The following is a 243,374-nucleotide window of genomic DNA, read 5'->3' as shown; positions in this document are numbered from 1 at the left end:
CGTGTACGGTAGAGTGTAAATGCTCGTCGCTCTTTGACACTTTCTCTGTCACAGCAGCTGCAGACATGTCGGTGCAGTTTGTAGGCTTTTCCCATTCTTCACCTGCAAGGTTGGAGTCGAGTGAAAGTCATTAGAAGTCTATCATATTACGGGCCTGAGTACTTAAAACTGCCAGCCCATAGAAAGGAGGAACAAAAGTGGCTTGAGAAAGCGCTGTCAGAAACTACATTAGAAGCAGCTTTACTGCGGCGATGTCTTATAGAAGAGTCAGGTTCTATTAAACTGAACTCTGTATCAAAACGGCAATGTTTTCTGAGGCATAGATATCTTTTTTTCAAAATAGCGGGAAACTGAAGCGTGGAACAGCGCAACCATTAGGCGTTCTTTTTTTTTAACCTTAAATACACAACAATACTACTCCTATTTATGAGCGGGTCGTGAGGTGTTAACTGCAAACAGAAAATAGGCCCTTTCTACGGCATATTCCTCAAAGCGGCAAGTCTTTACTCTTGTTTGTGGTAAATGCGCAAGGCTTCGGGGCTTTTTTCAGCACTGGCCGTGCATGCTTTGCCGGCTAGTCAAGTAGCATCTGTTCAGTTATTTCTGACTGCTGGTACATCAAATCGTGAAAATGTTTTTGTGCTTTTTGTTACAACCTTAAATGCATACAGTACAGCATCCTTGTTCAGTTGTTAAATCACTGATGTGCGCTTGTCTCGAACATAGATATTATTGACAAGCATGCTCACTCACGTTGTCATGGCGACTTCTTTACTTCTTGACTAGCTATATTACTACATCAGTTGTCCTATCTAAGAGTATCAGCGCGCACTCGCTCGGACTTAAACATGCATAGAATAATCATTTAAACGCACCAGTGGAGTAAGTTTGCAAGGTGTGGAGATGCTTACTACAACGGTAAAAGTCGGAGTTAAATGCACTTCTTGAATAACAGAAAACCTTCGGTAAGCTAGTATTCTTCATACTTATAAATGTAAATAAAAGATAAGAATATATACTCCTTCCTCAAATACGTCTCCAGTATTAGAATGCCTGGAGGTAACTGCTAGAGGTGTTGAAAGTGTAAATAAGGTACTTTCAGGCTTCAGGAAGAAAGACGACCAAGACGTGTCTGAGCCTTCCTGCGTGATACCGAAATTGTGCGACAGGTCTGCTATCCCTCCTTGCTGAAACCTACTATCAAAAATGCATGAATGTTTCTATTTTTCAAAAAGAGAAAAATGGCCAAGTCAGAAATCGTGTAATTCATAATGTCGTTTAGCGAGCTATACGATGAATGCTTTCTCAAAGACTATGCTCGAAGAGCGCCTTGGCGGAACCCTCTTAGAGCACATGGGAGGGATACTGAAGCACAGGAGGTGTGATTACGATGTGTGGAATAGGTAATATTTGCAAAACTAATATTTGCAATATCTACACTAGATGTACTAGAGGTATCTTAGGTGCTAGAAGCCAAGCGGTAGCTGTTCAGAGGCTCATTACCTAACCTTGAACATTTTATTTCGCCTGAAAAGTTCGGCAACTTAGAGTTCACGAGGGAACTTTGAATTTGGACCTTAGGAATAGCCTGCCACATAGAACATTATAGATCGTGTTGAGAGGCAGCACCCTGTTTATGCAAGGTACCATTTACACAGATTTTACGATCATTAAAAGCAAGTTCCCGACATGGAAACGGAGATGTAATCGCGTTGCTACATCAAAGTCTCAATATGAGCGCTCATTGAGGTCAGAGAGAGCTCATTTCTGCACCGTTGTCCACTACGGATCTTTGTGCGCTTAGTGACCGCATTGCAGGGACCAGCACTAGTAACCCTTTGGCATAGTGTCTGTTTAGGTCACTGAACAATATTGCATAAAGGGCGTCTTGTGAGTATTTCAGTCGGTTGAATTTCAGCAAAATATCAAATTTTGACTTGGCACTTTCTTCTTGAAGCTAGTAAAGGAAGCTAGAGAATTAGTAGTCAATAATTACCGACCACTTTGACAGCAACTAATTAGTGTAAGATAGGCCGAATAACGTCTCGAATAGCACTTAGTGCCATTCACTTATATAGGTCACTATCTTCTAAACAAAAAAAAATGAAAACGTGGCAAAGTTGTGCTCGGACATGTAGTATATTTGGCGACGATGAAATTGATCATCGTTCAAACCTACGATTCAATATTTTCTTACACTCTTGTTCATCGTAGCCAGTACTAATGTGAGAATTAAAATTGACGCTTGTGGCGTGACGGCTTTGGATAAATATTGCTCGATTGAATAGAATCAAAACATAGCCTCTCTCTCTTGCTTGCCCTTATTAAATTTCTTCAACCTAACATTGCCATTAAATCCGTTATGCACCTTTTCTTTCGTGCAAAAAACGCAAATCTCATAAACAAATTGCTCACTTTCGTTCAGCTCCTGCGTAATTCTCGAAATGATTGTCGTATTCTTCGCTGCAGTCGTCCTGGAGGTCTTCATTGAAGTGTTCGTGGCATTGTTCTCGTGGGACTTCGTGGAATTTTTGTGAGAAGTGGTAGTGACTGTTTCCGTGTAAGTCTTTGTGGCAGTCGTCTCTGTGGCAGTATGCTTAGAAGCGTTCGTGGAAGTCTCCGTAGCAGTCTTCGTTGTAGCAGTCTTCGTTGAAGTTTCCGCAGCTGCGTTTGGGGTACTAGGCATTGATATCTTTGTGACGGGTTGAGCAGGAAGTGTGTACATGGGGTACTGAGTCAGCATATGAGATCTTGCAGAGCTGGCTATTAGGGACTCGCTTGTCTCTATTGCAACGGTACATCGCGATGTAACGGTTGTTTGCGAAGCATTGTTAGTTCGCGTTGATGTCGGCCTTAGCTTTGTCATGACAACTGACGTAGTGCGTCGTGGCCCGTCGCCATTTACTGGCCGGTCTGGCAGATCGTCTTCGAGGTCGTCGCTGTTTTTTTGTCGCTGCGCGTCCGTACCTGTAGAGACAAATTGGAAGAGCTCTTTTACGTTTACTTCCGACTATAAAGTAGCCGAAATAGTTCGAAAAAGAAAGACCATTCAAATAGCAGTGTTATAGGTCTTCTGAAAGAAAGGGTCAACGAGGCAACGAAAGTCGAGATACTGGTCGATATTGAGTGATCCATTACCCTAGTGCAAAAATTTTCGATATACTTTGAACACAACCAGAGCAAGTGGCGATTGAAAATGACTTCTGAATTTTCCATCTCAACTCATACACCAGAGAGCGCAACAACGAAAGATAAATTAATAAATAATAATAAGGCCTTCAGCAATTTCTACCGCTTGAGGTTCTTTATCGCGCACTGACATCGAAAACTAATTTAAAGATCGAATTGTGCCAAAGCATGCACATATTTTATGAACAGAATATAACGCTCTATTCTCCGTGAGTGTTTCTCATGCTGTTCATGTATTAGTCTTGAATTTCCCAACATGCCGACTACTACCGTCCATCTCTAGCAGTTCGTTTGCTTGTTGCTTGTTTGTCACGCTGTTCATGTATTGGTCTTGAATTTCCCAACATGCCGACTACTACCGTCCATCTCTAGGAGTTCGTTTGTTTGTTGTTTCTCATCCTGCTTGCCTTGACTTCGTTGGAACTGCTTTTTCATGAGCTCAGTTTTCCTGACACACACCAGTACCATGGACGGCTCATTAAAACCAGTTCTGGAAGAGAGCGACTTGAGGACAATATTTCATTGAACGCCATCTCTAGTCGACGCAATAAACCTCCTTGAAGCTTCGATTCACGCTTGCATTTCGTACTCTTCAGTTACACTAACGGAAGCGCACAGTACACAATGTGGCTACTGCAGGCTCACCACCAATTCCAGAAACCTTGAAGAAGACAGAGAGGAGGATCACCATCGCGAATAGGGTGAGTGCTATAGCTCCTTTCCAACCATGTGAAGTTCCTGCAAATGTGACATCATCAATGTCAGTCCACCAGGGATAGACAATAGCGATAGTCCTTAGAGCACAAAAGTTTTCATTTTTGTTGAACGGTGCAACAGGCTTTCAAAATAGGAGCAGAGCTTCGTGAGCTACTTCTCCTGCTCTCCTTAATCATTATTCTGAGTTTTCTGATGCTGATATGGGATTCTATTCTCCGTACTGCTGCTAAACATTGTAATTACTAAAAGCTGAGGAATTGGTCAACAGGGGAGGGCAGTGTAATCAAGATTCATAGCGATAATGAACTGCGTTTGGAAATGGATAAAAAGCTGGTAGGTATTTCGACCGTATAGCGGTGTCGAAAGTTATGGAACTGACATATCGGCATCTTGAATATTAATTGCAAATATGGAACATAAAAAGTCATCTGGCAAAAGCAACGTGTTTTCTTCCAATTTTCGAAAGCATGGTATCTGTACTTGATGACATTTCCCCTGCACTTTTGGTGATGCTGCATAAATGTTGCTTTAGACTTTACATCGCTGGTAACCAAGGTTATTGAACAGCAACGAAAGTCGATTGAAGTTCACCAGGCGAGGACAAACCTTCTTTCCGGCTCAGGATGACGAAGAATGCCAGGAGTAGTCCGAAAAGCATGATGATGATTGCTGGAGGTAGTAACGTCCTCCACATACTCTGAGACGATCTGCGGAAAGAATAAAATCACTTAATTAACTGCCAGTATTTACACCGCTTCAAGAAAGTCACAAAAAATTGGAAGAAGCTGCAAGCTGCAAGTTAGTGCTAACATGAAAGTAGTTTTGTTTGCTTTTCCATAGTTCACGACAAATAGTGCTGGGTGCGAGGAATATACACAATGAAAATAAAAGTGGTTCAGTGTTGTTCTGAACCACAAGGAAGTGGTGTGAAGTTGATGCGAGAATTTGACAATACAACAGATGATCTCTAGCTTTCTGTCACTGGACACTCGACAGGGTTATTGATGTTAGCTCAGCACGTTAGCCCCTGATACTAAAATGCATAGCAGTATTGCTGAGTACATGTCAGACTGGTGGTTATGGCGGCCTGGTTGGCTCTGCGTATCAAGATACCATTTAATACCGACAGGAGGCCTTGAGAGTTTTAGCATAGACACGAGGTCAAAAAAGAAACAACAACACGACAGAATGTAATACTGCTCGCGCAGATAGGACATGTCTTAAGAAACCCCAGCTTCAGCCAAGAACAATATACTCGATTCCGTCGAGGCATTACTGAGTGAAAAACATCCTAAATGGTTCGCATGCGTTACTGCCGCTGCTAATTTTATCAACCGCCCTAAAACACTCATTTTCATGAAGAGACGCCTCAAACTAGCATCATCTGAAACAAAATTACTTGCCTATAAAATGTTGCCACGCCAGTTCTAGAATATGTTGATGCTGTTTGGTTTCCTTTCAGGAAGAACCTGATTTTACGATTAGGAGTGGTGTAGAGGAACGTTGTGAGATCTATATTTAATTAACACAGATTGACAGACTCACTAACAGATATACTCAAACACGCAGTACTACAAACCCTTCAAAACAGAGCTAAACTGCTCACCTTAAAACGTTGCATCTACTTATACACAATCAATTAAAAGTCAGCACTTGAAGCTGCATATAAAAATAACAAGGCAACAAACATATAACTACATACGCCCAGTAAACGAATTCTCATTCCGTAGTGACTCGTTGAAATATCCGTACTTTCCTCGTGTTATACGCAGATGCAACACCTTCACCACATCCATTGTCAGGAGTCCAATATTAAATGTTTTTATAAGGCTTGTTGAAAATGAACTACTTACATCTCAGTAATTCTTACGTCATTACAAATTTGTTTCTCCCTTTTTTGCTTCTCTTACGGTATAACTATTTATCCTCCTAATTCATGTCACACGCTCCTCATTCTTGATTTGCTACTGTACTCATTTTCTGACGCATGTTAGTGTAATATATTTATATGTATTTAGATTAATTATCATTGCATGTTTTCTGGCTCTGTGCTTCTGAATGTGCTCCTTTTTATGATCCCTGACAATAATGGCAGTATCAAATAAATAAATCAATAAACAAATCGGTAAATAGAAACGCAAACACATTTTTTACACGTACCGAGACGTAACACTCAGCCTATGCTATTGAATATTGACTCTTAAGCATGGTGACAGTACGATAACCACCTTCCGGCATGATTTCAGGGGAGTCATTGAGTGAACAAGTTCATCGCTGTGTTGAATCAACTAATTTACTTTGTTCTTGCTTTCATTGTACTTACTCCGTTTTGAGAGCTTCTATGAGACCTGCCGAAACACAAATAGCAGTGACAAATTTACTCAGCAAATTGCGAAAGGATAACAGACTCCCAAAGACGCATACCTTTTACAGGCCTCAACAAGCTCTCCATCGCCATGGCGGCAAAAGTACCTGAAAGAAATTGAGCAGTGCCTTTTCTGTTTTATGATGTCGGCATATTTTTGAACAAATAAAAGCCAATTTATTTACAAAGCAAGGATCCGACAGCTGGGTTCGACGAGAATGTTCGCTTGTCAGCTGAACATATACTACGCTTGTTACTAAAGGACTACATAGCATAATTCAGATTTTTACCGTTGCACGTATTGCTATTCAGGCTCTTCAGACATGTCAAATGTGAGCTAATGGCAAATATAAAAGGGAGTTGAGAAATTATCAACAGGATTTCTCTTAAATTATTGATCGCTTAAGCAGAACAACAGCATACATATCTGAACCAACGTTTTCCACTTGTTACATGGAACTAATCAAGCCTGCTTTCACACAGAAGAGTGCTGGTAATTCATGTTATTTAATGCATTATCCTGTGCCTTTTGCCTCTCCGCTGAGGGATGGCCAAAAGCCTACATAATTCTTGAGAGACAACAGTGGATATACCTTATGGTGCCTATTACAATCCCATTCAAACCAGTGGCATGCAAACTGCGTCGGCACGTTAATGCCAAGAGAGCGATTGAAAAGGCTGCAGGCAGTCAACATTCTTTCTGTATAATTTGTGTACAGAGTGATGGCACCCCAGGAGAATGAATCATGCATTGCGCTTACTGATGGCGAACCATCACAACTATTATATGTCGCTCAAAGATCGTTTACTTCAGTTTTGAAAGCAAATTTTGCTACATTTTATGGATTCCTACTGACAGTAACTTAGGATATCTTTATTTTGATTTTCTTCCGTAGGTGGTACTCAATGCCATTAGCATTTGGCTGCTGATGCTATGGTAACGAGTTTAACGTCGGCCATGGCGCCCGCATACCGATGTAGGTGATATGAAAAAACAATCTTGCGTTGTGCGATGTAAACTGACATTGGAGAGGTTTAGTTACACCGTGATCCGCAATCCGCCAGCATGAGCATCTAACGCGCGTGGGCGGTGCGCACGCACTGATCGATCCCGACGCGGCAGATCTATCGGAGTAGCGCGGAACACGCGCTCAGTGGGACACGCGGTGGCGAATCACGGCAACGGAGCGCGAATCGCGGTAAACTATAACTCACTATTAATGAATTCCGGGTCACCTAGAATATTTCAAAGGCCTCCACTACTTTGCCCTAACAGCCATCCGTCGCTTCGAGGCATTGCCCTCCACTTAACACACTTATTTCGTTTTCTCCATGGCCTCCATTAGGGAGGAAAATAGCACAAGGGGGGATGAGTCCTGAAATAAAGCTCAACCCCCCCCCCTCTCAATTCAGCACCAGTATTCACACTAGCTTTATATTTGGAATACAGCAGGTGAGCAAAGCGCAAAATACGAAGAAAAGAGATGAGTAGCAGCCTCGACTAAACGAGCGATCTCAGGCACCGACATAATGAAGTTTGCCTTAGCTGCGATGGACGGAACTGAAAATACCAGCATTAAATAGGTGAGCTTAACCAAGCTTCGAATACACTTTTCCTCACTCATATTCAACTGCTATTAGGTTTGCTAGCGCACTCTCATCCTCTGAAGCCCTGAAGCTTCGTCGCTGGTATTTCTGTGACGACTTTGTGAGCACTGCTTAACCTGTTCCCAGGCAACTGTTCCTGCGAATTCGGCAGTAAGAGGCACTGCGCGGCGAAAATTGTCGAGTTTCCCGGAACGTCATCGCTTTGGTCGCTCGAGCCACTGCGGGCGCCTGAGCAATTTTCGGGCACTGATATTGGAATCGACATTGTTCTCGCTTCCGCTTAAGGCAGCGCTGGTACTCGGCCCGAATAAAATTCTGCCCATTGTTTGCTTCTTTCCTTGTCTCAATATGGCAGACCACATATACCTATAATCGCAGTGTTTTAGGGGCCCGGTTCTTAACACAGCCCAAGATAGGGGGATACATTTGTGGTGTAATGAAACGACAGTGTATGGATTGCAGGAAATAGATGATTTGTTCTGTCTATTTCTGTAGCTGTCTCTAGCATGTAAAAGCAAATCATGTATTATTTATGTTTTCTATGTAATATTTCTTGCATAATGGATTAAATCTCAAGCCTAAATATGGTGAGAAAATAGGCTACTGAGAGCTGACAGGCTCAAAGATGTTGTAGTTTGCAGATTTCAAGCCTCTTGCATTCACTGCCGGATGCTAACGGGACGACGCCACTCTACTGTGTGGACTGAAAATTGCGGACTCATGAGCTACATCCTGTATAAGCACCGCCCCGGGGAGTGGCGTTTGCAGAGAACAAGACACAGTACATGTGAGCTGCTGGGGAGTGGAAAACAGATTCAGTGTTAGAAGTTTTACCGTGCACAATATGGCAGGCGCAGTCTAATCGACTTCCGAAGTCGAAGGCCGTAAACAATTGCTCCCCATTTCCCGCATTTTGCCGCCTTCTTGCTTTACTAAGTGGGGCGGACCGGCTGGGTGCTCGCGGCAGATCCGCTTTGTGGCCCCCGTTGGTAGGGCTGGGACGCGGTCACTACTATTATAAGTTGAACTCGGTCGCCTTTCCAGTTTTTCTATGCTCTTTCTGTGGCTTGCTTCATAGGAACAGTGGTGGACAGTGCTGCCAGTAGGAGCGGTGGCAGAAGCATTGGCCGACAAGGGGGCATAGGGACGCCGAAACGAGATCGGGAGAGGAGCGCAGAAGCAACAATCCTTATTCATCTTTTGTGCAAGAGTTTGTTTGTAAGCAGATGCATTGTTTCACTGCCAAAAGTAGTGACAGCGGCATTGATGACACGGAGAGCATCTAAAAAAATTAGATGGGCTGCTATTAGTCGCCGCAGAACCGCGATAGAAGAAACCTAGGAGTTCTTGCAGAGTAAGCGGGAGGCCGACGAAGGGCTGCAACGAGCGGCTGTAGGCAATGGTAACCACAAAAACGGCAAAAAAGACTCGAAAGAAGCAAGCAGCATTGTCAAAACGAGCGCATTTTCATGCTACAGGGATGGCAAGAGTTTGAAAGTGATGGAGGTCAAGGGACGAAAAGCGCGCCTAGTGGCGCTGCATATGAATCGAACTTCTGTTTACTGACCACCTCAAGCGAGTGAACAGGACAGAAATGACTGCGCTGGCAGGAAGAAAAAATGAAAAGAGCTTCGGCAAGGCGATCCAGTAAGAATGAGCGAATTACAGATAAGGGACCCAATTACCGGAAGAACAGAATAAGGCGCATCAACCACTCTGCACGTTCGAGATGCCATAGCGATAGAATTTAGTCTGCTGTCTTTGCGAATCGAGGAGAGTGCGTGATCGGGGCAGAGTTTCAGCAGACGTTCATTATGAATCCGATGCTTTACCCTCAATTTTAATGCGAAAGCATTACTTCGTTATGTTCACTGATTTCTGAGCGCATGACCGCGTCCACAGGTCGCGTCCGCAGACCGCTTCATCAAAATCGTGTCTGCAGATTTGTGAGTAATTCAGAAGTGGTAGGGGCTAACGAGTGGTGTTAATCAACAAAGGGTGACGTAGTGTTTTGTCTGAAAAAGTAATTAGGCAAAAAAATAATTAGGTAATATTTTAGGGGCAAAAATGTAAAAGTGAAGGCGAAAGTGGTCTCATTAGTCAATGATTTAGCGCAACATTTAAATGTATCAAATACTAAAATAGGTAATTAGATCAGTCAATTAAGGTGACGTCATGCAACCTGAAGTCCAGCCAAAAAAGGGCCTAGGAAGGGACTGGCGCGAAATATGAAAGTACCGATGACTAAAACGTGTAAACAAGAAGTGAATTATTGTGACGTCACATAACCGGAAGAAAAGCCGAAAAAGGGCATCGGAAGGAATTGGCGCACAATTTTAAAGTACCAAAAATTAAATGGGTCAACAAGAAGTGAATTAATGTGACGTAGAAGATGCGACGTTATGCAACCCGAAGTAAAGCCAAAAAAGGGCATAAGAAGAAATTAGCGCGCAATTTGAATGTACCAAAGACTAATATGGGTAAACAAGAAGTGAATTAAGCAACTAGAAGCAACCAGAAACAACCAACAGCAGCATCCGTGCTTTCGCATTACTCCAATGCAGATTCTGCAGTGCTCTTTTATTTTTTTAGGCCTTTGCAGAAAAGAGGCACCCCATTACACTTCGAAACAAAGTTCAAATAGGTGCGAACATGGGCAATTTAAGCAACTAAATGAGTGCATATTCACAGTATATTCGTTATAGAAGCACAAAACCACAAAGAGTATGTTGCATATTCCAAGAGTAGCACACACACACATAAAAAAGAGATGGCAAAGTATTGAGAAATCATCAAAGGTGAAATGGATTTCACATCGTCCCAAGAGTATTTCGGAACACGTGACAAGTCAGCTTGTCTAAACGTTGACCGCTGCACTGAGGCTTTTTCCCAACTCTTGCTCATTTTGCTAAACATCGTTAAATAAATGCATCTTCGTACCCTTTAAGTGGCACATAACGTTTCTCAGCAGAACAATTTCGGCTGTGCCACAAGCTGATAAAATGCCACCAGAGAGTAACGCTTCCTTCGCCTTTCATTGTTCTGTACTGATCAATTCAGGCTCAAGACTACTCGGGTAGAAAATTGCACAAAGTGCTGGTGCAGAAACAAGCGAGGTTACTAAGCGGCAGTCACTCAAAACCATAATGTATATCAGAATTTAATAAGAAAGGCGCAAGGTGGGAGGGGGGGGGGGGGGGGGCTGTAGAAAGCATAACTTGAAATTTAGACACACAAGATACACACACAAGAAACAAACCATTATTCAGACTACGCAGCTTCTCCCCATTGTCAGGATACAAGCAACAACCTCGCCTCGCATCTCGCCCCAGAAAAATCCTGGATGTGCATTTACCTTCATATATATTCTGAAAATTTCCTCGACAATTTATTTTCGAATCAATTCATCATAAGCTGCTGTGTAGATGTGAACGGCTCTATTGAAAGAGCATTTTGTAGGAGGACATGGTATGGGCATTGATGCCATATCCAAAATGCTGACACATTTGCTTTTCATTATACCAGTGTAATGTTCTCACACATTAAGACCGCAGTGTTCGGATGCATTGACTACTGCGACGACGGCGCATAATTATCGTAGAAAGCGCCCTGCTTTCCTGCCAGTTACTTGGCATGGCAGCTGACTGATCACGGCCTTCAAGCACCGAACCGGATGACACAGTTTCAATCCCGACAGTGACGGCCGATTTTCGGCAGAAGCAGAAAGAATAAAAGGCCTCATTGTGGTGTGGTGCGCGCACGTTAAAGACCAGATGGTAAAACTAGCCTTCCAAAGACAGCACGCCGGTGATAAAGCATTCATTAAAATGTTATTCAGTACTTTGTGGGCTCTAACTAATAAAGCTGTAACCATGAATTGCTATCGTAGTTAACGCATAGGTCAGGAGGACCGATGGGGTTTGTAGCAAAATTATGCCCGTAGCGTACCATAAGTCATTCACAAACTCAACATTGTAAATAGCGTCAAAACATTCAGCACAACGGACGTACCCGCGACTTTCGATCTCTTTTGGAAATGCTGAAGTCGGCGAGGCTGCTTCAGAGCAGTACAACATATGTACAGGAACGGTCGGAACTTCTTCTTCTCTGGCGCGAGCAGAAATTGCAAGCATGAGGTGGCGTTTTGTCGCTGTGATTGTTTTTGATCACTCCAATTAGCACACAGTGCTGATCTTGCAGAGCTTGGCTAAAATATTAAACTAACAAGTTGTAATCTAAGTAAATATGTAAATAGCATTCCTTAGGCACTTGGCAAGAGTTTAGATTAAAGTTTACGTTGTTGTAGCTTACTTGGACAACTCACTCTTGTCCTTAACTCTCCGCACCCAGAATTTTTACTGCGCTTTCGAATCAGTGTAGTTCCCAGTTACTACATATTAAAAAAATCTACGTGTTTTTCGTTTTTATATTTATGAGCCCCCAGAGATAGGCTTTCGCGGTTAAACGACTTCAATATTTAACGAACAGTGAGAGAAGAGGAGCACTGCCTAAACTTTAGCTCTTTCATGAAACAAAAAAAAAAAAGGAAGTGCATGAGAGCCAAAATTTGTGTTGCCTTCTTTACTTCACCATGCCTTCACTGAAAGAAAAAAAGAAGAGAGCTAGCTATGCATGGCCAAGGAAGGGAACGCTATATATAGGGCAAGCAGACTTATATATTTATATCTTATGCACCTGACGAACCAACCAGAATCACAACATTTTCCCCCGCTAACATGATGAGCACCGCCGCGGTGAGGCAGTGGTTAAGATGCCTGTCTACTGTTTCGAAGTACCCGTGTTCGATCCCGACGGCCGACGGCCGCGTTTCGATGAAGGCAAAACGGAGAAGCGTACGTGTTCTATAAGATGTCAGTGCACGTTAAAGATACCCAGGTGCTCGAAATTGCTCCCGTAACCCTCCATTACGACACCTGTATCTCTCTTTGCGCTTTCATTCCCACCTTCCTTCCTTTCTTTACTGTGCGAAAGGTGTCCACAGTAAGTGTGACAGATACCGCGTCTTTCCTTTTCTGTCAACCACTTCAATTGATTAAACCTGATGGATCCTCGGGCACCCTAACATGAAGTATTCTTCTTGCACTGCAGCCCTGGCACGGCGAATCTGATCTTGTTTCGCTTCGCGGCCTTATCGGAAATAGCCACCACTCCTCCGGCGGCGTTATATGCTCGCAATCAAACGTTTGCGCGTGACCTTTCGCTCGTCAGTAGCCGACTCCTCGTCTTGGCAACGTTCGAAGCGAAAGCTTCACTACGATACCTCGGGTCAGGGTCAGCATCGGCTTTCATTTACCTTGAAGGAACCGGTGGACCCTGTTGCTATGCGGTTTTCAAGTCCACGGCGAAAATTGTTTGGGTTAAGCATGCCCTGAAACTATTGAAACGATGTGGAAGTACTTGATGCCGGGCTATCTGGTTCATGCTATTCATTGAAGGCGCAAGGACATGACCAGAGGAAAGAAGACGCACAGAATGATTACCTAGAGTTAACTGCGGAAGACAGCACCTTTTATACGCCGATGTATATCAGAGATAAAACCATTGTAACAAAAAAAAAAAAACAACAGAAGCATGATGTTTCAAAGCAAGGCACCAAGAAACAGAATCACGAGGAACTTCACGTTACGGTCAAAGCCGGAACAAGGCATCAAAAATATGTATATATAATTAAGATAAAATAACATTCTCGATGTCTACACGTAACCATGTAAATAACCCAGTTCCTAGTCGCTGATTTTTACCGACGTTGTGCCAATGAACGTGGTTTCATCTTTATGTATATGATGTCTTAATTATTTCCCTTTCAACTCGCTCTCTGTCTGTGCCGATAAACTTTACCCCTTCCAGCACGGGTTTGCATCATTTACGTTCTCTGCAGTGATTTGGGAGTTTTCTATTATCATTGTTCTTTATTGACCGTTTATGCTCACTCGATCTCTCGTTTAAACAACGGCCAGTCTGACCGACATAGACACGCCCGCACTTGAGCGGTATCTGGTAGATGACTTGAGATTAGCCCTCAGTGAACCGAAGCTCATGCTTGATAGCGCATTTCAAGATAATTTGGTCATAATGGAGCAAATACTTGCCAGCTTACATGGCACCTAAAAACACCAAGTTCACTCCATATTATCTGCCTGCTTTTTTTTTTGTTTTGTTTTTTTTTTATGTCCGCTAAATTGCGCATGTAAGCAATTAACGCTACAGCCCTCATGTCATTTATTCCTGGTAACAGCTGTGTGTGAATCTTTGCAGCAGATTATCAAATTTACTTCCAGCGGTAAGCTGCCACGTAAGCAGACTGACAAGAGCCGTACATCAATTGCACATATAACGAATATTCGTAACAGGCATTAATGAGATGGCAGAAAAACCTCATTGGCAAATACTAGGGGGGGGGGGGGGGGAACACACAGGCCAGCCTTTAAGGATACGACACGATATTGATACTGGCTCTCGCCCGCGGCTATTCTTGCTGAACTTTGTTCACGTATACTAACTTTGCAACTCGCTAATAATTTAATCTGTGCCTTTAGTATATGTCGTAATCATTAACACTAATTTGCAAACTGCCTACTTAGTGACAGACGCACCACCCAAAAACGACATCTACTAAACACCGCTTTAATCAAGCTTAATATATTAGACTTAGGCTTGCGCGGTAAAAGTGCAGTGTACCTTGCTCATTTCCCAAGGGTCCTGAAAGACTCGATTTTCATTTCATTCACCCTTCTGAAAGTGGAAGCGCTAGCTTGCAGCTTCTGCCATGCCATGTAGTCCCCAACCAACGAGTGCCAGGCCGTATAACCACCAACCACATGCGTGTAAATTTTCACTCCCCACGCCGACAACGCGGATTTTGCTGGGAAACGTGGCCTTTTTCATTTATTTTTATCATTATCCTCAGGATATAAACATTATACATCACCTATCGGTTAAAACAAGTGCTCTGCGGTCTTAAAATTCATCTAGTGTCTGGAAAGAAGTGACATCACCAGACCCGATAGTTTTCGTTGGCTATAGGGAAGTTACGCCACCTTCACGGATCAAAAATGAGAGATATACAAAGATATATCGGGAGAGATATATCGGTGTATTTTTGTACGATCCATGTCACCACTTCCAGACGCCTTCGGGGAAGCGTCAAACCAGCTATATTATTCGAAGATACGTTTTTTTGCTCTCAAACAGATGTTCAGGGGTCCAAAAAGCAACTAAGAACAAATGACAAAAGCTCGACGTAGAGGCTTCAACAGCTTTTAATAGTGTTAAATTGCCAAGACATTATGAAGTTAGGAGTGGCTGTGAATGTTTCGATTCAAATTACATTCTGTTTCATCAGTATTCGATTTTTAGATGTATACTGCTTATATTACATTACTTGTGTGCGACTCTTCTCGGTAAACCTCCTTTTTGCGCCCTTATTTACAAATGTCTGATCGATCTTTCAACAGAGAGAAAAAATGCGAAACGAGAATAGCTAGCGTCTGCAACATAGCACGAAGAATGAATGAATGAATGAATGAATGAATGAATGAATGAATGAATGAATGAATGAATGAATGAATGAATGAATGAATGAATGAATGAATGAATGAATGAATGAATGAATGAATGAATGAAAAAACTTTATTGAGGTCTTTTGGTTAGTCTCGGAGAGTCTTCCTGCAGCCGCTTCTTCGCCACCGTTGGAGACTCCTTAGCACGGGTGGTTCCCTCATTCCAGGGCTCCACTGGTCCTGGCTACCTCGCATGCGTGCTGCACCAATGCCCTTTGGGCGGTGAGCTCGCAGCTGGTTAGCAGGCCCTCCCATTGCTCCGCACTCGGGTTAGTTTGTTTGTGGAAAGTGTAGTTGTGTTTACATTCCCATGTGACGTGGTATAGGGTCGGACTGTCTCCGCACCAGGGGCAGCTATCTCTATACTGTGTGGGAAACATTTTGTTTAGAACGTATAAGTTGTGGAAGGTGCCAGTCAGCAGTCTTCTCCAGCTGGTCGCTTCTTCTTGTGTGAGTCGCTTGTGGGGCGGAGGGTATTTTAACCTGCTGCCTCTGTAGTGATTTAAAATATCTGCGTACCTCGGGTCCACCATCACGGGGTCCACGGGGTCTTCTGTCAGCAAGGCTCGGTGCGTGATTTCGCGAACCAGGCTGTCTGCCCTCATGTTGCCCTCTATGTTGGTGTGCGCCGGTGCCCAGAAAACTACTTGTGTTGCTTTATAGCCCGAGGCTCCTGCGCCGAGGAGAATGCGTAGGGCCTCCCTGCAGATCCTTCCTTGTTGGAACCTTCTGCAGGCTGTCTTGGAGTCTGTTATTATAACCTGTGATTCGTTTCTTCGATAGCCCTCGGCCGCTGCGAGTGCCACAGCGATCTCCTCTCCGTCTACTACCGATCTTCCTCTCGCGGATGCGCAGCTGTGGTAGCTAGCGGCACCTTCCGGGATATAATAGAACGATGCGCAGTGGGTTCCGCTTATTTTCACCAGAGGAGGTCATCTCTACAGCGGCGGTATGCCCGGCTTGGAAAATGCATCGATGGCTTTCCCAAGAAAACCAAATGGATCTGGCGGCGTTTCGTGGGTATTTATAAACACATGCATTTTGTTGCGTTTGGTAGTCTAGAAAGGGCGCGACAACTTTGCCTTAGCTTCAGCTAAGCTGTCAGGTTTATTTTAAAAAATAAAAAAATAGCGCGATGTCATGGCATGCCGGCGACCGCGCGTGTTCTGCAATTGGTGCGCGCGCTCCTGCCACCACCAGTCGCTGCTCAATAGGGGAGGAGAATAACGCCTTAGAATTTCTATACTGTTCGAATTGAAACAGGGGTTATCGGCAAATAGAACTGGGAATGGAATTCTCTCTAGGCTGGACGGCGGGCAACACAAACGACAGCCAGTCTAAGCATCAAAGAACATCCCCCGCTCTGGATTGGAAGGGGTCAATGGCACCTGCTTCTCGTCTCGATCCTTGTCGCCGTTATTAACATCCGACATGGTGGTCTCCGCCGCAAGTCCGATCACAATAGTTTACTACAATTACTCCGGAGGCGAAGAGCAGCCATCCGAGCGGCCTATGGCGAGGACAAGAGGCACAAGACTCAGTAGGCCTTGATGCGACTGACACGGACAGTTTCTCTGTCCTGATAACTCAAGTCCGAAAAGGGGGTGTGCGGCTCTATAATGTAATATACAGAAAACATTTGCTGCAAGATGCAATCAGTGCCGAGGTATTTGACGCTAAACTTTGAAGAAAATCCAGATGGTGTGCGTAGACCCCAGAGCGAAACGAGTGTTCCAGTGAGAAAAATATGCGGCGTCTGATCATTATCGTGGTGATGCTTTTGGAGGTAGCAGCCTTTGGAATCCGAAGTAAAAGAACAGGCCATTTTGTGTCATTCCTAAGCATGCTTTGCAACTTCTGAAAGGGCCAATCACTCGGAGGTGTCCGGACTAAAAGCTATGTATAATATCGAGAAGCCAGCAAATTGGTGATTAGTATTAGAATGCATCTTGAAATCGCGCAAAAAGACAAGGGACGATCCGAGCCTTGTCCTATTAGATTTTTCCTCGCCCTTGTCTTTTTTCGCGGTTTCAAGATTAATTCTAACTCTATACGGTAAGATGGTGCCCATTGTGGACGGTAACTCACGGTCATAATTTCCGAAGAGAGGGGTGAATCCTGTGGTCGACGGCGTAGTGGTGTTATACGCGTACATTATGAAAAGAACAGCACTCCAATTGGACTAATCGGCTTCAACGTATACACTGGGAGCAAATCTGCAAGAGTATACGACTGAAGTGATCTGTCAGGCCGTTAGTTTGAGGGTGGTAAACAATGATGGCCGGAGGTATGATGCGACATTCGGCAAAACGAGCTTCAAGTACAGGGGAAAGGAAGACTATGTCACTTAGCTGCTCACGCGGCTTGCCGTGGCGAAGAAAAAAGGATGCACCTGGAACAGAGCAACTTTGCGAGCAGTAGCGCTAGGGCGGCTGTCTCGGCACACCATGTGAGGTGGCCGACGCCGATAGTGACCAGGTGGTTCCCAGAGCCCGTGTGGGAAGTGGCTTGTAAAGGTAAACGCCAACACGATCGAAATAACGTGACGGGCATGAGAGCGGTTGGGGCCGGTCGCAAGGGGCGCGGCTCTCTTTCGCCACTCACAGGCAATGCAGTAACGGACTTATTCGCGCATGTGTAGTATATGCCGTTCCAACAGTAACATTGAGAATTTTTTTTTTTCCAATGCTTTCAGCAAAGTTGGGAGACAAATTTCAAATTTTAAATGGCGCGGAATAGCGAGGAACCAGTGTGTCGACAATAAGGCATATAGTTGCGGTGGTAGAGGAGGCCGTCCCGGACGGCAAAATGCGGTGCTTATTCGAGTAAAGATCTAGAAGGCACAACGTTTGGAGCTGTGGGCACGACGTCGATGAAGGAAGCAGGCACTGGTTCTTCCCGCTGCTCCGCAGACATATTAGGGATGATAAAAATCAGAGGACGGATCGGCCGACAATAAGGAAGAAGAAGGGATAAACGCCTGTTTAAAATTTGGTGCAAAATCTCTCTTCCAAAGATTGTTCCCAAATTTATGGTTTCATTATTCTCCTGTGCATTTGTTTTTCCACCTTCCGTTTTCTTCTTCTTTTGGCGTGAAATGCACTCGCGACTAATTGTTTACCAATTAGGCGGTAATTTATGACACACCGCCACCACGTGGCTGGGAGATAGAGGACCAAGTAGCGGTGACCTAATTACCTTATGATGACGAACGGCCTCCGCCGTCAGCGCCACCGGATGGCAAACATAGCTGCGCCGTTAACTTTTCTTAGGCTTCCCCGCTTCCTCGCCCGGAGTTGCCGCTTTCGGTTACATCCAATGTATGGAGGACGCCAGTTATTATGAAGGAGAAACACAAGACAAAAATCGCGGAGAAAAAAGGACGCGCCTGCAGTCACTGGGCCCAACTAAACGGTGTCAGTGGCACAGTGTGCAGGTACATTGTAGCGCATAAGTATGGCATCGGGGGTTCGAAGGAGAAAAGCAAAAATACGATGCAAGATATTTGTAGAGCTGGCGCACCGGTGCACCCGAAATTCGCGCCTGTAGAGAAACTTTAGATATTTTAAGCTTCCTTACGATGATAGTTCACTTTCTCCCCTCTTCAGTGTACTTTAGAGAAGTTGTAAGTTTTCGATCAGTATTTACCTTCTCAGAATGCACACGAAGCGAAGAAACACGTCAACGTCGGAAGGAAACCATAAAGGAAAAGAAGGAAAAAAAAAAAGAATTGAAAAGGAACCTATGAAGAGGATGGATGAAAGAAGGAAAGAAGGAAGCAAAGCGCGGAAGGAAAAGGTAAAGCGAAAAACATACAAGGAAACAATGTGAGAAGGAGAAATAACGCAAATTATCATTGCGGAGAAGTTTCCTGCTGCCTATTTTATTATTGCTTAGCCAGCGGGAAATCTACGGGACCGTGTGTACAAGGCAACGAAATATTCACCTGCTCGTGTAACGCCGCAGTCTTTTGTATTCTGTAGCAGTGCTTTTCAGTTCTGTATTTTTCTGTAGCACTTCCCTACAGTCCGTATCTCTTTAGTCTTCTTAACTATACAAATATACATGGTACTACAGACATCTCTGGTATCACAACAGGTGCATTGTTAAAAACCGCAGAGAAACTCTTTTTGTGACAACAGGAGGTTCTCTAAAGTTTTATGCGACTACCCGGCATGGCTGCCTGTGGTGCCTATAAAATGAAAGTGTATATACGGATGCTGCGCTCCTCCTGAATGACACGACACCCGCCAGTGCTTCGTGTTCATATACCAGTTCACAAGCTTCACGTTTCTTGATGATGATCGTGCCCAGCAGGAGAACGACACCTGCTTGCTTCCCAAGTGCTGGGACCAAAGAAAAAAAAATCTGTTGACATTCACTCCCAAAGAAATGAGCTTGTGTTCTAGCGTTTTTCTGTGTTCTCTCCTAGTTTTGATCATTTCTTGAGCAGCGCCCATAGTCTGGCACCTCCCAAGTTGCCGCTTCTTTTTTGATAGCAGAACCAAATTAGGTCTTATTTACTTTGGTATTTGCAATATTTTGTAACTTACTGAGCCACTCTCTCTGTTCCTGATAGCCAACTCACGTTAAGGGCTGAATCGCAAGGAATCAGTTAGTATGATGTTCATTAAAACACTTTTTACCCATCAGGTGATGGCAAGCGCAAAATGAAATAGCATGATATGTTAGTCGGACTCAGCGCTAATATGGGCGATTCCACTGGCGTTTCAAAGTTTAGCAATTATTATTTGAGAAGAATGTGAAGAGCGTAAACGATTAGAAGAAGGTACAGTGCCTTTCTTAAACATCGTTAATAAAAACTTGGCAATGTGAACAGGCATATATATATTCATCGTGGATACGTAAAAGTAAATATATTTACATTGAAGAGGAAACGCAGCAGAACCGGAAGATGACGATAAAGTGATTTCTTGCTCAGTGCTAGAATTGGCTTGAGATGACCAAAGTTTTCCGGCAGGAATTGTACCATATGTATATAGCAATGAAAGCTAAATACTAGATGCTTTGGTAGCAAGTAGGTTGAGGTGCTCAAGTTGGCCACCGTTTCTCACAGGTTGGCCCAGTTTAAAAATCATTGGTGAAGTGCTTAAGTTTGTGACTAATCTTCACTGGGTTCCCACTGTTTACTGAATGCTGCAGTCTTGCAAGCTTGCTGCGAGCTGCTTACTATAAATGTGTTTGTTCTTCATCAACCGTAGTTGCCGTCTCTAAGAGAATTGCCCCACGAAAGCTGGGTGCGGGCGTTTGAGGCAGTCTTTTAACCTTCTTTATTAACCTTAATTTACCGCCTTAGAGTTTCTGAATCAGCTTTAGGGAGAGCCTTATATGGTTTGCGCTACATAGAGCTCTCACAGCGGATTTCTCCTTTGTTTGCTTTTCTGTTGTTTTTTTGCGGCACGTGAGAGAAGCATGGCGGCTGCCAGCCAAGTCTTGACCCGTCTGGCTCAAACAATCAATAGGAAAAGTCGGGTGACTCAACTTCGAGTACGTCGTGAAATTTTAGGTATTGTTTGCTTCTTACAGAATCTATTACTTTATTGCACTCAAACATGTACCTCGACTCTCATACGCGAAAGAAGACTCAAACGCCATATATTGCACGCAAAATGTGTGCATAAAAGGCCTCTTTACACGTTCTATTAAAAGATAAGAAATAATTTCGTCAAACATTCACCACAGACGGCTGGAGTGGCGCAGGGATCGATAAGAGGAGCTGATGGAACAATTCTCCCAGAAGGTTCCTTATGTACATGCATTTGTCAAAGCAAGTACACTTGCCGACAGGCCGGCAACGAGTTCCCATCTGCTCGTCACGCGTATGCGTTTCAGGCTTAGTGTTATTTCTTTAGCCATATACTGATTATCCGGTTTAAAACCACGGTCACCTAACAAATGCCTCAGGCAGACGCCCAAAGCAAATGTTTTTCTGACGAGTTCCAGCTAAATTATTCCGACACACCTACCGCATAGCCTGTTAAGCACATCACGCGAGATACTAGCGTTACCGACCAGATCGATTTTAGAGGTCTCAAACTTTGTAATATAACGTCCATTTAGATGAACCACTTTACGCTTGGAGCTGAATAAACTAGCACAGTTGCATTCTAGAAGCGCTCTGTTTACATCACAGTCATATCGGCAGTCGCAGCCGCACTTATCGATCTGCAAAGTTTCAAAACATCGTTCGACATGAGTTCTTATATTTGCTTTGCTTGAAAGTCTGTCCTCTGTGCTTTTTCAGCAGAGAACATATATGCATTGAACGCTAATAAGGTTTTGTTTTCTTTACAGTGCGGGGCACGGTTTAATTCCACTGTGGAAACACGAATGGATGCGTAGACGTCGGCACGTGTTCAAGGCTAGTGCTTCTTGTGCCCTCCTGAGTAACTATGTTTTTCATCTATGCGCGGAATGGCAAACAAGGCTAGACGCCATGCTGACAAGTCTTGGTCTGCCCGTATCCATGTATTTCGAGCTCAAAGCATTCGAAGTACTTCTGTACAACCGCCTTTCGAAGTTATTATTTATAGCATAGCCCATGAAGGGCATGCTTAAAAACAATTTCAAGGAATGTATAGGTAGGGGCACAAGCCAGTTTGTTGGAACAAATTTAATCAGGATACATATTTAATGAAGGGAAATGAAGGAAGTTTAAAGCTAGGCAAGATCATGTAAAATTTTTCAGCTTCTTCCATTCGCGATTCTCCGAATAGAACCTACCGCGAACAGTGCAGAATCTGCCCTGGAGAAATAAAGGAAGCCTGAGCGTTGCTGCAGCACATTGTATATCGAGCGCCCCTTACGCTTTTCCTAGGAAGGCCACAGCTCGAGCCGCACAGTGAAATGTCTGTTCCTTAGCGCCCGTTACACTTTCATTCCACCTTCATCCCTTCTCTTACGGCGCGGTACAGGTGTCCACAGAACAAGTGTGACAGGCACCAACTAGCTCAACTTTCCGTAATACTGCGCTGTTCCCTTCCTGTGAACCAATTAATTATTATTATTATTATTATTATTATTATTATTATTATTATTATTATTATTATTATTATTATTATTATTATTATTATTATTATTATTATTATTATTATTATTATTATTATTATTATTATTATTATTATTATTATTATTATTATTATTATTATTATTATTATTATTATTATTAGCGCCCGTTCGTGGCAGAGCTCCTGCAAGTGTGGCAGTGGATGGTACGCTGCCGCTCTTGTCGCGTGGCATACTCACAGCCACGTGATATTAACATCCAATTTGACTGTCACGTCACCTTTTCACGCGATACTCTTTTAGTTACGTTAAATTTTTATTCAACTTGGCGGTCACCTACCTCGACATGCGATACTCTCATAGAATACGTGACATACTCGTGCAACTTTACTGTCACATGACGCGGTCGTGTAACAGGAATGTCGCGCGAGTAAGAATTGAAATTATTAAATTAAGTTTTATGTACGTAATTATATTTAATTAATTAACTTATTTACTTTATTTTCATATTGCTATTTCTCGTGGGCTGCAGTACATGATCTTAAAATATGCATTAACGGATTAAATACCAGATTATGCTTTCAATCGCACCATAGTATATTTTAGGCATCAGTAATCATTTTACGCGCTATTTTTCCTCAACACATTTACACAAGGCGCCGCTGCAAAGCGAGCCTCGTCGTTAAACTGATTTATTTATTTAACTAAAGAAGATTGCTCAACCTCGGAACTGCACATTACACACTCATTAATATACTACCACACATCATTAAACTTCTTTCACTTTCGTTCGTAAGAGGGGGTGTTTTCGTACCGACACCTTTTGCGGACACTTTTTGCCGACAGGACATAGTCATATAATGCTTTCTGATTATTATATTTCGCGATCAAAAAAAATACATACTTTTCTCTTCACTAAGCGCTAATAATAGGGGTAAAGCATGCAGGAGTTACATCTCGAAACCGATCATACTAAATAATGATGCTAAGCCGAACTTACTCAGCGCAGTTTGTGACCCAGTAGTGCACAAAACCGTTGAACCTCGCTTTTCCGCAAATGGTGCACAGTACGACCACCGAACCAATTGCATAATGGATATGTCTCGGTAGAGTTGAGCAAGTGTAGCGTCGTCTCTGTTTCTTCCTGCGAAATAATGTTATTATCCCTGATCTTTGATGGCATCAAGCTGCTTTCCGAGCGTCCCGTTTCCTTTCATAAAGTTTGGTTGCCGGATATACACGTGAAGGAGGTCCTGCAGACCCCTGGATAACGAATGCCAAGCCCTCTTGCATTGGAACCGCACTAGCAGCCAAACATTTGTTCTTCTGTCTATAAGCCTCCTTCATAGCGTCAGTTCCGAAGGCAGGGGCAGGCGAGTCACGTTCTGTGGCACAATTGACCGACCGTCACGTACTCTCAGTGTCCTGGCATCATTGGCACCCCAAGGAGAGCCGCAGGCAACGCTGCAATCTCGTCTCAGTCAATGTGTATATTAGTTTATATCTTAGCGAGAGATCTTTACCGAATATATTCGGCCCTTGTTTGTTTTCCAGCGATAGTGTTTTCAGCCCTCCTCATCCCACTTTACGCCGCTCGGAGGGTGTTAACCCCGGTTCAGTCGGTACCTCGGGCTCAGGTAGCGGCATTTCCGTAAGCCTCTGGTGCTTATGAGAAAATTTTTACCGCTACAGTGTCTCTCGGAAAGCTTTCGCGCCTGCGTCAAAGTTTTAAAAATGGTTGTCCTATGTGCTGTGTATCCCTTCCTGTGCAGCCTCCCAAGCACTTTCTTTATTATAAAACGGAAACCTCTCACGAAACAGCGAAGCAAGTCAAATATAAACAAAGAAATTTATTTGCCACCATCGCATTTCTACGGAAGTGTCGGAGGCGAAGCGCACGCCGCCGCCCCTCCTATGGCACAGGGTTGTACTAAGACACGCCATGGCACCACCTATGGCAACGTTTTTTTTATATATATACCGCGTCACCCTTTCTCCATGAGCTCCCACTATTTGCCATCGCACCACCCCATGATGTTACGCGTTGTTAAGATGCACCACGATTTCACAGGTGGTGGTCTCTAAGACAATCGCGTCATTTTGACGTCACCACGAGCGCGTTTCGTTTGTTTGCATTTTTGGCAAATTGTTTAATTATCGTTTTCTTTATTTTTTCTAACGAATCACTTTGTAATTCATTTTAACCAGTTATTCGTCTTGTTTGTGCTTTTAGTGTCATAATTTTCACGACTTTCGTTTTTTTTTTTTTTTTTTTTTTTTTGTGACGTCAGTACCGGTATGCACGTCCACTTTACTGCCCCAGGAATTTAATTTGTTACCCTCGAAGACTATCGGTTATCCTCTCTTCGACTCACATGCCCAAACCATGCCCATTTGTTCTTCTTGATTTCCATTAGCAGAATGCCATTAATTCGATTTATTTCCCTGATCCAGTCTGGACGCTTCCTGTCTCTTAACGTTGCATCCACCATGTTCCGTTCCGCAGCTCGGCGGTCTCCTTGAATAGAATCATTTTCAATACCCTCGGCGTCTTAGCACCATAGGTGAGCACAGGTAAAATGCAACTGTTGTATACTTTCCTATTGAGCGATACCGGTAATCTGCTAGTGATAATGTGCGAGTCCTTGCCAAATAGCTCTATCCCAGTCTTAATCTCTGTTATTTTTGTCCGGGCTTGGGGTATCTACCTGTCATAAGTAGATACATTCGCCTAGAGCCTCTAGTGCTTTACTACTTAATGTAAACTTTGGTTCCCTTTCCCATAATACCTACAAATATTCCTTAGACCTAACCCATTTTGAGATATTAAATTACACATACGAGCAATTTTGTAAGTATCTTATTGGTCCTGCTGAAGACATAATGATAGCATTTGGGATGTACAGAAAAAAGTACGTACATGTCGGGCAACGGATTGCACTAATATTTTTGTGTTGATTTTTTTTTTTCGTTTTATTTTTTTGCACCTAGCCCGAGCATGATAAATGTGATAAACCTGCCCCCCCCCCTTCCCTCCTCCCCACCCACTCTCTCTACAAAATTGCAGTCCCCTAATGGGTTCAGCCACTGTCACCACGAAGACCGCTGTCTATCCCTCTGCTGTCACCGTACTGGACACCATCCTCACCCTATTGCTTGTGGCCGCTGACAGGAGGTGCACTGGGTCGGCTCTTTCAAGCTTCGGGAAGAACCGGGGCAAAACAGAGGCTGCTTCGTACTCCTTCCTTCCTGTCCCTTAATTAGGCGGCGTGATGAGAGCGATAATAAAGAAACCTGGTTCTAATCTTAGCACCAAGACACAAATGGAGGTAGTTACTCGGTGCTAGAACTGAAAGCTGCCAATAATAAAACGGCACGCTTTGCCAAAATCATAATCAAGCGCAATTTTCGTCACTTACCCACGCTCTATGGAGTTCTTTTTCTTATTCATTCCTTCGTTTTCTTCTCGTGTGCCACTGCCTAATTGACAGCTTACCTGCTGGAGCCAACGTGACAAGAAATTTAATAAAGCACTTAGCTAGCAGTATGGATAATCCCCAGGGGATTTACTGTTTCTCGAGGCAGCTGCGTGCAATGAACACACAGAAGAATGCTCAGTGCAATAAGGGCGAAAACAAATTCCGAGAGCACTGTTGAATCTACACTGCAGAAATACGAAAGTCGGCGCGATGCTGCTGCACGCGATGCATCACGTTTTCTCTCATTATTGTTATCAGCTATGCACCGCCATTATCATCGCTACTGTCACCATTGTCCTTGCACTAATTACAGTATCATAGTCGTCGCTACTGTCCTCCTAGCGGTAAACAAGGACTATTATGATGCGCATTTCAGATGGTTAAAGCGCTCGGCTGGGTGTCCGAGGGATGGAGGTCTGATTCCTGGTGGAGACGGATTTATTTTTTGATGACGTCACCAGGATGACTGACAGCTAATTTAACTTCTCATACATCCGTTATTAGCAAGTGATACATCAGCGTACAAATCCAGCTCACAGATCCCAAGCACGGGATTTGGTTCCATGAGCCAGAAAGGCTGTTGCTCTAAAACAAGCTTGCTTGCTGGATGAGAGCCGGCTTTAGATATGCGACGGCCGCTGCTGTTAATTCACTGGCCCCTGCCGTGGCTGCTGTTGCGTCTCATACTGTCGCAGCTGCGGTCGCTATAAGCTTGCGCGAGTGGCCGCATAACCTCGTGCTGGTCACAATGCCGAAAGCAACAAACGAAGAGATTGTGCATGGGGCTCTTTGTGCTTTTGGTTCTATATAATGTAAGCTTTGTTTCATTCAAATATCAACGTTTCCTTGTGTATCATCAGGCGGAAAAAAAAAAAAAAAGGATTAAGGAGGAAATGATTTCTACTCAGTACTTTGATACAATATTTCCTGAAATCTGTCTTCCATCCTCTAAGTTTAGTGAGCGGTAAAAACCTCAGTGCTAATAACGAAGTGCTGAGTTTCTTTAAATCTAAGCTTTTTTATGTTTCGTTTGGTCGTCGAGAGCTCTTTAACTGAGGAAGATCTCGAGTCTCCCGCAGAGCAGGAGCCAGTTACTTAGCATAACGTAAAAATATGACCTGCCACGGTGGCTGCGGCGCTGTGCTTTTGATAGCTAGGTCGCGCGATCAAGTACAGGCCATGGCGCTTTACGAAAACACATAGTATTTGAAACGCCAGCACGTGTAAAGAACCACAGAAGCTTTAACTTGATCGGCTGCCCAAATCTATTGTGTCCCTCGTAGCACACTCATCTCGCTTCAAGGACTTATATCCCATATGAAAGACTACCTGAACTGATTCTAAAGTTAGGATTCATTTGCCCATCTGCGCCCAATGTGGCCGGTGAGAACTCTGCTCTAGTTGGAATTTTATGACAAGGAGGAACATTTTTTTAGTCTATGGTTGTGTTCTGTGCATTTCCTTATGTACTAAAGTCCGTGAGATAAATATGCAGAAGTATGCTAGTTCTGTGGAACGCATCTTACCTTCGTCAGAATAGGTTATGATAAGGCAGAGAGAAATTTTGTAGGTTCCCATTTCTTATTCAGGGAAGTATAACAATAATTTCGCGTGCACTTGCTTAAACTAGTGCTGTCATATACTTCGGCTCAAACGGCAAATGTTCTGCCACAACCTCACTTAAACATATCATTTCGATCGCATAATCACAGCCTTCGTTTCTTCGTGCTACGTGCATTGATGGCGGTTTAGTGGGTTTTTACGCTGGTTTCCATTCTGTGCAGTTTACTTAATATTGCATAGCAGTCACACGAAGTACATAGATGAACGCCATTCATTTTAAAGTAAGGCTGACTGCTACAGAGCCTACTAGTAGCAGGAATATCTGGCTAGGCAACAAACAGGCGGTCCGAGAGCTGCCGACGCACTGAATGAAGTTATTCTTGCCCAATATACAAGAGGACGAATAAAATTGGTTTGGTTTGGTTTGGTTTGGTTTGGTTTGGTTCGGTTTGGTTTGGTTTCGTTCGTGGGGTTTAACGTCCCAAAGCAACTCAGGCTATGGAGACACCGTAGTTGAGGACTCCGGATATTTTGACCCCCTGGGGTTCTTTAACGTGCACTGAAATCGCACAGCACACGGGCGCCTTGCTTTTCCCCTCCATCGAAAAGCGGTCACCGAGGCCGGGATTCGATCCAGCGCCCTTGGGAACAATAGTCGAGCGCCGTAACCACTGCGGCCCCACCTATGCCTGCGCATGGACAATTCACTTGACGGTAGGCTTCTTCACGGCTGGAAATTTTGTATAAACATAACACTCTGTGAGGCTTTCGCTCAACGACTGCTTATCGGCTCGCCGCGAACAACACGACGTACTTCTTGCATCGTAGCCGATATATTTATGTCGAGGCACTGAAAAAAACCGTGCCTTGTCGCGCCATGCTGCTGTCTCAGTGCTAAATGCCCACTTCGAGTGCCCCACTGTACACACCAACGGTCACAGGTAGCCGTTACGTGCGCTGGTTAAAGGCCTGTGCAGAAACTAAGACCCATAAGGCTCTGCAGAACCTTGCGCCAAATCGTACGTCGTCATCCTGTAGTAGGCGAACATTGCCTGAGCCAAATTGCAAGCTATTGGAGAGCTCATGTTTGATATATTCAGCACATTCATTATATCTAATATCAACATTCATCTTGTGAACACTGTCATGCAAAACAATTTCCCAAGTCTCTATTCTATTCCACAGAATAGACTTCTTCAAGGGGAGTATTCCACAATCGTTGATATCCTAGATCATTTTTGTCCCCTTGGAGTGTATCTAAGAAACAGTCTCATCGCGAAGTAAATTCAGAATTCGCACCTCTCACCGAATAAAATTCGCGAAGAAAACCAATACGGCTTCTTCAGAGTTTTCTAGTCCAAGACAACTTCGGGTTGGTCCTCAGGAAGATGATGATCAGACTTCAAGTTAGAGTTTTCTGCATGTAGAGATTAATTTGAATATTGTTAGGGAACTATGCAACCTTTCTCCAAAACATAGTAAGAGGCCGGGACTGAAGTTCCTAGCTATAGCAGTCTGCACGTTACAATGGGTAATACATTGATTCATGAAGCACCTGAGTGGTATCATACGTTCCTCTATAAACAGACCGTTTTGGAGACATGTGATGATGTGCGTGGAAAAATGTAGTGTCAAATTTTGCACGGCTTGGAGCAGCTTTCTCTTACAAAGCACTCCAACTGTGATTAGCAACCTTCCTCTTGACGAAATTCACCAGGCGCCTTTAAAACAAAAGAGGACTTTGTAGTGTGGTCACACCCCTCAAGCCGTGAACAATTCACAGTAGTTCACTCACCAGCTCCATTTTTTAGAACGAAAAATAAAATAAACAATTGCTAATTGCAGAGTACCTTTTCTGATATTATGTTCGTATTTCCTCATACACTACACAAGCCCCAAAGAGGTTTGACACGATGCAAACACCAGCCTCTCAGAAACACTCATTTCGGCGGCCATGCAGAGGAACTTTTCGTGGCCGCCGAAATGAGTATTTCTGAGAGGCTGCCGTCACTGTAATGGCGGCTGGCGCCCAGAGGGCAATCAGCGATTCGTCGGCGGCACCCGTGAAACAAGGGGATGCAATCCAGCCCTGATAAAAGCACCGAGAGTCATGCCCAGCCAGAAATCCTCAGTGCATGCATCGGTGTGAGGATCAATAGCTGTAGCCTCGGTTATGTTTACTAGACGCACAATGTTTCACTCCTTGCCGTTGCTTGGCAGAATAGGTTTTTGACCCACTCTGAAATGACAATCTGTGCTCTATACGTTCAGGGCAAACAGCACGCTGAAGGAGGGACCTCATAACCTGAATAGCCTTAGAAGGTTAAACTTTACGCGCAGGCAGGTGAGGCCGAGATAGACAAAAAAAAAAAATGGAGTAATCTTGAGTCTTATCACCCAGGCATCTTCATTATTCGTGTGGTTGCTCAATATGCTGATTATCTTGTTTCGTGTATTTCTTTATTTGCTTGTTATGCTCTCCCGTGCGAGTCAACTGTCGTTTGAACAGTTCTAATCTCTTATAATAAACACTTTTGGTATAATACCCAGTTTTATTAATGTATGCACCGCAAGTTAAGCAGTTTACAAAAGCACTTTTCATTTTCTCTTTAACAAAAAATGAGAAAGTATTCCTTCATAAAAAAATGTGAATAAACCGGATTGAAATACCACATTGTTAAGTATCCATGCATGAATGTTTAAGCAAAATATATTGTTCATGTTGTCAAGGTATGAAGAAATGCTTTTCAGGAAACCTGATGTATCTGCGATAATAGCGCTGCTTTAAAGAAAAAGAATGATGCGCATCCATTCAAATACCAACAATCTAAAAAATAATTATTAACAAACAAACCTTTGAGTTTTATTAAATTTACTACATGCGACATGGAGCTCATTTCTACATGCATTATTCATACTTTACGATGTCAAAGCTAGGATGTTACACTACACAAACACGTATTTTTTAAATCCTTATTAGAATATGCAGGATTTTGCTGAAGAATAACATTCAATACGACGCCGCTCCGAAAAAACAAGTACAAGGATCATTAGGAGAGACAATTAACAATGAAGCCGTTTTTGTAAGGAAGCAGCGCATCAGGGGCAGAAACAAAGTAAATATAAGACTTGCGTTCAGAATATACATACAAAGATTGAAACACGTGGTATGAAAATATAAGTTGTAGGCACCTTTTAACTTAATGAACAGCGGACCAGTTTGAAGTAAGAGAACCCGGAAGGAGGAGGGAAAGGAATTTAGCTTTGCCACCAATCTTATTGGGGCTCATAAAAATGTTCGTCCTCTGTACTTCCGCAATCTCACTCCTCTTTTATTCCTTATCATACACAGCAATGACGAGCCAAAGGAAACAAAAATATGGGAACGAAAACACAGCACTAAGGCCTCAAGTTGAACAATGGTCATAACTTTAAATGGCGTCTCGATAGAGATGTGCAGGAAATCAAACGCACTAAAGCCGAGCTAAACAAAGAGAGCTGCGACCAAGTTCTCACCATTTGTCATCAAGCGAAACTAAAATATACAACCAATGATATCATTTCTATTTCTTCTAGTCTGTTTATCTGTACCTGGTCCTTCACTTCTAAATCACGTTCTTCCTTTTTTTTCCTTCGAGAGTCATCTCAAGATTTTTGCCCATGGCCTGGCCGACACTTGGTATAAACATATATTGTGCCTTTATCTATCACTGCTGTTCTCTAGGCCTCTTACGGCTTCCTACACTTGAAAGATCCTTTTGAGGAAGAGGAATAGAGCGAGTTACCAGAAAATGTTTCATTTTATATCTTCAAAAACTGTTGCCCGGTTCTTACTTCTTTTCACGTGAGCTTGAAGTGGTCTCTCCCAGAAAAAGATCACGATTTGCTCGAGCGATATCAGTGAAACCTAAGGAAGACCGCGAGAGCTGAAGCTAAGGAACTCCATCAGACCTGAAGCCTGCCGACAATTTTGAAGACACGTCGGTTTCTTTTGAAAACCGTAAAAATTTACACAGGAGTTTTTCTGAAATGGTCTCTGCCTTTTCAACACACCTAGAGTAAGCAAAAGGTTCACACTTTCATTACATTTTGTGTGGATTTTCGCTCTCACTTCACAACGCATCTGTTTTATAACTCCGGGATCTGGTGTCGCTTTTTACCTATCCAAGAAAAAAATAACGATCCGATGCAGTTCGCTGACGCCATTCGTTATCTCTCTATTCTAGGATCGAAATAAGCTGGATCAATCAAGTATATAGTTCAAATAGGCATTATTTTCGTCGAAAAGAAAAACAAACACTGTAATGTTGTATAAAGCATATGCTTTTATATTAATACGTAATGCGTACATTGTACACAGAAAATACTGAAAATGTATGCATATCTCATCTGTTCTTAGGTGTAAAGTGTCATATTAAGGACGTGATCATAAGAGTAAGTCTACATACAAAGACAACAATTTAGAAGGTAACCAACATCTAGAGGCGGACATTTGACCTCTAAGATTTCGACCGCACCTCAGCCTCAAACAAAATTTCATGAGGTCACTCAAGATTTAAAGGGAGGTCACGTGAGGCGACTTTTCCTTAATCTCCTAGATGGCACTTGTGACCTTATTAATCCTCACCTCAAACTCATATTATGAGGTTGAGGTCAGATGTTCGACCTCAAAGGAGAAAAACAACTCAAAACGTCACTAAGTTATTGGTGAGATATTACAAATAAAATTAATTTGTCAACATTTGCCAGTCAGCAGAGTTGATGAAGCTGTCCTTATAAATCTTATTATTGCAGTAAATATGGCTGTGTTTCGGGTGTGTTGGATAACTTCAACCAAGGGTTCAAAGAACCGAAATACCATCCCCGAGTAAAGCTAAGTACAAATTGTGTCCATTTGCGCGCCGCTCGAGCTTCAGAATTATTTATAGCTAGTTAGTTATATTAGGTTTTAAGCGCAAAAACGACCAAGGCAATGCTGGGCCAAACTTTGTTTTAGAAATTTGGTTTTTATAGTCCACTTGGTAGGATAATTAACTTGAAATAATCACTCTGGGCCTTTTCTTGTGCGCAGTTAAAAAGCCCGTGAAGTACCATAAAATCTCGCGTGATCGGGCATATTTCGCTCATCCAAAACTTGTTTTCAACCGCTGCAGTGCGGTATCAGAAAAGAGCGATTACTTGTGTTATATATTTCGCGGATATTTTTAATATGCTGGAATCACGTATGGTATTCCTCTGCAGAAAAATTTCTGCCTGCATTTTCTATTAGGTAGCGGAACGCATTGGCGCTACTGTCAATAGCAATATATATATATATATATATATATATATATATATATATATATATATATATATATATAGGCAAAATTACAGTCAGTTTACTTAACGATTACGTAAACCTTAGTTAACCAACGCTAAAATACAAGGCATATATGCTTCTTTCTTTCATATATATATATATATATATATGAAAGAAAGAAGCAAACAGTTGACGAGGCCAAGGAAAGCATTGGGAAAGATAATTAAACACAAAGTATATATATATATATATACATATATATATATATATATGATCACGTTCTACGTGACGCTGGCGGTAACAAAGGACGTTCCACGTCCGCCGCTTTGGCTGAGGGTGGCGCTGGTGAACACTCTCAAGGTTCGTATACAGACAACATAAATACCCAAGCAAGTAGCAGGGGGGACAGCGGCCGATGTAGCTCAGTTGGTAGAGCACCGGACGCGATATTCGGAGGTCGTGGGTTCGGCTCCCACCATCGGCACGTTGTTTTTTCTTCTACTTTGTGTTTAACTATCTTTCCCCTAAACAGATTACACTACTAATTTCTGTGATTATCCAAGTAAACATTAAAAGAAAAGACAAAGTACCATCCCCAACGCTTTCTTTGGCCTCGCCGACTGTTGGCTTCTTTCCTTCATGTATTATAACGAGCACCCTCATTTCCCCTTAATTGATCTGCTTGTAGCTTACGAGGGTCTCGGTTCTGGCAGTCTTGAAGCCATAGGTAGCGTAAGAGGGTTCTAGCACAGCTTTCGCCCTCGCTCTTGATCACGTTCTACGTGACGCTGGCGGTAACAAAGGACGTTCCACGTCCGCCGCTTTGGCTGAGGGTGGCGCTGGTGAACACTCTCAAGGTTCGTATACAGACAACATAAATACCCAAGCAAGTAGCAGGGGGGACAGCGGCCGATGTAGCTCAGTTGGTAGAGCACCGGACGCGATATTCGGAGGTCGTGGGTTCGGCTCCCACCATCGGCACGTTGTTTTTTCTTCTACTTTGTGTTTAACTATCTTTCCCCTAAACAGATTACACTACTAATTTCTGTGATTATCCAAGTAAACATTAAAAGAAAAGACAAAGTACCATCCCCAACGCTTTCTTTGGCCTCGCCGACTGTTGGCTTCTTTCCTTCATATATATATATATATATATATACAGCAGAAAACATGTACCAAAAAACAAGAGACAAGTCCCACATTTCTCGAAATTTTAGAGTAGTACGGTGAAGATTTGCTTTCCAGGCAAAATGAAAGTCAGTTAAGTTAACGATTACGTAAACCTTAGTTAACTAACGCTAAAATACGAGGCATTCGTCGGAAGACCACGACCTGTACCTGTGGACCGGAGTAATGAAATCACACTTGCTGGCATTGAATTGCTGGCTTTTTAGGGTCTTCTTTTTGCGTAGCCCTGATTCAAGACAAGGATGTGTGCGGTAACTTAAAAATCACTTTTCCCACTTCTATAATTCGGCAATTTTCCCACTTCGGTAATTAAATTATACCGGCCGGGCTCACACACTACATTCCAAATAGTATTTCAACAAGATACTAAAAGAAGTCAGTCTTCAACATAACTTTATCCAATATGACCCGCGCCTTTAGCTCTTAGCGCCAAATTTGGAACTAGATCAAACAGAAGCAGTATTATACACTTTTTACTATTGGCATATAAATAAAAGTGTTTTGAATAAGCACATGACCTAGCATAAGGAACAACTAAGTTTGGCCGTGTTCAAGCCACGGAAGCATTGAAAGCAAATAAATAAATTACTAAAAGTTCTGTGTTCATGAGCATAGGTTACGAAGAATAGGTAGCCTTCTTGCTAGAGTAGGTTTAGCGCACTCTAGCCAACGACTCATTTGGAACGTCTAACGTTAAGGCTGTGTTCTCTTGAGACCCGTACATCAAATTTCAGTCAGAATCGCCATAAATAAATATAGCTTCTGCTTGCTTTTCTTTTCTCTTTTTGTCAGGTTCACACGGCGAATACGCGCCACACAAATTACCTGAAAAACGTTGGCAATAATAAAAGTTTCAGCGCGTGTTTTGCATTGAGGCAAAAACAGGTTTCATCGCAAGCGCTTGCCTTTTCATGATGACGCTGCGTGCCACTCATTCAAATATGTTTGGTGAAGTGAACGGTTGTCGGGCACACCCGCGTTGCCTTCGCACAGATCGCTCTTCATATTTATAAATGAATAAAAGGCAGGGCAGATACCTTCATATGCTAGTGCTGGGAGTAATGAGGGTTCTTACATACTGTGACACTTCCTTCTCAACTCAGTAAGGAAGAATCACTCGGCACATGTTTTTTCCATCCTATTAAAATTTGGTGTAGCTATTGCCATTCTTCGCAACCGCCCGACACCGTAACTGAGTGTAGCAGACGTTATCATCACGGTGGAAGTACTTGGCGTGTACCGTGTTCACCAGATGGTGCCCCTAGTCAGCCTCGAGTACGGAGATAACCAGCGCCTACAAGAGCGTCTTTAATGTCATTTCGCGCGCGCATGTAGGCTGCTTGAGTGAGCGCTAGATTCCTTCCATCCACTTGCATCCCGCTGGAGCAGTCCATACGCAGGCATCATCTACCACAAGAGCAAAGTCCGGCAGTAATGGGCTATTTTCTGAATTGATGGATCTAGCGTTACTAGAAGGTAAAATGATGGAAAAACAGATGAAACGAAAGGTGGAATTTTGTCCAGGCGTATCGCAGTAGGATACCCTGCACGTGGGGAGGGAAATGAAGGGATAAAAAGGAATCAAAGAGCGGCAACGCAGTGAGTTTTTCATGTGATCATAGACCCCTATAATAAGCAGAAAGAGGGCGCACTTGTTTATAGTCAAACGCTCAACACCGCATCCTTCAGGAACTTAAGGACTGCCTTCGTCGCTTTCTTCAAGAAATGTTTCAAATGACCGGAAAGCAGCTAGGGAGACACAAACGTTTCCATCTCGAGACAGGGTCGTGTCATATAACCAATATGGCTCAAAGGAACTACGAAAGGCAATCCTGACTCCAAACGAGGCACGCAGTCATAGAGCCGATGGCTTGTCCCGCCTGTAAAGGGTGCTTTGTTTCATGCTTTGTTGTTAAGAGGCAAAAGTCATATCCTTGTGCGCTACCCTCTGGTGTGTGGAAATGAGCTTCGTGAGGAGCAGTGCACTCAACAAGTTCCATTACGACATTCGCACCTAAACTCAACCTCTGTTCTAGATCGCTGTCTTAATGTCAAGCCTCCTGAAAAGGGGGTTTGCAATTTTTCTTATCGGGAAATGTCTGCGGTGAATACGAAACACTGTGCCCCACACCCTTTCTCAGTCCCTAAAGAAATGCATGTATAGGGCTTAAACGCAACGCAGCTATGCTTATAATAAAGGTGAACAATGAAAGAAACAATAAACAAGCTATCAAACAGTCAAGGCGCGGTCGGCACCGACTAACCAGAAATAGAAGAAAGCCGCAGGGATCGACAAGGTTTCTTATTTCGGTGCGGCCTCTATTACTGAGCTGCGAACGCCAGCCTATGTCGGCCGCTCGAGGCCGTCCGAGAGAAATCAGTACACACGGTGAATCACCATAGAAGATTGAAGACGAGGGCTGGTCAAAAGAAGACGTTCCCAGCCTAACCTCATGTTGGCGTCCACGCGTGGTGGCTGTAGCCGAGTTCAGATTGTCAAGAACGATTAATTTGGAAGAACGCACAGCAATCCTGCTCGAGCTCCACCAATAATTAACAAAGCAGTCAGAAAAATGATCATTTCTTTAACCAGCGCGCATCATCCACGTTGCCTGGCTCGTACCTGCCGTTTATTAGGGCGAAAGCCTCTCTAGGCTCATGGAACGAAATCTCGTGCGCTATAGTTGTGTGCTAGTTGTGCGTGGGATCTGTGCGTCGGATCTGTGCATGGGATCTCTGCACTGATGTGTCACTTGTCAATCATCCTGATGACGTCACTAGAAATATAAAAATTCTGTCTCCGCCGGAAATCGGACCTCCATCCCTCGGATCCCCAGCCGAGCCTTCAACCAACTGCGCCACGCCTGGGATCGTGAAACAAATATCATAATTCTCCTTGTCTACCGTGACAAGGATAGTAACGGTGACGATGACGCGGTAATTAGTGATATTGAGAATGATGACAGTAGTAATATTGATAATGACGGTTCTTTTAGTTGACAATGATAATGAGTGCAAACGTGATGGACCGTGTGCACCAGCAATGCTCCGGCTTTCGCATTTCTGCAGTTTAGATTCCAAAGTGCTCCCTGCCCCTCTCTACGTGAGTGAAATAGCTGTCCGTGGCACCGTTTCTACCCGTCAAATTTTCTAAGTGCACTGTTACTAAATGTCTCTTTCCCACAATGCTGCGAAGAGCATAAATAAGAGTATACTAAGATTGCCTTTACGTGGGATTGCTGAGACAAAGAAAAACTCCGGCTCGCACAGTGAGCAGATGAACACTCGCGCTGGCGAGGCGCGGATTCCTTGGCGCTGGCGCACACGCTTCTATGTTGCACGGGGAAGTACACTTGAGATGCCTGTCGTACTTGATTAGAACCCCCTTCCCCCCCCCCCCCCACTTTCTATTGTGTTCTCCTCTCTTGGGAATCATGTATTTTAGTTTATTATGCACAAGTACCTTATAATATTTCATATAGTGCTATTGGTCTGTGAATAATGTGCGTTTTTGTATGTATGTATGTATGTATGTATGTATGTATGTATGTATGTATGTATGTATGTATGTATGTATGTATGTATGTATGTATGTATGTATGTATGTATGTATGTATGTATGTATGTATGTATGTATGTATGTATGTATGTATGTATGTATGTATGTATGTATGTATGTATGTATGTATGTATGTATGTATGTATGTATGTATGTATGTATGTATGTATGTATGTATGTATGTATGTATGTATGTATGTATGTATGTATGTATGTATGTATGTATGTATGTATGTATGTATGTATGTATGTATGTATGTATGTATGTATGTATGTACAGTCGTGCCCCGGTAATATGGGCACTGATTTCCGCCCAAAACTTTTCATAAAGCGAGTTGTCCATAATAACAAATCAAAAATATTTTTCCTGAAAACAAAAACGCTAAGGATATGGTCTGCTTAAGAGCAAAATGTAGGCCAGCGTAGTTTGAATCAGGAGCTGCAAGAAAATTATCCTAGTCACCGTCTTGCTTCAAACGCAATGCAATTGAAAGTATTGTAATGCAGTTGCATATTGCTCTCGATGGCGTTTCTTTGCCAAATTACTAGACTTTTACTTTTCATCTCCCACGAGACCCTACTACGTATCAGAATTCAGTCCGCTGAAAGTCCGCTGAATCCAACTTTGTACAAGGCGCAAGCTGCGGTCGGTGTTTTGTTCAAGTGAATTAATGCAATACAAAAAATTGAAAGTGCATCGACAGCACATCGACACCGCAACTTCGCAGTGTAAATTATGAAACCGGTCCTTTTCAACGAAATCTAAAAGTGAAATCACCTTTCAAGCAATAAAACAACTTGGTTTTTATGACTGTCATGTTAACGCGACAAAAAAATAAATGGACAATAATGGTATCTGTGCGTTTCCTCGTTGTCCATTGTCCGAACACCGGGTTTATATATTAGCGAGATGTAAACGATTGGAAAATGATTGGTCGCCCGAAAAACTGTCCATAATTCGAGTCGTCCATAATAACGGGGGTCGTAATAACGAGGCACGACTGTACACAATAAATTCTCGTTGTGCACTGGGCCTCTACAGCACGCGTTGTAGACGAGAACTGACAGTGTCTGCGTTTCGTATTTTGTTGTGCATATTTGTGCGAGGAGTGAAAAAAAAAAAAAAAAAGGGAAGTTGCAGTTCAACAACTGGGACCATTCATAATGTGATGACAGTAGTTTGCCGAATGCAGTCTGCGTAGGTTAGGTTGGATCGCATGAAACAAATTTTTTAAAAGCATTGCCTCAGTTTCATTCCCAATGACGTAACGCATATATCAGCCGCGTCTTTTCTGTCTGAAAAATGACAGTATTTAAAGTCAAGTTAATTAAAGCAACCACTAAAAAGCGCTTTTGAAGCCATGAGCATGCTTAAAACCTAAGCTCGGAATTAGGTTTTTTGCAGCGCCAGTGCACACTAAATTAGAAATGTCATTTTTGAAATCGGAGATTAGAAGCATTTCTGCAATCAGCCACTTATCTGGCTAAAACTTGGGCTGAAAATGCTCGCCCTTTTACGCTTATTTTGATTTAAATAATTAAATTATTAAAAACAGATCACTAGCGCATAACAATCTGATTTAGCCTCCCTCGTTCCTTCATCCGCAACTCCGTGGTTCGAAAATTAGTTTTTCATCTTTGTTCATTGTTCGCGCGCACGGGAGAGTACGTCACGTGACGGACCCCACAAGGATCGCGCCCGCACTCCTCACGTTCGCTTTTGACTCACACGTCGACAAAAACAACGATCGGTAGACTGGAGCTTTGTTTTACGCTTACACGATCGGGGTGAACTGAAAACACGACGCAGCAAAGTGCGTTAAAGTGGGAAGGGCAATGCTGGTGTGGGAGACGCATATGCGTCACGTCGCTTTTATTTATAACACCAATAAAATGTAGATAATGGCAATGAGAACTCGTTATGCGACCTTGAAGGGTCGCTTGCAGTCATTTGATGCTTCCATTTCCAAATTCCGTCCTCGCAGCAGCCACACTTTCTACGGATGGCTCCAGCAAAATTGCACAAGTTCGTCGAAAGACAATGAGCTTTTCTGCTCAGTTAAAGCCAAGCGCTGTCTCCAAATGGGTGCTGTAAGCGCACAACTGCTATCAGCTTGCGCTTTTTGAAGTTGCCGCCCGCACAGCTCCCGGAAAAGCGAGCGTCTGTATCTAAAGCATGCATGCTCGCCACTTTTTTTATTGCAACAAGCGAAATAAGCTCGGTCCCTCCTTTCCCCTCCCCTATATTCTGACTTGCAGCAATGAAGACGGGGGAGGGGTGCAAAGATGAGGGAGAAATGTCCCTTTTAAAAGCGACATCACACCCTTTGTTCATCTGCCGTGTTCACAATAGCATTTCGCGTGCTGTGTTAGACGTTCCTGCGCTTGGATGAATGTATCTACCTGGATTGAATTATTTCATTTCGTGCTCTGTTCATTTCTTTCGAGACCCTTTCGAGACCCTCTTGCGATAACTTTGCGCAGTTCTGTGCCGCAGGGCCCCGAAGCGTGATACGGCTTTGCCGTTGTTTTTACAAGGTATTATGCAAGCGACGCGAAAGTCGCAGTCACGTCCCCAGGTGTAACTAAAGAGCGCTGGAGGCTGAAATGGCTCCTTCAATTTCACCGGGTGCAATCGGAAGACCGTACGTGATCTCCAGGCCAGGGCTAGCACTGGAGCTCATTGAGACTTGATGCTGCGAATTCAAATATAAAAAAAGCAAAGTATAAGAGTCTAAAAAAAAAAAGAAAGAAGTAACGAGAGATAGATGCAGAAGCCTTTCCTTTCAGAGAACATTCCTCGAGAGCATGACACCGACGTAGGCAGTATTGATCTGTTTAGACCAGCCAAACGAGAGTCGAAATCCGGAATCAATGTTTTTCTTGTATTACAGCCCTCTCCGAAGATCTGATTACTCAGCCTTTTATTCTCTGGTCTTGGCTTTCCTTTTTGATATTCTTCCTTGCATGCACCTCCTCTATACTCTCCATTATTGCGACGAGCTGAAGATTACTTCCTATGCTGATGGCTTCGGTTCATTCTTTGAAAGGTCCCAGGAAATAACTCATCTTGGTATAAAGCAGCAGTATCAATGGTACGTGCACGACTTTAATGCCTGCGGCTTCGCCACAAGGATCTAAACACGCGCCCGACGCTGCGTCGCGAACAGTTAGGAATTAGAAACGAACATGTCAATATCCGAGGCAAAGAGGAACAGCTAGTTTGTTTTGAATAACATAGAAAGATGACATAGGCACATTAGCTTGTGTTATGGCATAAAAGTCGCCGTTGGTTGTTGAACGTATTTTACAATTCCCATAGCTTGGGCTGTGTTCACCTCGTTGCTGCAGTTCAAAGTTAATACTGGGTTTGTCATGCAATGTTTAAAATCATGACGGGTGTTTCAAGTTAATTTTATTTTATTATCTGCACCACTGTCAGACTCAGGCAAGCGATCCTGTCGATGCTAGACCTCTGCCGTAAGACTTTGGCAGCCATATTAAAAGATACGTTTCCAGCTCTCTTCTTCGCTCGTTCATCACTATTCCCAACACACAATTTGGAGACCACAGAAAAATATCAACGGAAGCAATTTACAGATAATGAAGATTTTACTGCAGCGCTGCATTTTTCAACACGGAATTTTAAATCTGCTGCTGCATTTCGAATCATTAAATTTTTTTCGCAATTTTGCAATAGCTCCCATCGAGACTATTTATTTTCTTCATTCGAAGTCGTGAGTTTCAGCCATCTAAGACATTATACCTAAAATTAGATTTGTAGCGCGACCTGCGAAACACTTGAATTTAATACGACCTCTAATGGTAACTTAAACACAGCCCCATGATTAAAGAAATATATATATAAATAAATAGGGGTTGAACTTCTTTTAAACCGTTTAAGATGCGCGAAAACGGCGAAAACACTGTTTGTTATGGTTCTTCAAGATTTTGCTTGACGGTTTAACATTGAGAGGCAGGCATAGTGTTTGACAGAGTGTTAATATCTATTGCACAGTATGTATTTTGAGGTGGGAATGTCACGGTTCGAATCTCTGTCGCACATTAAACTGCAAATTGGATAGCAAACGAACGTGAAATTGGAAGAAAATGGTTTAACAGCACCCTTAACTCTGTATTAAGAATGGTTAGGTCACAACTGTGATACGAAAGATGGGAAATTTGGCGCCACAAGGAGGTCCGCTATAATGATGGCATACGAGCAAATGGAGCACTATAGGACAAATGAGGAGGGACTTTACCACATGGGTATGTATTGTGCGCACTTTCGTTCCGATTGGCGCTTCGGTGGCTAGACAACGGCTGGTTCTATGGTTTTTGTGGCAACCAGCGAGACACAAGAATTATTTTTGCTCATCTCTGACAACGCTTATGAGTGCTTTGGTACTAATTATTTTAACGGAATAGCGTTTAAAACCTCGTACCCAGAAACCCCGGCGTCTGTTTCGTGTTGTGAGCGAAACATCAATGGCATAGCGTTGGCAGGGGGTGTCTGCCAGACAACATGGCCGAGCACTGATTATTTGATGGTTTGTACAACTTAAGGAACCACATGTTATCAGAAATTTCGGAAGATCTAACCATTCGGGTTCCTCTCTTGAGGGGGGGGGGGGGGGGGGGGGGGGGAGGATGGGATTACAATCAACCTCCCGGTAGTCTTGCATGCTGTGTCAGGCACGCGACACCTAGGCAACACGGGCACGCTCGGTCGGCTTGGTTAAAGCGGGGCTTTATGGGTCGAATGGTATCCTACACAATCGTGTCACATCCAAAAAGGCACTCAGCTGAGCGCCTTTTTGGATGTGACACGATAGTGTAGCAAGCGCGTTTTAAATAATTAGAGCTGTTATGTGGCTGCCAGTGACATGCCTAGCTCATCTCGAAGTTTCACAGTTAACTGAGATAAGTTGCATGAAGCTTGGACTTAGCGCGCGAGCTTATGATTGCAGGTGCACGCAAGTAATGCGAAAAAAGCATTGCAGCGCATACATAAAATATTTTCCTCTCTCGGTACGCTTTATGTTACGACTCTGTGGGTGACATGGCAAATTTTACTATTGGTTCCTAATTATGAGCTCACTTTTTAAGGAATTCAAATTTATTCGGCACTACCTTGCGCTCCCGTTTTCGTCGTGCGTTTTCTTAAGTTTCACATGCGTTTTGAATGCTTACGAAGTTGCCAACGGTAATGGGAATGAATATTTTTTGCCTTAAGAGCCCCAGTTCTCAATGAATTCCAAGGCCGAAGGCACTTTTTAATATCAAAGGATGGGGTCAGTGGCCCATCCTTCAAACGTTGCAGAGTGTGAAAGTTGTGATAGAGCGTGAAAGGAGAACGCTTGTACCCGTTGCGACCGGGTAGTCACCCGGAGACAGTCAGGATCCACCGCGCGCCCTCTTGTCCGAGGCTACTGGCCAAGCAATTAGGATACGCTGAGCGTAAATTGAAGCTTCAATATTTGCACGGCAACCGATATGTCTTGCAGCTGGCTGCTCAGCTGTACATATCGCATGGAGGAAAAATAATTGGTTGTCCGTACGAACGAAGAAAAGTGGATGAGACAATTACGCTGCCCTACATCATTATAATTAGGCATGATGTCACGAGAAACCTCTATGTAAGGGTCCGATTCAAGTGTAAGTTTTGAGCGTAGATGGTACTATAAAAAAAAAAAATTAACGCTTTAAAACTTTCATCTCGCCATCTCATCACCGCAGTATCGCTGATAAGGTGTTGAGAGGGTTTGGTGTCTGCAGAAAGACCAACTAAGTACGGAACTCAATATTAGATTTCCTAATTAATGATCTTGTGCGATCGACTGACATCGTTTGCATAACATATGAGTAAAGCACGTTTCAACAAGGTAGACCCTCGAAGTTGTGTTTCTTGCCCTGTCTGCAGAAACACCAACTAAGTACGGAACTCAATATTAGATTTCCTAATTAATGATCTTGTGCGACCGACTGACATCGTTTGCATAACATATGAGTAAAGCACGTTTCAACTAGATAGACACTCGAAGTTGTGTTTCTTGCCCTTGAGTGAAAGCAATATTTTAACTTCATCATTTACTGAGTTCCTTTCGTAATACCACGTATTGTGGGATTCTCTCCTGAAGAATTTAAAGGCGCGGAAAACATGTTAGTGAAGAACAGCTCTAAACCCGCGAGTTTTCTTGAAGGTGTACCGGAACTATATAATTTTGACCCAGTTTGCTAATTTTAAGTCCGTTTTACTTCTACCTCTTAATTTACACAACTCTTCAGAGCACGTCTAGAATTAAGACAAAGCTCCGCCGTCCAGCTCTCGGCAGTAACGCGTTCACTCTCTGCAGTTTCCCGCTGTCAGCAATTGGAGGCCGACCAGCACACCGAAGCAGTTGCTCACCGAATTTCTGATCCAACACGCCGAGGCACAGGTCTTCTTGAATCTACAACTCCGACTAATTCCTCTCAAAGTGAGGCTTACTGTCACCGGCACCAAATCCTTCTTACTGCCCAATAGAGACTGCTACACTTTTTTTTTTTTCACCTTAGGTCTTTTCGACCATACGTCCACGTGCGACCGGAATTTCTCCCCAGGGTCTGCAACTGCTCAAAGTTATGCGGACCCTCGAGGCGTCATATCTCGCTCTGTCGCATCGTCGATGCTAGGCGCAAAGCTCATCGCGCGATTTCCATCAACGAAGGTGGCGCAATTGCCCCATGCTGTTTCTGACTCAAGCTGCCGGAATCCCTGCTAATGACTTTTAAAGCCCGAAGAACACGAAAACAGCCCAAATTTTTTCTCTACTTTGAATAAAGGGGACAGATTGCTTTGCATCTCATTATGCCATTATGGCAATCGAAGGTTCTGGAGACCGGCAACTGGCTTCATTTTTTTTTAATTTGACATCCTCTTTAGAATGGACGTAATACGTCACCGAAACATCTGACCAACTTGCCAGGAAAACGTCAACGCCTTTGTTATGTGCGATAACCGGCCACATTAGGCCCCGGAATTGGGTCTGTAACTTGCTCTTTAACGTATTTGCCATATGACCCAAAGCCACACTGCAAATAACTTCCGCCAGGCCATCTTATAAACCTTCAAGATAAAGTGCCTACTTCCTGAAAACTCCAAGAGCTCGTTATTCTCCTAAATGAAAAAAAAAAATAATATGAAATAAAGAAGAGGAAGCCAAGTGGAAAAGAAAACTGATTTGAGTAAAAGCTTCGAGCAGCGTCCTGTTACTTTTGCTTGGACCGCTGGTGGTGCTAGATACTATTCTCCAATTTTCTCTTTAACTTCGGCTTATCCTTTCTATTTTCATGTGTCTGATTTTTTTCCGTTCAATCCCCTTTCGGCACAAAACAATATTCCTTCATTTTACGGTTGGCTTCCTCCCGACCCGTGACATTTCAGTGGATAGGGGCGAGATCTCACTTTTGGGCAAAACTATACTACTCGTCTCCCTCCCGTTCACCCTCTTTCCTAGGTAGCAACTGCTCGGATCGATCACCTGAAAACTACTCTGCAGTTGAAGATTCTTCTTTCTCGCCATTCCCTGCTCCTCCTCCACAGTAACAACTTTGTGATTGCATATTTCTTTCCTCTCGTCATACCCTCCCTCTTTCTTGTGTGGCAGAGCTGCACTACTGTGTGATTTTCACGGCAATTCATCTTCTGTAGAGAACACTTCCGCTCTCGTATATCCGCCTCCTCATTAATGGGAGGTTCTTCTTTAACCGCCTCTTACTTACGCATTCCTGCGTTCTCGCCAGACTGATTCTTCTAACACGTACGGTTGTCATCTGGATGGTAGCATCTATAGCCGCACATTTCTCGAAACCGCCATAGCAGAGTAACCCTCTTCTATCCTTGCGGTGTAATTCTCCTCTTCTCGGCACCGTAATTAAGATCTGGTTGCAAAATTTTGCAAGGTCGCCTATGCCCTCATCCTACTGAGGTAGCCGCCCTTCGGATTGTTCTGTGGCAGCCCCCTATCGGTTCGCATTATTTCCTTGTTACCATACCCTCCTCATGTTACGATGGCCACACTCCTTATAGTTCTCCTGATAGTCATTATCACATTACACAGGCCACTAGCCGGCTAGAACTAAGTCAAAATGAAAGTTGTCGCTATACCGTACTTTCAGTGTAAAGAAACTTTGGAACAACCAAAACCGCTTAACTTCTTGTTGAACCTTCGGGAATCGGGTGGACATTTTTCAGGTATTCCACAATGTGGAATACCTGTGGAATATACGCAGCGGCGAACCGCTGTGGTAAGAGCGTGCGCAGTAATCGGAGAACACGCGTGGTCGCTGCCACGGAGAAAGAGGGGGCTGAGCTGGGGGGTTGACCGGGGGGCGGAGCTGGTTACGAGGTACAACGCCGACGCCGACGACGATGCAAAACCCAGGACCGGGCGCCAAAGAGCTGCGCTGTAAAAAAAAAAATGATCAAAAGTTGCGATGCCTGCAGCAAGTGGGAAACTTGCTGCTGGCCGGCAAGCATACACATGAAACCCGACGCAGCAGCTCACCTGTTGAGAGACTACTGCTTCAACTTATCTGTTCACACACGTTCTATTTGCGCTGCTGTTTCTGAGATCGAGTCTCTTCGTGTCGTACACACTAGGATGTTGTTTAATGGCTTCGATAAACCTCTCCACCGACGCGAGCTCAACGTTTGTGCGGTTCGCGCCACTCATGTTAATTATACAGCCGTCTGCCCTCTTTCTCTGAACAATGCATTGTGGGTACACGCGGTCGGCGGCGCCGACGCTCGTATGGAACAGGAGCCATTTCTACACCGGGCCCGCCGGTGTGCGCTTGCCGCCGCCGGTAACGTTGGGCGCTGTAGCGCGCGGAACTATAGACGGGGTGTTTTCGCCAACGTAAAGCAGCGTGTGTGAGCACGCGCGCGTGCGTTGCGCCAGACTATATTCGCTTCTTTACAGGAAAGAAAAGGCGCAGTATCTGTCACAATTCTCCGCGGACGCCTTAACCGAGTCGTAAGTAAGAGGAAGGTGGGAATAAAAAAAAAAAAAAGAAGGTGGTGCCGTAGTGGAAGGCTTCGCACCACGGCGCGATAGACGCTTTCGCATCGTCACACATTAGTGGTCAAAAATGCCCTCCATAATTTTTTCATTAACCTTGAAGTTCAACTCCGGTTCGGTACCATGATCTCCCTCCATCGCACTGACAACGGGCACTTAAAGCATTTCATGCCTAATATTTCTGTTACAGACAAGATTCTTATATATGCCCGAATGATGTTTTTTCGTGCTGGAATGGACAGATATAGCACTGGGGATATATGCCAGCAATTCGCTCAGATATCTGAGGGAATGGAATACAGAGATCGTACGAAAGCAAATATTTAATCATCCCGCATACCTAGTTGCATAAAATAGCACATCATTAGCCTCAGTGGCCAAGAAAAAAGCGGCTCTACGTTCGAAGTACACAGGGAACCAGTCGCTACGCCTTCCATGTGGCATAAAGGGTGATATAAAGCTGCGAAGCCGCACAGCAGAAGAAACTATTTTATCTTGTACCATGTACTGGAGGTGTCAAATCAAATAAATTGCGTGATCATTATTTACGTCAGATAGCTGTTGTACTCAACGGCTGCAATGATGAAACCAGCTCTTTCGACATCGAACATAACATGGCTTAGCGCTTTACGACTTGCGAGTTAGAGGGAATAAGAATGAGTTAACGCTTCGTTTCAAGCACAGCAAAGAAAAAGTAAAAACATTGCATTCGTGCCACGTGCGCACTCCCTAAACGAGGGTTGCTTGGATTCAGGAAGTGTTTCGGCCTTGACACACCCTTCCTGGCGATTTCATTTATCTGAGTGACATTCTGGCTGGCGCTGTGTTCGCACCAGTACCAGAAAACGTTTCGACAGCAAGCGACATCGTCTCGCTGCGATTCGTGAAGAGACTGCACTTTGAGCACCTCGTTTCTTCTGCTTTAATACTTAATTTCTTTAGAAAGAGATATGAGAAGGGTTTTTTTTTTTTTTTTTTCATTTACAGAAGTAATTTGTTTTCCTGTTTTGTGCGTCCAGAGTGTTCCTTTTTAACTTAAGTTGTGCCGAGCCACAAGTAGAATCTTTACAGAAGACAGAAAAGACAAGACTTTTTTATTTGCTCTTTTTGTTTGATTGGATCTTGCGCATTATTGTATATATATATATATATATATATATATATATATATATATATATATATATATATATATATATATATATATATATATATATATATATATATATATACATATATATATATATATATATATATATATATATATATATATATATATATATATATATATATTTTACTTTTTGGTGACTTCCAGAAACGTTTTTACATTTTTATGTCATTTCTATCATTTGTGAATATTTACATACATGCAAAATGTGGGGTCGGTGTCCTGCTCGGCTTCATTATATTCCGCTTTCTTCAAGTTTTTCATTAACCTACTGTGCCTAATTTCAGCCCAAGGTTTTAGAGTGAAAAACCGTTGCTTTTCATTTCTGTTTCTGAGGAAATTTCAGCCCAACATGGCTGAGCCGGAAAACTTATCAGGTCTGTAGAAGTGCATGGCTAATGAATTTGCGATTACAATCTGCGCCTTGAATTCGACGCCCACCGGGATTTTGATTAATAGCGCCGAATCTTACCTCTGAAGCTGTTATAACATTGTACTAAGATCGACGCTAATCACATGGTTAGAACTGCATGTATGGCAGCTAGAATGGTAACGCTGCGACGCAAGTAATTACTTTCTCTCGGTATTTCCCTTACTTCAACACCTAATAATTTCAAGCTTGAAAGCCGAAGTCATCTTACATTAACTGTTTTGGCCTCAATATCCTCTCACGTTTGCTTGGCCGATGGTACATATTCTTCCTCGCTTGTTCTCCAGTAAAGTAATGTGATGTCACGGCTCCAGCAACGCACAGCTCAGCTTTATATAAAACATTCGTATGAAGTAGTCTCGTTACAGTCTGCATCACTAATCTATGACGTTCGTTCGAACATATGCTGGTTAAAAAATTTGTAAAAGTACAAGTCAGAGCATTTCCGGCGTTCTTTAGGGCATGTGAACAAAAACCATACAATTTTGTATGCATGAAGCGAAACTCTCATGTGCTCAAGTTGCTGACAGCACTCTGGGTTCAAACTTTTATTATTTGGTGGGAGCATCGACACAAAAAGCCAAACATATCGGTGGTTGAAACGACATTGGGAAACATTCCCTTTCGAACCCAAGAGGAAAGCATTCCGTTTCGATCGCTGCTATTTTGAACTTTCGCTTTCTGTCTTAAAACCTTTTATTGGGATCTGCTGTTTACGAAGCTGGTCATTTAAGCCAGTCATTTATTAATTAGTCGGGCGGCACTTTGGAAAACAAAAAACAGCCGAAACATAAGCATAAACAGACTTGTCCTAGGAAGTCCTTCGGTTCTCCTTTACTTTTACATCACGCGAACTGTGAGTGCAAAGCATGCTCGAGTGAGCAGATTTTAAAGGCAGACTAATTGCTTCTGTGTGTCAGGCTGACGGTCAAGTTGCTGGGGCCGCAGCTTAGTAAAAGCGGCAGCTGATTTCAATTCGCGTTTTCGAAATAACAGCTTTTACGACAGGAGTTAAGCAGCGCTTTCACTGACGTGCATTAGTCGATAAACAAAACAGCAGAGACCACGCTTCCATTCACTGTCGACATTAGGCGGGAGAAACGAGTGTTTGCGCCGTCAAACAGACAGCTTTAACAAGTCCGAGAACGCTGTCTCACTTGCCATGATTTTAGTCCCAAATCCACCAAATAGGAAAAAAAAGCCACCGCCAGGGGGCACGAAACGGAGTGTGAAGTGACATGGCAAGCCTGCACAAGCCCCAGTCACAGCCCCTTTTCTTCTCCTCCCTTAAACGTTGTCTTTACTTCTTGCTTCCATTTTTTTTTTCTACATCGTCTTGCTGTCCCCAGTGTGTTCCATTATTTCAACAACAGCACCGGTGGTTACAGAAGGGAGGATCCGTTAATCACGCCATCAACTCCTTTACTTCTACAACGACATGGAATGAGTGGTACCCACCTCTTTGTTCCGTTCATTTCCTCGCTCCTTCTATCTCTCTCTCTCTTCGCCCAGAAGCAGCAAAGAGGCCACCTTCCGCCCGACGACGCGCCTGTTAGCAATGGTCATTAGCGTACGCGGGGCTTTTTAACACCCAGCGTTTCATTCTAATCACGTCGCTTTCGACCCTCCCCGTCGTTCACATACGCCCTCGCCCACTAACGCCCGTTATTTTCTTTACTCTTTCCTTTTCTGTTTTTCAAAATCTGCCCCCCCCCCCCCCCTCTCCCCATGAGCACGTCCGTGCTAAAGTCACATCCGTGCACAGCAACAGCTGCACGTCAGCGCTATAACAGCCAGGCGTAGTCATGGCATCGTCCGGAGGCTGCTATTCTGAGCATATTCTTTTGCTTGCGAGGTCCGTGGTAGAGTCGTGCCCCTGAATAGCAACGCTATAAAACATAGCCAGGCTTTAACATGACAAGGTGACTGTACATGAGAGTCTTGACTAGGGTGGGTGAAAACTTGAACTTTGACCTTTACAGAGCGAAACATCCCTCAACGCCGAGGCAACGGAGCCGATGCTACCTGTGCAACACGGCTTTCACACGATAGAAGAATTCTGGACACCATTCTTTGCATTGTTTCTCCCATCAACCTTCGCTCCTATGGACAAAGTGGAGCTGTTGTTTCACGATACAATCACTTTGCAGGCCATGAAGCCGTTACCCGCGTTGGTATCATCAGTAAGTATTTATTATATATTTATTTATGGCGCTACGTTTGCTACACGGCATTAAAGGTGGTACTGAGGGGCGATTCTACATAAATGCGTGCAGTCCAGTAATATGTACGAAATCACATAAACTACGAGCATAAATGCTCTTCGTCAGCCATAACTGCAAATGAGACTCATCAGTCGGTATAAGTAGGGGAAAACTATTGCGCACATGCGAAGTTCCTGGGCGCGTCCATAGTAGATGCTGGGCAGTGGTGTCGCAAGCGAGTGCTTCGCAGTGCAGGAATTTGTCCAGAACTAGTATACTCTCACTTCCATGAGTAATTACCATGTCGCTTTCCAGGCACGTTTCGGTTGAAGCTCGTTGTCGCCGGCACCGCAGAGGTTGGTCGCGCAATTAGAGCGGATCGTGCTGTCTTTTATGTGAAGCAGTCCTTGCTCTGTAAGGACAGCAACGAGCGGCAGTCGTCATCTTGTCTTTTTGCGACTGGATCACGAAGTCACAGTGTATGACTGTCTCTATATTGTCTTCCAGTTATCACGCTGTTATTTTTCCCCTCTCGCTCTTTCTATATAGAACCTGTCAAAGAGCAGTTTTTCCGACTTTGTCTTCATTCCTGCCGCGTCTTTTTCGAGGCTCCTTTCGGTCGCTAGAGCCTACTGCATACACAAAACCTCCTTCCTCTCAATACAGCGAGTAAGCTTTTTCTATTCACCTACGCATCAGCTCCACGAGATTATTGAGAAATCGAGGCAAAGAAAACAAGCCTAGAGCGGGGGTCCTGGATTTAGAGCTGGATTGAGGGGCGTGCAAATCAGGCCTTTTATGAGCGCCCGCTCGTGGGAGAAACGACGTATGGCATGAAATACAATGCGCCTTTGCGAACACCGTGTTTCTTCCCTATAATATAATGAGCGTGTTTGATTTTTTCACTCCTTTTTCACCTTATTCTTATCTTGGCTTCTCCTTCACTTATTGTTTCCTCTATGATTTTTATGGGAGTCCCGTGCGCCAATTTTCGTCCTTGGAGAAGTAGGCGCATCTCAAACGACGGGAGAGATTGAAGTTTACGTAGACTGAGTGACTGGCTTTAGTGCAGCCCGAATATCCTGATCAGATTGCTAACTTGGCAAATATACGTACCCTCCCACAATACACACGTATGACAATGCAGTTTTTTGTCCATTTCGACCGAATAATATGCTCGGTTCCCCTAACTCACCTTTCCTTTCCCTTTCTTCATTCTTCAGTGTGGAGCAGAAGCCAGAGTCCCCTTACTGCCCCCCCCCCCCCCCACCACTCCGCCTTCCCTGTCAATAAATTTTCTTTCTCTCTCTCTCCCTCTTCCCTGATATCCAGTAGGCATTCGTACTTCGCTTTCTTTGTGATGCGTGGCTTATTTGCACAGCTATTCTGAGGACTCTTAGTCAGTCTTATCGAAGACGGGACTTGTTTTTCATTTCATTGTTCTTTCTGAAGTTTACTTTTGAAGCGAACAGTGCAGTGGTTGAACTTGTATCGGCTTTCCGTTCCGTTTATGTTGCATATTATTTCCCATCTGCGCCGGCAGAAAATTTTTCCCACTAACAGTGTATATTTATGAAGGAATAGTAAGTCTCAGTTAAATATATTTTATTCTTTATGTAATGGTGACTTCCAGGTTAAGGCACGGAATAGACTTGTTTTTCTACCACTAAGCAGTACCTTATTACTCGTGTCGACACCAGCGAGTGACAGATTGACTGACCGAGCCTCTTCTTCTTTTTTATTACTTTACTAAGTTTACTCATTTGCTATGGATTGTGGTGGTTTGTGGGGTTTAACTTCCCAAAGCGACTCAGGCTGTGTGAGACGCCATAGTGGAGGGCTCCAAAATTTGACCACCTGGGGTTCTTTAACGTGCACTGACATCGCACACTACACGGGCGTCTTACTTTTCGCTTCCATTGAAAAGCGGACGCCGAGGCCAGGGTTCGATTTCGCGTCCTTGGTCAGAGTAGTCGAGCACCGTAACCACTACACCACCTCGGCGGGGTTCATTTGCGATGGAAACTTGCCTCACTCTGTAGGGCGGATTTCCAAGACTAAAATGCGCTGGCGTTCATGCGCAATTAAAACGAAAGCGAAGAGACGGAAAGAAACGAAGAGAACTAATGGATTTCAATGTGTGAAAATAAAATTCGACCATACTTATGCTTCATGGCTTTCTCCCAAGACTCATTTCTAGGAAATGCACCTGCTTCATCTTGCCTCCGTATTTACGTTTTCTCACTATTGTCGCGCTTGTTTTATTTTCTTAGTGCCATGTTTCACTTTAGTGTGGTTGCAAACTCGTTCATCACGGTCGATTTCATACCTCTTTATTTCCTCTTTCGGGTCTGTTCGTCGTGTAGATAGGGACAAATAAGATAATTCTCGACTCTTAATATATTTGGCTTCCCTGCTTACTTAGTTCAAGGGTTGACTGTGCAGGAATGATATATGAGTCATTTTACTCTTCTGTGCACACCATGCTGAAGTGCAACTTTCATGTGCTAGTCATGTGGCGATCAACCACACCTGCCAGATTCCGTTTGCCTGACCTGGGACAGTGGGTACCACGAGTTAGCAGCAAACTAGTTGTGTCGGCACTGTATGACCTTTGGCTAACTAGCCGTGGTAAAACACGGCGTAATACGCTGAAAAACGGAACACAGAAGGTGGTATATTTAAAAGCTTAAGAACCTCCATTCCTTAATATCGGTTGCCGCTTAGATGCAAACAAAAATATTTCCATAAATTTGTGAACGATATAAATAGTCCCGTGCGCCAATTGATGAAATTTCAATGTTCTTTCTCTCATGCATTCTTGAGCTTTTTTTTATCCATTTTGTTTCAGTATTCGTTTCTTAGTGGAAAGTAGAACAGCGCTGGTAGGACGATGAGCAGAGAGAAAAAGAAGAGAAGTGATGGCCGCAGAAAGCGCTTGTTAAAAGAGCGTCGGCAAGCCGCTGCGCCACATGACAGTCATCGACAGACTGTGGAAGCCTAATTGGCCCCAAGCTTACACAAGACAACACTCTAACGCGCGTGGGCAAAAATTTTTTGAGGTGGAGCTATATATCACCCGCATATGCTTGCATTGAGGCCTTCATGACCACCAGCACAGTGTAAAGCTAATTCTTTACTTCTTCTTTATTTCTCGGTCTTCTTTTCATCATTTTTCCAGTTACCTTTTGTTTTTTGCGCGACCATTGCCCAACACCCTTTATACTTCTCGTTCCCTGCATATTGACACTGATTTACGTGCTTTTACGCCCTCTCGCTCGCATAGCGCATTGTGCACTAATCGCCCACTACCTCTTAGAGCTAGGCGCACTGTCTCTTATAGCTTACAGCAATTGAAGCTCGTATCGGTCCCTTAGCCCGGCCGTTCTTTTCCGTCTTTAAGAAGACAACATCTGCACAGGGCACTGTGAGGAACATTCGCCGGAGCATTATCTATCTTGCTCTGCACACGTGACGCGCAGCAGTAAAACGAGGCTGCTTGGTCGACCGAACCTGTAATGCTTGTCATCATCATCATCATCATCATCATCAGCCTGATTATACCCACTGCAGGGTGAAGGCCTCTCCCATATTTCTCCACTTAACCCGGTTCTGTGCTAGCTGCATCCACTTGACCCCTGCGAACTTCTTAATCTCATTCGCCCACCTAACTTTCTGCCGCACCCTGCTACGCTTTCCTTCCCTTGGAATCCAGTTTGTTACCCTCAGCGACCATCGGTTATCCTCTCTTCGCACTACATGTCCTACCCATGTCCATTTCTTCTTCTTAATTTCCACTAGAATGTCGGTAACTCGAGTTATTTCTCTGACCCACTCTGCACTCTTTCTATCTCTTGCTTGTAATCAATATTTAAAGAGAATGGAGTTGTTTCTTCTTACAGCGACATATGGGCAAAACCCGGCTGGCATCAAAACAAGCGTAAGGTCTTTTCGTTTTTCTTGATGACGATATTGAGGTTTGGATATAAGCGTCGAAGGCACAAATAAGCAGAAAAACGAACAGTTCAAGTGCATCCACTGAAACACACACACACACATACAAAAAAAAAAAAACTCGAAGTGCTTGGTGGGGGCAATGATTATGCGAGAACATTCAGAATGTGACCGCCTCTTCGCCAGTGTTCACGGCAAAAGAAAAGTGTTTGGTTATTGGCCTTGTCACACGTGCAGACGAACACAAGAACTGCACTGGCCTGTGATTATGTAAAGGCATATGAAGGCCCGTTTGCGATTCAAGGCAGCTGCCTTAATAATAGTACTAATTAGACGACAAAATTTTGAATTCCGCTAATTAGCACGAAGTAGACGATATAAGCAATAGGGTTACTTTCTGATAGTGCAAATTACTTTTCCTAACTTAAATTAAGTTTTCCTCTAATATAAAGTTGGGGTCTTTGCACTGTAAAATACGAGGCGGTACATATGGCCACTAAGTTGTCGTATTTAACGAATGACCAGCGGTGCTTTATTCTGCGTCGCGATGCTCTGTTCATCTGTAACCTGTTATAGCGAACGCTTGATTAGAACGTCCAACTCATACCCTATTAGACACGTCTGTAATAAGAATGTGTTGGCGAAGTGAAATTGTTGAGATGCGTGTTGAGGCTCGAGCTTTGGATTTCGCGTGTAGGTGGGTACTATTTAATCTGTAGAAGAGCCGTATGATCCCCCGACATGCAGAATCACTATGATAATCGAAGATCGGTACGCTTTGATGCCGGGAGTTTATGCTGCTGTGTAACACCCCCACACAGACCGTCTTGCAAGTGTTTCTATGCGTGCATGCATTGTGTCCCTCTTAGAGTTCGATATGTGTGATAGCATTAAGGGGAGGTACGGCGGGCTGCGATTTTATCAGTGAGTATGCCTGGGAATTTTATTTTGTGCTGTGTTCAAATGCATAAACGGAACAATCACTGCGTTCCGTTATTCTGAAAATTTCTGTGTTTAAAAATTTCTCACAAAATATGTCATTATGTTAGTTTTAACGCCCGCCGCGATGGATGCATTATTAGGACTATCGAGTTCTGATCATGGCTGCCTGAGCTTTGATAGAAGCGAGACGCAAGGGGCCCGTGTAAATTGCGCTATATCAGTGCGTGTTAAAGAACCCTGGTGGTCGAAACCATTCACAGACCTCAGTTACGGTGCATCTCATAGCTTTATTATGCCCTGAACACTATAAACAGGTTATTATTTTAGCTTCCACAGGCAACTCGAGTTGCTTTGTGATGCTAAAACCTAGAAACCACAAGCTATAGAGTTTATCTTCTCGCAACAGCTAAAGCAGAACAAATAGAATCATTTGCGTTATCACATCTGCAGAGCAGCTACAGCACTTACGACTAAGCATTTAATGAACTGTCCGTTCAATGCGCAATATAATCAGCACATCATTCTCTTGAATCCGATTTCCAGTTTCACTGCGCCGCTGATGTTTCATTTGTCCTCTGTGATCTCGGTAATAAATAAGAAGACATAGACAAACACGCAGAACTTCACATTTTTAATTACTAACGCTGTGTAATCTTGAAACTACACCCTGCATATCGGTCTCGTGCACAGCGAAGTTGCGACATTGTATCTGGCGTAGGCTGCGCTTAGCTAGCTCAAACGAACCGGTTTGGCTGACTGGTTTGGGCTCCGCTTCAAATATTATATCCCTCTTCAGGCACGCAAAATTTCTAGGTGGCCGCTTTGGAAAATTGTATTGGTCACAGAGAGCTGCGCCAAGTTGTTGCTAGGCTCGCTAAAATGTATTAAACATCTCTTAAAAAATACTTGACTAATGTTATAATTGCTTGTGTCGGCAATGCAGGAGCTGCCGTATTCGTACGCTGAGATACATCGCCACTGCCCATGGATCCCCGCCGCGTTTGCGCACACAGGTCACGGCTCAGGAAACTTAATTTCTGCTGCACTGAGAACTGCAAATGGACTGCAGCAGCGCTAACGAGATGTTTCACAATACAGTTCTGTTAATGAATCAGGGTATGGGCGGATGGAATAAGTGCGTCCCGAAGGATGATTTCAGCAAGGCAAACAGCGATTTGAAATATACGTTGCTGGGCTCTTTGCCAGCCGGCATATAATTTGCAGGGGTGAACATCACTACAATCACAGGCGTTTCTCACTACCTATGAACCATGGCGTGCTAGGAACCCATAAGATCTCTTAATCGGTTTAGCTGGGCTTGCCCGACCTTGGCTGGCATTCCGACATGGCAGCAGTTGTTTGACAGAGAGGGCATTAGGTTCTTTGGAATTGTAATGCGGGCTCGCATACAGGACTGGTGTTGAAAACACCCGCTATTGATCGATGTGCATAAGAAGTGGGGGAAAGTCTGCAGCATGAGGGAGAGCGGTAAGTGGAGGTGAGAGTGAGCTGCAACAGCCTGAAGGAAAAGAAGGGACGAAGCAGAGCACGTGTTCACTCCCTTGGAACGTCTGATGGTTTGTTGTTGTTTTTTTCGTCATCATCTCCGGAACCTACAGCTGACGTGCCTGATTAGCCGGGCGCACCTTTTGTCGCAGTATATTACACAAATTTGTTGGGATAACCCCATTTACCACCAATGCCACCCTCATCACCACCCTTCTCGGGAATAGAACAAAAAAACTCGCCAGGTCGAAAAAGAGTGAGAACGCAATGGAGGACGCGGGTGAACAGTTCGGTGTTGAGAAGCCGCAAGCGAAGGGTCAGACACAGAGCATTCGCTGTGTGTCTGCTTCCTTTTCTGCTGACCCGACGGCTATGATGGCGGCAACCCTATCGTAGTATGTACATATGCGCGCGGCGCACGCAAAAAGCGAAGACGGTATCTTTCACTGAAAGTAATCACGGTACGTTTACTGCTCCCAAGGGGACCAATGTCGCAGGCACCAGGGCCTCATGTGAATTCCAGAGGCAAAGCCGTATCTCGCGACGTACCTTGGCGGCAGCGCCGACGTTATCAACTCTACAACCGATGAGAGACAAACTCCCCGGGTCATGAACGCTCTTGCAGAAAGCCCCGCTTGCACGCAGCTTATCGGCCGTCAAGGTTGCATTAGACTCCGCTTGTCTCAGAGCTGCCTCCTCCGAATTGCAGGGCACCCCTGAAAAAGGGCTAGATCGACCGCCACTCATCGGGATATAAAGCGCGCGTTCTTGCGCATATATCAATCTACAACGTTTTTTGTTTCTTTCATTACTTTAGGATACATAATACAAAGAAAAGTTCCCGAAAGCTCTCTAACTTTCCCGATCTCGCGCAGTGCACGGCTTTTTGTGGAAAAATGCATCACTGACGCACCGCACCGCTTGTTCTCGTGGTCATTGCATAGAATGTCGAGAGCTGTTGCAGTCAGACAATGGGCTTACAAGTCATGTTAAAAGCGTGTGGCTTATTCTAGCGCTACGTAACCGATAAATACACTTCGTTAATTATTCGGTTCAAGAATAACTCTTGTTTCAGGGATGATGCAATTAACTTGTAAAAGTTACTGTCTAGCCAATTGAACCAAATCTATATTCTCGTGCGAGTTTCGCTCCCTAAGTTAAAAAAAATGAACGTTGTAGCACTGCTACTGAGCCGGTAGCTTGTGTTCACCTCTTTGCTGGGCAGCGATGTGAGACTGGTGCATGTAACCGATTTTGTTTTGTGTGTGCAAATATATTTTCCGTTGAACATGATAAAACTTCGTCTATTTTCGCCGATGATAGAACATTCTGGGGCCTTTTTCTCTTTGCAGGGCCGTGCTTAACTCATAGCAAGAACTCGGGTGGTATTAAGTTGTTGCATGGCTACAGTCACTGGATGACATTCTCTTCAGCAACGCCATTTATTTGGTATACTGGACGTAGACAAAATAAAAAGGCAATGAGATAACTTTGTACAACCTGCAAGTAGCCTCGCAAGCAGCAATATATATTCTTAAAGTACCTGACATGTTACACTCATGTTATGCACACAAATCTTGAATATGACATATACGGGTAGAGCTCCGTTTTTTTATCTCTATGATAGGCGTTCTCTCAGCAGTATATATTACATGTGCAATTTTCCCATTACTAGAGATACGGGATGAATCCATACTGGAGACTTCGAGACGTTCTAAACGAGTCCTATTGTTTTGTTTAGTCAAAGTGCTTGCAATGCTGAAAAATCCAAAAACAAAATAGCAATGCTCATTGTAAAGTCTTTCGTTGCTCTTACTGAAGGTTGAAGCGCTGACTAACGACATGACTAACACGCTTCCAATTTCCGTCCGAGGTCTGCATTTAAGTATGTTCTATCGACTGGAATTAGAAATTTGATTTTTCTTTTCTGTCGAACAGCGGTTCAGTACCAAAGGAACAAAGGTCCATGGAACTTGTAGTAATATAGCGGCACCTGTTTTCGCGTCCTCCGAAAACAAACCGCCATCCCTGTAGACAGGGGCCTCAGAGGTAAGTTAGCGTCACAGTAATCTTTAAATAAACAACCTGCTAACCTAAGCGGCCAGAGTGACAAGAGGTTATCTTCAAGAGAAAAATCTTTGTGTGAAACATTAAAAAAAAAAGTTCTTAAAAAATACAAAGTCAGCAACTATGCTTTTTCAGCCATTCTATATATCCCTTAGTTTATCGCGCTTCACCCAGGCGAAGAATCACATGCGATCTTAAAGTACTTATGGTTTTCACGCGAAGAGATTGTTCGGATAGGTTAAGAAATTTAACTTCCATGGAATGAGGAAGGTGTCAATCCTTTCTTGTTTTTCCTTCATTATCTATGCAGCGCACTGCATGCAGTATGTTGTCTAATGCACGTGGAGAAACTATTATGTGGTATTGTATTTATCGCTTGATGGTGCAACTTCTGACAGGACAAAGCAACTTGTGACATTCAAAGGGCTCTTACACGTTCGAGTTTCTGAAGCAGCGACACCATTTTACATTTGTTTTACGTTTTACTGACAGCATTCCATTCTTTCGCATTATTATCTCCATACCTTACATGATACATAGCGTGTGTAGAATCACGCAAGCAAAGCTCTCAAATTTGTTTGTTTTTTCTTTCTTTCGGTTCACACGCCCCCTGGCGAACAATTGTCTTCTTCGCTCTTCGCAGTCTGCAGCAACCGTTGGTCCTCCCTGATGCATGCCATCTCCTCGTTAGCTATTAAACTGTTGCGTCTCGAGCTGAAGAGCGTTCCTTACCTCTACGGGCAACGCAATGTTCAAGGAAAGCTAAAAACACCCAATCGGAAAAAAATACAGAAAGTTTTCAGTTGTTACGACAGAATTTATTTGCGGTTTTTGACGGCAAACCTGTTGTGGCAATAGAACGTTCTGTAGTAACATCAGAAATGTCCGTAGTTACAACAAAAAAAATGCTACAGAACTACAGACAACAGAAATATACTACAGAAAAACTACAGAACTACAGAATATTTAGTGGTATTTTTGACACTGTTCTGTATTTTCGTTCGACTGGGCATGATCTATAAGCGCGACACTTGGGGGTAAAAATCACGTCTGGAGGGACGCTGTGGTTCAACGTTAGAAAAAGAATGTTCATCGGTCTTTCGCCAAGGCCGGAAACGCATGGAAGGTGAGACGGGGAGAAAACATTTTTTGAGCACACAATTTGTGCCTTCTTTTTGCATCGCTTCTCGCAAGTAATCGATGGCGCCAATTTCCGAAAGGATTTCCCTTAGCTCGACGTGTACGCGCTACATTTGGGAATTCTGTTGCCTTGGTGTTAGAGGCTTTTTGGCTGATTCCTGCAATTCAGGAGCTTCTCCGTAGTACCAAAGCAACACCAAATGCAGACTCCTAAATATGAAGACCGCAGAAAAGCTGCTTTTAATACGAAACTATGAAAAACCGAAATTTGACAGAGACATACTGTTGTGCATTTTCGAGTGTCGACGTCGTGCAGGTCAATTTTAATGTGAATACTTTCTGGTCCTCAAGACTTGTTACACCTTCACCTAATCTATTGCCTATGAACTTTTCTTTTTTTTCCTATCAGTGGTTCTTTTAATGAAGAAGCACAGTACGTACAGCCATATGAATATTAGTGTGAACAGAATAGTGTGTGCGAAATAATCACGCGCCTACTAGTAGCGACGCCTACCGCAGCTTTCGAAAACAAGGCGGTAAGGGAGGTGCGTTCTTTCGTTTGCCAGAGGGGGGTAGAGCAGCAGAGCCCTTTGCACATCTTTACGTACCGCCACATGCAGCGTTCGTAACCAGAAACATTGGGCGTCTGGAGGGAAATATTGACTAAATGTTATTTTTTCAAATTATTGCGAAGCAGAACGATAACAATCAATGTGAGCCGACTTTATCTCGGAAGGTTTCTAGTTTTCTTGCCCTTAATTTTTCAAAACGAGCGCGAATGCTTTCGTTTGGCAGTCTAGCTTACTTTTTTTTTTTTTTTTTTTCAGCGCAGGGCGAACTTCAAACACAAATTTCTGGCACGAATTGGGAGCTTCCACAATTTCCATTAAGGTTGTTTGTTCACAAATGTTTCCTAAACTTTTCTACACCCGTCCCAAATTTACTTGAAAACTGCCGCCTATGAGAGAGAAAGAGAGAGAGAGAGAGAGATTTTTTAACGGCAACAGGAGATTGCCGCCTATGGTTTTCCAATCAAACTCCTAGTAATACATTGTGGAGACAGGGCAAATTTCAGACACGAAATTTTGGTATCGGACGGATGCTTAACCAGTGACGTCAAATATTCATATACGTTTCTTACAGAATTGCACAGTTGCCTTAGTTAACTATTCGCTACAAGAGCAGGAAAGCTTTCTTGAACAGTGCATGCAAAAAAAGCCAATTTTTGCATGTACTGTGAGATATGACCATTTCTATCAGCATATCCATAACAGTATCTCACGATATTCCGAAGATGCATCAAAATTATGGTGCTCCAGAATTCCCAATTTGTGGAGGCTATATGTCATGCGCTAGCGCTCACAAACCTCACGACTGCACTCGTAACCTGAACGGACAAAACTGATAGAGCAAGCACTTCTCTGAGCTTTCTGAGAAAATGTTGTCTCTATGCGCATATTACAACGACGGGCGGTAATATTCGTTATAAGTTAAAGGCACCAAAACAACACGCACACACACACAAGAAAAGAAGAACAGGACAGAGTTAGGTCGTCAGGTGTTTGCAGCTGGCCGTGTTTAGCATTTCCGCATCTCTACTTTGTGTGCAACGCTATGGCGTCATACCTTTGAGGACCTTAAGTGTGCCTCTAATTTTTCAGTCCCAAACCTACAAGTGATTGCAGTTTCGCTAGGATTGGGCCTGGAGCGAATGTGTTGCCATGACAAAAGCACTGACCATCCTTAAAATGCAAAGCTCCAAAAAGGCCGCGTTTTATTTTATTGTTTATACAATATTTTTCGCTAAAATCCCCCACGAACATTTCTTGCTTATCCCCTTCCCTTGCGTGTAAGGGAGACCACGCACCCGGACGTAAAAATGTGCTAATCACTCCTGGGAGGAACATTTACATTGCTTTTACTTCAAAAATGCATTATGTTCATTGTCCATACCCAGAGCTGTCTGCGTCCACGCACGCCATATGCCTACTTGATTACCGCGAATTGGGGCCTTTAACATTCGAATATTTCATGTTATGTAAAAGTGTGACAGATGCTGCGTCTTTCTTTTCCTGTAAACCAATATATTATTTATTACTGTTATGTGGCAGTCATATCAATCACTTTCAGAAAGCTGTGCAGGATCAGGAAGGGCAGAGAGAAGAAAACAATAGAAACAAGGAGCCCTTGTCCCTTCTTCCCATTACTTCCTCGGTAAGCGCGTGCCTTCCCCAGCGGTGCCGAAATGCTTGTCCAGAGGTCGCCTTGCGAGGCGCTCGCTGTAAAAGCGCTTTCGCCGGCCCGATATTTGGCTGCGCCCTGCATCGATCCCAGCCAGAGCAGAGAGAGCCGGCTCGGGGAACAGAGGCAACTCATCGCCGCTCCTCGCGCGCTTAAAGCGCCGGTGTGTTTCACGACGGAGGGTTGGCTTCGCGCACTTCTGTCGACTCCTATTCAGAAGAGAGGCGCTCCCTCTCGTCAGCTGTCCTCCGACTTCGTCAACAGCCGGCCAATTTTTGGCGCTCTATTCGAATCCGGCGATCGCACTCGATAATTTTTGTGCCTAACCTCGTCGCGTCAGTGAACGCCCCCTTTGAATTTAATCAGCGTCTTTCTTGGCCATGTATTCATCGCGCGATGTACTACCTTGATTTTGACTGACAGATTCTCTACCACGCTGCCAAATAACGTCGCCCTCGTAGGCCAGGACTTTGGGGATTGTCGTGATCGTCATCACTACCTCAAGTGTTGTCGGTGTGCGTGTGCGTGGTGCCGATATTGCTGCCACCGCGTCCTCGTCCGGTTCTCAGACAGTTGACTGAATTTTTCGCATTTTTGCGACTGACTGTGGAGTGCTCGCTCGTGCAGTGAGCCACCCTTTTCATGGTCACGGCAGCATGAGGAGACCCACCAGCAGAGAGGGACCATGCCGCCGGCGGACGCTGTGGAGGATGTTCTTTACCAGTACGATGCCCCTCTGGATGTGTGCGGTGGTGGTGCAGTGTCGGATACTGCAGCGGCCGGCCAACAAGGAGCATCCGTACGGTACGTTTTTGGGGACGCATCATTGCGTTCCAATATTGTTTCTTATCTCTTTTCTGTCTTTCTGTGATATGTTCAATGTCTTGTTTCTAAAGGAAAGACAAGTATAAAACAATGTTACTGAAAACAACATGATTCGGGGAGGTGTTTTCGGAGATGTAGTGATGTCAAATGAAAATGTTCATAACAAAAAGCTGGAATTAAACAAAACAAAATAAACAAGCAGAAAGACCAGCCATTTGAAGCGGCATGTAATAAACACTACCTGCGAACCTTCAAGTATACGGGCAACTTGAAAAAGACTAATATTGTTACGTATATGCCACCGAAGAGGACGACGATAGAAAATAGAGTGAGAGACGACGAAGCTGAAGAAACCGTTGGGGCTTGCCTGAACACTTGCTGTGTTCTGCTCTGCTGTGCTGTGAACACTTGTTCATCACCTGCTGTGGTTTCTTGTGCTAGCCTTCTGCCCCGTATCAATATTAATAAACGGAATAAATAAGCGTTCAGCAGCTAAACGTAACCACTCAATGCTAAGTTTCAGCTGTTAGTTAATTTCACAAGCCTACTCGCTTTCAGGCACTATTAGAATAAAAATTCCAGGGTTAGCGCTTTCTGTTCGCCATTGCAAGTAGCGAGGGCTCCATTGCCGTAAGGATTCCTGCATCTGAAATACGTGCCCCTGCCGCTTGGCGCAATATGATTCAATCTTGTTGGAGCAACATGACTCCATGACTCGATGAAGCGCCCCATAGTAATTTCGCTGCTGAAATTCGGCGCCGCCCTCTTCCCAATGCTATTGGTGTTGTGCCAAAGAAAGAAAATCTAGACCAGGTCTCATGGTGCGCTAGCTCGGTCGAAAGAGACACGCGTGTACGCTTGGAGTAGCGTGAAGAAGTTGTGCTCAATTTGGTCGTGAGTTGCAACCATAGAGAAGCCAGTGTCACTTAATATTGTGCTCAAGGAAATGAACTGCAGTGAAGAAGGCAGCTGAAACGTGATTCGAATTACATTGAATATATGCTGAATGGGAAAAGAATTTGAAAAAAGATAAGACGCAAATGCGTGGAGAATGCACAAAAAACGCTTTAGCAAATTCGGTGCCAATTTTTGTCACGACTGTATAAAAGAAGCTAAACTCTTCCAAACACAGCAATGTTCCGGTAAGATTCCTAGGTAACTTATTTCTCAAATTTAAACATTACACTAAGCTATTCATAATTTTGTTTTGAAGAAACCAGTAGAAGCAATCACTTTATTTCCTGTTATCATTTCTGATTTGCTACCGGCTTTTTGACTGAGCTCTTCTCTTCCTCTCTGCCTTCGTTGGGGGTACATTCTTTTTGCACCCAAGAAAGACATCAAGCAAATAGTAATAACTACTGTTTTTGTTGATACAGTTGTTAATATTTTTAGACTAACATAAACATAAATGTATTTATTATTACGCTGCATCGTCTTCTGTACAATACTACAAATTACGGTAATGTATTTCCGGCCGAGCAATAATCATAGACGCGCCTAATGAATCGGCCCGCGCATACCATCCTACTCTCAGGGTTCAACATGACGAGCAACTAATTCTCTGGGGTAGTCATACCTTTGAAACACCGCTTAAATTATTCGGGCAGATGAGAATTCGACGCGTTAGTTTCGATAAGACACTTAGCTCTAATTAAAAAAAAAAGCGCTAGAAATATAAAATGTAGCGGGATTAGAAAGGCTACCGAAATACGCTCGTGGTTATTCTTCCTCGCCGTGCATATCACTGCCACAATTTGTTATTTCCGTTAGGATGGCTGCATATAAAAAAAGGAAAATTTCGTGGTTGGCTGTGTGAATTCTTTTAAGTACGTTCGCCTAGTGGGTAAGCATTTAGCCATTTAGTTTATATTTATTGTAGAGCACAAACACCCCTCTCCTGATAGTCGAAGAGCGGACCAAAACAATGGAGAGAACAACCAACAGAAAGCACCGATACAAGAATCATTTTCTTCCTTCATCCCCAAAGTTTAAGCAGGGAGCGTTTCGAACGACACCACAGGTGTCGCAGATCCCTGATTTACCCAGGAGCCTCGCATGGAAAGAAGGAAATTATAAGCAAGCGAATATGTGATAAAACAATGGCCCGTCAGTTTTTGTGCAGGTTAGGGATAGAGAACAGAAGAGACAGCTTCAATACCCTAATATTATTTAGCCTTGTCGCATCACTTGTCTAGCTTGCTTTCATATTCTTCGAGCACTACTTTTTTAATAAAAGTGCACCTCGTCTTCCGATAGATTCTTGTAATGATATATGATATTTGAGTATTCCTATATCATAATACTCTGGCCTAGTTCTTTTTTTTTTCAAGAATTGCAAACACTTCGTTTAAAAACAGAGGACGGAACGAGCGGGGCAAGGAGATAAGAAATGGTGCTTGCAAATGTTTTGTTGAGGTAACACATAGTCGCAAATTTTTCACCTGCTTTTCTGTAGTCCCCTAATTCTTACTTTGATTTATGCTTAGCATCGCGTTTTCATGAAACTACATGTTAAGGCTGTTTATTTCGTTAGATCCCGCTTACACTTGTTTTAGCGACATACGTCGGTACGTAAGGAAATAAGAACTACGAAACAAGCAAAATTAACCATGTGCTCCTGGATAATTACTTGACCATTGTTACATTTCATCCTAATTTTGTAGTATGTATTCCTCTTAAGAATACCGCCATCCTGACCTATGAAATTGTTTGTTTAAACAAATGGGAAGCAATTTGCGCTCATTACTTACAAAAAAAAATGTTTCCCTTTGCCGGAAAAACAGCTGTAACTTGTAAAACACTCTGACGTTTCCACAGCACTAGGAATACGCGTATAGTTCTACTTTATTACTGTCTGCATTAGTAGTGATGCAAGTGAAATGAGTTTCTCTCTGTGCTGCCTCCATACGCTCATCGAGAATGATAAACATTATAGCGCAGCGCTGCAAAACGAGGTTGAGGCGTTTTTTGCGTGTGTGTTCATTTAGCTCTGGGACCATGAGCTTAAGCACGGAGGAACTCAGCTTCCTAATAAGGAAGTAATTAGTCACTCGCGAGCACCAAAGCACCGCCTCATTACTGGAAGGGAAAACTTTATAACTTTCACGAGAACTGACTAGTTCAAAAATAATCGTTTGTGTTTCGAGTCATAATTGTAGCTTTTTTCCTTAGCTAGGGGTATGTTCTAAAAGCTCTGCATAATGTATGTCTATTCCAGTGCTTGAGTGGGTATTATTCTGTTTATATTCCTTTTGAATCATCCTCAGCCTTGAAAGGTTGCCGAAACTAAATTCAACTCTCTCAATTACCTTACATGTGTTTACTGCGCACTCATTTTTCGCGAGAATGTTAGAATTTATTCTGTTGTTATCGTGGCAGTGGCGAGCTACTCAGAAGTACTATTTTCTGCCGTAGTCACAGACGTCCATAGGCTGCTGCTAGCGAAGAATGTGGGGATCTACAGTTTGTCAAAGGGAAAGTGTGCTTCAGATTAGCCTAAGCTTCTCACAATATTTGTAGCCCGTTATCAGCAGGCAGCGGAATTACCCTTGCTAAGAACCACGTTCATTTTGCTTATTCTTCTGACAACCGCTAAACCACTTGAAGTGCCTTAAAAGGTCACAGTGATTACAGGCATTTGTACGGTTCCAACCGAGTCTTTGAAGTGCAAAACTTTAGCTCGAGCGTATGAAGACCTAAATCGCTTCGGCGATTAAGCCTCAAAGTTGCGCTTTTTTGTTTTTGTTAACAGCTTATACGTGCGACTGAAAGTGTCCTGTCCGAATTATTAATCAAGTTCTACTTTCGCAGCTGAAGCACCTCAGTCGATCGACAACCTAAAAGTATTTGAAATGTCTTTAGTTCCTTTGATGATGTCGTCGGCAAAAAAGGAAAGTCCTAAATCTTTCTTTACTCAGTTGTAATTTATTATTTGCTTTTGAATTTCTGATCACTTTTTTTTTTATTTCATATGAACTGGAACCTTGCCGTTATTAAAATTGAAGACTGTTCTCTTTCCTCATACTTTAACTTAAATTTTAACATGTTAGTTCATAATTATTAAGAGGTAAGTTAGGCTACGGCTTATTCTTGGTTGCCATGAAGGTAGCGACAATAGATCTTTTTAAAGCAAGCGGTTAAACTATGTAGCTTCCGTAGCCTCTATGGCAATCGCATCTGATACAAAGAAGAGCTTAAAAGCTAGCACTTTTAAGAAATGCTTGAATCTGTTGATGCAATCGATTTCCACAATGTCATTATATTACCAGAACTATGTGGCTTTAAAGTGTTAAACAGTGTATTACTCTGTATATAATACTATGCGATAGCATTAAAACAGCTTTTTTTTTTTTTTAGCATTGGTATCAAGTGATTCTCAAATAATCCGTTTGTGCAAAGAAGCTTCAGAACAGCGCGTATCATCTTCTTGTGCTGCAGTCTTTTTTGTTCATTTTATAGAAAGAATGTTCCAAAGATTTTTCTTAGCGCGTTTTACGTTCTTCTTATTTGGCTTGCTAATCTGCGATGCTGGTGAACATGTTTTGATTCATACAATTTTAAAACACGTACCATTAAGCTTTTGCAAAGACATGGCCAGATAGCATAAAAGAGCCATCATAGGTTGGCAGCGGCCATGGCTTCATATTTAGGCTCCTAATAAACGCGTTTTGTTTGCGTATCGATCCAAGAAATGCATGGCATCAATTTTTTACATTTCCTATGGAAAGCGAGCACCGAACGGGCAAGAATAAATGGTTGCTTCTTAAATTTTTGTTAGGTTGTTGCAACGCTTGAATAGTGCCACAATCCGACTTCCTCCAAGCTTTCTTTAAAATCCCTCGCTTGCATTGGTGAAGAAAGCTTAATAAAACCTTGCTAAACGTAGCGCGGACAAGTTTACACGGTTCGCTCAACACAATGGCGACGTCTCGGAGTGTACTGTACACGCTTGTGAGTCACTACTATTGACGCGCTTCATAAAGTTTGCATCTGCGAACATGCACAGAACAGATCGAACGAAGATGACATTAACCAGCGCACGTTCGCAGGCGGGCAGTAATTTGCACCTTTATGTTCGTGTACTAATAGTGGCGCCCAAAATTTCGAACTGCAAATCCACCCATGTGGCGAGAAGCTTTAAAAAACTGTGATTATTAGTCTCCCGTTTTTTTTAGGCTTCTTTCTTAATTAGCGCATATTTTGAATTATTCAGGATTCCTGTTCTCTTTGTAAGCCCCTCATAATTGTTTCTGTGTGTAAAACTGACCAACATTGAACGCAAGGAAAATGTTTTTAAGGTTGTGTTGATTTGAATGCGGTCCTACGTACTTCTGTAATTAATTTCAATAGCAGCTAAAATTAAAGTGAAAAAAAAAAAAACGCAACCATAACCCGTCGTCGAAACTCGAACCCTCAGCATCCACTAATCGCCCGCTGAGCTGTGGCGTCTGGGATTGACTGTGGGAGTAACTAATGGAAATTTACCATTACATTCGAGTTCTTTGTGTTCTTTGTGTAAGATTCGAACATGACTGCACATATTTGTACCAGCCCATGAGTCCAGAAGACGCATATATTTATTATAACATTTTCTTGCTATTCCGGTCAGTGCTGTAGGCCTTTAGAACATGCAACGGGTAAGCATTCGCATATTCAGGTTACCACGAAGTGAAGAACATTTATTATGCATTAAAACCACTGTGTTCTGCTGAAATTCCATATGGGTAAGCTAAAACAATTTTTAAAAAAACAAACGAGTTGCTGGTACAACTTTTGCGGGCAATTGAGGAGCAGGGTCAAAAGAATTTCAATGCTTGGTTGAGCAGTGCGATAAAAAGTAGTTCCTCGCACCGCAATGATTACGTTTTGCAAAAAGCCGCTGCTGAACATTCAAGAATGTAACCTACTTCATCATCATTATAAGCATCATCAGCCTGACTGTACCCATTGCAGGGCGAAGGCCTCTCCCATATTCCCCCCCCCCCCCCCCCCCCCCCCCCACCGGGGTGGCGCAGCGGTTGCGGCGCTCGACTACTGTTCCCAAGGACGCGAGATCGAATCCCGGCCTCGGCGGCAGCTTTTCAATGGAGGCGAAAAGCAAGGTGCCCGTGTGCTGTACAGTGTCAGAGCACGTTAAAGAACCCCAGATGGTCGAAATTTCCGCAGTCCTCCACTACGGCGTCTCTCATAGCCTAAGTCACTTTGGGACGTTAAACCCCACAAACCAACCACATTTCTCCAATTAACCCGGTTCTGCGCTATCTACATCCGATTGACCCCTGCGAACTTTTTAACCTCCTCCGCCCACCTAACATTCTGCCGCCCCCTACTACGCTTTCCTTCCCTTGGAACCCGGTTTGTTACCCTCAGCGACCATCGGTTATCCTCTCTTCGCACTATATGCCCTGCCCATGCCCATTTCTTCTTCTTGATTTCCACTAAAATGTCGGTAACTTGAGTTATTTCTCTGACCCACTCTGCACGTTTCATATCTCTTAACGTTATCCCTAGCATTTTTCTTTCCATAGCCCTCTGCGTTGTCCTCAACCTAAGTAAAACCCTATTTTTAGCCTCCACGTTTCACCCCCTTAGGTAAGTACAGGTAGGATGCAACTGTTGTATACTTGACTCTTGAGCGATACCGACAAGCTGCCAGTCATAATCTGGGAGTGCCTGCCAAATGCACTCCATCCCAATCTTATTCTCCTTGTTATTTCTCTTTCATACTCCGGATCTGCAGTTACTACCTGTCCTAAGTATAGATATTCGCCTACTATTTGCAGTGCTTCGCTACCTACGTAAACTGTTGTTCCTTAGGCTGTTGAACATTACCTTAGTCTTCTTTATATTGATTGTCAACCTACTTGGCTTCGCTCAAATGTATGTGCCTGCGATTTATCCTTTTATAAGGTTTCATTTCGCTTCGTTTCAATTAAGGTGCTAAATCGAATAAGGGTTAAGAGCTATTTACTTCATAATTTTAATATTACATATAACATTCTTATAATAATGCAATAAATTGTAATTATTTGTTGATACCAACAGGCAATGGCATGCGGTTTTATCATTTTAATTGTAGCACGCGATATTATCTGTTTAATGCCGCGAACGGTTTGTGTTCATAATGTTTTCGCGCTCAGCGTCGCCCACACGCAGCTTTATCACATCCTCTGTAGCTCAAGATGCGCCGAGCTCAAATGATTGCAGCCAAACGCGAGTGCTTCCATACTGTTCCAGATCTTCCTAATTTCCTATGGCTGATTTATCTCTACATGTATTTGCGGACTTTATATTGAGCGCTGCTAAGTGCAGCGGGTATATCTATTTCAGCACCCGCCGCGCACTGTCGCTGCTATCATTGATATCAAGTTGCTTAGTAACTTAGAAACGCAAGTAAACGCAATTTCCTTTCAGTGTCACGTCAGTCTAGTTGTTGGTAATCTACGGCATTGTCGCTACCATGCGACAGTACTCACATATAGTGTTTTATGATACATGTATTAAACGTTAAATAAGGAAGATGTCTGAAATGTTTGCAGTGCGCAAAGCGCAATGTTGCTTGGAATCGAGACTGAATTGTAAGTAAGTAAAGGGTACATACTAAAGTGATATAATAAATATAATAAAGTATAATAAGTAATTAAGGCGTTCGTGTTTAAGTGACGATCAAGCTCCGTCCCTAGCCTCTATCTACTTCAACGCGTAAGCGCTTATCGCTAACATTGTACTGCTCTACAGAAATACAAAGATCTGATGCATTATCTCTGAATACCGCCAACAAAATTTATTAATCGTTTCTACACGCGATGATATTAAAGCCTGCAGTTTTGCTTCGTCGTCCAAAAAAAAATTAAAGCAATATTTTCTACCTATGATCAATTTATTTTTTGATGTGTAAGAGAGAAAGACAGTGTGTGTGTGGGGGGGGGGGGGGGGGGGGGATATGCAAAGGTTTAAATTTGCTCGACTAGGTAACAAGCTGCCAGGGAAAAAAGTGGGGTTGAAGAGTCACACGCTCCACTGCTCTGCTCTTCACAAGCTCTTAGAGACAGCTCCAAGGACGCACTCGAACTGCAAGAGAGGAGGAGGGTGGGGATAATTTCTTTAATAGCAGCACTTCGGCAGCTGCCAAGGTAGGAAGGAAAGGGCGTACGCGACCAGCTCGACAAATGAGCCGGTACCATAGTGTTCCTTTTCGTCCTTGTGTTTATTCGCTTTCCTTTGCCTACTTTCCTCACGTCCCCAGGAGACTTTGCCTTCGTAACATTCGCTTTACCTCTGGAAAGCTTGTCTGAGTCACTCACATTTTCAAACAGACGTTAGACTACTCGCCAAAAAAAAAAATCGATATTTGTGTTGGGACGCGTGCGTGGCGCGCTCAGGCGATTTGCAGCCCACGTGCGTGCGTTCAAGCATGTTTTTGATGTTGAAGGCAAACTCACCTGGCTTATGAACCAATGAGCTACTGCGATTCGCAGGCGTGTTTCTTTCATCCTGCATGCGGCCCGATCGCTGGCTGCGCCCCCATTATCAGTGAAAGCGAGCTCATTTACTCTAGTGGACGGCTATTGCACTTGATGTTTTTGATGACCGTAAGGGCGTGTGCTACAGAGTATCGGCGATGTTTGACGACAGGCGTGTAATAGATGAAGTAAGCAGGACGCTAACGCTAGGTACATTCTTTAAAAAACATATATATCGCGTGTGTCAACAGAAAGCTACCACGTAGTAATGGTGCATCCTGTGTGCACGCAACCGCAAAGAGACGGTGGGGGTGCACCGAAGCAATTTTGTACGGTTAGTTGGTAAGGCGGTTAGTTGGTAGGAATGGAGCGCATTTTGCAAGCACTCGCAGATTATGGCTAGCAGCTTGCCGGTATCGCTCAAGAGGAAAGCATACAACAGTTGCATCTTACCTGTACTCACCTATGGGGCTGAAACGTGGAGGCTAACGAAAAGGGTTCCAATTAGGCTGACAATGCAGAGGGCTATAGAAAGAAAAATAGTAGGGGTAACATTAAGAAATAGCAAACGTGCAGAGTGGGCCAGATAAATAACTCAAGTTACTGACATTCTAGTGGAAATCAAGAAGAAATGGGCATGGGCAGGACATGTAGTGCAAAGACAGGATAACCGATGGTTGCTTAGGATAACAAACTGGATTCCAAGGGAAGGAAAGCGTAGCAGGGGGCGGCAGGAAGTTAGGTGGGTGGATGAGGTAAGAAGTTCGCAGGGGTCAAGTGGAGGCAGCTTGCACAGAACCGGGTTAATTGGAGAAATAAGGGAGAGGCCTTCGCCCTGCAGTGGGTATAGTCAGGCTTATGACGATGAGTTGGTAAGACATTTTTAGAGTAGATCTTTCATATCACTGATTTGCCCCAAAACGGTTACACCACGTCTTTGAATCTTGTGTGATATTCTGGAAGCGCATCGTTTTTTGTTTTTGTTTTTTCATTCACTGCTAACCGCAAATTTGAACCCATGATAAAAATTTACCTGCTTTGTTAACATTGCATGCGCTTATCAAGAGCAAAACATTTTATACATCAATGCCACAGGTTGCATTCATATTGTATAATTTAAAGATTTTTATCGCTTCTTTTTCTCTCGGTCCGTATTTGGTTAGGCATCTACTAAAAAAACATGGTACGTTGCCAAATGACTTCCTTCACCAGTATCCACCACAATCTGTATGGCACACATGAAAATTCTAAACAAAATTCCTAAGACAATTGTACAGTGTCTACAAGAAAGCTTCTCTTTCTTAGTTGATTGCGCATTTCGCTATTATCCTCAAGTCTTACCACTGGGCCTTTGAATTTGATTTCGTCATCGCAGGTAGTGTGTTCCAAGGCTGAATGACTCCCAGAGGTTTAAAATGAGTGGCTGGGTGAAGGGGGGAACTTCTGGAAGGTGGAGTGACTATGAGCAGGTAGATGGGTGATGGAGCTCGTACGTGGGTGGTGCATGTTTCCATGGTGGGCATCCGGAGGTGCACTTTCTGCAGATGCTCTGGAGGAGCCACCTTCCCAGCCAGCAGGGAGTGGGTAGAATGGTCCGATAGATCCACGTAGTTCTGCTGGGGTGAGGCATCGCAAGCACGTACTTGAAACCAGACAATGGCTTTTTCACTCGAAAGAAATCTACACTTCAACAAAAACATATCAGATTATTCCTGGTAGCGTAGTAGATACAGCGCCTTCAGGAGGATCCTTGTGCAATGGTTGGCACACTGCATGCTCTGAGCAGTCAAATACGTGTCGTGAAATGCGTAGAAACTTTCTTTTTTTCTTGTTATTGTGCTTGAATTGCAATGTTATTGTGTTGCACAGATGCTGTGAGAGGCGCCGTAGAAAAGAATTAAATATTGTGCCAACCAACTTTGAGGTGTTTTAGCATGATTTCACACTGCTTAGCACAGTAGGATTTCACGCTTTTCGGCCTCACCGATAAATGGCCCATATTCAGTACCGCGACTTTTATTACAGAAAAGGAAGTTAACGTTAGGTGAAAACCAAAACAAATCATTTAGATACATTTTAAGCCGAATGGATAAATTCAAAAAGCGCGTGAAAAAAATCCTTCGTTAGCGGGGCTTCTTTTCTCGGCTCCAAAAGATGTCTGATTCTGTAGAAGAACTAATTACTGTAATGAGGAGTAAGAAGTTCTTCAAAGCGAGGGCGAAGTATGTATTTTGTGTAATGTTTGTGTTCTGAAACAGAAAAAAAAGAGAATCGAATATTCCTCATTTTTTTATGTGCGTTGCTCTCGCGTGTTACCCCTTTCTCCACAAGTGATCAGAAACAGCGCGCACTTTGTCTATCAAACGTGCGTTTTTTTTTTTCTTTTCCTTCTAGTGTTATACATTTCTTCCGCTCGCGTATAAAGAAGAGAAAGAAAACAGCAGCGAATAAGCCGATCCTGTAGCACGGCAGCATAACTGCGTTGACAATGTACTCAACCAAGCCAGTGGGCGTGTGCGCACTGACCACGGCAAGCAGCGCTCCAGTGCATATAGAGGCATATGTACCCACACAAATATAACGTGAACATTTACGTTATGCGGATTTCTAGTCATACTGCACGATAACGCCGCATACTCTCCTGACACTGTTTCTTTGTCGTTCGCTCGGGAGAGGGGCGGAGGAGGTGAGAAGTCCTGGCGCTAGCCACGCGCGGACGGGTTTCCGGTTCCCGAACGGAAAGCGCGCAGTCCGTGGTGGCGGAGTAGGAATCGATTTTGTTTTGCAGTTGTTACCGGGAAAAGGCATCCACAAAGCGTCTCTGGTGATGACGGAGGCGGCGACCAGTACCACGGCTCAGTGATAAAGACCGTCTCGCGAGTTTGGCTTTGCGCGGCCCTTCCCATTTCGACTCCCTGCAATTACAGCAGCGGAGCCTGTGTTGGGCGCCGGCTGGTTTTGTCCGAGGTTTTTGTCGGAAAAGGTTTTGCGACTGCAAGAACCTGCTGCAGCGCTGATGTGAACGGCCCGGGTGTTCGATCTATGCGTTCCCTAGTCCGATGTTTGCGCTAATGAAAAGCGGGTTCGTTGAGCCTGCAATTCGTGCCAGCAGGCTAGACAAACTGTCCGAATAGAAAGGGTGCTCGTTTCTTCGGAGAAATGTTCAGCTGCTGACAGCTTATACGCTTGTACAGTTATGCTTAGAATATAAATTAAACAGAAAGGAAGAAAAACCTAGCATCCACTGTGACCGGAAAGTAATTTCTGTGTCGTGACCAATATTGTTGTCTGAATTTTCAGCATCAAACATGCATGGACAGTGTCTTGTTGCCGGGGGCAATTTTCAAAGCCTGACAAGGGGTGCCGCTAATATGGTATTTACATAAAAGAACACAAAAACAAATATGCGATATCAGCAGCCGTGCATCGTCACCTGTACTTGCTCAGAATTTACATCGTTCAGTAATTCAAAATTTGTATTACGACAAGTGCTCCATGTTCGAACATGAAGCAGCTTTTATACTTGTGGGGTCAGCATCTTGTCTCCTCTGCCCTCATGAGCTCGTAATAAATATATCGCCGCTGAAGTTAACAAGTACAGTTCCACCGGTGTCTTTATTCTAGCCACGAAGAGTCTGAAAATAAGAGTGCGCGAAGCATGTAAAGCTGATCCCAATATAAAGCATCATTTTTGTTTTTATGTTTTTGTCCTTTGAAATACTAAAATTGATAAGTTATGAGCATGAATAGGAAATTCAAGCGCTTTGACTCATTTTTGCACACTTCGACTTTATGAGTTACTCGTGAGCCTAAATACATTGTGATTTGCGTTTACGAACTGCCACAGTGAGATCTGCAAGCCGCGTGTCTACTTCTCTCTTTTCAGCGTCCAGGCAAGTACAGGTCCCGTAATGATATTTTCTACCGTAAGGCCAAACTTTTATCTCAAGTCTCTCAGGAACAGATTGTATGCTCGAACAAGCCACACTTTCTGGCAGCCTGGTAACAAGCTCAGCCCAACGTAGTTCATAACAATGTTCAACTTTCGGCACTAAATGAAACCTAGCCATACGAACAGGATGAGACTCCAAATCGTTTCGTTCAGCAATCATTACAAGCAATCAATACAAACTCCTGCTCGCTGTGCGCAGTACGCGAATCCCATCGAATCAATAAAACAACAATTTTACGTCAAAGAATGTAGCATTTGAGGAGGAACTGTTTACAACCAGTGCAGCGTAGCGAAGGCGGGTCGTTATTTTGCGTTCGGTGATGGACGGAACGCCTGAAATGCCCCTTTGTTTGAAATATGGGCGCAGACATTAAGCGCTAAAGAAAACAATCGGCTGTAGATGGTGCTTAGCGCCGCACCACCTGCTGGCTTCCTAATTATTTCCAATGCTTCGCAACAAACAATAAATCCAAGATAATGAAAATAGTATAAACGAGTGGCTAAGAGACGTACTCTTATCGCTTCAAAAATATTGACCCATTTGCCAGAGTCCGCCTAGGGAGCCTATTACTGCGAACATCATATCGTGGAACGTTCTGAACGTGCAGTACTTTTTCCTATTCGGCTGTCACGCCAATAAACAATTCCAGGCCTGAATTAGGAATCACAAAAGAATCCCAGACTTCATCGACGTCTTTGCGCTATAGTTATCAATTTTCTGCTGAAAAATTAAGATACAGTAGAATTTGCTTATGGCGGTTATCTTCATAAATATTCATCTGCCGTTTATATTGGCTCAGAGAGTGCGCCAATACAATTTTCGCGGCACAAAATGTTTTTCTAGCCAGCGTTATTAAAATAAAAATATTTTCTGCCGCATTTGGTCGAACCTCAATGCTTTTTGGACGAGTCTACTATATTTATATATATATATATATAATATATATATGTGTGTGTGTGTGTGTGTGTGTGTGTGTGTGTGTGTGTGTGTGTGTGTGTGTGTGTGTGTGTGTGTGTGTGTGTGTGTGTGTGTGTGTGTGTGTGTGTGTGTGTGTGTGTGTGTGTGTGTGTGTGTGTGTGTGTGTGTGTGTGTGTGTGTGTGTGTGTGTGTGTGTGTGTGTGTGTGTGTGTGTGTGTGTGTGTGTGTGTGTGTGTGTGTGTGTGTGTGTGTGTGTGTGTGTGTGTGTGTGTGTGTGTGTGTGTGTGTGTGTGTGTGTGTGTGCGTGCGTGCGTGCGTGCGTGCGTGCGTGCGTGCGTGCGTGCGTGTCTCAAAGCAATGAAGCTAAAATTTTGGAAGTATCATTGGTGAAATTTCATTTATTTTCCACGTGGAATCGTCATTGTCAGTTTTTCAGTGCACAATCTAACCATTTCCAAAATATTAGATTGCTGTTTTTAGTCTCAACCATTCATATTGCACTAAAAAATAGAGCCCTTGACACCACTATACAGATATAGGCACCGCCGATTTTTTCTTTTTTTTTTATAAGAGAGAAACTGATCTAGGTATCGGGGCTGCCTAGGATCGAAGGGTAGTGAGCACCTGTCTGCGCTAGCAACTCGTACTTTATGACTCAGTTTGAGCCTTTTGATCAAAGAGATGAGAAAATTTATTTTTTCTTTACGGTCGCGTTGCGGAAATCTTAGCAAGAAATCCTCAAGTAATTCAAACAGGTAGCTCTGAACTGAACAGTGGCATCGGTGTAGAATGATGCATTTTCGCAAATGGCTCATGTGGAAGTTTAGAAGTTTTTAATAAAAATACTATTTTGTCTTCTTTTCTATCATGTATTTATTGGTTTCTTGCGGAATGTGAACTATGAAGCACAGTTGTCTACATTAAACAGTTTGCTTTCTTTGCTTTTTTTGCTGATTGCAAAACATTAATATTCGTAACAAGTTAGATAAGCGCCATCATGCCCGCCGAAATATGTTCCAGAACTATACGCGACGGGCTCGCTCTTTTTCGTTTGATGAAATTCAAGAATTTATGAGTTCAAAAAGACGTTCTCTCGTTTGCGCGCAGTAGCATTAAAAAAATATACAGCGGTACAATTAGATATATAATCGGGAATGCGATAGCATTGCTAGTTCTGTCCCACCACCTGACGTAATCGCCCGGCATAGCGCTCGCGACCTCGCCCGCACTCGCTCAGGTGGCGTATGTGTACGATGTATTTACGTAGAATAAGGTATAAGCGGCCCAGATGGAACGTCATAGAGACGACGAAGTTTACTGCACACCGCAATCTGTGTTGCAGTTTTAAACGAGGCGTGATCGGCTGCGTATTAGTGCGGTCAAATAGAGAAGGAGTTTCAAATTTCACAATGATGAATGGCCTCAGACCCTGAATGTCGTCGCGACCCTGCCTTAATACTAAGATGTACCTCGGGAATTTTATGCTCACGGTGAACCTTATTGACGAAGGCTGCAAAATTGAGAGACAAACAGCAGGATTAACAGATTTAACAGCTTGATGTTAGTATGTTGCACAGTTTGCAATATTTTTTTTTGGTGCTACCCTGTCCCATTTATATCGGCAAATATTACATAGGGTGTCTGAAGTGTTTGCCGGCATTCCTCTTCGGAGATGACAAGCCGAACTAACTTGTTTCAAAGCGTACACGCCAGAGGTTTTGGTTTATGCTACTTATGTATACTGCAGTTAATTACCCACACTATTTGGTTTAGGGACGCTGAGGATTTCATTTTAAGGGCCGATATTCAGTTGAAACTGTATAGAGCTATAATTGAATTTTTTTTACTTACCATTCAAGGGTATTTGAAAGAATTAGTACAAGTTTGTGATTTTCATTATACATGGTTTTGATCAGATTACCGTAGTCAAGTTACACGAAAAAACTTAACAGAGATAAATATGACTCACTGTTCCCTCCACCACTGTGTAGGACAATATATACTGCAAACCCTGGTCAAGGTGTTCTAAAACAAGTAAACAAATGAACAATCCTGCTGCGCCAAAATATTCGACTTTCGACTGCATAGAGAAATTTTCCGGTTAAAACGTACCTGCAAGCAAAAGAAATATTCATGCGTTGGAGAGTCCACAATACACACAAAAAAAGGTGAAACCACTGGGCATGTTTTCTTGGACTGCTGTGGCGTAGCTTTGGGCCATCCTCATCTCATAAGGATTTTCCGCTTAACCCTCACGGCATCAGGTATCTGTCGAGGACTTTAGTCTATGTGATCTTGTAATGATGTTAGCCCTGCATAGTACATGGAGAACTAGGATAGCGGTCCGTCACGCAGGTCGTGACGTGCGGCAAGTGAACGAATGCTTTAAGGAAGTTATTGGAAGCTATTGTTAAATTATAAAACTTGTGGATCGAGCATCTGACTGGCTCTCAAACACTGAAGCCTTACGACCAATAAGATAATTTTCGATATGTTACATCAATCAAATACGGGTGACGGTTCTCGCGTAAATGTGGTAGATTTTGAGTGCAACGAAAAATTCGGCGATAGTACAGTTCTTTAGTGCACGTGCCGGGCAAGCTGATTTGTTCACACTGGCACGGGTTAGAAGCCCGGTTTCAGCTGTTTTTCTTATTAAGTGCAGTATTAAACGTTTTCGTTTCCATCTGATACGGAAAAGTCCACGTTGTCCTAATCGTAAAAGTCACGAAGTCAATGTTTGACTAAGGTGAACTCCTCCACAGATATTCGGGCGACCGCAGTGTCATTGTATCTGATAAGGATACATTGCAGTGCAGTACAAAAGCGCAAGGAGCCTAAAAAAGCTCAGAGCGACTCATGTCCAAACAGTGCTGTCTCGCTAAGTAATCGTTAGGAAAAGGAGCACCGCACGAATTCGTAACAGTCGCTGAAGTTCGCAACGATTTTTGTGAGCAATTATCAGTCACAGTGGCAAGCAATCGCTGTTCTCAGCACGATTAGTCAACTGCATTTGTGTAACTCATTCATGCGGGGCTTGCAGACAACTAACTGCTTCTTCAAATGTATCCTACGTTGCATAGCAAATGCTTGTATTACCAAATTAGACAGCCTATTATCGTGCTCATTGTAGGCACTGCAAACACGAAATGGGCCTCATCCAGTGACTTTCAAGGATCTTTATTGCTATGGCAAAAAACTGAAGAGGAAAATTATTCGATACTGAGAAAGCTTATCTAAGTCTCGCAGTGTCCTTAGTGAACAGCAGCAGCTGCAGCGCTTCGTGTACACGCGCAAAACTCGCTTGTTCTTCTGCCATAGCAGGAACTCCTTCGCCGGCTAGGTTTACTCATTCTGCACCGCTCGAGTAGTCACTGTATCACCCCCCCCCCCCCCCAATCACACCTCGTTCGCCTTCTCATTTTCCGACTACGGTGACCCACTGCACGAACTGCCTCCCTGCCCCCTTCTTCTCTAGTAGGGCACATTTCATCGCTCTTAACTCACCGCTGCAGCAAGCCTAACTTTCGCTCCGTGATAAACCGCGCCGGAAATATGACCCCCACTTTTCGAATCGCTAGTCCGCTATCAGCTAGGCGCAAGGCCTAATTAATGCGCCTTATCGAGTTTTGTCAAACAGAAACCATAAACAACTCAAAAAGACTCCAGAACGTCAAATACAAAAAGAAAAGAGAGAAAAAAAAGGAGGAATAAGAAGTGCGCAGTAATAAACCTCTTTGACGAAGACTGTCCCGAAACCTTCCTTTTCTGATGCAGCACTGTTCGTTACGGCCACCAGCACTCTCTTGCGCTATCGGGGGTTCTCTCGCAGTTGTACGCATTATAATTTCGTCACGTTCGGTTCGAGTGGGGCCGCGAGAGATAGAATCTCGACGAATGTGAGTCGCAACTCAAACAAGAGTAAATGAAGAAAAAGCTACTTCCCTTGCATCGACCAAATAAAAAATGAATGTGTTACGCTTGCCTGACGACTCGCGGGAGCGCTTTTTCGGTGATAGAGACTGGTTAGTTTCATTAGAACTCATTATTTGTTTATTTCTGTCTCCAACGATAAAAGCTGCGATGGCTGGTACGACCGCTCCTTACTAGTTTCCTGCCTAACTTAAATTGCTTATGAAAAGAATAAGTAAGATTTCAGCTATTTCTAATGGTGTAATAACCATAATTTATTTACTCGCCTTCCTTCCTTTCTTCCTTCATTCTTTCTTTCTTCCTTTCTTCCTTCATTCATTCCTTCACTCCTTTCTTCCTTCTTCCTTTCTTGGAGAAATATTGTAGAGACCTTCGCCCTGCAATGGGCATAGTCAGGCTAATGACGGTGATGATGATGACAAGCGAGTTGTTATATTTCAAGTTCGTATGACATTGACAATCATAAAGCTCAGTCAGCTATGTGCTGCTACCCGTAATAGGCCGTGAAAACAGTAGTAGGCGTAACTTGAATGAATGGACAAAGATCAACTAAAAGCGAAGTCTATGTTACCGCCCTTGTCTTAAGAACAAACGGTTCAAATGTTTGTTTCCCTTCGTTCTTACAAAGACCAGCACTGCGAACCAAGATCGTTCTCTGTGTATGCGTGCAAAACGTCAGTAAATATGCTGCTTCGTAGGATTTGTTTGGTTCGGGGCGGTGTATTGGTATTAGGTCTGAAGTATGTTATCCGTACCGTCTTTTGGTTTTCAGTCTCTAAGATGCTAAAATACTAGACAAGGGAAAGGCAGGTGCAACACAAGATCATTAAGAAAGCAATCTTTCAGACCTTCCTTCCCTCCTATCTCTGTTCGTTTTCTTACGTTTGGGTTCCAATTTTCTACTGTTCTTTATCCCCGGTTCAACAGGAACGTCTATATAGGTTGCCACAGCACATGCTATATGATAGAGACGCATTCACGTCAGCGAGATCACCAATGTCTGCTGGTCTTGGCTCGGTGCAAGTCAAGAACGGCGGAATCGCAGGGGATACGTAAGGATTACAGGACACAAGAAATGAAGGGGGGAGAAAGAAAGACCGATTGATCTTCGAGCGATTTGTCATGCTGTCCCCGAAGACCCATCGCCTACCGCTGCTCTGTCAGCTACAATGTGTTTCATTCTTTACAAGTACGGCGCTCAGAGTTACACAGAGGCGGCCAGAGCGTTACAGGCAATGATGCCGCTTCGGGAAAAAGACAGAACGATCATTCTTCGTCAGCCATTGATGTTGTTCTCACCGCTAACCCTCGCCCCTCCCTCCCGTCTGTCTTTTTCCCATCCCTGGTGCTCTGCTACCCGGCTTTCTTCGTTGCCTTAGAATTCTACCCGAACAAGTTGAGTACGTGTTGTCTCTAGTGAGATTTACCATAGTCTGAGCAGAGCTGGAGACCTCGCGAGGGTGTCAAAGCACGCAAATGTGCCTTTGCGAAACATCATGTGTGACACTTTTGGGCTCCCATTGCTCGCTACACCTGGGCCCAATGCTATCTCCAAAAGCACTTCTTAGCACCGGACCTCGTTTGAGCTGATTGGCCTCTACATTAGCTACGCAGTAGCACATCGCACGATGATCTTCTCCAAAGCCCATTCCGAAAGGAGGGCTGCGACGTTCGTAGAAGAAAGGAATAACAGAAGTTTACCAGCAGATAACTACCTCACGTTATGCTGCGTCGTGATCTTCTGCGTTTTCAGAGGGCATCAAAGAAAGCGGTTAAATCTGTAGTTTTAACTCGGCACACAACTAGTTTTATCGCCCCCGTACTCCAGGCCATCTGCGAAACCCGAATGCCACTTCGCGAAAAGGTTGCCTTCAATCATTGATTCAAAACACGGACGAGGAATGCGTCCACTATTCATCAGAAATGAAGCGTCAGCCTGAATGCTTCACACGCACATGCGGGGTAGACAACCTTGCATTATGAACTCCCTTCTTTGTTCTCCACGTAAACTGCTAATCGCGGAGTTGCCAATAGTTGGCCTCAGATGAGCGTCTAGCATGACTCGCGGGGTAAACAGAGGTTAGCGCTCTTAAACGTGCTTCCTTTATCCTCAGGCCATGCTAGCTAAGATTATCCTTCCTTCCGTTGCGTGGGAGTACAACAATGTACTTGGAAGGCGGCGTTAATGCGACAGATAAATAATGGAGCCTTTCACTCCGTCCGTCTTTTCGTCTTATCAATTCAAAAGATCGGGACAGCAGCTTCATGCTTGTTGCATGCAATTTCCTACATGCCCTGACGGCACTTGGGTGTTTGCTGCTGCTAATGCTGTGCCTGATGCTGCAAGTGGCGCAGCAGCAAAAGCGCTGAATAGTTTGGCCGCTCTGGCGATCCAGTACGCGTGGTATAAACGGAGGCAGAAATCGGAAGGCACTGCAGCGCAATGGAGCCCACTTGATGAAGATTAAGTGCAATCACCTGCACGGCGTCCGTCTGGTTAGCAATAGTTCCACTAACCACGCACTAAATAATGGAGCATCGCCACGTGGTATGCGTCAGCAGAGCTTCTTCAGTCATTCCTCGGAAAGCGTGATAGTGCGTTTTTTGTTTGTGTTTTCCATTTGTTCAAATTCTGTAGGGTCTGAGGAAGCATCAAAAACAAACAACATCATTTTCTGCTAGCTTTTCACTACAATGAAGCAATGCATTACAAATTAAATGATGACCAAAGATGAAAAGTACGCAGAAGGTTAACGTGCGCCATCTGCACGCCAAATAAAGCGACTAGTTGTATTTTGTTTTTTTCATGCTTGCCTCCCCTTTGGGCAATCTTAACGGATAAATACATATTGCGACATATAATTAAAATCACTCTTTGCGCAGATCCCACTGTTAATATTCTCAATCTAGTGCGGTTGTGAACTAGGCACCATTTATTTTAGCGCAGAAGACAAAGTGGGGGGAACGAGTAAATATTTCCGGCAATGAACGGATTCCTTTCGCCTTAAAGGGAAGTTTAAAATATCCTCAATAGTATTCCAAAAATCGGCATTTTCTTTTTACATGAAGTTGTTGCAGTCTAGAAGAAGGCATAAAAATTTCATGATTACCCCACTTACCGGCGCACGCTGTATATACGAGTATACGGGCTCACACACAAAGCTCCCGCTCGTGGCAGAGGCGTAGAAATTTATGGCAGCTTTGAAAGTCGCGGGCAAATTGCCGTCGTTTAGAGTTTTCGAAAGTTCGCCGAGCTTTAGGTGCCAACAGTCGGTGAACATGGGAAACTCTACCATAGCCATTGCGGAGGAAGGTTAAGGTGAGCCGGAAATTACCTTTGGAGCAACATCCGCTCGCCCCCTCGCCCGGCTGTAGGAGCTGAGGCGCCGGTGGCGTCGCCGGTTGTGCGCGGAAAGCCAAATGAAAACTTATATGGTAGGCAAGAAACTGGCGGCATTTCAGGGGCGCGGAATTCCTTGTAGCACGCAAGAGCACCTAAATGCTAGGTCAACACATCAATTTAATTCTTCAGAGCCGGCTGTAAGAAGGCTGCTTTCGAGATTGTTACTCTTCATCCTAAGTTAATTTTGAGCCACAAGACGAGCAGCTTCACGGGTCTTGGAGCACGGGAAAGTGAACACGAGGTTATTGTAACTTCGTGTTCGTATTTTCTTTCTGTGTTGTTTCCTTGTAACTCTTGATGGTTCAGGTATGCATTGCGTTTTTGTAGTGAAAAAGAAAGGAGGAAGATAGGGGCAAGAAGAAGGAAGGCGAGATATGCAAGCTTGGCTGGCGCAAGGGCTCAGATTGCTTTCAGGTAGCGATCTTCTTCACAGTTTCCTGAAGAGGGATGAAAAATATCAAACAGGGTGAGCTAACGCACTCTCAGCGAGAGCAGAGTTTACACCTAGTTTGCTATATTTTCTTTGAGGGTGTCCTCAAGTCATGATTCTTTCCTGATATTATTTTTTCCATCGGTGAGGCGAGGAGGGAGCTGTTAAATCCGTCCAAGCATGAAAACGCTCTTGAGACTTCCGCTGTTTTCGCTGTGGGGTTAGCCGGATATCAGAGCCGGAACTATGAGCATTGCAAGCAGTTAAAGCATTCAGATATTTACTCTCATTTCGCGAAATATTTCTTCTGTTTGTCTTCAGGATTGTTTTTATTCATGCTTAGAAATTATAGTGCCTATGATACTGTTGCGCCTGCATGTCAGCACATGATGCCGCCTTTCAATATTTTTAGGCAAACAGAATACCAATAGGCATTATTGACAGACGTGACTATATTACTTAAATGAACGGTAAAAAAAAAAAAAAAAAACGGAGACGAATCACTGGTGACATAAAAAATGCGTTTCACCTAAACATCCTGCAGTCCGCTGCTCACCGATCTGGCTACATGTAACACCATCGAGACAAATCAATAAATGTACGTTCTCATGCCCAAAATAAAACGTCAAAGAATACATATGCAAAGAGCAAACATAAAAATAAAACAAAGGCGTCAATCAGCTTATAAACTGTAGTTTCCAGTTCCTAACTTTCCGGGTAGACTGCACACGGCCATCGCACAAACTAAAGAATATTGCGTTTAAAATAGCGGTAAAATTCGCTGATAAAAAAAAAAAACTGTCAGTAGCGATGCACATAGGACACCTATGTTCATAGGTAGCAAATTTCGTTAACGATAAAACTAAACGCTTGCATAGAAACACACATTACATGAGCGGCGCACGCCCCCTGACCCGCGGTCCCTGAGGCCGAGAGTAGGAGTGCGCCAGCAGCCGGAGGCCTAGGGTTATTAAAATCTCCTCTATACTCGAATGTATAGAGGAGATTTTATAATAAGTATAAGGGCAATGTATAAGGGCAAGAGGCCACAGTCAGAACTGGGCATGGTCTTACTGATTGGTTTCCGATTGAGAAAGGGGTGAGGCAAGGCTGCATACTGTCGCCCTGCCTATTTAACCTATATGCAGAGTGCATCATGAGAAAGGCCGATCTGGACGAGTCTTCAGCTGGAGTGAAGATTGCTGGAAAACGTATCAACAACCTTAGATATGCGGATGATACCACTTTAATGGCAGAAAGTGAAGTGGAACTCAAGAGACTTCTGATGCGCGTACAAGAAGAGAGTGAGAAGTTTGGGCTTAAACTGAACATTAAAAAGACGAAGATCATGGCGTCTTGCCCTATCAAGTCCTGGAGCATCAATGGACAAGAAGTGGAAGCTGTGACAGATTTTCTGTTTTTGGGCGCCAAGATTACCTCGGAAGGAGACTGCAGCCATGAAATTAGGAGACGCCTGCTTCTGGGAAAGAGAGCAATGGTTAGCCTTGACCGCCTAGTAAAGAGCAGAGACATTAGTCTGCCAACCAAAATCAGTATAACCCGTGCTATGGTCTTTCCAGTTGTGATGTATGGATGCGAGAGTTGGACTGTGAAAAAGGCTGACCGCCGAAGAATTGACGCGTTTGAATTGTGGTGCTGGCGAAGACTCTTAAGAGTTCCTTGGACTGCCAGAAGATCAAATCAGTCGATATTGTCGACCATAAACCCTGACTGCTCATTGGAGGGTCAAATTCTAAAGTTAAAGCTCAGCTACTTTGGTCATCTGATGAGAAGAGAGGAGTCGCTGGCGAAAGATTTGATGTTGGGAAAGGTTGAGGGTCGCCGGAGAAGGGGTAGGCAGCGAACGCGATGGTTAGATGGCATTCTCGAGGCATTGCAGATGAAGCTATGTGATGTTAAGAAGATAGTGAGAGACCGGAAAGCGTGGCGTGACATGGTCCATAGGGTCACGAAGAGTCGGACACGACTGAACGCCTGAACTGAACTGATACTCGAATGTGTCCAGTACGTAGTATCACCCTGCTTATCTCATGTCTACATTCACGGAGGTGTAGTTTTAACCTTTAATCGGCAGTATTTGGCATATATACGAAACATCATTGTAGATGCTGATGCCTTGATTCAGTGTTAAAGTTAAATTCCTTCAAGTGATAACCTATACTAATTAGGTTCGTCCTCACCTAAAACAAGAACAAAACAGCATCACACAATTTCGTCGAAAAAAGCATCATGGCAAAGCAGATTATTAGTTGTTTTTTTTTTTCAAAAATTGGTCTTCTTTGCGTCATTTTTTATGCAATATTATTTGTTTGCTAGAGAGTACTAAGCAATCACAAATATCACACGTATAATCCATCCCAGAAAGTGGCAGCACGAAAAAACGGAGGCACAAGAGAAGGCACCTAGACGACAGGATAAGCGCTAGCCCTACCGCCTACTTGTCTTTTCTTGCGCCCCCATTTCTTTTGCGCTACAACTATTTACGATGCATCCCCGACTAGCACACACCAAGTTAATAACCGATGGCATACAGAAATCTGAGTACGTTTCAGGTCTTCGCAAGCTCGCTGGATTAGCGCCTTCGATTCGTTCAGTACCCTTTTAGCACAGAGCGCATGCAGGGCCGGTTCAGTGTAGAGGCTGGCGTGTCGCATCATCTGACGATGTCACACGCTTTTCGTCTCCCATGTCTGACTGCGCATATTTTCTTGTGCCACAGTGCATGGTTGAGATCTAATACATGTGCGCTATCACGTGAACACGAATATTTATTGGTCCCGTCTCTTCGTGCATACTATACGTGACCACATCACTTAGCGTGCTCATGAGCCTGGAGAGAAACGACAGCTCGGGAACGTTGCAGCGTGGCACGAATAGTCAAATATTCACGACACGGTGCGACGTGAGCGAGAACTGCGGGATTGTTTCCTCACCAACGCGAAAATACCATCGACTTTCGGGGCTCCACCAATCATTGCGCCCTTAGGGTATCCGGTGGCATGCCTTATACAATGTTGCAACCTCCGATACGACACAGCATACTCGCTACTGGGCAAGTTCCAGCAGCTGCGCAATAAGTGCACGTTTATCATTTCTGCATTGCATTTTTCTTTCATATGTGTTCCTTCAGGCTCTATGGGAGGGAGCATTCGAACCTCCAATCCTCTGTGGAGTAGCAAATGATACAGTTTACTGACTTATTTTTTTTTTAAACAGGCGCATCGATCCACTTGCTGTCCTCGGAAATAAAAAAAAGCGCACGCGAAAAGAATCAGGAAAGCCGTGCTCGTGCAATTACCACAGTGCGTGCAAGGATGTGTTTCCGTACCTTCTGTCATCCAAGCGAAATCAGAACTATGCTTCTGTAGATTTTGTCCTCATTACTTCCTTCTCCATCCTGTTCTGCTTTTCTATCTCCTATTACATCCTTCCTCCGTTCTGCACGAATCCACATCGGATATCTCTGCCTAATTAAATATTCCAGTTCTTCAACTGTCTCGCTGCTAGGCAAGTCACGGTCGGAAACCTGGAAAGACCAGAGCAGGGTCTTGCCTTCATGCTTAATTTCGTTTCTGCTGAGCATTAAAAAAATATATATTAGAGGCTGTACAAAATTGTGTAAATATACCGAATCCACGGGATCTCAATGTACACGTCTCTTTAGATCACCCGGAAATTTATATATTGGTAAACCCGACACGTCATGCGCCCCTGTGAACGGTCAATTTCTATTCAAATGTATAGCTTCGGTATTTCCCTTTTCCTTCTCCGCATTACTCCGCTCCTTCGTGTATATTGGATATATATATATATATATATATATATATATATATATATATATATATATATATATATATATGCAGTGTCTTCAGCCGACAGCATCAGGGAGGTCGAGCAGACAAAGTACTAAATACAAAAGGGAAACGAACGAAATCGTGGACACAGCGTCATGGTATTTCGTGACTAGTCAGGTTGGATCAGCAAGGGTTGAAAACGTTTACATAAGAAAAACATTGTAGCAAAGGGAAAAAATAAAGAAGGAAAGAATGAAAATTATGCAGAGCGCAGCGCTGAGTGCGTATAGTAAAAATAAACGGACCACTGCTGTTCTCGTGCCTTCTTTATTGGTACGTTCGTTGGTATACAGCCCGAAAGAAAACTGCCTGACTCAACAGGTCCTTGTAGTGGGAATAAAAGCACTGACGCATTCGTTTCTTCGCTGCTTCTATATGTCGAATTCCCTTTCGCATATCTATTTACTCGCCACTGTTGGCATTCTGTGACCCGGCCTTGGATGTCCATGTACTTGACGCACAAAATAACTCTGGAGCTGGACAGACCATGGCCATGTTATTAAGTTTCCCGCACGACATTTATAACGAGCAAAGCAGCCGCATTTTTTACAGCCCTAGAGCTAATGCTAAAAACATTACAAAAATGTTTTGAATAAAAGATGGCATAAAAACAGTTACCTCAAAATTACGGATCCTCAATCATTGCTCGACATTTCATGGCTGTTTTCCAGGCACTTTCATTTGTCTAAAAACTAGGTTCCCAAAAACTGTAATGTGTGATACTTTTTTTTCATATAATGTGCCAGAAAAAAAGTTGTTGATATTATGAATATTTAAAAGGTATATGAGTCCTTTGTAACAAGAAATCTAAATGATGTTGAATATTGTTTGTGCGCCAGAAGGTCTTCACAGCTGTGAACACGATTAGCGGAAATATTCCGGAAAATTATAGTTTTCCGGAATAGTTTTTGAGACATAGAACTTACTTTCCTAACATTGGAAATCTAAAACGGAGAAAATATCTGCCACAAGGTGGGATAATAGTTATGCTCGAAATTTGCTCAGAGGGACAGCATCGTGGCAATTGTCCCCTTTTCTTTGGAGCATCCTCATAGATTATTGCTATACTTATTGAATGTATAGCAACTGATGCAGCGGTATCAAGAGAAAATTCAACTGTGTGCAACAGCAATGTCTTCTTAAATTGTGTCGTATTGCAGGAAGAAATCCTTTTTTTTTTTTTTTTTTTTTTACACGAGCGTTAATGTCGTAGTAAACAGTATGTTATAGCGCACTCTTTTTTTTTTTCTTTTTTTTTTTACTAGGAAGATCTTTGGTCGATATAAATTCTGGTTTTTAGTTTGTTGGCACAGCCACAAGCAGAACAACGTTTATGCTTTCCACGAAGGGTAACACGCTGAGGCAAACTCAATTATAAAAACAAGGAGTTGCCAGAGACGGTGAAATCGATGCACCACAGTATTGAAACGTAATTACATATACGACATGCGCAGAGTGCCGAGTTGACTCTAATTTTCAGCAGTAATATTTCTATGTCATGAGTTGGAAAGGATATCCCGCTCATTTATTCAAAAATTGTGACAGCTTGTAGGCACTAATAAGCTAATAAGAACTAATAAGCTGTCAAAAAGTTCAGCTTTTCCTTTCATGTATAGGTAGAAATTGCTTTCATATAGAACTTCAGCGTTAGTATAATTCAGCCTTGCTTGCTTATCAGGTGCCTGCATACATATTTCAGATTTTTTACTGGAATTTCTGAGAACACCCAGTAAGTACAGGTATTTCTTGTGCATTTCTTTTCGAATCTCCTAATTGGTTCCTTTAGACATTTAATATAATGCAGATTCCACTAATTTACAAACCGTATCTGGCAATCTGCGTGCCATATCTACTATTATCTTTCGGCGATTTCTCCTTATCTACGCCGTTGCGAAGACGTAGCGCAGTACAGAAAGTCTACTCTGTTGACGATTAAAAAGAACGTTGTTTTTCAGATGCCAAAATGCCGAATAAAAATGTTTTGACGAAGTGACTGGAACTTGCATTAAACATTTCATAAACCGACGATTGACGAGCTTTCCATTTTGGCTTACGGAACCGCCAATTCCTTTTTAATAGGCTAATAATCACTCTGAAAACAATACTCTCTGAATCCGCGCGGCTATTTTAAACTACCTCACAACACAAACACAAAAATAACAGATTCGCGCCGAAGGCTGTACAAAGCAGTAACTACATGACGCCTAAACTTTGTCGTTAGGAGAAGCAGCTTTACAGACACTTAGTTGATATAGGTCCAGAAACGCACGTCGCTTACAGTTATTAGTCGGTCGTAACCAAGGGCAGTAGGAGAGCTAATACAAACCCAACGCCCACTGAGTTAATCACAAATCGAGAATATATCTCTTTGAACAGCTGGACCCGTTTGATAAAACTTGGTTAAAGTAGGGCGTTATATCGACGTCAGGTCATCTCTCATATGATGTAGTTTAAAACTGTGAAGTAATGAGTATGTATGGGATAATCTAGTGTAGCCGCAGTTTGAAATATTGTCACGTTGGCAAAAAGGCGTGTGAAGGCCGCAAAGCCGGTAACACAGAGAGCCCGGTGTTGGTGAAGTTCAGGGACGAATGGTCCGAGCGCAAAACGGGAACTTCGTCGTCTTCTGCTTCTTTTCCTTGTCTTCTTCACCCTGGCAGCAATATTAGCAATTAAGCGTGCTTCAAAGTACGTGTACACAAACGATGGTCCTCAAGGAAAGCCTACAAATGGGAGCATTTAGCTTTGTCGCGCCAGACTCTCAAAGACCGAGCTTACGTACCCCCTTATTTGTTTTTTTTTTTTTTTTCTTTGGAGAATTCGACTCAAACGCGCGCGTCTCATGTAGCGCTACTTATTAGGCATGATTTTTCGCGGCACCGTCTGCCATATTTAAAAGAAACACCAGAAATCGTTCATGTTACTCGTAATTCACAGAATAGAAGCTTTAGCCATGTATCAAGAGTTCGGCTTTATCGGCTCTTCATTTTTAGTCATGCGCTTGTTTTTCACCCTTTCGTTGGGAAAAGCACATCTTTTTCTTCAAGGTAAGAACAAGTTTATTCTTTTCCTGTTTATAATCTAAATTTGACACAAGCTCTAGGTCTTTTGTACATAACCGTAGCTCTTTCGTCGGCATGAAAGCCACGCCTTGAAGTATCAACAATATTCGCGGTGATGGAAGGGAAACCACCAAGTTTATCCGAGCCGTCATTTGGCTTGTTTGCTGGCATGATAAATGGAGCACTGCTACAACGTTTCCGTGAAGAACCAAAACATACATACAGTAACTCGTAGCTGAAGAGGAAACATAGTGCATAAAAAGAAGTCAAGAGAAGGAGAGGAGAGGCAAGGCTGATTTTTGTATAGGCTTTACATCGAAGCGGCGCTTTGGTAGTCCCCTGCCACGCGTGCCCGAATGCACTAGCAGGCATGAAGCTGAGATTGGCCCGGCAACGTGCTACCCTTCTCCCTCTTTTCTCTTTCTCTCTCTATCTCTCTCTTTGCTGCTTTACTTTATGAAGGTCGTTTCCTCAAGGTTGCTTCTTCCTTGCACGATCGGTCACATTTTTTCTCTCATTTGTAGATTTCGAATGGCCTTCTCTTTTCTGCACTTTTTTTATTCTCAATTCTCTAGAAACTGTGGATGAAAATCGGCACTTTCAGCGAGCTCTTTTTTTATCCGTTCACACAGAAACTTTGGCTTGTATCACACATCTTCATCTCCTCTGGCGCTTGAAGCGGCCCCGTCGTACTGAGTTTATGCAATTTTCTGCGCCGCCAAACACGCGCCACCAAACAACAATGATTGCCCTGACAAGACATGAAAAATACAGCACGACTAGTGCGCAGGCGCGCGGTTCCTTTTCGTCGTGCGTGAAGCAAAAGCGGTGCGAATACACAATTCACGCCGAACGAAATTTGAGAAGCCATCAACTTTGCACGCCGTCCAACGCAGTGGCCGTGACGCGTGATAATCGGCGACGGCGTAGGGTGCTCGATATTTCACGCGTCGCCTGCGGATAGGCCGATATTGGAAGCGGCGTTGACTTCCGCTTTCAAGCAGCCCTACACCCCCTCTCCTTCTCTGTCTCAACGGCACCCACACGTATTGCTTACGCACCACTCGTCGCGTTCTTGGTGTCGTAGATCTTCCTACATGCACTGAATATCGAGGTATTGCATCAGTTAAAAAGAAACACAGAAAAGCTCGAAAACGTTCCCGTGGCTGAAACTGAAGATTAGCACGAGAGCAAACGAAATTGACCTCAATGACTAGCCTTACTTTATCGCATCTCCTGAGTGCTTACTCATTCAAGCCTTTCCTGGGTGAAGTGTGCGTGAAGTATCACTCACGCCTTCCTCATGTCTCCTCGTGTCTCTATAACTCTGACGTGTTCCCCAAGAACCGTTCGATGTTCCAAGAATAGGAAGACCGAGTAGGCCCGCCCCATAATGTACCTGTCTTATAATAACAATATGAACGATTGAATTTCTAGCTATAGGTGCCCTTTGCATTGTGATTAGCATCTGCCGATTTCTATCGGACTGTTCTTTGGTATTTCTATATAGTCAGAGGAGTGTGCTTCTTTGGGTGTAAGAAATCAAGGCTAGGTAATAAAATCCATTTACCTTGCGTAGCATTTACAACTGCAATTGAACTGTCCTGATTACATTGCCAGGTTAGTCGTGTTGCTTTTATAACGGACTTCACTGACTGATGTAGGTAGCGCAAAACTCCACAGGAAGGTTTTTTAACAAGTTTTTGTTAAAAACCAAGCTGACCGACGATGCCAGTTAGGCGAACTTAACCTAAATGTTTTTATATTTAAATTTATCTGTTTTATTTATTTATTTATTTATTTATTTATTTATTTATTTATTTATTTATTTATTTATTTATTTATTTATTTATTTATTTATTTATTTATTTATTTATTTATTATTATTTATTTATTTATTTATTTATTTATTTATTTATTTATTTATTTATTTATTTATTTATTTATTTATTTATTTATTTGTCTATTTGTTTATTTGTCTATTTATTTATTTGTCTATTTGTTTGTTTGTCTATTTGTTTGTTTGTTTGTTTGTTTGTTTGTTTGTTTGTTTGTTTGTTTGTTTGTTTGTTTGTTTGTTTGTTTGTTTGTTGAACTACCAGCCCTAGGGAGGGCTATCATAGGAGTGGATGAACAAAAAAGGTACACAATTATACTGTTATACACCTGAACACAAAAAGTGTGCAATAATCTGATCCATCAACAAACAGTGGCATGAGCTGAATAAAAACACTCGCTGCATGTATTCTAGAGAAACAAAGAAGTACATTTTAAAACACTTAATTATCAGAACATAAGTGCCTCTGAAAATCTGTAAATACGCTTGCGCAGGAAAAATGACGGCTGAATCTGGCAATGAATTCCTTTCATTATTGTTGTTGTTAGGCTCTGTATGAATGTATCAATGTGATCAACTGATGAATTTATGTGCAAACTCTGCCTATCTACAGAGCATGGATCTGGTGATGTTGCGCAATGCAAAGTAAGTTATGAATAAATAGGAATAAGAATTTCAATCTCGAATTTGGACCGCAGTTATAAACGGTTATTGTTAGCAACGCTGTAGGAAGTGAAGAATGACTGTGTTTTTATTAATTAAATATGAATCTAGAAGCAAGTGCTTCGTATTACTCTCTCTATTCATGACTTTTAATTAGTCTGTGCGCCTCCCATAGCCCAACTTATTGGCCTAACTAGTATTTTATAGCCAAGCGTTTTACTTCATGTAAACTCGCTATGCAACCTTCGTTTAAAGTCTCATAGAACTTTAATTATCCTACTGCACACCTGATTTATGTGTGCTTTCAATCTCAGTATTGGAGTAAATTTAATCTAAATATTAACACTCAGTTATTTTTTTTCATGCGCACCAATGCAGTATTAATACTCCTTAACCATTATCTTCTGATATATAATCATGCAGACCAATATTGCTCCGTTTGGGGTCATTTGCCGCTGACTGCACAATTACATAACTGCCCCGCCAGGGTAGCGCAGTGGTTACGGCGCTGGACTACTGTGCGCAAGAAAGCGGGATCGAATCCCGACCTCGGCGGCTGCGTTTCGATGGAGGCGAAACGGAGTGGCGTCCGTGTGCTGTGCGAGATCAGTGCACGCTAAAAAACCCCAAGTGGTCACAATTTTCGGAATCCTCCACTACGGCGTCTCTCATAGCCTGAGTCGCTCGTTTTAGGACGTTAAACCCCACAAACCAAACCAACTATCAATTTTTCGTAAACTGGAGTCCAGATCTTGCTAGTCACTTAGAGCTTCAATCCTCTAACATTTGATGCATCTCATCGGCAAGTAACCTTATAGGAACGGCATTATCCATCGGCAAATCATTAATTACTATGAGAAATAAAAGAAGCTCCAATGCACTGCATGTCCTGAGGTACTCCAGACGAAACCAGCGTTGAGTTCTACTTAGTTCTTTATATTTCACTATGATTCTCGCAGGAGTATAGATACGACGTAAACTATATTGAAGCTTTATCAATTTTAAGTGCTTAAATAATTTTCCGTAAGAATATAGGAGGGCTTCCTTAATGAAACGCATCTTGTGAAATTTGAAACAAAAAAAAATTGAAAAGCTCGACTCGTCCTCGGAAATGCATTGTTTCGGAAAACGATTGTGAATGATTTGAAACAAGCTGCGTTACTGAGGATAAGGCTTTACGCAAACCATGTTCACCAGACGATAATAAATTGTTTCAGTAATGCGTTTCATGCTCCTGCGTCACACGTGTATCTTCCATGTATTCGCGTCGTTAGCTTTTCTGACATGACTTCGGCTTCAATAGTTCGGTCTACGGCCTTTTTCGGGGAAACAGCATGCAAAATATTTCATAAGGCAAGTGCGGAAGAAATACAAGGTAGGAACAAAACTTCGACTTGTTTTTCCTGAGGGGAGAGTGTGAGGAAGGGGACACGACGCGTAATTAAGATCTGTTTTTAAGAGTACGACGCGATAGCTTTAACAGACTCCGTGCTCAGTTTCTCTTGCGAATCATCGCTCCCGCACGTACAATTACATACTTGTTTCATTATTAATCCCTTAATTTGTTCTTGCCTCACAAAGAGTATTTAGCATACATCCCCAGGCTACTTACCATTTTAGGGGAAAGAACATGCGACATGGTTTAAAGATCCGCTCAATTGACTGAGAACACTATCGCTTGTGCGTGGTCGAGGGGAGCCTGATTCGGAATGAAAAGGTGCTGGTGCGTTCGATTCCCCGCCTCAAAAGAGAAGCCTGAGTTAGCTCCTCCTGTCAAATCGTGTATGTCAAGTGGTCGCGTGACAACGCTTAAGCCGACGACCAATTAGTGTCGGGCCATGTCAGCTGCCAGATAGTGCCTGCCAGAGAAATTCCCGCGATATTTCGCTCCCAATGCCGTCAACGCCGACGGAAGGTTTCCTAGACAAGGGGATTTTTAATTCTATCGCGTTCAAACGCCGCGACATTCCTGATCATTTAGGGGAGGAAATACAGCGTGCAAAAAATAAACGTGTTCGAAACTAATTCTTCGAAGCTACGCGGCTGTTTTTACCTGTAGGGATAAAATATAAGATAACTCACATGCGAGTTTTGATTCAGATACTGTCATTTTCTGTACTCGTGCATGTGTCTCAATTTTGCGGACCGACTTTATAGGGAGCGATTACAGATTAAGCTACCCGGTTTTAATTACAATCTTGAAAACATTCTACTGTGGCTTGAAGCGCAAGCTGTGGCGAATAACTGAATTAATAAAAGATGATAATAACAGGCATCACACCAAGAAAATCGCCAAAGTAGGTTTACTGCGCGGTGAGCCTTTCGCGTTTAAGCTCAGGCAAACTTAGAGACTTCATTATTACTCTAGATAAATCCGACTACATACAGAGGTCAGATCGCCCGCTTCGAAAGAAGGCCCAGAAAGGGCAGAATATTGATATAAAAGCCCTCTGTTGCTTCCAGACGCTGCCAGGTTCTCTTGGACCTTTCTGTGCGAGAGCAGAAACACGACCCTATTCCGGCCAGTAAACTAACCTTGCCTGCTACTGATAAACGAATGTGGCTTCCATGATTCGGACGACAGAAACAAAAAGAACGTATATGATGTTTCCACGTGGCCTTGTCTCTTTTGATAGGCAAACAGCCCGGAGCTCGGCTCATTTTTACCTGGCCGTAGTGGACGAACACAGTGGGGCATGATTGGATGAACATGCCCAAAGAGGTAAGGGAGGAAGGAGTCGGGGCGTTAAGCGCACGCCTAGGGGCCGTACTGGCCTTTCTCGTCTTTATTTGTTAGGCGCGAACCAGAAATGAGAACATGAGTGCAATGGCTTCTGGGCAGCGGGTGACGATATACACGTGGCTCACGTACGTCACACCAGGACAGCGTGTTCATTCATCTCGCACTGGGCCCCGCCGCCTGTCCTCGGTGTCCACCCTGTAATAATAGACCCACGCTGGTTCCGAGGTACGCCTGGCTTGCCTTCACGCACGAGCTATGGGGAAGATGTTGCGGGGACTACTAAAAGAAAGAAACGATTGCGTGTCAGAAAAATGTTAAGGGTGCGGCCAAAAAGACAGAAAGCTGACTCCTTGCTTCCCTTTGGTAACCCCCCCCCCCCCTCTTCAAACACACATTACATTTTCATCAGCTCAACATCTTCGATTCGATGCGCCACCTCTCTTCGACGATTTCAGGACGTAAGCTCCACAGCGTTCGTAAACATCGAAAACAATATACTTGCGGGTTTCATAAATGGCGTCATACACTCGTGCACTGTATGTTTATTTCATTTCGTGCTGTGTAGCAGATGTTGTCGTCATGACCATGCATGAGAGCACCATGTTCTCGCCGCATCCAATCACACCTCGCGTAAAACTGCAATACTTTGTCGAACTGTGCAATAAAATTGTCTTCATCGAGTTCGAACTCGAAAATATTATCGCGATGTGCATCGAACGTTATCTTCGTGAAGTTCCATCTTCGCCACTCCTTCAGTTAACCCTGGTAAATATGCCATAGACATAGGCCATCTCTGGAGACAGTCCGTAGCCGTGCCAGGCAGGCGGCCGGGGCCATCGAACGAAGAGAACCCAGACTGCCCGTTGTCAAAACTCTTACCAAGTGGGAATTAGAGCCAAGATCGAAGCCATAGCAGCGACTGCGGCTGCGGCTGATGGCTAAAGACGTGAAACATGGTTCAAAGATGGTTTTACTAAATTTTTTTCTTGCTTGCTTTGTTTGATTTCGTCCTTCCACATAGAGAAGTACGTGATCTTCGGCCGGGGTCGCCTCCACTCCTCCAGTTCCCTCGTATTGCAAGAGCATCTCGGATTGCCTTTGCTGCCGTGTTAACGGCAACATCCATCTGTCATTTATGTCCATACTGTCAACCAGGTGATAGAAAAGTGCTCTGAAAATAACCAGCCTCTATACATAGCATTGATTGACTGGGAGAAAGCATTTGACTCAGTCGCAACCACAGCCCCCATGCAAGTATAGCGAGATCAGGATGTAGGTGAGCCATATGTTTAAGTACTGGAAGATATATAAAGTGGCTGCACAGCAACCATAGTTCTGTATAAAAAAGTGACAAAATCCTAGTTAAGAAAGGTATTAGAAAAGGAGACACGATCTCGCCAGTGCAATTTACAGCTTGCTAAGAGGGTGTAATCAAAGAAATGGAATGGGAGCAGTTAGCATTAGGGTTTATGGGGAAAATCTCAGTAATTTGCGATTCGCTGATGACATTCCTTTGTTAAGTAAGTCAGGGTACGAACTGTAATTGAATATTAATAATCTAGACAGGCGCAGCAGAAAGGCAGGCCGAAAGAGTAATATGCAGAAAACTAATGTAATGTTAAACAGCCTGGGGAAAGGAACACCAGTTTAATATAGATAGCGAAGCATTGGAAGTGCTCGGCGAATGTCTCTTAGGACCGGTAGTAACCATAGATCAGGACCACGAAAAGGAAATAACCATGAGAATTAGATTGGGATGGAGCGCATTTGAAATGCACTCACACATTATGACTAACAACTTACCGGTATCACTCAAGCTGAAAGTGCATAACATTTGCATTCTACCGGTACTCATCTATGGGGGTGAACCGTTGAGGTTAACGAAAAGGGTTCTACTTAAGTTGAGGACAACGCAAAATGCTATGGAACAGAATAGTAGGTGCGACATCTAGAGATATGAATCGTATAGAGTAGGTCAGAGAAATAACTCGAGTTGCTTACGAAGTTGCTTGCATTATAGTCAAACTTACGAAGAAGAAAAGGGCATGAGCACGACGTGTAGTGTAAAAAGAGGATATCCGATGGTCTTTAAGAATAATCAATTGGATCCAAAGACAAGGAAAGCGGAGTAGGGGGCTGCAGAAAATTAGATGGGTGGATCAGGTAGAGAAGTTTGCAGGGGTCAAGTGGACGCAGCTAGCAACAGGAACAGGTTGATTGGAGATGGAACAGACATTCACCGTGAGTTGGTACAGTCCGGCTGATGATGATGATGATGATGATGATGATGATGATGATGATGATGATGATGATGATGATGATGATGATGATGATGATGATGATGAGAGAGTCCGTCGTCATCATCCAGTGAGCGTAGCTCGCCGAGAGGCTGCTGCACAGAGGCGACGAGAGGCGGGTCGAGTCAAACGTGCCGCTACAGGATGAGAGAGGTTCACGACCACTTGGTGTCAGCCGCCTGTAGTTTGTTCAGTTTCTGGTGGTCAGCAATCTGCGCTGATATGATGGATACTAAGAGACTGGTCGCTCGGCGAGGCACTCCCGGTGCGATGAAGGTCCGGTCACAACGTTGGCTTGCTGCTACAATGGCGATTAAGGCTGTTCCTGTGAATGGTGCAACCACCTTGAGCGTGTCGCCACAAGATAGCCCTCGTTCCTTGGTAGGGCCTCCACATCCAACACAAAAGCTACCCTAGTCCAACATAGGCCCTGGGGAGAAGGAAGATTACCGGAGGCATGGTACGGATGATGATAGAATGATGAGGTATGTATGACTCCGAGGAAAAGTGCTTTCGGGTGCCGAGCCTCCTTCCCATTTGAAAACAGTAACATGACGCTTTTACTTTGGTTACTCAGGCTCATTGGGTTTAAACCTTTTCCTACTTTTTTAACTCGGCTGTCGTCGACCACGGCAAAAAATGACCGCATAGTGAGAACACCGAAAGCATAGTGATTTGTCTTAGCTCGGCTCAGAAAGGGCCTACATTTTAGGAGAAATAAAAAAAAAAAAAGCAAGACGACACGCAAACCCTGTGATATGGTATAGAAAGACATTGCTGTTTTCCTTTGAAAGTTGACTTTAGCGCGCTGCAGCAAGATCTCCGACTCCGTCTTTTCGGCCGCTACTGCGAGAGGGAACGCCGGCTGCAGAGAAGTGATAAGCACGAGCAGAGTTCAGAAGGACTAGAATTGTAGCGTCGCGTGATATGCGCACGCCACCCCACTTGAAGCCCACTTCGGTGGCGCGTCAAATAACAGGAGCATGCGGTCGCTGCGTCCAGCTCCAACTTTATGGAGGGCGCAGTCCTATCCAGCCGCAAATGCAAAGCAGCCGCGCTTCACTGAACAGAAGAGGACGTCGACAGCATGGGGCTTCTATCGCTTTCCCTTTTCACAGCCTGATTTTTTTTTTCAAGGGGTAAAAGGACAACAGCTAGGCAATAAATACGAAAATACGAGGATATATCAATAATTATATTTTTTGAACAAATGTCACCAATGTCAGGAACTCAAGTAAAAAGAACAATAAGTGGAAAGGGCGTCACTTTATGTTCTTTATTCGTTTGGGGAAATCTGGATTGAACAAAAGAACTTCATTGAAAGCGCATTAGGAGAGGCGTGACATAAAAGTCTGACATTGAGAGATTTGGCTTTGAAGATAATATACTGATTCCATTTGCCATCTGAAGCATTTCAAAAGGACAACGCGGCCTCAATAAATGAGGTCGTAGGTTACTACCCCAGTGTTAATGTTTTTTGTTTGTTTGTTTGGTTTTTATTTATTTGCTGACAGCACTGTAGATGGCATAGCCCCGGAAATTAAGCTTAAATAATCTCAATAAAAAAGTTATGTCATCTGTTTGCGCTTACAGCCATCAAATCTATATATTAAGGGTTGAATATCTAGGTGATTTAGTGTTCACAAGGAACTGCAATTAGTTTCAGCAGTGACCTTCTATTTAGAGTGAAACTCAAGTGCTAAAAAAAAACACGCTGACAGATTAGTTGGCTGAACATGTGATTGTTTGACGTTTTACCAACATTTTCGCAACTCTAGGGCTAGTGTTTGAAAGGCCTGTCGCAGTGGGTCTCTGACTCTTGCCAGTGGTTGGATGCTACAGAAACATGCGTTTTATGGGAATTATGAATTCTCTCCTGCGTGAAAACAGGTAATCATGTAGTGCGGAAACAAATGGTATTAAACTATGCTATAACAAGATTTCATATGAAAACATAAAATATGGGCTTGGTTTCGGCGGATATCAATTCGTATTCAAAACAAGGATCGCGAAGCGAACCTTATATATTTCATATATTGTAATGTTCGCGATGCCACGAACACGTGGAAGCACGGGCTGAAGAAAATAAAGATAAGTAACGTTGTTTAATGGGAGGTTGTACACGCGTGCTCGTAACAGCCTATCGGCAAACATTGTAGCAAGATGTTCTGTTTTCGGCAGCTGTGTAATTGCGATTTGGTTTTCTAAAGGAGTGCTTCGCGTATACAATACCAATATCTCGGTATTCGTAGCATTGAGCCAGAGCATCGCTGATAGCGACACGTCTAGCACCCGTAAGCAGTACAATTGGTGAGTAAGGATGGAAATGTAGGACTACATGGTGGTAAATCGAAAAATATTGCCGACATTTGCGTTACTTCCTAATGCAAAATTTGAGCGCAGCTCATCAGGTGTTTCACGTTTTCTATAGAATGAGGCAAAGATTTCGAGGAAAACATGTAATGCACTTACAGACAACGTTTTTTTAACTTGTCACATTTATTCCTTCAAGACAGACTCCACTAACAGTTCTTGACTGTCATGAAAGAAGATTTGTGGTCGTCCGAAACTTCCACTACGGCACCTCTTTCTCTATTTTTTCACTGCCACCTTTTTCCTTTAATTTACAGCTCAGTTAAGGTGTCCGCGCAGAATTCTGACATACTGCGCATTCCTAAATCTCTCCATCAAGCAATAAAAGCGAGGTCAGCATGTTCGAATTGAGGTATTTCTGAGCAACGATAAAAGTCAGCGTAAGTTTTTCGCACCTTTAATATACAGGCTTCTGCAAGTGAAAGTTTGTGAAGTGCGAGAAATATTGGCGTGGTTTCGTGTATGCTGTCCTCCTTCAGGAGCACGCAAAAGAACGTGCGAGCCCTAGCCATCGGGAAGAAAGCCACAAGGACAAGAAACCAGCGAAATTGACTAAGGAGAGAATAATCTAGGCACATCGTAAACTCTAGCATCTATGTCAAGCATTTCTCACCATAAATCATGAGCGATTATAGGGGCTAACACTTCAAAGCTGCCTGGACAGCGTACCATTTATGTCTGTTCCGTTTGCTTCTGGTTACCGCACTGCATTATAGTTTGTTTATGGCGGCAAAAAAATATAAAATCACCACCTTGTTTTCATTGCCCTGTTCATTTTTATTGGCATGACAGCTTAAGAGCTTTATATCATTTCAAGATAAACCTACTTCAAGTACACGTGTATGTGTTGCGTTATTTGTTGGTTTCTGATTATTGATTTATTTATTTAAAAACACAACGCGATCTACCCAAGTGTTATTCGTCATTTGAGAGGCACCTTTTATAAACCAGTAGAAAAGTTAATTTGCATAGGTGGCTTGAAACTGTGAATGCTTGAAGTTCAATACACTTCACTGAGAGCTCTTATACTGTCTGGATGAAAAGCCATAACACGTCAGCACTAGCATGGTCACACCAGAGATGGAAGCTTTTGGTGCGACTACATGCTACGGAGGCTGTCGGGACGTTGACAGAGTTTGTATATGGGGATTACAAAGTTTGCTAAAAAAGAACGTTTCAAAATTTTAAAATGAAGAACGAAAGTGGGAGGCTGGGAGGTTAATTTGAATGCTCTGACCCGGTGCACTATTATAGTAGCTATCGTCTGAATACATAAGCCTGACTGCTGGTCTCGTGTAAATAAACAGGTGTTTTAATAATCTAACTGAAGTGGGTCCGATTAATTACAGGAGTATTTTAATAATGCAACTGAACTGGGTCCAATATTCCACCTGCATTATCCTGTTGTGTTTGAAAAAGAGCCATTGGGCATATTTGTTCGATAAACATAAATAATGGCCCTAAAAAAAAATGTCACTGTCTTCATTAGTGCAAGATGCGTGTTTCTCAAGTGATTGTCACCACTTCCTTGAACTACGGATCCAAATATGCCCTAATTGAATGGTTGCGCAATCTGCAGCTAACTCTTCTTTGCACTATGCCTCAGAGTGCGAAACGTACCCCCCCCCCCCCCCCCCGTACCCCCCAGAGCGTTCTTTAATTATTTACGCACTTCTTTTGATCGACGTTCGCCTCTGTGGCATGGTCTCCCTTTATCTGCATCAGTGCTTTTTTGGAAATCCCTGAAATACTGATGTCCTCTTTATACGTCTTAGTCGTAATCCGTATGAGAATATAAAAAAAAATGGAATACGCACATGCAGTTGGCTTTGATAAAAATTCATGTGGCCCTGTACAAGTAGCTGTAATGACCATACGAAGAACACAGTTTTTTTTAAGTAGAGACATTCTTTATATACATTCTCAAGCACTGCCGTCTTAGAGTGCCATGTTTTCTTACTTTGCTATCTCGTCTATATTTTTTTGCACTTTCTCTCTGAAATGATGCATAGACGTCAGGCTTCAAGACCGCAAAATACTTTTCTGAAAAGTTCGGGGCCACATAGCATCATAAAACACCGCCTTCTCGTCAACTTTTACGGACTGCCCACGACATCTTGAAGATAAAGCAGGAATTGAGTTTCAAAACTGGCCTACCCGGTTCCAGTGAAAGAGCATATCTTTTTAAATCAAATAAGCAGTAGACGCTTTCTAACCTCCTTAGAAAGATAAAAAGCCTCTTTTCCCAGACATAGACGGAGATCAATATTGTTGCTTCATCTTAGCTTTCTTCTTTTCTATATCCTACACCAGCCATTTTACTTTCGCACCCATAAAGTCCCCTACCTATTTCTTTTTCTGCAGTTTCTACGAAGTTCAGGTGGACGTTTTAGGGAACTTCGGTTTCTCCGTACACAGGCAGGCCCAGCATGACTATGACACAGGAACTGTTGCCTTTTGTTTCGTAAGAGAACATTAAATAAATTGATGCTCTTGAAATGCCTTGACAGGCATCAAACTTCGCCTTGCGTAAGCGTCAGTGGATGGAAAAATGTGTGCCGCGTACATTTTCCTGATATTCTTCCGCCCTTCATGGAAATTTGATTTCTAGACGCACTTTCCACAACAAATTCAAAGACGCACACACACATACTTAGAGAAAGCTTTTTAGACGGTTACGTTACAGTATGTGTGCGATTTTGAGGGGCAAGAGAGCCAGACCTAATGCTAGGGGCGCTGCAAAATCCCATTCGTGCACAAGGCGATGTGCACAAAATTCACTTTGTCTCCTGAGACAGGATGCTCCCGGTTTCTACTTTGTCCTTTTATTTAGCTTTTATACATAATATTCCCTTTTTGTTTCTTCTCTGCTGCAGCGCCTACTAAATTTAAGCATCGACTGGCACTCTAGGCGATTCCACTGCGTCCGTTTCAGCCAACCTCGCGAAAGAAAAAAAATCGCTGTGGAGGCAAGTAGCAGTGCACCATCGAAGTTGCCGGCACCAGGGCAGAAACCAAATCCTTGAATGCTACGCTAGGAAGGATAAAGCTCAACAGACTGCGTGTGGCTCATGGCGGCTAGAGTAGTGCGTATGCACCCTGAAACAAAACACCACGCTGCTCAAGCGCTCACGGTGCCACTATTTTACGTGCAAGTGACGAATTAGTCAACGAGAGCTCGCCCCTTTTCCTACCTCATGCACGGTACATTAAAAGATTTAGACGAAGTCTGCAGGAAATAGTGGTTGGCTGCTAGTTTTACACGCTCACGGTGAGTGATATTCACAAAGCAGAAAGCGTCTAAATGGCTGAGCATTGCGTCGTCGTCTCTTCTGACCGGCAGCGCAGATCTTCGTTCCAACAAACGTGGGCCGTCCGGCATAGCTGTGTTTGCCAGCTCATCTACGCAACGGCTGCTTTGTGGAAAACTCGCTGTGATCCTTTTGCCTGCCTTTTGTCCCTTCTTTATCTACCCTTCAAGAGGCCGTCTCCTTACGTTTTCTCTTTCTGTACCAACTGTGATCTCCACTGCGGGAAGTTGTCGCGAATTAGATTGCTGACAGTCATAAAACTCAGCCAGCCCTAAATAGAAGGCAAACAGCGCACGCTTGGCGCAAACATTTCTGCTTTTCGGTTTTCCAGAGGGCGACTGAATAAGAAAAGGAAGTGGGTAAAGTAACAAGTAAGTGTCAGGAGCAGCCAGCTAAAAGTGGCTATCACACGTCCATGAAGAGGGAGCGAGCGCCGAAGGCTGGTTTTCAAGCGGCCTCTTGTCGGGCCTTTTCCTTTTTCTTCTTTTCCTGCTACCCACTTTCCCTGTATCACTCCATATGGGTGCGCGGGGGATTTTATTCCTTCGAGTACTGCCTTCGTTTAAGTGTTGAGCGAGATATTTGCAACTCAAGAGAGTCTTTAGCGAGGTTTACTTGTATGAGTTGCCTGTCCGGCAAATGAGTAGTAAGAATAGTGTAAGAGCATCAAGTTTCAGTTCTAGATGTCAATGGTCTTGCTCTTTTAGAGCATGCACTGTGATCAGCCTTCTTGTCTTTTGTGCCTCAGAAACTCATCTCAAGACCGGTTAGGTTACAGAAGGTAAAGTGAAGGCTCTCCGCCGCATGTATGCCAGAACAAGGAGGTACCGAGTTTTCGCAAATGTAAGCACCCCCCCCCCACCCACACACACACACACACACACACACACACACACACACACACACACACACACACACACACACACACACACACACACACACACACACACACACACACACACACACACACACACACACACACACACACACACACACACACACACACACACACACACACACACACACACACACACACACACACACACACACACACACACATTCGGAGCATCACCCCTCTCCCCTATTTCAGAAACAAAAATTAAAGAATATTTGGATGGGAACCTAGGCACTCCGTTCTTGCAAGAAAGAGCGCTTATCTAGGACCGCTAAGCGCGCTTCCGACACTACCGTCGAGCCGGAGCCGTCAGAGTACCAAAGTGGTGAGGCGTCCGCGGCCTGCTTTCCGACTTAATCTGTTGCTTTGTTCAGATACTACATGGCGGACGGCGGCACGGAACGCTGAAAAGCAGCCGAAGGCTACCCCACTAACTCTATTAGAGTGTTGTTAGCTGGACCTGCTACGTGGGCATCACGGCGTGCTTTGATTGGTTTAGTGCCAACTGTTTCAGAGCCGTAACGGAATTCGAAACAAGTCTGTAGAGGGATTCCTACAGCTTACGGTTTAGGCGAACAGTAATCGCATTTTCTGAGCTAAAATAATTAGGTTTTTCTAAACTGGCAGCCCATTTCACTTTGGGCTTCGCGATCACGAAAAAATGGCTGCTTAAAGTCGAGTAAATACCGTACATACGCGCTATGATACACATTTTTGTTAGAATTTCTTTTTCGAAGAAAAAAACAGCGTCCACCCGGAACCAGATATTAAAGCCCCCTGCAATACCTCTAACAGCAGAAAAAAAAAAGAAAATTTACTGTACGACGGTAGGCTGTGCTGTGACTTCATTGTGTTGGAATCCTGACAACACTGTAATACTGGGCGATGTTTACTCCAGCGAACAAACAAGCAAGCTTAATGCTGCAAGACTTTGAAAAACGAAGAGCTACGAAAGGGGCTCGGGCCGTGGGCATGTTGCGCCGAATTAGTCGTCCCAGGTCTGGAATGCGGAGAGATGTGCTTTTAATGATTTATGTTATGTATGTGCGTCCAATTTTAGAGTTCGGTTCAGTCTTGTTTTCTGGATCAGCAGCTTATAAAATTCGACCGCTTGTTCTTTTGGAGCGAGAAGCGCTTCGGTTCTGTCTTGGACTTCCAAAATTTATTGCCAACAATGTGCTCTACCTTGAAGCCCGGATTCCACCCTTGATATATAGATTACAAATTCTAACCGTTCAGACGTACTTAAGGATATATGAATCAGAGTTTCACCGATCTATGTCTATTTTTTGCTGTCAGCCGACCTCCTTTTTCGGTGTCCATTGGTCTAAATTTCACACCCCGCAGGTCGTTATGGTAAAAAATTTGCTGGACCCTTTAAATGTTTTCCTTCCTAGTATTCTACCCATACAAACCATCGGTTCATCTATTGAAATTGTCTTTGACGACATATTCCCGAATAATGCTAAAACCTTATCATCCGTTATTCTAAACGGATTATTAGAAGATAATTTAAGAAGTCTTTCTGCTAGTTTAGTTGTAGCTACTGACGCATCTCAAAGTAATGAAAAGGCGGGTGTGGGTATATATTGTCCACATTTAGACTGGTCTTTTTCTGTCCGGCTTCCGGACTTCACCCCAATTTTTGAGGCGGATTTTCTGGCGGTGGTACTCGCTTTACGGAAATTAGACTCCTCTTTTTCTAAAGTGGCAGTAATTTCCGACTCTCTATCCTTGTGTTCATCTCTCTCTTCGTCGGTGGATTCTGCAATAGCAAAAACCTTTGTCTCTCTGATCCCTAGACATTGTACATACGGTATGGGTACCAGGCCACAGCAATGTGACTTTAAATGAATATGCTGACAATTTGGCAAAAGAGTCCCTTAATGGCCCCGTATTATCTATCCTTCCGGCGACCGCGTACATCACCACAGCGAGGTTTCGAAGAAACGTTCTATTAAATATGAAAAATGGACATTCTATTAAATAGAAATGGACATAGATGCAGGTAGTCATCAGATCTTAAAAAAATCTGATGACTACCTGCATCTAAATTATTCTTGGAATAGAAAATTATGTCATTCACGGCAACTTGAGATTTCACTAACAAGGCTGCGATGCCGTATCCCACCTTTAAATTTCTATCTTTACAGGTCTGGTTTGGCACTGTCTCCCGTCTGCGCATTTTGCGGTGAACAAGAAACATTAGATCACTTTTTATTGTTTTGCCGCCGCTTTACTACGTTGAGAAAACAGTTGATGGAAAGGCCATTGCAACAGCTTGGCCTTAGTTTGAGCAGCCCGACATTGTTATCATTTGGCGCCACCATCCCTGGGCACAGTCACAGGTCTGTTTTTACCGCCATGCAAATATTTTTACTGGACTCAAATCGTTTGCCTTGCTAAATATTTAAACATCACTTGTTCTACAATTACAGTGTCAATCTCCCGTGAGTGTTACCACTTTTCATTTTATATTTCACTTATTTCCTGTTTTGTTTCCTTTCCTCTACCCCTCAAATTATTTTTTTTATGCAAGTATATTAAAAAAAAAAATTCTTTGCTACCCAATTCTTGGCCGATCTCCCTCTGTGGGTATGTGCCATAAGCTATTTGGACAACAACAACAACAAAGAATAGTATTGGAAGCGAATAAGCGCGAAAACAAAAAACTCGCTATGACGCATGTATACTTGCGTGACGTTTTCTGCGTAAGAGTGGAGTCGAATCTAAAGCCAGATGTTTTAATAAAAACGCGGCTGCAGTAATATTTCCTGTCATTCACTGTTCGTCCTTAGACCAATGTATGGCTGGCCGCAGATAAGAAAAGCTCCAGAGGCCAGACAAAATCATGATAAGCAAAAAATACGGCATCCCATGCGGACATCGACTGCGCATAACTGATATCGACCGCAGCATAGCGGAATAACTCTAACCTACAATTTGCCCCCTGGCTTCCTTCTTTCCCTTCTTTATAGATCAGCCTTATAGATCAGCCTTTTGTTTGTATTTCAATGTCGCCGCGATAGTATAAAAACAAGGCTTATTGCTAACGCATTTTAATCGTCGGTATCAACAGAACCAACATCACCTAGACTACTACAAGGCCTGTGCAAGCTTATGTGACGTCATCATAGTGAGATCATACTGAAAGTCGGCTTCACCCTACATGGTTGCGTATTTTTTTTTTATTCAACGCTACTCTGGAGCTATCACTTGAAATTTTTTGTGCTGTCGATGAAGAGTGTTATACTTGTGCTACCTGTGTTATCTAATATTGCCAGTCTTTTGAAGTATGAGACGTTTGACACACCTGGAATTTATTTCAATGGCAGAGATGAAGTTGCGAGGAAATTTTCACCTTCATTCAGAGTTACTTTAAAAAACATTAAGACAGGCACGAAATTTATCTGAGGGCACATTTATTGTTAGATGGATAGATAAAGCTAAGAATGGTAGGCAGAGATATTACTCAGAACGGTGACCTTGACGACACTCGGTGTAGCTTGTCGTGAATACGAGGTCGCTTTCACGAAAGTGCTGGTCACAAAGGTGTAACGTAAATATAAAAAAGCTGCTTAAGCTGGGAGCAGCGATTGCCATGAGTATATATTAAAGCAGCGAGCTGCTAACTCGGCTTTAAGCCAGTTATTTACTACGGCAACTACGATCACGTGGCCACTAGCGAAATAAAATTGTTTCCATAAGAAAATAATTTAGGTTGCAAAACAATTTTGTTCCGCACACAAAACAGGGCGAATGCTACTCGATTATTAGTAGTCGTGCTGTCGAAATTGTTTGCTTGTTATGGGCACGCCTACGATTTAATACACTGTGCTTAATGATATAGGGGGAATAGCAGCACGAGTAAGTTAGAAGCAAACAAGAACGCTTTCTTACCACAGTGCACTTCATCAGTAATTAGTTTTTCCCCGGCACGGCCTTTGTCCACGCTGCATTTTGAGCCGAGTCTGGCGGAAACTTGTACATTTGCACTTTGGATCCATTGGCATAGTTAGAGCGACAGTTTAGCGCACAACAACACCCAGACATTGTAGATACCTTGCACGCAAGCGCCTATGCAGCACGTATTAGGAACACAGCAAGCACAGGCTGAAAACACGCACACTCATGCCGAGTCGTTCCAGATTGCTTTGCTTGCGTACGCTTGCGCTCAGCGCCGCCATTCTATCCCCGGATCTCACTGTCGTGACGTAGGACTAGTGGAAAGGGGGACTTGCGCTGGCCTTCTCTTAGTTTAAGTGGTATTGATAGAACCTAGCGGCGTCGACAAAATATGGCCCTAAATAAATCGGCGTAACGTCGTCAGAACAGTATACCTACACGTGACGACGACTAAAAGGTAATAATCTACCTCTGCAATCGCCTTTGTACAGCGCTTAAATCGCACTTTAATCCAACCTATTGCTCTTTATTCTTCCTCCACATCAAACCATATCTTAATCAATCTCATGTTTCCACATTCAAAGCATGTTCTCCACAGCTCTTTTTCTTAACTTGGTCAAGGGCCTATAAAAGTAAATGCGACGTTTCATGTTACTTTGCCTTCTCGTATTCTTTAGGTTCGACCATCTCCCTAAAAAGAGATAGTAAACAATACGATTTCTTCTTGTCATTATTAATGCGGAGGCATTACTTCACTACGTTCACAGATTTCTGACCGCATCAGCAAAATTCTGTCCGCAGCAGTTGTGAGTAATCGAAAAGTGGTAGAGGTCAATGAGTGGTGTCAATCGATTAGGGTGACGTAATGTTATGTCCATAAAATGAATTAGGCCGATAAGTAATTAGGTAATTAACTAGAGCCACAAAATGCAAAAGTTAAGGCGAAAATGGTCTCATTAACCAACGGCTTGGCGCCACGTTTGAATGTATCGAATACTAAATTTAGTTAATTAAATCAGTAAATTAGGGTGAGACGTCAAGGATGTGACGTCACGCAACCGGAAGTAGAGCCGAAAAAGGGCATAGGAAGGGATTGGCGCAAAATTTGAAAGTACCAAAGACCAAAATGGGCAAACAAGAAGTGAATTAAGTCACTAGAAGCAACCAGAAGCAACCAACAGCAGCATCCGTGCTTTCGCATTACTCCAATGCAGGTTCTGCAGAGCTCTTTCATTTTAGAATGCATCTTACTGGAAAGGAGCGCCACGCTGACCACACCTAAAGAGTGCCAGTCTAGAGAGAAGGGTCTTGGTAAAAACCGCGACAAGGGCGTCAAACGTTCAGAGAAGCACTAAGGAGAAGCGACTGTCCAACAGGAAGGGGATAGAGCAGGGTGAGACCTCCTTTAAATATTCGGCTCCGTCTTTTCCTCAAATTCGTGGATCGACTACCATGGCAAATGGAAGGAAAATTGGCAGAATTTAAAAGTGAGAAGGAAAACACACACAAAAAAGGACATGACCCGGCAAGCGCCAACAGGGTGTAACTGGCATTTTCTCTCTTTGCGCTTCATATAAGACCCCGCGAAAGTGTCTGGTTCGGTCAGACAACGGCTTGCTAATTTGATAGCGCGGTATGGTATTCTTATTTCCTTTCTTTCTCTCCTTTTATCCTCCAATTTTAAATTTACATGCTCCTCCTCCTGAGGCCTGTCTGAGGTACCTGTAAATTCTTACAAACACGAAGGTATTTGGCCGTGGTTCCTCTGCTAACGTGAGTGCTGTATACAGGGCCCCAAAGAGAAAAGAAGGGAGAAAATTTCTATTGAAAGGAGTTCAAGGTTCGTTCGTTTTTATCGTTTTGGGGCATCGTAACCTCCCCGATATCAGACACGCTGACGAGGAAATGTCTCCTATTTCCCAGCCGCAAGCAAGCGCGTATGGTTTATATGGCACGATGTTCGCTGTTTCTAGCCTTCTTGTTGTATCATCTGCCTTTCTTTCGCCCTTATTCGTACAGTCGAATATAGGTCTTATTTAAGAGTATGAAGGCAAGAGAAAAGGGGAAGCGCCGACGTTCTTCGGAGGCTGCCGCCGATGGAAAATGAAAACGTGTCAATAACTCAGTCTTTCCGATATTTCCTGAAATGATGGCGGAGGGCTGAAGTACCAGCGGGAAGCAAATAGAAATATATAAATATAAATCTGTGAAGTCGACGCGACGAACAAAAATACAGCACAGTAGTTTGTGGTGTAAAGAACTAACCGAGAGAGTGTATATCTTCGTGACGGTTTTGAGTTTATTTCCTTAGACACCCCTGTCACTACAAACCGGCTTAGTGTCTGTCCCTCTGTATTTCGTACCAAAGAATTCTGGCGAGAGTCGTCGTCTTTCTCATGAACGGCTGTCCGATAAGACTTGAAAGCCGAACATTTGTTCTCTGTTTTATTACCGTTTTCCTTTTCTTTGATCGTCGTGAGTGCTTTTCTAAGAATAAAGTCAATGTCCGAGTGATATTTGACGTTCTTGATAAACACTTGGTTCTAGAAGTAATCGATATATATCTGCCTTCGTGCGGTGCCTGTGGCGATGAAAATATCGCTCTGATTCTCAGGAACGTGATATTGTTCACCCATGCGGCTGCGAATGACTGCTGGGAGCTTGAGTTGAATGCTTCATATTAAAGACAAAAACCTGCTGCTTCATCTGAAAGGAAAAAAAAAAAGCTATTCGTTTGTTTTAGAGAAACTGATAAATAGCTCAGGTCTTCTTTTTTCCCCAGTTGTTATTGGCCGGAAAAATGAATCGACAGTTTGCAAGGCACAACCATCTAGCCAAAAATGTCTTAAGCTGATTGAAAGTTGTAGGTTCACAGTACACATTTGTTAACCTAATTTTGACTATATGCAGTCTTTTTTCTTAAATCCTTAAGTTCGCTTCCACATTTGCGATAAATATATATGGCACCACTGGTCATCATCAAAGCGGGATAAAATATATAATTTCATTGTTAATGCTTCACAGCTGCATATGACACTCTCACTGAAGCCACAGAAATATGCCCCGCTTTATAAAACAAACTGATTATTATTTCATTAATGGTAATCATTTAAATAAATGTATTTTCGAGTAAATTAACAGGAAACGAAAATGCTCGACACGACTGCACACATGTGAACGCTGCCTTGCACAATAACAAAATAAAATATTATTATTAAGGAATAAAAACTGCATGTCGATACGACTGACATAAAACAAATAACCCATGAATGCAGACGCCTCAAGCACTGTGGTATGAAAATCGTTACAAAATCTTTAGTGCAAGCGTCACAACAGCGCATGTCAAGTTTTCAACTTTCACAATGAACGTAATGGCTTGGCGTCAAAGTAAAAACAAAATAAATGGGTCCTGCACTTCCTTTGAAGTCGAGTTCATTATATATATTTTTATGAGAGAATTGGCTTTGGTAACAAATATTGGTGTAAACAACAGTAGCCATATTTTTATAGATAATTCGCTGGAAGCGTTTTGTCTCTGCTGTGCGAACGTGCAAATTTGAAAGGCCAGTTTGTATTTTTAGACTTTATGAATAGGCAGTTTTGTTAGCAAGACAGAGAGCGTTAATGTGTCCGAACATTGCTAAGGACAGGTCCAAGACCATGACTGAGAGCGGAGAAGATGGTACCAAGATTTGCATGGGCAGCCAGTCATGCGGTGTTTGTCTGCGACAGCCAGGATTTCGGTGGAAAAAAGCTTACGTTCTGGAAAACGCATCCTGCAGAGGTGGTGTGGACATAATTCGGTTCTTTGAATCGGGGTGTTCAGAGAATAAACGGAGTTTGGGTTGTTAGATTTAGTTGGTGAGCAAAGGTAGATTTTAAATGCTAAGTTCACCGTCCTCAGAATGTTTTGAGGCAACGCATGACTTGGTTAAGAGAGGCTCCCAATGGCAACATGGATTGACGTCGCAGGAACGACTCAAGTGGTACTCTGGCAGTCAGGTATTCGTTGCCGTCTTGGGGTCGTTGACTGTGTGCAGCCGGGAAGTGCTAGCTTATAAACACTCGTAGGCCCACCCAACGGTACGGCAAGTGGCGTTGTATGCAGCCAGCTTCACCACTCTAGAGGAGCAGAAACCGAATGCTTGGCGTGTGCTACACATGTGCAACACATACACATAGGCACAGCAGTTGAATTCGGTGAAACCGTGCCGCAGGAGCAGCACACTATGAGGCCGGTAGGTAGAAGAAAGGGTTGCTCAGCGCATTGCTGCAGGTCATCACATATTGCGCAGACGGCTAATGAGTGGTACTAGTGGCGCTAGAGACGGCTCCGACACACAAGTGTTGCTCGACAAAGTGGAGATTCGGCAGCTCTTCAATTACAGTACTTCATAGAAGTTCACGAGAGACCTAATTTTCGTTCTCGGGCATCGATCGGCATGACGAAGAGCACAGCAGTGATACTAGCCGGACTACAGAGGGGAAACCTCTACTCTATGACGCGCTCCGTGCCTATCGCTTCCCTAGCGATATCAGACGCAGTTCTTGGAGAGTCGTGTACAAGGCTGACAAAAAGCTACTCGCTGACCCCTCGCAATATATGACGCCAACCCTTCGCCTCTGGCATTGAAGGAGATCCGCTGTTTAACAAGCTAACTCATTCTTTACCGCTTCGATGAGGACTGGGGACCAAGTTTAGGCCTCAACGCTTGTTACTGCCGGCAATGTAGAGCCGACGCCGCCGGAAATCTCTTCAAATGGTGATTGTAGACTCCTGAATTTCAATCAAACGACGTCTTGGCTTCTCTTCAGGGGTTAAACGGACAGTTTGAAGCTTGCGGTTTTCGTCACACATCTTGAACGCTCCGACCCCGTCCTATAGCTGTCGCGATGAAATGACGTGGGCGTGCGAGGAGTATGGAGGAGCAGAAAGAAATAATGTCATGAGGACGGTCTGACTTGCCACAGTGGACGTCACGGTTCGAGGCGGTGCGGTGAGGGACCCAAGGAAATCTTCGGAGCCTTTACTCACCAGACCAGTTTCAGATGACGCGATGAGGGGACCACACTCGAGAACTTAACCTCAAAAGTGGTAACTTCTCTTGTGAATACTCTCGGGTCAACAGGGAGTTGTTGAACGGTGGAGACGTCGGGAAGCTTGTCGTCCGTATATGGCGAAACCAAGCACCTCCGATAATATGTCAGCTAAAGCGTCCGAAAGGGATTTGCTGAGCACAGGAGCACTAGCATAGACGACAGTGCTCAATCAACGCGAAAGCTAGGGAAGCTGGCCTATAAATAAGGAAAACGGGTTCGAAATCAACGCAACCCGACCGGTTGGCGGAAGCAGTAGATGCCTAATACTTTGGAAATAATATCAAAGAGATCTAGCAGCATAGGATGGTCTCAAACTATTCATTTACTTTACAATCGTTCTTGCGGGAAAAAAGGGACTGAAGTGGCTAATAATTATGTTTCCATTAGCTGTGGGCCACATTTAGGGACAATGACGAAGCCACTTGCTTTCTCCCCGTAGGAGATACATGATATGTGAATTTGTTTAAAGTTTGAAAACCTCGACTGTGGTCACTTTACCACTGGACAACCTGGGGCAGTCATATAATGTTTGAGAGAAGCACATTCATAACAGTGGTCAACAATAGGCTGCTGACAGGCGCTAAATTGTAGCGAAGAGGTAGCGTGACTTAAAACAATAAGTCTCCCAGAAACGCCCCTAACAAAAAGGCTTTCGGAAAGCTGCACACTACGCCCATATATTCAGTAAACAATGGGCCGTTGCACCATTAGTAAGAGGTGCAGCTTTGGTGTGAAGTAACCGGCTAGATATATATTGAACATATCCACGGTACATATGTTTGTTCGGTGGGGCGGCTAATTTGGTAGATAAATGAACCTGTGTACAGGCGGCCGTCCGCCTGTGTTATTGTACATTATCTTACAATAGGCTTATCACCAAAATATCAAGCAGTGCTGTGATCAACGACTAGAGGGGAAATGAAACAAATGGTTTGCTGCTTCTAACTGATCATCAGTTTTTTTAGGAAGTTTATTCTGAGAGCACAGTGTGCTATCTATAAACAAATGTATTCTGCCCGGCTGAAATCAAGCATATCGTCCGTTTGTAAGGTCAAGCATGCATCGCAACGAGCCAGTGTCATTAGGGCTGTTTAGTGGTGTGCATTGAAAATGGTGGCTACCTCCTTTATTGGCGTCTTGAAACCGCATGGAACGATGCAAGACGGAGGTGGAACAAGGTATATATCCTGCGCAACTTTTATCAAGCTGCTGAATTATTTTGTTCTACTACCAGAAAAAGCCTGCAACATGTTATCCATAACAATACTAAATGAACTCCGTTACTGATGCGCCTGGAATGAGTAGAAGAAATGAATATTTGCAAGGAACTAAAGTCCAATGTCCTTCCATGTGCTGCATAAAGTATTTCATTCATATTTGCAGATATCTTCTTTTTTTTTTATCCAATAGTGTCACGCTATGCAGGGGGGACACAACTAAATGGCGCAAGTCATTTCCTCCTAAGAACAGTCTTTACTTCCCTCTCAAAAATTAAACGGCACTGTTTTTTTCAAACAAACTGTGCTACGTCCCCACAGTTTCTGCTATCATAGCAATTTGAATTACCCAAGGCGAAAAGTGAACATAGCGAGACTGTAGCGCAAAGCAGAGAGGACACATGAGAAGAACGAACAACCTGTGTGTCCTGTCTGCTTTGCGCTACAGTCTCGCTATGTTCACGCACCAACAAGCCCAAAAAGCCACCCTTTTGCGAAAAGTGAGTTAGGAGGCAACTGTATGCTTCATTCACTTTTTTTCGCGCCTGTACAATAACAATTAATAGTCAGTGAGCAAAATGGCTTCGTTAAACAGTTGTGCACCATGTCGTAATGTTGAGAACACTGCTTACATTAGCGCGACTTTCATTTCCTAATATTTTTCGAAGCGACTTGACCGATTGCGAAAAGAAAACAAGGCCAATATCATTTTTCTTTAGCTTCTGAAGTAAGGAAGAATAGATGCGCTGATTGATTGCTGAGTTGCGCAACTCAACCAAATAGTTTCTTCCTCAGAGGCTTCTAGGCATCCATACTTCTATTTTTGCTCTGTATTTTTCCTATTTTCTCCCTGCACCGCAGGCACTATCGATCTGCTCATGTCTTGCGTAAATGAATTCAAGTGGTCAAGATTCACCGGACATTCGTTTGTTCTGTATATCACCTCTCGTTTATCTGGGAGATAGGAATGAACTGGTAGCATGTCGTCCCGATGGTTTACTTTAACATTTTTACTTTGATCTCAAGGGAGCAACTAAATAAGAGATTGGATAGGATTACGAATGCTAATCTCTGTAATAATGGCAAATATTTTGAAGCAACTCCTACGCCACACTTTACTGCCTCTCCATACAAAGCATAGGGTGTACTAAGGAATGATTTGTATTTCATAAATTTTAAAGCGAACGCGTCCGTTAATGGCACTTTTTGAAGCCGCAGCATCTTTCACAGAGGCTCCATGAAAATTACAGTTCCTAATGATTACCCAACTGATAAAACGGCTCATTCGTTGCTATCGATGAAGACGCTGAAAGGAAGCTTAAATCATGCATTACAGTTATCATGAGAAGTGCATATGTTCATACGGTGTCGAGCGGGTATGCAATTGAATAAAAGCGAAGGAATTGCACCACATGTCTTCGTACTTCACCTAACGTGTCTTCGATATATTCCTTCACGAACTAGTAAAACATTCAGGGCAGCGGCTTTTCAAATTTTTGGTATATATTGAAACGGTATACACTTTTCATTCTGGTTCAGAAACAGCAAAACAAAGGAAAAAGATCGTCAGTTCGCGGCATATTTCTCAACCGCTAGCAAATATATTTGTGTGATATGTATTTACTGAAGATGTATCATATTCTTCAAACTATGACGCTGTGTCGATGACGATGAGACGCTATGCTTTAACGTCGATTCGTCTGCGTTCACAATGCCAGTTGTCTTTATGGTAATCGCTTTTAATGTCTTAGACTTTGCCCTTTTAAAGTATGCCGCGTTGGGCAGGCATGTGATGACTCAATCAAATATTGTACATGGCAGATATCAGTGCGAAACACAGGACCTAATATTATGCTGTAGCCCGTAACACGAGTCTCCTGGACAGCAATCACTCTAGAGGCAAAAAACCTGCAGGCAGCTTTGGACGCCAGCGTATGTTATGCACTCATAGCACTGCCTTCAAAACAGGCGCCTTGATGACACACTTACCGGGGATTCTGTAGCTCTTCGAGTTACAGCCTTTATCAAAAAATTGATGGAATTTAATCCGGCTTAACCTAATTAATGAGCGTAAGCTTGCGTTACGAGCACGCACCCATGCCGGGAGAAAATTTTATTCTCAAAAATATACCTACAAATGCTATATTCCAGATATTAAAACTTCCCTGTGTTTAAACAAACTAAAGGAATATTTCGCCTCGACCGAAGTTGCAAGAGGAGTGCCAAATAACAAGCTTTAAAGTGTAGAGCGCGCTCCAAAATAGCGCTAACGACAATTACCACCGCAACAAATCGCCGAGCGGAAAGCATTCGCATGCTTTCACGAGATAGTTTCTTAGCTCTTCGTTGCCCCGGCGGTAGTACACGAATGAACATCGTGGCGTAACCTTCACTGGCTGCCCTGGAACAAGGAGGCATGCACAAAGCACAGCTAAGGCCGAGCCACGCACAGCCCCGCTGTCGCCGCAAGCCTTGCGGACAACTTCCTCCGGCGGCTGATGGCCGCGGAAGCAACCAGAGAGTGGTTTTAGGGAGGCGACGCCTTCGTGACAGCCGGCATACTGCAACGGGCCTTAGTCCCAGCTAGCGAAGACAGCTAAGCCATCGATCACGTAACGCAGACACGTGCGTGCGCGTGAATGTTTGTGTCTATGAAGGGTAGGGGGAGGGCGGGGAGAAAGGGCGTTGGAGTGAAATGACGCCCTGCATGGGCTATTCGCCCTATCGATGTGCACGCCCCCGTTACGTCCCTCATTTTTTAAACTTCATCAACGGCACACTTTAGGCCGCACTGAGCGTGGTCGACTTTGACTTGAAGTAACTGTAAGGCGGGGGCTCGAAATGAGATATCGTATTTTCGACCCGGGGACACGTGCATAAAATAACTTTGTTTAACGAGACTGGGAAAGTAAAAAAAATAAACAAATTACTTGTACTATATTTTTATAGTTCTCCTGTAAACTAAGGCCCTAATAGCTTCAATACATTTCTTTTTTATCTCACTCTCTTTGGGAGATTTTTGTTTCTACGTCAGCACAGTAGTCGATGAACTTGCAATGACGCACGCAGTAACTACCCCAACCTGCATGAAGTAGTGCTAATATGTGACGAGCCTCTATAGGTAGAGAGGTCCACTATCTCGCGGATATCTCGCTCGCTAGAGATACCATGAGCGCAGATGCATAAAATATACGCGATTAGCCCCGTAATACTTTAAATTTGTTTTCTGCATTTTTTATTGGATGCCAATATTCATCCCTTTTCTCAGACTCCCCACTCGTTCCGCACACACACACGTTCGTTCACATTATTATTGTAGTGCAATGGTGGTCACTGTACATCTCATTCAAGGTTCCTTTTTTTTTCCTTATTCGTACTTGCTGGGTAAAACTTACCCTTTGTTCTCGTAAGAAATCGAGCGATAGGTACGAATTACTGAGCTGCGCCGTGGGAGGTTTATTGTGACGCAGTCATGATCAAACTAAGGGTAGTCTTGATGTACTAAATTAAACTCACTGCATTGTTTCTTGTTATGCCTGCGCGTCTCCATCATAATAGGCAACCAACCCGGCATTGTTAAGTTACTGTGTTGATTATGCGATAGTATTGTACTATTCTCTAAAATGAATAATTTCATAGGTGATATTACATTGCAAATTCCGAAAGTCGTTATGAGAACTGAATATCACGTAAAAGGTGCGCGTTTTAAATGGGAAAACGTTTTTGCAGATCGTCGATGCGCAGTCACGTGACATATGGGTGACGTAGCCTACACGTCACGTACGTGTATCTCGCGGAGTCTTTTTTTTTTTTTTTTTTTCTTGTAAGAGGAAGCGCTCGCGGCAGTTTGTTTTGTCCACGCCATTACTCCTCCTCCAACACTGTCTTCTCACCACCCCAATGGCTCTAAGCAGTACTGACATGACAATGGAAGCAGAAAAACACTTTTCCTCCCCCAGGGGAATAAGTGAGCGCAGATTTTGTGCGCTCGCAGTCTTTCGCTTTCGTTCTTTTTCTTCCGGTGGTCTGCCGGGGTTAGCGCTTGTATTCCAAGCGACGCAAGGACTTCGAGTCGCGAGCCTGCTCTTCGCAGCGCGCTGCAGGGATTGTGAGTTTGCTTCCTCACTACAATGAAAACTTGCAAAAGTACTGACCTTATGTGGGGCCACAAATATATTGAGTACCTGCACATTAGTAATTTGCACTCACACGCGCCCACAAACATGCAGTTTTGTAGTTGCAAAAAGCAAATAACTTTAACTGCATGAGAGCATCTTGCGTGTAAACGTTAAGGTTTGGAATTAAACGGTGCAATTATACAAGATGGTACTTATCTTATGGGCACACAATTTTACCTCACTATATATATATATAATGTAGCTACATTATAGAAAATGTTACTTAGCTTATGGACAATTTTACGTCACTAATCTCTCTCACACACACACACACACACACACACACACACACACACACACACACACACACACACACACACACACACACACACACACACACACACACACACACACACACACACACACACACACATATATATATATATATATATATATATATATATATATATATATATATATATATGGTTTAACATAATTGTGGCGTAAATTTTAAGGCGCAAAACGGCCGATTGAGCCAAGTACACGCGCACAGCAAATCTTTAGCACTTCCTCCACTGCCGCTCAGGCCAAACCAGACCATACCTCAAAGCTAGGGGGAAAAAAGAACGGAAGCAAGCGTGCACACTGTTTTGCCGAGAGCAGCTCCAAGCCGTCACTTGAATGAAAACACGCTGTCTACTTTGGCTAGCCTGCCCGCCCGTCCTTTCAGCCTTTCCCCACTAATAGGAGGAAAAAACACAGAAGAAAGCGTGCGTGCTGTTGAATGCGGACGGCTAGATGCTCTCCCTCCTCCAGCTCGAAGCCGCGCCAGCCGCGCTCCGTCGGCCAAGCGCTTTTCTCACTACCCCATAAAATTTAAAAAAAAAAAAAAAAAAACAAGACAAGACAAGACAAGAAAAAAACGACGGCAGGACACGCAGAAGTGACGTAGCTCTACGTCACTTTTGTGTCACGTGATTGCGCTTTCAAGACCTGCAAAAATATCCTCCCTTTTATATGATCTTTAGCAAGCAAAAGACAGTGGTCGTTACAGCAAAAGATTGGAAATATTTAGTATAGCGTCCATGAAGGCGTGGATGCAGCCAGAAGGCTTTTGGTACTGGTTTGAGCCCCTACGCAGGCTATCATTATTCGCATCGGAGGTTTATGTCGTGCTATGGTTTTTGCGGAAATAACATGTTATGTCTACTGAGTGCAAAAAAAGAAGCGTAGAAGAACGGTTAAACTTTGTCCCTTTTTTGTTGTCTTCCTTTCACACAGGCGCTGAAAAACGTTTTCACTAACTCCGAAAAGGTCTGCACATGGTTAGCGACTCTTGCTCAAGCGTACTCAGATTATTGAAAACGTAGCTACACATCTTTTGCACGTACTTTGAAATTCCATTCTTGAAGAGCTTGAAATGTCCCACGTGATGAGATGGCTTCCTCTGATGCGATTTCTGTTCTTCTTTGTAAGAGCGCCGTAAGCACAGTGTCAACTGCGTCGCGAGTTGTACGACCAACGGGCCAAGATTGCGGGCACATGAGCGAAAAGCCGAAGCTCAAGATAAGAAATTGAGCACGGAGCTGGAGACACTCAAAACCCGACGTGTGAGGGAAATTCAAAGCCTGGAAGAGAGGTTATTGGCATAGTTTGAGCAGAAGGAGCGGGAGCTGCTGAAGCGTTTGTTACCTGCCGTCAAGATGGATGGTGGTCTTGCCCATTTGGAGTGGATGGTGTGCTTTGAGAGAGAGCTGCGGGAATGGCTCAGAAGCAACAGCTGCAATATGGTATCGGCGACCACCTCGCGCAGGAGGACGGTTACTCCGTTGCTGACGGGAAGTGCCTTCAGAAGCTCACCGAGAAAAACAGTCGGCTGTACAAGGTTGTTTCTGCAGCGCGAATCGTCGAAAAAATCAAGGTGCTCTAGTTGAAGGCCTACAGAGCGCTTTTGGTGTTCGCCCCCGTGGTTGCAGGAGATTTTTTATGCGACGACAGAAACCAGGCACTCGATGGAAATGCCGGGCAGAAAGAACCAGCTCTCAACGCACAGAAGACCAAGCTTGCGTCTGAACTACCTGAGCCAGGGAAATCGGAAGGAGTCGACGGAGAAACTAAGAGGGAGAACAAGGCTGCGGAGGGCAGCAGCAGCAAAGGTGACCAGGCAGATGAGTCTGAGAAGGTCGAGACCGAAGATGAGGACTCCTCGTCAAGAAAGAAGTGTAAAAAGGAAGATGGGGGGGGATAATCCCAAGAAGTCAAAAACCGAGCCAAACACGTGCGCACGCTGACCGAAGTGGAAACTGAAGGCATGGGGGTCAGCGTCTAGTTTAACGTCTTCAATCTCAACAAGTCCAGCTTCGGGCAGGCGGCCAAGAACACGCGCTGCCTGCTCATCAACGTCGCTTGCTGGTATGAGCACTAGCTGCATGAAGGTAGAATTTAAGTACTCTCTCGCGTGGCCACCGTGCACCGGGGTGAGCGCCCATTACCGTGGGGTGGTATCACTTGAAGACATCTTGAGCATCGAGCGGCCTCCCTGGACTTGGAATGCGATTATTATTTTTTTCACGTTTGAAATTGGTGGGTTGGTATGGCCTTGTGTGTTATCGCCCATTCCCTGTGTAGTCTGTGTTTTCGTGTGTACGTGGTCGTACACAAACGGTGAGTTCCCCAAGCCCCCCCCCCCCTTCCCCCCTTTGCAGGAAAGATGTTACGGCGCGAAGAAAAGGAAGCGCAGGGCAAGCGCGTGGAAGGGACAGCGTGGAGACGAGAACGATGAAGTCGGTGGTGTGCAAGTGACGTCTCCTGAGCTTGATCCTACACCGTATCCGTCTGCCTCCTGAGTGTGATCCTACCTCATATGCGTCTGTCTCCTGAGTGTCGTCCTATCCCGTAGCAATATCCATATACATATATATGCTTTCCCGAGGCTTCGCATAGTAAGGCCAAATTCAGCGTGAATGCGGCACGAAAAATCCGTGTTTTCCCAAGAATACCACCTAACAATTTAGACAGAAAAAGGTTCCCAGCAGCACACCCAACTAACCCACATATGCCTAAATAAAGCGTCTACGCTCATCCTTCCTCCTTTCAGTGAGAGAAAGAGGTTGGAGCGGTACTTTTGTGCTCTGGCAGTGATAAGAAGCGGTTTGCGCAAGTGAGTCCCCTTTGTTTGCCTTGAGCACACACCGACTCCTTAGGCGAGCTCGATTAGCCGCCCCAAAAAGGAAGCAGGAAATCTGCCTGTGCAGGATGAGACGACGGCGCCCCGTGATCGACCAATTGAAGTCGCCGGCTTCCGCGCCCTGAAAGAGCACGAGCAATCACGGGCGCTCATGCCGCTACGTTTGCCTTGCGCTGCTGGTCGAAGCCGGAGACTAAAAGTGCCGAAAACGTGCAAATTTCTTGGAACGTCTTCAGGCCAGTGTTTGTTTTAGCCGCGCAGTGAAGCATTCAATGCATCCACCACTTTGGGAACTTCTGAAAGTCGAGAAGAAAAATTACAGCACACGTTCAGGGCTCTTGGATTTTGAAGAGTGCTGCAAATGTCTTATCAAGCTTTTCAAAAGTGCGATCTGTGTTCCAAGGCTTTTTACTAACTGTTAGCTTCTTAACGCTCTCGTTGCCAGCTATTCCAAGACATTGAGCGGAAAACCGTGTCCTCCAAAGAACTCCAAGCACTTGGATAGTTGCGAAAAGCTTCGATTTCCTGCCATATGTTCCAATGTCAATGTGTGCTCTGGCCTGAGGTCTTGTGTAAGCAAGGAGACACAACTGTCAAACTCATTCACGTTATTTCTAAAAGCTGCTTTTAAGGACTGAACGAGGTACGCAAATGTTTTACCGAGAAAGGTGTATACATAGGGCTGCGTCTAAGACCTCACGCAAGTGGCGACTGATATGGATATAGCCAAGCGACGTTCAGGAGCATGAAAACGCAAATTACCAGCATTGGGGCTGCAATATAAGCAGTGATAAGAGGCTAAGCTGTGAGTATATAGATTAGTGAAGATGCTAGGGTCGTTACGTTGAGGCTTATGTGAAGGCCGAAAATATTTGGTTGATTGTTTGCTTTATAGGGTTTACCGTCCCAAAGCGACTCAGACTATGAGGTACGCCATAGTGAAGCACTCCGGACAATTCGACCGCCTATATGTCCTTAACGTGTCCTGTTATATCGCACAGCACACGAGCGCCTTGCTTTTCGTCAGCGTAGAAAACACCGATATTCGATGTCGCGTCTGTGAATTAAACAGTCGAGCGCCTTAACCACTGAAGCATGGCGGCGGGGTATAACGTTCAATTTAAGCCTACAGATGCATTCCAAGACGCACGTTATATTTTCAGATGCATGCAAAAGTAATTAGTCGTGTTTGTTAAAACGTGTTTTAACAAGCACTACTAATCATGGCAGGCTACATGAAACGGGGGCTATTGTGTGGGTAATGCATCATGCTGCCTGCTCAGAAGGAACACCCAGTAATTACCTACGAGAAATGAGACGATAAGAGGAGCGACAGTTATGAAGACCATATGCTATGGTAATGTTAGCAGTTGCTATGGGAATTAATGCCGTGGTAGAATGACAAATGATCTCTAACGGTAACAGAGCAGTCTTCACGAAAAGGCAAGTGCAACCTTCTGGGACACCTTTTATTTATGAAGCTAACATGGAATACCATAATACATGATTCTGTACCTGTCGATGCGATTATTAAGACTGCCCTATGAAACCAATGGGCTGCGTTTTTGAACCTAATTGTAACGAATCTAGTATGTTGCACGATACTGTTATGAAAGTATTCGTAGAAATGGTCTAAACTCCTGATCTGAAGCAACATTTTACTTATGAGGTTTGCGCTGTGCTCAAATCGAGTAAGGTTGGTTGGTTTGGTTGGTTTGTGGGGTTTAACGTCCCAAAGCAACTCAGGCTATGAGAGACGCCGTAGTGGAGGACTCCGGAAATTTCGACCACCTGGGGTTCTTTAACGTGCACTGACATCGCACAGCACACGGGCGCCTTGCTTTTCGCCTCCATCGAAAAGTGGCCGCCGAGGCCGGGATTCGATCCCGCGTCCTTGGGAACAGTAGTCGAGCGCCGTAACCACTGCGCCACCCCGGCGGGGTAAATCGAGTAAGGAAGATTGCCATAAAAAGCTGGGAAGACAATTACGAGATTCCCTAATTGGAAGTCTGAGCGCAGCTTATTAGCTTCATTTCACAAAGCGGAAGAGAACGTGGGAGTAGAACATGGTAGCGGGGAGCCAGAGAGACCGTCTAAGGCATTCATTAATCCCGGCCTCATTGAGGCCCGCACTTTGCCCGGCGGGCCGACTTGGTTGTCCGATGAGCTCGTGGCGCTTTTTTCACATATTAAAAATTCTCTTTGGCTCATGAGGCACGCACTCTGTCCGGCGGGCCGTCTCAGATGTTTGATGGACGAGATGCGCAGATATCATGGCTCCTTTTGTTTCTGCTGAGAAAGCTTCCCCTCGCCGTAACGAGTCACGTGGTACCACGCAGTCCCACCTGCGCTCCTCCAGCTCATGGGTGAAACGCTCACCAAACTCGATCTTGGCAGACATAAAGTGGTCGAAACGTTTTTGACATGAGATTTGGATATGCGTTAATATGTCTGCTAGTAGATAAGGCCTCTGCAGCAGGTGCAGGTCAGGGTCGATTCGAAGTCAAATGGAGATTCGTTTTTCTTTCAGTGAATGCAGTTAGGTGATGATTAGGATGATGGTGGTTTCCAAGCACGGAAGTGATAAGGCGGCGTTTCTGGAAAAACCATGACGTCACGGTCTACAACGGACCGCATCTATCTCATGAAAGACGCCACTGTTAAACTCCTAGCCCTCGTGCACTGTGCAGCGGTAACTGACATCCTCGGGTCTGTCCTCGCTTTTTGTTCGCTCTCTTGAGCTCTGTATTGCAGAAGCTGAATAAAAAAAAAGAAGAGAAAAGTTAAGGCGAATAAAATGAACCTTAGCTAGCACCTCAGCTGACTCCAAAATCATCTCTCGTAAAGAACACAAGCCATGAGATGAGATGCTTCGACTAAATTTTCTATTTCTCTAGTTATAAATTTATCTGCGACACAGAGCTTCACTTGTAACAAATGGGGGCTCGAGATGAAATAAACGATGCAGATGTCATTGCAAAGGAATGACTACAAATGAGCAGGTGAACGTTTGCCTCATTTATAATATCAGCTAAGGTATTTATAGGATATGAGTTAGGGCGATCTGTAACTGCTCGCTGAACGTGCGCTGTGGAATTAAAACAAACTCGCAGGAGCATTAGGCGTTGGAAAGTTGGAAAGTCGAAACTGTTTGGACCATGGAGGGCAAAGAAAGAAAAAGCAACACATTTCGTGGACAAAATGACAGAAAAGTAAAGGTTTGCGACAGGTATAAACGAACCATACCAAATGTACGTGAGGCCTATATAAGCGCTCGGGTGTAGGTAAAAACGTCCCCGGAAAAAAGGTCCCCGGAAGATACGTCCCCGGAAAAAACGTCCCCGGAAGAAGCGGCAACTAGGAAAAAACATCCTCAAGGCCAAAGCCGGCCCTAAAAAAGATTTCTTCTGGAACTGACATGAAACAAAAAAACATTCTATGCAATTCTTTCTTGGCTTTGAGTTAAATGTAATCATCATTTGGAACCTCTGTCCTCTGGGGACCCGAAATGTTTACAAGAACTGTGTAAACGCATGGTGAAAAAGCTATCTGGCTCTTTACACTTTGCGAGGTTCCGAGCTCCGCAGCTCATTAAGCAATCATATGTGGCAGGTCTAATAAGTTTGGTAACACTGCCCACTTAGAAAGGTACAAGCGGATCGGCGTATGGTAGTGTCGGGGAACCGCCTAAAGCAGAAGACGTCACTAGAATTACTTACTAGACCGTCTGGTGACGAGGTTCAACCGTTCTTCTGATGCTGGTGTCGAATTATGATAAGGGTGATGATGGTATAAGCAGAACGAGGCTTAACCGGTCGTGCATCATGGACATATTAAAGCATCGCTCCAAGCTTCTCCGGTAAAACCGGTGGTCAGCTCCTCTTTTCCCCGCAAACAAAGTGAAGACGAGGCGCTGTCACTGGGGGAGTATTACTGCTGCCATAAGTTTTTATTATTTGTCATGAATGCCCGCATCAGTTCGACGTTCGCGGTCAAGGTGAAACCGTCAGGTGAAACCGCTGTAATAAAGTTAATATGCATCATTCATCATTGCAGCTCACCACGGGGAAACGTAGTCTACGTCCTATTGCGCAAGACTTCAGCCCCGTTCGGGGACATTTTTTCCTACTTCGCCAATAGGGACATTTTTTCTGGGGACGTTTTTACCGGATCCCATAAGCGCTCTTATCAGAATGGCTGGAATTCAGAGGTATGAGCGAGCCATTTTGTCGAGATTGTCATTCGTTAACTAGTCTCGTTGAATTAAAATTTGTCAACCGCGCAATCACGTCCTCAGAATACGGGCAGCCGTAAGACATCCGACAATGTAACAAACATTAGTCTGAGATTCCGCCAAACTCCCTGAATCGTTCACATCATGCCCGGTGCGGAATGATAAAACGTCCCACTCTCTGCTGCCATGACAGTTGGCCGCAGGAATATATTCTGGCATGAACCTGTGAAAGAATAAAAAACTAGCCTGCGTACCAAAAGCCCCTTACATTAAAATTCTTGCTGTTTTCATTTCAGATCCAGACGTTTTAAGGACGTAAAAATGTGCTGACGTTTCTTTAGTGTCTCGCTTCTGTACGTCTTGACGGATCTTTTTTTTTTTTTTTCATTTCAATTTGACGCGCATAGTTCGTTTTTGCTGCCTGCAGCCCACCGTAAGCTTTCTTTCGGTACGCTCCGCTCCACTCCACTTCCCCTCCCTCCCGGTCAACCTTAGCCGTGCAGTTGTAAGCGCCGAAGTAAGAAAAGAAAATGCACAGCCACGCGAGTGACCTCAGCCTAACATTCATACCTCCGGTGTTGTCTTATGGGAACCGAAATAAAGGTACAGATGAAAAGTGACCAATAAGCATTGTTATTTTAGTTTCACCTTCGGGGAAAAAAGGGAGCCTGAAGACACCTGGGTCACCTACACTTCTCGCTAATTTTATCTGCAGCTTTTATGTCTATAAAAAAGGCTTCAGGCGGCCGCAACGAATTTGGGGCTACTTAGGACAATCCGCCTCAGCGGCCAGCCTATTATATGTGTACATTTCCAGCGCGTTTCGGTTGTTTCCTCGCAATCGATCCAGATTCGCTTTATTTTGTATAAGCGTCGCTTTATTGCTTTGCTTGCGGATCAGAACAAACGTTTGTGCAAACTTTGTGCTCTGCCTTTTCTTTTTGATTTGGATAAAAAGAAGTGTTGCTAGTCAAAAGCGGATTTCAAAGAAACACTCTGCAGCAAAGTGAGACACTTGATTCAGGGGCTCTTGTGCAGATACGGCCAAACCAGGTCACGCTAGGCTGCACTTTTTTCGCAGGAACAGTCCAACACTGAGCTTCTTTTCTGGGGTTATTCGAAACTCTCTCCGTTTGGCCGGGGCTATTGTTCCAGTGGGAATTTTCCCGCCCCTGTGTCTTTGAGAGTTTGAATAAAACAGAGCCTCCAATTCCGGGCTCGTGCTAAAAGAGTAGTTTATAAACAGATAACGCAAAGTTCCTGTGTGCTGCCTGAACCATTTCGAAGAACAGAACTAACTATTTGAATGTCTGTTTCAGCTCCTTACGTAATAGGCATGCATAATATGCACACACAAGCCCTGCCATATACGTAAAAATGTTCGTGCGCGAGTAGCGCATTCTAATATGTGTGCAGTTCCATCCAGGTGGCTTGTCTGAAAAGTTCAGACCATCACCTAGGCTTATGCAAAATAGATATAGTAAATGCAAAATAGATATAATAATGCAAGATAGAAATAAACAAACATCATTAGGTGAACGTATACTAGTACAGAGCTGACGTTATCGAACAGTATTGACATCAAAGAGATAACTTTTTCAGAAGCAGGCAGAACATAATTCATTCTTTTTTGTCACTTCTCGTTTGATTTCGACACGAAAAAGCCCTTTCGTGCTATATTGATGTTTTTACGTGAGACAATACCACTGTACAAGTTTTCTTCTTTTAAATTCGCCATTTTAATTTTGGACAGAACAAATAACAACCTTTCTGAATACTCTTATGTGAAAAGTCTAGTTTGAGTCACTGTGTTCGGCGCCCATTCTTGCCACTGATATGTAAAATCGAGGCGGACGTGTGATTCTTGCACGATGCTTCCCTGTATCTCTGCCACACGCATGCCTCCATAACCTTGTGCCCGACCTTTCTATAACGTAGCTGATCTATCTGCCTCACATTCCACCTTTCTTGGAGGCCACGAACAGCTAACCTTACTAAGCAATCACATTATGTTGGCATTGCTGAGAGCAGGCGTTAACTAACTAAGCTGTCAGGTAATATATTTTGTGCACATCACAAACACAATAAAAATAGGTCCCCCGTCATTACTTCGTGATGAGGCGTGCGTCTGTCCGAATGATAAGAAAACAGATACTTTTCTGCTGTCGAAAATACACCGACGCATGAACTGAATACCTATTCGCCTTCAGCACTTTCTACAACGTGCTCGCCATAACCATGGTCATTCCGTGTACAATGTCCAAATTGTTTTCCGTGCTCCTCTCCGAAACGCATTTTTACACTGATATACTAATAGTACTTTGGCAGTGCAGCACTACAAGCACTCATAAAAGGACAAAATAGGTCTTCTTAGTCTAGCGCAAAAAATAACCGAAAATATATACACGTGACGGAAACGGTCATGTTACTGGTCTCGTCTGTTTCGCGCACCATTTTCTTCCTCTTTATACAATGACTAATAAGTCACAGGAATATGGAAAGAATCAGACATACCTCCTTTAAATAACTTCCTAATTGCCTTTGCAAGCTATTTAGGTTTGTAGGGTCATGAAGATTTATCTCTTCATCCAATCGAATTAACTGAAGTAAGCATGCCTGCGGAAAAGCGGCAGCTCCGATTTCTTGAAGTAACTTTTAAATTATCTCTCATAAGATGACTGCAGGCTAATATCAGGCGTAGTAGTACTTTGCAGTACTTTCCAGGCAGAAGGCACTTTGGCCCCGCTCGACAATGTCTGTCTTGTAGGTAGCTACCCTATTACTACAACCATAAACTTCCCTGTGCAGATAAATATGCTGCTTTGTTGGCGTGATGTGCGCAATTCTCAAGGAGGTTTTGTACTCTCGGCTTTTGTTTTCTTTTATTTGATGCTTACTGTCCTTATTAGTCCCGCAATAGGTCAATACGAGAGGCTAATTTCAAAACGAAATCAACACATTTACCACAATAAATGCTACGCTAACAATCTGCTAACACTCAGAAGCTAACGCTCCGTGCGCTTTTTAATGCGTCTGTACAAGCGCGCAGCAAGACTGTTCGCGAATACTCTACTCTCACAAGAGTGCAAGTTCACGATAAGACACCAAAACATGCGATCAGAACTTTCAGTATGCTTGGATGCAACACGCCTAAATTTTTTCTCTCTCTTCCGTTTGCAGCCTCGATAGTGTACACGGCCGTGGCAGGAGGAAAAGTGGCGTTGCCTTGCGACATCAGTCCTCCATCTCCGGACGATTCAGTGACGTTGGTGCTTTGGTACAAGGACGAGAGCCTGGCGCCTATCTTCACGCTGGACTCGCGGCGGGCGCGCGTTGACCAGGCGCGCCAGTCGCCGGCGCCGGGCCTCGAGCGGCGCCTGCTCTTCGACATGGGCCGTTCTCCGGCGCACCTTCAGATCGACCCCGTGCGAGACGGCGACGCCGGCGAGTACCGCTGCCGAGTAGACTTCCGCAAGGCCCGCTCTATCAACACCGTAATCAACCTCAAAGTGATCGGTAAGTCGCGCTTCGAGCTGGTGACGCAGACTCTTTCGGCCATGTCATTCACGAAACACAGGCGGCTTGTCTATGACATGTTGTGCCCGATAACCCAATGCCCATACGCGTACAGCGCGATGCAATTCGCCAACTTTTACTGAACATTTTGTTCGCCCCTGTAAACTGTCATAACAAGACAATGACTCCACAGTATGGTTCGAGCGCTTAATAGGTGAGGTTGTAAGATCTTTCTCTTTTTTCTTTTTCATTTCCACGTCATATGTCTGCACCTCGACATATTTTCAACACGCGAGCAATTCGCTTCGATTCCTCCCAGAACTTTCAGGTTAATACTGGCCCAAACTTGAGGCTGCTGCAACAATCAGGACCTGCCCACTCCGGTAGGTAATGTTCGCGACTCAGTATAATAACCCTTAAGCTAAACGAAGTATTCATTCGTCCGCTTAGACGATTACCCGAAGCCAAGTGCCCCTTACTTCTCTCAAATGGCGCGCGCCGCGTATATCATTTTTAGACGCCGACGTATTCGTTGCACAATCAACAACGTACGCATGAACGAAGTTTTCAATCTTGAAGCCCGCATTGGCGAGCGTTGTGTTACTGATAGATCAACCATCGATCCGTAATTATATGTTCGGATCTCATTTCCAACAGGACATAGAGTGTATTAGCTCACGCTCAGGTGCCCTGCGAACGGACCTTTAAGGTTTATTTGCACACTAGAGAATGTCGGAGATCATTTATAGCAGAATGCGCTCAGTTTGACGTGTGCAGTGTAGAACAGGCCAGAATTCAGAATAGCAAGGGGCTGCGCTGAACTTAAAGTGGTAGGGAGGGGCGGCTTCTTTTATTAGCTCGGGCGTGGGTGCACAACTTATGGTGGGCATTATTTCGAAGCAATTCCTGGGCGTTGTCAGATGCCGGTGTCTTTCTTTGTGGGCATCGAGGGATTCATACTGGACCAGCTAATTAAGCCAGTCACGGCGAGCCCACGCGACGACAGAAGAAAATGCGGAGCATGAAATGCGACGATTAAAGGCACACAGGTGATTAGAAGAGTGAAGTCAGGTGGGCCTAATCCTCCTGTCTCAGACGCTCCGGCCAGGCATCGACGTGGGCGCTTGTTTTACGATTCGCCCTTCTTTGTACTGGTGCGCTGCTACACGATATATTTACCTCCCTCTTCTGCCGAGACCGTATTTCTGACACTGGCGTTCCTTTAATTACCACGTTCACTGCCTGTCTGCCCGCTGGAGCAGTCTCGTTTCCGTTCTTGGTACATCCTATCTTTTCACGCGACCTTTATCAAGGTGAGGCTACGAAGGTAGTAATTATTCGCTGTAGCACAGAGAAAGGGGCCTTTAGCGCACTTTGGCTGTTAATTCTTGTGGTCTTGGTCAACAAGAAAAAAAAAAGCGGATTTCCAACATCTCTCACAAAAGCATTGTCACCGGCAGAGTATTGTATTGTTTCATTTAATTTTGTAAATTTGCGCTCGTATATGTGTAGATTAGATGTAGCATTATTTCTAAGGAAGGATGTAAAGTCAGGCAGGGAATAATTGCGAGACAGTAATGTTTTAGTCGAAATGGGGTAAGAGAAACCGGCACTGGGAGGGCTTGTAAGGCGAAAACAAGACAATCGATGGTCGCTAAGGATTCCAAGAAAAGGCAAACGCTTCAGCGGCCGGCAGGAAATCAGGTGGGCGGCTAAGATTAAGGAGTTTGGGGGAATCAGATTAGCCGGAGGAATATGTGAGTGGTACTTGCCCTGTATTGAGTACAATATAAATTTATTGTTCATATAAATGTTTCAGTCCGAAGTGAGGTCATTTAGCAATGATATTAGGAAGGGCTATACTGAATCACCATAATACTTACATACACACTGTTATTAAAAAAAATAATAATTTTCGCTTTTACTGTCAACCAGATGAGCACAAACCGTCCATGCTCTCTCAGGTCAGTTCTGCAGCGTATGTGGAAAACTAAGTCCCTGCAAATTTGTGAGCTTTCCTGGATATTGCATTTCTGCATACGAACCACAACTCGGACATATTTGTGCTGTCTGTTAGAGCGAAGAAGCGATCTATCTCCTGAAACAGACTTGACGAAGCCCGTAAAATGCGACGGTAGATCAGTGGTCTCTTATTGTTCAGGAGTAAGCACCAAAGGAGGAGAGCACAGTATATGCCAGCCAAAGAAAAAAAAAGTGAAACTAAACGACACACAAGTATTGAAAATGAAGTTATTCTTGTTGATGCGAATGCTATTGTAATAATAAATAATAAATTATTAATAATAATAATAATAATAATAATAATAATAATAATAATAATAATAATAATAATAATAATAATAATAATAATAATAATAATAATAATAATAATAAATAAAAACAAAACAAGTTTTGTTTTTATTTTTTGTCTAGCTTTGGGCAGTTAAATGAAATAAGACGCATATTTGTCGACTCTCAAAACCAGTTGTTCGGCGAGATTTATATTTCCTGTTCCGCCGCGTGGTCGTCCACATCACATTTATGCCTTCGTCTTCCTCATTGCGCTGAGGCGACGGCGACGCCCCAGCGTTGCTAAGTAGCTCCTCGAGTGTCAGGTGCTCTAACGGCAGAATAAATGTTTGCTCAATAATCTAGCATCAGAAGTGGTGCTTTCGAACTACTAGCATGCTGTCATAACTACAATGAGGGTGGTAATAATAATTAAGAATTAAATGCAGTGAAGTCTATTAAAACTACGCTCATCACAACGCTGTTTATCGATTTAGTTTTGCCACCCAACAAAAGAGCCCTCGGACGCTATCCCCCCTCCGATGTTGCAGAGCAAACAGCGTTGCAGAGCCCCCACAACGACGGACTGTACTTGCCACTCATAAAGTGTATTGCCCACTCCCAAACTGGATTGTAGAAGTATTTCAGATATGTAAACAGGGATTGTTTGCATGCGTTTTCGCTACTGTTTGAAGGTCTGTTTAGTACCACGCGTGTGTTGCCTTTTATTTGCTTTCAAATACATTATATAGAGTGGGCCGGCTGTAATCTCGTGTATTATTTAATTCCTGAAATATTCGGACGATGATGCTGCCAGGTTAGATCTCCTCGCTTGTAATGGGAAAGTTTTTTTCTTACGACAAGAGGGACTGAGCTGCTGAGCTATCAACACAGCAGCACTGTTTGCTGCAAGTGATCGTCCACTTGGTGTTCTACCTGTACTTTCTCGAAATCCACCCTTATATGCAGCTTGTTCATCTGTCGAGGATATTCCAGCTCACCTAAATAAAGCCATCCCACCAGTGTCTTCCTTTCCTCAGCTGTCCACCCATGTACCTTATTATTTGCTCTCCCGCTACAATGAACAAATTACAGTTGAGATTTCTCAACCATCCCTCGCAGCCTCCAGTACCACAAGCGTATAGGCGACAGGATGGTATTGTTTTTTTTTACTACTTCGAAGATCGTAACTGGCCGATTTCGCCCTGCCCGCTGGTCACCATGAAGCAGGGCCGAGCTTCCCGAAATAGGTTTAAAATTCTTTAACTCGAGCAGTAGAAAGGAAAAAACTTCTGACTCGCCCATGGAAGGACGACTGCCTGCTACCAAGGCCACGTGTTCGATTTCCCATGCTGAAAGGAGCTTTCTGGACAAAACATACAGAAAAAGCAGGAAAGCCGCGGCAATCCAAGAGTGGTGAGAAAGCTATATTACTGGAGAACAACTCGAGGCCCGACTCTTACCTCATTCGAAGTCTATTATAATGTATTACACTGTTCGATACGGGAAGGAAAGATCATATAAAACTAAACAGAGCACGGATATCAATAGGCATGCGTAAGGGTCGATACCAGGGGTTTTAAAAATCGAAGACATCAAATAACAGAGGGTGGGTTCTGCGAATGGGTGTATATCTATTTTTAGTTCAGATGAACATGCTTAGGTTTCTCGCCGCTGTTTTTCTGGCTCCATCCTCTCTTCGTTATTGTTCAGTGCGGCACTGATGCTGGCATTACCGCCCAATGCATGCAATAGAAGTGAGGCCAATACAGAGTAATCATGTTAATTAGAATAGCTGTAGACTACACACTTACACATACATGTATGTTACTTGCGCTCAATGAAGGGCTGCATCATCAGCTATGAATTGCGGGCATATTGCTGAATAAAGTCGAGGGGCTGAGTGTAATCCAGGTAAAATGTAGAGGAACTTCTTTGTCGTACAGATCTCGCACTCACGAAAGAGAATGGCTAAAATTGTTGCCTTCATCTCTCAAACATTTTTTTTATATATGCCACAGGATAGGTAGCCTACGTCATCAGTTTCCCTAAAAAACTAATGTTAAGAGGAACGAAATCCATCTTCCCACCTGCAGTTTTCACATAAAAAACAAGCTATCTGCATTTGTGTGGACTTTGTATTAACTTTGTATTCTCTTTCTACCTACCCCCTGCATGTCATGCCGTGTAATTAATGCCGCAATTAGTATCCCAGAATACGGCATATTTATTTCCTTGCGTATGAAAAAGTTGTACCGAAAACGCTTGCTGATCAAGAAAGTGTAGCCGCACACGACGTCTAACGCGCACTATAATGAGCTATTCTTTTTGTTGTTCTAGTTGTTGTTGTCGTTGTCGTTTACGTTGTTGCAGTGCCTACGAAAACATTGTCACACCGAGATCAACGATAATGAAAACACCACAAAATGCTCACCAGTGGATCACACTGCTTGTACGTGGACCTTTGTTAATCCTTCTGAATTTCGCCAGCTCTGTTAGCTGCAAGGCATATTAAGGAAAAGAAGCATTGACAAATCAAAAACATTTCTGAATAAGTTACAGCACCCCATGCGTTTCGAAATCCGGGCATGTGTAATTATTTTGATCACCTAGGATTGCCGTTATCTCCTGTTCAACCCCGGGAAGCGAAACGATCGAACCGACAAAAGATGTAGGGCTACAGCTGCATAGCTCGACAGTACAGACGGCTACGATGCAAGCACTGCACAGTCGAAGGGACTAGAAATAGTCTGACTGTATGACAGGACACATATGAATTCGACAATGAAGACATGCAGTACTATTATATTTCGCTGGGATCAAACTTGCGTTAACTTTGCTTACCTTACTTTCCCTTACCTCACCTTCCGTTAACTTTGCTCGTTTTCCTGATTTAGGCATTTATTCGAAGGCCTGTACTCTATGACTTTTCGTGTTGACTCTTGACAAATCTCAGTAAATAAATCGTCATTTTTATTTTGTATTGTCTGCTTCACTTTCCTTATTTCGTTAAACCCATTCACGGACAGATGTCGTTTATCCGGTACTGCTCACACGAGGGTCGTTCTGGTTCCAGTAGCTCCTCTATTTACCCGCCTGATTTTCTTTGTCTCAAAATAATCTGCTACTGGTGTTCACACAGTGAAAAAACGCAGTGATATATATATATATATATATATATATATATATATATATATATATATATATATATATATATATATATATATATATCATCTTTGTTTTTGCCCGTTTTTGCGCATGACATGAGCCTGCGCCCAAGAAACTCTTGTTAGCTCTTGCGAGAACGCAAAAATAAACGACGTACCTCTCTGCGCAGTAATTATAAGTGAACAGTGTTGTCATCGCCGGGCGACGGGGTGGAGTACAGACCGGCGCTTTCCGAAACGCTCAATCTTCGCTTGAGAAAAAAAGCACAACCAACGTTTGTTATCAACGTTGCCAAGCTACGTAGCACTACTCTTTAGATTTTCAGGATCTTACTTTGCATTTAGCGTCGGCCCAGTTAAGATTTTCTTGTTTGGCTGAAAGTTGCTCTTGGTTTTTTCGTTTCAGTCCCTCGTAGTCTGCGCAAACGTTTTCCCTCTCAACTGCCTCTCGGCTGCTTCACTGGGTGCTTTCTCTCGAAATATTGCTTTCGTTCTCGAAGAAAGCGGTCTTTCGTCTTGTAAGTAGCGCGCACACCGTCGCACACCCACTCACAAAGTTAGTGCACCATCTTCTTCTTTCTGATTTAATTATTTTTCACTTGGAGGACGACGTGATCCAGAGAGCGGAGCGTTGCTTGTGGCAAGGGCGTGAGAAAAAGCAGGCTGCTTCGCCATTATCGGGCGTCCGTCTGCTCACCCAGCGAGGGGCGGGGTCAGTTAGTTCTTGCGCGCTGCATCTTTTTGCTACGGTTGATTTCGCCCCAATCAATGATGAATCGGCGCGGCACTGTGTCTGACCGATATTTTATACGTATTTCCAAGCTTTTCGACAAGCCATAAATATTGACCTCAGTGTACATTTATCGTGCTATCTTTTTCTTGCTATTGGAGTTTCTCAGCATTGCTTTCTTCTAACGTCATCATCTCGTTTTTGAGAGCGCCTATTATTGATATACCTTTCCTTAGTAACTTTGCTTTTGTATTCCTTGTTCAATGTTTTTTTCTTTCTTAATTTCCGTATTTCAGCAGTGTTTCCTGAGCAACACTTGCCAAAGTAATGACTCCGCAATCACTTTGAACTCAAAGCAACGGTAGCCGACGTCGACGTTAGCGACCACAATATGCTGCCCCCAAAAGCGAAAATTTGCCAAGCAGGACTACGCCATTATAAGCCCGGAGACAGTGAACAGCCAGCGCGAAATTTGAAATCCGTGTGTTTGATTACGCTAGCTTAAAAACGGACAATATTAAACTAAAGTCATTTGATTACGGTAGCTTAAAAGCAGACAATAAATAATTAAAGATGGGCCGCGTTCAGCTAGTGTGGGCTGCGCTAGATTAAGGATATATACTTCGAATTACGGTAATATCCTGTGTAATCTGGTGGATTGCGGTGGATTAAGAGTGAATTAGGTAAGAAGAGGTTCGATGTAACCTGTAGTGATTCAAGAATGAATTATATTGGATTCAGTTGCAGCACGGTGTACTTCGGGGGATTAAAAGTGGCATACAATGTACTTAGTTAGATTACAGTGGATTACGGTTCATTGCGGTAGGTTCATAGTGAATTATGAGGGAATGCGAGTAGATTAGGTGTTAATTACGTCCATTATGTTAGATTATTGTGGAGTAAGGGTGCATTGCAGGAAAATAGCGAGTAGAATAAAAGGTAATCAGTGCTTCTGCCATTTCAGCACGCAAGTACCCTTAAGTGTCCTTCCTTAACATTTTGCGACTATTTGCCTTCGAGATTCCCGCGATAGGCGTGCGAGCAAAGTGGGAAATGGGAGAAAAAATAAATGGAAAGAAAGAATTAAAAAAAAAATGACTGGTTAGCAATCTGCTTTTGGAACCGACTACGATAGTGAATGAGAAGAAGCTGGAATGAATATAATAAAAACACAGAGTAGATATAAATGGGATGGGAATAGAATTCGGCTCCGACATGAGCCGGCAGAAACAAGAGAGTGAACAGAAATATGCGTGGTTACTTGAGCGGCTGTCTAAAATGACATCCCGTTCTCTCTACGCATTGCCTGTATTGGTCGTTCATTGACATAAGGCTTCGATTTTAATGTAGCCCTGAACGTAGAGAACGATACCCGATGCTCATGGGAATTAGCTGCAGTTTTATCAACAGCACGTTTAACAGCAAAACACCGACTGACTCGGTTTAGAACTTGTCACGAAAAACGTTTCGTGGTTATTTGTTACCATCCAGCGAGTTAAAATCACTTTTTGAGGTTGAGCCCCAATCCAAATAGGTGCTTGCTAGATAAACGTTGTCATCACTAACCACTTATTATTCACAGTTACTGTGACTATGTAAGCTAGAAAGAACAAGAAGCGTCAAAATCGAAATGTCAAGAAAAAGCAATACATTGCTGTTAGGGTGGTCCAACGCATTCTAACAACAAACCGAACTGCGCTAGTTTGAGTATGTCTGTTCGGGGTAAATGTTTATATACTGTTACGGTGCGCAATATCTAGATGACCACGACGCACTGGTGTGGTGTTGTGAAGAAGACGACGCTCAGGCTAAGCTGGGTTCGTGCTGGTGGTGTGTGCTTCTGAGAGTTATCTGGCGTTTACCGCTGTGTAAGTTTCCCTTAACAATATGTTCTACAAGTTTTCTCTGCTTAACCTCATCTACACGTTTCTGTATATTTTCGCATGTGATGGGATGCTGAAGTGTGAATTACTCATTGCCCAGAATTGCCCAGAGTTAAAAGAAATACTTTTTTTTATTTTGCATGAATCATTGCACTGCATGTTAGTTGTCTCATGTGTCTTACGTTGCCACCGCAAAAGGAGAAAAAAGCTCTGTCAAGTGCATATTGTATTGTGAGGAATGCGAACCTTCAGCAATAGAAAGAGGAACATTTTGGCTCTCGCATGGAATAAAGACTCGCTCGCACAAAAGAAAATATCATCGGGTCTATTGTGTTGCCCGAAAGCAGAATTCACTCCACTGAGGTAATCGTCAGCCATACCTCCATTCACGAAGGTGTGATATTGCACTCACAAATAATAAGAATATGAAGGTAATGAGAATGCGGGAGGGAAGCAGGCAGTGTTGTGTCCTTGGCTACGGTAATAGCTGCATTTATTGTTAGAGTAATACGTGGAATTTACTTCCGTGTACGAGCAAGCGGTCGGTGAACTAGCCATTGAGCAATCAGCCCCGTTGTGACCCATATCCTTGCGTTCACACGCTGTGCCGCCTCTTTTCAAATATCAGTATTTTTACCCTTCTGCTCAAAAACCTTATCTGCATATATATATATATATATATATATATATATATATATATATATATATATATATATATATATATATATCAGAGAAGAGTTGATGACAACTGATTAGTAAATGTAAAAGGAATCACCAAAACCTTTAAAACATAACGATGGATTTATTTTGACGTTTCGACCGGGGTCCGGTCTTTTTCAAGAGTGAAGAACAGGAGATTACACACATCTTCTTAAAAACCGTTTACAGAGAGGGTAAAAAGGGGGAAGGAAACGGAAGACGTAGAGATGTTACCTGCCGCGGCGCCAGCAAACAGTATACACACGCACACCAAGAGAGGGGGGAGAGAGAGGAAACGCCCGGTGTAGCGCATTTCCCCTTTAATAAAAAAGGGGAAAGCGAAAAGGTGGAAAGGAAAAGGAGGGGGTGCGGGTGGTTCAGCACTTTACAAAGAAGGAAGAACGAATGCGCCACTTGGGAGCGATGATATTATCATTATCATCATGCCGGACTACACCCACTGCAGGTCGAAGGCGTCTTCTACATTCCTACAATTAACTCAATCCTGTGCTAACTGTATTCACTTGACCCCTGCTTACTTCTTAACTCCATTAGAACTGACCTTCTGCTGTCTCCTGCTACGCCTAAAACTTCCCTTGGTATCCAATTTGTTATACTTGTCGTCAATCAGCTATTCTCTCGTTCTACATGCCCTGCTCATGCCTATTTCTTCTACTAGAGTTCCACTAGAACGTTATCAACTCGAGTTTTTTTCTCTCCCACTCTTCCTATATCATTTTATCAAATGATGACCCTCAACACACCACACATAGAAAAAATGGCTTTATCATGCAAAATAATAGAATGAGATGTCACTGATTAACAAAGGATCAGAACCTACCCGAAGATCGCGCAACTGCTCGACATCGCGTAATAATTTGAGACCCACTTATTGGTTTGGTTTGGTAAAACTTTATTTCCCACAGTAGGGGTCCTGGAGGACACTCGGCTAGGCGCCAGGTGTACAGGGCAGCTCCCACTTCGGCACAGAGAGCCCTAAGCTCTCCGCCGCCGCGCGGGCCTCTTGGACAGCCCGAAGCTGATCATGTAGTGAAGCACTTTTTAACACTTTGTCCCAATGTTCCTTGTTGTTGGCGTAGGCGTCGCTCGATGCACAACCACGCAGCATATGGTTTGTCTACACGGTCACTGCACCGTTCACACACATGTTGTCCGTCGTAGTCTGGGTCCATGTGCTTCATGCGCCAGGGGTGTGGGTATGAGTTCGTTTGCAGCAAGCTTAACTTGACTGATTGGCTGCGGGTTAATTATTTTTATGCGTATCAAGTAAATTTTGAAGAACAAGCCATGAGGCAATAAATTAGGTCGAGCCCTTCTATGCAATGTTTCCACCTAAGCATTGTTCAAAGATGCTTGCCTTGAAACTCAAAAGAATGCACGAGTTAAACTACGTAATGAAACATGTTAATTTGTCAATGCTATAGCAGAATGTTGAAAAGGCCTGTTAGTTGTCAGCACTGACATCTAAACCGGAGACCAGCTTCTTGATTTATTGCTGTCTCAATGGGAGTTTTCTTTCATAGTTTGCATTTTAGTGTCTATACGCCGTTATTTCAGTTAGAATCTTACCACGTTGCCGGGCACAAATGTGAGACAGTGTGGAAACAAAATAAAATGCGCTGAATGTTATTAGGAAGGCGTCGCAAAAGTAAATATCGCAAGCACAACGCATTGCCCCTTTTCCCACAAGGCGGACAAGCGCATTTGTGCGCGAACTCAAATGCCCTAACAGATGGCGACTCAACGAGAAGCACTTGGAAAGTTGTCTGTCCACGCGCACACATATTTTTTTCTGTGTTTTCAGTCTTACACCGTCCTGCGTTTAACAAACCCGCAGCAGTTCTCACGGCCCACTCTCCTTTCGCTTTTCGTTCCCAGTGCTCGAGACAAGAACTAAGGGGAAACAAAGGCACAGACAGGAGAACAGAGGCGGCAGAGGTAAAGAATTTGCTGTCCCCGCCGTTCGCACCCAGAACGTCGGGTCCATTTTGCAAGAAGCTGAGGGTACAGCTTCCCGTTCAATACTTCGCGGCAGCGGCAGCGGCGGCGGTGGCGGTGGCGACTAAGGGGGTTGTCTGCTTCAATCCCCTTTCTTTGCCCGCACAGGGCGCTGTGAGCACACGAACGGCTCGCGAGGGCCACTACGAAGACGATGTGTGCCTGGAACTCGTCCCAGACCACACATGAGGCTCCTGAAAATTCGATTGTCCCCTCCAGCCGAATACACGCACCGTCTCTAGGGCTTTGTTTGCCGCAGCTTGGATGCCAAGATTTGGGCTAGCCTTATGTTTGCCCTGCCATCGCGCTTCATTTTTCCTTTGCCCGGGGAACTCAGTCAAGGTGTTTATGTTCACTCCCCGTATCCCCACAGTTATTCTCTCTTTGTGTTTGATGTTGTTTGTGTTTCGTGAAAACACATGTTAAAAGTCGGACAGAGAGGAAAAGAGAAACACTAAGGCGACACAGAGACGAATGATGATTTCAGGCCTGAGACCACGCTGTTGTTTGCTGCTCCCCTTCTATGCCAGGTTCGGGAGCCTACGCATTTCTGCATGATATATTTATTGTCTTCTGTGTCTCAGTGCAGCCATTTCAGGAATATTGGGCGCTGAAAAAGCGAGAACGGCGTCTTTGTTGCTGCGCTTGTATTTCAACGACATTGGTTCAGCAGTGAGTACGCTTTGTGGCTGTAATAGAGCAGCGTTTGAAGATGTTCATGCAATTCATTGCGCAGTTCTGTGGAAGGCACTACGTTAAGTGGGTCCCTTTAGTTGCAATGGCACATACAGTATGAGGCACAAACGCTAACTTAAAACATTCATATATTACGATAGCTTTAAGTTCTGAAATTCTAGGAAGTTGAGATAGCACAGAAGTAGCCTCGAGCAGGGAACTCGGAAAATGTAGCGTGAATGGCCGCAGCGCTGGTAAATACGGACTAATATTATCTAAACATGAAAATAGAGCCGATTGCTATAAAGTGGCAAGATGACCGCGTAGAACTCAATCATCTGCCACATACATCTTCACTCAAACCCTTATAGAAAAACACGGCACTTAAAATGGTACCGCATGCATCTACGATGTTATCAGCGCATTATGCAGTACGGTTAAGTACACCACGTCGTAAAAGCCGGCATCAAAAGCACTTCGTACCCTGTTTCCTATCGTTTCTCCTGTCTAGCCATAACCCAATACGCCCATATCACAAATATAGAAAGGTTCCCTGCCTCGCCGCATAGCGCCTTTGTCTCGTCTTTTTTCTCGTGGTGTGTTAAGTTCGGCGCAGTTTTTCACAGTACAAGTATGAACCAACTAGCCCAAGAAACGGTATTAATGCAGTATATTTCAGTCCACTGACCTAGACATCCAGTTTACGCCATCTACTTATTCCACACTCTAGTAGTAGTAGTAAGTGGTGTTTATTAATATAGAATAAAATATAATAAAGGAAGGAAAACATTTTTTGCCTGCCCCGGTATCTGCGATCGAAATGAGCTGAAGCACCTAAACTGGGACGGCGGGAGTAAAGGGATAGCAAGGAGACAGGTAAGAGAAATCAAAGAAGTGAGCGACAGGGAGAATTGAAAGTTAGAGAGACCACCCCCCATTTCACGCTGAATTACGAGAGTAGCGTGTAACAGTACCGGCGACCACTTACCGACATTTCATTTATCATCTACGTTAACAGCTCCTGATATCTTATTTTCTTTGTTTAATTCCACTTAAAATCTGCATCTTCTACAAAGAAGAACTCAAGCCGAAGCACTAACAACGGTTATTCTTCCTGAGTGTACCGCCACACAGAACTGAAAGCTCTTATTAAAAAAAAAAATACGATTTGAAAGAAACAATGACGTACATACGCACAGGATGCTAGCTGCCCGAAGTAACTCGGCGTTCACATATGAATGATTATGATCTGCTCATAAGTTATACTGTTGGTTTTAAATATCAACCGTTCATTAACGAGCCGAGCAGAATATGAAACTTTTCTTTCAGTAGCTTTCGCAAAACTAACAGTAAACACGTTAATACGGTTTTTTCCCGAAAATAACACAGCAGTGTGTACGCACTTCTCATGGAGGCAATACTTATTCCTGCTGGCTTTTCATCATTTTGCTGACTCTCTCTTCGTTCTAGCTACAAAATTTCACACCATGCGTGTAATGTTTTTATGTTTTTGTGCAATTCCAGCAAAATGGTCTTACAGCATTTTCTCGGCTTCTTTCCAGTCAAACCTAAAGGCTTGCCTTGTTATGGGCTCCTCTACCTTACTGTCCACAACTCTACACGCATTACTGTTACCTTATTCAATGCGTTGCTTATTGCGCAACGCAGCATGTTGCAAAGACCTGCCCGGTGATGGAACTTAGCCGAACCTTCGGCGCTACTTCGAGCAGTATATTTCTCAATCTGGTCATGTTTCGAAATAGAAGCTGCCACCAGGTTAGAGCAAGCAGCCGAGCTATGTAGTGTAATGAACTGCGTTCCTGCCTGCATATACACGTCGCCAGTCTAGAGGTTCGCAGCCCGAGTGTTTTGATGATTTTCTGATGGAAAACCCTGAGTGTAGGCATTCCAGCGAGCCGCGATGAGCAGCCATAGCACACGCATTTGTCATCATGTCGCTCAGATTTTCTCCGAGGGGGAGCTGGCTGGGCTTCCTATGTGGCGAAGGCTCCCACTCGCACCGGTAATCTGGGATGATTTACCTCGTCCTCAAGCGTCGACAGGGCATACCGGCGCTCTGAGATACGTGCCTCGTCGTGCTGCGATAGCGATGCTTGAGCTAGATGTCATGCCTCTCTCATTTCTCGTTGTCAAGACCAGATAGTGGGCTGGGGTATTTTTCAAGCACAGAGTGTGGACACGCTGTTGTGGGGGCGGCTGTGAAGGGTAAGAAAAATTGAGCAACTTTGGGCATACGATGTGCGACCGGAAGGAAGTCTTGGGTATAGAAGGGCTTGGCTACTCAGAAGTGCGAGAGTTTTCTCGTGGGTCACATAATCACCAGGAAGGCAGATGGCGCACGGCTTAGTATGGGAACGCGGCCATAGAGGGAAGCGTGATTTGTTATTTCATAATCCACGTAAATTGTTTTTAATATGTACTCGCGTATCTGCAGAGTAACTTCTGTCAGTTCCAACCGTTTTTTTAGGAATGATTTCAACCATTTCCTGGTATTTGATATTCTTTGAGCACCAGTATTTGACTTGTATTTCATGTTCTCATTTTGTTTTTGTCATTTCCTTCTATTTACGTTTCTGCAACATTAAGGAGGCAACAAAGTATGCTATACTTTGAATGACATTAAGTGCGGCGATATTGAAATGTTTACAAGTATGTTTTGCAGATATTGAATGTTTCGGAACATGATGAATGCAAGTTTTTCATATTCTCACTGGCAAACTTCGCAATAATCAGGGCAGGATATCTGTCTTTTAATGATGCAAAACTCGATGAATGGAAACCAACACGATGATCTCTCTAAGGTCGATAACCGCATCATACTCTTGAGAGAAATCTATGCCGAGAATCAGATCTTTCTGGCACTCTTCTAATGAGGCAAATGTGCCGAAAATAAAACCTCCGATTAGTATTCGGCAGATGGACACGCCAATCGGCATCATCGCATGGTCACCTGTGATGCACGTCATTGGGACAGACTAACGTGTCAAAACCTTATGGACTGTCATGGCTAATTGGTTGCTTATGACCGAAATATCTGCACCGATATTGACTAGTGTGGTCACGTCACTATTGTCTACGGATGCAAAATGTCAACCGAAATCAGTCGTTCGCAGCACGTCGCGTCGCGTAAATACTTATCATCATATTTGAATTCCTAAACGATAACACGACCGACTATCAGTGCACTACAACGCAGTAACATTTCGATAAAAAATCCATTGCGTCAAACTGAAGCAAACGCTTTATTCCGAACGCCCCCTATAATCTAGCGGGCCCATTCGGTCTCTTTTTTTGACCGCCATTTAGGCACCAATGTAAGGACACGAGGTGTAAGGGGTGCTCAATCATGTAATTCCGGAGAAGCTTGTATAGACTGCTTAGCAGTGCGGATCATTGAAGGGCTGCAGCAGCGACCTGGCTCCTCATGCGAGTGGTTGACTTTGTGTGGTGCTGGTATAAAGAATCCCTTATGCATAAAGTATAGAGCTCCACTCAAGCATTCCCGTGAAAGAAAAAAAAAAAAGAAAGGTAAACAGAATTGGCATAAACTTCTTAGTTGTAAAAAGTTCTTCCTCGTCCTGGGTTTTAACCCGGGGCCATTGCCTCTCAATGGTATTCGCTCTACCTGCTGAGCTAAATGGGATGGCTAGCCGATTGCATTGTAGAGAAAAAGCAAATTAATCAACAACTGGGACTGAAATTAGTGTTGATGTAATGCTTAGAAAAATACCCCAAGGTAAGGTGTACTTTGTAATAAAGTAATATTTACTGAATAACGTGGACCTAAGCGTAGCCATACGGTTACGATGGAAAGCTTTTCATTGTTGTCATGTGGCTCTTCCTGTGTGCACTTTATTAACTAATCATTTTTTTACTATAAAGTGCAAGGTGGAGTGCACATTGTAATAACGGATATTTTACTTAGTGGCGGGCCCCTAAGCTAAGCCATATGGCTACAATGGAAAGCTTTCTTTGTAGTCGTAAGTCTGAGCTTAGGTGGGTGCTAATAAGCAATTACTCCCTTATTACAAACTTTACTCTGCCTTGCGCAATACCCTAAGTCTTACATAAAAAGTAAGGCTCTTTAAGAGGATAACCAGCACTGTAGTTCATATTGCGAAAATAGTTTGCACGATTCCTTGACTGTCTACAGCAGCGACCCGCGACACCAGTCGACAAAGAAGCATTACCTCATTAGCTCATTATCCACGCATTTGAGTTCATCCACCTCTGGTCATTGGTGGCTCACAAAAATCGCATTTTACTTTTATCGTTAGGAAACCTTGTGAATAAAGTGAGGTCAAGTTCTTTAATAGTAAACCGCTCAGGTCATGAAAGAACTGGCGGATATCAAAGAGGAAACTTTAATTATCACATTGGCCTGTCGAAACCTAACGAGCGCATATTTCGCAACCTGGCTGAAAGCCTGCTCTGCTCCCCCTTCAGAAATGAAACCCCTTCTGATAGCCAAGAGTGGGGATATCATCTTTGCATTTCAGCTTAAAAAAAGCAGTTCTTACGGTGGAATGTCAAGGCTATTGAAATTGTAAGCAACGCTCAGTTCCCTTTTGATCCCAATCTTGTGGATACAGCTCTGTGCGTACAGCTCTGGCTCTGTGCGTCTGCACATCTTTTGAATTTGCAGAACGAATTATTTGCACATTGCAGCTCATGAATAGCCTGTGCGCAATTTTGTTTTCTTTTAACTTTTCGTTTTCATGTTTTGTTTTATAATTTAGTCCTTCCCGGCACTGCTGATATAGCGGACAGTGACTCGAGGTTATAACAGTAGAAACGTTCTCCTTAAGAGGTTTTGATGCATACAGAACACTGACTATCATCAGAGGTGCTAAATAACATTTGGCGCCAAACGAAAATCGTACAAACTTCGGGCGCCGTGCATATCGCATTTATGGCCTTACTGAAACCGCTTCTTACGACCAACAGCTTCAGGTGCGCGGCAGACATCAGCGGTTACACCACGCCATTGACAAGGAATGGTCGGTTAAACTCACGAAGTCGTAATAGACAAAGAGGTTGGAACATTACTCCTCACTCATTTACTAGCAGAGTACAGCCGTCTCCAACGAGCTTTTCGGTATTAATAGTTTTGCAACACAATCGATACTCAGCTGTCTGGCCCTTCGATGAAGCACCACCAACAACTACAGGCACTAAATACATTAGCTAGCAATGGCATCATGGATTATTTCTGCAGGTATGTGCGAGCCAAAAGCTAGAATATTATGCCAGAATAGTTTCCTGAACCGGTAATAGGAAGGCGAACGTATCCGAAAACCGCATATCGGGTTGCATTCGAATATAATCAGGTAACACAGTGGCTGTAGTTTTGCTATGACCGAAAAATGTCCCTAATGTGTAATTTCAAACCATATCTTCAATAGCTTATTCAAAGAGTCAATTATAGGGTGTGCTACAGCAAAGTCGATTTCATGCCGCGGAGCTTCACATGTGGAAACGAAGAAAGCACGGAGTTAAGGAGGAGTGAAAGCCTGGTGGAAAGCACGTGCTCAGAGAAAGAGCACAGCTCATGCTGGTTGCTATGGTAGCAAAGGTAGCCATCACGTGGAGGGGTACGTACCGCTAAGTCACGAGAACAGTGGCGAAGACGGCAATGGAGGAGCGGTCAGTCGCAACTGGTCGCCAGTAGCAGCTGTTTGGATCGCGATTAATAACTTCATGACGCTGGCACAATCAGTCTTTTGCTAGCACGTCGTTCTCTCCAGACGTCATGAATTATTTTGCCTCGAAACGTTACTAAGACCAAATTCTGCTACCAATGAGTGGAAGCGCATGTGTGACCAATGCGTGAGAGTGTATCTCACGACAGCAAGAAAGGCTGCTACCTGAGACAAGGCCTCGAAACGCAGAAAAGATGGGGTTATCCTTGCCAGAGAATAAAAGACGGTATCTTGTGGTGCTCGAAGATTTCACGTATCCGTTACGATGTATTTTATTCGTCTGGGTGTCTCGTAATGTGCGCACAGCGTCTATTAGATGTCATTGTGCCAGCGCAGCGTCACCTCTATTTTTATTGAACATAGACGAGACGCTGGTCAGCGATGCGACCTTCTTTGCTACCACCCGCCAGACCACAAGCGAAATCTGTGCACCACAACGTCCAGTACGCATCTTGACAATGACACATTAGAACAAGCGCGTAAGACACCAAAATGAACCTGCTATTTCGTAGCTTTCAGCCGCTCATGGGGAAGCAGGTTTCGGTTACTAATGCGGTAAACCAGCTTGCCCAGCTTTGGTAGATATATTTGAAGTTCCGTTTGATTCTGCGTCTGCAAAAAATGCATAAGGTCAGAATTCCTTTCTTATTTCATCGGCTTTTTAAGGGTTGCACCCTTCTCGCCTGCTACTTTCTATTCTTTCACATAAAGAAATGCGCTATATTATCTTCAATAATGCCTCACCCTTTTACCTGCCCTATGCCTCATCAAGGTTCACACACTTCTCATAGTATCCAGGCTGTGCCAAACTCCGAACAAGGAACGTCCATCAGCAAGGCGCTATTGACAGCATTTTTTAACGTTTGGCATTGAAAAATAAAGGCTTTCAACTTTTTCTATTGGTACTCCATGTCAATGAACTGTTGTCATTCAAGACAGGTATAATCACCTACCCTTCTTTATTTTGAGGACCGACACCTCGGATATCCCGAAGGAAGTCCGGCCTTTGTGTTTCAAATAAATTCAAGTCCTAATAGGCAAATATTGCTGTTGGATCACAGACAGCAAGAGGAAAGGTAGCATAGAGGTGAGTTTGAACTACGTTTCTTGAAAGGTCGCGAATGCAGTACATTTCCAATCTCTCGACTGTTGCTAATCAGAGCATCTCACGGTAACCGAGCTTATTATTTAATCAATCGTTAGGCCGTTCCACAGAAATGCTAAACTTATCAGCTACGTGCTTAATGTACTCTTTTGGATTATAATATATGCTGCAGATCTGGATTACATTCACCGGTGTGGTTTGACTAACGCGAAATCGTGATCTTTATTAGGATGGCTTTAGATCATCGTTAGCCCTGATAAGTGTCCCTCATACACTGCACTTTTCGCTAAAAAATAAAACGAAAAATGCGGATATAAAGGAAGCGTGCGCCACTATGAAACATTCGCAAATAGCCTAATAATATTTATAAATGCAGTTCTACCTCTTTTTATTTGTACCTATTCTTTACTGTATGCGTTTTCTCAAACACGCGGCACTCTTTTCCACCTTAAGCTTAGTGCGTTAATCGTTGCATTGCTGTACTGTACATTTTCCTGAACTACTCAACCAAGAGAAAATGCTTGTAATATGCGTGGCCAGAAAATATTTATAACGGAGCTTACAATTCGCCAAGGCTTATTTTTCCTTCAGCCAAGCTTCGCAAAACAAGACAAATAAAGCGATTACTTTTAGCCGGAAGCTTGCCTGCAGCATCGAAATTTCGGACCACGCATCGCTTCACGTGTGCTAGAGCCAAATCCTCCCGCAAGAACAAAATACACGAAAATGGCACTGTTTATTGACGACGAAAAGCTTTGTCCTCGCGAACGGGCTTTCAGACACTTCACGTAGAAAGAAGGAGGACGACGTCACTATGTAGTCACAAACCAGACGCACACAACACGTTGGAACACGAAACGCGCACTTAGCTTTATCTGATGCAGGATGTTCAGCCTTCGTCCCGGATGAAAGCCACACGGACATTCACAAAACAAGGATATGCGAGCGAGAACACTTCACCAAGGCCTCAGTGACACCCAGCACATTGAGGTGCGGGTCGAGGTGCATTCTGTGCGATTCTAAAATGGTGCGTTCACAGAGGGGATTCAACAAAGAGCCGGTGCAGAGGGGAAAAGGCGTTTGCGAGTTTTGTGCAACAATACAGCATCCATACCATGCGTATGAAAAATATACACCACTGAATAATTCTGTGAACGCAAATGCAGAGAACACATACATATTTACGCGGTGATAGGTGATAAGACTCACATTCTGCAAATGGTGATAACAGAAGAAAGCTTATCTTTATGCTGACTTTCTGAGCACTATCTATGAAAACGACGTTCATAACGTCAAACTTGGCATGCAGTCGGTGTGACGTGGTGAATAACTCCAGTTGTCACTGCCAGGTGATTGATCACAAAAACCATACCCACGTGGGTCAGGTTATAGATATCTTCAAAAACGTTTACGAAATTGATAATTGAAAAATAAGGCATTAAGTGTGAAAATAAGTTCTCGAGAGAGACGAAGTCATGGTGACGTCACATATTCAAGAACTGTCTTGCTTCAACGTAGAAACATAACAGTAGAGATATTTTTTCTTCACCTACCACACTCTTTGCAATACATACCTTGCATAAATACCTTTTTCGCTCTCAATTAGAAAAGAAAGAGCATCGTAATTATGTATACTTGGATGTCAATCCGCGTTCTATTTATTTTTTAAAAATCTGTCCACATGCATGAAATTTGCTCAAACTTAAGTTATTTATTTTCAGGTAAGCTCTCTTAACAAACCTTTGTCTTTCATTATTATTTCCTAAGGTCACGTCGCTCGGACCACAATATATAAATAGCACTCGCTGTCTTCTTTACGTGATGCAGACGAATATCGGCTGTTCCGAAATTATAGCATTGTGTCTCAGGTCCCCATGCTGTTTTCATATTTTTCATTTGCTCTTTGTCATGGCTGTAGTGCTTACAATATGCAAACAAATGCGTACTCTAAACGCAAGTAGAAGGTAGGAAGCGGACAAATAAACAGAGCACGAAAGAGTCTTCAGTATTAATTACGTCGGCGGAGCTCAGGTGGACTGCATTTATTAATCTCACGAAGAGATCGCCGTTTGTTTTTTTCCTACCAAAGTCGACATATTATACAGAGCAGAATACTCTTAATTAATCCACGTATTTTCAGCTGGGTCTCGCAGTGTGTTGCTCTTGCATTTTAGAGTTTTGTTTATGCTAGACGTTAGTCGATGAGAAATGCTTTTAGGCACTCCTGATATGCTCCGGTATCGTGTAATCAGATGCGCTTTTCCCCGGACGAAATGAGTAATCGTCTAATCCTTGGTTTAAAGAGTGAAGCGGGCCCACGTGCCGAATCATTTTTAATCAATATAGCGAGCTATTTCGGAAATTCATCTGGTCGGAATAAAGGAGTAGCAATGTTTTCTTCTTTCATAATGCTACGGCACAAAACACTCAGTGATGACTCGTAAAATGCATGGAGACCAAAAACACGATGCTAGCCCAGACCTCAAAAGCATCGACTACCACGCCTGGAACCACGCGTTTGAAGACAAGATAACGTAAAGGATAGTGATATTCCAATAACTGTGATCCGGGAAAGCTCGCATTGCGAGCGTGTCGGAGGAGGTACTGTTGAACGTGCTCTGTGAGGGCGTTCGTTTTAGGATAGTAATCGGCGGTTAGCTCATGTTTAGTTGAGGGGAACAGATAATGTCGTCGATAAGTCTGGATATGCATCACCGGCCGCAGTCGGTAACAGTTTTGCTAGAAAGATCATTACCTGGACGGAGGTCTTTCAGAAGAAAGTCGGCAACATCGGTAGCAGCACTCATCGAGAATGCCCAATTGATGTCGTAGCGAGCAGCGCATTCCGTGGCGACTGCAACCCATCTATGTATTGTCACGACTCGAGCCCAAAAGGTGTACACTGATGCGGTGCAAATTGTCGGGCGGAACGTCAAATATTGAACCATGCCCGCTGAGTGAATGGTCCGGTGTTTTCGGCGCTTGCGCTAGTCGCAGCAGCCAACATAGCGGTGCACGGAACCTTAGATTCGTGACAACAGCAGAAATGGCTTACGAGAAACACCCAGGTGAGCAGTAGTGGAGAGGTAACAGAGAGCGTGAAGCCAGTGTCAGTGAAAATAGAACTAATGTTTGATTTCGTCGGATTGTAGTAGATAATGGACTGTTAAAAGAAAAAGCTAACAAAATACTCGGACTACGGTTCGAGAAGGTTAGACATCCGTGCAGTGCTTCGCTTACAGTTATTTGTCAGTTGAAATAAAGAATTGATTGCTCGGCTAGCTCTGCTCTTAGAGATACAAATATTTATTTTATCACTAACAATGAAAAAAATATGTGCCATCTTATTGTGTTATATGAACAAACTTTTTATCTGAGTTTTGATTCTCTTCCGAATTCCTACGTGTGAATCCAATTGCATCACATATGTAATTGATAAGAATTAGGTCTTCCGTCCTAATCTTAAAGCTTCATACAAAAGTCAGCGTTTTTCCGCAGCACTCGTACACCCCGCGTCTTGAATAAACGCAGGAATGCTTTATTGTGTGATTATAAATCAAATCAAACTAATTATTTCACACCAAAAGATAAAAAATAAGATGCTCACGTTTTATCTGGCCTCTTAGCTTTTAAGAGCATAATCAAATCAACCTAATTATTTCACACCTAAAGATAAAAAATAAGATGCTCACGTTTTATCTGGCCTCTTAGCTTTTAAGGGCAGACTACGAATCATGCAGTAACTACGAACTATTGTAGCAAGCAAAGTTGACTGCGTGTATTATTTTAAATCTTTAAAGCCCGCGCCTCACGCAGAAAACAGCGCTCAGCGCTCGTCTTGTGTTTCCTTGCTGTCGTGTTCTTCTGTCGCGCTGTTTTTCCATCCAAGAAATACTAGAACGGGCAGGTAGGAAATCAAAATTTCTTATAAGTTTCGGTACCTCCTCTCAAATATGTAGTCGTTCTTAAGGCGTAACAACAAAAGACAAGATTTGGAGGATATCTATGATGAGTAACCAACCGGCACCGTATCATTTCGACCAGCGGAGCGTTTGAGCGTTCAGTGGACGCTAAATAACGACTAATGAGCAAATTACTTGTGACGTTCTTACTGCTCTAACAGCGCAGGCTCAAGAGTCACAAGTTCATGATTAAATTCATTGCAAAGTAATTGAGCCGGAGACCGATGTTGTGTTTTCATTAAATTCTGCTCATAGTGTCATAGCTGTAGAGCATTACAATTGTTGTTATAGACTGAAACATGCATTTAAGTTTCTGACAGCTAAGGAAAGACTATAGTTATCAAACTTCTGCTCATTTCAGATTAACTTTATCTCACTGCGTAAAGCCAAAACTTGCGCAGGGCCGACAGGGAAATATAAACGCATGCAGTGAGCAAGAACACTCCCGGTCGCCGACCGTAAGAACGTTACTCTTTGAACCTAAAATTTGTTCCTTGCGGTCCATATCCCTTTTGCGAGTTCGAGCGTGAACGTGCCTTTAACTCGTCGCGGTGCGTTAAGTTCCGCTTGGTATGACACTCGCCTGGCGAGCCACCGGCACCGCTCAGAGATTTCGTTTCGGATTCCTGCGCCTTGCCTTGCATAATTCCTCGAGCTTTTCGCAGCGGTCCAACTCGTAAAACATTTTGTGCACTCTGGATATTTTGCAACTCACAGCGTAAGACAACTGAAAGTTACGGGCTCACAGCGAGTCTGTATTTTGAAGGCATAGAATACCCGTACTACCTGGTAGATTCGTACAGGGCACTTTTTCGCTCCACTTTGCCAGCGACCACTGGGAGGCTTATGTTTGCAATCAGTGTTCAGTTGAAATTGCTTTAAACTGTCCTTTTTGAAAGTAAAAGGGTTATATTTGATGTTAGTTTTTCGCACAGAATGTGCCAGTTTACAATAGTAAATGCCCTTTAACAATTATCTTAACTACCTAAGCATGTATGTTTGTATTTTGTTTTGGTATAATAAATAAACTACTACCCGTCATGGTGGTGCAGTTATTACGGCGCTTGACTACTGTGCTCAAGGATGCGGGATCGAATCCTGGCAGCGGCGGCCGCTCTTTGATGGAGTACGAAAAGCAAGGTGCTCGTATGCTGTGTGTTGTCAGTGCACGTTAAAGAGCACCAGGTGGCCGAAATTTCTGGAGGCGTCCACTGCGGCCTCTCTCTCAAACTGAGTCACTTTCGTTGAGAGAGACCCCATATTCCAAACAAAACCATAAAAAAACTACTACATTTTCAAACGAGTGGGGTGTCAATAGGAGCCCATTATTGGCTAGAACTTTCCCGTTTTTGTAGCAATCTACATCCTGACTTAAATGCAAGTTATTTTAATCAACTGAAAACTTAAGTTTAAGTCTGAATGTAGATCGTTACAAAAAAAAATCTAGACAATATGACCCCTTTCATAAATGTTAAGTCAACTTCACCTCTATGCTGCATTCCCCTCTAATGGCGGAACAGCAATGTATTGAAACATTATATTATGGCCATAATTCATATCATTTATGCATCAGAACATATTTGCATAATTGCTCTATTACCACTACATGCATCTGTGTAGAAGCAACATGCGATTTCAGGTCTATATGGCCATTTTTCTGGCGGCCAGTGACGCCATGTTTGGGGAAAGAAGCAGCGTGGGAAAGCCTACTTAACGATTTTTGCAAGGGGTCCATTGGCTCGTATCCACTGCCCATACATTTCCAAATTTAGTAGTTGAGTTGAGCTGCTCTAGCCTACTGGTGCACCAACTGTACTGAATATTTTGAAGCACCCATTATGTAGGGAATTAGGAAGTATTCAGATGAGAATCCCGGCGCGCAGGGTATGGAGAGGAGGTGAACGACGAAACCGGCCTGCCAAACCCCGCCACTGCTTCGGGACTTTCAGTTCACACGACAGGGAGACATGGGCACTGTCGGCAGACACACCACTGTTTCCAGACGCGCGAAGCATGTATTCCTTATATGAAGCTCTCTAAGTTCCAAAGCCTCGGGAGCCGAATAACTGGAAACATAATGAAATCAGGCGCCACAGAAATTTAACTGTTGCTAAATAGAACTCCGCTTTCGGTCACAAAACCAAGATAGTTAGTGGGAAGCAAAGGTTGTCACAAGCGCACACAACAGAGTGAAAAAACTGTGTCTACAGGCGAGGGTGGAAAAAGACTCCGTAATGCTAGATATTTTCGTCGATCTGGAACGACATCGTGTGCGCTTCCTTGCTAAATACCTCTCACCGCATGAGTTCAGTACGGGCAGTTCCAGGGAAGAGCAGCAAGGAGGCATGAAGAAAGAGAAACCTTACTGCATTTTGTTTTTAATTTCTGCAACTGAGTTGAATGATTACGCATAGAATCGCGATAACACGCTTGGGAGTCACGCTCCCGGTGTAGGCTGTCAATAAAGCTACATAACGCTAGATGACAGAAAAACATTATGATGACATTCGAAGGCCCATTGCCGTATATAATTGCGGGATAGAAACGAAACGGAGAGGAGACGTGAATAATTAATTATTTTTCAAATCGCAGGGGCACGAGAGGAAAGGGGCATGTGTAACGCAATAATAATTAGGCCGATAATCGAACCCTCATAATGCTCGTGTATGATTAGTTCGTCTTAGCATAAACCGCAAGGTCTTTCGTAGTACTGTGAAACTTCACACGAAGAAGGTGGTTAAAAGCATTCGTCGTTTTGCTAGCTCTCGTGTCTGGTTCACAGTTCAGATAAGAATGCGCTGATTTGAGTAAAATAATAAAATGGAAAAATACTTATGCAAGCAAAGGCGTCTTGTGAGGCCTACATTGTCCAGGTCGTATTTTTTTTATTTTTGTCTACTAGGTATCATGTTGTATCCGCTGTGCTATCGATGCTTTAGGACTAAAGCAATTATGTCATTCTGCGGTCGCGTTTGCCCCCCACGAGAAAGAGCGCCCTCAAGTGTTGTATAGAAAAAAAAGAGTAGAGTTCAAGGTGCTCCTAACGAAGGTGTAACGTTTGAACAAGTTGGGCCAAAAAGGTGTTTTGCTCTGTGTTCCGAAAAATATATTCTTTCCTTAATATTCGCACCATGGTAGCTACTAAATTTTCTCTCCTGAAAGGTTCCGAATTTTCTTCGTGCTTGTACCTACGAAAGCAAATGCCGATAGCCTCACTTTCGCTCAAAAACTATATTTTCACAAACATTTCTCAACTTGCTTGAGAAGCAAAAAAAACAACAATCAGCGAGGCCAAGAGAAGCGTAGGGGAATTCTTTTCAATTTTTTTATTTTGCTGTTGACCTGAATAAGGGCTGTGTAATGAGTTTAGGAAGGAAGATGAAGAAAAGAAATCAGAAAGAAAAAATTAGCTGGGGTTTAGCTTTAGGTAAACCCGGTAGGCTGCGTAAGCAAAGCCGACGTAGCTTCTTCTTCTTCTTCTACTACTTCTACGGCATGGCGTGGCTACCGACCGGGTTTACCCGACGGCTTGAAAAGAGGCCCCATCTCTGGTCGCTCTAAAGGTCAAACGTGGCTACCGGCCGGGTTTACGCGACAGGCTGAAATCTAGCGTAGTATTGCTTACGCAATAAAGCAGCGCTCCGATGGTCGAAACCAAACCCACAACCTCCGAATATCATGTCTGGTGCTTTTAGTAACTGAGCTACATCGAAGGCTGTCTAACCTTCTACATATCTTGGGTATTAATGTCGCCTGTAACTGAACCTTGAGAGTGTTCACCAGCGCCTTCCATCTATAGCAACGGACGTGGAACGTTCTGTGTACCACGAGCGTCAGGTCGAACGGGATCGATGGGGAGGGTGGAAGCTGTGCGACAACCTTCTTGCGCTATACCTATGGCTTCATGACTGCCAGAACCGAGTACTAGCAAGCGAATAGAGAGATTATTAGGTAGGAAAAAATGAACCTGCCGTCGATGTAGCTCAGTCATAAAGAAAAAAAAAAGTGGATGTAGCTCAGTTCTCAAGAGCACTGAACACGCTATTAGGAGGTCGTGGGTTCGGTTCCTATCATTGGCGCATTGTTTTTTCTTATCCCTTGATTTCTTTATCTTTCTTCCTAAATTGATTAGAGCGCTAATGAAGGTGAACAGCAAAATAAAAAAATGAAAAATATCTCCTACGCTTCTCTCCACCTCGCCGATTGTTGGCTTCTTTCCTTCATGTCTCGTAACGAGCTCACCCCCCCCCCCCCTTTTCTCCTTAATTATCTGTTTAATAACTGGCACGAGAGTCCTTTAGCTCCCATAAAGTAAATTGCATGGGGTTTTAGTTGTGTCTAGCTCGTGCCTAACCTGCTTCTCAACTAACCGCACCTTCGCGTAACTATAACACGGGTATGTGAACGTAGTACATCGGGTTACATGTACCTGTCTAGGGATAACTAGCAGCGCTTCATCCCCTTAAGAGAAACAAAATAATGTAGCTGAGGCGGAAGCAATGTGTGCCGGCCCATACTGCACTTAGTCGGGGCTGGCCTGACGTGCACTGGTGTCTTTATTACTTAGACGTCCGCGGCTTTTCCATTAACCAAAGTGCTGCCCAGCTTCGGGAAGCATCAAGCTCGTACTCTTCTCAGAGTCGCCAGAAATGAGGCTCGCATATTACGAAGACGCGTGCACGCGCACAGCCGGAAGCATGCAATGATGGCCTTCCCTGCACTTTCTCCAAGTTAAGAGCGCACGTGCAGACAATCTAAGTCTCGGCTCGTCTCGCGTCTGTACGCAGTCCCTCCAGGAGATCCTGTTATTACGGACCAAGACGGACACAAGCTGGAAGGTCTCGTCGGCCGCTTCAGCGAAGGACGAAAACTGAGGCTCCTCTGCGAGGTTGAAGGAGGTAGGTAGAAGAGACACGCAGGAGCCATTCAGTTTTTTTAACTCAGCTTTCTTCCCTACCTTTCACTGCGGGTATTTTTTTTGTAATTCGTTTCTGCCATGTCACTCACTCTCTCCCCCTCCCCCCGCCTCCTCCGTACCTGTCTCGTCTTGTCCACTTTGTTAGTTCTTTTTTTGTTTTTGTAATATCGCCCGGGGATCCTTGTTCTAGTTGTCCCAGGGCGACCAGTCGATCGCGGGAAAAAAAGTACGTTGTCGTTTAGGGATAGGTATTAGTCTCCCGGGTGTGCATGCCTTGTCGCCTTGCCGTCTTCTTCATTTCTTCTGTTCATCTTCTTTTTTTCTTATCCGTTCCTCTTGAAGACTTGCAATAGGTTGGAGAAAAATAGTTCTCCCTCAGGCTGGGAAGAGAGCTGGCACTCACTGAGACTGATTGAGCCTGTCTTTTTGTGTCGATTGTACTTGTGTCCAGCCGTTAGTGATTGGCCGGCGTTCTTTCTGAGCGGCGCTTGACCCTGATACTTTTCTTACTTTTACCATCTAATTCTCTTGCCGCAGACACTCTCAGCTACATAGCCTAAACGAAAAAAAGCCAATTTTTAGCCACTATTCTCGTGGCACAAGAGGTTGGACTCAATATGTTTTCATCTGCTAGATAACCTTTTAAAGTTTACTTATTTTTACGTTTCTCAGATCAGGCTGCAATAATTGATAAGAATATTCCACAAACTGGAAAATTGGCATACATGTGAGAAGGAATGTAGGTGCCAGAATCTGTCGCAGAAAAGCCTGTTACACTTCTATTTGACCCTTCGTTTACTTACTTCAGACTGCCTTGACAAGCGACAAACTTGACAAGGCAATTTCTAGAACAGATTACACTATTAAGGCAACACTGAAGTACAAAGTAGCGAATAGCACATTATATATTTTGTACCTTGAGAATGAAACATTCATATAAATTGGCTGTATACCTTAAAGGGAAAGAAAAAGACGTTGTTGGTATAAACGAGTTCAGGCACTTGCACCATGTTTCAAAAGTCCTAAACGGCATCTGAGGATTCATAATTCAACGCTCTCAAAGGCAATTAATATCTGAAATTTGCAGGTAAAGCTTACCAAATCTTCTGTTCTAGTGCTAGCATTTTGAAGCGGAAATGTAATCCCGGAATAAACTTCCGGTATGGCTACGTTCTCTGTGATCAAGCGGTAGTTTGGTGAGGTCGAATGATGTCAGTACTCTACGTTTAGCATCAGCTCAAATTATAAATTCGTTTTTCTAGATGCACCTTGCCGTGTGCTCGAGGTCGTCCTTTCGAAGGGCGCCTTTCAGCGTTCTTCAACATTTGTCATTCTACTGGGCTTGAATCCCACTGTTTGAATGCAGCTTACAATCAGAACCAGCGATTAGAAGATGGCACAGGCGGAGGACAAACCAGCACATTTTCCAAAGGGACAAGCTCAGCATACTTGTACAACAAAACCTGCAAAGCGCTGGCGTATCGCACAATTCGCCATAGAGTGTTGAGCAAGCATATCTCGAAAATATTTGTGTTTTGTTTTTATATATTAAGCCCACAAATACAGTGATAAAGCATACCAGTAAAAGGTGCAATAAACATAGCACTGACCCACATATGTAGGTAACCAATGCGCAAAAGTAAGATCGAATACACAAGCAGACGGGAGCTCTTTTCTCCATATAATCGAATACTGATTACTGATATGATAGCAATTGTACATGATTGTAAAAATTTGATAGTATATAAATGTTGAAGATAATAGTCCCCCAGAGCTACTGGCCGTATACCAAGTCAGTATATGCCCATATAAGCGGGTTATGGCAATGATAATAGTAGTTGGCAGTAGTGATAGTAGATTATAGTGGCGATGATGATGTAGTTATTTATAGTGATGATAATGGATGATGACGGCATAGTTATTGATGACAGTGAAGACGATGATCTTGATCTAGTTAGTGGTAGTAATGCTGACAATAGGTGGCGACAATAGTCGTAGTGATGATTATGACTATTGGTGAATGCGATAGTGATGATGCTAAATTGATAGCATAAAGCCATGGCCTTGAGAGGAAAGAGAAACGCCTTCTTGTTTCCGCTCTTAAACAGGCTAACCGCATTCCTGGGATATTTTTCAAGCGCTGTCTTCCTAGACACGAACACTTATCGCCTACACCCACTGTCAGAAACAGTATTGAGCAGATCAATAAAAAAGGTCGCCTGAAACTGCAGTTTTTTACAACGAAAACGCAAAAATAGAACTTATTGCACATGACGACATATTCATCCTAGCACAGATGCTACGAAGTGCCGCAACACAACATGCCATCACACTATTTGCAATGAGACCGACCCGCTTCGAGTGGTGCGAGTGAGCCCTACTACTGATGTGCAGCTATGAATGTAAAGAATCAAGAATAGATTACTTCACATAACCGACGAGCTCTACCAACTCCCAAATAGCGGCAAAGGACCATCCATTCTTTTGTACAAAGACTTTATTAAAACGCAAGCCTTACTAGCCGCATAACGGTAACATCTACAAGGCGTTATTGTAGTAGCTGTAGCTGTCGTTGGCTTTGTCAACAAACGCCGGTACCCACCAAAATGTCATCAGCGTGCGGCATCACGAACGGGCCTCGATGCGGCGCTAGGTCGAGTAAAAAACGGGACGAAGTTTTTTGAGCAGCGTTCTGCGGCGTGTTATAACATTTCGCTCCCCATTCAGCATTTCTCTGCTTGTGAAGATTGGGGCTAGTTAGCGGTAGTTATTTGAACCGTTGACCTATGTGCCTTCAATTCCATTTATCAATAACCTCAACACAACACGTGACCAGAAGCAGCGGGCGTCTTCTGCGGAGCTTGATATTCCGATAGGACATGACGGCTTGACGACTCAGTTTTACCACAAGAATCGCTTTCCAACAAAATTCAAATAACATGTCTCATTTTTAGAGGGTAGGAGTTCTTTGCGCAAAAAGAAAAGAGGCACTGGCCCTTTATTCTGCTTGAACATGTGACGGACGTCAGCTGCTTTCAGTGGTGATGAGGCCTTGGACAACCCGCCTCTATTTTGTCTCCAAGTATAGTTTTGTGTGTGTGCGTGCGTGCGTGTGTGTGTGTGTGGCTCAGAGAAAAGCGGCTGAAGGAACGCGCGCTCTTTCAGTTGCTGCTCTCTGAGCCACCCTTGAGTGGCGACCATACTGCGTGCAGGTGAAAGGGATCAAGCACCGTTTTTCTTTTGCACGAAGAATAAGAGAAGTTGGTATGAAAAACGAGACGTATTGGTTAATTTTATATCGCTTTTATATCACCTTATTTTTTTTTTTACATATGTATTGTTCCTATTTTTATTCTAAAATTTTAGCTCCTTGTCTGGTCGAAGCAATTTTCTTAATTCGGCCACATAGCATCATGAGATAGATATAAGTCATTGAGTTGTAGGCGGTCTTAATATCCCTGCTGATGTTTTTAGTACGTCCATTTCCATCTTCGCAACATTATTTGTTTACGCTGAATTGAAGTGGCCGCCATAAATGAGCCAGTTGATACGACTTTCCTTTTTAATAAACATATTTCCGCAACTGACTGTCCACTTTCGTCAACACGCAGGTTCCGACTCCGCCCTGAATGAAAGCTGGCTGAATCTCATACTCTCTGCCCTAGCTGACTTCCTCTTCTTGCGTGTAGTTAAAGAGCCAGTATGTCGTGCTTGTTTTGTACATCATCCCATCTAGTTATCCCAGTTATTTTTTTTTATCGGTTTATACATGTGTAATTAATTTGAAGCTTCTCTTTCAACGTCAAGAAAGCTTAAGATGTTATTGGCATCGTTTCATCATTTTCCGTCTTGTGTTCCAGGAAAGCCGCGGCCAGTTGTGACGTGGTGGCGCGACAGACAGTTAGTGGACTCTGACTTCACCTCCGTCGGCGACGGTACCGTGGCCCGAAACTGGCTCGAGATCGGCGAGCTGAAGCGCTCGGATTTCCTCAGCGTGCTGACCTGCCAGGCAGCGAACAACAACGTCAGCGTGGCAGTATCCCGGTCCATCACTCTGGACATGAACCGTAAGTGTGACTGCGCACGCGAAGCGCGTTGTAATGCTAACACTCCTATTTTAAGCGATTCACTGTTAATGTTACGCCAATAGTGTCAATAGCCATGGATTGCTATTGGGCCTTTCTTCTATGCGAGACTAATTTGTGTAAAACGTTCGTCGCATTCGTGTTGTTGTTGTTGTTTTTTTGCTGGTGCATAATTGCTGTGTCACATGTCCAGTGGAGCATGGGTTCGATCGCGGCACACCCGAGACATCTTGTCGAATGCAGAAAAGTTCTTTTTTTCTTGTGATTTGTGTCATACGGCATAGTGAGTAAATATAACAGGAATGCAATCTCCGAGAAAGTCAGCAGAAGGAGGAAAGACGATTCTTGCCAGCACTAGCAACACTTTCCGTCTAGTCTGAACGACATTCGTAGAACCATTTTCTCGCACAGGCCGTGCTCCTTCGCCGTCATCTTCATCCGCTGGTCTAGATTGACAGCGGCGCCAATACTGCTCTCCTTCCACTCTCTGTTGCCATTCATGTTTCAACTGTGTAGCGGGACTCTGTAAGAGACTGTACTGCCTCATACTGATAATTCTTGACGGCAATGATGTTGTCTTTATGTTAAAAGACACCTTTTGCTACGCACACACTATCAAAGTACTCTCCACGTACGGCTATAAGCAGAATTGTCGCCGGTAATTCTCATTCTGTTTCTAGAATTGTCATTCTAGGCGTTTGCAAGGCATCTACTTACCTCCATCCAGGTTGGAAAATGAGGGACTCGTTATCAGATACATACAAATGAAACAACAGCCACTGTTAACGAGGAAAACACAGGGGATTATTTTTGATGTTGATCAATGTGTAATTTTTCGGTGAACTTGGAGAGTACATAAATAGAAAGGAGAATAAAAGCCAATCGCGTGCAGCCGATGGGATCCCAACTTACGACCTCTGAATTTTACGTCCGGTGTGCACCAGATTTCGTCGCGACCACGCTGAGACCTTTTTTTTTTTTTTTTTCTGCCAGAAACTCCATCCCAGTTACATATAGATAGCGATTTGTTTCAAAATACGTCTAAAATGTTCGAGCGCAAAAGTATGTGTCCATTTGGGCGTGATGTCCGGAAACAAATAAAGACAGAACTAGTATAAAAAAAAAGTTGATTTTAAATGACACACTATACCTTACGAAGTGCATGAGAAAAGAAATTTTGAACGATAACAAAATCACCAGAGAGACCGGTCAAGCGTCCTACAAGCATGCCTGTTGCAGATATAGTCTAAGTGAAGCTAAAATGATGCGTCACACCAAAATATTCAAGCATGAAACAAAAGCTCGTAGGAGTAATGACCGGCTGTGCGTATACCCTTTCTTCCTCATGACATTTTTGTAAGTTTTGCAGGACTTGACATGATTCACAGATGAGAGAAAAAAGAACCCCAAATTGATTTTAATGTGTTTGTAGGCATATGGTTTCGGTAGGTTCATTGTAGGCATATAGTGAGACCGGAAAGCGTGACGTGACATGGTCCATATAGGGTCCCGAAGAGTCGGACACGACTGAACGACTGAACTGAACTGAACTGAGGCATATGGTACGAGATTTTTACCCCAGTTGCCGCGAGTATTAGGTAGGACAATGTGTCAACACAGTTCACTCTCTCGCGGGTTCGGGAAAAAAAAAGGGCAAAGCGTTGCCGTGTTGCATGAGGTGCAAACTTATTTAGGCCATCCACACTGCACAAGAGTGTACGGCTCGGTGGGGGTGACATCGGAGCGTCACATATATTTAATTGAACAACGAGGTACATACCTGTAAGCATTTCACTTATCCTCTTTTTGTACCGCACTTAAAATTGGTACCACCGTGTTTCCCGAAGACATTGGCACTTGCGTTCGCTGAATAATGATGTAAAGCCTAAACCGTGGCGCCTGCATAAGTGAAAAATAAAAAAAGGATGAATAACATTGGCCGTGGCTTCGCTCAGCTAAGCCACCGCCGGTTAATATTGGTTTAGCTTTGGTGTGACTATATCGGTCAGATTAGAACATTCTCATTGCCGATGTGCTGGCCGGCCGCCGAGTGGTGTGTTAGCCCGATCTCCTTTCGGGCAGCCACACTTAAAGTCTTCCTTACCTCGATTAGAGCCGCCTCGGTATAAGTCACACCTGCCGCTCCACGCCCTCAATAGTCGTATATGCTTTGTCTACAAGACCAGCGACACCTGCATCAGGTGATTTCTACTTCAGTTAAAATGCACGCACGCAGAATGCTTGTGCGGTTACAACACAATGGGACTTACACTGAGAGTTTTCTCCATACAATGGCACACCCGTTCAATAATTTTAATGCAGCCTCTGCCAGTGCAACGCTGCCGCCAACCAGCCCGATCCCTTTTCGGGCAGCCACACTGGAAGTGGCGAAGCGGCCGAAACCCGTGCCGCTACTCTGCTGGTCGCCATGGCAACGCGGCATGCGCAGTTCTGCCCCGGGCTAACCACGCGAAACTGCGCTCTGACTTGCGTAGTGGAGCTATCGCTGCAAAATATTTCGTAGGAGTGTTCCTAAAGGGCAATCATTATAACTCTCTCAAGGAGGGTCGTAGCCCAGAAAACGTTTTTCATTAGAGGTAGTTGAATCAAATCTAGACAAAATGGCTAGTATCACAGTTTACTGTTAGCGCCGGAGTACCTAGCAAAAATATAAAAGCAACCTGGATCGCCACGCTGACTGCAGCAATAGAAGTGTCGAAGCGCCGCACTCTCCTGCCAGGACCTTTGCTAACGAAGAGACTACGCACACGTGTGGTGCAGGCGTAGTGTTCCGCGCGTAGGAAGCCGGATTTCGCCAAACTGCGCCCTCCTTTAGTTCACTCTGTTACCATCACTGTAGGTGTCATGGGCTGTTTGAAATTTTAATACGCAGAATCTGGACAGCTGCAGTCTACTGGCGCTCTTTGCAAAACTCTGCGGCACAGGAGACAGGTGGTGCAATCTGCTTCACGATCATGTAAGGAAAGCAGTTCATACATTAACTGAGGCACATACCATAGAGCTGCCTCTATATGATACTTCTCCGCGTACGTGTAGAGAACGCTCACGTTAGCGATAGTGTTTAACCAGTCCTTTTCTTTCACAGCACCACCCTCTATTCCCAACCCGCAAATTAGGAGCCCGCCGCGAGTATAACCAGCGTGATTACGTAACACAGTGCAGTTTTAAGCTTTCGCGATTGGTATCATTCCTTTGTTACAAGTAGAACATATATAAAGTATATACAGTTTACAACACTTTCCATTCGGGGCAGTCGATTCCAACGCTTACAAAAACAGATCGGTCTCTACTTCTTCAAAAGCCTCAGCCGAGCTTGGGGAGGCCGATTTACCACGCTGCTAGCAGTGAATAAGCACTCGGATCTCTGGATAGCTACCATGAGCTCGGGAAGTGCGCACAGCGCGGTAAATGCGGCGAACCACTGAATAGTGCGAACAGCTCTGCGCAGAATGGCCAGAGTTCAATTAACGACCGAATATGAGAACGCTTTCACGCACGCATTGTTTCGCTAACGCTGCCGTTCAACGAAGCGCGTTTTACAAGCGCTTATTCCCAAATCCATGTCATTAGCCGCATCTGCGCTTTCCCTCAATATTCAGGAACTCACATACACTTGTAAGTTGTAGCAAGTTCTGTCATGCAGGAATGACCGCATATGTGCATGTGTTTAGTAAAGTGAATGAAGCCTTAGATTATGCATTTCCTGAAGCCCCTCTTGCCTCTTTCATTTTTTCCTCTTTCCCTCTCAGCCTTGCCCAAAAAGCTTTCGCGCGGCGCGCAGAAGGATTGCTCGGCAAGCGGCTAGAGTTGCACATAATTATTCACGCATTCATCATGGCCTTTCAGACGGAAATGAGTTTACAACTTCAGTCGGCCTCTGCTTTACGTAGTGATGACTACGTTCGGTCACTGTGCTCATTAATTTAATTGCTTCCTTTAACGAGCCCAGCTCGCAAAGTCATGACTCCCTCACCCATGCGCCTAGCCTGGGCCGCTTCGCTTCGCGTATGCTAGATTGCCGTACTATGAGCGCCATGATATCAAACTTAGTGTCCATTAATGTTTTGAGCTAAAAACGTTTTATGCTCCAGAAACGTAGGTCGAGTGCAACGTGTATATGGGGTATGAACTTTCTCTTCGCTGGTCATTAGTCATATTATCTGCACCGTATATTTGCGTCTCGCAGGAGTGACTTAATCGATTAATATTGTCTGCCCAATTACGGCCAAATGCTATGGCAATCCTCATTTAAATGTGGCGCAGTTCTAGCCCAGAAATATGATTTGCTTTCATTTTTTGTATTTAACGTCCCAGAGCGAATCAAGCTATGAGTGACGTAGTTTGGAGGAGTAGAAAAATTTCGACCACGTGTGGATATTTAACGTCCACTGGCATCGAACAGCATACACTTGGGCCTTGCTTTTCGCCGCCATCGAAACGCAGCTGCAGCGCCGGGATTCAGCGGTCAAGCGCCCTAACCTGTGAGCCATTGCTGCAGGTTTTCATAAGTTAGACGTCACCAGAACCTAACAGAAAAGCCTAAAATAATGTTTTCTGCACTAATTTATGGCTTTAACTTTAGTATTAATACCATATTGGCATTTAAAAAATATAATACGCTTACTTGAGCTGGTGTTCTTAGAGCAGATCTACTGCTCCGCGAGAGTCAACTCAATGGCATGGAGGCCAATCAAATGCCCGAAAATTGTTTGCGTACGCTCTCGGCAAAATTAATGACCATCAGACCCAGACTGCAGCAGCCTTATCTGAAAATCAGAGTGAAATGTTTTAGTGCGGGATGTAAGGAAGCAGATATGGTACACACACACACACACACGCACGCACGCACGCACGGACATACATACATACATACATACATACATACATACATACATACATACATACATACATACATACATACATACATACATACATACATACATACATACATACATACATACATACATACATACATACATACATACATACATACATACATACATACATACATACATACATACATACATACATACATACATACATACATACATACATACATACATACATACATACATACATACATACATACATACATACATACATACATACATACATACATACATACATACATACATACATACAATAGCATACAGCTCTCCTAATTGCATAAAATGTTTCAGTGAAAAATACAACTATCAAAACTTTATTCTACAAATGAAAGAGAAAAATATAAATATTTGAAAGCATTCTAAAGCAGAGACAGCCGGATACCGTCGTCACAAAGGTAGTAAGGGTTTCAGTGCAACTAACCTGATGCAAACCTGCGGTGGAGTCTGTCCTCTTATATAGCAATAGGATGTACTGGTGTGGACATAAATAAACGAATCATTGCTTTTAGTTCAAATTACAATAACACCTTCTGTATGAGAGATAAGAAAACAGTATTTGTCCAAGTGAAAACGCACTGGCGTCTACTACCGGTGTGTACATACCACTACTGCCAGTTTCAGTTATAGAACACGTGAAAAGATTTATAATGAAATAGGGTGCTCCGTTTACTTTTGTCCGTACCTGTATGTTTAATTCTAGCAACTTTTAAGCATTATCTAGATTGTTCGGTGCAGCCTTTAAATTGAGCGTTGCCGAGTGTGACGGGCATTCTTTATTCGACGATCGACGAGCCCGTTGACGCAGCTTACAAAGGCTGACGTACCTTTTAAATGGGAAGCGCCGCAAGAAGAAGCCTTCGACGAACTTAAGCGCCGCCTGCAATGCCCTCCTGTACTTGGCCACTTTGATGAAAACGCCGAGACCGAAATTCACACCGACGCGAGCAGTGTGGGCCTAGGAGCCGTTCTTGTCCAGAAGACTGCCGGACAGGAAAAAGTAATCGCCTACGCTAGCAGGTCTCTCACAAAAGCCGAAGTAAATTACTCGACGACCGAGAAGGAGTGCCTTGCGATCATCTGGGCTACTTCTAAGTTTCGTCCATACCTATACGGCCGACCATTCAAGGTGGTAAGCGACCATCACGCGCTCTGCTGGCTGGCTAATTTGAAAGATCCTTCCGGCCGCCTTGCCAGATGGAGCCTACGACTTCAAGAATTTGACATGACTGTAGTCTATAAGTCGGGCCGGAAGCATTCCGACGCAGACTGCTTATCCCGCGCTCCCGTCGACGCTCCCCCGAAGGACGATGACGACGACGCCTTTTTGGGACCGGTAAGCGCCAGCAGTTTCGCAGAACAACAGCGATCAGACCCTGAGCTGAAAGCGCTAGCCGATTACTTGGAAGGAAAGACCGCTTCCCCTCCTGGTGTGTTCAGGCGACATTTATCATCGTTCGCGTTAAGCAATGGCCTCCTCGTGAAGAAGAACTTCGCACCCAACAGTCGCAGCCGTCGCTTGAGGAACGCCCAGCGCCTGCTGAACTTCTTCACGGACGACGTCCGCGAGCGTCGCCACCTGGGGTTGTTGCGATGATGGCAGCATTCGGCGGAGCTCCTCTCGCACAATCTCCCGGATTATGTCCCGAAGGTTGTCTCTGCTTGCAGATGCGCTGGGGTAGTGGCATGAGTAGTCTGGTTGAAGTGGTCGCTCGTAGTGGCGCATCCGGCTGTACAACGTCTTCTCGATGGCAGACGCTTCCGTTTCAAATTCCGCCACTGTTGTTGGCGGATTTCGGACAAGATTTGCAAAAAGCGATTCTTTGACGCCTCGCATTAAAAATTTGACTTTCTCACCTTCAGTCATGTTAGGGTTAGCGCGGCGAAAGAGGCGCTTCATCTCTTCAACGTACGCCAGCACAGGCTCGTTAGGGAGTTGAAGTCTTGACTGAAGGAGGTCCTGGGCTCTTTCTTTTCGGACTACGCTTGAAAAGGCAGTCAAAAACGCTTCCTTAAAAATGTCCCAATCCTTCATAGCTGCCTCATGATTTTCGAACCAAACTCGGGCATGTCCTTGAAGAACGAAGTAGACTTGCCTGAGTTTCGTGGCGTCGTTCCAGCCATTGAATTCTGCCACACGGTCGAAAAGGTCCACCCAGTCTTCTGCATCTTCATCCGGTCGTCCATGGAAGCAGGGGGGCTCACGGGGTTGAACGAAAACAACCGGTGCTGTAGGCTGGGCCATTGTGAGCGTCGATGTCTTCCGAGATCGAGTGGGGTCAGGCAGCAGACCGTGTTCGGGTTGTAGGCCTTGAAGTCGGCGGCTGGCTCGTTGACCTGTAGGATGGTCTTCCAGGGCGACAGGAACACGGCTTGGGTCTTCGCTTGAAGGATCAAAGGCAGCACCTCCACCAGATGTCACGTAGTGGTGACGAGGTCGACGACACAATTGAAGGGTCGATGATTGCACTAAAGAAACTGTTTATTTGGGCTGACTTGCGCCCGCAAAGAACTAAGCAACTCGGCGGCGGCGATAGAAACAAACGGGCTCGTCGATCGTCGAATAAAGAATGCCCGTCACACTCGGCAACGCTCAATTTAAAGGCTGCACCGAACAATCTAGATAACGTCGCAAACAGCTACCAGCACGGGCTGGAACATAGTGGAAAGACAAGCGAGTGGCCGGAACCTTCGAGACAGATCTCGGTGCGTCTTGCGCTAGCGCTACAACAAAACTGATAAAGGTGTGACTCGCGACATCGAGCAGTAACAAACAAAGATTACGGAACTGACACGCGGTCCAGAATCAGAGTGATAAGCCCGTATGCCGGCGGCTGTTAAAAAACAACAAATACTGTTTGAAGGTTTCGCGGCAATATAGAGAAAGCAGTATGATAAAGTTTTTTTTTTTTCTCAAGTGCATTCTCAACCATCCTCTTCTCACGACGAAAACTGTTGATGCTAAAATCTAGTTCATACTAAGCGAACGCATTTGATAGCTTTCGTCTTTGTGGCACGCAGTGATCCCATTGGACGTGGCCATCCAGCCTCCTCGGCACCCGCTGTCGGCCGGCCAACCAGTGGAGCTGGTGTGCTCATCGGCTGGCTCACGTCCTCCGGCGCTGCTCACCTGGTGGAAAGGAGGCGAGCAGCTGCTGTCGGCCAAGGAACACCAGGGCAGTCACAGGGGAACCAGCTCCAGCGTGCTGCTCTTTACGCCGCGCCGAGAGGACAACGGCGCCATGATCTCGTGCCGGGCAGAGAACCAGTTCATTCTGGGCAGCGCCATTGAGGAAGGCTGGAAGCTGGACGTCTTCTGTGAGTGCCTGCTTGACCCGAACGGGTGATGGCCTTAACAAAGGGGTTGATGGGGCAGCCTAGTTCCTATCTACTGGAAAATACACTAGAGACAATGAGAGACAAGGGCGCGAGGAGCGAATGAAAAAAAAAAAAAAAACTCATCTCTTTTTCATGTTATGCTCCGCTTTTTTGGCGACCTTGCCACTTATAGAAGCTACACCCTTAAACAACACAGATTGCTTAAGACGCAGATGAGTCCTTTGACTCGTAGCTTACACGTCATGCGCGTATGATATGTGTCGCGTACTGGCTGTCCGAAATATTTTTCACGTTTATAAACTATGCAGCATTAACTGCTTATAAGGTTATGAACTTCGAAGGTATAACTTTCTATGGTCGCCACCCATCGACATATAAGAACGATGTACCAGACGAGTGTGAAGGACCATAAAAAAGAATTTACTTCATTTGCTGCATTTGCTGCATTTAAAGCGATAGCTTCATTACGCGATGTAAAGCCAAGGTCCCCATGTGCTTCCGATGACCTTCAAATAGCTTCGAGGTCAAGTTGGAACTTCAGCCACAACTACTTTGGGTAGCTATGTTTCCACTAAAAATCAAGATCAAGGTCAAAGGTAAAGGTAAACTGATGTGAGAAGTAGCTTAACGCGTGTGCAGCTGCATGGCGAGACACATGATAGCTGACGACAATCTCGAGTATATATAGAGGCGCACCGCGGGCCGCGGCCGGAGCCGCGCTACGGACATGGAGGAAGAGCAACTGAGCAGCCGTGCTCGTAACCGCTGTAACAGCGCTGCCTTCAGATGATTTTATAGCAGCGGAATCGCATGCTGCAGCCGACCGATCGACTATCCCTTAAGGCAAAAACTGGGCGAAAGGATCATTTCTTCACGCAGCCACTCATGGCACGACGCGACACGCTCGAACTGCTGTTGGTGCGCATCTAAATCGTCTAGGGCCTTACTAACGACGGTATGAACTTATTCGTGCTGAGCGGAAGGCCAGACACATCACGCGCCTCACTGTCAACAGAGACCGCAGCCGACGTAAACTGCGCCTTTTGGGCCACGGTATCTCAGCAAGAATCGCAACTCGAGCAGTGACTGCACTGCTACAGTTCTTTTAATTCTTTTAAGATCGATGTTACATTCTTGAGCCATCGCTTCATGTCCTTTAGCATTCGTTGTCCCACTGTCCCGCAAATCTCATCACACTCGTCATCTTTCCAGCTTCATTTTTCTCTGCACCATTGCGCACTGGAATGACCAACGCAAAGACATTGCATTCATCATATGCTTCTCGAAATTCACCGACAATCTTCGCAATCGTTTTGATTGTGTTACGTTGCCAACCATAATATTAGTAACCCAAGAACCCCTTATGTAATATCTCTCATTGGGCCTTTTAAGATAAATAAATGAAATGAAATATCCTTTATCAAAGCACGTTCTTCACACTCTGTGGACACCTCTAACGCGCCGTAAGGGAAGGGACGAAGGTAGGAGTGAACTTGGAACGATAGAAAGAGCAACCGTAATGAAGAGGCATGGAGTAATTTCGTCCACCTTGGGATATTTAACGTGCGCTAACATCACACAGCACGCGGACCCTTCTCAGTTTCGCTAACATCAAAGCGCAGACGCCGGCGGTCGGTTTCCAACCCAGGTACTTCATCACAGTAGTCGGGCTTCTTAACCACCGTGCCACCGTGGCGGATTACGCAGATAGGCACTAGCGGCAGTTATTATAAGTAATAAGAGAGTGCTTTGTCTTGAAGTCGTCTTATTTAGCCTTGTGATGATGCTTCCTGCCACATTCAGTCAGTGAAAGCTGCGACGTACAAGCTGTGGAAAGAACACAGTTCTCGAAGCACTGCAAGACCACGGGGACAGGGAATTGACGCTGTTACCCTTCGATGCAAAAACAATGCACACGGACCGTTTGCGGCGCGCATTGATTTCGCACCAGAGAGAAACCTCGTTTAGCTTCGCTCAGATCAGTTGCAGGGCATATTAAACGCAGTAGTACGCCACTTTCACATGTGACCGCGGGCAGAGATCATGAGATGTAATGAAAACAATAAGAACTACTTGTGGTGCATTCAGAAACAGCTCGGTGATTGTGAGCAGTAGCTTACATATAATTCTTAAAACAAAAGCTTTATGTAACAGCTGTACCTTGCTGTTGCTCCTTTTTGGGGTGAAATTCTACACCCTGACAAAATGGGTAGCGAGTAAATCGGCCACCGTGTAGTGAGCTATGAAGAGCAATATAGCTATGCCCGGATTACAAAATGTTAAGAAGAAATTGTGATGAACAAGACATTTTATGTGCACAATTTATAATGGCTTTCCAAATTCACTTCGCTAAGCGACGTAGATTTGATAAAAAGGTACCTTAGGCTAAGGGAGTGTCTAAGAGGGGGTGCGGGTAACTAGTAGACATTTATATTTGGGAGCGCACGGCGGCCTCATCTCGCGCAGACTTCTGAGCTCAGTCGAAGAAATGAGTGCTTAACACTCGACGTAATAGGATTGATGATCGTAGAAACCAGGTGCCCAGTTACGATTCGTGGCCAGTCGCTCTCGGCTCTGCGTGAAAAAAAAAAAAAAAAAGGGTTTTCTTTCTGTGCCCTCCTACGACCACGCCGGAAAGAGCCAACCGGCCCCACGAGTAAATATCTGCACGTTTCTACATATTTTAAGCCTTGGCATTACATTCTACGCTGCCCAGTTGACCTGTATTGAGCGCCTATGCCTATTGGGCGCGAAGACATACCGCAGCGCTACCTCTCGGAAGAGCCTGCGTGCGAACTAAGTGGGATAATGCGCGTTGAATGGCTACTGTAGAATGCTCTCCTAGACAGTTCAGTTGCCGTTAGCATTACATTCAATTATTAATTTAGTATACACCTCTGTTTGGGCCGGTATAAGCTTATCTTGAGATATTAGACCCACTCATTCGGCAAGAAAGCACTTCACCGAATCAGAGTTATCGAAGTTAGCGAGCTTTACTTACGACGGCGCGCACCAGCCGCAGCATTGCTGCTGTTATGAGAAAAAAAAAAAAGCTGAAGCTGCCACACAACCAGACAGATTTAACCGGTCACTGAGCAGGTAATATGATTCCTCTGCAAAATCAGAGGACTGTCAGGAGCCTGACAGAGGCTGAGCGCCTTCGTATCGCGCCGGCGAAAGCAGCACCGTTCGCCTGCTCCCTTGAACCAGGCAAATTTGACTGTGGGGATGACATGGATTAATTTTTTAACAAGTGTGAAAACTTGCATTCCACGCAGCGAATTCCTGCGCAGTGAATACCCCGCATGGGCACTTTTGCCTAGAGCGTATATTTGTTTCCCCGCGCAATGTAGTTTTTGTTTTGTTTACGCACACCTGGGCTCGATCAGCACATCACAACATGTATGCAATGCTCTATCGTTCGTTTGTTCACGGACTCTGTCATTTTAAGCTACTACAGCACCGGAGAATCTCCCTGAGACAACTCACCATTCATACCGCTACCCGAGGCGGCGGCAGAATCTTCTAGATTACTTCAGTTAAACTTCCGTGTCAACGTGTTGATTTAGAATAATTTGAGACATTCTGGCTATCGCATGATCCTTACTTTCTTTGGGAGCATGCTTCTCTATGAAGAAGCCACCATCCTTCCCATTTTTCCAGCAATAATATCGTTAGCTTCGCAAGTGACAAGCGCCAATTAAAACGCGCGCGCCATTTCTTCTGCCGCTCACCGAACTGTTTAGCGCCAACTCCACGGACAAAATCTTGCTCGCTGAAATGTCCGCGGCGCGCATCATGAGAATGATCACCCGCTTCTTTGCCCATTCGAAACCTTGATTAAGGAAGATTCTGTTAGCTTTTGTTTCGGGTAGCAATTTGAGTTTGTGCCGGGTTTCCTCCTTACCTCCGAGTACAGAGCAGTAACGGACCGTAGAAACAGCTTAAATAAACTTCAACAGCCTCAGTAACGATATAAGATCGAAAAATGCAAGGCTGGCACTCTTCATCAACCAAAACTACATAAATAAATGCGATCATTAGCTTTTAAAACGCACAAATTCAATCGAGCATCGGCTTCAGCAGCAGTGAGAGAAGTCACGTGATCCCACTTACTCTCCTAGGTCACTAGCGCCGTTCGCTCCAGCGGTGGCGCTCGCGCCCAGCATTGTGAAATGATTATCCTCCTCCGAAGCGCTGTCAGACAACCTGACCAGATGCAGCGAGAACATTAGTTTTCGAAAACTTGATTGTTATCCTTTTCCGCAGTGGATAGCTTTGATGATTAGAGAGTACTTTGCTTGGGTGCCTACCCTGTAGACACAAGCGGAATCTCTCCGTACATTAACTTTACTGCTGTGCTGTGTGGCCAACATCGTGATCTGTTCATGTAATGGAGAAGTTTTACACCGAACTTCAGCGTTCTATGTTCATGTACCCGCCTTCGTAAGCTTGATTATACGAGGGATTGAGAGCATGCGCAGTAATTACTCTAGGAGTACTCGTTTTTCGGTTGTAATTTTTAGAGCCAGTGAGACCACTTTGGTGCGGAGCGATGTTGTGTGCTTCGCGTAGGCCCGTTCGTAGAACAGAACAAAGGATCTTAAGCCAGCCTAACGCGGAAGTAGTTTATACCTCCAAATCCCGGGTCTCTAGTTTACAAGTACCGCAGTCGTATTCAGACTGTAAATTACGTTTTCCTGCTGCTTGGCGGTGGAGAAAACACACAGCTTTTTATGCTAAACACTGCCCGAGGGATTAGGCAAGGCAGAGACTGATAGTTGTGCGCTAAGTACGAAGCAATCTGCATTTTCAGGAATGCAATGACAGAAACTGAAAAGTGCTTGGATTAACACGAGTTAGTGCTCTTCTCCGCTGTCTTAGATTAAGCGCAAAGCTGATATCGCACCGTATATGTCGTGGTACTTAGATGCACTGAGACCAAGCAGCGCCCATTTACATATTCATTCGAAGGTAGCGCGCACCTTATATACACCTCTTCGGGGATCAGTGGCTCCTTCCTTCGTCCAACTCGATGCTCCGATGTTGTCCCCACAATCCCTTTATCTACGCCTTCTATAGCGTGGCCAATTAAAATGTCCTGGAGCAAGTCCCCAACATTTTCCAATCACAGGGCCCTTCTGTGCTCCTGATTATATGCCGCATGTGTTCTTGTGAGGCATGGTCTTTTTTGTCTTAGGTTTTAGCACGATGTAGCCATTATTTCGAAGCGGCCTTTTTTTGGGGGGTTTTTCCAACTCCACAGGAAACCAGATTATGCCTTCTGCATATTTTTGGAAAGTTTTTCGCCGGCCTGCTGCGTCACATATGAGTGCAGGGCAATAAAATTCTGTACCATACGATTATCGGTGAGAACCACCCTTTATAAAAAACTACTGTGTGGTTCAATTTCATGACAAATGTCATGCCACTTTAGGTTCAAGTAAAGTATAAAGGCTGAATGCCGTCCTCCAAGGAGCGACAAACCTTGGCATAACTTAAGAACTTCGACCGGCGACATGTCCGCCGCTTGCGCGGCTCGAAAAAGTGATGTTTGCACCCGATCTAGCATAGCCAGATATTGTCACGTACACGGTGACTAAGGATACCAATGATAGCAGGGGGTAGCCCAGACACAAGAACACAGCAGCACAGACGCAAACGTGTAAGCGACACTTTGTCGTCCTCTTCAACTTCGTCCTCCTTTTCCACCTCAGTCATGCGCCACCTGGCAACGCTAGGTGGCATTACCCCCTCCCTCCGGAAAAAAATGAGAAGGGCCGGTAAAAATGGTGTGAAAAGCAAGAGAGTGGTCACAGCGGGTGGCCATACGCTATCTGTGGTAGTACGGCTTCAGCCGCACAATGTGCACAATGTCCGAGCTGTGCTTTCGACGTTTTGGTTGTGTGGCACCGTCTGGGATAACTTCATAACTAAGGTCACTCACACGGCGCAACACTTTGTACGGCCCGAAGTAGCGGGAAAGGAGTTTCTCTGACAAGCCTGGACGGCGAACTGGTGTCCATACCCAGACTTGATCTCCAGGCTTGTAGTCAACCTGGCGGTGCCGGAGGTTGTAACGGTGCGCGTCAGTGGTCTGCTGCTGCCCAATGTGCACACGGGCGAGCTGGCGGGCTTCCTCAGCGCGGATGGCATATTGCTGGGCATCTGAGGATAGCTGGTCATCATCTGGGCACGGGAGCATGGAATCGAGCATGCTCTGAACTTCGCGTCCGTAAACAAGTCGAAATGGTGTGAAGCGCGTTGTCTCTTGTAAGGCTGTATTATACGCAAATGTAACGTACGGCAGCACCTCGTCCCAGGTCTTGTGCTGCACATCGACGTACATTGCCAACATGTCTGCAATCGTCTTATTCAATCTTTCTGTAAGGCCATTGCTTTGTGGATGGTACGCTGTGGTTTTGCGATGGGTCGTGCAACTCAGCTCAAATATGCGGTCGATCAGCTGTGATGTGAAAGCTGTCCCTCTGTCGGTAATGACGTAGGAAGGGGCGCCATGCCGCAAGACTATGTTGTGCATGAAAAACTCTGCTACTTCGGAAGCTGTGGCATGAGGGATTGCCTTTGTCTCAGCGTATCGAGTCAGGTAGTCAGTAGCGACTACTATCCATTTGTTTCCGGCCTGCGACAAAGGGAAAGGGCCAAGGAGATCCATTCCAATTTGGTCGAACGGAATGCGGGGTACTTTAACGGGCTTGAGAAATCCGGCAGGCTTCTGGGGCGGTGTTTTACGGCGCTGGCATTCGCGACAGCTTCGTACATAGCGTTTCACTGCTGCGGAAAGTCCTGGCCAGTAATACATGTTGCGGACGCGAGCAAGCGTCCGTGAGTAACCCAAATGACCAGACGTTGGTTCATCATGGCAAGCAAGGAGAATATCCTCACGGAGCTCGCATGGCACTACCAGAAGGTAAGTTCTGTCTTGGCTCTGGGAGTTTCTTTTATACAATACGCCTTGCCGTATGCAGAAGGAACCAAGGTGCCGAGATAGGTGTCGAGGCAGAATCGTATCACGCCCTTCCAGATAATCGATGAGTGGAAGGATGTCTGGATCAGCTCTTTGTCGATCCCTGAGCTCAGATGCGCTGAGGGCTCCTAGAAAACCGCTATCGTAATCGGCTGTAGTATCGCCAGTGTCAACGGGTGCTCGTGACAGCGTGTCGGCGTCTTCGTGTTTGCGGCCGGACTTGTAAACAATGGTTATGTCAAACTCCTGAAGACGTAAACTCCAGCGTGCAAGTCGTCCAGATGGGTCTCGCAGATTTGCCAGCCAGCACAAACAATGATGGTCGGTGACGACTTTCTCCCGGCGGCCGCCGCTTTGCCGCATCCGGTGAGCGTAAACCAATCGGCACGAAGAACTTGCCCTCGTAGCCCTGCCCTCTATAATGGCTGCCGCCAATGGTCGGCTCTGTTCTATTGCGAGTACATGTTTACAAATATCATCACAAGAAGCGTTTCATATGGCATGAATCGTCACGCTTCTAATGAAGCATAATTGAATCTAGGTTCGAAGCTATAACGCATGTGTTTGCAGCGACAGGGGTGTCACCTGACCTAACAGTCATGACGAGCCATAACGGAGGTCACTCTTCGTGTACAAATGGAACTCAGGCCACGAGGAATCCAACTCGGGCCACGAGCATCAAGTACCATTCAGTTCCTGGCCGCATCAGAGTGAGCCCAGAACATTTTCTGTGGTCTCGCTGATGAGGACGTAGAAGACTGGCTGACGCGCTACAAACGTGTTAGCAAATATAATCGCTATAAGACACAGCCATGACACTCGCAAACGTGGTCGCCTTTCTGACCGGCAGTTCGAGATCCCCGAAGACAAGCTCTCTACGTAAGATGAATTTGGTGAAGGGATAGCGAACTGTTTTGGAGACTCCGCACCTAAGCGGCGCAAGGTAGGACAGGCTCTCTCCCAACGAACACTTGCAATTGCCTGGAGAGACCTGGATGAGTTACCTCAAAGAAATTCTCAAACTCTGCCCCACTTTTAATCGACGCACGTCCGAAAAAGACAAGGTTGGCCATCTTTTAAAGGTGATCGCGAAAGTACCCTTTCCTGATTACGAAGGAAACCCTCGCCAGTACCTCAGATATTATTCACTACTGCCACACGTTTGAAGTTTCAAGCATGCGGCTCATTTATTTCACCCGAACTTTGATGCCTTTTCAGTGTTTCAATAGTGGCCAGCGTTGACTACACTGTCCACGACGATCTCGATTCACTGGCCCGTAGTGTTGTGAGTGAAGAGCTGGCCAAGCACTGCCATGGGCACCAACAAGGGAACTCAAAGTGGCGTCGGAATACTAATGAACGTCAGAAAGGGTAGGCGATTATTGTAGAAGCGAAATGTAGGTTGATATTTCGCCTCAATTCCTATGAAATTTTGTGTTTTTTTTGCTCGGACGCTCTCAGGTGTTAACGTCGCAGGCTTAGGCATTTTAGGCATCACTAATATAGGAGTGGTGATGAGGATGTTTGCAATGTAGTTAAAAGCAACACGTGAGTGAGTGAGTGAGTGAGTGAGTGAGTGAGTGAGTGAGTGAGTGAGTGAGTGAGTGAGTGAGTGAGTGAGTGAGTGAGTGAGTGAGTGAGTGAGTGAGTGAGTGAGTGAGTGAGTGAGTGAGTGAGTGAGTGAGTGAGTGAGTGAGTGAGTGAGTGAGTGAGTGAGTGAGTGAGTGAGTGAGTGAGTGAGTGAGTGAGTGAGTGAGTGAGTGAGTGAGAGCAAATAAGCAAACTAGTGATGAACTTCTCCACCCGCCTCATTCGTTCCCAAATTGACAAGACAGCCAAAGCTAGATCGTGGTACTACTGTCGGTCTCGAGTCTATCACATTACATAATTTTGCGGTCCGCAGATAAACCCCTGGTCTCGCTGCGATTAGGCCAGAACCTGCGGGAGGACGACATTCGAGAGGGACGTGACGTGTACCTCGACTGCCAGGTGGACGCCAACCCTCCAGCCAGCGAGGTGACGTGGCTCTTCCAGGATAGCGAGGTCACCACCAACACCAGCGCCGGCGTCATCGTGAGCAGCCACTCGCTGGTGCTGCAGAAGGTGCACCGACTTCGTCGTGGCCGGTACAAGTGCATCGCCATCAACAGGGAGGGCCAAGGCGCCAGCAACGTGTTCATGCTGCGCATCAAGTGTGAGTCACCATCGCTGTCTGACATTCGGGAACGATGAGCCATATTTTGCTGTTAGGATATGTCTTTAAGTGTAAATGGACTACAGTTAGAAGATAAGGGAGACATTTAAGCTCTGCTCTAAAGGTAAGACGTCATGGCAGCATATGGCCCTTTGCGGAGCTTCCTCGTTGAAATTTCGACGTAGACGCGCAGTTTGGACGGCGAAAACCGCTTTCAAACTTAGAACGCGTAGACACCATGTTTTCTCATCGAACTATCAGGTCTAGATGCAGTTCCGGCGCCTGCCGTTCTCGGCGCAACAAGATTTTTTCAAGATGTTTCCGACTCCTCCTTGAACATTCTTCTCAAACTAGAGTACGCCGACGGCTTTTCGACTGAACGAGCCCTACACGCGGTGTTGCACAAAACAGCTCGGCGAATCTACAGCTGACGCCGAAGCCACGACAGGATATTTGCGAGAGAGGACATAGGAAAAATCTGTACCGACTCGGAATTTAACAAGCACGGATCACCGCTTCTAAGCATCGTCATTGTCTCACTGAGCGTATGCGGCGCAAATATACTCGCTTTTCTTTTTGTATACGAAATGCTCCAAAAAGAGCCAGAGAACGAGAATAGTGCTCAGATCCTCCTCCGAATATATCTTCACCCATTCATATGAAAAGACTTTCCGAGTATAAAATTATTTGAATAGGAAGACACAGGGCTGTATTTCTGCCTTCCGTATCAAGGAGGGCTTCAGATTCCCTAAGACTTTTGTAATACGTTTACAAATGGCTTCAGAACTAGCACTACTGAATACCGGAACCTAATCCCTGGAGCAATTAGGCTGCTGCCATTAAACAGTTTTCTGTTATATGGTATAAATTAACTCCACCTGATTTTATGTAATTTGTTGGTGTTTATTTATTTATTTAGTTATTTATATACCCTTAAGGTCATTTCAGGCATTACATAGGGGGGGGGGGGGAGGAGTCACATGACCAAAGTTGGTTATAACAGCCACATAAGTAACAATTGCACTTAAGGACCAGAGAGGAGGAAAAGAAAAAAAAAGTCATTCAGGTCGCCATTTTTCCCTTTTTTTCCCCTTTTTTTTATACAGTAGTTATATGACCTAAGCAATTTTACATGTGCTGAAGAAACGAGGTATGTGCGCGCTTAATACCAAGCAGTAGGCTGAAATGAACAAGAAATAACACAGCACTACACAACTACACAGATTACACAACTGGTGTTATAGTATATTAATGCATTCACGTTTTTGGTACAGTATCCCTGCGTTGCTATTATGATATTCTTGTTAGATATTTGTCTTCTCCCTTACTTCGTGTCAATTTAGCTTTTATTGCTTACTTGTTCTTGTATTAAATTTACAGTATATTTGTTTAACCCACTTCAGCAACAGGGCCATAAAGATGATGCAGTATGTATAAATAATTAAATAAACAGAACATGGCACTAGCATTAAAATTGATTGACTCGCCACTTTGTAGGGTTACATAAGTACACTTCCTTCATATGTGAGCCGCTGATTGATACATTTGCGTGTCATCATATTAGGCCTACTAGTTCCCGTTATCTTGATAAGCAGCAGCTGCTTTGTACCAATGCTTTGTTTCGACGCTACTGTTACAATGACCTACACGAACGAATGTGGTTACAATGTGCAGTAACATCTGTTTCGTGCGATTCTTACCAGCGTTAGTAAGTAACCACGCGCCATTGAACGACACTTGTTTCTAGAACCGCTCCACATGGTGGGGCAACTTCAGCCATTAATAACAGCACAAGCTGGTCGCAACAAAGAAGTGAAATTGTGTCACACTGCGTAAGTTGCATACACAGCATGCAAGACATGTTTCCGCGTGGTGGTGATTTTTTTTTTTAATCGTGTCTGGTCATTTTTAAACCGGAGCGCTACCATAGGGTCCTCTGTTACGCAAACCGTTTTTGAACAGAGCAAGTAATGGCGCTAACTTCAAAATATGCGCTCGGCTATGAAGAGCTTGTGCCATAGGGTTCTTCTTAACAGGAATTCACCAGTCCTTGTTTAACGAGTCCAATATTTCCATACGCGGAACAAGAAAGTAGACGGAATCAACATGGCGATCACCTTCTCACCCCAATGCCTTATCAGTAAGACCCCGCTTGCGGTTTTTACAATTCGTGGGTTCAACACGCAAGTCTAAACACACAACAGTAATCCGTGAGTGATGTAGATGGAAATGCATTTGTATAGTTACACCTACTCACGATAAGCGTGTACACCATACGATTGGATAGCTTCTTCCCGTGAACATGTAGACGACGAGAACATGCATCACTGTAGTGCAAAGCCAAAGCGTGCCAGATGTGCCCAATATGTAGCTACTACTTTTTTTTCCCATTCTTTATGCAGACGCCGAGGACGGCATGGTTCTTAGAAACAAAAATTAGGGGCTTCATAAGTGACGTTTAAGAATGCCAAGGGATCTGTTTTCAGTGACCTGAACGCATGAGTGAACAGAAAGAATGAAAACGAGAGAATATCTGCACTGGGAAGCATAAGCCAAATTTATTGCAAAAACAGCGCTGATGCTTCCTTCCTTTCACAACCATCTTGAGACACACTGCAGTGACGCAGTATCTTTGAAGTGTGGCTGCTCAGGCCAAAGCCATGAGATGGAAACCCAGTGTGTGCATCTGAGGGCATCAAAAATTAGATGAGGCCGAAATCTCTCTCGGGCTGTCCATAGCCTACTGCCTTATATCTGATGCCCCGCTGCAGGACATTATAAACAGAACGTTCAGTGTCATACCGTGCAACTCTTCCGACAGACGCGAATTTGAGCTAGTAGTCAGATAACTAAACAAGCGCGCTCTATACGTAGGCTGTAAACTAAGGCACAGTACAAATACACGCAATGGGCGCATATAGAGCCATCATCATTTTTGTTTAATTATTCGTGATCACAACAATAATAGTGGTCACTTGGGCATATCTTTAACATTCACTTCAGTTTTCTTTTCTTCTTTTTAACGGTGAACGACGACCGTTACTTTCAGTCATAAACCGCACAAGAAGCACCTTCATTAAGCAGGAAAGCATCCTTTTCAAATACTCTTGCCAATGTGCGCGAACGTGGACGACAAAACTAGCAAAGAAATTAGAGTGGCGAAGCTCCACTATCGTCGGACTGTATATAAAAGAGGAAACATGACCATCGCTGGCCTCAGGAACCTGCACTTTTAGCGGCTATAAAATGAAAACCAGCTCTTGGGCGAACGACCAAGCAGCGCCTCTCTACAAGTAATAAATCGTCATTCCCATCACTGTAAACTGGAAAAAGCACCGTCCAAGTTTTTGTCTCTGCTAGCTGTATACGGGGGACACTCTGCGTTTTGTAAGTGCCGGCTTTCTGGGAACTGGATAGTAAATCAGCTCAGATGTTTCAGCGCAGTAGACGCAAAGAAAAAGCCCTTAGCTCGTTTTTCAGTTATTTTTAGGTGGCTTTAGCTGGCGCGAGGAGTTTGTTCATGCCTTCCCAGCCGAAAAAAACTACAGAACTGTGTCAAAAATACGACAAAATATTGTCACGTAGCCGTTTAGGCCCGTAACCAGAAGGTTGGGTTTTAATGAGGGGTTGAGCTAGCAGGCGCAGAAGAGCAGGGTCGGAGCACCGAGAGACGACAGCTAACTTCAGCTTCTTCTCGAACGACACGGGGCACTTCTTCGAGTCCGTGCACGAGACTCTCGATGAGCAGCCGCCTAGCGGTTGCTGTTTCACACGCTACATTGCCCCAATCTCTAGAAAAAAAAATAAATGTCAACTTGATGAATTCGAAAGCAGAGATAAAAAAAATAAAGCAAGAAACGTGCGGTAGGCGATGCGCTAATTTCCTCGCGAAAAGTACGGCTTCATGCGCACGACATGGACAACCTCGGATTTCTGCTGGCGACGAGTAGAAGAAAAGCCGTTCATGAAGCACCTCGTACGTGACGTCGCTCAGCTGACGGAGCACTTTGTATGGGCCAAAGTACTGCTTCAGAAGTTTTTCGGGTAGTCCCCGACGTCGAATCGGAGTCCAAAGCCACACTCTATCGCCCGGTTCGAAAGTCACTACACGGTGGCGGTGATCGTAACGCTGGGCGTCTCGACCTTGCTGGTTCCGGATGCGTGCCCTCGCCAGCTGTCGCGCTTCCTCTGCGCGTTGAGTGAACTCCTCGGCGCCAACTTCGAGGTCACGGCCGTCGTGGGGCAACATGGCTTCGAGCATTGTTGAAACTTCGCGGCCATACAATAAGGAGAACGGCGTCATTTGCGTTGTTTCCTGCTGCGCCGTGTTGTACGCAAACGTGACGTACGGCAGGACGTTATCCCACGACCGATGTTCAACATCCACGTACATGGACATCATGTCGGCGAGAGTTTTGTTCAGACGTTCTGTTAAGCCATTAGTTTGTGGATGGTAGGAGGTTGACCTGCGATGGGTAGTGCCGCTTAGTTGCATGACAGATTCCAGTAGCTTGGCAGTGAAAGCAGTGCCTCGGTCCGTTATTATAACTATCGGGGCGCCGTGCCTCAGGACGATGCGTTCGATGAAAAATTTCGCTGCCTCGATTGCTGTACCGCGCTGGAGAGCCTTCGTTTCAGCGTAACGCGTGAGGTAATCTGTTGCGACAACTATGCACCTGTTGCCCGAATCAGAAATTGGAAAAGGACCTAACAGATCCATGCCAACTTGTTCGAATGGGTATCTTGGCACTTGAACAGGATGCAGTAAACCGGCCGGTTTCACAGGCGGTGTTTTCCGTCGCTGGCAATCATGGCATGTCCTCACGTAATGTCGTACTGCGGCCGCAAGGTTTGGCCAGTAATAACTCTTTTTAATTCGGGCCAGAGTTCGAGCATACCCCAAGTGACCCGCGGTGGGCTCGTCATGACATGTCTAAGATTTCTTCGCGAAGAGACTCTGGTACGACGAGGAGGTAATCTCTTCCCGTCGGAGCGAAGTTGATCTTGTATAAAACATTGTTTCGCATGCAAAACGATGAATGCGTTCTTGCGAAGAGACGAAGAACTTCTGTAGAGCGCGCTTCCAGAAAATTGATAAGTGGTGCCAGAGCCGGGTCGTCACGTTGCTGCTGCGAAACAGTGAGCGCGTCGACGGCTGCGATAAGGGGGAAGTCTGGTTCTTCGTCTTCCCGCGCAGCCTCGACAGGTGAACGGGACAAGCAGTCGGCGTCGTTGTTATGACGTCCAGACTTATACACGATGGTCATGTCGAACTCCTGTAGCCGTAAACTCCATCATGCAAGGCGTTCGGAGGGGTCTCGCAAGTTCGTTAACCAGCACAAAGAGTGATGGTCACTCACAACCCGAAAGTGCCGGCCATAAAGATAGGGTCGAAATTTCATCACCGCCCATACAACAGCCAGACATTCTTTTTCGGTGGTGGAATAGTTCGATTAGGCACGGGACAAAGTCCGGCTGGCGTATGCGATAACTCGCTCGGCACCGTCTAGACCCACGTTGCTGGCATCTGTGTGGACCAGAGTCTCGGCATTCGCATCGAAATGGGCAAGCACAGGTGTTGTCTGCAAGCGGTGCCGTAACTCGTCAAATGCCTTTTGCTCTTCGTCCGTCCAGGTGAAGGTGACATCATCCCGGGTGAGACGTGTCAACGGAGCGGCAATGCGCGAAAAGTTTTCAAAAAAACCTGCGGTAATAGGCGCAGAGGCCCAAGAAACGGCGAACTGTCTTCTTGTTACATGGAGTAGGGAATTTGGTGATGGCTGTTGTTTTAGCGGGATCGGGACGAACTCCTCGATGGCTGACGACGTGGCCCAAGAACAGGAGCTCTTCATAGCCAAAGTGACACTTTTGTGGTTTTAACGTGAGGCCGGCAGATCTGATAGCCCGTAGCACAGCGGAGAGACGTTGGAGGTGTTCCTCGAACGTTGGTGAAAACACAACAACGTCGCCCAAGTAGGCTAGACACATCTGCCATTTAAGACCAGATAGAACTGCGTCCATCATTCGCTGGAATGTCGCTGGAGCGGAGCACAATCCGAAAGGTAGGACTTTGAATTCATAAAGTCTGTCTTCTCGCGATCACGTTCATCGACTTCGATCTGCCAGTAACCGCTCTTAAGATCAAGCGATGAAAAGTAGCGCGCGTGGCGCAACCGGTCTAATGAGTCATCAATGCGTGGCAGCGGGTAGACGTCTTTTTTTGTGACTTGATTGAGCTTACAGTAGTCCACACAGAACCTTAAACTTCCGTCTTTCTTAACGAGAACAGGCGAAGCCCAGGAACTCCTCGATGGTTGTATGACACCGTCATTTACCATCTCGTCTACCTGTTGAGCAATGACTTCGCGTTCCCGCGGTGACACTCGGTAAGGGTTCTGTCGGACCGGTCGGGTGCGGTCGTCGGTTATTATGCGGTGCTTGGTCAAGGGCGTCTGTTTAACTGCGGAGGCGGATGAGAAGCAGTCTTGAAACTGAAAGAGTAGCCCGACGAGTCTGTCCTTCTCTGCCGGTGATAGAGTGGGATTCACATCAGGGTCGAAGTTGGGCGTTTGGCTGGCAGACGTGTTGGTCTCAAGAACAAAGCAGTCGTGGGCTGCTTCTGCGACACCTTCAAAGTAGGCTACCGTGGTGCCTTTAGCGATGCGTTGCCGTTCGTTCCCGAAGTTCGTAATCAGCACGTGAGGTAGACCATTAGTCAGATGAACTATACCGCGTGCAACACAGACTCCATGATGTAACAGAAGCTCTGTGTTCTGTTCGGCAACGAGTTCTGTGTTCTGACTGTGACGAGAGCAGACGAACGTGGCGGCATAGATACATCCGCGTCAACGATGCGTAAAGGTGCGTGGCGTCGTTCGGAGTCAGCGGTCGTCGTTGCAGGCGTCGAAAACGTGACAGTACGGCGAGGAACATTAATAATGGCCTCATGCTCACGTAAAAAGTCCATGCCGAGTATGAGGTCCTTGCAGCAGTGCGGCAGGATAACAAAAACGGCTACAAAGGCTGAATCGGCGATGGTTACTCGGGCAGTGCATCGTCCGATCGGCGTCATAAAGTGACCGCCAGCAGTACGAATTTGCGGCCCCAGCCATTCAGTTTTAACCTTGGAGAGCCGATCTGCGAAATTCTTGCTTATTATTGAAAAGTCTGCTCCGGTATCTACCAAAGCGGTTACTGGGTGTCCGTCGACGAGAACGGAAAGGTCGGCGCTAACAACGTGATCGGCTTGAGGTTGACTGGGAGTTTCGGGTTCATGGGGCGGCGGAGGCATCGTAGTCACAGCATCGGGCTGAGTCGTCACGGGAGGGTCTTCGGGACATCGATTCCGTTCGTCAGCAACCTGCCCCCTGAGGTCGCCGCCTTCAGTTTCCCCGGTGTGGGCTTGGTGACCGGCGCCTCGGCACATGATTTAACTCACGGCGGCCGGGTGACGAGTAGCGCACGGGAGAAGACTGTGTACTGTCGCTCGAAGAGGTTGCACGGGTTGCCAGATATTCTTCGATTTCTGGAGGGCGTTCGCCGACCCGGGGACGCGGGGAATCACGAGCAAAACCCCGAATACCGAGTTCCAGGTATGGACAACGACGGTACAAGTGGCCGGGTTCTCCGCAGTGGTAGCACAGCGGCCGTTGGCGAGGAGTGCGCCAGACGTCTGCCTTCCGAACCGGTTGCTGCATGACGGGGCTCTGCTGGGATGGCGGCTGGTAGGACGGTTGGTAGAACGGTGGCTGCAAAGTTGGCGGCGGCTGTGCTTCGAAACGAAGCTGTTGCGCAGGACGCACTGCAGGCCGACGAAGAGCCGCTGCGTAGTTCATAGAACGTGGCTCCGACGGTGACTCAGGCGGTGACAATGTCTGACGTATTTCTCCCCGCACGGCTTCGGTGACAGTCACGGCAGTCGGGTTAGGCGATCCAAGATTGAACTTGAGGAGCTCCTCGCGAACTACCTCGCGGATCAGCTCACGCAGACAGTGATCGTCAGTGGACCTGTTCAATGTGGCCACACTGCTGAAGGGCTGACCACAGGCAGACTCCATGCGCCGGTATCTTTGCTGCAGGGCTCGCTCAATGAGGGTAGCTTCATTGATGAAGTCCGCGACTGTTTGAGGTGGACTCTGAACCAGACCAGCGAAGAGGGATTCTTTTACGCCCTGCATCAGGTGGCGCAACTTCGCTGATTCCGTCATGTCGGGATCAGCCCGTCGGCAAAGACGCGTCACGTCCTCGGCGAACATGGCCACACTTTCGTTAGGTAGTTGCACACGAGCTTCTAGAAGGCGGCGTGCGCGATCATGGCGGTAGTGGTTGGCAAAGGTTTCCCGCAGCTGCTGGCGAAAGGAATCCCAGTTTTGGAGACTGGCCTCCCTATTCTCATACCACGTTTTAGCACAGTCTTCAAGCGCGAAATACACATTGCGCAGCTTCTGAGCCGGGTTCCACTGATTAAATTGCGCCACTCGCTCGAACTGGTCGATCCAGTCGTCGACATCTTTCCCAGTACCGCCATGGAAACTGGGGGGCGTACGAGGCTGCTGAAGCAGCAACTGATGCTGACTTGCTTGGGCTAAGTCTCTAACTGCTGGACAGCTGGCGTCGGTTCAGGTAGAGGAGCGAATTCCGGCGCCAGACCCCGGAGGCGATGGCTGCAGCGATGAACGGGTGTAGATACGAGCGGAAGCCGGTTGGGACTCGATGAGCGGCTGCGAGAGGCCCGAGACATGTAGTTCAAGGCCTCACCTCCACCAGTGTCACGTAGCCGTTTAGGCCCGTAATCAGAAGGTTGGGTTTTAATGAGGGATTGAGCTAGCAGGCGCAGAGGAGCAGGGTCGGAGCACCGAGAGACGGCAGCTAACTTCAGCTTCTTCTCGAACGCCACGGGGCACTTCTTCGAGTCCGTGCACGAGACTCTCGATGAGCAGCCGCCTAGCGGCTGCTGTTGCACACGCTACAATATATTGCAGTTCTGTCGTAATCATCAGACCTTTCTGTAGTTCTGTAGTACTTTTCTGTAGTTCTGTAGTGTTTCTGTAGTATATTTTTGTTGTCTGTAGTTCTGTAGCACTTTTCTGTTGTAACTACAGAAATATCTGATGTTACGACAGAATGTTCTGTTGTCACAACATGTTTCCCGTCAAAAAGCGCACAGAAATTCTGTCGCAACATCAGAAAATTTTCTGTAGTTTTTTCCGACTGGGTTTTCTTTTGTTTTCTTTTTTTTTTTTGCTCTTCTTTTCTCTATGACCAACTACCAAGTTATGAAATATTAAGTGAAGTGGCTAGTAGTACATAACGTTGTGTAGCTCCCTCATATAACGAGCATTTGCATAAATGCGGCACTGCCGTGATTTTGAGCTGCGCCTTAAATGCTAAAAAGGGAGCATTGCAAGAGCACCGCAGTTCTAATCCCAAAATCCCTGTACGATTGCTTAATCAGGCCTGGTGTGGGGCCTCATCTCGGTGACCATACCCAACCACGCACTACCTTAATAAAATGAGATTTGGGCACTGTTGTATAAACTTGCTCACGAACTCCTGATTGGGGCCGTTCAGTATGTTGAATAAATAAATAAACCCCGGTGTGATTACACCACGAGCTAGAGAGAGAAGAAACGCCTAACCTAAAAATTCATCAGCAGAAAAATAAAGTAATGTTTAAGATCCTAGAAAAAGAACGTCAGTTTACTATATGCAGATTTTCTTACGCAAATGAGCCAAGCTTTTAAAATTGAAAGGCTTTTCGGACGTGAATGAAAACGAAAGCATACGTTGGCACTACAACTTAAAGTTATTGCGGTTATGTTTTTTATATTCACCTTAAGTAACTGAATAACCGTGTTCAATTGCTCAACAGTTTAAAGGCGCACTCAAGTGATTATTGTAAAACATCAATCACACTTTTACTTTGTTTATTGGGGTTTCATGTATAAAAAGTGTTATCACAGCCACTGGTCACAGCCAATAAAACCGCAAACTAAGCCCGCGGCAATAAAAATATGCCCGTGCTCATTCCTTTCACGAGGATAAGAGGATAAACCTCATCACTCTGCGGTGGTCAATGAAAATGCTACAACAGCTGCACGTAGTTCACCCAGTGGCTCGCACTTTGACGAAGATCGCTCCGCGTGATCTCAACGACGGGCCTTGCGTGGTAAACGCGCCGGCGGATAGGATAGGGACATATACTAAGGTGAGGCAGGCCAAAAGTAAATAAAAATAATGTGCCTCTGCCCGTGCCACTAAGTATAACGGGCTGGCGGATAGGGACAGCCAATGACAGCCAATGCAAGCGCGAAGAACGCGAACATTATGGTGACGTAAGAGGGCTCTTTCCATTTCATGAGATGCTGCCGACTCGGCTGTGCCGGCCTCCAGCGCTGCGAGCCATGCTGCGAGCCATACTGCGAGCCAAGACCTAAGACCCAAGACGTCCAAGGCGGCCTGTGTCGGCCGCCGGCGTCGGAAAAATGCTTTAGTATTAAGGCGAAAGCCTTCAAATGGCTCATGCTTGCGACCTCGATCGTGTCTGTCCGTAACGCTTTAGTTTGATGGCATCATCACTGGTGTAGAATGTCCGACCTTGAAATTAATGATGACGTCATCACGGGTGCAGTATGTTGTGCCTTGAAATAAATGATGGCGTCATCAGCGGTGTTGTACGTCATACTTTGAAATTGATGACATCATCAGTGATGTAGTATGTCGTACCATTAAATTATGAGTGTACTTATAAATATAGGCTGCAGACCCAACGTGTCACATCCGAAGTTTTATAGCACTTACAGAAACCTCAGAATAACTTGCATTAAACGGAAGCCCTCTCTCTGGGCTTCAACGCCCCAGTTCACCGGATGTCGGGTAATTCCCTGGGTCGCATTTATGAGTGCATTATATAAAAATTGCACATGAGAAAACTGAATACTTTCCTAGTCAAATTGAGAGAGTGCCGGAAAGGTTTCGCTTTCTCCTCAGTAAAGTTATCTTTATTCCAGTGCCTGACTCATTCTAGGTTTATCTCGAATTAAAACTAGTTACGGTACTTCAATGAGCGCTCAGAGCTACCATAAACTAGAACGAGCCCTTCTTCGAGGCCTTTCTTAGCCGTGGTGAAAGCATCTTATTGGACAGCGCTCGTACACAGGGCGTAAACGACGTCTCTGCTAGCGGAAGTACACTGTAGCGCACGTTAAAGATCCCCAGGTGGTCGAAATTACTCCGTAGCCCTCCACTACGGCTCCTCTTTCTCTCTTTCCACTTTCATTCCCACCTTCCTCCCTTCCCTTACGGCGCGGTTCGGGTGTCCACAGAGCAAGTGTGACAGTTACTGCGCCTTTCCCTTCCTGTGAACCAATTATCTATCTATCTATGGTGTCATGGTTGACCGGTCATATGCGTTTTCTTCCACACGTGAAAAGAGAGCGTGTTCAAGTAAAAACATCCGGAAAAAAGGAGCAAAAGATACGTCATGTTGCTGCGTGTCGTGCCAAAGATTTCATTCCTTGCACTTTGCGTTTTCGTATACTAGGTAAAACCTTATAGACGAAAACACACTGGCCTGCAGCGCCTGCAAAGAATGTACAGGGAGGCTCGTCCAGTTGTTTCCCAGTGTAAGCATTCTCGTGTATGGGATTGCGAGTATGGAGGACACAAGAAGTTCTGCCCACTTCTGACTTGCTTTGACAAGTTCTGACAAGTGTATGCACTGTTTAAGTCTTCGTTTCCTTTAGCTCATAATTGGGTTTGCTCTAGACCTACGTTTGAACAAAAACGCAGCGTTTACACCGCAGTGGCAGACTACACGCGCCATACAAAAAAAGCAAAGCGTGCGACTCAACAGACGTCGCACCCGCTTCTGTGCTCGCAGATGCACCCGTATGCAAGCCGGACCAGAAGCATATATACGGCCTGTCTCGCCACGAGTCCGTGTCGGTGCGTTGCGAGCTGGAGGCGGACCCGGCGGACGTTACCTTCTACTGGCGTTTCAACAGCTCGTCGAGCGGGAAGCGGCTTGACTTGGCTAGCTACAGCCAGGCGCTGACGAGGAGCACGGCCGTCTACTCACCGCTCAACGAAGACGACTTCGGCTTCCTGCTCTGCTGGGGCGCTAACGAGATCGGCCAGCAGCAGAGGCCTTGCAACTTCACTATCGTCCCAGCCGGTGAGTGCGAGCGTGAGGACGCTTTCGCTACATGCTAATGAGTTACGAGGCTCGTGACGGCCAGTGGATAAAGTGGGATGCAGTCCCCTTTTCTTTCCCTTCATTGCATTTTCTTCACCGCAACACCCCGATGTAACTGACGTCCACTTAATACAGCGCTTAAATGGGAGACGGCTATTAATTGTACATTGCTGCTTCCTGGTTTTGGAGACGGTAAGATATAAGCGATACGTCAGAGCGTCAGAGCGATCGACATTAAAAAAAACAGTACAGGTGTATATGCCATGTTTGATGCGTGCATTACCCGTTGCTTACAAGACGCCAGTCGAAAATTCCGGGCTTAGTTCAGCATTGTAATAGCTGAGAATATAAATTTTGATGAAATCGCACTTGGAGAAAAAAAAACATAGGTGATCTTGCGTTATTTGAAAGTGCGAAGTGATATCTCCAGAACTGCTTGAACAACATGCTGTGAAATGGCTGAGCATTATAATTGTTAAGAGCTTTTATTTTTAAATTGCTTATTCACTTTGCGTTTTGTATTATCTTCCTGTATAGCTTTCAATCAGTGTTCTCAAAAAACAGTTCAGCTCCTTTGTGTGCACAAAAAGCACGATATATATAAAAAAATACTACATCAGCAGTTCTTATGTAGGCAATATAGTTTCACCTATTTGAGAAGCCGTGAAAGGAAAAAGAGAAACTGGATGCTCAAAAAATACCAAAATAAAAAAGGTATTCGCCCTACTCATAAACGTTGAGGTTATTAATACCAATGTTAACTTTTGCGCCAAACAATTGGGAATTGCTTGAAGTGCTTAATAAACTGGACATGCTGCATCAGTTTGAAGTCCTTTTATCAAACGTATTCTACCAATGTATGGTGAATTAAAGTCTACTCACATCACACTGACCAGTTCTGCGTCTGTCTTAAATAGTGTAAAACTGCTTCATCTGTGCTCCTTTACTTACTCCGAAATGCAACTCGTAGAGAAAATGCAATAAGCTATAGCTGGCATGAGTGCTTCAGTCACCGTGGAAATAACAGCATGCGAACTAAACTCGGCTGCGCCTTTTTAGGGTATCGCAATAATTATAATCATCCTCCAATAAAAAAGTTACAGCTGGTTATTTGGTTGAACTGACCTATTTATGTAAAATATTCCTTATAGTTTGTAGACAATTTTGTTAGCGCACATTAGGCAAACCTTATAGAAAACGTTTTCTCTTTTAGCACACCAAAATTTATGAAAGACAACATCCTCACCATTTTTACAAATTCTCATATATATATATATATATATATATATATATATATATATATATATATATATATATTTATGAAAGATATATATATATATATATATATATATATATATTATACCAAAATTTATGAAAGACAACATCCTCACCATTTTTACAAATTCTCATATATATATATATATATATATATATATATATATATATATATATATCGTTTTAAAAAAAGTACAGTGGCAAGAAGTTGTTTTCACACAGGCACGCGAGCAGCAATGTTTTATGACGACTGCAGTATTGCTTTATTTTCATATGAGGTTCGGTCCGACTTATGCGAAACCGAGAGAAATATCGTTCGATACTATTCCAACAGTGTGCGTGTGCGTGTGTGCGTGTGTGTGTGTGTGTGTGTGTGTGTGTGTGTGTGTGTGTGTGTGTGTGTGTGTGTGTGTGTGTGTGTGTGTGTGTGTGTGTGTGTGTGTGTGTGTGTGTGTGTGTGTGTGTGTGTGTGTGTGTGTGTGTGTGTGTGTGTGTGTGTGTGTGTGTGTGTGTGTGTGTGTGTGTGTGTGTGTGTGTGTGTGTGTGTGTGTGTGTGTGTGTGTGTGTGTGTGTGTGTGTGTGTGTGTGTGTGTGTGTGTGTGTGTGTGTGTGTGTGTGTGTGTGTGTGTGTGTGTGTGTGTGTGTGTGTGTGTGTGTGTGTGTGTGTGTGTGTGTGTGTGTGTGTGTGTGTGTGTGTGTGTGCGTGCGTGCGTGCGTGCGTGCGTGCGTGTGCGCGTGCTTGCGTACTTGCGTGCGTGCGTGCGTGCGTGCGTGCGTGCGAAAACGCGCTGGTTTCAGAGCCGCTTCAAAGCATCGTCTTTAGTTTCCGCCCAATTCTCGCTTAACTTTCTAAGGCCCGTACAACATAATTTTGTTTCGTTCGTGAGAGAGTTTCGCCGGGTAATCTAAGCTTACACGACAGAGTCTTTCATCGTTCGCCTGTGTCTCAATCGGCGCTGTCAGAATGTTGCAAACTGGGCGTACTCTTCTCGAGTGCACACTGAAGGAGAAATGTTCGACAAGAGAAGTGCATTTCCCAGCTCCGTGTTCACCTAACTAAAAAAAAAGCATATTTTAGTAGGCATGCGGTATTTGATAGTGAAGAGCTTGGACTAGCTTCCATTTCATGAAAGCTCTCCACCTCCTCTTGAGTAGATACTTTAGTTTTCTTTCTTTTTGTTTTAGGTGGACAAGGAGCAGATCAACCATAGCAGTTAACACTCTTGGGTGCATGTGTGCCATAATATCATCAAGTAGTCTGCAACAAAACGAGGATCAAACACTGAAGGCCGCACACAGCACTTGGTCTTTCAAATTTAATCGGAAAGATTGCATGCACAATCTTTTATACTCTCTGGGAGCGTAGTTTCTTTTATTAATTTGTTAGGATGAACGAATCCTGAGAACTAGCCTTCCAGTATCATGTGTTTGAAGGTAAAGGAGTCTAGTAAGTGCAGATAATCATTATCTGCTTGCTTCATTATTAACATTAATATTGAAGTCACCTGTTATTATCACCGGACAGTTGTTACTATTATCTAGGGACGTTAACACGCTTTCCATCTCGTCGGAAAATATCGACAAACTAGAACTTGGTGGCCTATAGAATACTCCAATTGTTACACTTGAATGTAATTTAACAAAAAAAGTGCTCAATAGTAGAATTATTACCAAATAATTTTGTAATGATTTTAAATTCAAGGTCAGATTTTATCAGCAGTGCAACACCTTTTCCTCGAGAAGAGGTCTCCCTAGAGCTAGAAATGAAGGCATAACCCGGAACAGAAAAATGTTCATTTTTACGTAACCATGTTTCCGAAAGGGCAATGACTTCGAACTTAACTGTGTTGAGATAAAAATGCCGAAAACAAATCCCAGTTTTTGTGAACGCTGCGGATATTACAGTGAATAAGAAAAAATTATGATCTCTTGTTAAATTCATCATTTACTTGGCTTATCGAAAAGTTCATTGCGGTAGAGAATGGTACCAAAACATTAAATGTTCGCTTAGTTTACCTTAGCCAGGCCTTCCTCGCATGTTATGAGGAGCACCTTAGACTTCTCGGCCTTCCTCGTCAATATCTTGCCCTGCGATACCCAGGCGAATTGCCAGTTCTTCTCACGTTTTGTCTTGATTGCTTTGCCAAGCAAGAGTTTTTATTCTGGGCGCAGATGCTCATTTATATAAACTGAATTATCCGTCTCGAATTCCAAGATAGTAGTAGTCAGCCTCTCTTTTTTTTTTTAGCTTTGAGAATAATGCGATCACAAACTTCTATTGACATGAATCGCACGACTATGTTTGCCTGGTTTTTCTCTTTAATCGGCACTCGGTGTATGACATCAATGTCTTCAGTTTGAAGTTCTTCCTCAAGGGTTTCTGCTATCTTTAGCATCGTAGTGCGCAGCGATTCTTTTGGCCCTAGTGGAACCCTTTTATTTCACGATTGTTTCTTCGACTGTACTGGTTCAGATCTGTTAGCTCTTTCCTCACTTCTTTTCGTTCTTTGCGCAGTTCTTGGGCCTCCTCTTTGCATTCCGCCTGCTCTTTCTTGATTGTATTTATTTCCTGGAAGACACTCTGTACATCATCCTTTAACTTTTTGAAAGCAGCATTCATACAATCCATGGATTGTTTCACTTTTTGTATCTCAGAAAACGAAGTTTTATGATCAAAGTGCAACAGTTTTGATATCAGCTCTGATGCAAGCAGTCACTTTTTCTAGTCGCGTAGTCATTTCGACCAGAACTTTTTCGGCACGCGCATCACCAAGGGCATATAACAGATTCGTTCCCTCATCCATTTTGCAGAGACAGATGCAGGGTAATCCAGGAGCTGTATACCAAAAAAACGAAGCAACTAAACGTTGCACGTACCTGCGAAACCGAAGTAAAGTTTTGTTAGGTCTTGAGCGCTGTTCCCAGCTGCCTGGATCACCCTGAACTGGTAAGCTAAGTTGATTAAAAAAGTGGTCGCTATACGAGCGCTATACACTGGAAACAAGCTTTATGGCGTGATTGGAAAGCAATCAGTTAGTTTGGAAATATCAGTAAATGATAAAGGCGATTCCTTTCGATCCGCGCATTGTAGTAATCCACCAGGCTTAAGGTACTCTTCCGCAGAATTCACAATTCAAGAAATGACAGTGAAAGTGATAAGGTTGCACCGTGAAAATCGGTCCTATTGAACCTCTGCATAGCTTCTAGTTGCCACCATCATAACAAGAGCTCCGTTATACAGTTGTGTAGAACCAGTGCACGTTCCGTTCCATACTGCTTATTCATGACATTCATAAACGTCTTTACGCGCTGAACATGAGTGTAATCGATAGCCCTGCTTCAATGTCAACCCTGTATTCTTCAATTCAATAATATTCCTGTCGATATTAATGACAATATTATACATTAATGAGGAATTGTTTCCCCAGTGACACATTGTCATCAAACTCGCAGGCACTCATAGCTACATGGACGGGACTGTTACTAACGCGATTTTGCGAAGTGACTAACGACATTGTTTAAGAAACGACCTACCTTCATTCTTGTTGTAAATCACGGTGACCACAAATTAAACAACGACTATTCAGGTATAGCATATGCGGCGAGCTTCTTCTAGTAACAATCAGAGCAGTGTTCGGAGAAACATTTGGGCTATGGAAGCTCGAAGGGAAGCTCTGAGTGGCCTCTAACATTATCCATGGCATGGGAGAACGATATTTATATTTGAGTGGTTTCGGACCGCTCACTACTAACGAGTGCTGGTAACACCAGTATTTAAAAGTCAATCCTTACAATCCTAAATAACAATCTGGAGCTCCGCTACAGCCCTTTCAAGTTTTGAAACAAAATGTTGGAGTAATAGCCTCCTTTTGCTCAGTTTTAATTATCACCACTAGAGCGCACCTTTACCGAGGCACGACAACGGGCTCTGAAACTACAATAGGAAGGTGCTAACTAAGCAACCTGAATCTTTTCTGGACCCAAGCAGAGTGTTAATGACATTCCGCATTGTTATCGGTACTTTAAGCGCCTTATCGTCGAGGTTTCCGACCCTATTTAGATTTAGTGCGGCGACAGCGATGACCACTTTCTTGGCCGATACTTGTGGCATCCGATTGGGGGCTATTGGCACCATCGACTTCTTTTCTGTTTAAGGGCGCAAGCTTCTCAGTAACCTTTTTCCCTTAGAAGCCTTCTGCCGTCTTCCTGCCTGTCGGATACCTAGGACGTCTACTTTCTGTTTTAACCACAGAACATACGCCGGCAAAAAATGAAGTATATGACAAACCGAAATTTCCCGGTTCCTAGGCATGTTGATGTCGGAAGGGACCGTTTACGCCGAAAATTAAAACTTTCCGCAAGTTTTCTTTTCAGACATTCAGGCAATATTGCTTCATTGCTTCCTTTCCTTTTTCAGAAAGCGCTGTGAGCAATGCTTATCTAAAGGCACCGGCAGCAGACTATGAGACGTTTGTGTCATTAGTCAGTAGCAAATTTACCGGATCATGCGTGAAACGATTGTTCTGATCTGCGTTGCAAAAAACTCGGATTCGGCCAGGCCCATGGACGAAAAGAGTTGTTTTGTCACGAAGAGCTGTCTGGGGCTACGGGGCAAATAGGTCCCATCACATATTCGGTTTAAACAAACAAAAAAGTGTGTTAAAAGAGCCGCCATGACGGCTTATTCTTCAGGCTGCTAGTCATACTGCGAAGCATTTTCGCTACATTTGCCTTTTCCCAAGAGCACTGATGCCCTAAGAGAAAGAAAACGAAAGCTGAAAACATTTGTGCAGACACTCGTGAAAACGACCTTTTCAGCACGAGATATATAACTTGTTTCTTGAGGTTATGACTAAGCTTCGCTTGCAGAAGAATTTCTTATAAGCTACATGTCCTCTCCCTGATGTTGAACTTCTCGCCCTGTATAAGAAGTTGGATGAGGAACCTGAAGAAGGTCATTGAAGTGTGAGCAACCTAATGAACATCAGAGATGTGGATATAGGATTGCAGCTCGCCGGATTTGTACAGCTTTTTATAAGGTGCGCAACATAATGCTTATCAGCATTCAGCGCAGTGGCCACCTTGATTTGCAATTTAGAGGCGACCCAAACGTTAACGTCTACATCGTTGACCACATCGTTGACCAAAACGAGGTGTAGTGTGCGTTATATACGGTTCAATGTGATCTGACTCCGCAAAGAAAGTTGTAGGAACTCTTTGATGAGATGTAACACTCCGCTCCCAGGTCCTCCGGAGCCCGTGAAAAACTGCAGCCAAGTGAATGGTACCGAGGACTCGGTATCGTTCGAGTGCTCCGAGGGCTTCTGGGACGGCGGTGTAACGCCGGTGACATTCGTGGCGGAGTTGCGCGAAGCGGACACGGACAGGCTGGTAGCCAATGCCTCGTCTTCTGGGCCGGCGTTCAGTTTCAGCGGCCTGGAAGGTGGCGCCACATTCCGCGTCTTACTCTACTCTGCCAATCCCAAGGGTCACCAGTCGCCCGTCCACTTCGTCGTCAGCACACTGAGGCCTGCTCAGACTCTCACAAGTAGGTTCCTCCTGTTCACCATTGAGTCAATAGTGCTGGAAATCTTTTTTTAATAATACATGCATATGGCACGATCGACGAAGTTGCGACGTGTTTTTATCAGAGTTTAGAGTGCATTCTACGTCCAAACGCCCTTGCACCGCATGAGATGGTTTTTCGCATCGGCTACTCCTGCACTTTGATCAGGAGGTATTTGTGCACTATCACGTTATAGCGCGAAAAAAAAAAACACACAGAGACAGGGTAACGACACATAACACAAACGCTGTTGGTACTCTGTCTTTGTGTGGTTGTTCTCGTTTTGCGTTACAATTTACACTACACAATATGCACTAACTCGTCCAGAAAGAAGTTTTAACATAAGGAATTTACTAGAGCATGCAGTCTAAATTGTGAGCTCTTTGCAACTTTTTTTTCTCGTCCAGTTGGCGGGCCTCAATATGCGCAGGCATACTTAAGAGAGAACTTAACATTAGTTTTATACACCCATTCTTGTCTAGGCAAAATAAAAATTAAAACCTTCTACGTAAAGCTCTCAAGACTTTCCTAGCTCTCGCAACAACAGAATAAACATCTTTATTGCCACCTCAACACCTACTCATAATAAGCAGCCAAGTATTTTACCTCTTAAACTTAATTTTAAGTTACGATATTTGAATTGTAAGTACCCGCATGTAAACTCTTCATGGTAGTAAATACATTAAACTCGTACGACAATTTTTCATCCTTCCAGGTCTCCTTCAAAACATGCACGCCATCCGCGCCACTTATTTTCTTGTAAAGTACGCATTCGTCGGCGAATGAACGCATTCGAGTTAGGGTGTTGTCCCTTATACCATTTTTATGTAGTAAGACGAACAGCGGACGTAACCCCACTTCCTAAGGCACATCAGATGTAACGATCGCGACTCACGATTAGGTATCATTAGCAATGACAAACTGTTTTCGTAACGCAAGGTACGAGTCATAATATTTTAAGTATTGTTAATTACTTTGATTCTCAATATACGTAACAAACGATCAGCAGTATATGAAGCGGAATGATTCAGCCAATTCTCTTGTCAAATTGAAGACGGAGTGTTCTCTAATACCTCATAATTGTGTTTTTGTAGATTCCGTTGGGACGTAAAGCTGCACCCAATTCTCGCGCCAAGATGTGAATAGCAGTGTGTCAGTGTGTACGGATACTCGAAGTGCTTTCCTAAAGACAGAAAATTAAGCGCTAAAAGTTCCACAAAATTTCTTAAGTGCTACGTGCATTGCAATGATCACGTGAGGTACATAGAACAATTGCGCATTGATATGGCTGACATCCATCCGCGAACTGGCACTTGAGTGTAGTTAGTTTATTTGTTCTTTCTCTTCTTGGCAAGCAAAAAGAAACTCGCCGGCTTTGTGAAAAGCAGGTGATGTTGATTTCGTTTGCTTTCAAAATTTTCATGGCCCTGTTTTCGCACGTGCTCAATATCCTTCCATTTGGCTCCTTAGGCCCAAAACCCCGACAACAAAGGAGTCGCCGTAGATAGTTTTCTGCGCAGAAAACACTGTTTTCAAATACGTCAAAATATAAAGTAGCAGAGAACAGAAAAGAAAAATCTTGAATCATCTTCCTCTTCCGCCGAAATTTATTCATTCTTCAACGGTCGTAGGATTGTCCTCCATTCGTCCCTTGGCTTTTATCTTATTTTTCGGAGAGGCCTCAGGGAAAGAGAAACTTTTGAGCATTTCAATTATCGCGTATCTTTGATGTTTATAAATACTAGGTTAGAAGAAGCTGGGAAGCAAATATAAATATCATAGGATAAAGAACATATAGAAAGGCTGCTTTATTTATACTGCTTTTTTAGGCACGCGAGAGCCTTGTGGAGGAGCAAGAACACCGTGAGTCAATAGAAAATGCCACCACTCTCTCGACGGTATCCTGAAGAAACTACAACGGCAACCAAAATGGGAGAATGACAGGAAAACAGAGAGTAAGAAGGAAAGAGGCTGTCGCTAGACCTGCATAAAAGTGGGCAGCATTATGCGCGGCCATAGAAACCGCACCGAAGCCTGCACGCTACAATGATGGCCCCACGAGACGCGTGGGCACTCTCGGGAAAACAGGCAGTTATAGCGAGATGTTGCTGCCGCTGCACCAAGGCCGCCGCCAACGCCACTGCGGCGATTTTCAGCGGCGCTCACATTAGAAAATGCACTTCGCCTTCTCTCATTCTCTTACTCTCCTGCTTTCATCCCTCCCAATCTCCCTTTTCGCCAACGACTCCGGGATTTTTTTTTTTCCTTTCAAGGCGGCGAAGGATGCGGAAAGGGCAGGAGACAGTGGGCGCAAAGGGAAGAATGAGGCGGAGAGGAGGACGATAAGATGACACCCTTAAAGACAAGGCGAGTGGGAAAAGTGGGCGCAAGTCATTTTCATGCGTCATAGGAGCAGTATAATTTTACTACTTCGACGGAGCGGCGCGGCCTTGTATGGACGGCTGTAGCCCGAACAGATGTAGCATGTGTGCCTTGTGCGCCTTGTGGCCGACTTTTCTGCCACACCGCTGCGCGCTTGAAACCGGAGATAGCTTAAACATCCCGTTTTTTCCAGCCGCTCTCCGCATTTGGCACGCCGATCGTCTCTCACCACGCTCTCAGCCGTTGTCATTGGCGCCGCCGGCAGCGTCGATGTCTCTAAACGCTTCTTCGCCCCGCAGGGAGCATCTGTTATAGCAGATATCTGCATGTACTGTGAGACACCGCGGACCCTGAGCACCAACGCTTAGCCGTGCGTGGCGACGCCGTGCCTGGGGAAAAAGGTATCTTGGTGGTTTACCGGATGCCAGTGTTGGGATCCCCATTAAGAGCCCTCGCAGATAACAACACCCACGTTGGCCCACGGGAAACCGGTAGTCGCGTTTTCCTATCCTCCCCTCCATCTTTCGCTTTCCTATATTTTATCGTACAAGTGTCCTGTCTTCTCTCTTCATGGATTCTTCCTTCCAGGCGGCGAGGGTTAACCTTGAGTGGAGTAACTATCCTGACTTGCCTCATGTTAGGTTATAGATGAGGTGTGAAGAAGGGGTGGGCAGGGCTTTTTTGTGAGCCCCGGTCCCGTCCTCTTGTTGGACTCCATGCTAGGTGGCTGGCACTATAAACGAAAAAACAAAATTCATAGCTTCTTCCTTTTCCGCAGCTGATCGCCCTCCCGCCCTCCCGCCAAAAGTGGGCGCATCGATATGACAAACAAATTCTTTTCCAAAAACGTAAACAGCTTCCCACGTTTCCATGTTCCACCCTGAACACCCAGAGTAAACTTCCCAAAAGGTCTAGCCCTTCATTGTGACGAAGACTCTCTTAGATTCCATAGGCCAGAGTTTAAAAATCACAAAACTAACAAATGGTGACCTGTTCTTAGATGTGCTGTGAAATGTGTGAAAAACTAGCAGCCGTTACATCGTTTGGAGACACCCCTACCATAGTAAGCCCACACCGGTCACTGAACACAGTTCGTGGGGTAATTTCAGAGAACGGCCTCAAGTATCTGACTAAGGAGACGCTGCCTTAAGGACTGAAGCATCGAAATGTTACCAGTGTTTATCGTACCAAATTCAGGTGAGACACAATCAGATGATACTAAGTACACCGACTTTTGCATTGAGCACCCTTCCCAACTGAGTCATGTAGGCTACACAAAACTCCAACTCAGAAATTACATTCCAAAGCCACACAGCTGCTACAATTGTTAGAGCTATGGCCGAAGCTCCCAGAGCTGCACCAACATCGCACAGCACACAAAGAGGCATCCGTGTGATGGGCGATCTCAGCGCACGTTAAAGATACCCAAGTGGTCGTAATTGTTTCATAACCTTCCCCTACCACCTCAACTTTCTCGCTTTCCATTTGCACTCCCACCTTCCTCTTTTACGGCGCGGTTCATGTGTCCACAAAAAGTGTGTGACAGATACTGCCCCCTTTCTTCCTTGTAAACCAGATATTATTGTAACGCTGGCTATATAACTTCACAGAGTGGTCTTAAAACAAACCTTTCGGCTACATACTTTTCACGTAGAATTTTATCTATTTACCACAAAGGTGCGCGAGTAGTACTTTCTTTTACCCATACCCATCCCATATCCACACCAATCTATGATTTGATACCGCAGAAAATACCAGACTTAGCCATAAACCGTATTCAATGCCATTTTTTTTGTTTCCATTATCATTCGCTAATTGGGGGAATATTTGCACAAAAGACTATTTCCAATGACAATTGAAAATTGAGCGACAGTATTGTAGCTGATGAGGTTAAAGCAGCAGCTTCTTTCGAAAAAAGTAACACTGATTTTTATTTTGATGTGCCACCCATCGATGTAGGTCCCACAGAGAATTAATGCGGGCGGCCCCATTTCGAATCTTTGAGCTCTTTCCCACAAAGAGCCGACACTTACGTCGGATCTGCCCTCAAATATCCGACAAGGGACACTTGTGGTGTGGATGCAGGAATGTGCTCTGCATTAGGCCGAGCAACACCACTATGGGAGCCGTGTCGAAGGAACAAGGGCAAGCCCAAATAGGGCTTGTCCACTTGTTCCCCACCTCGGGTCAATGCAGGTATTACGATGGTGACCCTAGGGGCTTGCCTACATCGAACCCACTGGGCCCCACATTCTGTGCTACCTGTGCACTGTGTTAACTCGGCTTGCCTTCCCTAGCGAGTGGAAATCTGCGCAAGCGAATAGAGGCGCAAAGTGTGTGGACGAATTGAGCTCTAAAGGCTATGAACCTATGACAGAAAAGAATAACAATACCATCGTATCACAATAACACAACCATACCGAAAGGGAGCATGGGAACTGCTATAAAGGTCTAGAAAATGCAAGGTAAACGTTGTGAGCTATGAATCGCAGAATCTAATAGTTCCTTTCATAGCCCAGGAAGAAAGTATCAAATTTTTATCTCTATCTACACTCTTAATCTGGTTCCACATACGTTCCGCTTATAAGTGGAACTTTTAAAAAAGTTCCACTTATCAAGCGGAACTTTTTTTAGCATTCCACTTATAACTGGAACCGATGTGGAACGAGATTAAGAGTGTAACATCCCTGGACCGCGTCATCCTTGTATAGTGTTCATTTATATACAACCTGCGGGAGCATATACAAAAATTCTACTTGACATTATCACCTGCCACTATCTGCCTGCCGAGAATGAAAGATACCTCGTGCCTAAATGCGGGCCATACTGATATGTAATAGGGATAAAATTAAGACTCCAATGAAAGCAAAGATGCTGTTACAAGAGCCTTATTTGTGCTGAGCACTGCGGAATCTGTCTCACAGTACGTTTCCAGCTTTCAAGCCGAAAAGTGTTGAAGGCCTTAGGAAGGCAGCAATCTGTACCAAACATTGAGTTATCCCTCTGAAGCGATTATCACTAGCAGCTTACCGGTATCACTCAAGAAAAAGTATATAACAGTTGCATCTTACCTGTACTCACCTATGGGACTAAAACGTCGAGCCTAGCGGAAAGAGTTCTACTTATGTTGAGGACAATGCAGAGAGCTATGGAAAGGAAATTGTTGCTGTAACGTTAAGAGATAAGAAGCGTGCAGAGTGGGTCAGAAAAACATATCTTGTTAACGACACTCTAGTAGAAATCAAGAAGGAGAAATAGGCACAGGCAAGGCATGTAGTGCGAAGAGCGGATAATCGATGGTCGAAAAGGGTAAAATATTGGATACCAATGGAAGGAGCGCGAGTCCTGTGCCGTTCTTTCTTGATTGTGTATGCTTTCCTGTGCGCTATCACCTTTCATCAAGGGAAGGAGAGCGTTGCAGGGCCGGCCGAAAGTCAGGTAGACAGGCGAGGTCAAGTTGGCAGGGGTCAAGTGGAGGCAGCTAGCCCAGGACCAGATTAATTGGAGGAATATGGGGGTAGGCCATCGCCTTGTAGTGGGTATAGTCCGACAGATGATGACGATGGCTAATATTTTCTTAAATACCTCAATTACAGGAACCTCATTGCCACGTTTCGCTTTATTTTGACCATTTTCGAATTCATTATATGGCATTTTGAATGTAGAGTGTTTGAAATTCCGCGCGAGGTCTTCCGGTTATGACGTCATAGCCCCATCAACCAACCAATCAGGATTTTTACGCCCTAATATTTCCGACACACGATGCCAACTACTGCTACTTCTACTATGTCGACGGCTTTTCGGCCGAAGATGCTGTATACACTTCGCGTAGTAATAGTTTGACACATCTCTCATAGGCTGAACTCTACGTACATAACACATTCCATTTATGCTACTTGCATTGCGCACTTCCCTGTAAAGCGGATGCTTTTTTTTTTTTTTTGGGCGGGGGGGGGGGGGGGGGGGGACTTTTGACAACCTAAAAATACAGAAGCTACGATAGAGTATGCTATACTATAGCGTGGTGTGGTCTCTGAGTGGTATGGTATGGTATGGTTTGTTATACGGCGTATGATGTGATATGGTCATATATATGTGGAATGGTATGGTATCTATGGTGCGGTATGGTAAAGTACGATAAGAGGCGCCTTTGTACAGATCCTATATTATATGATATGTGATGGTACAGTATGGAATGGCATGCCATGGCATGGTATGGTATGTGGTCTCGTATGGTATGGTATGACATGCATGCATGCATATATATGATAACACGGGGTCCCTACACGGCACTAACGAGATTACATTTTCTGTTACCTTTTATGGTAATTGGTGATGTAATGATTGCCCTTCTAGTCTAGTAAATAAGTAATGTAATGAATTACTTTATGGTAGTAATTTTGCAGCAAAAGTAGCTAATACTTTTCGAAATTAATTTTACTGAAGTACAGCGTTGCTCTTTGTGCAGGCACAACAACATGAGCCCGGCTGGGCGTCTCTAAAGCAGGAACGAAGCGCGGGAGGCTTGAGACAGCGTAGAGAATCAGCAAGAGACAGAAATGAGTAGAACTAAGCTGCCGAAGGGCCGCCGAAGGGCCGCCGAAGGGCCGCCGAAGGGCCGCCGAAGGGCCAGATAGCGTTAAACGGAGTTCAGAGCTAGTCAGGAGCACTCGGTGGCATTTCCTAGGTTGCTGCGGCTAAGGGGCAGTGTGGTGCTCGGTTACGATCGCCCCTTGGGACGAACGGGGGTGAAAGAACGGGACAATTAAAAATACAAATGGCGTGAACACTACCCAGCGGAAGCTGCCGATGTCGGTTCCTGAGACCACAAAAGCGATAAAATAACGCGCTTCAGCGGCTCCAAACGTTGGAGACAGCTCCGGCCGCAAAGGCGCTAAGCTCGCCGTTCATTTGTGTCGTGAGCATACAGAAAGGAATGAGCGTTTTACCACGTTTCTGATTCCGTTGCTTTGTTGTCCCTGTCTTATCTTTCTGATGGCTTGTGCTGTACGCAAGAGGAGAAGCTAGTAGTTGTATGAAACGGAATTTCTAGGACGACGAAAGAATACGGGGGTCGGGGCATCTGGAGAGTTAATTTCAGTTTTGTTCAAGCAGTTTGCTTAGTTTTTTATGCAGGAAAACTGGAAAGCAGTTCGAGAGTAATTGCGCTACATTTCGGAAGTAACTGTAATGTAATGTCATTACGGTTTGGTGGTCAGTAATTTGTAAATAAATATAATTGTTTTGCACTATTTTGCAAAAAGTAATTGGTAATCTAAATTAATTACTTTTCAAATGTAATTTTTCCCATTTATCAATGTGGTCTGATGTTGCAGCATGGTATATGACCTGGTGCACTATGGTATGGTATGGTATGGTATGGTATGGTATGGTATGGTATGGTATGGTATGGTATGGTATGGTATGGTATGGTATGGTATGGTATGGTATGGTACGGTATGGTATGGTATGGTATGGTATGGTGCGAAATTGTATGGTACGGGTGTGGTATGATACGACATGGTTTATGGGATTTAATGTATCAAAGCGACATCTACCGCCGTTTGGGCTCCTGCAATTTCCACTGTATGGGGTTTCTAATGTAAATGCACATCGCACACTACACTGAAGGTTACCATTCGCCCCTCGCCTGCACTGGGTCAGCAGTAGAACAGACTGACCACTCAGTAACCGTCGCAGGATGGAGCTGAAAAGAAAATATTCCATGTTTGCATCTCAGTAGTCGCAAAGACGTTTGGTTTATGCAGAGACGCGGTTAGCCTTACAGTGTTGGGGCCAGTGGTGGCGGTAAGAATGTTTATTAAAAAAGAGTGTTGCATGAGGTTGCTGTGGGGTCAGGCTTACTGCACTTCCCCTTACAAACACAAGATGGAGGCACTCCCTGTTTTTTATCAATTTCATGTTTCACTGCAATGAATGGGAAATCAAACGAAAAAAAAAAAAGAGCGTAAATGAGCCTATTCCAGGGTCAACGACGACTTTGACGAAGTATGGGCAAGCACCAAGCCCGTTGTATTGTAATATCATGAAATTTCTCGTACATGAAGTCTGAAAACCGGCGCTACCAGGTTAGCGCAATCCCACTAGCTGCACTCGATCGTCGACACAAGAGAGCAGAGGTGCCTGGAAAGCATTGTTCGCCGACAAAAAATGCTTAACGGTCGCGAAGCTGATTTCGAAACACGGCGTAGAATCTGATGCGCCATGTGTTTGCATGGGAGTAGCCACGAGTAGTTTTGGAGCGCTCATGCTACAACCCAACGTGTGTGCCATCTGGTACAGAACATCGTGTACTAAAAACAGATGTTGGCACACTAAAGTACGCTTAAGAAACGCCAATCACCCCAGTCTGGGCTGTGATTTAACATTGGCAAAGCATTGGCGTCATCCGCGACACCACGCTCCTGCATTATGTAACCTTGTAAACTTAAATTAACCTTGCAGTGGCAGTTTTGTGACACACACACAGACTGCCATAAAGGCACTATCTGTCGGAAACACAATGGGGGCATCTACCTGAGTCGTCCTACGCTATTTAAGGCACAGCGTTGTGACCTCCATGTCAACGGTCGAATTTCAACTCGCAGAAACAATGCTTTTTGCCTTCGAAACCTCATTTTTGTTAATAAGTTGGGGGCTTATTACAAAAATGAATACACTGACACGCAAACAAAGCACACTGAGAGAAAAATCCACAAATAGCTGGGGGTGTTTTCAGAATTCTGAATCAAGTCGAATACAGACATTTAAAATCTCAGCTTCGTGAATCGTGACATGCATTTTTTCGCCTTGTTTCTTTCGCAGCTGGAGGCCGAGGCCTAATGAACGCATGGCCCATAATCGGGGCACTGCTGGGACTCATCGCGGCACTGCTGACTGCGGCTGTGATGACTGTCGTCTACGTAAAGTGCAACTATCTGCAGCGAAAAAGAGGTGTGCTTAAGTATTTTCAGCGTCCTCATTATTGGTAATGGACATAATTAACTGTAAAGAGCTGATGCATAAAGTATATTTCTTTTTAAAGTTGCCATTTGCAAATTATGAAGCTCAGATGTATCTGCAGGAAGCTTTTTTGTTATGTCAAAGCTCAAGCAAAGTCTCTTGTGGCCCTTTGAGGAATTGTGACTAAATAATAATTAAAGGCATTCTAGTGGAAATTAAGAAGAAGAAATGGGCATGGGCAGGACATGTAGTGCGAAGAGAGGATAACCGATATTCGCTTAGGGTAACAAACTGGAGGGAAGGAAAGCGTAGCAGGGGGCGGCAGAAAGTTAGGTGGGCGGATGAGGTTAAGAGGTTCGCAGGGGTTAAGTGGATGCAGCTAGCACAGAACCGGGTTAAGTGGAGAAATATGGGAGAGGCCTTCGCCCTGCAGTTGGTATAGTCAGGCTGATTATGATGATGATGATGATGATGATAATGATGATGATGATGAATTAAAGCTTGAGACTCAACAAAACCTGGCAAGTAAATGATTCCCTTTCGTATATCTCATGACCCCCTGTCAGAAATAGTAGTTCTACCCTTTATTTCCTTATTTAGGAAAACTCTTTTTTTTTAGTTAAGCAATTGCACAGTTATATGTACACTCTCCCTTATGCAGTACCCCAGGACAGAGCCTACCGTCGTTCGTACAAATGTTCTCCCGGGTGACCGGCAGTACCAGACGCGCATGTGCACTGTCAGTGTACCTCAGCGACACATTCTCCTATCGAATGTAGGGACCCTCTAATGTAGCTAGCGCTGCAATGCAGAACCCACAACGAGGACCCACCTCAGTAATACAGTCGTAAGTTCGTGTATATAACAGAGGAGCGGCTGTGCATATGCAAGCGTAGAGGATCACCTCGAATAATTCATAGGCCACATTGGGAGCTCTTTTAATAAAAGCGGAACGCGTAACTACTATAAAGCATCATGAAACTCCTCACGGGTTTCACAAATTACATTAATGGAACCGTTGCGTCAGTTGTACTGCAAGGTTTACATATTTTACCTTACTTAGAAAAGGCTGTATTCACAGAAACACAAATCAGGAGAGAGGATCGACGTCGACCGTAGTATAGTACAAGTCCGTTTTTTGTCTATCTACTGAATAAGGTAAGGATGTGCTTCACGTGATCTTACTGACAGAAACAGCACTACTTCCTTGTACGCTCACAAAACTTATCCTCGTTCTTTCTCTTTCTTTTTTTTCTTATTTATTTATCTTCGGTCTCTTTTTCTTTCCCGTATCATCCTCTTTTATCTCTGTGTCTCCTGTATGAAGTTATCAACACGCAGTTAAAGTTCAGGAAGCTGGGCATTGTATTTGTTGCTTTAGGTCTTTCTCACATTTTTGGCTCTTATTTGGCAGCCCCAGTTTGAGTCCTATACAGTCAAATCTAACACGTTTTTTTTTTTTTTTTTTTTTGCTTCCGTGCTTCCACAGACACTTACAGTGAGTCTGGAGATGAAAAGTAAGTTGCTGACGATATTTGTTATATATATATTTGACCTTTTCGGTTGTATCAATGTCACTCAGACTGCGACAGATAGATGAGATAAATGCTTGGAGAGGCAGAGAAGTCGGCCGGGAAGCTGAATATCTGACCTGCTAAGCATTGCTGAGAAAGGGAGAAAGGAGAAGAGAGAGAGTTCGTGATGGGCGAGGACGGAGTAAGAAGAGGTATGAAAATATATAGAGACACTGAAACCGCGTGCCGTATTTTCGCATGTTACTGCAACAGCGCCAAAAAGCTTCGTATTTCCAATAGTTGAGCTCCGAATTGCGATAATATTCCACTTGGCCAAGAAGGAAGAATTCGGAGAAAAAAAAAATGAAAAGGGGCTTTTTCTCATAGTAAATAGCTCTGCTGTGGTGTTGCGCCGGTGTTATGAGGCTCCGTTAGCCACAAGCTAAGCGTACTTTAATTCTCTCTCCAAACACCCAGTTCTTTCCCTGTCCAATTTGCCGCTTTCGAACCTACAGGCACAAGCGGGACGAGAATCGTATGTTCTTTCATTCAGTGTGGTGATATTGGTTTAACGGTTTGTCGATCAATACAAGAGGAATTCGAATCCATCAGTAAGCGAAACTACAGAAAGCGCACAGGAATATTTCTACTCCGCGATAGCGTAACAGCCTCTGCACACAACAGATAGCCTTACAGCGTAAGCAGCGTCGCTCGTGCGTGAATAATCCGAGGAGCCTTAAAAGGACTCAGAGAAATTCAGGCAAATATCCAAACGAAGCCAAAATTTGTGGGGACGCTCCTATTATATAGACAAACAAATATATAAATATAAATTTGCGAAATTAGGGCGCGTATCGAGGATCAATCCCGGGAACATTCGTTGCGAGACAAAGGTACGTACATATACACCTCCCTCGAAGGTGCTGGGCTTAGGCGTGTTAAAAGGGGACGTAGTAAGTACATAGTGGTCTTTAATTTAGTGGCGGGTCCTGAAAACATGCACTAATGTCAACTGTAATTAAGAGCATTATAATAAAGGCTTAGTATTAAGTACAAAACGGCGTTGCCATCGAAGCTGAATGCTGCTGAGAATAAAAAAGGAAGGAATGTGTGACGTGGCCAAACCAAGTCGTTGCATGAGACAGTCGCTAAACAGAGGGTAGCGAATGCAATGCAAGGCGATGCAAGGAGAAGGTCTATTTTAACGCTATTTTGTTCCACTCGTAACGGGAAGATTATTTAATCGTCTCCCAAAGAGAAACTACACGCAATGATACTATCACTTCATATATAAAGTAAAGGGAAAAGCTTTTTGTGGAAACCCGTAAAGGTAAAAGTGACATCGTTATTTGTACCTTTCGTAGGCTGCTGTGGTGTACTGATATGCAAGCACGTGGCATACTTTGAGCTTCGCTGTTACATTTAGGGTGAAGGAAAAAGAAAGGTGCGAAGACTATTGTATCGAATGCATTTAGAATGTATGTCTCAAATTTTTGTCTCAGTGCACTTTGGCAGTCAGATTCATTCTTTATGACACAAATAAACTTAGAGCTGTTGATTCATTGTCATCAGTAATTCATTTCTCCAGTGTAAGCAATAAAACTAATGACGAATAGATAATACTTCCAATCACGATATTGAATTAGGACTCGACGATAACAGTTACAGAATTTAATAATGAAATTGCACTGTATTTAGCATCATGCAATCGCTCACCGTATTAATCACAAAACTCACTGCCTGGTCAGAGTCGATGACTTCATCGAATGCGAATATGGCCAAAGTGTTCCTACGAATATGAAATATCTGATAAGTGAAAGAAAAAAAAAAGGAAAATCAATATATAGCAAAATTGTTCCCCTTGTTTATTTGTTTCAAAATTCGCATGGTAGTTGCAAACAGAAATTTAACTACAACTGCACAGTACTTTATACTTTACATAAAAATCTCGTATAAATTTTATACAGGGCTATGGGACTTGGCTTAGTGCTGATTGGTCGGCGGGGTATGTAACGTCATCATACACGTGACAAGGCCTTTTTGGGCTCTCTGGCAGGTTTTAATTCGCAACTGACAGGAGGGATGCCGACAGCGTATTGTGTCATCACCGAAGGATGGGATGATACAAAGCCCCGTGGCGTACCTGAGTTTTCAGGTGCGCTGACCGTTGGCACATTAGCGGGCCATGTCGCATTTCTAAGCGAGTTGGCGTGCACGGCGGCAGTTGGCAGTCGCGCTTGGTAATATGCACGCATGTATAGACAGCGTCATGTATCAGGTTGAAATGGAACAAAAATCAACGCCGAGTGTGTATACCGTAGAGGTAACACAACTAGAAGTCACTGGTCGGATTCGCAACCAACTGTCCGTGGTAAACATTTTAAACAAAAAAATGAAACTGAGCACATTGGGCGGCATTGTCAGAGGTATGCCGCAGCAAAGTCACATGCTAGAACGTTGGAGCACAATGCAAAACTTTAACTTACAAACAACATAAAGCCAATATTTTATGGATGCGCAAAATACTAATATTGTCTCTACAGCACTGGGAGCAAATGGATGGATGGACTAAACTTTAATGTCCAACAGATAAGGTGGTCTACTCACCCCCCGACACGCAGGTCAGGGGGCGGATGCCGCCGCCTCAGATGCAGGCTGGGAGGTCTTGGGTCCCAGCAGCCTCTTCAGCCAGTTGGGAGCAGAGCCTCGATCCAACATGCTTAAACAGCAGCACCAGCTCCACTCAAGAGACTAGAAAGGCCAAAGGAGTCTCTTGCATGTTGCCACTACGCTGATTCTAATGGTGTCAATTTGCACTCGAAAGGTTATCTAAGTGCCTCAATATTTTTCCCCTTGAAAGCCTTTAGCTGTCATACAACCTTGAGTAGGTACTTTTATTGCGGGCGAACGGCTATGATAGTGAATAGCTGTTACACAGTGTACAAAGAGTGTAACCACTACACATTATCGGGATGCTTCTGCGCACGCATGTTTTGAAAAGGGATTTCGGTTCATTTGCTCATTCTGTCCGGAAGTATGTACACACGAGTGTCACTGGGACAGGCTTTGAACAATCCTTTTTTATGGCTAGACCGCCACCTGTGTTGAAAGCCGCACCTGGACTGTACAGGAAACGTATATTTAGCAAGTTCTGTGTTTCAATCAGATGGGCATTACGTTGAGTTTCATAACAGCTGAAAAACAGTGCGTGTTTTTGTATGTTGTTTGATACCTTTTTTTTTACGCCGCTAGAAGGCAGCTAACAAGTTTTTGTTAGACATTTCCTAGCAAGGGTTACTTTATACTCATTTGTTTAACAATATACCGTGCATTACAGCTGGAAAAGAAAACTTCCATAGATGAACGTCTCAAAACGTGATTTCAAGTTGTCCACAAACTGCGTGATTCCTACTAGTGAATCTTCAATGAACTTACTTGCATATTTTATGCAACTTCTATGCAGATTTAACACCATTCTACAGAAAGACTCGGATGACTCGAAGGACAATGAGGAGACAGGACCGGACTTATTACCGGCGACACCGCTGTGCCTAGTAACCTACAAATGTGAGTGAATTACCTTATTACGTGAGAAACAGTGTCTTGTTTTATAAGAACAAAGAAGGCTTAACGATTGTGCAAACTAAACATAACCAGTCTTCGGCAGTCATTTGTTTTTCTTTTTTTAAACCACCACACATTAACTCACACATGTCGTTCTCTAAATATATTTCCTCATTGCATGGATTCTTTCCAGATTCGGTAAATTTTCGACAGCCATGTCGCTTCGTGATATGTAGCATTAACTTTTGAATTTGTTAAGTGCATTTTCTTGCATTTTGCTTAAGCTTCTTTGCGCTACGTTCTACTGTTGTTCCTTGAGACACATTTCTGGGTGAGTTTAGAACAAAGATGCGCATAATAAGAGCAATAAGCAATAACTGATCTTTTGCTTAAAAAGAAAAAAAGATGTTGCTTCTAAGATACTGCACCAAGCAAAATTTAACTTATACGTATTTGCTGATTTATTTCTGGTTGTGGTTTGAAATTGGAAAGAGACTAGCGTCAACAAATTGTTAAAAAGCAATGAAAATCATCACAACGTACCGGGACCAACTCGGTCCCTTTCGAAAAGGCACGCAGCAGGGAAACGACCGTACTAATCTTTCTTCGTCAAGTGACGAAGGCTATTCACATAGGCGTGGGTGCCACTCCTGAAAAACTAGAATTTTCTTTTCTTTTTGAAATTTTGAGTATGCTACGATTCACTTTCTCGCTATCAACACGCAGCCTTTTTTCTATCACGATCTGTTATCTAGTATCACAAAGTATTCGGCAAGGACAGCTCTTTTTAAGTTATTATCCGCACATCCATTTTGTATTACCTGATTCCCTATATATGCATTGTCTTTTGCCTATGTGAGGTACCAAAGAGGGCACATCAGGAAAAGAATCCCAAGAAAGAGAACTTCATTTAAAACGACCGCTTTAAGGCTCCAGTTCAATCTGAAATCTCAGCGTTGTCTCGTCGATTTGCGGCGTAGGGCTATGAAAATCATGACTGGTTCACGGGGTAAAGACGTCACAGCCATGTCACCACGCGCAGTGATTTCTAACACCTCAAAACGCCGACGGGAAACGTGACGCCACGTGTGAAAATAAAGTGAATGATGAAAACAAAACATTATACGTAATTCCAATAAACAGCGGAAATATATCTCAAATAATTTAAATGTACAGAAATATGTCACTTAAATAAACGTGCAAAGAATTAACGGTTTCAAGCGAATTCGAGACCGCAGCTGTTTTGTAACGAGCTGGACCTGCTGCTAACTGGGTCATGCATCGGCTGATTGTACGGCTTGGGAATGAGCGGGAATTAATATGCGTGTCTGGTAGTCATTTACGCGACATGATATTTAACTACGACTGTTTGCTAATATGTACGCGTCTTATTAAAAAGACGGCCACAGGCTGCCCTACGACAGAGCTTAAGTGCCTGCAGTATTTGAACCTCGGAAATTTGAACTCGAATATTTGAACTATAGGAAACGTAATATTTGAACGTCGGTGAGAAACGGCCGAACGTTAATTTACGCACATGCGGGAGCCATGCCGATGTGTTTTCGCAAAACGCGTGCGATTTCTTCTACGGCGCTCGTCCCAATGGGTAGCAATGTTGAACATGACAATGTAGCAATGTATTAGGTAGCAAAGTTGAACAATGTTGTTTAGCATTGGGTACATGGGTAGCAATGTGAGACCACATTCTGTCGCTTCGTCGTTCACTTGTTTCTCAGTCCCCGGGCTAAATAAAGCTACGCAGATAGCTGTTCATCTGCTGATTGTTGAATATGGCAGCGTCTTCATTTGGGACGGTAACATTTCCTTTAGTTTTTTTTTTTTTTTTAACCCTTGGCTGACGTTAGAGCCTTTTCCAGCAGATGTATGGCGAAATTCTAACGGGAATCACGTTTTCGTTCACTTCCTCTTTGCAGAAAGAAAAACAAATCCGCTGCAAATGTTTAATAACTTGCTCACATCATGATTGATCATTCTTTCCGAGTGTTTTTTTTTTTTTTTTTTAGAACTTAACAAAGAATTTTGCGCGTACGAGTTCCAAATCTTTCTCTCCAATGTTCTCTTTCTTCTTCGTTTGCAGCGTACGGGTGAGATCAAGATCAAAAAACTTCCTTCACAAAAGCGCCCCCAACTCCTCCTCTGTGGACGTACAAAGATGGGCACACTGAGCTTTCACTGGAAGCCACAACACACGAAAGGTGGATATTCAGGCTTGGATTCAGAAATTTTTCCATTCATCTTGTTTTTCTTACCGACCTGAATGCCTACCACGCCTAGCAGTGGAGACAGACGCCGTGAAGTTAAAGTATTCCTGTCTTTGCTTTATTTTTTCTTCTTGCCAGCAGTCCATTTTTCTCCTCTTCGTTGTACATTTTATGGCCTTTCAGGTTCAGTTTACCTCTCATTTCCCCTTAAATGTGTTTTCAAAGGTGCATTTGTTTTCAAATGAGTTGTGAACTGCCACTTCACTTAATTTCAACACCGAAGAACGCTTGAAAGTGTTACACGCTCTTATCGGTTCACCGTGTTTAAATGAATTTGATAACACCACAAGAGACATTGTCGAAAGCTCCCGATAAATTTCGACAGCTTGAGGCACTTTAAGGTAGACTAAGGTTCCACAGGTGACGGGATATGGAACGGCCACTGCTGGGACAGAGCAGTGTCGCATCCGATCGGACAGCAGGACGTGATGAGAAAAGCATTGTGCACGACGACAGACGCACGCGTGATCCGTAGCTCCGTTCTGATTCACGGTATGCTCCCTTAACAAAGTCTTTATTTACTCGCGGCGCAGTCCTGGTGTACATTCAATAGACGACCACTCCAGGACCTTTTCTCTCCTTATAGTTACTAATAACCCTGACGCAGACGCGCAATTTGTGGTTTGAGTGTTGCATGCCGTTTTAGACGATCGAAACTGAGTCTCCACAGGGCAAGGGCAGTCGTGTCTCGCGCTGCATTACGCTCCAAGGTGACGCAAATCGTTTTAAACATTGCTGCAGGTTGCCATTGAGTGCTGACGTTTCGCCGCCACTCCCTGAGTTGCCTTGGCGGGTGATGCTCGCGCCACTTGAATGGAGGAACAACGTCGTGCAGAAGCTCGGCAAAGGATGCGGTGTGTGAAAGAGCGACCAGGGCTGAAACCAGAAACAGGCGCAAGAGGAAGAAGGGCCACTACGCTCACATAAGACTTCTCAGCGGGAGAAAAGGTTAGGACAAACGTAAAGTACGTGTGAACCTCGTGCTGTGGGTGTGCGAGCTCCTTCATCCGCGAAAGACTGCAAGGTTGTCGCACAAGCGCAACAGAAAGTGCTCATCATCTGCCTTACTGAAAATGTGTAATTGCCACATATTTTTTCTCAACTACTTGGTAATTAAAAATTTACTGCAAATAATGTGTGCGGTGCATTTCTGTTTCTCTTGGCCCGCTACGCCGCCGTTATGGCTTTGACCTGCGGCAGCCTACGACAGCGAACGGTAGCGTCTGTTTATAATTGCTTAGACACTCAGTATGGCCCCAAAATAGGCTAGACACCTAAATGAGACCACCGTCCGCCTCTCTGTTTGGTCCCGGCTACACAGCCGTGAGAGATAGCCCATGACATCGGGTCTGCTGGCTGCTATTAGGATAGTTTCAAACGTAAAGCGAGAGAGTGCTTTTAAAGGTTTGTCGCATTCCGTCAAGCGAGTCGCTTCGACCGCTAACAACGATTTTCCTTCTGCAGTGGGATGGCTACTTCCTTCCCTGTCGGTTTTGCGTCGCCCTCCCGAGCAGAGTTCCGTATTCAAAAAGTGTCACCAGCGGGTTTGCTTTGTTCTGAAATGCGCACAATGCTAGTTTTAAAAGGCCATGGAAACTAATTTTAGTGAGTTTCCTTGTTTTCGCTCAGATCGTAGGTCAAGCGGTGCCAAGCGGCTCCGTAACCATATAGTAAACTGGATGCGCTTCGTTGTGAGCTAGAAGATTATGAATGAATGTATAGTTCTGGAACATTAAAAGAAAAATTTTTGCTTCCATATCTGAGTGTTAATACAAAACGCATTAAAACATCCCATGAGACTCTACACGTTATATGTCATGAAGATCCAGCCAGGAAAATCAATCGTGGTCGAAAACACTCCAACTTTATTTTGAAAACAGTTAAACAGACTCTATAAAAGCGGTTTTACATGACCCTTAAACTTCATTTTTTTGTCAAGCAAAGATATCATTGAATCAACAGTCTTAGATAAGGACTAGCATGCTTTAATTCCTTTTTATCGTTGATATTACTATTACAGTATGTTCTCAAAGGGCAGTGTCATCGGAGGTACCAGAGGTGACTTTACGGACAAACATTTATCGGCAGAGAGTGCAAGTATTATTAAAGAAAAGGGGCAATATTTTCTTTTTGATTTTTCACTTGTACAGAATCTTGGGTATTAGAATGCATGTTTCTCGAATGCCGGTACGTCAAACGCTGTAATTTGATAGTGGACATACCCCTAACTACATGCTAACGTCAACCAGGAACCTCGCCCGGCAACCGCTTAAGGATCTAGGCATAAATTCTTAGCATCATTTAAAACCGCCCAAGCCCTAAACAAGTCCACATGAAAAACAAGGAATATTCATAAAATTTACAAAATTCAGATAAGCTCTCTTCTTTCCACAGCTTGCTCCCCTACCAGAGACGTTTCCATTCTCCCGCGCTTTCACTTGGTCCCCTTCTTCCTTTTCCGACTTTCCCTTTTCTTTCCGGTTCTTTCAATTCCATTCTAGCGTCAAAGGCAGGCTGTGGTAGTTATTTACGCTGTGGGCGTGATTTTCTAACCCGCGCCAACACACGTCTAGGCGATCGTGGAGGACGGCGAGCTGACCTAATCCCCTAATAACCAGCTGGCGCCCACCGCGCCTTCCGCAACTAAGCGGGGAAGAGTAGTTGTGCGGTGTATTTCTTTCTCGGCCTCCTGTAATGTGCGTCAACACCCATTGTGGTACTGCTCATCGCCTCACCGTTTCCTCACATGGTGTTACTACTCGCGGTCACGTGCCACGTGTGGCGGGGTAGCAGATGTTGAGAAAGGAACTTTGTAGGAGGGAAAACTGAGAAGAACATTATGGACAAACATTGGCCTTTCTACAACGGTGCCACAGCGGAGACTGTGCCGTAGTATATGGGCACATAGTTTTACACAGAGATGTAACCAAACCATCTCCTTTTTGGTAGATTCTTTTCATCCTTTCGTCACTTATTTTTGTGCATCCTGAGAAAATAGAATCTAAAGCTTGTCTTCTAACAACGTCCATCATGAATACTGCAAAAGAGAAAAGACAAGAAGCTGCTATCGCAGCTGTCCTTTATACATTTCGGAGGTTCCCATAGATAGCTAGCAAGATACAAATCAAGTACTCGGAAAAGCTCCGAGGGGCTTAAATCAGGCACGTCATCTTATCACTCTTCTCCCTCGAACCTCCAAAGACATGTATTTCTACATCGGTCTACCGACGCACTAAAGCACTGCCTCCGCAGTGGCAACGCTGCTTAGGTGAAAGGCTTCTCAATCAACCCCGTTTTCTATCCCGCAGAGTTCTGTCAGCATTTCCTGCACTTCACTTCGAAAAGCTTCAAGTTTCATTGAGAACAATCGGTAGTGCTGCTGGTTATGGGCCGGATGGCTTCGTCGACTATAATGCGGTGCTTGAATACTTAAGCGCGGCCTAATTTTTACACAATAGCATTAAACGGCCTGCTCTTTAAAAAAAGAACACCGAAAAGTAACGAGCATTCCTCTGCTAGGTAATAGTTGGTAGGTGACACAGCCGGGCGGATTGTGTGACGTCACGCGACCGCACTACACAGAGTTAGCAGAGCTACCAACTCGGGTAACTAATTTCAGATTGAAGGTGGCGAGATAATAAACAATCAACCATGACCCACGGATCTCGATTCAGGCACATCTACGCTGCTCAAGCACGCTTGTAGCGCTTCGTTAAAGCGGACTGTTTTATCTCGTATCGGGTGGTGCTTCCCACAACGCGGTAGCTTACGACTGTATGCTAATGAGTATGTACTTGCTAATTAGGCCTTTTGAATCATGCCTGTTAGGAAACTCGTATTCAAAAATTGGCTGGTTTTAGTACGCACTTTTTGTGTGCCTATGAATTGTGCCACCATCTAGAAGCGGTCAATAGATCATTTCTGCTATTGCGATCATTGCCTGCTGGAAATCCCTATTTTCCTTTTTTCTTTTTACCCTAATTACCTCTACGGTTAATATGTACAAGAACGTTTGCTGCTGGAACGTTTGAACATATTTTATTTTTCCTGTGGTGCGCATTTATGAACAATGTGAAAGTTTGCTACTAAGACACAGTTTCCTTTAATGGCCGCTGGCGCCGCCACTATTCGTAGAAACTCGCTTTTTTACCAATGAAAACGACCATTTTTTTTTTCTTTTTATACATGAGCACTCTGGGAGGTTTTGTAACTGGTAATATTAATAAGCTCTGCTTGGTGATGAGAACACAAAAATCACAGGATTGAACTTAGCTTCGGTTAAGAGCTTAATGGAGAAACCCTTATTTCCTTCTTCTCTTCTTTTTCTATCTTGCGTGTTTGTGTGCTTGTTATAGTTTAGTTACTTTCTTTTCTGTGGTTTTGCCGTCAGCGATATCGGTATCTCAGAACTCCACTCCTCGACATGCGAGAATGAAGGCCTAACTTCCTAAAGGCGGAAATGGTGTCGACGTCAGAACCTATTGCGATGTCTTGGTTACACATCTAGCAGTCACGAGATATCTCCCCATTCCAGTTGTTCGAATGATGCGTTTTATAAGGACATGACACCATGTGTTCCTGATGTACTTTTCATCTAAATTTTATATCTGTCAGATTTAACCTGCCGTATTCACTAATACTTATACTGGTATCTGTTTCTACCATTCATTATCGCGGTCGTCGCCTTTATGGTGTTCTTGTATGTTTTCATTGTTATGCTGACATGTCCTACATTAAATACATTAAGCATTCGAGCAATTAACGCAACATGCGAGTAATTTAAGCTAATAACACAACATTAGATAGGCCGAATTTTCACAAACGTTTTATCAAATGGAGCGATTTAAATGTTGCGCAAAGAAGGTATCTGTATCATATGTTGAAAAATGACGTACTTCCACCAATATTGTTTTTGCTGGTATCCCGATGGACGAAGCAATACATTTTTTTACTAGGAGACTAAATTTCTCAATCCACGCGCGAACATGTGCTGTATTCCTGCAACAGTTATTGTGTAATTTCGATAATCACCCAAAACTTATATTTAACTTTAAATGAGTGCAGTGAGTAGGGAAAGAGGGAAAGAGATACAGTTATTGGCTTTCGACGCAATAGTAAGAGACGCATTGACAATTCATTCCATAGTTCCAGCCACATCGTCTACTCTATAACCAAAACAATAATTTTGCTTCCCTGCATCTTTCTCAGTGAGAATAGCACTTTCAATCCTTAGAGCTCAAAATTACTTTACCTTTATTTGTAAACAAAAATCTCACAACGCTGGATGTTCAGCTACGCTCTCACAAGCGACCAGTGCAGCTTACGCAGAAACGGAGAAGAATTGATTAGTTATTAAAAAAAAAATAGTGAGCCTTCAGCCTGTTTCCCTCGCGCACGTATTTACCTCACAGGTCATCTTGGATCAAATTACGTATCCTGGCCCGTACAAGCACATACGCAGTGATTTCAGTCCCCTTACGCTTCACACGCAACACTTCACACAAAAAACATCTCGTTTCGTCTATAGCACGGCTGATGTTCTTATATTTCTTCCGACCATGTCCTCCTACGACACACATCTATGCATATGAGTTCCCTCAACTAACCCAGCAAAACTAACAAGCCCGCCATACTGACAAGAAACTCGTGCCACCCTGTGCTCAACAACGGGCTCAATAAGCAAGCCTTGATGCGTCCCGCCTGGCTCGGCATGCCCCATGCGACCGCAGTGTCCGTGGGTAAGCGGGGGTCGAAAATTGCCATCTGCCTCGCTCGCTCGCAAGAGGCTGGAAGCAGCAAGTTGTTTTGGACCCGCGCGATCTATGCCGCACAGCGTCGTTCGTCCGATGACCCCGTTGGTGGCAGAAACGCCGCCGGTAATGACGCCCCAGAGTGCAATATCATTGCGGGGTCAACTTCGTTTATCCGCGCGTTTCATTCCCTGGTGCGCGAAACTGTTCCGACCCCGCTGCCCAGAAACAAGTGTGCGGCTCTGCGCAAACACAAAACGCCAACACAGGCAGCTGCCTGCCTGTAACTATACTGCGCACTCTAGTTTGAGGATATTTTGACGTTCGAAAAAACCTTTTCACTCTATCTGAAGCAACTGGCAAGGCTGTTGATCTGACGCGGTCGATGGAGCGTGTAGAACAACGCAAAAGCCTTTCACTGCAGTCGGAGTTAAGCTAGATTTTCATTGTGTGTCGGCTATGGGTGGAAGTGCGTCGGTATTCATAGGGTTGCTTCTTTTACCAAATACATTATTCATTTTATATACTAAATATTTCGTTTCAGCCGTCCAAGAAAACATGTTTTATTTTTAAATACAGACCCGCAAACAAGAGCCGGGACGAGTCAATTGATTTTTTTTTTTTTTTTTTTTTTTTGCTCAGCGTACTGGGAAAGGAGGGACATGATGCCAGCCGAGATCGAATTGGCAGTGCTTTAGCCACGAGCTGAACCGAGTTAGACGAGCGATATCCCGCTCTTGCATTATGCTCAGCCTAATCTACACACGATATAGAACTTGCGTTGTTGGCTCGAAGGGTTAACATTGAGTCTGTGCTCAAGGACACACAGACGCGGTCCCCGGGTGCTGTACTTCTGCACTGGGTGAAGGTAGAGGCTTGAGAAAAACAGAGCTCAAGCAAGAATCGCTTCGTCAGTGAAGCTGCGTTTCCTAAATAGGACGGCGACAAGTGCGCTTTATTTTTTGCGCAGCACGTGAAGCAAAGCAAACTGCGGATAACGGTGGCATCAGGGGTCGTATTCAAGTTACCTTGTGTTAAAGCCTAAGAAAGGAAAGGATGGAAATAACACCGACAGAAAGAAGAGATATAGGAGAAAGAGAAAGTAAAATGGTAGCGAAAGTAGGGCGTGTTCTGCATAAATGTCTGGCACTTACGGCGCATTCCCCCCATGGCCATCATACAGAGTGATATTCAGGCAAAGCAAGCCGCTTATGAAAGGGGTAAGGATTACGGATGGAAACCAAGAAACAATTCCTTGGTTTCCACACGCTGCACACCGATGGAAGAAAATATGAAAGTGCTAAATTTTTATTTAGAAAATGGCAAGCTGGTGGTCTTCTCGGAGTATACGCACTCACCATCGACCCTAACAGCAAGGCGGAATTACTCAAAAGTTAATTAGCAAATATTTCTGAAAGGGCAAAGGAACTGATGGTTCAAAATACACACTTAACCGCTGCTGAGCTTGCTTTCCAGAAAGTGTTTTTTTTTAGAGACCCTAACCTTTGGAATAATTAGAAATGGTCGCAGAAGCATTCAGCGTATTGCGACGAACAACTACAGCTGCGGGCTGACCGCGGTAGAAGCATTGTACAGAAACCAGGCTATAAGCGTTACATCATTCTCTCCCTTTTCCAAACAAAAGTAAAGTAAAATAGAATTATGTAGTTAAGTATGGAGCTAACTTCCGACGAAAGATGCAGTTAGAAGTAATAAGTTGCGCAGCGAAGTCTTTCGAGATCTTTCTCTACTGAACATTAAATAACCAATTAACTGAAATAATAACCGAATAATAATTAACACAAGACACGCACAGACACGGTCCGGTTATACGCTTTGTGGATTTGGAAATTTGGTGCAACATGATCCCTGTCCTTCGATATAAGTTACCACGTATTCTCCACTTGCTTTAACGCAAAGTGCGTTAAAGCACTTTGCGAAATATTTTGTTATCTTTGACATTTGCAAGCTCGAAAGCGTCACTGAAAATTTAGTTGAGGAAATGAAAACACATGGTACATTATATTGTTATGTCTCCAGAATTAATCATGTCAATATAAACAAGAAACTTGGATTGACCATGCTTTTGCGTAGCTGAACAAAACTTCCATCCTGTTGCCCAAAATAAAAGCTTCATAATTCAAACAGATCAGGCGCCAAAAGAAGTAACCTATATGCTTGCCATTTGTTAGCAATCCTGGCATGATTTTTTTATTGAGCATTGTAGAAACCTCCAGCTGTCAATATGTACCACATAACTGGTAGGCAAAATATCTGGCACCTGCTGAGGTCTTTGTATTCATTAGCTAAGGCATCCATTTAATACAGTCAAAAGTACGCTACGTAAGTCTCCGATATGTCATGCTCTTGGGTGCATCCCTCTTTTGCAGTCTTAGCGGCCTGCTGCGTTTCCTGTATATTGGGGGTTTCGGTGTTCATCGCCAAATTTGAGAAGTAAATTCCAACCGAATATTTATTTATTTAATATTAATTTTTGCTCCACTGTCAAGCACCTCTAATTGTTCACGGATCAAGTAGAGAAGGGAGAGGGGAGGGAGAGTGCTTCAACGAGGAACAAAAAAGCGGAGAAACTAAGCTCGCAATGCGCAACTGTAGGGTGCGCTGCTCCGGTGCGCCCTATAGACGTACACTCAAACGTGCACTAAAAGACGGTCACCAAAGCGATCGATGCTCGTAACGGAAGTAAGATCTTGGTGCAGTGTTTAGGTACCGTCTTTGCCAAAAGTAACCAGGCTGCATGGTTTGCTTCTCGCTTGTATTTTACCGCCAACATGGATTCCCAGAGGATCGCAACTTGTTAAGAAGTGAGGACAGGAGCTCGCGTCTACTTCGCACAGCTTTAAAGCTTCACAACTGGTACGAATTCTCTGCTACCCGACCGAGAAGCCGAACACAGCCTGATTACTTTTGGCAAAGACGTTCCACAGATTTAGTGCAGTACTGAAGGGAATCTCGAAAGCTGCAGAACATTTAGTTTCGAATGCCTAAGCTAAGTCTAACCGCGCCACAACTGCAAGTTTACAACGCTCGCTCTGTGAGCACGTAAAAAGCGCCACGCTCAGTCGCATTTGTAATGTTTTACCTTGGTATGCAATGGGCACACGACCGTAGATGCCTAGCACCGGAAAGGGTGGCCTGTTGTGTTCGAAGCGGCGACTGGCACGATAAATACTGCGATGAGAGAACGAAATGAATAAAAGGAAGGTGCAGCTGTTTCTCCACACTGGTTCACAGCACGAGTCTGGCTGCTCCTTTCTTTTTTCTCAACCATGCAAGACCGCTAATATTATGTTGTAGCAAACCAGACTGTTCCAACCGTTCCATGCAACCACTGGCCTCTTTTTAGGGCTTTGTAATGTCCATATTAACGTGTAACGCTCTACACTATAAAGGCATCCTCCGAAATTTTATTTTTGTAGCTGCATTTTCCAATACACATTAAAACGGCTGCCTACTCTACATATTTTCTCTGTTTTGCATGTACACTGCAAGCTCATTTCAAGCTAATTATTGTCCAAGCGATTATATTATCAGCCGTAATATCCCGAATTTTAGTTTCCGCTCTACTGTGCCAGTGGGAACAACGCCACTCTCTATGGTTTCGTCGAAATAACGTTGGTATGCGTTATAGGCGTTATCGTTTTTCCTCAGACTATTAGTTAATAACGCGTGCATTTTGTTTGTGTGTATTTTTTTATCACTGATCAGACTAACTAGCTTGGCGTGAAAGGTCAATTTCACTTCGCCATCGAAAAAGCGAAGTTGCCTTAACTCTCCGCTAGTTGCGCAATACCGCTCTGGACATACATCGCCCAGCATTCGTGCTGCATCGCGATATGTTTGCCACGAGTAGGAACACCGAGTAACTCGATGGGCGAATTTTGAATTTAACATTTTACCACATTATAGAGGGCTGTCAAATCCCGCACGAACATGCTAATTAACACGGCTGACTCTTTTCCGCGCTGAAAAATTTGGCCTTTAAAATGTCTCCTATAAACCGATCAAATATTGTCGACTACCAGATAAAACTAATTGAAGGTACAGAACATCCCAAATTCACTGTAGTAGAATGGAAAGCTGGGCGAGTTGGTATACGCTCCTTTTGGGTGAATAAACAGCGCTCGTTCGTATGGTTTCTTCTTCTTTTCTTACGTCCCTTCGCGCAGTTTATTCACCCAAAATGAAAATCCCAAATTCACAATTGTATTCAGTGTTGAGCGCCACGCGGCGTATGGTGGCTGAATACACTGAGTACGGCGAGTTGGTATATGTTCACAAGAGAAATTTTAAATGGCTCATCTGCATGCTTATGTTGCGTCTATGGATACACTATGATATGGTGGTTCACTGGCCTTCAAGTGAAAATATCTGCACCCTTCACATCTACTAAAATTTAAGGGCTTTTTCCATCCTTTAAGCCAATCATCACTTGGAACATCTTGGTTTACCAAGAAGCACTAAAGGACGATTGTAGTCTAAACTACATTCATTGCCTTCAATAAGTTGAAGTTTGTTATGCATGACCATCTGCTACGACTTCGGTAATGTCAAACAAATGAAACAATAAGAATGATATGTATGCATATGTAATCACAATGCCTAATCCGATCTACGATTCTTCGCGGTTTGACAGGGAGAGAAAAACCGCAGCTTTGCAAGTATCCCCTCTCTGATGCCAGCTTTTAAGGGAAATGACGCTATTTCGTCCGCAGTACAGCTTTCGAGAATCGGCAGGAAAGGGTACGCACAATCAGAATGAGTGGAAATGGATAGAGGGAGTATTCGCGGGAACCGTTACAACGGAGACGGCGGCAGCCGAGCATGAAGCTTCTCTACGTGACCAGAATAAACACGGCACTTACGTGCCGAGCTGCCTAGCGAAGCCAAAGTCACGGCGTAAACAACGCGAAGCTTTCGGCCGAAAAGAGGCGCTCACTTCCCCCAGAACTGCCGGAACCGCCAGCCGAGAATAAGATCACCCTGTTTCCGCTGCTGTCACGACCGCAGCAAGCGCATTCTCTTCTCGTTATCACGCAGCCAAAGCTTTCGCTCCACACTCGATTCAGCAGCGTTGAACCCGCGTATTTTTTTCGTTTCTTCTCTTCTACCCCTTCAATCATTTCCTTTTTAGACATGTAAGTATATATCAAAAACTTCCTCTGCTGCCCAAATCTTGGTCGGTGCCCCTGTGTGGGTATGTGCCATATGTTATTTGATAAATAACAACAACAAAATTCTTGTAGCCGATGACCTCGGCTCGACAAGGCAGTAAAAATTTCGATTTAAAATAAATAAAACATGCGACCATAGAAACAAAAAGCCTGTGTTTCGAATCGTGCCATCCTAATCTGGCACAATCTGGTGCCGCTGCTTGGTGGAGGCGGTCGTGCTATTTCCGTTACATTGAAAACGAAGAAAAGCACGTTTAAAGTGAATGTATGCAACGGCATGTAAAGAAGCCACCCTAATTGGTTATTAACATTAACTAGCGCTATTCGAAGCGCCGCAACCGTTTCTCCCCAATACAGTGCCTCAGAACGCGAAACAGAGGGAAGGACGAGAAGCAAAGGCTTAATAAGAAGGTGGGCACGCTGACTGCGTCTATAAGCGCCAAATGAAAACGCTGCACTGCACGAAGGGAATATTCTTGCGCGTATCGAAAGCGGCGCCGGATACGCCCACCTGCTTTCCTCCTTTATCCGGTCCTTTCCCTGTTTCTGCCTCACCGAATTATTTCATTGTAATATCTTTGCCGCTATTCCTTGCTTCTGCAATTTGCTTAAAGCGTTTCGCTGTGACAAAAAAATTAGTATTATTTTACTCAGGACTGCAAAAGGACAAAGGATACATTAGCCACGCATCGCATGACGCAAACAAACGTGGTTGGTGAGTGAGGAAAATGAAACTGGGGAGGGGCGAAGAGAACTCCGCCGCTAGCATACGGCGATAGAGGTGAAACCTCGCGTTTGGACAAGGAGCCGGAAGAAGTCGGCCAACGCACGAACGACACGACGCGCCAGGGGAGACGACGCAGCCGCCCGCGAAGGAGTAACTCAAGCAGAAAGTAGTCGAGAATAAGAAACAAAATGTTGGCCCCGGCCATTCCTGCGGCGAACGTACGCTGCGATTTATTACTGCTTCGCGAAAAGCGTAACACGGACAGGCTTGTCTCCCCCTTTTTCTCTCCTTCTACCGGCCCCCTTTTTATCATCCCTACTCCTTGTCGTCGGAGCCCTACGCCAACATTCTTTCCCCGTTACATTTTTTCGTTCTTCATTTTTTTTATCTCTCATTCTGTACTGCCCTTTTACCTCTAGTATGGTCCTTCTAGACCGCATTGTGCTTATAGGTTTCTCGTCATTTTTGCGTTCCTTTTACTTTTCATATTCCCTTTTTTCTTTTCTTTTCCCGATGCCACAACATCTCTTTCTATAGCGAAGCATATCTCTGCTTCATGCATTCCTATTCTGCTCCCTTCTTCCTGTTGCTGCCATATAGCTCGCGAGATAAGTGTGGTACACTCTTCACTGCCTTCCGGACTCTGACTACAGTTTAGGCACTGCTTAGAGGGCAAAGGAGCGTTGAGTGTTGGCAGGAACGAAACATGGATGAGTTCCTGCAGGCTGGACGTCACGAACAGCTTCAGCGCTCAAGAGACAAAGTTCCACATCACTCATTCTCCCTCTGAATAGTGACAAGGAAAAGTCCATAAGTGACACTGAGCAGAAAGGCGGTCTTTGTAGTGGCACTACCAATTAATTAAGTGTGTGACAGTTGCTTAATAGGCCTCCCGGAAGAGAGGACCGGAAAAAAGGCGGTATTGAAAGCTAATGGCTTTCGTCTTTTGTGCGAGCACTTGCCCAGGACAATATGGTCCAGCGTTACTAGCACATTGTAGGCGATAATCGACCCTGTTTCTTACTTCATAATTTTGCTACTTCACTTCATACATGCCCTGCTTTCATTTCGTGAAGAGAACACTGCTCTTCTGCATCACTCAAAGTACTGGTTGTTTACCTTATCTCTACCTATAAGCGCAGAGAGGAGGTTCTCGCATAACGAAAAGGGGATACCATTGTGCCAGCTCTGAAGCATCGGGGAAAGTTTCTATACAAGTCAGGGGGCCGACCTACATCGGTTTTCTTCTCCCTTTTCAGGAGGGACAGTGGTACAGATAATATGCTGGATTTGCCTGAGTCGTATCCTCCATTTTTTTTCTTTTAAGTGTACTTTACAGTTGCTCAAATAGCGCCAAAAGTTTGCTGGAAACTGTAATTGTGTTACCAGCCTATATGTAAAAATACTGAAAGCGTACATTTTGCTTCACATACCCAAACGGGAACGACCGTACATGCGCTAAACGACAAGCGTAGTTTGCTTACCTCTGAAGTCCCCTCTACCGCTGCAGATATAACATTTCGAGACGCAATTCACAAAATTTCATTTGAGCGCGTAAAGGAAACATACTGCTGAACATTCGGCGGTGGGTCTGTGGTCTCTGCTATCTGAAATTGTGCTCTTACAAAACTAAAGGCGCAAGATATCAACAAAGTCTAATCAAATCTCTTCATTAGTATTGGTCGTATTCTTATTTATTTTATAAAATTAGCTTTTTATATGCATGCCTTTCTTGCTGAGGTTGATTAAAATGGGTCATTTGCACATGTCCAGATATCACAGCTTCAGTAGCCTTTAGTGGTCAGGATGAATTTATTGTAAAGAACCAAAGGGATACCACAAACTGTGCAAAAGCGCATAATTTCACAGGTGAATAATGCATGAACACTATTTTATTATATACCTTAAAAATTCAACTTAACAATCACTGCATCCACAAATCCTGTTTTGGGGCTCTCGTATTCTCCTAATTACAGTACAGAAACTCACCCAGTTGCTTTTTTTTTTTTTTTTTTTTTTTTTTTGCCTTGAAGTCTTGAGAACTCGGCGTGAGCACGAAAAAAAAAAACGTTAAAAACATGATTTTGCCATAAGTTGAAAGATTCGGCCATCGCAATGACTATGTTTATAGAAATATCTTACAATAATCTACAGTTGCCGCTTTGTACAAGTGATCATCAGGGGAGCTGAACTTGCTTGAAAAATGCTAAATACGAGCACTTTTTAACGAGAAATGTGGTCAAATATAAGGTGGCTTGTACTTCCTATTATTCTCTGGTAGGTCTAGATAAATACAGACTAGCAGTGAAACGACGTATTGGAGGATTTCGTACAACTATAGTCACTAAGAGAATGAAACTTGAAAGAGACGGAAGGTTGTCATGATGAACTGGTTTCCCACAGCCATTCAGTATTCCTTGGACTAACTCCAAAAGGGTGTAATGATTCGTCCTCTGGCCAACGGAATTCAACAATTACCCCCCTCCCTCTCCTCCCACCAAATAGTATTTTAAAACAATCACATGAAGCTTGTTTGTCGGAGTAATTTTGCATGTCATAGCTTTCTCGAAGCACTGATCATATTTACAACAAAAAAGAAAAGAGAAATAAACCCGCATGACTACATTAGCCTTCGAACCCTCCGACTTTCGGTTGGAAACCGAGTGCCGATATCGCTAGACTTCCACAACTTTCCTTTGTTCGACTTATAATTTAATACACACGCCTATATACACGAATGGCTCTAGAGGGAATACAATTTCTCTTTTTACGCGTAATTTTATCTGTGCGATGCACCGAAAACTATTGAACACAGATTTATTTGCGGCAAAGATTCGATTCTGTACTTGGATATTCGACAAAGGACAGTGAAGATAGGCATTGTTTTGTATTCTCATGGTTGGAAAATTCTTACTCCCACTCAACAAGAACATTAACCGTATGATTTCGTTCTTCTACTTGGACTGCATAGTCTGGAATAAACATTGCACGCGATCAGTAGCATATACGGCATATATGGTTTGGTTTGGTTTGGATTGGTTTGGTTTGGTTTGGTTTATGGGGCTTAACGTTTGCTTTCAATGCCAACACGAAAGCCTTAATTCTTCCACGAAACCTATGTCGGTCCAGAACCAAGCCTCAAGACGCGCATGCAGGAGAAAGTGTTCATTTTTTAGGCTAGCCAAGCAAATCAGTATACCAGTCGGCAAAGTGAAAAGAAATGTTCCTCAGAACGTACCTCTTCAGTATTCCGAGATGCAGGCTGATAATTTCTATTGCATGTAATCGACAACCGGGATCCCTATGCATTAAGTTTTAAGCATTAATACGTCTATATGAAACGGAAGTGTTCAAGAAAACACCTATTTTCACATATTGTTACTGAACATAAGAGCAAAAAAGAAGAGCGCAATTTTCTTTTGCAATACCTCCTAGTTGATGCAATTTCGCCTAATTCGAACGCACGCCTTGTTTGAGCTAATGCTCTCGTGAAGTAAAAAGCAAATACATAGAAAATACTTCTTGTTCAAACGGCACCGTCAGTAGAACAAATTTATTCTCTTCATGCATTTCGAGCTGTCGAGGATCGGCGTCACTGTACTCATGGTTAAATCTCGTACAAGGGCGTATTTCAAACTTCACATCTCAAGCCTCCAAAAGTACTTTTCTGTCATAACAAGCTGCGCACTCTGGCGCTGCAGAACTGCATCCAATTTGTACAGCATCGGTAGCGGTAAAATATGAAGCGTTAACCGTACTGACACGGCTCTCCAAATCGCCAAACCCCACGACCTTACGCCGACTGAACGATGATAGTGCAGTCAAGCGGAGATTTGCATTGGGCCGCTCGCCTCTCCCTATTTAGTACACATCGCCGCTCCTCCACTTGGCAGGCAAGCAGCCAGGCAAGAAGGCTGCGCCCGCAAATGTGCGAGAACACGCGGATCCGCTGCCATTTTCGCGTAATTTGCATTGGGCCGACGGGTGCGCTCGACCCAGTCCAATTTAATTTGCCGCATCTACCCGCTGGCCTCCAGCTCCTCTTTTACCTTCTTTCTCTCCTTTGTATATTTTTTTCTTTCGCTCCGCGCGTCTACTGCTGGCCAGTAGCGTGAACGAGCAGACAGCTTGCATACCCTGCTCCGATGGTATCGAAAGCACGACAGTTTGTACCGAGAACAAAGCTATTTGGGTCAAAGTCATTACGCTCCCTACCCGCAGGCTTTGTAGCGCACGCTACGCTCAATTCCAGAAAGAATACGCCTCACACATTCGTCGCCGCTTCTTCTTTCTTACAACCTCCCACCATCAACACCAACCTCCCTGATTATTTATTTACTTCGTTTCTATCTATTTCTTTCTATGCTTTTGGTGCGAAGTTTCTAGATTGTTTTGTTTTCCTTAATTGTGTATATTTCTATCATTTTATCCTTTCCTCCCCCCCCCCCCCCCATCTCCCACCCCTTGTGTAGACAACAGCGTGAGATAGGAGCGAAGTTAGTCAAATTAGTGTGATAGTGTATCTTCGCGTGGTTAGTCAGCGTTAGGGAGCATCTTGCGTGCAGAACCGCGATTATTATTCAGCGCATACGGCTGCGCTTTTTTCTGTCTTTCATAGGCGTTCTTTCTTCGTGTTTATTTACTCTATTTTGTTCCTCCCTTATTATCATCTTCCTCGGCAATATAGTGCGTCAGAGTCGCACGCGTTTACTATTCCAACGGTGCGCAGCAAAACAAAAAAAGAAAAAAAAAACATTTAGAGGACACTGTAGTCTGCTTCCGTGCAGAAATGCGAATTCATTAGCATCTGTTGCTGCTGATGATCCGTAATCATCTTGCTTTTTTTTTTTTCATGTTGTGCTGCGAGACGTCATCACTTTTGCAAGTTATTCTGAATCACGTGGCACTTCCTTTTCACATGCCTCCAATTGTCACAAAATGGAATCCTTCACGGCGAGTAGTAATGATATATTTCAGTTGACCACCATCTGCGGTTAAAATACGTTGTCAAAGTGTCTACGCAAAGTTAATGGGAAAGAAAATTGAAAGTGTTCTCAGAAAAAAAAATGTCTTCCATCTCTCGCTGCAGCATACGGGGCGCGAACTGCACTACAGTCACCGAACATAGCTGCCGCACCTGCTCGGCATAGTCGAATAGTATGAAGCATGTGTTTGAAGCTTCTTATTTCTATAACGAATGCTGCCGCCTTCTGAAGAAGCTCGTGCTTTTTGTAACATCAATTTCGCTTTTTTTTTTCTTAAGGCAAAAATGAATTATTGCAAGACACAGTTATTGACAGAATAATGGGCTTACCTTTCGAATGGTAATAAAATGCTTCTTTTAAACTTCGTCCTGTGATCGCGCGTACCAATCAGGTCTCGAAAACACGCTCCTGGACGTCACATTATTTACCCTCCCGAAACATGATGTGAAAGCTTTCAGGGAGGCGAAACAAAAAGGAATGGATTTTGCTTGCAATACAAAGGTCGCACGTGTGACAGTTCACGCGGACTAACATATCTCTGGTACGCGTGTTGTAAGACGGACGGTGGCCATGGGAAAGAAACTACTTAAAATAGATAACGGAGGTACTTTCACCTCGAATAAAAGCAGCGAAGTGGCAGAAATATTCTGATTTAAGGCCATACAGAAAAATAAAACTTTTCGTTAAGCTCCGGCACCTTAAGATAGCAAAAAGCAAATCCCTAAAGAACACTAAGAAACGTTGTGAATAAAAACAAAAAGTTCGCCTTCTTCAAAATTTTCCTGGATGGCTTCGATGATCATGCCTTGAATAAGAAACGACGACATTGCGGCAATACATGAAGGCAGCAGAGCACGTACGGGCAAACCATCAGATCTTTACTACAGCGACTTGTTACAAGGGTGATAATGTGATAATCAAGAAGAACTTAACTACGAGTTTCCACCGCTATACGACCGCTTACCACTTTACGGTGCTCCCATTTTGTGCGCACTTTGCGTCTGATAGAAGGGTTATCGAATTCTAATGTTTACCGGCCGACCGTGCTCTGCAAAGGCCAACGTTAAAAAGCACACCTGAAGTAGAAGCATCGTCGTAAATTTCTGGCACGTAGCTTTAAGGAAGTGTGCTATTTTTCTGCACATGCTGCAATGAACGCACCGTTTTATTTCAGCGTTTTCAGCGGTGACAAATTCTTGCAAATTTTCAATTTCAGGCAGGCGCAATTAATCTTGATATCAAGTGAATATTTACTAGTCATTTATAAGAATCACGCCTGTCAGAAGCTCGGACTTAAGTATTTCTATGCTCACTGATTACTCATTTCTTTTTTATTTTAGAGCCCGGTATTTGCAAACCTCTTCTAAAGCGGAGCAGTATCCTCGCTAGAAGTCACGTTCGACCCTTTGTAAGTCAGGAAATCGAAAATTGCAACGCATTATTTAAAAACGCATGATAGAACAAGCTGTGGAGCTGAAGCAGGAGGAGGAAGATGAGGAGAAAAGGCAGGGAGGTTAACCGATAAAGGAACTGGTTTGCTACCCTACACTGGGGGAGAGAGGTAGATGGGTATAAAAGTTGTGGGTGAGAGAGGGATGGGTGATGTGGAGCTGAAAGTTAGAAATATCCATCATACTCTGAGTCGCTGACACGTTTACTCTCAAAAAGAAAATACTAAAAATCAAACCAGCTTTTTTTTGTTTTCTTTTTTAGAAAGACTTTTCAAAGTACAGCAGTGCACATCACCTATAGAACTTTTCTGCGTGTGTACATATCAAGCTTGCTGGACAGCCAAACCAAATACGGTGAAAATATTGGCTAGAAAACAACCAAGACTATCACAAAATCGAAGTGTGTGGAATGCAACCTGCAAAATTAAATAAATATAGAACTCTAATATCGAGCATTTCTCAGAATGTGCGTTTTTGGGTTTTTTATTTATTTTTTGGCGGCTTGTGTGGTTTGCGACATAGCTATAGCCAGTATCACATTAGGCTTTACGCATGATGCTAAGACAAACAATATCCGGACCGACCTCTGCTAGAAATTCTAACTAGTTTAAACTATTTTAGAGTGGGTCGTGAAACTCAGAAAACTGTCCCGTGCGCTAAGTCAGCTTTAGGACATCTTTCAGAAATTAATAATTTGTTTTCGAAAATATCAGCGTGGGTTTTCTTTTTCTGGATGCGCTTGCAGTATTACAAAAATATTTCAGTATATCGACTGGACATGCCGAGCACAAGATAAGCTTTTACTTTAGTGTGGGACACAAGGTGACACCCAGTGGCAGAAGGCCGTATGAATGAAGCAGGAAACGAATTGTCAGGAAATGCCACTCCGGAATCATCACCGCCTCCGAGGCACTGTATGTATACCAAAAGACTACTTTACAACAGCGTTATTTATAAATTTGAATTATCGATAGTTGTTAATAGCGTACATTACTATTGCACAGGCAGATTTCAAGTGCACCTGCTCTTTTTGCCCACAATCTCAGTTTGGCACTGCTGCAGACCTGTACGCGTTGAAAAATGCGGATGGAGGAAGACCGCTTTTTTTTTTTTTCGCTCCTGGCTTAAATATAACTAGGACAACGATAAAACGACCCCACACTCCCCTTGCACGCAAACAGGGCGGTGCATTCAAAGCTCTCGAACATCCAGCTGGAGCCCGGAGAATGGGTAAACGCCTTTCAGGAAACGCCTGAGCCTGGACCGATAACGCAATTTATGAACTCTCGGGGGCAAAAGAGTAACTGGCGCGATAATGTCTCCAGATGGATGGCGCTCATGACCTATGCGAGATTTTTTTTTTCTTTTTACTTCTTTTTTTTCTTTTTTTTTTTTTTCTCTTTTGGCGTAAATTCAACCCCCGCATCATTGCGAGCGTCGCAGGACACAGGAATCTCTTCTCCGTGTAGGCGGCTTTATCGAGCCATAAGTGCGAGCCTGCGTTCCTCAGCTTAACTTGTTCTAGGTTTAAGTTTACGTCCAAGAAGAGGGCTTTGTCGGGTTGGTTGGTTTATAAAGAAACGAAGGAATAGCGATAACAGACGGGACGAGTGTAAAGGTGAGACAGGCACATGTGCGCTGTTCTGTCTGTCTCGCCTTTCATCTCGTCCCGTCTGTTAGCGCTGTTTCTTCGGTTCGTTTGCGTATGCTACCTTACGGTAGCTTGGCATGATTTTGCTGTGCTATATTTCGCTTTATATTTTACGTCGATGAAATGCATGAAACGTGCATAATGCCCTGTGCTGTGCTTTTGAGGGCACGGGAGCGTGTGAAAAATATGCGTGTAGGTTGTACAATTTGCAAAGAGCTTCAGCGCAACGAGCAGCGGTATGAGGTTATGTTACCGGGTCTTTTATTCACCGCTTCGTTAAGCGTTTAGCGTAAAATCAAAATAAGACAATACGAAACATTCTGGCGCTGGATATATGCTGCATTGCTCCCACCGCACTTTGATCCAGACTACATTGCGCTCAAGAAAGGAATGCTTTTTCGCACACAAAGAAAAATTATATTGATTTCCTTATTCACGCGATAGTGTTCAAGGCATAGTTTTCCAGAAAATGTTGGGCCGGCGTCTGTGGGGCTGCGTTCAAGGGGAAATCGGTTTGCTTGCGGACGATTGTGTGCTCTTTCGCGAAATCATTTCACCAAACGATCACATTGATTTACATGCTTCTCTTGCTGGCATTTCTGATTGGTGCAATATCTGGGGAATGAGGCTTAACACTGAAAAAACTGTCTTTCTTCGCTTCTCTCGTCAAAAAGCTCCATTATCCTTTACTTACACGTTAGATTCGTTGCCTTTGCAGGAACAAACCAATTATAAGTACTTGGGTGTCACAACTGCTAACAATTTATCATGGAATTTGCACATTGATAATATCTGTTTTTCGGCCCTGCGTAAATTATATTTTTTGCGGCACAAGCTTAAAAATGCTCCATCTAACGTAAAATTGCTTGCCTATTATTACTTAATTAGACCTAAACTTGAATATGCGTGTGTAGTTTGGGACCCGTTTACAAAACAAAATATTAAATGTCTCGAAAGGGTACAGAGAAAAGCAGTACAATTTATCTATTCTAAATTCTCTCGATACGACTCTCCCTCAGAAATAATGCGTGATAATGGTATTGAACTTCTTGAACGTAGAAGGAAAGACTTACGATTGCGGTTACTTTCCATGCTTTGTAAAGGAAATTTAGCATTTGGCTCTTCATCTTATCTGTCTCTTTCAACATCTAGGCTTACTCGACACCATCATCCGAATTCACTAACACCTTATTTCGCAAGGACGGATGTCTTCAAATTTTCGTTTTTCCCCCGAACAATTGCAGATTGGAATGACTCGCTGTTGCCTGTTTCCATTGATTGATGTATTGTTCACTTGTAATATTGTTGTATTTTACCACCCTGCTTGGACCTGAGCAAGGTCTGCAGTATCTAATAAATAAATAAATAAAATAAAAAATTACAGACATTTCTCTAGGCGTAGATAGCCGGCTGGTGACATGGTCATGGTGTATCTGACTGCCACATTGGGGCGGGACGAGACAACTGGATATGGCGCAGTTGGAAGACGCTGAGCACACACGCTTCGCTTTTTCATATTGGTTGATGAGGTCGTACTCCAGCACATCAGCCCGTTCGTAAGGATAGCTTCAGTGGGGCTTTGTATATTACGGTTATTTTATTACGAAAGCAATATTACGCCAGGTTTCGAGCCTTCAGTGTAGTGTGGTCCGGTAGTTACGCTTTACACCATACACCACGTGACTACTGACGTCATACCAGCGCGAGAGCTGGGCTATTAAGTCGGCTCTTCAGCGTAGCATGGCTCGTAGCCACGCCGGGCGTTTCGCGCTTCTCCCACTAGGTGTGCTGTGGTCTAACAGGTGGTGTCGTCTTCCATTGAAGACACTTAACCTCTCTTGCTTTCGCAATCTCCTAGGCTTAACTACAGCTAAGCCATCCAATTTTTTTTTTTTTCAGGTAATATGGTCTATAAGTTGTGACTGTAAGCTTATGAGCACGTTTTGTGCCGCAAACTAAAAGATTACTAATAAAACAGAGCCACAAATTAAACGATTGCTGATTACACAAGTATCAAAGAACATGTACAGTCTGTGTCAAAAGTGTAGAGCCCAGGGGATCTGCTTTTGAGCAGTTTAGTGCGGCTTGTAATGCAGTTCCATTGTTCTGAATCTCTTGATGTTAAGAAGATTTTTGTCCCACCCACTTCGATGGCAAGGAGCTCTCCACGGATGCTAAATCAGCGCCACTACACGTCTTACAAGACGACCCCTTGGGCTTTCGCGCTGTCCCGTCATACCCATAAAGCCGAAGTTTAGGTGTCACCATCTTTCTTTGGAAAGTACGAAGAACGTCCACATATTTCTCTCTCGATCTTTCTCCTTGCATACCTCTCAGGGAGAGAAAGTTGCTTTAATCGTGACTTAGTATATTGTACGTCTTCAGAAGCGGCACTCTCTAGAGTTGTTTCCAAGTAAAGGCATTATACATGATGGTTTGTTTTTCCATAACAATGCCATCAACCTACTTAAGATGGGCCATTAGAACCAAGAGTACAGTTACTTGGCTTGAGAGCGCTGCGCATATGACGCTTGATGCCACGAACATGTTAAACTACGCACACGCTATAAATTTGTGGCGCTTATATAGCGCCTCGCATGAATTTTAATAAAGACTTCCAAATCTTTCGTCGTCCGACAAGAAAAGAGGCACCATTAAAATCACAAGCATCATTACTCCCGCCTAGTTTGTACAAAGTCACAATATGAGACTAAAATTGGCCCGAGCAAATTGGACTAAAAACACGGCAGACGCATACGAGCACAAGGCACGTTCTCGTTAAAAAGCATACAAACGAGCTCAAGGTAATTGCATTTGCTTTGAGGCTCTGCGTGCGTCCGACATTAGCTGCGAACTTCGTTACGGGAAACTTCTGCGCTTGCCTGCTCTAAAAGTCACTGCTTTTAGCGCACGCCATTTGCATTTCCCTTTTGTGCCTGTACGCACCCTTTTAATGTCTTGGCATTTTTCTTACCTCTGTGTCAGAGTAGTGCATTTTTCACTCGTCAGAGAAAAGCAGGGGCGCTTTGTGTCTAACGTGAGAGAGTTGAGAGTGTCTGGACTGAACCGCGCGAAAGCCGACGCTATAAAAAGAAACAAATAAAAAACGCAATTTAAGCTCTCTGTGTGCGTTTCGAGCAGAGCAAGGACAGAAAGGATGATTGTAAATATATACAAAAGCATTACATTCAAAAACATTGCACGGGTGAGATGGATTTAATCCAAGATAATTGCTGGATGACTCGAGGAATAGCAGAAAGCCAGGCAAGCGTCCTTCGCGTGTCCTCAGTCCCGTTTTTGCTGTTGTTGTGCCCTTAGATAATCTGGCAATCCTGCTCCTCTCCTGTTGTTAAATGGTTGTTGTTGCGGAGCAGCTTAGTCTTTGTAATGCAACCTTAGCCTTTGCGTATGCAATCGAGGCAAAAATGTGCTTTTTGAATTACAGGCTTCTGTGTCCTTAATTTCGAAGAAAAGTATTCTATAATTACCAATACAGGCTCTACAATATTTGCCTCGTATGAACAGTTCGACGCTTGAAGCTTTGATCATGGAATCGTAGCATCAACTGATTCCTCTTGTCAATAAGACTACTTAGCGACAGTATAGCGTGCGTTTCAGGGAACAGTTTCAAAAACTCCTAAATGCATGACACTCAAAATATGAAAATCTCAAGCACAAGCGGTTAGCCATCGTGGGCATTTTTTTTATTACCATATTGTCCTAACCATGTAATTAACCAACCAAGCATGAAATTGTCAGTTTCAGAAGCTGTACAGCTTGAAGAAATCTGACGCTTTCGTTTTTTTTTTTTTTTTATTCCCAAGGAACAGAAACTGAAGACATGTGGTGATAGAAACTGGGTCCAAACATAGCTTCTGTGACGTCTACTGTGAACTAATCATAAATTTCGAGCTGATGTCCTGTTTACATTGCTGCCTTCATGCCGCTTTAACCTAGCATGCATTTTTGAAACGAAAGCTTCAATACGCCATCTCGGACCAAGGTCAGCCTGGGCTAGCAATTGACCTTCAAAGAGCCAGAGGACACGTCATGGCTACAAGAAACAAAAACCTCTCTCCCTCGGGAATCGATCCACTTTTCCTCTCTTTCCCAATCGAGCGCTCAAACTGCTAGAGTACGCCGGGCTCGTCGGAAACCGATCGTAATTCTCCTTGTGTAGCGTAAGGATGATATTAGCAAGGGCAATGGTGTTGTAGTTAATGAAAACTTTGCCTTAAAGTGGCTTTCACCGTTTCCGCTCTTAAGCAGACTATGAGCGCAGTCCTATATTATAGTCTATATGTACCTTGGACATATGGCTAAGCGGCAAGATAAATAGATGGATTTATTGAAACGAAAGGCAGAGAGGTTGGCCGGAATAATTCAAATCTGACAAGACCAGCTGAAGGGAATATAAGAGAGGTAGAAGACGGCACAATCTACTGAAACCACCAGAACAAAATGGGCTGCGATGCTATTCGTTTAACCGTGAATAAACGTGCCTACTTCTTGTTTTACTTCGTTACTATTCTAAATAACAAAATGTACGTAAATGGTTATGATTACCATTTTCCTTACGTTAGGTAACGAATCAAGACAAGCAACATGGAAGTGCGAACTGAGCCCCGTAGTCACAGCAATCCGTCATCAGCTTTTGTTACGTTTACACTGCGCTGCATGCGTGTCTCATGCGATCGCTTCCGGTTCTGTGCAACACATCTCAAAGCTTCAAGAAGATGACTTCTTATTAGGTTCAGAAGATGATATAATGGTATTGCCTTGTTAATGAATTTAATACTTTCGAATTTAAACCTCTCGATTGACTCTAACTACCAACAGTTAGTTAGTAGATCCATCGCTAATTTTTGTTACTTGTCATTGTTATTTATTACTATAATTTTCGTCAACTCTAATGTTGCAAAGATTTTCTGTCTATTCTAAACCGTATGAATTTAGGTTGGTTGGTTCGTTGGTTAATGGGGCTTGACGTCGCAAAGCGACTGAGGTTATGTGAGACGCCGCATAGAGGGTGTCCAAAATTTCGGCAACGAGGCGCTCTTGAACGTGCACTGGCATCACACAGCAAACGGGCGCCTTGCTTTTCGCATCCATCGAAAAGTGGCTCCAGCGGCCTGGATTTGATCCCGGTTCTCGGGCACAGTCGTCGAGCTACCTATCCACTTCACCACCACGGCGGGGCCTACGCATTCAGGGAATTTAAATCTGCTTGCTGAAACACGCTGAATATTCCGAATCCTTGTATTCGATGCTACCGTTATGAGATGAGAAAAATATGTGAACACAGGTCTACGCCTTAAACTTAAATTTACGTATAGTTCAGCTAGTATAGATAGGTCTGTAATCAAAACTCGACACTTTTTTGTGCGCTTTACAGTCTTTCTTAGAAAAATTTCTATAAAAAAACAAATGGTGAAACCACTGCGACATTGCTCTTCAGTTCTAGGCAGAAAGCAGACACGAAGCATGGACAGCGCTCTAGAGCTCACGAAAGCATGCAGCGAAAAAGCTCACTGTGACCTCACCGTAAATATGGCGGCAGGCAAACACATCCCGTAAACTCACAAACCGATGTAAACCGAGAAACAACGAGCACCTATGCCGCCAGCTTCTAGCAAGGCCGCCGTGTCACGCAGATAAGTGGATGTCGGCTGGCAACAAAAGCACATGATCAATTTGTCCCTGTCGGATTTCTGAGTAAGCCATTCTTCACCGAAATGCATACACCACGGGTCAATAGGCTTTACTTTGAAAGGGGTGCGAATTTAGGACAGCGAGGCCGAGGTGCACATTAACAGAGTCCGGAGAGGAGATCGGAGACGAAAAAGGAAGTCACATATTGAGGGGCGGAGTGATTATTGGACATGGAGACATAGAAAACTAGCCTGTTCACCGGCGTTCATTTGTGTGACCTACATTCTCGATTTCTTTGCCAACGCGCTGCTTAAATATTTATTGGACATGAGGAAACCAATAAGACCGCTGACGTCATTGGCTTTCTCTTTCATTTTCTTTTCGCTGTTCGGCCTCTTTTGTCACAAGCACGGTTTGTTTTTGTAGGAGCCTCGAAAAGGCGGAGCGACCGTTAAGGTGTCTCTGGTTTGCCGCAGCGCACTTTGGAAAAAAAGAACCTTTTCTCGCCGCCAATGCCTACGGCTAACACGCAGGCACAAAGAAAGCACAACTACGCTTCCGGGTTCGATCTGACTGCGGAAAGCGTGTGCCTGCGCCCCCTTTGTGCTCCAGATGCAACAAAAAGAAACCTTTACGGTAGGCCGAGCTTGGTAATGAAGGCGCAGGCGAACTCATCTGCTCGAACACTTCCTCGAGCCGAAAAGTAAACTCTGGGACAATGAAGATAACGTAACGCGAAAAGTCTTGTGCGCAGCTTTGAGTGTTTTCTTGGTTGCTTCTTTGTGTGTTTCTCGGCTGATGCGACCGCGTATCGTGCTGGAAGGTGCTAAATGCACTCCGCGTCGGACCAAGGAGAAGAGAGGGCATGCAAATGCCTGTCAAAGGAAACCCGTTAAAGTGGAATAAAGATCCAGTACGCGATGAATGCAGTGCCGAAAATTCTATTTGGGAATCCTATAGACAGTTGAGTACAATATCGGCATACCACCCGCGGTAAAAAATTGATACGGGGCAGAAGGCTAGCACAGGAAACCACAGCAGGTGAAGGGCAAGCGTCCACAGCACAGTAGAGCAAGTGTTGTTGTTGTTGTTCAGTTCAGGCAAGTCCCAACGGTTCCTTCAGCTTCGTCTTCCTTTCGCGTCACTACTGTTTATCATCCTCTTCTTCAACATCCAGCAACGCGCAGGGCATATATGTAACAATATATCCACGCACCACTATTCACGCTAAAACCATCAAAGCCCATAAGTTTCATGAGTGTAATGGCAGAGGAGGAGGAGGAGGAGGAGGAGGAGGAGGAGGAGGAGGAGGAGGAGGAGGAGGAGGAGGAGGAGGAGGAGGAGGAGGAGGAGGAGGAGGAGGAGGAGGAGGAGGAGGAGGAGGAGGAGGAGGAGGAGGAGGAGGAGGAGGAGGAGGAGGAGGAGGAGGAGGAGGAGGAGGAGGAGGAGGAGGCGGTGGTGGTGGTAGTAGTGGTTCAATGATTTGTCTTCACTGAACAAATGTATTTATTTACTTATTTATTTATTTAGAGTACGCTGCAGGCCCTTTGATGGGCCCTAGCAGGAGGGGCAACAATAACACTATGGCGTAATCAAAAATAAAAATTTTATACAACACAATATTCACAGCAGCCAGGGGTAGAACAACTCAGCCCTTTGAAAATAAACAATAAAACGCGTCAATGAACGCAGCAGCGGGCAAAAACAAGCGTGATTTCAAACACAAACAAGCATCCTTCACAGCTGCAGTAACATAGCAGGTTAGTCCCTGATAGTCAAGATTTAGTTAGGCCAATAGAATTAACGCTATTTGTCAAGCGACAGCAGTCGGTTTCATTCTTCTATTGTACGGAGAAAAAATGAATATTTAAAATGCGTTTACTCTGGAATTGTAAGCGTTAGTTGATGTTCGTGACGATTTCTTGTCAGACGGATGTTAAGCGTCTTCAGGTAAGGCGAGATCATTAACAATTTATTATGCTTCAGTAAGAACAGAAGTTTAAGTCGTTGAATCTTTCTTCGTAACTGGAGTGTTTGGGATGTCATGTTGCATCATTAGTTCGGTTAGTGAGCACGTTGCGCGATACTTGGAAAAAATAAAACGAACAACCTTGCGTTGGACCAGTTTAAGCGAGTGATGTTACGTTTTGTGTACGGGTCCGAAACAGTGGAAGCATATTCAAGCTAAAGTCTTATGATTGATTAGTATGCTAACAGCATAATGATCGGTGGAGCTTGCTTTAGTTTGTGTCGCAGAATAGAAAGCCTTTGAAAGCAAGATGCGCATATGTGTGCAATATGCTGGTTCCAATTAAGTTTATTAATATGGTGATTCCAAGGTATAACTCTAAAAATAACTCTTAAAAACTTGAAAAGTGCACTGTATTACACCACGTTGTTATAAACAACTTCAGCTGATTCCGCAGGACAAGAACGCTACAATTTTTTAGGCTTGGTTACATTTAGCTGAAACCTCTCGTGTATGAAAGGCGTGTATATGAACCATGCAGTGGCGATCTGATCGCGACATTCATATTTCACATTCATATTTCATATTTATATTTATATTTATATTTATATTTATATTTTTATCTGCATTTTTACTCCCAAGTCAGCGTCGTACTTAAACACATATGTTATGCTGACCGTTTCAGATAGCAAAGAGCTCATTTTCAGGGCGAAAACGGTATAAGCTGCAAAACAGCGGAACGCTAACGCGGCGGAGGCGACCATGTCCAGACAAAGTTTAAGCCGAAAGACCGACGGGATGTCATCACTACTCTGCTGCGGTCGCAGTGGTTCTATAGATAGTCATGGCAGGATATACATGCGACCAGTACTAATCCACCTTAGTCCACTCCTTTGTCCATGTCAATCCTTTAGGTTCACAGCATGTAAGCCGCTTTATTTTCTGACAAGATTGCATTTCGAAATCTTCCCATCAAGCGATTCAAACTTGCGAATGGCTTACCAAAAACCTCTGGTGCCAT

At 44.1% G+C, this 243,374-nt stretch overlaps 1 pseudogene; it reads left to right on the top strand.

Moving 5' to 3' along the window:
- Positions 1-62,943: 62,943 nt before the first annotated feature.
- Positions 62,944-214,986, top strand: LOC146185566 (protein turtle-like; annotated as a pseudogene).
- Positions 214,987-243,374: the final 28,388 nt, after the last annotated feature.

Source organism: Amblyomma maculatum, chromosome 6, assembly GCF_055883805.1.
Source record: "Amblyomma maculatum isolate TAMU_Amacu chromosome 6, ASM5588380v1, whole genome shotgun sequence".
NCBI lineage: Eukaryota > Metazoa > Arthropoda > Arachnida > Ixodida > Ixodidae > Amblyomma > Amblyomma maculatum.
Note: the sequence above shows the minus strand (reverse complement) of the source record. Positions and strands in the feature narration are given on the sequence as shown.